This window comes from Malaclemys terrapin, chromosome 1 (assembly GCF_027887155.1).
Source record: "Malaclemys terrapin pileata isolate rMalTer1 chromosome 1, rMalTer1.hap1, whole genome shotgun sequence".
In the NCBI taxonomy this organism is placed as follows: Eukaryota; Metazoa; Chordata; order Testudines; family Emydidae; genus Malaclemys; species Malaclemys terrapin.
This window is the reverse complement of record NC_071505.1, coordinates 183,788,517-184,076,874: the sequence shown is the minus strand read 5'-3', so window position 1 is coordinate 184,076,874 and position 288,358 is coordinate 183,788,517.

The following is a 288,358-nucleotide window of genomic DNA, read 5'->3' as shown; positions in this document are numbered from 1 at the left end:
AGTGTGTGTTTGTGTCTGAGAGAGAGAGAGACTAAAATCTAGCATTCTGTGGGGAAATATGTGGGTAGTAATTTTGAATTAAAAATGTATTTTACCATATGTGTTTCAAGAATAAATCTGACCAGTTATTCAGAAGATCAACTGTCAAATCCCGGTGCTACTGAAGCCTCTGGGAGTTTTGCTGTTGCATATAATGGAAATGTGATTTGGGCCATAGGATCTTGGTGCTGGTAGTTTTCCTAAGTCCATAAACAAGTGTTCAGGAAAGACCTGGGTTTATGGATTAGGGATGTAATTTTTTTAAAGTGTCTAAGTGACATAGGAGCATTAATCCCATTTTTCTCAAAGTGACTTAGGCACTTAGCAGCCAAAGTACCATTACATTTTAATGAGATTTAGGCTCCTATGTTATATGTGACTTTTAAAAGCGGGACTTTAGAGCCTATGATACTTAGGCACTTTTGCAAATGTTGGATATTTGGATATTATCAAGAATTAATGGCAGATTAATTTGTTGTATTTTTTTCCCATGAGACTCATCAATGATTTTTTTTCTTCATCCTCTACAAAGTTTTGTCAAGGCTTAAAAGATAGCCCATGTATAAAGAAATACATAACTTGCACCATTTTCTTATGAAAGACAGAACTGTAATTGGTTCATTGTGCAATTTAAATGTTCTTAGGTTCTAAATTATTACAATTATAATTTGTTCTTCTAACCTCAGGTATGCATTAAAAAAAAAAAAAGCAAATTAATGAAAGAGTTGTGTATAGATCAGAGTCTCAGTGCCAGTTCAATCATATTTTAAAATGGAAGAGTATTTTTGCCTAGCAATCTCCTCATGGAAAATAAGGTAGTTGTGTTAGCATGAGAGTTATCGCTTCAGTGAAAGAGCATCTGCAATCAAAAACTAATGTCCATTATTTTTCTTCTTTCTTATAACTATAGGCTCTTTTCATAACATTTTTGGGCGTTTAATATAAATCCCATTGGAACTAGTAGGAGTCTTTCTAGTGACATCAGTGAATTTTGAACCAGAGTCAAGAGTTGCAAGAAAAGTTCAAACCAGCCATTGAGAGTAGGAGTGATTTGAGTTGGCCAAAGTTGCATAATTAATATTTTAATGAAAGTGCAGGAACATCTAACCATGTTTGATCCGTCTTGTATTATAGCAAAGGCCCTGGCTATACAATGTTCTGAAGAAGGCATTTTCACAGTTTCTAGTAGTCCTGCAATAACCTTAAAACATTCTAACTCAAAATATTGGGCTTCAGCATAGTCCAAAATTATGTGAATAATAGAATGTTCAGGATGTTTATATTTTTGAGGCAAGTTTTACTTCCTTTAACATTTAAACAAACAAACCAGGCTCTTCAGTGTTAACTGCCAGCTTTTGAAGTGCTGTAGTCATTAAATCCAAAACCAAATAACACAAGTAGTGTGGCTGCCACCTAGTATTAGCCATTTGTAGCATACGAATAGGCTTTCCCTCAAAATATTAACTAATGGATGTCCTCTCATGTAGTCCTCTAATTGTTAATCACATTAGATAGTGGACTCCTTGGGACTGGGACTGCATCTTACTCTGTGCTCAGTGCTGTACAGAACATATTGTCAGTGCTCAGCAAAATATAAAGAATAATCAAATATATCTCTGCACGTCCCAAAAGGCCACAGATGCTTACTGTACAGAACACTGATTTGTCCTGGGATTATACTGTTAGAATAGATGCAGGGTTGCAAATAGCTTTTATTCTCAGATTGCTGGTTGCACTGGCAGGGAGGAAATGACTGTAAATAAGTGCTGTGCTTTCCTGACAAGGCATCCAGCAACCTCCTGCCAACTTTTTGTAATCCACTGAAACCTGAGGCAAAATACTAGCAAGTCAATAAAACGGATGATGAATATTTGAGAAGTCAAGATGAAGAGTAAAGATGAGAAGTACCTAGGATTTCATAATGAGTAAAGATTTGCCACAATCTAGTACAAGAGAAATCCACACAGTTAATATTTTGAGGGAAAGCCTATTGATATGCTACAAATGTCTAATGGTAGGTGACAGCCAAATGTCTGGTTTTTGGTGGGGTTTTTTGCTTCAGAAATGATGAAAATAATTACATATTTTCAAGACAGATATTTCTTGAATACATGTAAGCAGAAAGTTTCATATTTACTGTACATATACAAAAATCAGAAAAGAAAGTTTGCTAGTGTATTGAAAGCTATGGTACACTAAATTAAGAAACATCTACTGATGTCATAATTTTGCTAAATTTATAAACCAGGATATCTTGTTGAAATGACTTCAATGTGTACAGGGAAGGCATAGATGAGGCAGCACCACCTTGTGTTTATTCTGGAAGAAAGAGAGGCTACCAGCATTACCACCAAAATGTAGACTAATAACAAAAGCCAAGGGTGAGCCCCAGTTTTATCTGTTATACCTAATTGTGTGGTGGAATGTCTGTTACCTGGAATTACTGGAGACTGTATCATTGCTTTGATTGAGTGACAGAAATGTTCACATTGGATGCCTACTGACAATAGTGACACAAGGTGGATGAGGTAGGTGTTTTACTGGACTGATTTCTGTGGGTGGAAGAGACAAGCTTTTGAGCTGCAGTTTCCAGACCTGAAGAAGAGCTCTGTGCAGCTCAAAAGCTCCTCTCTTCCCCCCACAGAAGTTGGTCCAGTAAAATGTATTCCCTCACCCACCTTGTGACTCTCATATCCTGGGACTAACACTGTAACAGCAGCACTATATACTGCATACTAGTGTGTCTCACAGCATATAAGCCCTTTCAATATGACATGAGTAACCATACTATTGAGGATGAGAGCAAACCAATGAATGCTGCCATAGTACCCATTGTTAGTTCCTTGTAAAAAACAAAACAAAACAAAAAAACTGATATATGGTCAGTAGGCAAGAAGCTAGTCTTAAGTTGCCCATCTTCTAGCCTGTCTGTCTTCTAGCCAAGATCCCAGGATTTTATGCAGATTGTCCAATGTTCCCAGTGTTTCCCCTTTGCTGAGGAGAGCACAATACAGGACGGATGCGCAGGTTCTGTCAGTGACCCATAGGAAAAGGGCACCGAGGCAGAAAATAAACAGGACTGTCTAGGCAACTACTCCAGTTACATGTTAAAGGCAGATATTTTAGATATGAATGTATGCCTTTCCACCTATCAGTGGTACAGTGAATAACAATTTAACAAATGCAAAATTTGTTCTTATTTGGATACTCTGATAATTTCTATGCAGACAGCATAGTTCTGGAAAATGCTGACCTCTATGAGCTATCATATTTCTGATTCACAGAATCTAATCAGCCCACATATATGCAGAGTCTTCATGACTGATAAAGGCTGCAGATCCAGCACTCTTATCTCCCCAATTAGCTGTATAAACTGTTTTTCCTGTGGGGTGAGAGTAATTGTGCTTGTTCATGGCATGAAAACACTGAAAGATATTGGGCATTAATACAGTTTCTGTTGCTACAGATTATTTTAGTTTGCTTTTTTTTTTTAAAATGGCAATGGTGCTTCTGATGAAGAGAACTGGGATTTTGGGTGTTGGGGCTAATGGAATGGCAAAAGTGGTGTTGGTACTAACTCTTAAAGCTGGATGCAGAGGGGCTCACACTAGTATTAATAGGAGAGTAGGATTCCATAAGGGGGGGGAGGAGGGAAAAAGAATGACAGGTGTCATGCTCTAGTATCACTTCCCTCGTCAAGTTAGAGTAACTCAGAATATGTATTATCAGAAATAGGCAGTAGTAACTGGTGACTTATTAGGGTTAAGATTTTCCTTCTGTTACTTTAGGACAAGCTAATCATCTGACAGATTTGGAGTATTTGTTACAGAGAGGTAATTCCACAAAGATACAGTCAGCAGCTTTGATTGGTTTCTTGTCCCAATAATAGCATTCTCTATGCACATGCAGCTTGCGTGGCAACATTATGAAACACAAAATGAGGTCACAGCCAACAAAAACACCGTTGCTTACTGGCAGGTGTATTTGGTCTGTTTTATGATTGTTATTTCTGCATCTATTTTTGCAGCTGCTACTTTCACTTTTTGCCCTTAGGCCTGTTCTTTTTGGTGGAATCACTGCCAAGATCAGGACAAAGAAATTCTAAGGTGGATTACCTTGTTTATATCAAAAGGGAAGGAACAGGCCTTTTTTGAAAGCGGGAAGAGAGAAGTTCCTCCCCTTTCTACTCTATACCACCTTTTGTTCTTTGGTGCCTCCTACTGTTCTTTCTTTGTATACTGTTAGTGCAACCACCTCCTCCTCTTCCTACACAGGACTGTCAGAAATGTCATTGCTGTGCTTTTCATTTTCTTCCTCTGATCAGTTTGTCATATGCTGCAGTCTAATCTCTTCACAGAAGAACAAGCCTTGCCAATACTTAGTGCAGAATGACAGTTTTGCTCCGTTTCCCTTTCTCTTCCACATCAATAACAATGGTGTTATTTTACTTTAATTCACAGAGCATCTTTGAATTTGTCTGGCACTTTACAGTCTCTTAACTCTGCCAAGCAAAGAACAGAACCCACTGCTTGAGGAGCTTACAAACAAAAGGCACAAATGGGTATGCTACCAGAGTGTCATGAAACGGAAGGTAGAGAAGTGTGTGTTCATTAAGCTGTACAATTTCCCATGATAGTTTCCCTTTTCCTCCTTCCTTTCTATCCTGTGCCTGGTATATTGATTACATTGGCACCAAAGATACAAGTAGAACAGATGAGCACAGATGCTTGGAAATTTTTGATGGAAACAAAATAATTGTCATGTAAATTTCACATAGAGAAGTCCAGGATTTTTAGCTGAAAATTCAAAAACGGAAATATTTTCGTTCAGAAATGCACCTATTATGCTTCATAGCAGCTGTAGTTTGGGTGCCTTATGCTCCCATTCGTCTCTATAGGCTGGGCTCCCTGGATGGACTGCATCTCTCATGATGAGCCATGATCTCACCTTTTATAGATGGGGAGGGGGATTGCATCATAGGAACCCTTTGCTCTGGTGAACAATGGAGGATGGAGAGTCCTGCCCATAGAAGACAGGACATGAGGCAACTGAACTGTACTGTGGTAACATATCCAGATAGAAATATATTTTGTTTTCAGTTGAAATAGTTTGGTTTTGGGGTGGGAGAGTTTTTTCAATAAAAAAAATTGAAATTTTCTGTGAAAAGCAGACACTTTTCATGAAAAAAATTGTTTAGTCAAAACCCAATTTTCTATCAAATAGTTTTGATGGAAAATTTTGGACCAATGTTTCAGAAAAGGCAGCTGTCTCAGGCGTTTTAGCTGGTCTCTGTTTTGTATACAGCAGTGCTGTCCAGCCTTTTCAGCCTGAGGACCAAACAGCTTTCAAAAAGTCCAAGGAGCATCAGCCAATGTTTTAGGGCAGATTCTCTATCCTTGTTGCACTTCCTTGTGTACTGCTACAGCTGGATGTGTGGGACCCCACCCAAGTTGTCTGGCAAAGTGACCGAAGCTACATTTTCTTTGCCTTCTTTTCACTTGAAAGAAGAGTTGAATGTTAGAGAAGGTTGCAAATTCCCCTCCCCCAGTTAAACTTTTCTATTTGCAGTGTGTTTGTAGTCTCTTTTCTTATGTCTTGATCTTGTGAAATATCAACTTATAAAGGCAAGGTGGAGGGGGGGGGGAGAGGGAGAAGCAATCCAAATCCTTTGCCACTTTGTCAGTATATGAAAGGCCTAAGATATCTTAGAGAAAATAATTAACTTTGCCTCCTGAGCTCAGTTCCCACTGAGCTTCATGGATGCGACACAAAAATATGAAAAGTGCAGTTGATCAAAAGGGAATCCATTGGATGTTTTGCACTCCTTTCCCCTCAACTTCATTTAATGGCCCTTTTAGACTAGCTGGGTTACAGTTAAAAAATTGTCTCAGGTCATGAGGGTCTTGATATCATTCAGAAAATATCACTTATCTCATTGTAAACCTTCAGATATTTCCAGTTGCTTCATACAATTATTGTAGACGGCTGCTTTTAAACCAAATAAATGCATACAGTGGGTGAAATGTATATCTGTGAAGAGGGCCAGAACAAGGTCTAAGCAAGCAGTTGAAGGTGACTTACTGGTTTTCCTTGAGGGCCAGGGGTTCATGCAATAACTGCACCATCACCAGTTTCACCCACTTAAGTCTTCTACAGAGGGTGATTCCTAAATGGTTTTTAGGATTTGATCCAGACCACTGCACAGGGGTGAATTTCATCCAGGTTGAAAATCAAAATGAATCAGAAACAAGATAATTAGGCAAGTACATTACTAAAGGCTAAAGTCAAAAGGGGATAGTCTTCTTCTAATAGGTTATACATTCGTGCCAAATAGCTTATTGTTTTCTATTGGTTATGTCTAAGTAGTCTGCATTCAGTGGATTAGGACTGCAAATGATCAGGGTGACCAGATTAGTGGTGAGCTGGAGCCGGTTCACACCAGTTCGCAAGAACCAGTTGTTAAATTTGGAAGCCAGTGTAGAACTGGTTATTAAAGGGGCCGGCGCGTGGGCAAACTCCACATCCGGCCCGCGGGACCGTCCTGTCCGGCCTGCCTGAGCTCCCAGCTGGGGAGACTCCCCTGTCCCTCCCCTGCATCCACCCCCACCTCGCAGAGCCCAAGCGCGCCGTGCCACCAGCGCTCTGGGCAGCTCTGCAGCTCCTGCAGCTTTGAACAGCATGGTAAGGAGGCCGGGGCTGGAGGAGGGGTTGGATAAGGGGCAGGGAGTGGTTGGAGGGGGCGGAGGTTCTGGGGGGCAGTCAGGGGATGGGGAACTGGGGGAGTTGGGTAGGGTCCTGGGGAGCAGTTAGGGTGGGAGGGTCTTGGAGGGGGTGGTCAGGGGACAAGGAGGGGAGGGTTGATGGGTTGCGGGTTCTGAAGGGGGCAGTCGGGGGAGGATGTGGGTTGGGGTCAGATGGGGGGAGACAGGCACGTGGGGCTTGTACTCACCACGCGGTTCCCTACTGGGTCTTCGGCGGCACTTTGGCGGCGGCGGGGCGGGGTCTTCACTCGCCGCTGAAATGCTGCCGAAAACCTGGAGCAAGAGAAGCCCCCCTGTGCCACTGAGGACCTGGTAGGGAACCGGTTATTAGGATTTGGGAGCTCATCACTGGACCAGACGTCCCATTTTTAAAGTGATAGTCCCATATTTAAACCCTCCTACAAGAGTCCGACTTTTTCTTAAAAACAGGCACATTGTCCTGTATTTTCTGTCTTCCCCCCATTCAGTACTGGTGGATCTCTGCTTGCCAACTGCCAGCCCACCAGTGGTGAGTGTGTCTATGTGTGTGTGTGGGAAGGTGTCCAATGGTCGATGATGGGGGTGGGTGTGCAAGGCTGGTGGCAGTGCAAAGCTGCAGCGCGCGGGGCTGGCCGCTACCCCTGCTGGTCCGTCAGCGCAGCCACCGCTGTGTGCTGGCTCTTGGCTAGCAGTGCTCTGCCACCTGTCCCGTTTCTGGCCGGCACTGGCCAATTGCGGTGACTTGTGAGTGTGGGCAGGCACCAGACAGCGGCCGGTTACGTGTCGCCTCTGCTGCTCATTGGCCCTTTACATGCTCCCCCTTTCGCTGTCCTCTCCCTGCTTTTCCCCTTCACCTCCCAACCTCAGCCCCGCTGCTCCTTCGTATCCTCCTGGCGGGGTGCGTCCCTCTCCCAGCGCTGTGTGGAGAATCAGCCCTAGTCAGAGTGCTCAGCTCACCAGCAGCCTGGCTAGCAGGCTCCTTCCTTCCTCCACTGCCTCTGGCTGGGCTGGCACCCCATTAAGCCCAAGACCCTGCAGCTCGCCAGGAGGGGCGCTGGCCAGGAGGAGCCAAGCCCTCCATGTGCCAAAGTCCTGCACAGCACTGGCACAGGGAAGGCTTTCCGCCCCTCAGCTAAGCTCTGGAGTGTGGGAGGAAGCAATTTCCAGCCTGTTCACACCCCGACCCTGCAGGCTCCACAGCAGCCCCTGGGGCAAGGGCTTGGCACCCTCTTTACACAACCCCGATCCTGGCTCCTGTCCCCAGGGAGAGTGGGGCTGCTCCATTCTCTAGACACCCTCCCCTGCTGAGTCACCTCTTTGGCCGGGTTCCCTGAAGCCCCTGAAGTCAGATTCCCTGGGCCCTTGTGCACAATGTATCTTTAGGGCTTAATCCCTTCCTTCCCACACTGCAGCCGGGGGACAGGAGGCGGTTGGGTAATGTTGGTGGCCAGCAGCCTTTCAACACTGTGCGGGTGTAACACTGACAGACCTTGGTCGTCGGCGGGCAGGATTGAAACTGGGAACCTCTAGAGCTTAGTGCATGAGCCTCTACCGCATGAGCTAAAAGCCATATGGCTGTTAGCTAAGGCTGTAGAGCAGACACAATCTTTCTCTCTAAGTGGTCTCGGTGCCACTAGATGGGACAGAACACGGGCAGGAAGGGAGCGGGGCTTCCAGCCACATGGGAACGGGGGGTGGGGGGGCGGAGGGGAAAGGGATGATCTCCCATCCCTTGCCACCCACACAGTGCCGAAAGGCTGCTACTGGCTACATTTTGGTGTAAACCAAGCATAAATCTAGGGAGGGAGGGTATGTGATCCTCTGTGTCCCGCCCCGCATGTTGCCTCGGGAAGACGTGGCACCAGATACCAGGAGAGACGGGTCCTTCCTGGGGGCCCAGCCAGGCATGGAGGGTGCCAGGCAGGGAGGGGAGGGTCAGTCTGTCACACACACCCCTTCCCCGTGTGAAAGAGGTGTATGTATGTGTGTGTCATCTCTCCCTGTGTATATGTGGGGGGTATGTATGTGTGTGTCATCTCTCCCCATATGTATGTGTGTGTCATCTTTCCCCGTGTGAACCCTAAAGCCTTAAAGATAAGAAGGTAAATAAAAAGAATCCAACTACGCAGTATTTCTTTTTAACAGGGGATCAGTCACCTTGATGTTATTGAACGTTTGTATGATTAATTGATTGCTGTTTGAACTCGCTTGAATACGAGTAATTTTATCAGGTGTCCCATATTCAGCATAGGGAAATATGGTCACCCTACAAATGATGAGGTGTCACTCATGAGGTGTCACTCAGGGCAGATGACGATGTAAATTACTGATAATGCACTGTAAAAAGTCTGGTGGTAAAAAGTCTAACCAAAGATAAAAAATCTGGAGACACCCAGTGGCTTTAAGAGCTTTAGGGCTTGTTTACAGTTACAGTGCTGCAGCAGCACAGCTGCACCAGTGGAGGTGCACTACCGTAGTGCTTAGTGAAGACACTACCTATGCCAATGCGAGAGCTTCTCTCCTTGGTGTGGGTTCTCCAACTCCTCGAGAGGTGGTAGCTATGTCAATGGGAGAAGCGCTGTCTACATCGGGGGTTAGGTCGCTATCACTATGTCGCTCACGGGTGTGGGAAAGCGAATTAGTTATAACGACATAGTTTGTAGTGTAGGGGCTTAGAATCTGGCCAGATCAGACAGTACCTGTTCACAAACTGTAAACTACGATTTACATGAAAAAGGAGAGTTTTTAGCCCACAATAGCTGTGCACATATGATAATTAATAAACAACCCTCCCACATCTGTGCTTTTTTGTAGGGAGTTTAATCAGTTGCCTAGATCTTCAGAATGAACCCCAGTGAAAATGTATCCCATTAAAATCACTTTTGTTTTTAAATGTCTAAATAAAAAACACATATTGTAGCAATGGTGTTATCAATTCCAAAAGCCTGGTTTTTGCTCTGGGGGTAGAAAGTGTGTGGAGTCAGTGCATTATACAATGCAACATGCCAAGATTTCATTATCTGTATTTAATTATTAATGTTTATAAAGGGCCTTTCTCCATAGTATATGGGAGCCACATGACACCAGTTATAAAGAATTATCAGCCTTCGTGAATGAAGAGAATATACATAGTGCATAATTTTCAGGATGTAACTTCATTTCCTTAAGCAGACCTGAGATGGTAGATAGCATCTAGAATATTAATTATCAGGAGACTACAGTGGCTCCTGTTAATAATGGTATGGGTGGAAAATATATCACATCTTGCTCTGAATGTGGTCATGTTTCTAACACAGAGGTGGACAAACTATGGCCCTCGGGCCACATCCAGCCTGCGGGACCATTATTCCAGGCCCCCAAGCTCCTGGCCCGGGAGGCTCGCCCCTGACCCCTCCTCTGCTGTTCCCCCTCCCCCGCAGCCCCAGCTCACCCCCTCACTGGCGCAATGCTCTGGGTGGCAGAGCTGTGAGCTCCTGGGCCAGCGCAGCTGCAGAGCCCGGCTTGACTCAGTCTCTGTGCTGCGCGGTGGTGGCAGCGGCGTGGCCCAGCTTCAGCCGGGCATGCGTCTGTAGCACCGCCAGCCACCGGTGCTCCCGGCAGAGTGGTAAGGGGACAGGGAGTGGGGGGGAGAAGGGGGTTGGATAGAGGGCAGGGGAGTTTTGGGGGTGTTTAGGGGGTGGGGATGTGGATAGGTGTCGGGGCAGTTGGGGGGTTGAATGGGAGCGGGGATCCCCAGGGGGAAGTCAGGAAGGAGGGGGGGTTGGATGGGGCAGCAGGGGGCAGTCAGGGGCAGGGGTTCCGGGGACAGTCAGGGGACAGAGAGAAGGGGTGGTTGGATGGGGCAGGGTTCCCGGGGGGGCCGTCAGAGAATGGGGGGGGGGGTTGGATGGGGCAGGAGTCCTGGGGGGGGCAGATAGGAGGTGGGGGACGGGCCACGACCCCCTCCCCTAACTGGCCCTCCATACAATTTACAAAACCCAATGCGGCCCTCAGGCCAAAAAGTTTGCCCGCTCCTGTTCTAACAGGATTGAATTTCACAGGCAGGGCTCTGCCATCAAAAATTCCCTACTCTGTATGCATCTGAGCAGCTCCTTAGCAATATCTTGACAAAGTGTTTCCACCAGCTGATGTTTCCTTAGTTGTGATCCAAACCATTTAAGGCTTTGTAGGCCATCCCCAGCACTTCTTATTTCACACACAGGTGAATTGGCAATCAATGCCCTTAAGGTTATCCACAGGAATAATGCATTTCAATCGCCCAGTACAGATGTGACGAAATCATGAATTGCTGTGGCATGACTGGTAAGAAATGGTTACAGTATTCTGACAAACAAAGGAGACTGAAAACATTCTTGGCCACTGCTGCTCTGTGGACATCCAGGAATGAGAAGTCCCATAAAACCCTAAAACTGTCTTTGCCAATTCACTTCTAGCTGGACTGTCTCAGGCAGCTGGCTTTCATGAAAGTCCCTATCTCCTACAGAAATTTTGAGAGCCAAGCAAGAGATTGAAAAGGAAATGTCCCTTATGTGTCAGAGGTCTGCTGACTGGAAATTCACAGATGTTGTTCTTTGCTCCAACACGGCTGTGGTGTAAGACTGCAGAATCTTACTATGGTACAGGTGATTGGATTAATCACTTCTGCCTCTTGCATTCTGTTTTTCTCTTTTCTCACCAGGTTTCCCAGGTAATTTTTGATGCATTGTGATCTGCAGAGAAGATAGAAAGGTAGGTAAAGATAGATAATTGTAGATATACCAGTGATCAGTGCCATGAAAAAAGGCAGTATATGAACAATTAAAGTACATACACCAAATATTTTCTGCTCTAGAACAGGGTGATTTTTCCTCTATAGATAGCTCTGGGCTCTGACTGAATCCATCAGTTTCTGAGATGGAACAATGATTACCGCTCCTATGTCTCTGTGGGGGAATGGAAGAGCCCCAGGTTAATTCTGGAGGAGGTGGTTATTGGAGCATAACAAGTGTATATTTAGTATGTCTCCAAACTTTGCACCAGCTTGGGGTTCCCCATGACATTGGAATCCTCAGTAGACTGCTTGAGCCAGTTTACAGCTCTTTTTATGCTATAACAGTGCAAAAGGGCCACAATGGACCTTGGACCTGGCCCTTAGAACCAGGGCTGGCCTTTGGGAAAATGGCACCCTGGGCGAACTTGTATGTTGGTGCTGTGGCTCCCCACTAGTTCCCCCCCGATCATACCTGCACCTGCTGCCTCATATCCCAGGCTCGCCCTGCTCCTTGACCATGATGGCCGGAAAGAGGCGGCTGCTGGCTAGGCGTGCAGCTCTGAGGGCATCAATGCCAGCAGCACAGAAGTAAGAGTGGCATGGTATGGTATTGGCACCTTTTTTTCTGCGCTGCTTCTGGTGGTGGCACTGCCTTCAGAGCAAGGTGTCCGGAGCTCGGGCCAGGAGCCCAGAGGTGCCGGGGCTCAGCTCTGACAAACCCCAGCCAAATTAAGCACTCATGATGCCCCCTGACCATGATGCCCTGGCCAGTCCTGCTTAGAATTCTAAAATGTGTACACTAGTTTTTAATCCATGAAGCAGTCACATTTGCATCATTACATCAGGGATTATATTTCCCCTATAAACTGCAGCCATCAGTAATTTGTGTAGAAGTACTAGTGAGCAGCCTGATCTCATTCCTTCTCTCTCGCATATCTGATAGTCCATCCAGTAGAACACATACCTCATGAGCAGATAAACAGCCTATTATAACATCTGCACTCCTTAAATTTGGTTCTCATCCCTTGCCATGAATGCATTCTATGTGTCTGTTGGGCAGCAGCATTGCAAACAACACACGTTGTAGCACAAGACTAATTACTCTGTTCCCATTTGACCAAGAATCCTGAGTGAGGTAGTCTCCAGCCTTCTTTCCTCCTTTCATATCTTTAAAGGGTGATGGCTGTTGCTCCTCTCTGGGGTGGCCTGTGTGATATTCCCAAGCAATACTGTAAGATTCTAGTGTGCTAATTAAAGACTAAATGTATTCAAAATAGAGGCAAGAGAGTTAAAACAATAATCTGACTGCAGAACTGATCTAACCTGGAAAATCTTTGTTCATTCCCCTTGGATTTAATTACACGAATAGAAAAAAAACCTACACTTCTAGAAATCACATTATTTTTTCCCTCCCCTCTGGCCCTTTTGGCACTCCATCCTGTCAGGGATGCAGCCTTTCATTTCAGCTCTTGAGTATCATCTTTCCCTTTACCTGTCTCACACTGCGGTTATGCCCTTTGGATTTCTTTGATGTGCCTGTCTTATTATATGTTACCAGATACAGTCCCTATAAAGCAGTGCCCCTGAGTCTCTCTTTCCCCATGCAGCCATTATCTGTGTCCCAAATCCACTCAGGCTTGTATACATTGCTTTGGATAAGCAGTTTTGGTACCTGTATTCCTCCACTCTCCCCCATTTTTTACAATATAAAGGGTCTCTTTGAAGGCATATACACTCAATAGGTTTATTTCCCCCCCCGCCCATATACCTTCTCTTCTTCTCATCCAAATAAGCATCCCACTCTGGAAAGGAAATGTATACTTTTTCTTAGCTTAACTACTGAGCTTTTGCACGTTAACTGGATTGTCTTGGGGTATCCACCAGAAGTCAGCTCAGTCTGCTTTTCAAATGGCTTATATAATGTTATTCACATTCATCTATATATCAAATATGAATTATTAATAAATTGGAATCCATTTGTCACACAGATAATAGTGTTTAACCAAAGGCAGAGAGATAATGAGAGAACCATTGTCTAGATTTAGAAGGGCCCAATTCTACTTCTGTGGAAGTCGAAGGAAATTTTTCCACTGATTTCAAAAGGAGCAGGAACAGCCCCTTAAAGAAGGAAGAATCGTCTTGTGATTAAAGCATGAGTGGGTATCAGTATATCTGGGTTTCCCCCCCCCACACACACTTTGTCATAGATTTTGTGTGACACTGTGGGCATTTCACTTAAACTCTGAGCCTTGGGGACTGTAATACTAACCTCACAAGGTTGTCATGGACAACATCAATGCATATTTGTAAAGTTCTTTGGGCTCCTCTGATGGAAGATGCTATGAAAGTGCAAAGTACTTGTATACTCCTCATCCTTGGGAGATCAGCTGGTTGATTTAACCCGTTTTTTCCATCTGTAACCTCTATATAACTAAATCTGCCATTTAAAAAGTGGCCTGCAGTTTTCCCAGTACTGCAGGAAGACAGAGTTTTCCTGGCAACTGTCCATGACTGTGAGTTCAGTCCCAGAAGGTATCAGAACTACCACAAATCTCTCCACCTTCAGATTGAAATGTAAAACCCACTTCTTTGACCTAGCCTTCCCTCAATAAAACATAACAAACAAACCAAAGCCATAGCAACTGGCGAGATACACAGAGATCCTTTAAAGGATTTACTTTTACAGTTTGTAAGGCACACATGACCATACACAGTTAAAAAAAAAAAAAAAAAAAAAAAAAAGCTGCGATAGATAATAGAATTAACAGCCCTCGATTAACAGTTGATTCATAGCCCTTCTGTTCAGCTATCTAAGGTCCAACATATAGAGAATACAGAATATACATGGTATACATTCATGTTTGTTCTAATGATTAGCCCTAAACTGACCTGTGCTGCTGCCCTTCTATGATTTATATTTTGTGTTTGAAAAAAACAACAGCTACAAAAATGGTAACTCGATTAATCTTTTATGACAGGAAATTCTGTGAAACAAATTATTCAAATCAATAGCCTAGTATTCTAATCTCAGACACATGAGAGCATATTGACTGGAATGTAGCAAAAATAAACAGTCATCTTGTATGCAAGGCACACCTCTGTGTCTGAACAGAATACAGCTCATTGTTGTGTTTTTTAATTAGCCCTCTGTTAGTCATACTTATTCTGTGTTGCAGACACGTACAGCTACTAATTTAGTATACAAAAGGTAATTTGAGGTACAAAATCTGGACTGAGATCCAGTAGCTGGAAAAAAAATCCAAGCTGTGGCTCTGACTTAGTGTATCCATCTACAGAAATTTCACTTGGTATAAGTTAAGCATGATGGTTGTTGCAATTGTTGCAATAATTTGAGATGAACAGATGTGTCTCATCCCTGTGATGGAAGCATGGCATGTGGCCTTCTTGAACTTTCCATTAATTCCACAAAAGGGTCTTATTAAGATTAGTAAATAATAATTTATAACTTTTCAAGGGTTGTCAAGTATCAGGGGGTAGCCGTGTTAGTCTGTATCTACAAAAACAACAAAGAGTCTGGTGGCACCTTAAAGACTAACAGATTTATTTGGGCATAAGCTTTCGTGAGTAAAAACCTCACTTCTTCGGATGCATAGAGTGAAAGCTACAGATGCAGGCATTATATACAGACACATGGAGAGCAGGGAGTTACTTTGTGAAGTAACTCCCTGCTCTCCATGTGTCTGTATATAATGCCTGCATCTGTAGCTTTCACTCTATGCATCCGAAGAAGTGAGGTTTTTACTCACGAAAGCTTATGCCCAAATAAATCTGTTAGTCTTTAAGGTGCCACCAGACTCTTTGTTGTTTTTTCAAGGGTTGATCTTTAAAATAAATAATTATTTAAAGGAGTGGAAAAAAGAGTGTTGTGATCTGTCACAAAGGGTGAGGACCGTCCCTTCATGTGAGTAGTATGAAGGTAGAACAGATCATGGTCCAGCACAGATGCCTTGTCACTGTCCTGGCTTCACAAAGGGATCAGTAAACTAGGGTTACCATACGTCCTTTTTTTCCCGGACGTGTCCGGCTTTTCGGCACTCAAACCCCCGTCCGGGGGGAATTGCCAAAAAGCCAAACATGTCCGGGAAAATGACGGCTCTGCTCCTCCCCTGACTCTTCGGCTCTGTTTAAGAGCCGAGCTGCCCGAGCACTATGGGCTTCAGGCAGCCCCCTTGCCTCCGGACCCCAGCCACCGGGCAGGCACTTCCCCGCCCAGGCTCCGGCGGCGCAGGGTCCGGAGGCATGGGGGCTGCCCGAAGCCGGTAGCGCTCGGGCAGCCCGGCTCTTAAACAGAGCCGAAGAGTCAGCGGAGGAGCAGAGCCTCCGCGGCTCTGCTCCTCCTTTGATTCTTCGGCTCTGTTTAAGAGCCGGGCTGCCCGAGCGCTACCGGCTTCGGGTAGCCTCCATGCCTCCGGACCCTGCGCCGCCGGAGCCCAGGAGGGGAAGTGCCCGGCTGGGGGGCGCAGGGTCCGGAGGCAAAGGGGCTGCCCGAAGCCCAAGCGCTACCGGCTTCATGGTTTGCCGGGCAGCCTCCAGACCTTGCGCCCCCGGCTGGGCGCTTCCCCTCCCGGGCTCCAGCTGCGCTGGGCAAGCGCCGGCCGGGGGCGCAGGGTCTGGGGGCTGCCCGGCAAACTGTGAAGCCGGTAGCGCTTGGGCAGCCCTTTCCCCGTGGCTGGGAGTGGGAGGGGGGAGGGGGTGGAGTTAGGGCGGGGAAGGGGCGGAGTTGGGGCAGGGCTGGGGGTGGGGAAATGGGTGGGGCCAGGGCCCGTGGAGGGTCCTCTTTTTTTATTTAATAGATATGGTAACCCTAAGTAAACTATACCATCTTCCCAGCCAGCCAAGGAATCCCCTGATGTGATGGACATTTCAGCTGGCATAGCCAGCTCCTATGCCACCCCTTATCCTTGCAGCTCTCTAGCAGGAGGTGGTGTGTCAGGAGAAGTGTGGGGGACCAGTCAGGATGTGACTGTGTCCCACCTCTCTGCAACTGGTGGAAAATAGCTCCTTGGAAGCATTACCAACTGGCAAAGCTGAGAACAACTCTCAAGCTACCCTAAACTTTGTCACAGCTGGTCTTGGCAGCAGAAAATGATAACTAGAGCATTAATGCCCTGCTTTGTGCTCAGCAGAGACTGGGAGTCGGAAAGGATCTGGGCCAGACATCTAAAGAAACTGATCTTGTTTAAAAAAAAATCACAATACACACTTAGGAAAAAAGTGTTTTTTTTAAGAGTATCTTTATTTTAAAATTTTGCAAAGAAGATGCAACAGATATTTTACAAGGAGTATGAGAGACAGGATTCTTTCCTCCCTCCCCTCTTTGCAAGTAAAAACATGGAATGAGTGTTCCTAGCCAGAAGCACCTCTATTGTTTAACCACTTAGGGAACTAATGATCCATTTCAAGTCATCTTGCGCACTTCAAGCCAATAGAAATTTTCCAATCTCCTTCAACCACCTGAAAAAGAAATAATTTCGTTTACTGATTCTTTTTCTAAATTTTCAAGAACAGTCTATCAGTGACTACTTGGAGGAAAAGGTAGCAAAAGGATTCATGTTGAAAACCTATAACTTTGTGAAGTGAGAAATAATACAGTCATATAGCTAACACTGATCTGTATCTATTGTGTAGGTTTACTTGCAACAGCTGGTGACATAGCTATCTACCTCTCAGATCTTTGGTAACCCTCCTAATAGGTTAGCTGAATTAGTTACTATGGGCTTGATCCAAAACACATTGAAGTCAGTGAAAAGACCCCAATAACTATGGATCAGGCTTTATCAATTGCTATAAATAGATACATTAATAAGAGGTAGCATTTTCAAAAGTGTCTAAGCGAGTTAGAAGGCCAATTCCCATTGACTTTCACCTTTCAAAATGGAACTTGGAAGGCTAGGGTAATTTAGGCACTTTTGAAAATTTTACATGAGCACTTTAGAAAACTAATATCTATACTGATGATATTTAAAAAATCTTGTTTAGAAAACAGCACAGGTTAGTCTCATATGCAGAGCTGCAAATGCAAGAGAATGTATGCTTCTAAATAAACACTAGCTAGAGTATTTTTGAACCAGGAATCCAGTAAATAATGGATTTATTTAGGCTGAAAGAGACTTTTGAATATTTAGTGTTTTTATGTAAAACAATTTCAGCTCTATATACTTATCTAACAGAAAGTGTGCACCAGTTGCTTTTGTTCTCCTTTTTTTTAAAGGGTAACGTTTTTTGCATTTCTTTTTCAGTTCTATTTTTCCAAGTAAAACAATCCACCTTCAAAAACGCCAAGCTGACACTGACAGGCTGAACACTTTAAATTTACATGAAAAAGATGTTGCCTTTGGCGAAAATATACAGATTTCTCATGTAATTTGGTCAAAACTGAGTAAAAAAAAACTAGGTCATACCATGGTTATTACCTTCTGATAAATGCATAGCAATACTCAGCAGCAGAAATTAGGTTTTAATGAAAAAGATATAATTCCAGAACAAGTTTTAGGTCTTTGCATGTTTGAACTGTATTATGGTGATAAATCTTCCCTTATCTTGACAAATATGCAGAACATTTAAAAAAAATGAAATCTGCAGTTCACAAAAATAATTGATGTTTGAAGTTGTCACTGAAGAGGTTACTGACCTCCTGTAAGTCTTGCCTTGCTTAGCAACGTTCCTTAGCAACGCCAGTCTATTATACAGCACACAATATCAGTACATAGAGAATTGCCAACAGCCAATTACTAATCATTTTGCACTAAGTGGTAGTTGTAGGACACTGTTCTGTCCTTTGAGTTAAGTCACCCTGCTCCCCCACAGTTGTCTGCCTTGACATGCCTAATTCATTTTTTTAAATGTTTCTTCTGATTGCTTTTGTTGAGTTTTCATGTTAAACCACATTGTGCAAAGACATTCCACCTAAATTCTCAAAGGATTTCATGCACCTAACCTGTGTGGTCAGAATTGAATTGATATTCCTCTCCTCTGAATCTCCAGAGATAGGCAATAGGACTACTATACAGCCCCACTCTATATCCTCTGCAGCCATTACTTCAACCTATGGGCTTAAGTAATGGTGGCTATCTTTCTGCATCTCCCTTCTAGGGTTCCCACCCATTGGATCCATTTAAGTACAGATCCAGATGTCCATCGTCCAGTCTGCTTCTGATGCTTCTCTTTGCATTGGCCTATCTGGAGCTAGATAGGAGCTCCGCTCCCCATTGCAAAGAGGGCACTCTAGCAGTAGGAGAATTTCACCCACATTCTTCATTCCTGCTTTATTTTGCATTCATGCTCTCTTCTTCATCCATTTGCCAGTGGCAAAATAGCTTTTAGCACTGCCCTCTTTATGGGGATGATCCTGCAAATACTTATACCTGTGTGTAACTTTATTACCTTGAATGGTCCTGTGATGGATTTGAAGCTGCTATATAATCATGTATGAGTATTTTGTGTTCTATCTGTTTGTCTGACTTCTGTAAAGTGTGGGGGGCGGGGGACAGGGGAGGCAAGGAGTTAATTCCAGCAGGGTTTGGCTTCATGTACACAAGAAAACCAGTCAATGACTCCAGATATAACACTTACTCGCAAACACTCCAAGGGACAAGAGATAATGCCTTAGTTATTCACTTTAATGCTTTGGTTTGTCCCTCTCCCCTCCCTCCCCATGAGAGCTGACCCCATGAGAGCTGATTTAACCTGGTTTTGGGTGGCCCATCCAAGTGTGTGGGATAAGAGAAAAAAAGTCTTTTAGTTGGATAAAAAAAACAGGCACTCACTGACAGGGGCAGAGAGACAGCTGGGGAGCAGACTGACACCAGCGTCCAGGAGCCTGGGGTATGATAGGCCTGCCTAAGCCTTTAGGTAAGAAAGACATGCATACAGATGGTTTATTGTTTTAAAAACCTCTTCTGCTCTGTTCCTACTGTTGAGATTAAACAATACTTTGTTTTCAGAAGGCTATTTTGAGTCTCTCTATTCACCATTGCCATGACTCCCAAAGGAACGATGTGCAGGTATGAATAGTTGTTCCACAGGCTACTGTAGCCCAGGACTCAATCTAAGAGTTGGGGAGTGGAAAAGTCTCCTCATTTTGGAGGGAACATGCATTCAGAGTCTGGAGAAGAGGTCAAAGGTGCAGTTAGCCCTGTAATTGTGAGAAGTCCCTGTGAACTCAATGAACTATCCACATATGTAAGTAGATTGGTGCAGGATCAGGCATTATGCTTTGCCCTCTTTATTGTACAGTCTAATAGGATTTCTTCTATGGTCTATAGCAGGGGTCGGCAACGTTTGGCACACGGCTCGCCAGGGTAAGCACCCTGGCGGGCCGGGCCAGTTTTATTTACCTGCTGACGCGGCAGGTTCGGCCGATCGCGGCCCCCACTGGCTGCAGTTCGCCGTCCCGGGCCAATGGGGGCGGCGAGAAGCCGCGGCCAGCACATCGCTCGCCTGTGCCGCTTTCCGCCACCCCCATTGGCCCGGGACGGCGAACCGCGGCCAGTGGGGGCTGCGATCGGCCGAACCTGCCGTGTCAGCAGGTAAATAAAACTGGCCCGGCCCGCCAGGGTGCTTACCCTGGCGAGCAGCGTGCCAAACGTTGCCGACCCCTAGTCTATAGGGTGACCAGATGTACCATTTTTATAGGGACAGTCCCGATATTTGGGGCATTTTCTTATATAGGCTCCTATTACTCCCCCCGCCCATCCTGATTTTTCACACTTGCTGTCTGGTCACCCTAATGGTCTAGCTCTTCTTTCCTGAAGATTACTGACCCATTTTCTCTAACCATTTTGAAAACCCAGATACATATATTACCCTGGCTTTTCTGGGTACTGTAATTTCTCTATTTCCATTATAATATGCTTTTTCAGAACTGAATACAATGACCTTAATTATTTAAAAGGATCAAGATTGGTTTATCTTGTGTTTGCTATGAAAAACAAAAAACATGTTACTCTTTTATCTATTTTCAAATTGTAAATGCTAACTCTAATGCTGTTTTCCTTTCCCTCCCTGTAGTTAGCTAAAATGGATACCTTGATCATACGTAATTAGTCTACAGTGCATCTGTTACTTATCATTTTAACAAACCTATTTAAATTTTGAAAAAAAACCCCATGAATTTGACTGAGTAATCTAATATGGCTTCAGAAAATGCTCATTAATTTCCATCACTACATTTGGTAGTCAGGAGGAACATATTGCACCATATCTTTCTTTAAATGCAATCTAGTTTTGTTACACTAGGAGCCAGGAAAGATGTACGGTACAATAAAGGTGACATTATGATGAGATCAATTCATTGTTGCCTTATGGCTCAGGTATTAAACAATAGTACAAATAACAGCTATTACCTGAGAAACAAATGGAAATCCTATTCTGTCAAATAAAGAAATTCTCATCCCATCTGTGTTTGAGGTCCTGTTGCAGTGAAGTGCTTAATTTGAAGCCCATTGAAGGGTCTCCAGGCAAGAAGATATAAAATGCATGGAAATATTAACCATAGTTGGCCAAACACATAAAGGGAAGAGAAAAACCTAAGCAGCAGCATTCATCCTCTAATGAAAACCAAACAGTCTCTCTGCATGAATAACTACTCAGAATTCGAAGGACATGTGGTTAGACGGAGAATAAGTCTGAGCTTGGGAGGCCTTTCTATTCATAGAACTTACTGCACATTTTGTGGTGGACGTTACTATTTACCTATTTACATTAATTTCCATGATATCTGCTCTGAGCCCTCTACCCTGCTTGGACAAGGCCTAAGCATAGGGAGGGATGGATATAAGAGCATAGGCCTTAAGGAATCTGGATCAGACAGAGTATGAACTTTGCAGTTCAGGGCCATCTCTAGTGAACTTAAGAGTCATCACACCATAGATGGCTCTGTGGATCTTAATATGGTAGAGGTCTGGTCCCCTACAACTCAGGATCTGGATCCACAGATACATGAATATGAGTTTGATTTGCCATTGGTTGAAGACATACATCATGCAGTCTCATGGGAGTTTCCCTTTATCGCTGTAGGCCAATCAGAGTCAACATGTGGAGAGGGAAATCAGCAGGCCACTTTGATTCCCGTTTTATTCCCACTAGCTATATGTGGGAGCTATTACCCTTTCAGAGTCACCTACAATGGAGGCACCAGGGAGAATGAGACCAGAAGGCAAATAAGTCCAATTGTAATGTGTGTACACTGCCCCCACAACTGCAGATTATCTCAGGCTTAGTATTCAGGGATCTGGGCATTTATATCCCACAAACTGAAGTGCAGGGTGTCACAGCAATAGAAATGATTCTCCAGGGAGAAAAAAATAGCTCACCACCTGGAGCTAGGATAGGAGGCACCCATTTTCTCTTACCCTATAGAGCTATCAAGGAAGGATCGGCAAGTTTTGAGTTCCATTTAATTAATTGATACATATAAATGTTGGTTAATAAACATGTACTTATTGATGAGGATAAACATAATTATTGAATAGCTGCCTTACTCCTTGAGCACCATCCATTTGGTGCACTGAGAATGATGGGAGACAGCTTGTGGAAAAAGTAACATGTGATCATGTAATTAGACTCTATCATAATGAGGGGGCAGAATAGAACCTTAATTATGGCATTTCCTAACTTCTTAGAGCTTGATTCTGCAACCTTAATATTATTTTGATAAGGGGAAGAAGTTGTATGTAATGTTATGCCAGGGGTTTACCTGCCATGTCAGCAGGTTCAGCCGATCGCGGCTCCCACTGGCCGCGGTTCACTGTCCCAGGCCAATGGGGGCTGCGGGAAGTGGCGCGAGCCGAGGGATGTGCTGGCTGCGGCTTCCTGCTGCCCCCATGGGTCTGGGACGGCAAACCGCGGCCAGTGGGAGCCGCGATCGGCCAAACCCACCAATGCGGCAGGTCAACAAACTGGTCCGGCCTGCCAGGGTGCTTACCCTGGCGAGCCGCGTGCCAGAGATTGCCGACCCCTGTGTTAGACAAAAGAAAAAGAGGCAAAACCATGTTCTATTATGTGCTTGTGTACCATTAGTATCTAATATGACTGTTCCTATGTTCATACAGTTCCTTTTGCAGGGAAAAGGAATTTTAGAGCTTGGTGTGGGCCAGGGACTATGAATGTTAACTAGGCATATAGGTGCCTTGCTTTTATAATATATGTTTCAGCTAGAACCCACATGGACTGATGGCTGGTTACAGAGATTATACTGTACATTATTTTTACACTTAGCAAATTTTGGACTTTTGGTTTTCTCCATCAGAGTTGTAAATATCTTTATTAAGCTTCAGCTTGTGGCATCAACAAAGAATATTATACTTATCTTAATATTCTAAATCTCTCCACTCAATCCAAACAGCAGAAACAAACTTTATTTTTTTATGGAATGCGATTATGTATTGACATTAAAAATTCTAATGTGGTGTCTCAGTCATTTGCTGAGATAAATAAAATCTGAAAATTGCATTTTGTGGGGGCTCAACTGCTGTCACTTTATAATTAACAACTTGCTATTTCATTAGCAGTTTACAATGCATTTTACTAGTGAATTACTAATGAATAAACATATGAATCTTTTATATTATTTTGTAGATAATGAACACTAGGAAAGACTGCTGATATATTAAAAAGTCCCTAGGGGATTGGTATTGGGATTCTATTCCTATCCATTCCAGACCACAATTGATTGTTACCTTTTAACATATGTTACACAGTGCACAGTGACTTGATTAATCAATTAGGGCCCTGGCAAGTTGAGAACTATGCCTGGAAGCAGTGGGATAGTGAGGATGTTGAAGTGAGAAGAATGAAGATCAAAGCACCTTGCTAAAGACCAAGGGTCTGCCCTAGGAGAACCATCAAGCATAGGGGACAGAGACTCATTACTTTATCTTTGTTTCTTGCAATCTTTACTGTGTAGTATTCAGTTTAGTCAGAAGTGTGTCATTTTAGTCACATTATTCAAGATTTTGTCGTCTTCTTTGCAACAAGACATCTATAGTAACTTAGAGAATTTTAAGGATTTACCATCTTTAATTATGACAACATGTGGATTATCAGGTCAATCAAACAGGTTGATGCTTGTGTATTTGTCAAAATGGGCCAGATTTTTGGATGTCTAGTTGTGTATAATACCAGCGGTGTGGCAGCGGGGAGACAGGTGAGTTGTGGCAGAATTCAAGCTCATGTAATATTGTACCAATTGAATATAGATATATTTAGTTCTGTATGATTTCTTTTGGCTTTGTAAACTTGCAAAATATTTTGAGCCAGAGTCACTGGTACATGCCATTGTACTGCTCAGCTCCAAAACGGGCAAAATGGAGTAAATCCGGATTACTGGCTAGTTCAGACAGACTTACACTTGCTTTGCTTCACCAGAGTGGCACAAAATAGTTAGAGTATACTGCTGAATCTGCCCTGTGGCTACTGGCGTTAAACATTTATCATAGAGGCAGGAGGCTCTTTTTCTATCTAGATACCGCTATAACTATGTTATATGAGCACCTTACAAAAATAAATTTTACAACACTCCTGTAAGGCAGCACTTGAGTGGTGCTGGAACACTCTGCAAAACCATTCTGGTGCTCTTTTTAGGAGCTGGAACATTGTTTTGGCACTTCTGCTGGTCCTGGGCCAGGTGGTTCCTTTCCCTTCATGGCTGGAGCGCATCCTTCAAGCTGGGCCTGGGTGGGGGGCACATAGTAAGGGTCTGCACAGAGGGAGCCAGGGACACTGCAGATGGGACTGGGCAGTGGAGCACGGGGTCCAGAGCAGCTGAGAACCAGGGGGCAGAGCCAGGCAATGTGAGGAGCTAGGTAATGAAGCTGCCTGGATAGTGGAGCCTTATGCAGGGAGCAGGATCCGGGTACAGTGGTGGGGAGGCAGGGACAGGACAGCCTTTGCAGGGAGTCATCTCCTGCTCCCCTGAGCCTCTCCCATCTCCCCCACTGCCCTTATCTTCCTCACAGCTCCTTCCCACTAGCCCACAGCTCTCTCCAGGGCCTCTCACTGCCCTATGTTCTGGCACTTTCTTTTTTCTAAGACTCCAGCACTGCTGTGAAGGAGGGAGATATTGTTATGAAGATCTATACCAGGGATCGGCAACCTTTGGCATGCGGCCCATCAGGGAAATCCAAGAGATGTGCGGGCCGAGAGATGTGCTGGTCGTCGCTTCCCGCAGCCCCATTGGCCCGGAACGGCGAACTGCGGCCAGTGGGAGCTGTGACCTGCCGAACCTGCGGCCACTGCAGGTAAACGAACCGTCCCGGCCCGCCAGTGGATTTTCCTGATGGGCTGCGTGCCAAAGGTTGCTGATCCCTGATCTATAGAAAGAGGTGATCAAAAATCAGAATTTCCATCCCATGAGACATTCCAATATTTCAACATTTGTTTTCATCCCAAATAAGGATGTGAAAAGTCAAAATATCTCAACTTTTTGTGAAATAGAAAGTTTAGAAAAAAATCATTTTGGAAAGGTTTCTCCAACATGTTTTGACATTCCTGAATCAAAATGGTTTGTTTCAATTTGTTAACCTGAAATGAAACATCTCATTTGGACTTGGCATTAATCTGCATCTGAACAATGTGGTGCCTCATTGAAGCTGTAGTTTCAAGCATCTCATGCCCCCAATCTCTGCTCCCCTTTGGACTATATCTCCAGGATGCAGTATGGTCTGTCCCTGTGACTGAGCCACCATGATGGGTCAGCTTGAAACAAAACATTTTATTTTGATTTTCCCAATGGAAAATTCTGCCAAAATGGTTCTTTTCCATTTGAAAACTTGGATTTTGATGAAACATCATTTTCCAAAGGGAAAATATTTTGTTTGATTTTGTTTTTACTAGACCTAGATACATAATATTAGGAACAGGGTCTTATTATGCTAGGCACTATAAAACTCCTATGAAGACATGGGCCATGGTCCAAAGAGCATACAGTCTAAAGGTTATCTTGGCTAGAAAAAAAGTGGTTGATTTTTAGATTGGGTTTAGCTAAGATGTGCTAGCTAAACCTGACTTAAACTCTACCTTTTTCCTTGAGTAGATGTTGAGCAACACTTTTTTTAGCTCAATTTTAACGTGTTACACTGCCAAAAAAAAAAAAAAAAAAAAAAAACAGGTTTAGTTCAGGTTTAGCTAGCTCATGTTAGCTAACCCCAACCTAAACTCAACTGCTTTTCCTGGTCATGACAAACTGTAAGGACTCAGTCTTTAAGGTACTGAATACTGTTGTCCATCCAGCAATGTGTTTAACTTTAAACATATGGTTAACCCCTTTGGCTTCAGTAGGATCCAGTTATGTTAAAAAAAGAGACCCTTGGACAGAACTAAGCATGCCCATGCTGGGGTTTTCACCATTAACTACATTGGTTTAAAAAACAATTTTAAATTCAACTGTCACAACTTTCTGAAGTAAGCAAGTCTTGAGAATAGTAAACTGGTGAAAGGGATCCTGTTTTAATGTATGGAGGGTAAACTTTGTTTACTGATTGTGATACTAATCTTGCACTGCTGTTTGGATTTTTTTTTTTTTTTTGAGAAAGAGAGAATTGGACCTATCATAGGTTCAGGGCAACTGTACCTGTCTTCCCCTTCTGTGGTCCCTTTCAGGGCATTCACTTTAGGCTTCTAGCTCCCAGCCATCACCTCTGTTGCACAGAGACCTATGTCTCACTCTCTTCTGACCAGGGATTTTAAGGCTGCACAGCTCCCTGCCTTACATTGTGATATACCCAGCAAGCCAGATGGCCTGCACTTTGCTTTTACTCTGAGAGCTACAAGGTGTATTGCCCTCAGTTATAAGATACCACACAGCTCCTTCTAAGCAAGCACAGGTAATCTTAAGGTAAAATTGTTACAGAGAAAATATATGAAAACAATAAAAGAATCTATATGCATGCTAAAAAACGGTTTCCAGAGGTCACCCCCAACCCCAACATAGGTCTCTGGGTCATTTAGTCCTTCACAACTCACAAAGAAATTTTCCTTCTGGTTACAAGTTCATCTTTTTTAGTTCCAAAACCAGAACAGCTGGGCAGATCAGCCATTTTGTATACAGCTCGGAACTTTGATCTTGGCCTTCTGTAACAGGTAATCAACAGACAATGACCCTCTTCTCAGGACATAGCTTTAAAAGGCTTTTTTTTTTTGCATACATTTGTATTTTTAAAAATATCTATGGAACTTTTTGTATATAATCCTGTCTTCTGATTTCCAGAGGGAGATGCTATGGGGATACTCTATACTAATCAGAAGACGGTTTCTGTATAAAGACTAGTGTCTGAGAAATCAACACTTTTTTCTTCACATAAGAAGCCATGTACCCCGGTCTCCAAACACATGAGTTGAACTCATATGGCCTTCTCAAGTGTGTACGCAGAATTCCCATGGACTTCATATCTAGATTCTTGTGTTGAGATGGAAGGGACTGTAAGCAACATCTTGCTCCATTTAGCAGTCCATCACTGTAACCTTGTTTTCTGTCAGACTTGTCAAATCTTCATTATTTTTTTTAAATAAGCTGTATTTTTAAAATAGTGTGGTTTCAGATTTTCTGTAGGAACATCAATTTCATAATTCATTCACTGATCCAGAACACTCCATTCCAAGGAAAGGTATTGAGTAATTATCAGACTCCTGCACCTTCATCTGCCAAAATAAGCTGTTTTCTGTCTTTTTGGATCACCTGTCATTGTATAATGTGCTTTTTTTAATCAGTGGGTTTAATGTAAATAAATCCTTTGGTTTTGCAGGCTGGAAGGTTAGATAATGATCTCCCACTTGGAAAATAATAGTCTTGGTTTTCAATGGTTCTTTTCTGTAAATTCCACAGCTTTGCCCAGCATTTATATTCCAGCAGGAGACCATTATCATGTCACAATGTTCTATTCCTTTGATATTATCTCTTTACAGCAGCAAGTACCTGTACAACTGGTTGTGCAGAATGTTTTGTATGTATGCATGCTATTGCTGAGAACTATGCTGAAACCACCAAGCTGATATTTCTCACTGTTGTATTTCCTGAATTTGAATAGCAATTCCAGGGGTGAATGACTGTTTTAGTTGTGTATCCCACTGCTTTAGCAAAAATGTTTGGACTAAAACAAGAGTTTCAAGGACATTCTGCACTTGTCAAAACATGTGCAAAGGACTGAAATAGCAGCAAGTGTATTTTAATCATCCATATAAATATAGTCTTTACCACAACATAATGAAAAGAGGCAGAGAATGGGAGGCAGGACTATTAAAATAACAGTGAAAGCTTTTTCAGCATATTCCTTTAACTCTAAGAACATCAGTAGAACATACAATTTCTCTTGTCAATCACACCTTTGTCTCAATTTGACTAAAACTTTCCAGCTATATTAGAAATCCATTAGCCAAGCTGCTCATATGACTGCTACTCAGGATGAGTGAATGTCCCCCACTTTTCAAATCATTCTTCAAACTCCATTTCCTTTACTACTTTATATGGCAGAACGAGACAACGAAGCTGCCCATGCACAATGATTTAAGGCCAGCTAGTTAAACAAAACCAAAGAAGACAAATTGCTATTTTTTTATGAATAATTTAACATATTTCTTCAACCTGATATGAGAGAAAACAGTGAGTTCCAGCCACACATGGCAGAAAAGATTTTTAGGCCCAGGGGCTGAGGGAACATTCAGGATTGTAAGGAACAAAAGAAAATAAAATGTGAACTTGTGGCAGTTTGATAGAGAGGTTACAATAGTTTGGGTTTTGGAATTCAATGAAGAATGCCATTATATTAGAGACTATACATTACAATAGTGCTTTAACTGATATTTGAACAACGATCAAAATTGACTAGTGATTTTGGGTGCCCATCTGGAGAAACTTTTAAGGTTCTGATTTATAGAGACTGGATTATTGTCACTTTCTGAAAAACAAGCCCTTAAAGGTGTCCCAAGTTTGGTGCCCTGAAACCAAGCCACATGAAAGCAGCACTCACTTCTGAAAATTTTAGACGTGTTGTTTTCCTTTCTAAATAGAGAGGATGGGTACATTTTCAGAAGTATGTAAGTGACTTAGAAGCATAAAATCCCACTTTCAAAAGAGAGAGACCGAGGCCTGGTCTGTGCTACATGGTTAGGTCAACGTAAGCTGTGGAAGGGTCTTCACTTAAACTTGGCTCCCACCAATGTAAGTGCCTCTCTATGCCGATTTAGTAACACCACTTTTCCGAGCGGTGTAGAGTCACGGTCACTGTAATTAGGTCGACGCAGTATCAATGTAGATGCTGTGTTGCTTACGTCAACTGTTACTGGCTTTCAGGAGCCATCCCGCAATCCCCCACACTTACAATACAATCGATACAAGCTTTTCTGGTGAGGACACACACCACTGACACAAGGTGCCAAATGTGTGCACACACAAGAGATTTAATAACCTCAGTGGCTGTATGCCAATAGGTCCATGTAATTTTGTAGTGCAGACATGGCCTTAAGCGACTGTCTCAGAAGTGTCAATGGAATGCCTAAGTCACGTTAGAAAATGGAGTTAGGGCTAAATCTAAAGATTCAGACTGGTGCATAATAGCTGCGGAGTGTTTTTAAAATTCCCAACTCACATTGAAATCCATGGGATTTAGCAACCTCAGGTCTTTTGATAATCCATTAGGCATCCATCTACAACGTTAGGTCCCTAAATACCTTTGAACATTTGGCGTGTAAGCAGTTTGGAAAAGTTTATCTGACATATCAAAACAGAGTGAAATACAAAACTGGGGCAGGGTGAATACCTCAAACAACTGTCCAAAAATATTCTTTCAGATAAAAAAAAAATGCCCTTTTCTCCAGTTGTTTTAGTGGCTGTTGTGTTTTCTTATTGCACATATTTCAGCCAACAGATTTGCTGGCAGGAATGTTTGCAGAAACAGATAGTTTTAAGTGAATTCTAAAGAATATGCAAGAAAAGCAAATTTTACATCTGCAAATGTGAATATTCACATCAGAAACCTGATTATAAGAGCAGGGAGCAGAAACAATATTGTGTATCTAATCAGAAATTAGCAACATCACTCTAATTTGGAATATCAGACACTCCTAACAGACTGCTCATAAAGACTGAATGATTTCAAATAATGAATAATTTCTAGAAAATGGTGAAGCTGCAACTGGATAATTCACAACAGGAAAAGAAAGTAAGTTTGTTTAGTAAGTGACTTTTCATGAAAATTTGCTGAGCTGTAATAAATATGCTGAACATCTTAGAATTATAGAATACCATGGTTGGAAGGGACCTCAGCCCTGCTCAAAGCAGGACCAATCCCCAACTAAATCAGCCCAGCCAGGGCTTTGTCAAGCCTGACCTTAAAAACCTTTAACGAAGGAGATTCCACCACCTCCCTAGGTAACCCATTCCAGTGCTTCACCACTAGTGAATTCCCATGTGAATTTTCAAAAGGGCCTAAGGAAGTTAGGAGCCCAATTTCAATTGGATTTAGGTGCCTAACTCCCTTTGAAAAACCCAACCCAATCCTTTAATATAGGTAACTACATAATTTCCTAAAAAGTATTGTCACTGATATTCATAATCAAAACACAGAAGTAAGAAATAATAAACAAACTAGAGAGAAATGAAGCCCTATGTGAGCTAAAACTGTTACAGAAGTCTTAATTTAGCAGAGATGGAAAGACTTTGGAATATATCTTGTAAACTCTTTTTTCTTTTGCTCCACTCAAAAAAAAAAAAAATCAAACCAACAATTCTGTGTCCTAAATTGACAAAACATGGAAGCTCAGGTGCCTTTCTCAATATCAGAACTTCAGTGCTAATTGAAAGGAGAACGGGGTAGACCTAATTCATATCAGTGCCCTGAGTGGACAGATAACTTTCAGCTTATTACTTATATAATAACAATTAGAATTCTGGTCCTTCCCCTAAAGATTACATACAGTACTATACTGCACCTCTTTACATTCAATTGTTTCAACTATATGGCAAGATCCTGCCACACAGGAAAGCAGTGGGAGGGAGGAGAGAGTTAAAGGAGCTTTCTCCCACTGATTTTGCACAAAGCCAAGCCATAATGTCAATCCTTACACTTGGGCTATGGCTAGTGGATTATTAAACTGACAACGATAATTGAAATCCCTCAGGTAATGGAGTGAATAAAAGGAAGGGGCTATTGTCCTTCCATTGTGCTGACCACAGAGTTGGACTGGCACAAAGGCTGCACTTACAGAAGGTGTAGCTGATGTCTTGTTGTGTGATTTTTAACTAAACTAAACAATCAAGGAAAAATCTGTCTGACAAGAGGGCTCTCTTTAATTTCTCCATTTCCCTCCCTGTGCTTTGAAAACTAACAAAACATACTTTTAAATGATCTTTTGTGGTCCCTATCTTCCCACACATTTCCTTCTAGTTCTGTGGGACATTGCATCTGCTTTGTAAAGGCTTTCCTTTTTGTTCCTTTTTTCTGCTGTGGATACTTTAAAGGGATAAAGTGTGGGTGGGAGGAGTTTCTTGAAAGAATTATGTTGAAGCAGAGTCAGTTCCCTCTTTCAATTTCTCAGATGCTTTGTGTAGGTGTTGGGGAGATGAGGATAAAACTGCTGTTTACTGGCTTGGCATTTAAGTTCAAGCTCAAGTTTTTTTCTTTTCATTCTCTGGACATGTTCACTAGTCCCACCCTGGCATCATCTTTTTTTTTTTTTCCTTTTGTGTAACAAAAACATTTAAATTCAATAAGAAAGGTCTCTCATCTTGTTCTGAATGTAGCCTTTCATTTTAGCAATCCTGCTAACTTCCACATTTGCAAAAATGTAAACTCGTTCCCATCTCAGTGTCCTCAGTGTTGTTTGCTCAGGTCCTGATTCTTGTCACCAATTTATAGACTGGTGTTATTCCACTGATTTCGGTGGAGTTTCTCCTGATTTACATGACAGTGAGAAGAGAGTTCAGGTCCTTATCATAGTCCTGAAGATTGAAGGTCAGTAAAAAACAGTGATTTTCCCATAGGAGTAAGCTCAAATGCAATTCAGCTGGGGCTCAGTCCTGCACAGTGCTGAATACTTTGGCCCCAATCCAACAATTTGCTCAAGCACAGGCTTAGCTTTAAGGTTGTGAGTAGTCCCATTACAGTTAAGCATGTGCTTAAATACTTTGCTGGATTGAGGCCAGAGTGCTCAGCACCTTTCAGGATTGAGCCCTGGGTTCCAATTTTCTTCACAGTGTTAAACATGAACATTTTAGTGGGGAACAATATTTCTTTACCTGAAAACCCACTCTTTAACAAATCCAAACCAAATCCCCAAACCCTGCATCTAGCAGTAGAGCTCTTCCCTGCCAATGTCCCCAGGAGTGCAATTGCAAGAGGATCACTTTTGTTGTTGCTTGGTGGCGTTTTTCCTTTCCTCTGCAGTAATGAGCACAACTCATCATTGGGATAAGGTAGCACTTCCTGGGATTGAATGATATGGTGTGATGGGGGACACAAACCCTACACTTCCAAAGAAGGAGTTAAGGAGCTACTACAGGCCCAGGTGGCCCTACCCCCACCTACAAATCCTACACAGGCTGGAAGAAGAACTTAAGAAGGGAAGCTGAGTAGCAACAATGACCTGACCCTTTCCAAGCTTGGAAAGAAGTGGCTGGAGACTCTTGGAAGATCAGAAACTTTATTTTTATGGTCAGTTCTTTACTTTACCCTGTGGGATGAGAGGGGACTGGCAGGATGTGATCCAGTGAGGCAGCTGCATAGCACCCCAAGGAGCAGGGCTTAAATGTTTGTATTAGAGCTTAGTAGAGCGGGATGGCCTGGGTATAACACTGACTGACAGACCTCAGTTGGTGATGGTGGGCTTGAACTTGGGACTCCTGAAGCTTCGTGCATGGGCCTCTGCTGCATGAACTAAAAGCCACCTGGGTTTTAGCTGAAGGCTGTAGCAGGCTCATTAATCTCTGGGTGGTTTAGATGCCGCTAAAGGGGGTCAGAGCACCACATCCAGAAGGCATGAGTTACATGGGCTCTCCTTCCCAACCCCTTAAGAAAGAGAACTATGAAAGCCTATCCCTTGGTGGAGATTGTAATTGATAAAAGACCCTGAAGATACACGTGTCTAGACTATGAAGCCCTGACCCGCGAGGGAAGAACTGGACCCTCCACTTGATCCTGAATATGGCCTCATTATTGGGCTCTTTATATATACCGTGAAAGGGGTTAATTTGCAAATGTGACCTGGCTGGAGGGCTGAGTCACTGAGAGGACAGACTACAGCAGGGTGGAACAGTACTGAGAATGGAGAATACCTGGGAGGAAGGCAACCTGCCCTACCCACACCCAACCACTAGGCAGCAGTGGCAGTGAGTGTTCCCCTTCACATATGGGTGTATTGGGTTGGTAGACTTCAGCCCTTTCAGTTGCCTTCTTGTATATTTGTGTCACTTTTCAAATGTGACCTTGTGTTTTGTTTTTGCCTTTCTAATCCTTATCATTAGAAGGGCCTTTGAATATACTTATAGCTGTTATTCCTGATCAAAATGAACACTTTCTACACAGTTTATTAGCATCCTAACTTTATAAGCACCCCTCATTTGCATTAACTATTAGTTGTTGACATTGCTCAGTACCTTGCAGGACTGGGTCCTATCTAAGAAATCCTAATACATTTTTAGAAGCCTATTCATTCTCTCTCTCTCTCTCTCTCTCTCTCTCTCATATATATGAATAGGCTCCTAAAAGTTGTGTGTTTGTGTGTGTTTGTCTATACACCCACAAATGCATCTATTTTTCTCCCTGTAGATCAATCACTATGTGAATGCATATGGAAAATACCCAGAGTGCTCTAGTACGGTAATTTATCACAGTTATTCTTGTCATATATCTCTTTACTTTGGAACAAAAGTAATTGGATGTTGTGTATCCCTCCTTTGAAAGATATATTCAAGGGAAAGTAATACAATGTTCAGCTAAGTTGTATTTGATCCCTCTACTACATAATTCTACTCCATAATAATGTTAATTCTAAAATATTGGGTGTCTTTGGTTGCACACTGCCTTGGTGTCTTTTTGACCCAACAATAATAATATTTTTATATTACACTTAGATGTTCCATTCAGTGATCAGGACCTGTTGTGCTAAGTATTCTATACCTTTGGAAAGACAGTCTCTGCCCTAAAGATTCTATAATCTGGATTATTGACAAGGCACAAGGTTTGGGTGAAACCAACGAATGGGTAACAAACAATACTCTCTGAGTTTTGTAACTGTTCTTACAGCCGGAAGGACTGAGCATCCAAATCTTGCATGATGAAAATTGCCCCTTTCCTTAAAAAATCAATATTGCTGTGAGAGAGAGCAACAAATAAGTTACTCTGGGACCCCTTCATAATGAGTTTGCCTTGCTTTCTGAATATCAACTTTCTCTGCTCACAGTGAGAGTGGACTCTTACATCTCAGTCTTTCCACTGCATGGAGATATTGCTTTCAGACTGAGGCTCTGTTGTTCAGCTTTTACATGTACATTGATTCAGCAATAATTTGATGTACCTAGTTCGACTGGAACTTGTTTTTGAGGACACTAATGTGAATAAAAAACACATTAAGAGCCAAATGGCCCTATATCTGGAAGAACTTTCCTGTGTCTGGGGAATGTTGAGAGACCTGTTACTGAACATCTGGAGTTTGATATTTTCATCCATTGAAGACTATCAGGAAATCATGTACTTTGCTAAACTTTTATACATTCAAATTAATATTTTAAAGTAAAATTCCTATTAATTTCTAATGTAGTATGTATTTCATAGATACCTCTGTTTATGGAATGATCAGTAGTAGCTATTTGGCCAGATATTTTTGTAATGATTGAGTTTTATCTTCAACATGAAAGAAGTATTTTATAAATATGGTGTGCATGTTGTCTGACTGTGAGAAGTGAAGGTGTATGGTGTCATACTGGATAAGTACATACATAGCGAATGCTGTGGCTTGAAAAAGTAGGAATAGAAGTAGCAGATGGCTTCAGGGGCTCAAAGGAATTGCCTACTAAAGCTCACATAGTGCCTTGCTCATGAGGGATGGAAATCAAAGGGACTGCTTGCAGATTAAGATGCTATGCACTATGTGTAAATGTGGCAATGTGAGGAGCACTTCTGAGGTATGGTTACAGAGGTCAAAAAGGACACCCTCCATATTGAGAGGCAGGGTTCTTGGCTACAGGGGCAAAACAGGAAACTGTAGGCTTCAGTTAACATTGGACTGGTTTCTGTGGCATAAGAATTGTATTTAGCAATTGCATTCAAATATTATATAAGTTCCCCTTGCTTTAAAGTGACAAATACCACAACTATATGGTGAACACTATATAAAGGTAAAAGCAGGATGTGAAGCTCCTTCCTTAAAAATAAACTGTCTGAAAAAATCAATGACTGTATGACTGTCATAGAACAAAGAGCATTTTCTATCCAGTGCAGCTGACAATAGCAGAGAAACAACCTCTATAACGGAGTTTTATCTCTATTGCCTGTATTGGACAAATCCTTAAAATGGCCTGGCTTGGCAAGGCAATCTAGCAGTTGTAAATTTAATTCTTTTAAGGTAAAAAGCTTGGGATTTTTGCTTTATCCTTTGCTCTGCAAGCATGTAGGAGCTAGGAACTCTCTCAAGGCATCAGACTTTCATTTCATCTAAAAGTTTAGAAGGAAATGAAATTTATTCATGAATAAATTTCATTTCCTTAAAAAAAAACGTCAATAGTTTCCAATCAGGTATATGGCATTTTCCCAATAATCTATCTTTTGGCTCAGAATAAACATCAGTATTTTCATCCCAAAGAGTAATTTTTTCCCCCCTCCACATAAAAATAGTAACTCAACTCAGGAGATGTGGCAATATATGACCATAAGTATCTGTATTTATTTTGTATTGTGATCTGTATCCAGAATGTGATTTATGTGATGGATTGCTAAGCTAACGGGAATGATTGAGTGGACCCCACCTATTCAGACCATTTCAACCCCCTAACCAACAGATGGGAAACAGCCATCAGGCCGGTGATGACAATTGATTAATACTGAACAAGTCCAACCATCCAAACAATGAAGCACCCAGCATGGGGGGCATTTCTTTGAAAAGCCCCACTGAATGTTTTGGCTAACTGGGGAAAAAACAGTCTGAGATACCAGCAGCCAGATTTTCAAAAGGTATACCTAGCAATACAGATAAGTGCTGAAATACCTTTTGAAAATCTGGCTCCAGGACTCATACCTGAACCATAAAACAAGAAACTATTGAGCAATAAGATAATGAATTTCCTCCATAGTGTCAGGGTTTCTCTTCTACTTGAGAGGTTCAGCTACAAGACAGCACAAAGTAGGCATTCTGGAAGAGCACCAGGGCATGCTGTCAGCTGGGACTTGGATGGGTCACTAGGGGTACGCCTATACTCTGATGATAAATCGGTGTCACAGCTGGCCCAAGTCAGCTGACTCAGGCTCAGAGGGTTCAGACTTTAGGGCTATAAAATTGCACTGGAGACATTTGTGCTTGGGCTGTAGCCCAGGATTTGGGATCCTCCCTCCTCGCAGGGTCCCAGAGCTCAGGCTCTGGCACAAGCCCAAATGTCTCCACTGCAGTTTTATAGCCCAGCAGCCCAAACCCCATGAGCCTAAGTCAGCAGACCTGGGCTAGCCGTGGGTCTTTTATTGCAGTGTAGGCATGCCCTATTGGATCCAAGTTTGTTAAATTGTAAGTTCTGGTCCAGTAACTTAAGCATGTAGTAGGGCTGTCATGTGATTAAAAAAAAAATATTGTGATTAATTGCACTGTTAAAGAATAATAGAATACCATTTATTTAAATGTGTTTGGATGTTTTCTACATTTTCAAATATATTGATTTCAAAAATAAGAATACAAAGTGTACAGCGCTGACTTCATATTTATTTTTGATTACAAGTATTTGCACGATAAAAATAAAAGAAATAGTATTTTTCAATTCACCTAATATAAATAATGTAGTGCAATCTCTTTATCATAAAAGTTGAACTTAAAATGTAGAACTCTGTACAAAAATATAACTGCACTCAAAAATAAAACATCATAAAACTTTAGAGCCTACAAGTCCACTCAGTCCTACTTCTTGTTCAGCCAATCGCTCAGACAAACAAGTTTGTTTACATTTGCAGGAGCTAATGCTGCCCGCTTCTTGTTTATAATGGCACCTGAAAGTGACAACAGGTATTCACATGGCACTGTTGTAGCCGGCGTCGCAAGATATTTACGTATCAGATTCATATGTCCCTTCATGATTCAACCACTCTACCAGAGGACATGCGTCCATGTCGATGATGGGTTTTGCTCGATAGCGATCCAAAGCAGTGAGGCCCAATGCATATTCATTTTCATCATATGAATCAGATGCCACTAGTAGAAAGTTGATTTTCTTTTTTGGTCATTCATTTCTGGAGTTTCCGCATCAGAATGTTGCTCTTTTAAGACTTCTGAAAGCATGCTCCACACCTCATCCCTCTCAGATTTTGGAAGGCACTTCAGATTCTTAAACCTTGGGTTGAGTGCTCTATCTATCTTTAGAAATATCACATTAGAAACTTCTTTGAGTTTGATCAAATCTGTTTTTAAAATGAACAACATATGTTGGGTCATCATCTGAGATTGCTATAACATGAAATATATGGCAGAATGTGGGTAAAACAGAGCAGGAGACATACAATTCTCCCCCAAGGAGTTCAGTCACAAATTTAATGAATGCATTTTTTTTTAACGAGAGTCAGAAGCATAGAAGAATGTCCTCTGGAATGGTGGCCGAAGCATGAAGGGGCATATGAATGTTTAGCATAACTGTCATGTAAATACCTTGCAATGCTGGCTACAAAAGTGCCATGTGAACAGCTGTTCTCACTTTCAGGTGACATTGTAAATAAAATGTGGGCAGCATTATGTCCCTTAAATGTAAACAAACTTATTTGTCTTAGCAATTTGCTGAACAAGAAGTAGGACTGAGTGGACTTGTAGGCTCTGAAGTTTTACATTGCACTCAAAAAACAAAACAGTTATGTAACAAAAAAAAATTACATTTATAAGTTGCACTTTCATGACAAAGAGATTGCACTACAGTACTTATGAGGTGAATTGAAAAATACTATTTCTTTTTTGATTGCCATTATTACAGTGCAAATATTTGTAATAAAATAATAATAATATAAAGTGAGCACTGTACACTTTGTTGTAATTGAAATCAACATATTTGAAAATGTAGAAAAACATCCAAAAATATAATAAAGTTCAATTGGTATTCCATTGTTTAAAAGTTAATTTTTGTAATCACGATTAATTTTTTTGAGTTAATCACATGAGTTAACTGCAATTAATCGACAGCCCTAGCATGTAGTGAAGTATGTAGGTAGGCTGAAGTTAGATGTGGCTAAATATGAATGTCTATGGGTTTTTTTTTAAATCCTTTTTTCCCCTCAATGCTTTGTTTATACTGCTAAACAAAAATTCTTAGTTTCAGAAGGCTGTTGGTCAGTTGTAAGTTGCGCTGGCCACAAGCTTCAAAATGAGACAGGCCTGAAAAGTAGCAAGTGGTTGGTCCACACAGGATAGTGTATCTGGCTTTTGGCCTAAAAGTAGAAGGACGGAGATTCTGCCCAAAGGTAGGTAAAGACAAGAGCTCAAACACCTGAGGTGGGTGCTGTCAGACACCAGAAATGGGACAGAGATGCAGCTAGCCCAGTAACTGTGGGTGAATTTTCATCAAAATGCCATCTTGACAATAAAGACAGTGCAAAGTTGAGGGCCAGACCATACCTCTTGTGCCTGGTACAGCACAGTGATGGGGGTGGTGTAGAGTACAGATAGTCTTAAGTAATCTTTGCTGCTCCTCTCTGATTTTTGGGCTGCCTGCTCTTGGTTCAGTCCTGAAGTGCAATTCAGAGCAGCACTGAAGCTGCTATAAGTTGCACAATCTGGCAACAGCCTCAAGGGAGCTAGGGTTTGGCAGAATGTAGTGGCTCCCTGGCTACAGCCACTCTTTCCTTTTGTAGGAGCTGGGAGGGGGTGGAGTTTAGGACTCACTCCCCTGCCCCATATGCCACCTAGAGATTCTCCTACATCAGAAAGCGTGTCACGTGGCTGATTAAGCCGGCTTTGCAGCTGCTTTGTACAAAGCAGCCACAACAAGGATCAGGAACTGGCCAGTTGTATTAACAGCAACCATTGCACCTCCTCTTGCAACTTCATTTCAGCCTTCTCCTCCTCAGTGACTGAGTGATCCAATACATTCTCTTTGTTAATTGCTTTAGGTTTGTTTATTACCTCATGAATTCATATAGAAAATAGCAAAGTCTTTAATGGCTTTTGCTTTCAAGCAGCAGCAAACAAGGAGAGAAGACAGCTGCTTTTACCACTCTGCCGCTGAACACAGAAATATAGGTGTAGCAAGCTGTAAAACTGTTACTCCAGATAGGCTCTTGTAAGCCCCTAAGCACTTAGAAACCTACCATCTGACACTTACGAAAGATTCAGTGACTTATGATTGATTTAAGACTTCTGTTTTAAAAAAGAAGTTGCTGACAGCAATGAGAAATATTATACCCTAAAATAAGCCTCTCCCCAATATCCTTGAGCTCAGTGTCATATAATGAACTATTTTGCAGGCTGTATCTTAGATGTTTATTAGGATTAGAACTATTCCCTGGGTTATAATGTCATTCAAAGGGTGACAATTCCCATGTGGCAAGATAGTAATTAGCTACAGTGCTTTAGTGACAGTTCGGATACTTGTACCTCTTTTGTACAATGAGGTGAAAGGCTACTGTTTAAAACCAGTAGAGATTTGTAATAAAGACAGTCCCCTGTATCCACTTTGTTAAGTAGGTTATGGACAGGGAAATCAGATGAAGGAAGCCAAGGAAGAAACAGAATACGATTTCATTACTGCCCTTCTGTATTTCTAGTACTCTTCTAAGATAATAGGCACAGTGATTTCCTCCCCTCCCTGCCTACTCTTTATAGTGCTGGGGTTACAGCTGAGCAGTGTTGTGAACAAGGCTGTGAGTAGAGTTGGTTGGATGTTTTTAATTGAAATTATGTACTATTTTTTCAAAAATTATATAAGACAATATGGAAATATTTCTACCACTTTCAACAGCTGTAGTTGTGATGTCATCAAATAGTCAAGTTTTGGAAACAACCTTTTGCCAAGACAGCCGAATATCCCTCTCTCTTCCAGTCTCTCCTCATTTCTTTCCAAGAAACCCCTTCCTTAGCTCTTTTAAGATTAGCTTTTTAAAGTTAAAACTAAATGCAGATCCATAAACCAGTGGCCATACTGGACTTTAAAGGAAATTTAAAATGAAAACCAGCTCTGGGGATGGAGTGCAGGGGAAAATAGTGGCTTCCTTGCAGAGTATCACCATAAATACTGCACCAGGCAAAAGTAAAAACTGTCATCTCAGCAACCTGCCTCACAGTTCACCCAAAACATAACCAATAGCTTGCTGATGTAAACCTTTTCATGCGATATTCTAAAGCTGGAGTATGGTGGAAAGAGTTGTGCACATAGACTATAAATGGTTGGATAATGAGGGTGGTACTTCTGAGGAAAATATTGTCTGAGATAGTTCAGTTCAATAATGCCACCATGTTGTCTCATGGGAGTTGACGTTCAGATGCCTCAGGCTCCTGTTTTCTTCTTTAAGTTGGGCTCCCTTGATGGACTATATCTCTCATGATGCACGGTGGCTTCCCTTCTTGTTTAGGGAAAACATTGTATCATGGCGATCCCTGACCATGGGGCATCCTGGGAGATACCTATGAAGTATCATGATGGCATATTTGAAGCAAAATATTTTGGTTCTTGGACAAAATGTTTTAACTCTTTACCAGAAACACAAAATGTCTTGGTTATCATTATGTTGTTTGGGGGACGGCTAATAAATTGAATTTTTCTGCAAAAAGTAAACCGTTTTTTTTTCCATCGGGGGGCTGGGGGAGGGAGACATAACTTTCAACATGCTCTAATATACATGTTCTAGAGAGCAAGTTTTCTCGTGCGTGTGTGTTTATTCAGCACCAAATTTCATGTTGCTAAGGCTGCTAAGCTATTAAAAGGTCAATTGACACTATTTTAAGCTTTTAAAAAACATGTTAAGGATGTGTGTGTGAGACGGTGTGGCAGATTATGTTTTCCTTGTGGTTCCCAGTTTTTGTTTGCACTTGAGCTACAATGGAAATAAACCCATAAACTAGATTGGTAATGCTTCATTGAACCTGTCACTTCTAGGTCTCTGTTGACAATCTGTTCCAGTCAGGTAGAAACTAGAGCATGGCAAATTATTCAGAGCAAGCAGTTTATTAAATTGATTTCACACTTCTTTTCTGTTCATAAATTTTGATTTTATTAATTTGTTCATAAATGCTCAAAGAAAAGTTGGTGAATATATATTTACCTTGTGTTGTTTATAAACAACTTGTACCAGCTGCATCTTTGGGTTGGTCTACACAAAGTGTTCATACTGATTTAACTATCTGGTGTAGAAACAGATACAGTTAAATTGGTACAAAAACTTTGTGTAAAAAAGGGTTTTGACTATTCCCTATTCATGACTCATAGTTTGTGGTTAAGCTCCTATGCAAGTCACTTGGTATTGTCTTCTCCTTGACATGTTGACTGAAATATTATAAACAGGGCTGAGCATTTCCAACACAAAATGTGAAAACCTCTCTCTACACACAACATACATAGTGGGAACACACTTCTTTGCATGTGAATGCAGGTGTAAGAAACACCCATTCTTGTCAGAATCAAAGCTAATTGGGTGAAGCTGATTGAGGCTTTTCAGTTGACTAGCCAATATCCACCTATGTCCTCAAAGGTTCTGGACCCGTGTTGCTTATTGAAGAAAATATGACTCCGCATCTCTTCTATACATATAATTAAACTACAATAAGAAGAAAACATATCACCAATTAATTAATTAATACTGCTAAATTAACTATGAATATAGCAATACAACTATCAAATCAAGAGCAAACCTACAAGTTAATTCCAGTCCATTACTGAACCTAATTTATCAAATGAGTTAAATCACCAAATTAATACTAAAAATAATCAATCCCTGTAAATCCTAAAAAAGATTCTAAAACGGTGGCTGTTGGTTTATAAATCCCAACTGAAGAATTTTACCAGTCTATCAAATCTAAACCATAGAGCTGATTAAATGTCCTAACTGAAACCAAATTATCTAATGTCTGAACCGCCTACCTCAGAGTCCATTATAAAGCTTTCCTAGAATTCTGTTCTTGTGTGGCGGCAAACCCTTTCCTCTCTCTCTCCAACAGATTATAATCCAGACAATAACAGAACATTCTTGATATGCAGAAGTTTGGCAACTCTTGTTTACCGGAAATTACAGATGACCGTTTCAAGTTTCTCAGGACTTTTAAACATAGAATGCAGAGCACACTCTTCGAGACAATGTTTAAGCCTGGGGTACTTTTCTTTCTGGAGCCTTCCACATATGGACATTATAGGTGCTCATGCACACATGTTCAAAATCACACTTTCACACCCTAATATTAAAAAATAAAAACACTCTTGAGCTATGAACCCCTCAATGCCAATTGGTAAGGTGGTTACAAGATCATTTTGGTTCTGGTTCACCAAATAATGTTATGTGAGTTCTTAAATAAAAGGCAGGGTCATGCAGGTCACTAATAGCATCTGTACATCCATTTCATAGTGATAGGGAAGAAGTTACATGTGTATGCTGGAAATATGTTCTAAAGTCTGTATCAAGGCAGAGTTGACAACAGATTTTCTGTCAGACAAAAGATGTTTATTCACCTGTCTCTCAATTGAAATGTAAATTAAGCATTGTAAGACAACACAATAGAAGCCTCATTGATATATGAAGTCAACAGGGATGTGAAATAAACAGGGAGGCAGCACACTAGAGAATAAGCTATGCGGGGAGGGTATCTTGACTTTGGGTACTGAGAATGAACTTTGGGGGTCATCAGGAAAAGGCAAGGAAGACACCCCTTTATCCTACACCTAGGAAGTAATTGGGCAGTGCATTTATATTAATGGCAGTAGGATTTCAACCTGCCTAGGTTGAAATGCTGCAAAGGACCCTTGGGTGAGAGAAATTTCTTTAGACAGAAGGCGGCTAGCCTGTTAATGTAAATTTAATCTCTAGAAATCATGTTTTTGTTTGTTTTAAATGTAACCCCTTTGTTTCCATTATTCTTACTCATTAGCTCTTGAATCTTTGGTAATATATTGTTTTCATTATAATTATCTCAGTGCTGTGGTATTATACAAGGAATTGATCCTGAGTTAAATGATTCAAGCTGGTGTGTGCACTGTTCCACTGGGGACAGCAGAGCCCGCATTTCTGGGACTGTTCAGTGGGTAAGGGGCTGGCTACCACACAGGAATAATTCAAAAGAGCTCGGGAATTTCGGGTGCACCTACTGTTACCCGCAAGGCAAAGTAAGGGCTGGCAGAAGCCAGAGTAGAGTGTTTCGGTGGCTAACATGCTGGTGGTGTCCCAGTTAAGCACAAGCAAGATACCCTCTTGCTGGAGTCAGAGGGTTAGCAAGATAATTCACAGTCCTGGTACCCCAAGAACTGGGTCAGGTGTCTCCCAGCTAATAAAAGCAACAGATAAAAACAAAGGAAAAATTAGCTGCTTAAGGTACCAGGGAGTTTGCAAACTCCCTATTATCTCATCATTTGAACTCTTGTAAAATGGGAGCTGGCACTATAGAAAAGGAGACAGATGATGTTCTGCTGGCACAGCACTTTTTGCTAGCAGACTTTCTTTGGGTGCAGGAACATTGGTCAAAGGCTGACATGGGCGAAGATTAGATTAAAACAAAACTTAATAAAAATAATGACTGTTCAGAATTGGATTTAAAAAATCACTAATAAGTGGGAATTAGGCATAGGGCCAAATTATACATATACATAGTATCTTTTTTCTCACTTGCACTTCGGCCCTTATCTTTCAAACTGCTCCATGTGAGGGACCCCCTTTGTCTTCAGCAGGACTCCAAGAGGGCCTGGGTTTCTGTTTGCCCAGTCACTTGCAAGACTAGGGCATTAGTCTGTAAATTGTGCAACTAGATGGTTAACTCTGCAAAACAGGGATATGTCATGCTATGTAAACCTAACATCCAAAATCATTTTCTGTATGAAATCTACATACAATTGCTCTTGTCCCAGTAAATTCAGATTAGCGACCATCCTTATTCAGCAAAGCACCTAAGCATATGCTGAAATGATGAACTTAAGCAGTACTTTAAAAAAAATTGGGAGCATAATCAGTAGTCATAGGATATCGCTGTTACCTAGACACACATCCAGAGTTAGATATGTAAATTCTGCTGCTACCAGTCATATTTCTATAATACATTATTTTAATAGCACTTAAACATATTAGGCTTCAGTGCTGTTCTTAAAATAATTACTAGCCTCAACAAATCAACAAATTCAAATAGAGTCTTCTGTTGTTCTGTCAAATTGTCTAATAGCGACCAATACACTGCAGCAAAAATAAAATCTCAGAGGGAAACTAAATCTTCATCCTTGCTTGGGAGGATGCCATTGATGTATTTTCATACAAACAAAGCAGTAAGAGCATACTAAAGCTTCAGATGCTCAACTGCAGAGAGAAGGGGGGTGAACAAGAGAGAAACTGTGGTCCAGAGTCCCAGCTGGTGTACATTAGTATAGCTCCATTGAAGTCAATGGAGTTATTCTGACTTACACTAAATAAGAATCTGGCTCTATATTGTGAGATGGCAGAGGGTTAAAATTGTTGCTTTCAAGTCGAGTGACAGGTAGTATATTCCAATTTCTTTTTTTAGCATGAGTTGATATAGGAGACATGCATCTTTCAATAATAGAATCTGATAGATGATTGTCTGTGTCTATTTTCCATACAAAGGGCATTAAAAACATTAAACTTCAGGTTATCATCATGCAATCTTAGATCATTTCACCACCCTCAGTTTCATCTTGCTGGCAACTTCCTACAACATGATGCCTACTAATATTGCTGTCATGATGAAATTTCTGGGCTCATTGTTTCTCTTTGTGAGTTCATTTCCATATGTATATCTGGCTTCCAAATCATCATGTACACTATACTAAAGGAGACATGAGCCTATTCTTTGTAAGATACTTTACAGGGAGAATAAATGACACTCCCACTGAGTGTCCTGGGTAAAGGAGACTTAGGGCTGGTCTACACTGGGGGTGGTGGGGTGGGTCGATGGAAGATATGCAACTTCAGCTACGGGAATAGTGTAGCTGAAGTTGACGTATCTTATTTCGACTTATCTCCCGTCCTCATAGTGTGGGATCGATGGCCGCGGCTTCCCCATCGACTCTGCTACCGCCGCTCGCCCTGATGGAGTTCCGGAGTCGACGGGAGTGCGTTCGGGGATCGATATATCGATTACTACCCGCCAATTCGGCGGGTAGTCTGAACGTACCCATATTTTCACTCATTTTGAAAAATCCTCTTTTCATCTATTTATAATAAGCATGGTTCTCAACTGTTTTCACTAATTGCTTTTTTTTTTGTCAATTTTAATGTTAGCCAATAAGCAAAGAGATTAGGAGCAAGGGAGACGAAGCAAACCATAGTTCCTCTAGTTAGCTGGGAAGGTGAGCTAATAACAAATGACATCAACAAAACTGAGGTGTTTAATGCCTATTTTGCTTCAGTCTTCACTGAAAAGGTAAATTCAAATCACAATTAATACTAACAACAATGGGGAAGGAACACAATCCAGAATAGTGAAAGAACATGTTACAGAATATTTAGGTAACTTAGATGTTGGCAGGGCCTGTTGAAATGTAAGGTACTTAGTTTCAGCTATTTCTTTATCTTGGAACCATTGGTAATTATCTCTGAGAACTCAGGGAGGATGGGTGATGTCCCAGTGGACTGGAGAAGGGCATAATATCTGTCTCTAAAGGAGTGAAGTAAGAAGAGGACCTGGAGAATTATAGACAAGTCATCTTAACTTTGCTACCTGGAGAGATACTGGAATAGAGGGGTTTTTTTTGTTTTGTTTTTTAAAATTGACTGCTTAATACATTGAGGGTGTCAGAGTGATAAGTATCAGTCAACCTAGATTTATTGAGAACAAATCCTGTCAAACCAGCCTAACTTCCTTCTTTGACGAGGTTACTGGCCTAGTAGATAGGGGGATGGGGGGAAGCTGTAGCCATGACATATCTTGATTTTTAGTAAGGCTTCTGACACAGTTCCACATGACAGTTTCATAAGCAAACTAAGGAAACATGGTTGAGTTAAAACTACTTTAAGGTGGATGGTTGAAAGACTGTACACAGAATAATTATCTATGGCTTATTCTAAAATTGGGGGGTTGTGACAGGCTGTACTCATGTTCACTTTTTTTTTTTTTTTTACACAAAACTATGAAATTTTGTACAAAGTACGTCTTGTGAGGTATCATTTTAAAACTGATAATTTGATGAACATTATTGCCATGGTAAAATGTGTATCAATATGTGAGCATGTAAAGTTATAAGATTCTACTATATAACTTTGATTAAATGGCGGACTTTATATGAACTTGCATTGTCCAGTAGAGAGCTAGGCAGTACAAGCCTCATATTTATGGGGGAAGGTCTGGGATTGGAAGTTTGCTGTGTTGCCTTGTATGTAATTCATGAGTGGCTGACCAGAGCATTCATGTAATTAATCTAGGAGTGATTTTGCATGCTAGAGGCTGTGTGTGAACTGACCAGGAGTGGTTGTTCGCAAAACAAAGCAATGTAAAAGGCACCCCAGATTGAAGATTTGAGGAGACACAGTTGTCTGTCTGTCCCGATTCTACCCTGAGGATATATCTAGTGGGGTCACAGGGATGTATCCAGTGGGGTCCTGCAGGAGTCTGTCCTGTGTACACTACTAGTCAGTTTAATAAATGACTTATATAATGATGTGGAGAGAACACTTATAATATTTGCTGATGACATGCAGCTGATTGGATGTGCAAATACTTTGGAGGATAGGATTATAATTCCACATCACCTTGACATATTGGAGAATTGGTCTGAAATCAACAAGATGAAATTCAATAAAGACAAGTGCAAAGTATTTCACTTAGGAAGGAGAAATCAAATGCACAACTATAAAATGGGAATAACTTGGCCAGGTAGTGATATTGCTGAAAAGGACCTAGGGGGTCATAGTGGATCTCAGATTGAATGTGAGTTAACAATGTGATGCAGTTGTGAAAAAAGGCTAATATTCTGGGGCATGTTAACTGGAGTGTCCTATGTAAGATACAGGAAGTAATTATCCTGCTCTACTCAGGAGTGGTGAGGTCTCAGCTGGACTGTTGTGTCTATTTCTGGGTACCACATGCAAGGAAAGATGTGGACAAATTGAAGATACTCCAGATGGGGGGATGGAAGGGAGGAGACTGGACCAGATAAGCTTTCAAATATGTTAAGGGGTATTTATAAAGAGGATAGTAATCAATTGTTCTCCATGTACAAGTAGGGCAAGAAGTAATGGTCTTAATGTTCAGCAAGGGAGATTTAGGTTAGATATTAAGGAAAACGTTTTAACTGTATAAGGATAGCTGAGCACTGGGATAGGCTTTTCCAAGGGAGGTTGTGGAATCCCATCACTGAAGGTTTTGAAGAACAGGTTAGACATACACCTGCCAGGGATGATTTAGACATACTTGGTCTTGCCTTAGTGCGAGAGGATAGACTAGATGACCTCTTGAGGTCCTTCCTAATCCTATATTTCTATGATGCTATGATTTAGCAAAGCCTATAAGTATGTGTTTAACTTTACATGTGTTTATCTTTAACTTTTCTTTATCATGAAAGTGCAACTTAAAAGGTAGATTTTTTTATTACATAACGGCATTCAAAAATAAAACAATGTAAAACTTTAGAGCCTACAAGTCCACTCAGTCCTACTCCTTGTTCAGCCAATCACTAAGACAAACAAGATATTTACATGCCAGTTATGCTAAACATACATATGCCCTTTCATGCTTCGGCCCCCATTCCAGAGGACATGCTTCCATGCTGATGATGCTCGTTAAAAAAATAATACATTAATTAAATTTGTGACTGAACTCATTAGGGGAGAATTGTATGTCTCCTAGTCTGTTTTACCCACATTCTGCCATATATTTTATGTTATAGCAGTCTTGGATGATGACTCAGCACATGTTGTTTATTTTAAGAACACTTTCACTGCAGATGTGACAAAACAGAAAGAAGGTACCAATGTGATATTTCTAAAGATAGGTACATCACTCGACCTAAGGTTTAGGAATCTGAAGTGCCTTCCAAAACCTGAGAAGGATGAGGTGTAAAGCATGCTTTCAGAAGTCTTAAAAGAGCAACACTCTGATGTGGAAACTACAGAACTGAACCACCAAAAAAGAAAATCAACATTCTGCTGGTGGCATCTGACTCAGATGTTGAAAATGAATATGCATTGGTCTGCACTGCTTTGAATCATTATCGAGCAGAACCCATTATCAGCATGGACATATGACCTCTGGAATGGTGGTTGAAGCATGAAGGGACATATGAATCTTTAGTGCATCTGGCACATAAATATCTTGCAATGCCGGCTACAACAGTGCCATGCGAATGCCTGTTCTCACAAGAAGCAGGCAGCATTATCTCCTGCAAATGTAAACAAACTTGTTTGTTTTAGCAATTGGCTGAACAAAAATTAGGACTGAGTGGACTTGTAGGCTCTAAAGTTTTACATTGTTTTATTTTTGAATGCAAGGTTTTTTGTACATAATTCTACATTTGTAAGTTCAACTTTCATGAAAAAGAGATTGCACTACAGTACTTGTATTAGGTGAATTTAATACTATTTTTTCTGTTTTTTACAGTGAAAATATTTGTAATAAATAATAAATATAAAGTGAGCACTGTATACTTTGTATTCTGTGTTGTAATTGAAATCAATATATTTAAAAATGTAGAAAATATCCAAAAACTATTTAAATAAATGGAATTCTATTTATTGTTTAACAGTGCGATTAATCGTGATTAATTTTTTAATCGCTTCACAGCCCTAGTAAAAACCTAATGTTATGAGCAGATGAAAGTCAAATAATGCAAAACTGTGTGTACAGAGTAGGGGGAGGGCTATTTTATAACTGTGGGGTGAAAAATATGAAACAGATTGTCATAGAAATTTGTGTCCATTCCAGCTGAGGAATGAGGAGAGACGGACACAACTGCATCAAGCAAGGAGCCCCGGGAGGGGCGATCCATTTATTTCAATTGCAATTGGGTTCGAGCTCATAAGTCAGCAAAAACCCCGAAAACACTTACACCAAAGCATTATATGCAGTTGACTATGATAATCTGTCACTCCATATTTGGCCAAAATTTGCTATCATTACCATACATAGTTAGCAAGCTACATATATCCGCCCCTCTTGTGACCCCTTATTGTTCATCTACTTGCCCCCCCCTCCCCGTTGCGTTATTTGCAAACCAAGCAGTTATCTACAGGACGCAGGCACAGAAAGTTCCACTGTCTGCAGGTTTGGAGTTTGGCAACATTTCCTCCCAAAGGAACTTCCTGAGTTAAGATTACCCATAGCTGACACTGCATGTTGCCCTTCTTCTTTCTCCCATCTGTATGTGACAAATTTGCCCCCTGGCAGTTAAGTAGAATCATTTTATTTTAAGATGAAGTGTCATTTTGGAGGAATTAGATGACTTTATAAAAGTTTTTTATTTGGACATTATTTAAGGCTTATTTTTTATTTATTTCCTTAATCTATCATCTGATAGAAAGTTAACTGCAGTTTTATCGCTATTGTTCCTGCCTGAACTACACTTTCATTAACAATGGGTTTTAATTACATTTATTACTGCAACGTACAAACAGAATCTATTAATAGATCTCCATCTTCTGCTGATAAAATACCAGTCTCTGGGGGAAAATTTCTTTAGAATAAGTGTATACTAGAGATCTATTGAAAGTTTAAAACTTTCATTTTCTGCAAGGTTTCATTTATCTCTCAATTGAAAGCAGTTATAAATAACTTATGGTAGAGACATTTGTATTTAGTTGACATTAAAAAGAGAAATGTTGGGCCAAATCCTGTTCTCACTACAGCTAATAGAAAGTTTGCCACTAACTTTCATGAGCATGCTTCTACTCCTGTGGAAGGGATGATGGTTCTAAATTTCTGCAGGACTTAATCTCACAATGATAATTATGGCAACACAACACCTTAGCTCCTTTGCATGTTTGTACTGACAGTCTTCTTAACTCTTCACTCCTTATTCAAGTGACAGTTTGTTTGACTACAATGAGTTTTTTCCCCCTTGAGTAAGAACTAAAACATTGAGCTAGTATTATCAAACTTTTAGTAACTTCAGTGCATCTCTTGATGATCAGGACTAGTCACTATTACAACTGCAGAAGACTCAAATTTTCCATGATGACTTGATGATGTACTTCCATTTTCTTGTACCTGTGCTGGTTAAGGAAAGAATATGATCTCTGACACAAAAAAGAACCAATTATTTTGTTGGCTGTTGGGCTTTCTTCCCTCATTCAAATGTTAACATTTTGAAACACAAATTATCAAGGTTAACACAAATCCCCAAATGCAAACTTTCACACATAGGGTGTTGGACAGGTTAATTAATGCAAATCAACAAGGGTTGATTGGAAAATAAGATCCTGTCTGTCACAGTTTTAGGGCAACTGCACCTGGTATTCCTCCTTGCTGATCCACCAAGTACAACCAATTTAGGCTTCCAGCTCCCAGCCATCACCTCTCTTGAAAGGAGAGCTGTGCCTCACTCCCTCCTGACCAGGGGATCGCACAGACCATCTAAACTATGATATATGCATCCAGCCAAACTGCCTATGAGGCTGGTGTTTGCGCTTTGCTTTCTCTCCATCGCCTATGTCCCCAGTTATAAGTCACTGCACAGCTCTTTCTAAACAAGCACATTTTATTCTTAAGGTGAAAGTACTACAAAAAGAATATATTTAAAAACAATAAACATGCATGCTAAAAATATTACCTGTGTTTGCCTCCTGACCCCAGCCACACAGACTGGTAGGTATTAGTCCTTCACAACCCACAACCATAGTTACAAGTTCATAACTGTCTCACATTCAGAACCAGAACCCCAGCTGGGCAGTTCAGCTGGTTCTTTACACAACTCCAGTCTTTGATCTCCAGTCTCCAGGGTCAGACAATCAGCAGTTCTTAAGGTGTAACTTCAAAGGCTAGAGTTGGGGAAATTTGCATTAACCTCTCCCTAGGCACTGACCAGGAAATCCACTTGACATTTATTGTTTCAAAAGTCCATGCTTGTCTGACACAATTTTAATATAGTTCTTTGAATGCCCAGGCCTCACATAACCTCTCTACAGGGAGAGGATATATAAAATCCCAGCCCACAATAATACATAAGCATTTTATTTAATACACTAGAACCCAAAGATAACTAAACTTGATTCAATAAGGTCTCCCAACAATATTTCAGGAAAATGTCATATCTAACTTGATATCTTATTTTGATGAAATTACAAGCTTGGTTGATAAAGGAAATGTTGCTGAGATAACACGTTTAGCTTTCTGTAGGGCATTTGACCTGCTACTGCATGGTGATTTGAATTTTTTTTTTTTTAAGAAACCCTAGAACAATTTGATAAGCCTCAAAAAGTAATTGTGAATGGGAAATCATCAAGTGGGTGTATTTCCAGTGGGATCCTGCAGGGGTTTGTTCTTTCCACTATGCAATTTAACACTCATTGGCAACCTAGAAGACAACATAAAATCATCACTGATAAAGTTTGCAGATGACTCAAAAATTGTGGGAGTGGTAAATAACGAAGAGGACGGATCACTAAACATAGTGATGTGGATCACATGCTGAACTGGGTGCAAGCAAACTACTGTATACAGTTTTTAATACAGTTAAATGTATACATCTAGGAACAAAGAGACTCTATGCTGGGAAGCAATGACTTTGGGGAAAAAAATGGTGGGGATCATAATGGATAATCAGGTGAACATAAGCTACCAGTCTGATGCTGTGGCCAAAATTGCTAATGCAATCTGGGGATGCATAAACAGGGGAATCTCCAGGAGGCGTAGATATATTTGGAACTGGTATGACCATGGCTGGAATACTGTCTCCTGTTCTAGTTCCAACAATTCAAGAGAGATGTTGATTATATTGGAGAGGGTTCAATGAAAAGCCAAGAGAATGATTCAAGGATTAGAAAACATGCTTTAAGGCCAAGAAACTCAATCTACTTAGCTTAAGAAAGAGAAGGTGAAGGGGCAACTTTATTTAGTCTATAGGTATTGTGACAAAGTTCCTCCTCTGCCTTGATGGGTCCTGCGCTTACTGGCAGATTTGCTCACCACAGAGATTCACAGCAGCCCTCAGTTTGGCCACTTTTGCTAGTGGCTCAAACCTGATGTTCATTCAGCTAACCTCATCACTGGCCAGCATGGGGAAAAGGAAAGAGAACAATCCCCACAGTCTCTGCTGGTCCACATAGTGGGTAGGGGGACAGGTTAAGAACCTTCCCCTCTGGTGGCACCCACAGTCCAGGTCAACTCCTCCTGTATCCAATAGGGAGTTTGTGGGATGTGGGGAACCCGGGCCTGCCCTCTACTCTGGGTTCCAGCCCAGGGCCCTGTGGATCACAGCTGTCTACAGTGTTTCATGTAACACCTGTGTGACAGCTACAACTCCCTGGGATACTTCCCCATGGCCTCCTCCCAACACCTTCTGTATCTTCACCACAGGACCTTCCTCCTGATGCCAGATAGCGTTTGTCCTCCAGCAGCACACCCTCTCACTCTCTGCTCCTTGCGTGCCCCTCACTGACTGAAGTGAGGTCTCTTTTAAACCAGGTGCCCTGATTAGCCTGCCTGTCTTAATTGATTCTAGCAAGTTCCTGATTGTTCTGGAACTGCCCCTGTTATCTTACCCAGGGAAAAGGGACCTGCTTAACCTGAGGCTAATATATCTGCTTTCTATCACTCTCCTGTAGCCATCTGGCCCGACCCTGTCACATTAGCTACATGGGAACAAATATTTAATAATAGATTCTTCAGTGTAGCAGAGAAAGTTATAACCTAATCCAATGGCTGGAAGCTGAAGACAGACCAATTCAGATTAGAAATAAGGCATAAACTTTCGACAGTGAGGGCAATTACCCATTGGAACAATTTACCTGGGGTCATGATGGATTGTCAATCACTGACAATTTTCAAATCAAGATATGCTCAAGGGATTATTTTAGGGCAGTTCTGTGGCTCTTTATACAAGAGGTCTGACTAGATCAGGGATCGGCAACCTTTGGCATGCGGCCCGCCAGGGTAAGCCCCCTGGCGGGCCAGGCTGGTTTGTTTACCTGCTGCGTCCACAGGTTTGGCCGATCACGGCTCCCACTGGCCACGGTTCGCCGCTCCAGGCCAATGTGGGCTGCGGGAAGTGATGGACAGCACATCCCTTAGCCCATGCTGCTTCCTGCAGCCCCCATTGGCCTGGAGCGGTGAACTGCGGACAGTGGGAGCCGCGATCAGCCGAACCTGCGGATGCGGCAGGTAAACAAACCGGCCCGGCCCACCAGGGGGTTTACCCTGGTGGTCGACATGTCAAACGTTGCCGATGCCTGGACTAGATGATCACAGTTGTCCCTTCTAGCCATGGAATCTTTAGATCTACATTTCATAGCCTGTGCAATGATTTCTGTAGGCACAAGAGCCTCCATATTTAAAAGTGGAATGCAAATTCTAAACTTTATTAGCAAACACCCTGTAATATTCACACAAATGAACAGTTTCCCCTGGCTATATTATTGTATTTCCCCCCCATCTCTCTGCAAGCAGTACCAGATATCTGGGAGTTTGCTGGTTGGCTTGCTGGTAAAGTAGGAATCGGTGATGAACTGTTGGTATATTATAAGTGTAACTTGTTTTACTGACACACACCATTCCTGGAACACAGGTTGTCAGAAATAGTTTGCAGGGCAATAATTTCTTCCAGGAATCTGATCCCAACATCAATGGCCAGTTCCCAGCAACAATTCTTTCCTAAAACTCTACTCTAAGCCCAGGTCTACGCTAGCACAGGGGTCGACCTAACATACGCAACTTCAGCTGTCGGAGTATCTTAGGATGACTTACCTGACGGTGAGGATGGCGGTGAGTTGACCGCTGCCGCTCCCCTGTTGACTCCACTTCTGCTTTAGCCTCTCGCGAGCTGGAGTTCCGGAGTCGACGGGGAGCGCGATCGGGGATCAATTTTATCGTGTCTACACCAGACGCGATAAATCAACCCCCGATAGATCAATCTTAAGTAAATACCAATGCAAAGTGCCAACTCTCTTGCTGCTCATTCAGTTCCTTTAGCTTCCTCCCACCCAGATCCTTGAATAATCCAAAATTTAGAGCAAACAACATGTCTTCCCAAAACTGAACATATCCTCAGATGCAGGGTTGGTGCAAGGATATTTTGTGCTCTAGGCGAAACTTCCACCTTGCGCTCCGCCCCTCCCCTCCCCCACGAGCATTGCTTATTATAAACTTTCAAAAATTAATACTGCATAACGTGGCATTGTTCATTAGAATTAATACATGTTCAGCTTGAAAATGTATTAATTTCATTATTTAGTCTACATATTTAATGAAATTAAATGGCCTTGGGTCTCCTGCACGTGGCTGGAGTCCCTCCTGCCCCCCATTTTGGGGATCAGAGCACAGAGCTGGGAGTTGGGATCTGGCTTCTATTCTCCACCCTGGCACCAACTCACTGGATGACTTCAGGCAAGTTACTTCCCCGTTCTGGGCTTCAGCTCCCCCCAGCGCTAAGGTGTGAAATGGTTCCTTGCTCCTGGGCTGGAAAGTGCAATGCAGGCGAGAGAGGGTATCCGAAGGCCTGTCTTCCCCACACAGGTGTGAGGCGAGGACAGAGTTCCTGCCTCTGTCATGACCGTCCTGTTTGCTTTACTCTGCCCCACGCCAATCACACTGAAGCCCCTTACTCAGAGAGCTCTGGCCTAGGGCAGAGGTGTCACTGTCATTCTGGGCCTGATTTTCAGAGATACTGAGCACCTGTTGTTCCCCCGATGTCAGTGGGGACTCCAGGGTTCTCAGTACTTCTGAAACTCAGGGCAATTTATTTCAAATGCTAGGCCAGGACTGAGCCTGCAAAGGCAGGTGCATATACACCCCTCAATCCACAACAGATCTCCCAGCAATAACAAGACAAGCAATCAAGAGAATGATGAGGAGCAGTTGGCCCAATCCTGGGAGTGGGGAGGATATGGCCCTAATGTGGTCACTAAACTTCCATCTAGTAAAGTTACTGGTGCATCTGCTGTCATTCAGTGGGAGAACAAAAATCTCTTGGGTGCTGCAGCCTGCCGAGGGTTCAGCTGCACTTAACCTGAGTTGCTCGCACACTTGCAGTGGTTGTGCACCATGCAACTGCTCATCCATGTTACATGAAACTCTGACTCTGATGGTGTCATAATTAGACTTAACAGTTACTGCCACATTTCCTAGAGCTGTTGTCCCAGGCTGGCTGCAGACTCAGGCAGACCTTTGGAAGATTTTCCTTGTAGCCATAAGGGCTCGAGACAGCCGTGTTTCTTCACTGCAAACTTGAAGTGTGCTGCCCCTGAATTCCAGATAAATACCTTGTGTAGGCATGTGCAGCGCTCAGGGTTGAAGGCCTCTGGTCTAATGGTCTGAGTCAGCGCAGAACTAGGAGCCTCGATCTCCTGTGTTCAAAGCAGGACTCTGACAATGACTCCCTGGATGACCTTGGACAAGTCACATCCCTGTTTTCTGCCTCAGTTTCCCCCAAAATGGGGCTCTATTTACCTGCTCCACAGGGCTGCAGGGATGGATGGGGATGAAGCCTTGGAAGGTGGCACATGCTGAGGACAGTTACACTTTTTCAGCTCTTTAACCCTGCATCCTCTTGCAGGGTCATGATCCACCCCCACAGGTGGACCGGTGGCCACGGTCTCCTCTTCCTTTCCTGCCCCACCCCCGCCCCCTCTCCCGCTGCTGTGTTGCTGTCAATAGGGCCAGTTGCAGGTGGGCTGATGTCACTCGCTCCAATTTGCAGCCCGCAGCCCTTGGTCAGCAGCTGCTGCTGTGGCAGGGGATCTGGGACTGCCAGAGCCGGAGGGAGTGGGCTAGGGAGCGATGTGGCAACCCGGGGGCTCAGGGAGGAGTTGGCTCCGGGCTGGCAGGAGGGGTGCAGGTGGGCAGTGTGGGGCACGGCGGAGAGAAGCAGCGGGGCCCGCGGTTGCAGAGGACGCCGGCAGAGGTAGGTGCAAACATGGCTACGAGCGGTCCATCCCCCCGCCGGGAGCAATAGTGTAAAAAAAAATTGGAGGGCACCACTTTTTGGTGCCCCCAAATCTTGACGCCGTGGTTACACTGGCCCTGCTCAGATGATACTAAAAGAAATTGACACCTAAAAAGAAGAAACTGCTGCATTCACTTTCTTTTCTGCATTTCCCAGGATTCTGTTTTGTTTGCTGGATGACTAGATTGAGAGCATGATCCTGCATGGCGATGAGGATTTAGAACTCCCATTGACTTCAATAGGAAGGACACATGCACAGCATCTTGCAATTTGGGACAGTAGTTATCGTACATGGTAGATCAAGTACTCATAACATCAGTGTTCACTTGTGATTATCTGCAGTATCTCAGACATTTATGAAGTAATAGTTCCATGTACTTAGAATAGGACATACTTCAGGATCTCAGACTATGTTTTGTAGTACCTGCTAGCAAGTGCTGAGATTAGTGGTAACAGTCTGAGAGTGTCTGGCTCCCCCTTTTCTTCTCCTCCCAGCCCCCCGCTCCCCACCTCCAACCCCCGCGCCGCACGTGTTGGTGAGATCCATGTGATTATTTATCATGATGTTTTGACTGTCTCAATGGTATTCTATCCAGTAATTAATTTTCATTGTAATTTATAGGATAAGTTAATTTATCATGCACCTTTGAGTACTCTACCTGCCCTCTGCCCACTAATCTGGGACTGATTCTGACATTCTAAAGCCCTGAGCAGACTCTCACCACTGCTATAAAATAAAAATTCACTTCCTTGACAAATGTTTATTCTTTCGCATTCAAAATCTGGAAATATTACACTGGCTTGAGGTCCAAGATAGGCAAAAGTCAGTCCTGGGACAGAGACCACTTTTGCATAGATGAATGTTGTGTTAATATCTGATAGCTTGTGACTTTCCAGGACTAAAAACAAGATCTTTCTATGATTGGGAAAGGGAGATTCACAGTGAGAGACACAGCAGTAGATTCCAATGCTAGTAGGTATGACATCAGACTTTGAAAACATTGAGATTTTTATGTACAAGAACAACGAGGAGTCCGGTGGCACTTTAAAGACTAACAGATTTATTTGGGCATAAGCTTTCTTGCATAAAAAACACACTTCTTCAGATGCTTATGCCCAAATAAATCTGTTAGTCTTTAAAGTGCCACCGGACTCCTCATTGTTTTTGTGGATACAGACTAACACAGCCACCCCTCTGATACTTCTGTACAAGAGTTTGCTACAAATATTACTTTTAATTTTTCTTTCACTCTGAGTCCTCTTCAGCTAAACTCCATGGTAACCAAATAGAGCTGGGTGGGAAATGTTTTTTCCATCCTATGAATATTGAGTTCAAATTCTTTTCCTGGTCTAATAACTATAAACTGAGAAACTGATTTATTTTTCATTTCAGGACAACCTAAACTTTTCATTTTGATTGCAAAATATTTTGTCGATTTTTACTTAATTTAAATTCTCCAGCAATTTTATTTTTTTAAAATGTTGAAAAGTTTATTTTTAATAACTTGAAAACTTTTTGTTCAACTTTTTTTTTTCCACATGGGGAATTTTGTTGAACCTGACCTTGTTTTGCAGTTTTGGTTTGGCTAGAACGCCATCTTCTCACTATATATATATATATATATATATATATATATATAATTTCCAGTCAGCGCTATAGTTAAGGTATCTGGTTTTATGAATAGAGGGACACAATATATAGTATCTGTCACCTGTCGTGTGTGTGAAATCAGTGGGACTCCTTGGATGATTAAAGTGAGGCATGTGCATATTTGCAAGACTGGGACTTAAGAAAGAATCCTCTTAAAATCTCAAATGAGAAGTAAAAAATGTATGAATGAAAAATGTAAGAATGAAATACTGGAATATCTCTACATGTCTTCAAATTTTATGGGCACTCTTTGAAATGAAATGTGTTGCTAGTGTCTGAACTTTATGGATTAGTATTGTTATGAACAACCACATCAATCAAGAAGCTGACAATGTAAATAAAGTAGGCAGTGGTGGGGAAATGATACGGACTGACGTTTGAGGAACATTAAGAAAAAAGATAGTTCTCAACTGTCAGCAAACTATGAAAATGTGTGCTTGAGGTGGAACAGGCATATGCTGATATGACAAATTGAGAATGCAATGCAATTTCAATGCATTGAAAATGTAACACTATGATAGGATAAGTGCATGTATGTGAGATAGGTGTGGGGCTGGGAGCGAAACACATTAAATATCAATGAGTTAGCAAATTTCTTTTACTTGAATTGCTTTCTAAAATCCCAACAACTAGGTAATTGCATGGAATGTGCATTTAATGATCTGGTTAACTTTCACATTTTCCAGTTCTCTGATGTAAAGAGAGATACCTAAAGTCTTGATGAATCAAAATGAGTGACTATGTTGAGTGAATTATAATGGAATGCTTCATATGCACATTGTTCACTGAATTGTCCAAAGTTTCCTAGGTCAGAGAGGAAAATCTTTTTAACATGTCTCCACTGAGTGGTAGTGCATGATAGGAAAAGCATTAGCGGATATGCTTGAACTAAATACTTGTGTTTTTATATCTATATGTATCCTTGAATGCAAACATGCTGATTCGTTAGAACTCTAATTCTACTCCTCTCCCCCTCCCCCACATGAATTGAATACCAATATTTTTGGACTTCAACATTTTGAAGTGACCTTCTTGTTAATAAACTAAACATTATTAGGATGACTTTGGGTGGGGTGTCCATCAACTGACAGTAACTATGACTTCAGAAAGTACCCGTCACCAAGGAGCCCTCAGTTTCGCTCTGGTAACTGCTCATTATAAGAGATGGAAGTGTTTGTGTGTGAGTGTGGGGAAGGGGATAAAGCCATTTTTCCTTAATAGTTGTTTTAAACTTGCTCTGCATTTTGAAATCTACTGACTTAATGCGTGGGTTTGGGGTTTTTTTTGAATAGTGTAATAAAGAATACTGTTTTACTGATAATAGCTGAAGTTATTGTGCTTCTTGAGATGCCCTAAATGGTTGCTGCCTAAGTGTAAATGGCTACCTCCTGGATAGTGGCTACCACATGGCTGTCTTTCTTCTCTCCTTCTGCTTTCTCATACCTACCCCATCATCAGACTTTGGATCCAGACCTCCAATACGTAGCCTGTCAATTCCCATCAATAACAACCGGTTGATGCGTGGATATAAATGAATAAATAAATGGCCTTTAACAAATTTAAATATATCTTTATGCCAAACATAGGCCATTGCAGACACTAGTCTCCTAATTTGTTGGAGTTCTCATCATACTTTGTTATTTAATGTCACTGCAGTCATCCCACTGAATGTGTTTTCCAGAGTTCCCATCTCCTCATATTCTCAAGTTACATGTTAATAGACCTTAGTGTAACTCTGTGGTTATATTTTCTCTAGTATGAGTTTTTGTGAGTGCAAGATGCCAAAATGTGAAGGATGTGGGGAAATTCAATAAATGAGATTCTGAACCAATCACATAGGAGCTGATGGTCCACAAAGATCACCACCAACTATCTCACGTGCTCTTGCTTTCTCTACAATTCGGTGCACAACCGATGGTCACAATCCTATTTTAGAATCAGCTGGCACAAACCTCTGAGTCTGCCCAATGTCAGATTGGTTTTAGTGGATGCTGAATGGGCCCAGGAGTTCACATTTTCCCCTGACACAGGATCAGGACCTATATTTTTATATTGGAAAGGAATGATACCTAAACACATAGGCATATATCTATAGCTACGTAGACTTCAAAATAGTAAAGCTAAAGAATTGTACTGTTTCATTAGAAATTAGAGCAGAGTTGGCAAAACAGCACTCATCCCATCTATGTTGGGAACAGGGCCGGCTCCAGGCACCAGCATTCCAAGCAGGTGCTTGGGGCAGCAATCTGCAAGGGGTGGCAGTCCGTATGTTCTTGCCACCCCAAGCAGTGTGCTGAATTGCCACTGTGGATGGCGAGGGTAGTCCATGTGCCGTTAGGACGGCATGCACGTTTCCGCGGCGGCGGCAATTCGGCGGCAGCTTCTATGTTCGGCTGCCCACGGCGGCAATTTGGCAGCTTCTGTCTTCCGGCTGAAGACAGAAGCTGCTGCCGAATTGTCGCCGCCACGGAAACGCGCGTGCTGCCCTAATGGCATACGGACTGCCCCCGCCGTCCGCGGCGGCAATTCGGAGCACTGCTTGGGGCGACAAAAACAGTAGAGCTGGCCCTGGTTGGGAAGCAGCCTACTAAAAAATTAATAAAAATAAAGGGGGTTCTTCCTGTAGTTTTAAGAGAACAAGATCCTAAGATGACATCCTCCAGGGTTCAGAATATCAATGCAGAAAAGAAAAACGCTAGATAAGTCAAATTGATCCTACACCAACATTTGAAATGTCAACAAAATTCTCAAAATATTGGTGTGTTCTTTCAGTTTAATATTTCTCAGAACCCTGTTCAATACCTCTGGTCAGAACTTTCAAATCAACTGGAAAAACCCATGCATATTTTTAGAGTTAGTTACTCTTCTTTCTGTCTTGACACTCCCATCTGGAGGAAACTCATTCTCCTTAATTTTGTGTGGTAAGCCTCACTCATTGAATCACAACTCATTGTTTCTAATACATTTTCCACTTAAGAGAGTCAAGGTCTCAGTTGCTGTTGAGTGATTCAAGCTAATCATAATTCTGGACTCTACTGATGCGTCCAGAAAGGCAAAGTTCTAAAGATGATTTGAGCTATTGAGTTCCCTGGTTTGCTTGTAGGAGAACTGGCTCGCTGCATTTTCATTACATTTGGGCATAAGTAATATTTTATTTTTAAGTTTTATGTAAAGAATGTATATAGCATGTGGATGGGTGCCTTTTTTTTTCTTTCAAAGCATGCATATAAGTATAATGACATTAAAGAAAGACATCATACTCCAATGAAGGTAATAGCAGGAATAAGTCTCAAAAGATTCACATCCCCAAAGAAAGAACACTTTCTTTACAAATCACTCAACCAATACATCCAAATCAGCTTAGTACTTTGAATTCCATAGCACTGTAGTACTCACTGTGAATTGTTATTATTCTGAACAGAAAAACAAAATATCTTAGAGATATCGAGTGAAAAGTGGTAAGACAAAAGGACACAGACGTTTGATACAGAATACAATCAGTGTCATGTACAGTGCACATCATTTCTGACTAGCTCACTTGCCTAGCCAGTTCCAGTCACTACATTATATCACTTAAATCCTATGTTTCAGTGATTTAAAGGCACCTGCCAACTTCTTAACCTTGGCAATTAATTTTTCTGTAGACTTTACATCCCAGAAAATAAATAACTAATCCTGTAACTGGGTCTGTAATTTTTCTGGATTAAAAAATCAAGGCCTCTGTCCCCGTGAAGGCTTCTCTCAATGGTAGCAACAGAGTCATGATGCTTAGTTTGGACCATATGGCTGATATCTGGAAAACAGAGCTACAGTAGTACTATAGCTAGACGAGAAGATAGAAAGTGAATAGTCATAATAGGGATGGTGTATTTATGCTATTCCTGCACAAATGGTGATATGCAAATAGCCAATCTCTCTCCTGTCCATTATTTCTTTTTGGAGTGGGGTATGAGGTGGATTGTCATATTGTCTCTTTGAATCTCTAAAATAACTTGCATCTCTTACGTAAATCATCCCTCACACTAATGCTGAATATCGTTAGGATGACTGAAAAGCAGGACACCAATGATCACAATGAACTATATTAATGGCTGATGTTATAATTTTGTTCTAAACTGATCTGTTTAGAAATTTGAACTGACCCCATCATTAAATTCTCTGATGCTCATGAGCTTGGAGATAATGATAGGTTGTTGGAATTAATTTTTTTAGATGAACCTAGGTCAAGTCTGTTATAATACAAAGCCCAAGTTAGTTCTCCTCAGTCCCTACTTCTACTCCCAAAACAATGGCATAATGTTGAAAAGTGTGGAGCAGCAACTGCTCCCATTGACTTTAGTGGGGATTTGAAGGTCAGGCCACTTATTTAGGAGCCTAAATTTTGGGCGCCTAATTTTTAGGCACCCATTCTTGAAAACATTCGCTTTACCTATAATGATTTTCTACCCATGCCAATATGCTACACACAGTAAAGAGAGTACTGATGTGGTCCAGAAGTGCCTTAAGAATGAAAGCTATTGAAGTCAAACTTGCAGAAATTAAAGCACAGCTAAACCACTTAATATCTATATTGGATAATATTGATTTTAACTCCAGGACATAGCTGAGGTAACAATATATATGGGGTGGTTCTTCTTTTATTCAAAATCCAAGAGCCATATTCTGTTCCTATTATACCTCTGCATCCTTTTGACTTCAGTGGGGTGCCATGTGTGGGATGGCATAATTTGGCCCAAAAGATATGGGGTGACACCAGTGTACCTAAGAACAAAAGCTCATTGTTTTTATTGGAAAACAAAGAGCCTATTCCAAGAGAGCTAGAAGCATAAAAATCCCAAAGTACTAGAAAGCCAATTACATCCCCCCTTACTTTGCCAGACCCCTCCCCTTTCCCACATTACCATTTGAATCTTAACAAGTTTCAGTATGATCCAGTCATCAGTCACTCAACTTTAAATGTCTGGGAAGCATGGGGACAATATGAAGAAAGCTTCAGTATATTCCTGAAACAGTAATACAAATGGCCTAGAAGTGAGAACTGTAGTTACACATTCCAGTAAGAAACCAAAAGATAAAATTGTGCAAGCGATGTAAAAGGCAGTACTGGGAAACCCATCTGTAGTCCTTCCTGTGAAAAGCAATTATATCATTATGCATCATTATAATGGCCTGACAGCACCTTTTAACCAAACCAGCAATAATGAAACATGCTAATTTATCATTGTCTCTAACAATTTTCCACAGCTGAGGCAAGGTAATGAACAACTATCATCCCAAGAGAAGGAAGTAACAGTAGCTACTTGAACTTCCCATTTCACCTAGACACAGGACATGTCTACACTACAGCCCTAAGCTGACCTACATTAGGTTGGCTTACAGCCAACACAATAATTACTGCGGTGGCTGATGTCCACATTATCCTTCTCCTGTTGGTGGTGTGTGTCCTCACGAGGAGCACTTCCAGCAACTGAAGAGGAGTGTGTGTGTGGGGAGCAGGGCCGGCTCCAGCATTTCTGCCGCCCCAAGCAAAAAAAAAAAATTGCGACCAGCGGCGGCAATTGGGGGGGGGAAAAAAAGCCGCGATCAGCAGCAGCAGTTCGGCGGTAGGTCCTTCGCGCTTAGAGGGAGTGAGGGACCTGCCACCCCCAAATTGCTGCACATGCCGCCCCTCTCCCTTGGCCACCCCAAGCACCTGCTTGTTAAGCTGGTGCCCGGAACTGGCCCTGGTGGGGAGAGGACGGCGGGGCTGAGTGCTACGACTCTCAGCTCCGCACAGCTCCCAGCTGGGAGTCTAGTTCCCCTTCCTCCCCCCCCCCCCCCGGGCTTTTCTCACCTCCCTGCGCCTGGCTGAGAGTCGGGGGGGTGGGGGGCAGCCAGCTGGGCTTCTCGCCTTCCTGAGCAGGGAGTCGGGGGAATCGGGGCGGCTGGACTCTAGCTGCCCGTCTATCTTGTCAATTTTACAGCTCCAGCATGGAGCCATGGAATTGGCAAGACAGCCAACAACCTATGTAAGTAACACAGTGTCTGCACAGGCACTGCTTCACCCTACGCTACACCAACATAAGCCCTATGCCTCTCGTGGAAGTGGAGTTATTATGATGCTGTAGTCAGGCATTTACATCGGTGGGTCAAGGCTGTAGTATGTACACTGCCATTATTAAGTCATGTAAGCTTCCTTTTGACCTGACTGTGCAGTGTAGCCACAGTCAGCTGTTTCTAAGCCAGGTTGATCTGAATGTAACACGTAGGGCTTGTGTACATGGCAAGTGACTGTACAGTAAGCCAGGCTATGAATCTACAGCACACCAGCTTGCCATGTAGCAAGCTCAGGTGTAGACACGGCTACTGCGTACTGAAAGGTCTGAAGTGTAGCTTAACATACTGCTTTTCCAAGTAGTACACCAGGCTGTACTCTTGGACTTTCAGCGTACTGTAATAGTGTCCACATGAGACATTGCTACGTGCCAAGATGGTGAGCTGTAGATTCACACTGTGACTGGTCATGTAGATAAGCCCTAGGTGTTCACAATACGACTCCTTTCCATGTAACCACAGTGGTACAGATCTTCAGCTAGTGCAAACTGACATAGCTCTACTGAAGTCAAGAGCTCTCCTGATTTTAAAGCAGCTCTGGGCCAGGGAATTCTAAAGGTGCCCCTGACTAATGAACATTTTATATATATATATATATATTTGGTAAATTCTTAAACTAATCAGACTGCAGTAATTGAACGTATGGTGTGAATTCCTGAAAGGGCATCTGTGGGACAACTTTTCAGTCACAAGCGTTGAGGCCAGTTCTTGACTTTGGAGAACAGGGCTAGCAGAGAAGAGACACAACTTCTGTTAAATTTGCACTTAAAAGAGTTAGGCAAGAAGACAGGCAAACAGACATTGCATGAGGAGGTACATTTCTTTAAGGTCGGGGTAACACAAGGATTTCACTTTCCCTGGTAGGTGGAAATTAGGAATGTTATCGAAGATGATGTTAGCTTATAGGGAGGTGAAAGAGCAATTCACTGCCCTTTCCAACATTCTCTAGCAATCATAGATCTAATACATCATTTGTTGTAAAAACCTCTGTTCTTTCAAGTAGTTGTTAGGACACTAATCATTTAAATTTAATTGTAACTTGTTTGAATTTGAGTAGTGTGTGAGTCTTCAATTGGAAACAGCACAGAGAATAATGCATAAATGCTGAGCACTTTAAAAAATCATTTTAATTATATTAGCATATTTTACATCAAGGCCACTTGTTAAGATTGAGGCAATCAGCATATACAGCTTTTAAAGCGGACGATATAAGGACAGGCTGATCAGACATAAGAATTCAAATCAACAAGTTGAAATGTTTTGAATAAAACTGTCCAAACAAATCAGCAACAGCAAAAGCTACAGAATGGCTGCAGAGCTTGACGTCATGCAAATCAGCGGTACTTTTTGGCACTTGAGGCACGACTACACTAAAGAGTTTACAGCGGTGCAGCTGCACCAGTGCAGCTGCACCGCTGTAAGCTCTCTAATGTAGTCGCTCTAACCCGACGCGCTAGAGCTCTCCCGTCGGCTTACTTACTCCAGCCCCAACAAGCAGCAGTAGCTATGGCAGCAGGAGAAGCTCTCCCACCTACATAAAGCTGTCCACTCATCAGAACATAAGAACGGCCGTACTGGGTCAGACCAAAGGTCCATCCATCCCAGCATCCTGTCTACCAACAGTGGCCAATGCCAGGTGCCCCAGAGGGAGTGAACCTAACAGGTAATGATCAGGTGATCTCTCTCCTGCCGTCAGGACCAGCTCCAGGCACCAGAGCAGGAAGCAGGTGCCTGGGGCGGCCAATGGGAAGGGGCGGCACGTCTGGGTCTTTGGCGGCAATTCGGCGGCGGGTCCCTCAGTCCCTGTCGGAGGGAAGGACCCGCTGCCGAATTGCCGCTGAGGAATGAAGTGGTGCGGTTGAGCTGCCGCCTAAGTGCCACCGATCGCGGCTTTTTTTTTTTCCCCTTCGCCGCCTGGGCGGCAAAAAAGCATGAGCCAGCCCTGCCTGCCATCCATCTCCCCCTTCTGACAAACAGAGGCTAGGGACACTCCAGCACTTATGTTGATGTAACATATTGCTCGTGGGTGGTGGTTTATTCACACCCCTGAACATCATAAAATATGCCGATATAAGCAGCAGTGTAGACATAGCCTGTAAGGAAAGCTTCAATGCTGTTTGACAAATCTGTATTAATTTCAGCACTGTACAATCCAGGAAAACAGGGTTTGCTATACTGGACCAGATCAGTACTCCGACTAATCTCTCATTGTTCTCTGATGGTGTCCGATACCAAATGCAACAGAGAAAGGTGTTGAAGGTTGGGGAGATACCTATGCACTTTAAATAAAGTTAAATTGGATTTTTTCTTAATCTCACAACATCAAAATCACTTGTATCTTTTACCTAGGTTTCATTTTTTGTGACTCCCCTCCCTACCTCCTCTGCAGCATGGGGCGCAGATTACTTGCTAGGATCCTCTGGATATTTCTCATTTAATTATGCTCCTGCCATTGCAGCAGCTTTGGATATTGGTGCACCTCAGTCCCTCCTATTCTCTGCCTCTGGTGTTTAAGTTTCCTAAGGGCTGTAATACTTTGGTCTAATTCGGATTGCTGGCTTGGTGTGGGGGCAGTAGGGTGGTTTTTAGTGGCCTGTGAAACATATGTGGTCGGACTTGATGATCTGGCAGTTCCTTATGGCCCTGAACAATGACTCTGATATTATGACTTATACTGGTTTAAAAAAAACACCTTCGCATGCTTCATCTTTTGAGACATCACATCAACTTGGGAACCATAGTTCAACATAGAGTTGCCAAGCAGGAGTCAGATGGTAATTTTTTTATTACATGGTTTTGCATAATTTAAATATTTTACACATGCACTACGTTAACATTTTAAACTTTGCCGTGAACAAAATAAAATTGCTGTTGCCTATATGGAACCACTATGTTGCAGCAAAACTCCCTGTTTGATTTGATGTCACCAGTATAGAATATATTGAGCTGAATGATCTAACATGAGAGCTGGTCTCTGCTGTCTCAGAAACCTGAGATAACCAATCCAAATGTACTCCAACCTTCTTGAATGTATGGTATCCTTAGCTAATCAATGAACCTGAATAAATACCATGTAACTTCAGTCAAATGCATAACTCCACCTACCCAGTTCAAAACTGCACTATGAAAAGCTCCAATAAAAATTTTCACTAGCAGTGAGAGAATGAATGCAAACTTAAATCCTAATTCAGTAAGGTTAGCTCATGAGAGTCCCTTTTGAAATCAGTGAAAATACTCTCACTCTCATGCTTAAAGATACAAACATGCTTTTGGTTCCCGCTAAATCAGGGTCTGAGGGCTTAACTTAAATGGAATTTTCACTGATGAAAATACTTCATGTGCTCTCACTATTTCACTGTGGGTAAAAATTTCAATGGTGTGCCTTAGTGCATTTTTGAGCTTCTGCTTTTTCGCAGATGCTCCTTAAACTTGAAAAAGATCAGCTTTCAAACAGTCTGCAAGCAATGCCTCTCAATCACATCATCTTATAACATTTGAAAATGTAACATGATTCCTAGTAAAGTAAGTGTGACGGGTTGGATCACAGAAACCCCCTGGGAGCTGCCACCTGATGTGCCAAGACTACCTCTGCTCCTGTTTTCCCTGCCAGCTCAGGACTCCAGCACCCTGGATACAAGAGTGGTACATTTATACAAATAGGATAGATTATAAGCTTTGTAACGATACCTTACAAGAGACCTTTTGCACGAAGCATATTCCAGTTACATTGTATTCACTCATTACCATATTTTTATAAAACCATATAGACTGGACAACATCACAATAAGGTACAATGCTGGTGAGGGCTAATTTAAAGACGCTTAGGGTGACCATATTTCCCAAAGGGAAAACTGGACGCCGCGTGGGGCTAGCCCAAGACTGCTCCTTCCCCCACAAAGCTAGACTGAGCTGCTCGCACGAGCCCTCCTCCTGCCACGCGGGGCTGGCCTGAGTTGCTCACCCAAGTCCTCCTCATCACCACATGGGGCTGGCATCACTGCTCGCTCAAGCCCTTCCTGCCCCCTCCTGAGCCCTGCCTCCCCAACAGAGTGGGGCTGGCATTGCTGCTTGTCCCACTGCAAGTTCCTCCCCAATCCACCTTTTTGACACAAGTGAGCATTTGTCCAGTTTGCTATTGCCAACCGATCAAGTTAGCAAGAGTAAATGGGATAAATGACCATTTTTACGAAAAATGTAGGGATGGTCAGGACAGGGCTTACAAAAGGGACTGTCCCAGGCAAAATAGGAACCCTAAAGATGCTACAGATGTAATTATTCCAATAAAAAAAACCTTCTTCTCTCTCTTAAAACAACACTGTGTGTATTTTCCCCTTCCATCTTGAAAGTTAGAATCTATTAAGACAACCAGAAAGAAAATACAAATGGAGCTAGAGATTGCATTCAACTGAATACAGAATATTGTACTGCTCATTTCCTATTTGTATTGGAAGTTGCAGAACACAGGTGTTGAAATGGGAAAAAATATCTTTCACAACTTTAGCATCTGGCTTCTTGGAAGACTCTAGAGGTAGCTATGCTGACAATTTTGGACGAGAGTTATCTCTGGACTTGTCAAGTGACTACAAATTTGTCTGTTCTGTTTTGCAAAAGTCCATTTTCCTTTCTCAAGGAATGTAAGCATATCCTGAAAAGAATGTTCTGCAAAGTCCCTCAGGATAGCTACTGCATATGGCAGGCCAGCTGTCTTAAAAAAAGACTAATTTTTCCAAATCCACTCCTATTACTGTTTTCTGTGGATATCTCTGCCTTTGCCTTAGAACCTACCATGTATTCTTCCATGTCCCTTTTGAGCTCTTTTGAGAATAATGTAAAACAAGGATCCCAATGAAGCTGAATATAATGGCAATCTTATGATGAGTCTCGGACTATAGTGGGAAACATTTAATGAATTCTCTCATTTCACCCATGATGCATCATCCATGTTCACACCTCATTAAAATTCTCATTCTTTTCCCTCCAAGCTACTTATTTAAGTATTTGTATGTCCCCAATGGCCAGAGTATCTGAGTGATGATTTGGGGGGGAGAGAAGTGAAGAATCATTAGTGTTTTGTTCATATGAATGTCAGCAGAAAATTAAATTGAGGCCTGAACTCCAATTTGTGTAACCATGAATTAAAATTCCTTTCAGGTGGAATTACCTTATAAAGGTTTTGTTATTTAATCAGGAAACAGAAACAATAACATGTGACTCAAAGCAATTGTTCAGCTTGAATAGTGGACAATATATAATGATCTAAGGAAAAACTGTAGCAAGCAAACAGTTCCATCAGGCAATATCTTTCCCTCTCTCACCCTGTGGAAATCTCCCACAACACACCTGAGCCGCTTGATCAATGGAGTAACTTGTAGCAGTAGTAAACTGTTATCCTCTGTGGGCCATTCACTAATGAGAGCGGGGGGGGCGGAGGAGGGGGGAGAAACCCTCATTTTGCCAGTGGGTTTCACAGCAATTTGCTGACAAGAGAGGAGTGTAGAGACTGAGGACTCTAGGGTTCAATTCCAGGATCTGTAGGGCAGTATCCTCTAGTTGTTATAGAGACCATACTGTCCCATGGCCATAACTTCCTCCATCTCCTCCTATTCATCTTGCATCATGGCTCCCACACTCCTTTACTCTTGCCATGCCCCACCACTGGATTCTGTCTCCTTGCCCTTCTGTTGTTGCTCCCACTTCCTGCCCATCCTCCTTCACAACTTATGGCCCTGAAACCCTATCTCTCCTCTGCATTCCTGTATATCTTCTTCTTCCATTCCCCCTATATTCCCTAGTTACCAGCAGCAGAAGCATTGAGACTGCAGGAGAGAGAGTCACCCTGATCTCCGTTCCTGTGCCTGGCACCATAGTGGCCACTGGCAGCTGGGAGGAACAGTTGGAAGGAAAGTCCTGCTCATCCCCTGGAGTCCTGGGCTGCAGCAAACTCAGTTGCTCTGTGTGGACAGCTCTGCACAGTCTGGTTGCCACTAGGAGCTGTGATAAGATGGAGCATGTGCAATGAGGACAGAATCTTTGCAGATTTTAGGTGCCAAACTTGTCATTACTGAGCATCTGAAAACTGATATTGTTCAGAGGCAGAGAGTGGCCACAATTGAGTAAATTTTCATGGGGCTGGCAAAAAGTACATCTGACACCAGGGCAGACATCCTGCCAAATTTAAATCCCTGCTCCAAAGCATGGAGGCATTAGAGTTTCTTAGTGAAAAAGTACTATTTGTTTTTTTCACATTCTCAAAACAACATATTTTTCTCTAACCTCATTCTTGGAAATAACTAATCACTTTAACTGAAATACCTCCCAAAAAATTCAGTCTAAGGCAAAGAGCTGGCATGGAAGATTTCAGCCCAAATGGCTTCCATTTGGAAAAGCTATAAGCAATTGAAATTATAATAGCAAGTGCCAGGCAACCTAAGCTTTAGGCAGTGCTACTAGCTTCACCTGTAATATGTATAAGGGTACAATACAAGTTAAATCACTGAAATATTTAAATGGTTACATGGAATTTCCAAAATGACTAGATATGTTCATAGGCAGGGAACATAACTCTTCCAAAATGCTCACATAACAAAGGAGAAGGACACTTGTTTGTTCAGGGTGATGAAAGGAGCCAAGAAGAAAAAAAGTAACACCCTACAATCAGAAAAATATACTGCCATCTGTTGTCAAATGGGTCTTTGGCTGATATCAGTGAAGTTCAGTGAGCAGAGTGAGAGTGAGATGTAACTCTTAGGGCTTGTCTACGTATAGCACTGGAGCTGCACTGGTGCAGCTGTGCCACTGTAGTGCTTGGTGAAGACCCTACCTAGGCCACTAGGAGATCTTCCCCCATTGGCACAGTTACTCCACCTCCCCGAGACATGGTAACTATGTCAACAGGAGAAGTCCTCCTGTCGACATAGCGCTCTCTACATCGGGAGTTCGGTCAGTATAATTGCATCTCTCGGGGGTGGGGTGGGGGGGCGTGGAAAATCCAGAACAACAAAGTTATGCCAACATAAGTTTGTAGTGTAGACCAGGGCTTAGTAAGATGAGTAGAGAAACCCCTGTGTACGTACATGTGCCACAAGACTGCCCCTGGAGAGTAAAGCAGGGTCAGGGTACCTGTGCCTGACTAGTTTAACCTTCCACCTAATTAAGCTCTGGAAGAGATGGAATTTGCTTTGAGTACCGTCCCAATAAGGGAGCTTGATGGGGATGAGTAATTCCAGGAGTGGGAAGGAAAGGTAAAAGGAACAGAGAGTCAGAGTTCAGTCAGACACAGAGAGAGAGATCAGGAAGGGTGCTCCTGTAGAGAGGCCTACAAGGAGTGAGAATCTCCTCTGGGAGAGGCCTTGGGGAGAGGTCTCAGGGAGAGACTGGCACAGGCTATGTAGGGGACTGGGGAAAGGCTCACTGGAAAAGAAAAGGAAGCTGAAGGTAGATAGAGATTCACAAAGTGCAGGGGAAGCTCCTATGGGGGGAGACCTGAAGAGAGGGCCTGGGGAAGCTGAAAGTCTTGCCTTGCTAGAAGGAGGAGACAGACGCTGCCAAGTTTTAACTGATCTGGATCTTTGGAACAAGAGACTCAAACTGTGTGGTTGAAAGTTTAGGGGCCAACCTCGCCAGAGTTTGGGTTTCTTAGCTCAGTGCTCAGAGAGGTGCTATATAGAGACTTCAGAGAAGGGAAGTCAGACTGGTCCAGGTGGGGTGAAGCTGAGAAAGAAATGGGTTTTCCTGGTATTGGGGAAAAGTAATTGTAGTGTTCTGATTTGTTTTTGATTTAATAAACTAATTGTGGCAAGGGGAAACTTTCCTAGCATAATTCTGTCCTGAAGAGTATATGATGAAACACTTCTGGAAGAGTGGGCATCTCCAGGGACACACTCCTCCAAGAGGAGGCACTTCTGCATGGGTGTTCATCATAGACGTGATTAGGAGGAAAGAAGCGGAACTGGATGGACCAGTGAATGAGATCATCTCTTTAAATCCTAAATTCCCCGAACTCCACTCAAAGGATCACTGAATTGTTTTCCTGCCTTAAAAAACAGTGTCTTGTCTTCTCTACATGGGTCACAATGGGTTAACAAAAATAATTTTGCACAGGTTTTGCATCAAGACTTAGTTTTCCCAGATTTTTTTTTTTTCACACTTGAGAGTCAGGGCATCTGGCAACTCATTTAGGTAAAGGACAATTATTAATCACCTTCCATTATTTCAGTTATGATGTATGAAGTCTTTCACACTTGTGAGATTTCAAAAGTATTTAAAGCTGATACCTCCCGGTAATAATTTAAAGTCTATTACAAATAACTCTCAGAGGAAACAGCCACCTGTGTTCATTTAGCAGCTCATGGTCACTCCAAAATACATTACTGTACTGCTGAATTTGTTTGCTTTCCTCCAGGAAAAGCCACTACTTGATGCTGTTCAATTACAATGCCCTTCAACACAATAGGTTTCATTTGTTATGACTCTCTCCCTTTAGAAGTTAATCGTGTGCTTAATGGCAGATTAGTATTCATTTCTCACTGTTTTGCAACTGAGAGAGGTCAAGAAGGAAATGATAAAATCAGACCTTAAAGTGCTCCACTAACAGGACTATAAACACTGAGAGAATACAGTACCTTAACTACCCAGCTGGTGAGTCCGAAAACTCCCCCAAAATGTATAGCTTGCTATCTAATCTATCTGTAGTGAAATCCTAGCCCCACTGAAATCAGTACGAGTTTTGCCTCTGACTTCAGTGGGGCCAGGATTTCACCCTTAATATTTCGATTTCTGTACATTTTGGAGCAATATGGGAATCCTAGGCATCCAGACTTCAAGGCAAAAATTTGGTAAATCCTCTGAAGAATTATCTTAGCAGGTGCTGTGGAAAGTGGGTGGAGGGAATGATGATCCAATGGGCTCTTCTATGGGAGGGAGATCCATGGCACAGTATATAGAGTAGCAGCAGTACATCTAGTTCATCACTGCTACTTCCGAATCCATTTTACAGTCATTCTTATGACCATTTAAAGATACATTTGATTCTATAGCCACATGGAAAGCAGCCCAAATACACATTGCTACCAACACACTGCACTGGAGAAGAGAAGCAGGAAATAAAGTCAAGGAATTAGAAAAGAGGTCTAGTAAATAAGTCCCCCACCTCCAGCGTCAGTCACAAAGGATGCTCCCAATTACATGTGGTGTAGCACTCAAAGTCAGAAGACCTGTTTTTTTCCCCTAGCTTTACCACAATCTGTAGCACCTTGGTCATGTCTGTGCCTCCATTTCCTCATCTATACAATGGTAATACCTACCTATCTACTAACATGTTTTAAGACTGTTTTTTGTAAAAATCATTGAGAACTTTGGTTTGATAAGTGAAAAATACAATCATTTTACATTGGCTTAAAAACCGTTTATTTCTGCTCTCTTCTAGTTATACAAGCCTTAATCTTTATTAAGGGAAAGCTTCCATTGGTTTAATTGAGAATCAGATTTACCTAAGTAAGATCTGCAAGAATGGACTTTAAGACATTTCCCTCAAAGAATTTCTTTTCATGGTAATAATTCAAAGATACTGTTTACAGTTTAATGCCTTAACATATCTTTATTTTTGCTGTATGTGAAGTATCTTATCTTCAGAAACAGGTTTCTGACTCACGAACCTTCATGGCATACTTGAGCTGGCCTTAGACAATTAGGAAATATATTCACCATCTTGTTAACAAATATATATTTTCCTTTTGACAACACTGTCTCAATAAAATAAAGGAGGGGAAAAAAATCAAAGTTTGCTATTGTAACTTCCCAAGTGTTTTTCCACAGGTAATCAGACTTCTTTCTTTTACAGAAGCATTGGAAAATCTAATGTGAACATTCAAAAACTCATTTCCTAGAAGTTGAAATTCCATCTCTAACCTTTAGTCAAGACAGCAACCATTGCACTGTTCTTTTAGGGATTACTTAGATACTGTGATTGTGCTGCCATTGTTTTTTGTGGGGGTCTTTTGGTATTGTCCCCTATAGTGTCAACTGATAGGTGACTATCTTGAGCCATCTCCTCCTTCCTATTTGACATACCTTAACCAGTCCCTTAGCAAGAGGCCCTTAAACCAAAATATTTGTACCGGAAGCACTATGCCAAAGCCTGATCAACAGACAAGATTAATAAATCATTACAGGGAACTTCATGTTTGTCCCACCCTCGCAAAAGCTAGGGGAGACTGCCAATGGTTAAGAGAGGCCTTTCCATCTCAAACAGAAGGAAAGCGTTCCCAAGCCAAGCACCAAGTCACCACTTGAGGGGACATATATCACTGGCAGACATGGATAAGTTTTGAGGGAGCCTTTCTTAAGATTTTGGCAGCACTCCATTGCTTCCATGTTTCCAACCTGGGAGTGGACCACAGTTTCTTCCTTTCTGCTTGAAGATGCTGCTGACAAGTGACTAATATGCTTCCTGGTCATAGCTAGCAGTTTCATCTCCTTGATTTGTTTCTTTTTCTGCTGTTTAGAGCTGTTTTCTTTGCTATTTGTACTAATGCTGCACGTTTAGTTACTCCAGTCAACACTTTTAAATACTGGTCAGATCTCCAGTATGCAGTTAAATCAAAGTTCCTGGTGTGTAGTACTCTTTTCAACCCAATTGTCGAAGGTATTAGAAAAAAATCCATCTTTATTAATATTTAATAACATGGTTCACTAACCATAATAAAATTCAGATCAAATGTTCCATACCTTCTTCTGTGGCTGGTATTAAATAATTTCAGGTTCAGCTGTACGTAATACTGAAACATTAAGCACATATCTACTTAGCTCCATTTTAAATAAGAATTACTATCTCAGCTGCTCAACCTACTAAAATTTATATGGATTGTCCCCTGAATTTCTACTGAGAAAACACACAGGCTGGGAAGAATATGGAATGAGCCTGAAAGTGAAATGAGTTACTGTAGGAAGTAAGATTGTATCCAAACCTAGCTGTCTTGAGAGAACATTGCAAATCTCACCTGTTTGCCACAGCTTTCATGCCAGAACTGAAGACAAGGAACCACTAACACCCACACTAACAAAACCCACAAAGCCATGTAGGGCCCGATCCCACGTCAATGAAAAGCTACTCAGACTTTGGATTAGACTTCTGCTCTTTTAAGAGGTTGACTGGGGAGAGAAAAGCAGACTGTGATCACATGGATGCTAACAAGATGGGTGGTGTGCTACTACTAAGGCCTAGTCTTCACTTACCGGCTGGTCCGGAGGCACGCCATCGATGTTCTGGGATCGATTTATCGCGTCTGGTTAAGAGGCGATAAATCGATCCCGGATCGATCCCGGAAGTGCTCACAATCGACGCCGGTACTCCAGCTCGCCGAGAGGAGTACGCGGCATCGACGGGGGGAGACTTCCTGCCGCGTCTGGACCGCGGTAAGTCCGGAGTAAGGTACTTCAAATTCAGCTACGTTATTAACGTAGCTGAATTTGCGTACCTTAGTCCGAAGTCCGGACTAAGTGTAGACCAGCCCTAAGGCTAGGTCTATACTACCCGCCTGAATCGGCGGGTAGAAATCGACCTCTCGGGGATCGATTTATCGCGTCCCATCGGTACGCGACAATCAATCCCCGAATCGACGCTCTAACTCCACCAGCGGAGATGGTAGTAAGCGCCGCCGACAAAAAGCCGCAGAAATCGATTTTGCCGCCGTCCTCACAACGGGGTAAGTCGGCTGCAATACGTCGAATTCAGCTACGCTATTCACGTAGCTGAATTTGCGTATCTTAAATCGACTCCCCACTGTAGTGTAGATGTACCCTAAGTTAGTTTGGGGTTTTTTTTCTATTTTTTTTAATGCCCTTAATTGGGCCCTGATCCTGCATAACTTAAGTACATGATTTACTTCTAAATATGTAAGTAGCCCAATTGCCTTCAATGGGATTATTTACATGCTTGAATTTAAGCATGTGCATAAGTGTGTCCAGGACTGGGACCTCTGTTGCAGAAGACATAAATAAAAATGCTCCTGTCCAAAGGTGTTTATGATTTAGAAATATCCACATGAACAACTCCATAATAACATAATGATGTGTCAATGAGGAAAGAAACATCAGCAATAACATACTAATACACCTAGCTCTTATATAGCACTTTCATCAGTAGATGTCAAAGGACTTTACAAAAGGGGTCAGTATCATTATCCTTATTTTACAGCTGTAGAAACTGAGGCACAGGGATGGGATGTGACTTGACCAAGGTCACTCAACAGGCCAGTGGCAGAGTGGGAATAAAACCTAGGTTTCCTGAATCCTGGTCAAGAAAAACAGTGTCAGTGGCTCTGCCTGGATCACAGAAACCCCCTTGGGAGCTGCCACCAGATGTGCAAAGACTACCCCTGCTTCTGTTTTCTCTGCCAGCTCAGGACTCCAGCACCCTGTCTTGCTGAGCCAGACACTCCCGTCTGGCTCCAGACACAGATCCAGGGTCTGAATCTCCTGTCCCAAAGCTGCAAGTTAACCTGAAAACAGCTCACAGTAGTGTGCTTGTCTTTGGCACTCAGATGCCCAACTCCCAATGGGGTCTAAACCCAGATAAATCCGTTTTACCCTGCATAAAGTTTATGCAGGGCAAACTCATAAATTGTTCGCCCTCTATAACACTGATAGAGAGATATGCACAGTTGTTTGCTCCCCCAGGTATTAATACATACTCTGAGTGAATTACTAAATAAAAAGTGATTTTATTAAATACAGACAGTAGGATTTAAGTGGTTCAAAGTAGTAACAGACAGAACAAAGTAAGTCACCAAGCAAAATAAAATAAAATGCGCAAATCTATGCCTAATCAAACTGAATACAGATAATCTCACCCTCAGAGATGCTTCAGTAAGTTTTTCTCAGACTGGACACCTTCCAGGCCTGGGCACAATTCTTTCTCCTGGTACAGCTCTTGTTGCAGCTCAGGTGGTAGCTAGGGGATTCTTCATGATGGCTCCTCTCCCTCTCTGTTCTCTTCCCCCCTTTATATATCTTTTGCATAAGGCGGGAACTCTTTGTCCTATGGGTTTCCACCCCCCCTCACTGGAAAAGCACCAGGTTAAAGATGGATTCCAGTTCAGGTGACATGATCACATGTCACTGCAAGACTTCATCACTCACTTGCCAGCACACACATATACAGGAAGACTCACAGGTAAATACAGCCATCTGCAGACAATGGGAGTCATCAAGATTCCAAACCATCATTAATGGTCCACACTTTACACAATTACAATAGGCCCTCAGAGTTACATTTTATATTTCTAGTTTTAGATACAAGAGTGGTACATTTATACAAATCAGATGATCATACTCAGTAGATTATAAGCTTTGTAATGATACCTTACAAGAGACCTTTTGCATGAGGCATATCCCAGTTACGTTACATTCACTTATTACCGTATTTTCTCTAAAACTATCTCAGTTACATTATATTGACTTATTATCAAGTTTTTATAAAACCATATAGACTGCACAACGTCACAGGGTCAGTATCATTATCCTTATTTTACAGCTGTAGAAACTGAGGCACAGGGATGGGATGTGACTTGACCAAGGTCACTCAACAGGCCAGTGGCAGAGTGGGAATAAAACCTAGGTTTCCTGAATCCTGGTCAAGAAAAACAGTGTCAGTGGCTCTGCCTACACTTTGAGGTAGGAATCACTCTCCCAGCTCAGAGAAAATTACTTATGTCAGTTACCATTGAAATAGCAATATTATAATTCCAACATGCACTAAAAATAGAATGTGGCTACAGCACCATGAGCTGTGGGACAGCCTAGCCGCCCTGAGCACCTGCCCATCTGACACCTTAGGCCCATACTCAGCATGCCAAGCCATCCCACTGCTTGTGCAGAAGAGGCAACACTGTTTTTAACACACATACTCACAGCAGATGTCACAGAACATACACATGCAGCTTTTTGATCTACTCAAATTCCTAGAATTTCTGTAACAGAGAGTCCTGTGACACCTTTAAGACTAACAGATGTATTGGAGCATAAGCTTTCATGGGTGTCTGACAAAGTGGGTATTCACCCACGAAAGCGTATGCTCCAATACATCTGTTAGTCTTAAAGGTGCCACAGGACTCTCTGTTGCTTTTTACAGATCCAGATTAACATGGCTACACCTCTGATACTAGAATTTCTGTGTTACTCTGTGTGATTTCTGTCCTGATTGAACTCCTACCCTCCAGAGAAGTAGAACTTCCAATTGTGGGGCGGGGAAGGGAACGTGGAGAATGTTTCAAATTCTAAAACAGAATAGACAACATGCATCTGATGCTTATGCAAAATGTGCATCATTTTTAAGCATCTGAAACATTACACCTAACTTACCTGGGCTCCTACGTAAGCAGTTTAAGCCAAGTACCACTTGTTGTTTTATAAAGTAGGTATTGAGACTTTAACATTTTTAATACTCTTCTGAAAAAAAGATTTTTTTTGTCCTGCTTCTAACTTTCTTTTACCAATATCGATGGAACAATTGTTCTGTCCTCTTCCTCCCTTGACTGACTCTTGACATTAGCATCAAGTACAAAGCAGATGTGTTAACATTAATATTCCATTTAGACTTAGCACCTGCTGTGATATTTCCAGGACTACCCTGATTTCTTAAGATAATGTCCCTTGTCCCAGAAGCCTGATCAGTGGTCCTAACTTACTGTTTGGTCCATTAACCTTTATGACTTTTAAACATCTCACTAGACTCTTAAAGGCTAATTTTTGTGGTTTGTTCACCACCAACAGCTTAACCAGTCACATTGCAATGGTGGAGAGGATTTGAGCTTCTCCTCCTCCTCCAAGGCAATGTCAATAAATCTATTGGATGCTGACATCTGAATGGAATGCAACCTTACATGCAGCTGGAAAATCAGTTGAAGTGGGAAACTAGTTGCAAAATTCTGAGAAGCTAATGGTGTTCAGCTGTCAAGACAATTAAATACACCAGAGATGTAATTTTATTTTGCAGTGTAATTCCCTGGGGGGCATAGATATTATTTTATAACTACCACTAAATTGCTGTGTTCACTTCTGAGTTATTCAAGAGGTGTAAGTGTGTAATGTACATACATGTCTGCAAACAGCATCATCATTGCCAAAGCAGAGGATGTAAACCAATGAGCCTTTATTTTTCAGGAAAGGAAAATGCCCCTTCTGAATTATTATTGAGGGTAGTGCCCACTAGATGTTTCCAAACAGCCCATGCTTTGTGGATCTCACAAAGCATATGTGTGTATGTGAGAGAGAGAAAAATGTTATTTCATAAAACATCTGTCATGATGGCTGTGAAGAATTTCATTTTAATAGAACACGTTAACTTTAGCTGTATGGTAGCAGTTTTGATATTTAACTAGCTAGAATTAGAATGTTGTAGTTAGGAGTATTTCTAAGACTGGTTGTTCATCATGCCAAAATAAGGGGAAAAGTCAGCAATAAAAAATGCAGAAGTAAAAAAAAATAGCTAAGAACAATTAAGTATTGTGCACAATAGTTCATCTTAAATAAATTGTCATGAGAAACTGAGGGTAGCCAAGAATAAAAGACATCAGGTATATTTAGGATACATAGGTGAAATACAAGCAATGTTGTATCAGAGGGTCTACAGGTCTGTAAGATGTTTCACTTAGCAATTTAGGTTTTAGGATTTAAGCATAAGTAAATTGATAATATACCTGCTGAGCCTATGTCTGTGATATGCTGATGTTTTGAAAATGACTGCTAATTTTGGATAATGTCTATGCTTAGACCAGGGGTCGCGTTTGGTATGCGTTTGGTACGCGGCTGGCCAGGGTAAGTACCCTGGCGGACCGGGCCAGTTTATTTATCTGCTGACACGGCAGGTTCGGCCGATCGCAGCCCCCACTCGCTGCAATTCGCTGTCCTGGGCCAATGGGGGTGGCAGGAAGTGGCGCGAGCTGAGGGATATGCTGGCCGTGGCTTCTCGCCGCCCCCATTGGCCCGGGCTGGCGAACCGCGGCCAGTGGGGGCCGTGATCGGCTGAACCTGCTGTGTCAGCAAGTAAATAAAACTGGCCCGGCCCGCCAGGGTGCTTACCCTGGCAAGCCGCATGCCAAACGTTGCCGACCCCTGGCTTAGACAGATGACCCTTAGTAGCCAACGTGAAATGTTAGAGACTTCCTTAAGGTAACCGCCTGTTACCATGGTGATAAGGTGATGTAAATGTTAATCAGCATAAGTGGAATTAATGAGTTAGTCTCTGAAAAGTAGTGGGGTGTGGAAGTTCAAATAAGGAAAAGAGTTAAAACCTTCATAAATATGTATGGACCCCAGTGAGTGCCAGCGTAACACATTTTAAAAGCCGTATCCCATTCTGTGTACCTTGGTGGGGGGGAGATACCAGCAGGATGTTCACTGGTTGGGGGTGAGGATGAAGATGAAAACGAACCTTTCGGGTTTTCCTGCAAGGCATGGTGTGAGTAATACGCATATTATTATGCATTCTGGATTGGTGCGCCTCTCTGTCACCTGATCACAGTGTGTGTATTGTTTGTTTGGTTAATCAAAGTAATGATTATAGCAAGAGCACTATGAAGTCCCTGTTGTGCACCATGAAGTCCCCTTTCTATTGATAACCTCTCTACTGTAGTCTATCCTGGGGGCCATCCCTCTCAGATTAAAGTACGTGTATACCCTCACCTTCAGGTGGGTAATTGTCTAAAGTAACCCATAACTATAGAAAAGGCTACAGTGAGAAACATCAGATATCCCTTATTTTACAAAACAATGAATTATATTTAATCAACAAAACAATGAATTATATTTAATGAATAGATTAACAACATTTAAAGCCCTCCAAAAAGAACCAAAAGGTTTGTCATTTTTTAAATGAACAAGGAGTCAGCTTTCTAGTGAGCTGTTCAGAGTGACAAAGACTTTGGGCCACTGACACTAAAGTCTCTGACACCACACTGTGGCAATGAAAAGGGTCTTAAAATGGGGTAAGTTAAACAATAAGGTCATTAACTACATTGTTGTGTCAGTGTAATTAGTGTAAATGGGAATTCAGGCCTATTTTTTTTATAGGAGGGGAACCCCTCCCCCACCAAAAGTCATCCTTTTTGTCATAGAAGTCATGGCTGTGACAAACATTCACTCTTAATTATGTCCATTAGCTTTACTAAAAATGGGGCTTTTATTGATGACTCCAGTCTTATTAATTCGATTTCCCGGCTCAGCCACTGCTGGGACTTTACGGCTAGAGATCCACTAAGTGAGCATTCCAGTCATTTCCATCAGATGATAAAATAGTAACATCATATACTCAGATGTCCCTAAATGACAGGCTATACACTAAATTTCTATAACAGATAGCTTTCAGCAATATGCACCCTAATTTTCCAACTTTCCACTGTAACATCTCCCATTATTATTGCTTTCCCTTTCAAAGGGCTACTGATCTGTCAGAGGGATGAAAGTTTGACCTTCAAACATCGGTATAACACCAGTATGTGTAAGTGGCTTAAAACTGAATGTGTCCATTATGTGTGCTTCAGAGAATATTTAACATTCCAATTTGTATTTTTTAAAAAATAGGTCACTTAGAACTAATGCACAAATTCTTGGGCTTGATTCTGCAGCCTTATACAGGAAAACTCTGGCTTCCTGTGTTGCCTCCTATTAATCCTTTAAAAAAAAAATCTGGAATTATAGGACAGGCATTCCCACCCCTCCCCCCAAGGTCCTGGGATCCTAGCTCCTTTTGCTATCTTTGAAGAGGGAAGCAGGTGTCCCATATTTCCCCTTTCTTCTCTAGTGGCTGCCGGCTGGCCCCGTCCTTTGTTAGAAGTGGCTGGCTGCCTAGCCTTTCTCTCATGACACTGTAAAAATCTTTAAGGGAGACAACTGCTCATTTACTCCCCTATTCAGCAGTAGCAGGATTGTCAACCCTGCTGGTGGTCCTGCTTATTCTGGGACATAACTTCTACCCAGAATGCCTCGTAGCACTAGGGAATCTTAGTGGTGGCAAGGCACTTCTCTCCAGAAGACAGCAAGAGATATCAGTTGATCCAATCCTTTACCCAGCTTCTCCTGAGTCATCACCCAGAGATACTGACAGGTTTATGGATAAACTATTCACTGTTGCCTAATATGACCTGAATGTGTGTATTTGTTTTTGTTGTTGTTGTTTTTTTTGGTTTCCTCCCACAGAATGCTTTCTGTTTTTCATAGATGTACAATTTAAAGGAAAATCCTACTGGGAAAAGCTTATAGTCTTTGAGAGAGTGGTAGCCCTTCTACAGAATCTTTAAACAAACCTACTGACTAGAATAGCAGGGACAAAATTCTTTATTAAATTCCATAAGTTGGTATAAACATTCTATAGGAAGAACATGGCTCTCTGAAAATCTATAAGCTTTTAAACTGATTTCCATAGAAATCTATTTTATTTTTATACAGTCCTTTTGTCTTCATCTATCTTAAAAGTATAGGACTTTTCTACAAAAGACACCATAGCTCTTCTAATAAAGAAAACATCAGTAGATGTATGATCACACTTTAAGTCCCAAAGGAACTCTACAAAGCACTTAGGTCTCAAAAGGATCCTATGAAGCAGTCCATTATCTTGAAATGGTGTTCTGGCTCTTCACTCTCCCTTATATAACGACTGTAATGTACAGTTCCTCCACATAAAACATACACTAATGTAGTTAGTCTACAGCCCCAGGGGGATTCAATTCAGTGAAGCTTCTAAAAGCATTCTGTAGCTTTCCCTTGGCTCCTCCACTTGTTTTAATCCTCTTTCATCTTCTACTATGATCTGAGTCATCTTTGAATTCCATCACAGTTATCTGATCCTCTTCCAACTCCTCTGATATAGCTCCAATATATTCTCCGATTGCAATAAATATCCCAACAGCTTGGACAGCTGAGCTCTTTCAGCTCTCTAACGCCCTATCTCATTAGGAGTTTGATTAATATAAGATCATCTGACTATAGAGCATTAGGGTTTTGTTTGTTTGTTTGATTGTTTGCACGTAGATACAAATGGAAAAGAAACTGTCTGAGATATTTAGAAGTTAGCACAACAGTTGATCCTGAATCAAACTTCTGGATAGGAGCATCAGCTTTTAAATGATAAAAGAAAAAGAAAAAACATATCACCTGTGGGTGAACACTTTTTACAAAATGATCACTCCATATCTGACCTCTCAGTCCTCATCCTCAAAGGAAACCTGTACTACACTTTCAAGAGAAGAGGCTGGGTGTTTAAATTCATAGCTTTGCTAGATACTAAAAATCATGGACTTAATAAAAACTCTGGATTTATGGTTTATTACAGTAATCTGTAACCCACTAACCCCCTTTTCAGTCCTATGACTGCAAAGGTGTTTACTGGCAACTTGAATGGTCTCTTAGAATATGTGTGATAACTACTTATACTAAACAATCTGTTCCACTTTGTATTTAGTTGACAGTCTCAGTACCTTTCCCAGACCTGAAGAAGAGTTCTGTCTAAATTAAAAAGCTTGTCTCTTCACCAACAAAAGTTGGTCCAATAAAAGATATTACCTCACCCACCTTATTCTCATCAGATCCTAACTCATTTATGGATTTGTTGCTTAACTCCCACAGTTCCCCCGCTGTAATGGATCAAACCACATACATTTTGACCACTGGAAAAATATGGATTTGGATACAGAATCAGACTTTTACTTTTGAGTGTGTTTGGAAACAGAGCTTTGGTTCAAGCCAATCACAAATAAACATCAAAATAACATAATACTTCAGCCCTATCTTAATGAATTTGGTGGCACAAATGCCATAGATTGTATTGGTGAAGGATTGAGCCTGTAATGCTTAATATCTGTCACAGACAAACTTACATTTCATTTTGTAAAATAGCCCTTTGAAAAAAATAATCTCCGGTACAAATAGTAACCAACTGTTAAAAATAGTGGTGCTGGTGAATGTGACTTTAGTACCTCATGCTTACAAATGCATCAGCCTTGTATTTAACAGAGGGCTGTGAAAGCAGAAACTCAGGTTTCAGCCTATTATGAAGTTCATCATTCATCCTAGTTATCCAGTTTTTTTCTGAGATTCTTTCAGCAAAATCACGGAATTCAAGACTTAACATTCCTGCTATTTCCAACGTAAATAACAGGCAGAATTTCCCTCCCATGTCTCCTCCACCCCCGCCCCCCCACACACAGTGGAGGTCATGAACAGTAAAAATGTACAAAAAGGGGAAGTTTTTTTTTCCTTTATAGTTCACCTAAAAGATAAAAAAATTGTTCAAAAATAAATAGAATACTCTTTAAAATGATTCTGAATGAGAATCCTATCAGAAATGTTGTGGGTTTTTTATAATTTATGGTATTTTAGTCAGGGCTGGCTGGAAACATTTATCTTTATCAAAAAAGGTTGAGATTCTGAGAGAGAGAGAGAGAGAGAGACTGATCCACCCAGAATAGCCAATAGGTTTCTCAAGTCCAAGATGGAATTTCTGGTCAAAACCAGAGAGACCCATTCCAGACTAGCCAATAACCCTGTGGACAGCACACTTTATTGGCTAGTCTGCGTGTGTGTGTGTGGGGGTCCTCTGGTTTTGACTAGAAATTCCATCTTGGACTTGAGAAACCTTCCTAATGAAAGGTTTGTCAGTTTTGAAGAATCAGCATTTCCCCACAAAGATTTCATTGAAATATTGTCAACCAAGATCTAATTTTAATTGAATATCTTAAATCAGCTCATGACTTATGATTCTTGAAGTCTACCAATCAGCTGACTAGCGACAGCAAAGTTGATAAAGTCAGAAATTCCTTTGCAAGCAAAGCATTATTTAAAAAAAAAAAGGTAACAAAATGACTGCAAATCTAATCATGTCAATAAATAGCTATCTCCATTATTAGATATATATTGTGATATTGCTAAGAGATTCCAGCCAGGATTTAGGCCTATTGTGCCAGCCACTGTCGAAATATAGAGGTATCCACAGTCCCTGCCCTGATGATTTTACAGTCTAAGGCCTCTGTACCACATAGATTTAAGCACGTGCTTAATCTGACACACTGAGAGTAGAATCATAGAATCATAGAATCACAGAATATCAGAGTTGGAAGGGACCTCAAGAGGTCATCTAGTCCAACCCCCTGCTCAAAGCAGGACCAATTCCCAGCTAAATCATCCCAGCCAGGGCTTTGTCAAGCCGGGCCTTAAAAACCTCCAAGGAAGGAGACTCCACCACCTCCCTAGGTAACGCATTCCAGTGTTTCACCACCCTCCTAGTGAAATAGTTTTTCCTGATATCCAACCTGGACCTCCCCCACTGCAGCTTGAGACCATTGCTCCTTGTTCTGTCATCTGCCACCACTGAGAACAGCCGAGCTCCATCCTCTTTGGAACCCCCCTTCAGGTAGTTGAAGGCTGCTATCAAATCCCCCCTCATTCTTCTCTTCTGGAGACTAAACAATCCCAGTTCTCTCAGCCTCTCCTCATAAGTCATGTGCTCCAGACCCCTAATCATTTTTGTTGCCCTCCGCTGGACTCTTTCCAATTTTTCCACATCCTTCTTGTAGTGTGGGGACCAAAACTGGACACAGTATTCCAGATGAGGCCTCACCAATGTCGAATAAAGGGGAACGATCACGTTCCTCGATCTGCTGGCAATGCCCCTACTTATACAGCCCAAAATGCCGTTAGCCTTCTTGGCAACAAGAGCACACTGTTGACTCATATCCAGCTTCTCGTCCACTGTGACCCCTAGGTCCTTTTCAGCAGAACTGCTACCTAGCCATTCGGTCCCTAGTCTGTAGCAGTGCATGGGATTCTTCCGTCCTAAGTGCAGGACTCTGCACTTGTCCTTGTTGAACCTCATCAGGTTTTTTTCTGCCCAATCCTCTAATTTGGCTAGGTCCCTCTGTATCCGATCCCTACCCTCTAGTGTATCTACCACGCCTCCTAGTTTAGTGTCATCTGCAAACTTGCTGAGAGTGCAGTCCACACCATCCTCCAGATCATTAATAAAGATATTAAACAAAACCGGCCCCAGGACCGACCCTTGGGGCACTCCACTTGAAACCGGCTGCCAACTAGACATGGAGCCATTGATCACTACCCGTTGAGCCCGACGATCTAGCCAGCTTTCTATCCACCTTACAGTCCATTCATCCAGCCCATACTTCTTTAACTTGGTGGCAAGAATACTGTGGGAGACAGTATCAAAAGCTTTGCTAAAGTCAAGAAATAACACATCCACTGCTTTCCCCTCATCCACAGAGCCAGTTATCTCATCATAGAAGGCAATTAGGTTAGTCAGGCACGACTTCCCCTTCGTGAATCCATGCTGACTGTTCCTGATCACTTTCCTCTCCTCTAAATGTTTCATAATTGATTCCTTGAGGACCTGCTCCATGATTTTTCCAGGGACTGAGGTGAGGCTGACTGGCCTGTAGTTCCCCGGATCCTCCTTCTTCCCTTTTTTAAAGATGGGCACTACATTAGCCTTTTTCCAGTCATCTGGGACCTCCCCCGATCGCCATGAGTTTTCAAAAATAATGGCTAATGGCTCTGCAATCTCACCCGCCAACTCCTTTAGCACCCTCGGATGCAGCGCATCCGGCCCCATGGACTTGTGCACGTCCAGTTTTTCTAAATAGTCCCGAACCACTTCTTTCTCCACAGAGGGTTGGCCACCTTCTCCCCATGCTGTACTGCCCAGTGCAGCAATCTGGGAGCTGACCTTGTGCGTGAAGACAGAGGCAAAAAAATCATTGAGTACATTAGCTTTTTCCACATCCTCGGTCACTAGGTTGCCTCCCTCATTCAGTAAGGGGCCCACACTTTCCTTGATTTTCTTCTTGTTGCTAACATACCTGAAGAAACCCTTCTTGTTACTCTTAACATCTCTTGCTAACTGCAACTCCAAGAGTGATTTGGCCTTCCTGATTTCACTCCTGCACGCCTGAGCAATATTTTTATACTCCTCCCTGGTCATTTGTCTAATCTTCCACTCCTTATAAGCCTCTTTTTTGCGTTTAAGATCAGCAAGGATTACACTGTTTAGCCAAGCTGGTCGCCTGCCATATTTACTATTCTTTCTACACATCGGGATGGTTTGTTCCTGCAACCTCAATAAGGATTCTTTAAAATACAGCCAGCTCTCCTGGACCCCTTTGCCCTTCATGTTATTCTCCCAGGGGATCCTGCCCATCTGTTCCCTGAGGGAGTCAAAGTCTGCTTTTCTGAAGTCCAGGGTCCGTATTCTGCTGCTCTCCTTTCTTCCTTGTGTCAGGATCCTGAACTCGACCATCTCATGGTCACTGCCTCCCAGGTTCCCATCCACTTTTGCTTCCCCTACTAGTTCTTCCCTGTTTGTGAGCAGCAGGTCAAGAAAAGCTTTGCCCCTAGTTGGTTCCTCCAGCACTTGCACCAGGAAATTGTCCCCTACACTTTCCAAAAATTTCCTGGATTGCCTGTGCACCGCTGTATTGCTCTCCCAGCAGATATCAGGGTGATTAAAGTCTCCCATTAGAACCAGGGCCTGTGATCTAGCAACTTCTGCTAGTTGCCAGAAGAAAGCCTCGTCCACCTCGTCCCCCTGGTCTGGTGGTCTATAGCAGACTCCAACCACGACATCACCCTTGTTGCTCACACTTCTCAACTTTATCCAGAGACTCTCAGGTTTTTCTGCAGTATCATACCGGAGCTCTGAGCAGTCATACTCCTCTCTTACATACAACGCAACTCCCCCACCTTTTCTGCCCTGCCTGTCCTTCCTGAACAGTTTATATCCATCCATGACAGTACTCCAGTCATGTGAGTTATCCCACCAAGTCTCTGTTATTCCAATCACATCATAGTTCCCTGACTGTGCCAGGACTTCCAGTTCTCCCTGCTTGTTTCCCAGGCTTCTTGCATTTGTGTATAGGCACTTAAGATAACTCAACGATCGTCCCTCTTTCTCAGCATGAGACAGGAGTCCTCCCCTGTTGCACTCTCCTGCTTGTGCTTCCTCCCAGGATCCCATTTCCCCACTTACCTCAGGGCTTTGGTCTCCTTCCCCCGGTGAACCTAGTTTAAAGCCCTCCTCACTAGGTTAGCCAGCCTGCTGGCGAAGATGCTCTTCCCTCTCTTCGTTAGGTGGAGCCCGTCTCTGCCTAGCACTCCTTCTTCTTGGAAGACCATCCCATGGTCGAAGAATCCAAAGCCTTCTCTCCGACACCACCTGCGTAGCCATTCGTTGACTTCCACGATTCGACGGTCTCTACCCCGGCCTTTTCCTTGCACAGGGAGGATGGACGAGAACACCACTTGCGCCTCAAACTCCTTTATCCTTCTTCCCAGAGCCACGTAGTCTGCAGTGATCCGCTCAAGGTCATTCTTGGCAGTATCATTGGTGCCCACGTGGAGAAGCAGGAAGGGGTAGCGATCCGAGGGCTTGATGAGTCTCGGCAGTCTCTCCGTCACATCGTGTATCCTAGCTCCTGGCAAGCAGCAGACTTCTCGGTTTTCCCGGTCAGGGCGGCAGATAGATGACTCAGTCCCCCTGAGGAGGGAGTCCCCGACCACCACCACCCTCCTCCTCCTCTTGGGAGTGGTGGTCGTGGAACCCCCATCCCTAGGACAGTGCATCTTTTGCCTTCCAATCGGTGGAGTCTCCTTCTGCTCCCTTCCCTCAGATGGGCCATCTAGTCCACTAGTTCAGTAGTACAACTGAAGTCCAGTAGGACTATTCACAATGAATAAAGTTAAGCAGGCACATACGTTTCTGCAAATTCATTGCCTAAGGCCCAAAACCTGCAATTGGAACACTTCTGCAGAGTCTCATGGAAGTCAGCTACAATCAACATATATCCTGCCACATGTGTTAGATTGAAGGATGAGGGCCTAAGAATGTAGAATTTTGTAATGTAATGTAGAAACTTTTGAGAAACAAGCAATTTTTATCAAGGCAATGTGTCTCCTGGAAGGATTATATCTAGCTTATTTCTTACAAAATATAGCAGATAGTAATAGTCCATTTTAGATGCTCAGTTATAATATACCGTCACAACAGTCTCCTCAGATAAATGCCCCCAAGATGTTTAATTTCTTCTGAGAAGCAGTTGTAAGGAAGAAGTGTGATACAACAGAGCATTATGCTTTCGAGGTGGCTCATTCTCAGATATCTCATGCTGATTTTATTTTAGAAGGAAAATATTGCTTTTTGGGTGAAGAGAGGGAACGCATGTGGGAGCAGATAGAGATTTTGATTGTGCCCTTCGTTCATAGAATCAATCCACTTATTGGTCAAAGTGACATGAATGAATGCAAAATTCTCATCTCTGAACCACTGAACATGCATAACAATTTACTTGAACTCTAGTCCCAACTGGGTTGAAAATAATTACTTCTCAGGTTTTCTATTACATAAATTGTGTTACTTTTCCTGACTGGTCTATCGCTTTCCCAGATTGATATACTAAAGGGGTTTTCATTACTGAGTCTCAGAATATCTCTTTACCAAAAAAGGACATTACTGACCTTCAGGTATTTATGAGCTTTATGCAGAAACTTACATAAGGTTCTGACTGGCAAAAACACTTTGTAAAGTACTCCAATCCCAATATCTAGCACCTGGTGTTAATTTATGATGTCTTGTACATTATTTCCAATGATTGTGTACACTTGATTTCCTTAGATCAAAATCAGGAAGATTGGTCCATTCTGTATATATATGTATGCATAGCATCACACATTATAAATATCTGTTCTTGATCATTATGCCACTTCTACACAAAACACCTCTGGCACACTGGTAAATCATTGAAAGAGAGTCAAGGAAATCCCAGCAATAATTGTACCAGTGGGAAATTATGTAATACAAATGTTATTATTTAATCAATAGTGATTGCCCCATTCAAAAGACTATATTAAATTCAAGTCAGATCCTCAGAAGGGTGCAGCTTGGCACAGTTCCATTGAAGGCAACACACGTACATGGAAATATACCAGTTGAGGATCTGGCCCAATAAGTCCAGCTGTTCAGAAAGATGCCAAATTCTTACCTTCAGAATTTATCTTAAATATAGCTGTCTGGTAATAATGGTATACTTCATCATCTGCTTCCACTTCATATGCATTTGGTGCAATTGTCTTGGACAGACACATGTAATATTATTGACAGTGTATTTGATTAGTCCTATTTAAGGTCCAATCCTGAATGCCTTAATCAGGCAAGATGCCCATGAGTGACAAATAGAGTTTGAGCTAATTCTTTAGGATCAAAGACTTGGGCCACAATCCTGCAAACATTTTATTACACGGTGTAGTGCTTAGTATCATGCCTAGTCCCATTGCAGTCAAGCTCTAGCATTGTAAATACTTTTGACATGTAACATCACCCCCACTACCACTTCCTAATCCATGGGCTTGATTTTGAAAAATCTTTTTCAATTGAAGGGCATGTATACACTGCAATCAGAGGTGTGACTGCAGCAGCTGTAGACATACCCAAGGTACCTTTGATCTATCTAATTTAAGTAACAACAGCAGTGAAGCTGGCACCACATGGGCTAGATCAGTGGTGGGAAACCTGCGGCCCGTCAGCTTCCCGCAGCTCCCATTGGCCGGGAACAGCAAACTGTGGCCACTGGGAGCTGCTGGCAGCTGTGCCTGAGGATGGTCAATGTAAACAAACTGTCTCACGGCCCGTCAGAGGATTACCCTGATGGGCGTGTGCGGCCTGCGGGCTGCAGGTTGCCCACCACTGGGCTAGATCCTTAAGTATGTACCCAGGGTCCCAGGAAGAGTTGTACAGCCAATGATTCTGAGGCTTCCTTGCTATTGTTTGAGCTAGTTAGATTAAAACTAGCTTGACTTTGTCTAAATATGATGCTGTCACGCCTCTGATTGCTGTGAAGACATACGCAAAAGATCTCTTAAGTATTTCCAGTGACTTCAGTGGGACCAATGGTGTAAATAGGGATTATCACCTTGAGTAAGTTTTGCACAACTGGGCCCATTGTAAACAAGAAGAACTGTAGGATCAGCATTGGTTCACCTGTTGTAAATAATACTATCTGCTGGATAATAAATATAGTATTACTAAAGATTCTAAACAGTAAATAGCAAAGAGGATTTTAAATTATGTGGACGACATCTGTATAATCCAGAACGTAGAGACTCCAACCAAACGATAAATTAACCTACATCTTTTTTCTTACTGATGGGAAGGAGTTAACAGATAAGGCTCCCTAGAAAACAAGAACTCCGTTTTGCAAACTATTCTGGGTTTGGGCAGAAAATCACCATGAACCTGGCTCTCCCACATCCTAAATGAGTTCCTTAGCCACTGGACTGTTGGCTGTTCTGGGGCCTTTGCTCTCATTTAGACAATTCTGAATAAAACTATTTTGGAACTTTTTTTCCTGCAAGAATTTTCACTGTTTCAACTTTTTGTCTCCTTTGGGGATGAAACTAAATGTTGAAATATCAGCATTTCCTGTGGAGTGGACATTCCATTTTCTGAGGAGCTCTGGTAACAGATTTAGGGTCTGATCTTGCAATTTTATTTACATGATATGAACCCTAGGATAATAAAGGGGAATTACTTAATGACTTTACTATACCATTGACCTCTAGTTTTGACAAATAGGTCAGAGCTGGAAGAGCAGTAGAAAATAGGAAAAAAAACAAGTAACAGCTTTCAAAAAATGGACATTAGAGTATAGTGATCCTGGATATTTATCTTATGATGAACTTCTACCACTAATAAAATAATGGAAGAAATAATAAGAAAAAAATCTACAAATAGCTAGAGTAATAGACCCAAGAGCAATCAGAGTCATGGGTGTGTGAAGATAAGTCTCACAAGACAAACTTGATTGCTTTTGCTGAAAGGATTGCAAAATAAGGAAATAAAGGGTGAATATTTGGAAGAAGATTCCTAAAAGTCCATGAGGCAAAGAAGAATACCAAGAGAAAAGCCAGAAAACCCAGCTTGCAGGTCACTTAAAATGGATGGGACAAAACACTAGAGGATGTGCTATAGGACACAATTTTATATCTGCAGAAAGATAGATGACATGGAAAATATCTCTACCTTCTACAATTCTGATCCTATGCTGTGTGGTCATGCAGTTAGTATAGCATATATTATTACACAGTGTTAAATCCTGGCACACTGAATTAGTTCATAATGGCACAACAAATGAGGAGATGGTGAGAGTCCCTCTTATTATTTTTTTAATGGATTCTTAAAAACAAGCTGCATATCTCTTTGAAATGATTATTAAGTCTTCAGTGCCAAAAAGCATCAAGGTGGTGAGCTGTATCCAGAAAGCTTTGGCACTTTATCCCTCTGTTTAAACTGAATTTTGTTTGGCAGCTTTCAGGTGTTGCATTGTTCTTTAGAAAGCTTGTTCCCTTGAAACTGGCCTCTGTCATGTTTTTCTTGTTTTAAAGTAGTCAATTTGGACTAACTACTGCCATTGTTGATTTGCTTCATTTTGCGGAATTGGCGGTTGCTTTACTTTTGCTTTGTACATATAGACTTTGTCTAAATATTAAATTAATCTGATTTAGAATGAACCTGCTTGTTAACTCAAGCCTCCTTGTGTCAGATTGGTGTTTAGATAGTTATATTTAAAAGCCATGTACCCTGTAATTATGACTTCAGTTATTTGACATAGGAAAATAGAGTTGCCACACACTGACTGTCGGTCCATCCATGGTGACTCTGACTCTCCCAGTGGTGATACAAGAGCATGCATACTAACCTCAGGCAGACTGTTTAAAAAAGAAAAAAAAAAAAAAAAAAAAGCAGGGCACAAACCTCAAACTGATTGTGAGTTCTAAACTTTGATTTCAGCAACCACCTGCATCAAGTGCAAACCCTTCAGGCATGTTAACAGCCTTCAGTGGAGCCACAGACAGTCCCTTTGGATACTCTGGTCTTTCTTGCCACCCAGGGGAGCGTATCACTGTGATAGTTACGACAAAGAACTGCAGCAATATTCAAGTTACTCCTAGTCCCTAATCTCTCTGTGCCTCAGTCCCCCCATTTTTTAAACTGGGAGAAAAGGGGTAATCTGTTACTGACCCTTGGTATGACAGCTGAGAACACTGCATGCAAAGCCACTTTGACGCGTGTGGAATAGTGTAAGAGTTGTTAATGTTGCAGTCATTGTTGCAGCCTACATCAAAGGTAGTTGGCTGACTCCCAGCCCAGGGACGAAGAAATTGTCTTTGAATCCAATGAAAACACACTTAGAACCAAGGAGGTAATTTTTAAATTAAATTAATAAGGTTAATCTGAACACTGCAACCTGATCTGAGAAAGGAGGAAATCTGAGGATCATGGACCTGAGCCAATTCCCATTGTAGTCAATCTGAGTCTTTCCACTTACTGCAACAGGATTTGATTTGAGCCATTAAAGAAGGAAAGCAATGTGCCTATTCTCTCTCTCAGGGTCCAGTGCCTGGACATCTACCAGTATGGTGCCTGGTTCATCACACTTCTAAAAGTGAGCCTAATGCTTCACAGAAATGAGTCATGGTCCTTGCCCTAAAGAACTTGCAATATACATTTCAATGTGACACAGTGACTGAGAATGATACAGAGTAGGGCAAGAAAGAGGTGATAAAGGAATGAGGCGTACAGAAAATACGATTGTGCTTCTCCTTTTAGGCACATGTCATTAGAATTGTAGCAGGCGTGAGCAGGGTGGAAAGTGGGGTAGGTTGAGCTCCTAAGAATAAGCAATGTCTCTCCTCCTTTCCCCTCCTCTCCCATACATCTCTAAGCCATGTGGGTCAGGAGCCCCACCCATACCTCTCCTAGAGTCGGAGCCTGAGCTCTCAAAACATAAGAATATAAGAACGGCTATACTGGATCAGACCAAAGGTCCATCTATCCCAGTATCCGGTGTTCCGACAGTGGCCAATGCCAGGTGCCCCAAAAGGAATGAACAAAACAGGTAATCATCAAGTGTTCCATCCCCCTGTCACCCATTTCCAGCTTCTGGCAAACAGAGGTTAGGGACACCATCCCTGTCCCTCTTGGCTAATAGCTATTGACTGATCCTCCATGAAGTTATCCAGTTCTGTTTTGAACCCTGTTATAGTTTTGACCTTTGCAACATCCTCTGGCAAAGAGTTCCACAGCTTCACTGTGCGTTGTGTGAAGAAATACTTCCTTTTGTTTGTTTTAAACCTGCTGCCTATTAATTTCATTTGGTGAACACCTAGTTCTTGTGTTATGAGGAGTAAATAACACTTCCTTATTTACTTTTTCCACACCAGACATGATTTTATAGACCTCTATCATATCCTCCCTTAGTCGTCTCTTTTCCAAGCTGAAAAGTCCAAATCTCTCCTCATATGGAAGCTGTTCCATACTCCTAATCATTTTGATTGCCCATTTCTGAACCCTTTCCAATTCCAGTATATCTTTTTTGAGATGGGGTGACTACATCTGCATGCAGTATTCAAGATGTGGGCATGCCATGGATTTATATAGCGGCAATATGTTATTTTCTGTCTTATTATTTATCCCTTTTTTAATGATTCCCAACATTCTGTTAGTTTTTTGACTGCTGCTGCACATTGAGTGGATGTTTTCAGAGAACTATCCATAATGACGCCAAGATCTTTCTCTTGAGTGATAACAGCTAATTTGGACCCCATCATTTTATATGCATAGTTGGGATTATGTTTTCCAATGCGCATTACTTTGCATTTATCAACATTGAATTTCATCTGCCATTTTGTTGCCCATTCACCCAGTTTTGTGAGAGCCCTTTGTAGATCTTCGCAGTCTGCTTTGGACATAAGTATCTGGAATAGTTTTGTATCATCTGCAAATTTTGCCACCTCACTGTTTATCATATCATTTATTAATATGTTGACTAGGACTAGTCCAAGTACAGACCCCAGGGGGACGCCACTATTTACGTCTCTCCATTCTGAAAACTATTTATTGCTACCCTTTGTTTCGCATCTTTTAACCAGTTACTGATCTATGAGAGGACCTTCCCTCTTATCCCATGACAGCTTACTTTTCTTAAGAGACTTTGGTGAGGGACCTTGTCAAAGGCTTTCTTAAAATCTGAGTACACTATTTCCAGTGTATCTCTCTTTTCCACATGCTTGTTGACCCCCCTCAGAGAATTCTAGTATATTGGTGAGGCATGAGTTCCCTTTACAAAAAACATGTTGACTCTTCCTCAACAAATTGTTTTAATCTAAAACACATAGCTAAATTCGGTTGTGCAGTTAAAATGCCAGACCAAAAAGGCTTTGTAAATCACATTTATAATGGGTGTGATATACACTAGAGCCAGCTGGATATACACACCACAAACAGCACTAGAAAATGTTTATGGTAAGATCTAGAGCAGAATATGGGTATTTGAGCATGCAGTATTGGGGTTTGGAGTATTGGAGCATCCTTTGTAAAACACTTTGAATTCTATGGCTGAAAAGTGCTATATAAGAGGTAGGTATTCTTATGTTTAACTTGTGTTAAAGTAAAAAGCCATTTGATTAATGCATATTGTATCTGCCAGGCTTTTCTGGGGCTTCTCAAGGTTTCTAACCAGGCTCTTGGTGTACAGATGGCTTTTCTGCCACCACTTTTGAGGTATTCTGTGTGATGTATGCTCTGCAGGGGAACTAAAATCTGTGTGATCACACAGAGAACATGTGTCTTGGCAAGTGTATGATAACCCAACTTACAGTGATGATAAAGTTAATATAGCATTAGAGCAGAGGAGGGTTAGATGATGTAGAGGAAAGAAAAACTGGGAGGAATGAACCAAATATTTTTACCAGACTGCTTCTGAATGTTGCATAGCAAACATCAAGCTAGAGCCTCTGGGAATGCTGACATTACAAAGTAAGAGTGAGAGAATGTGGACTTTGAGGAAAATCAGAGGCTAACAGACAACAGTGCATGCAGATGACATGATGTATGCTTCTCCTCATAGCTTGGTCAAAACCTCGCTGTTTTGATGTGTTACACATGAGCCCTGGATCCTCTTGAGCAGTGACTTTTAATTATGCTAAACGGCATGATGGGGTGGTACGGTGGCCACACTTCTGCTGAGAACTATAGAGTTCACTGAGCCAAACCCACCATTTTTTTCTGGCTGCTTTATACTATTTTAAAGTGGTGCGTCCGAAGGCATTCAAGGATCTGTCTCAGGGTTACAATGAAGAGGAAATTTTCTAAAGCTACAACGTACAAAACTTGTGTGAGAGACTTGTGTAAGAGATCAACAAACACCACCAAAGGGTGCTTTATCATCAGTCTACATTAAAAATTGAGCAGTGCCCCCACTTCCCGTCCCGTCCCTCCCCAGGTGGATTTGTACTTAGAGTTGTACTTGGAGATTGGATGAATTGTTCCAGTCTGTGCCAAATAGTCATATTTTTATGGGTTTAGATAGAGGTAAGACCCTATTTTGTTGGTTCTCCAAGGCTAAGAGAAAAAAAACAAAAAACCACAGACGGTACGTCACTACTGTAAGAAGATATGGCTGAACAGACACAGAAACCTGATCTGCCATGTAAGAAGGTGCCAGCTAACATAGTCATGTATCAGAGTAGGACTTCACTTTAATAATGAGACTTGCAACTGTAAAAGTTTTCCAAAGCCCATGTAACCAGGTAAAAGTTATTTTCCACTCATGCAGAGGAGAATTCCAAAAAATAGTGATACGATGCAATATGCAAAAATTCTGACAATTCTTTTTTCAGCATGATACTAAAGGATGAACAAAGATCATCAAGCCAACCTTTACTTTTTTAAACTATATTTGTTAGCTGGCTAATTAAATTGTTACATACTGAAACATTCCATTTAAGAATAAATGTGGTAGTCCAAGATGCCTGTCTTTTAATGGGGTAATATCCTGGAGGCTCTCTAGAAACTGGCATTTTAAAAACTTGTAAAGATTTGTTTGGCTGAAAATTGTTCCATCTAAGTAATATATATATATATATTCTATACGTAAAATAAATAAATGAAAAACATTATCTGTTCCATGAACGTCAGAGGAAGTCAATTATCATTTGGACCAAGGGAGTTTTGAATTGAAGTAATTATATTTGGGGCTGTGTGACATTACTTTCATTTCAATGAGATCCTCCGACACTTTGCTGTCATTGATTTATTCTGAGAGAAGTTAGACAAGTGTTTCCTATTAATGTGCTACATTATTTTCCATCTGAGCAATTCTCAGATGGTTTTATGGTGTTTGCTTTGACCCCAACCTGTGTAACCTCCCAATACCTCCCTAGAGGTAAGGATATCTAAAAATATCTAGTGACTTTCACTTTACAACACATATGATAGGCTACTATTGCAAGATGTTTTCCCCTAATATGTTCACTAACTGCAGCATCAGTTCAGGAAAACATGTAAAAAGACTAGAGAACTGTAAATCTTCATTAAATCCAGAGAAATATGAACAAAATCCTGGAGTTCTTTACTATTTTTTTGCTCAGTCCTTATGCCATCAGAATTTTGTTGAAACCAATAGAGTATGCCTGAACTGACCAAATATGTTCTACATTTACTAAGTATTTAAAAAGAAAAAAAATCTGCTTAGTTCCAATAAACAATTAAAATGAACAAATCAAAACTCTAATGAGTAGGTCATGTTTTTATTGTTACTTACTTTTAATTGTAATTACTAATTGGTTAATAAGCCAAATTTATCGCAGACCACACACCACACTATTCAAGTCATTGGCGTTACACCACAGATGAACTGGGTCCATTGTGTCTGACATATAACAAACCCACAGTTTGTGCTACCAAAATTTAGGGCTAATAAACAATTCATGTAGTACAGGGATCAGCAACCTTTGGCACGCGGCTCGCCAGGGTAAGCCCCCTGGCAGGCCGGGCTGGTTTGTTTACCTGCCACGCCCACAGATTCAGCCAATCGCGGCTCCCACTGGCCGCGGTTCACTGCTTCAGGTCAATGGGGGTGGTGGGAAGCGGTGCAGGCCGCGGCACAATCGGCTGAACCTGCCGATGCAGCAGGTAAACAAACTGGCTTGGCCTGCCAGGGTACTTACCCTGGTGAGCCACGTGCCAAAGGTTGCCGATCCCTGATGTAGTGTTATAATACCTAGTTCTTATATAGCGCTTTGAGATCTACTGGTGAAAAGCACTCTACAAAAGAAGTCAATATCATTATTCCCATTTTATCGATGGGGAAAACAGAGGAACAGATAGGTGAAGTGACTTGCCCAAGGTCACTTAGTAGAGCAGTAGCAGATATGGAAATAGAACCCAGCTCTCCTGACTCATTATGCTTTTAGTTTAATGCATCACGGTGGTCAACATCAGTGAGGGAGAAGAGCTATTTAAGCTCAAGGTCCATGTTAGCACAAAAGCAAATGGTTATAAGCTGATCATGAGTAAATTTAGGATGGAAAAAGAGGATTGACCATCAGAGGAGTGAGGTTCTGAAACAACCTCGCAATAGGAGTAGTGGGAGCAAGAAACCTAACTGGTTTCAAGATGGAGATTGATAAATTTATGACTGGGATTATTATGTATCTGCCTATGAAAGCAGAGGACTGGATTTGATAACCCAAAAGGTCCCTTCCAGGCCTATGTTCTGAATGTAATAAATTTGGGGAGATTTGCATAATTTCTGCTGACTAGAAAAGTGTAGTAGCTGTATTCTTTGGTTCCTCCTCTGATGGTGGCATATAAGTGTTTGATCTTGTATTTGAGAGATAAGATGGGTAAGATGATATTTTTTATTGGACCAACTTCTGTTTGTGAGACAGACAAGCTTTCAAGCTACACAGAGCTGCAGATAGTCATCTTCACCCAGCGTGGGGCCCCTGTCACAGATCCTAACAAGCATCCCTTCCTGATCACCCACTAGGACTGCTGTGAGGAGAATCCAGCCTCTTTGATCTGGGTCCACAAGATGTTTCAAGTTTCTGAAGCCTGAATGAAGTCCAACAACTGCCCCAATCTCCAGATGCCTCAGCACACTCTCAGGGTTCAGACCTTCTATCTGGCACCCCTTGAAGAGTTGGAACATGCTGTCCATCCACCTAGCCCTTCTGGGCACAGCACTGACCCTTCAGACTCCCCAGTGCATAAATGCACCCCTTTCCCAGAACTCCATCCAAATGCATGAAGCTTCTGGTTTACAGTCCCACTATCTCTCTGGGCAGGTAGCAGTTATGAAGCAGTCAGACTGTGCAAAGTTTGTCTTTTGACATCTTTATGTGCTTTTATTTCATCATGTAAAGCACAGAGACTGCAGATCATACAAAACAATAAAACATTCTAAGTGCCATGTCCCTCACTAGCTCACCTTTCCCTTAGGAGACCTTGGGGGATCATCTGTATTCAATCAACAAGGCAGCCTTCTCTACCCCTTTGGCTTAACCTGCCCCTACAGTAGCCTCCCTCATCTTAATATGGTGCAAAATGGCTCTCTCCACAGTTCCCTCCTGTGAGTTCCTTTGTAAACTCCTGCTGGAATCACCTGCCATTTTGTTCTCCTCCTGGTAACTTTCCATTACGTTCAAACCCCCTCCCTTAGGACAAGAGGAACAAGTGATTTCTCCCAGATAGAGCAAATCCATTTTCTCAAAGTATTTTACTTTGAATACATGAACATTGAGTGCTACTCACTAACCACTGTCTCTGGCCCGGCAGAGACATGATACAACCCTGTTAATTCATGGTGAATTCACATACATACAGGCTTTCCTTGACATAGTAACTTCATGATACAATTTCATAAAATCATCCACAATTCAGAAGGGGTACCGGCTGAACCCCCAATTCCTCACAATCCCACAAGGTTATCACATTGAAGTGTGTCCATTAAAGCAGAAGCCATTACATACGGTTCACTCTCCTCCTTTTACTTATATTAGAGAAACTAGTGCGTTATCTAAGACATTTTCCAAATTAATTTTGAAAAAACAGGACACCTCTATATAACATTTCCCATGTCTCTCTTCATATGCTTTTTATACAGCTATGCTTCCTACTTTTGTGCTTTGAAATATTTTGCCTGCCATAAATATAAATAGATACAAATAGTTGTGGAATTATATGATGAAGCTCCATGTACTTTGCATTGGCTGTACTGAGCATAGTTCTTTGATCTGACACAGTGACATCAGCTGAAATGAAGATGTGTGTTCACTATTCAGTGAGCACACATCTTCAACTCAGGATAAGAACAACAATTCTTTTCCGCCCCAAGAGAGTTCCAACACAGCTTGCTTCTTAGTTCTTAGTATATTAGAGATTCTTCCCTGGAGACCTTTTTTTATTGAAATATTGTTCTGCTGACATAGGGCTTTTCTACTTCGGGCGTATACATGAAAAAAGACTCAGGTTATCCTGCTGTGGGTACTTATTGATTTTTGCTATTGGGAATTAGATTAGAGAATATTATATTTTAGATGTATATGATCTGTACAACTGCATCTATTAGAGACAAGACGGGAATTTCATAGTCCAAAACATTCGAATAGGTTGAAACCATCAGGTGGTTGTATGTTCTCACTTTTGCTATAAAAGGGCCACATCCTGCAACACTTACTCATGTGATGTAGTACTTTACTCACTGAGTAGCCCCAATGAAATCAATGGGGCTACTCGAAGTGAAAGGAACTATGCAATGTGACTAAGGATAGCAGGATCTGGCACAAATATGGATCAGACAACTCTTCTATTGCAAATTAATTTTAAATTTAATAGAAATGACTAAAATTACAAAGCCAAGAGGCTGCTACATTTCTCAGAGCATTGCTTCTGAATTTTAGATTAAATCTGTACATGGATTAATTGGTTTGGATTAGAGATGTCCAGATTTGAACTTCCCTAAAATTCAAAGAGGTTCAGTGCCAGAGTTTCAATCCAGGAAGGACTGTGCTGTGACAGCTGACCCCTCTCCCACACATACTTCACAGATGCATATAGTGGGAGATCTGCACATAGAAGTGAAGATGCTGGGGAGTCTCTCCAAGGCATAACTGGAACCTAATCTTACAACAAGAAATTTATTTGTTAAAACTCTGTAGGGAAAATGATTAATAATATTTCTCAAAAAATGATTCATTTGACTTATTTTTTTAAAGACCATCTATATGCTGGACATTACATTTGAATGCCTAGGTAAATCAAAATCTTTATGGTACAGCCCTGGTAATATCAATAGTCTTTGCAAACCAGTAGCATTACATTCAATATGGTTATTGCTCAAAGAATTTATTTTTATAAGCAACAGGGGGAAGGTAATACATCAGAAACTGTCTTACATTCTGGAAGACACCTTAACAAGTAAGTTAGTTAATCATAAAACCATCTCTTTATTTCATGCTTTTTCTTTCTCATATCCTCTTAATATCTGCATAAGCAGTTAACTGAAACACAAAATTCAATAAATTTTTATTGTAGGAACTAACTACTATTAAATTCTGAGAGATTCTGAGTGCCACCTGCAACTCCCTTTTGAAGGCAATAGCAGATGCAGGTGCTCTGCATTTCTCAGGTTTTGATGCCTTGATATAATATAAAGTGAGACCAAACTGTTCAACGGCTATTAATATAGGTCAACAGTGAGAAACATTTTGCTTTTATCTACTTCCTAAAGCCTTTGCTGCCAAGGGTACTTCCAATACCCTGTGCTGTAAGAGAGGTATGATTTTTTTTATTATTATAAAGATATTTCAAAGCACAGTAACTGTATTTTGCTTCTGGGATACTTCTCTAGGCAAACTGCATATTGATTTTTCTTAGCACATCTCATATTGTTTGTTATCAGTCCCAGGGGCTGCAAAGCTCAGTCTGTGCAATGGAAGCAACAGAATCCTGTACAAAAGCAACCTAAGGAGTAGACCGCAGGTCAAACCTGCTAACCTACAATAATTCTTCTATGTTTTGTGTTTAAGTTAGTATAACCAGCAGTATCTCGTGCTGTTGCATTTTTTTCCCATGTAGAAGTAACTAGAGAGCTGCAGCCCTTTGGTGGGAGCTCCCAGTGGCATTGTACCTGGCGTAATCACGTCTCCTAGATTTGAAGGAGCACATAGGGAGCGTGAATCAGGGCCGGTTCTAGGTTTTTTGCTGCCCCAAGCAAAAAAAAAAAATCCTCTGAGAGCGCAACTGCCGCCCCTGAAATTGTGCCACCCCAAACACACGTGCTTGGTTTGCTTGTGCCTAGAGCCAGCCTTGGCGTGAATATACTTGAAGAACTATACCACCTAATCACCTCTGTAGTTAGCCAGTTCTGATGGCTCATAGAGATGGTATGCGATCATTAGCCTGTTCTTTTGGTGACACTAGCATCAACAACAGAATAGCTGTGTGGAATCTTTGCTCCTTGAGGCCTTTCCCTCTTTTTTTGGACCTGTTCTGGGGTGGGTCATAATCTGGCTTGTGAATGCCTAATTACAAAAAACAAACAAACAAACAAAAACAACCCCACCATATATAGGTCGGTGGTTGGCCAAATTCTGCTCTGGCTGGAGTAGCCAGAGGGAGCAGAGGAGCTATCCAGTATGTTTTCAGCTACCGGAATCTTGTTTGCTTCGGCAGAATTTCTCATTGCTGGCCTAGGCACCATTCTGTGTGGTGTACTTTATTGCTTCTCTGAAAAGATGCAAATTGTTCTTAAGATTAATGCTTGTTTTTTGCTGCCAGAATTTAATATATAAGCTGGCTCTACATGACCCCTTACTTATATTCTAGACAGACCCTCTAAACTACAGATGCACAAGTTTCAGGGATATGAGTATGCAGGGCCATCCATTAGACTCACTTTCTTGTGTAGTCCTGGGCACTATTCTGGGAGCAAGCCCTGATGCCTGCATTAGAGGAAGAGGTTCAGTAAAGGCCAGGATTTGGCTCTTTGTGCTCTAATTTTGTAAATGTTCATGCTTATTTCCAGGGTTGAATATGGTACATCAGACCATAACATTTTAATACACATTAGCCATAAATCTGACAGTATGCATTTTACAGACATTTCCCTAAATGTCTATAGTTTGATCAAATTGGCATATCTTCATGTAAATTCTGAGCAGTCCAAGGGCTGTAATATCCCATTCTGTCTGCACTCCACAAACTGTAGTTTGAGTCCTGTACCAGAAGTCCCAATGCTCCTATTTTTGGCCTAGCTCCGATGTTGAGTTGAGTTGTATTATTCCCAATGTATTCCGTCAAGCATTTTGTGGCACAGCCAATGCAGAGAATTCCTGTCACACACTCCTCGAGACTCCTGGCTGGCCCACCAGACTGTAGCCTGGTTTAGGGTGTACTAATAATATTCATTTGGATAATATGGGAATTTAATTTATTAATTTAAATGTATTTGATTTAATTTAAGTAACAATATTAATAACTAATTATTAATATTAATAGTATGGGTTTTAGGCTCGTCAGTCTGTTGGATTAGAAGATAAAAGTTCTTGTCCTGAATCAGGCTCCACAGAATTTATAAAGGACCCTCGGGGGTATGACAGGAAGTTCACTCTGAGACAGATATAGCCTTAAAGACTTTTTATTAAAATCAATAATAGTAAGTAAATGGTAAAATAACCAGTTACAAAGTTACAATTGCATTACTGCAATTCAAAAGATACATATGATGATATAGTATTATATGCAACAAAGCTTTGGTTAATATATTTACACCCTTCCTTGATAACTTGGTGGTAAGAGACACAGGACAGTCTTGCAGTTCAGGTTTTTCAATTTTTGAGTGAGGGATGCAGTGCTTAGAAGAAATGTAATGCTAAGAGCTATCAAAACTAAATTAGGGTTTACTTGACTAACTTAAACTTAAAAGTAAAACCTAATAAAACTAAGAATAAAACTTAGGGAAACCAAGCTTAGCCTAGTTCTCTTGAAACTTAAAGTTTAAGAAGAACAAGTATAGCCTACTAATATCAGCAGTTATTGTAGATAGATAGAATAGATAGAGAATAAGTAAGAATAGAAATGGAGTAAGTAAGAATGGAATAAAGTGAGAATGGAGTCAAGTGAGAAATGGAGTACTCTGCTGAGGTGGGTCACCTTTTTTATAGGGCAAATGCAGAAATTCTTCCTTTTATGCCCAAATTTCATTTCTCACCCACAGAAATGTTAGGGTACAATTACCCCATAGGCTAATATGTACGTGTGCATTGATGACAGGTATGTACACGCATCAGTCTCTTGTGGTGTACTTGTCAAGTTTGTAGGTACAACATTGAAACCCCTCCCCCCCATGCCATTTTTCATTGTTTATTGGTCTAAATAAAAGGTCATAGACATAGGCATGGGTACTCATTTATGTAGGTAACAAGATATAGGTAAATTTTGCTTTATAAGTAAAAGGTCTTAATATAGATATGCTAACTTTGCCTTAGCTTAACATACAGGATATGGCCTGTAGGTCTCTTGCATTATAACCAAACTTACTTTAATATAAATCTATAAACCTATTACAATAAACCAAATACTTAAACTATAAGAAAAGATATATATATGCAAGCAAGCAGGTTAGTTCTATAGCCTACACCATCCTGAAGTGAGAAAAAAAGTCAGAATCTCAAAATTTCACATACTGAAAATCTGGAAAACATTGATTTGGATCAACTGAAACATTTAATTTTGATGCTTCATTTAGATTTTGACCATTTTAACTTTTAAATTTTTTTTTTTACTATATTAGCTTTGAATGACTTTTTGTTTTAAAACTTAAACTGGAAAACCAAAATATATTTATTCAAAAATGTAAATGAAATGGTCTGATAGTTTAGATTTTTTTTTCAAAATTGTTTTGAAACTGACCCTATTCTGCAAAAAAAGCTTTAGTTTAAACTAATCAAAATATTCCAACTTAAAGTTTAGATGAAAAATTCCCAACTATCACAGCTAAAGACTTCTGAGTCAGAAATTCTGAAGGCTCAGTTTCATTCAGACTAAAGTTTAAACCAAACCTCTTTAGTTTGAAAATCTTGATAACAGGCTCTGTCATAACGTTTCCAGTAGTTAGCTTCAAGTAGACTGGGGCTATTGAACAAATATCCTTTCTAGTGTTTTAATAGTTCCAGTTGTGATCAGTTTCAGGGGGACATGAGAAGCTTTTTAGAAGCTTGAAAAAGGTTTGGGTTGCTTGGGCCATTGCTTATTTTATCTAATTAACAATAAACACAGCCATACTGGGTCATACCAAAGATCCATCTAGCCCAGTATCCTGTCTTCCGACAATGGACAATGCCAAGTGCCCCAGAGGGAATGAACAGAACAGGTAATCATCAAGTGATCCATCCCCCATCACCCATTCCCAGCTTCTGGAACAAAGAGACTAGGAACACCATCCCTGCCCATCCTGACTAATAGCCATTGATGGACCTGTCTTCCACGAACTTATCTAGTTCTTTTTTAACCCTTTTATAGTTTTGACCTTCACAACATCCTCTGGCAAAGAGTTCCACAGGCTGACTGTGCGTTGTGTGAAGAAATACTTCCTTTTGTTTGTTTTAAACCTGCTGCCTATTAATTTCATTTGGTGACACCTAGTTCTTGTTTTATGAGAAGGGGTAGATAACACTTGCTTATTTACTTTCTCCACACCAGTCATGATTTTATAGACCTCTACCATATTCCCCATCATCTCTTTTCTAAGCTGAAAAGTCCCATTCTTATTAATCTCTCCTCATATGGAAGCAGTTCCATACCCCTAATCATTTTTTTTGCTCTTTTCTGAATCTTTTCCAATTCCAATATATCTTTTTTGAGATGGGGTGACCAGATCTGTGTGCAGTATTCAAGATGTGGGTGTGCCATGGATTTATATAGAGGCAATATAATATTTGCTGTCATTTTATCTATCCCTTTGCCAGTGATTCCCAACATTCTATTAGCTCTGTAGTCAGAATGGGAATCACCCACCCACCGTTATATAGTTTATTTGCCTCATGCTATGAAAACTATGCTGTTCCTCAGTAGAGGTCCTGTGATCTGTCTTGGAGGTTAACCAATACACTGGCAGCCCATATTGTGGGTGAAGATCCTGATTATTCAAGTAGCTCTGTGATGCTGGAGCCCAGGCACAGTCCCACTGAAGTCAATTGGGATTCAAGTGGGAGCAGTGGCCTCCCCATACCAAGCTCCTTACAGGATTGGGGCATTAGTGGAGCATACTGAAAATGTTGTTGGCAGGGTGCTTGTTGACACCTGCAATGCTTGGTGTTAAAGTGGGTTTTGGAAATAGAAACAACAAAATGTTGAATTGTAATATATAATCTTTTGATGATAAAATGGCAAGTACAGTCAGTTCACTAGTATTGGAACCACTCTTAAAATTTTTTTAAAACCTCTTTAAAAAAAAAAGCAACCCTGCCTTTGCTCCCTATGCATGCTTAAGCATGCATGTTAAAGAACTTTAAATAGAAAGTGATTACACTGATCTAGGAAAAATGGTAGACAATAAATTACCATTTGATCTCTGGGGTCTTGTAAAGGTGGATGCAAGATGTGCTGCTGGTACAACTTTCTTGCCTCTTCCAGCCTCTCAAAAGATATGTTAGCATCTTATATGATTTGGGCAGATTTGTGCATGCAGAGCTTAGCTGGTTTTAGCAATTTGTATCCAGAGACAAAGTAGCAATTTATGGAATGAATTTTCAATGATGTGCACACAAGCACTTAGACTTGCAATTCTCATTAACAGTTATGGAAGATGTGCATCTCATTCCCCACACACCCTGCTGAATGCTTTCTCTATATATCTCTAGACCAAATAATCACCTTAGAACTGCTTAGCGACTAAGTGACTACACTGTAATTTTTACCTAGCTACACATTACATAAAATTAACTGATTGCACATGCAGCCATCATAGGAGAAGAAATATTGTTTACTCCTGAAACAGCACAGAAGTGGTCATGTAGGCCTAGGTATGTGTTAGGATGAAGTCACATAAAAAAATAAGTGCCTGGAGTGATTTTATGAGGACAGTTTAACCTGGCCCTAGTATTTGTGTCATAGATGCTGGAAACAGACCCAGCTTACTTCATTTGAAATCTTTTATGAATACAGTTCATAATTCCAGTTAATGATATATCCAGCCTATATAAGTATGGGTCAAATTCCTCTCTGGTGTAACTCCATTGTAATAAAATCCATTGATTCCAATAGAGTTATACCAGGAATGAATGTGGTTCTGTCCATATAATTTAGATACAAATCTTTGTGCAGACTGGAGGTCTCCCAGAAGAAACCTCTGTTCACTCAGGTTTCCAAAGCAGAACATAGCAGGAAGGAGTCTCAGCTGGCATAAATCACTATAGCACCATAGAAGTCAATGGAATTATGCCATTTTACATCTGCTGAAGATCTGATCCAGTCTGTGCATACTCATACTGTCATCATCATCTTCTTCCTTGTGTTAATCCCATCAAACAAAGTTCACCCTATGTGTCCTACACCTCCAAAATGCTCAGTCCAATGCCATATTCCCCATCACACCATATGCTAGCATGTCTTCCTTTGACATCCCACCACTTCTTCTTGTGTCAGCCTCTGACTCTCTCCTCAAGCAACCCAGAACCATAAGTCACTATGTTATCCCTCTGCCTCAGCAAGAGTAAATTTTGTGAGAGATTAGAATGTGTGTCAGTTCACTCCCCACACCAGTCTGCTTGCTTCACTAGCAAATTCCTCAAGACTCTTCCAGTCTTTACTTTACCTTGCAAATAACAGTGAACCCCATTTCCAGAGTTCCCAAGAGTTGTTTCTCTGTAGTGTCCAATGAAAAGGACTGGACACCTCACAGAAATTGTTTGATGCCTCTAAAAAGACTGTACACAAACAGATATCATCACAAACAAAACAAAACACATTTTCTAGTGCCTAAAACTTATTTTTAGCAAGTTACACTCTTTGCCTGAGCTATTTTCTCACTTACATCAAGTTACCAGCAATCCTAGCCCTCCAGGAATAGGGGATCTAACTTTCACAGAATCAGAAGGTCCCATTCCCTAAATGCAAGATAACTAGAATGTATTTTTGCTATGAGGGTACATCTACACTACAGGGGGGAGTCGATTTAAGATACGCAAATTCAGCTACGTGAATAGCGTAGCTGAATTCGACGTATCTCAGCCGACTTACCCCGCTGTGAGGACGGCGGCAAAATTGACTTCTGCGGCTTTCTGTCGATGGCGCTTACTCCCACCTCCGCTGGTGGAGTAAGAGCGTCGATTCGGGGATCAATCCCCGAGAGGTCGATTTCTACCCGTTACAGACTAGTGTGTCCTCTGTCAGTGGGCTCTTAGGGTCACATGGCCTCTGCCTTTTTTCTTCAGTCTTGTTTTGTTGGATTCTTATCCACATCGTTGTCAGGACTACGCTTTAGATGACCAGACCATCCCAGCCTCCACTCACTCATTTCTTGATTCATTTGAAGACTCATAGTGTTGATTGTTTTATGGCAAATTTTTATGGCTGGCTGCAAGCTTGATGCCAATCCTACTTTTTTCAACTGGGCTTGGGATAGGCAATGGAGGAGTTACCCATATTGACATATTTTGTCAAAATTCAATAAGGTTCAAAGAAAACTTAACTGATTTCAGTAAAATACTCATTGTACTTATGGGGATCTCCACAAACAATCATTGTTCCATCCAGAAGTAACCTGTAAATCTTTTTGTCGGTGCTGCTCATTGGTTAAATGTTAATTGGCTGATGCAAATTTTGTGGCTGTTGTTCACAGATTAATGTATGCTGAGTGTATTGATTGGCAGTTTTGAACTGGTGGACCTTCAAAGCTCTCTAAACAGAAATTGAATGCATATAATTATTTTAAAGTGGGACACCTGTCACAGCAATATTGACCCCCTTTAAGAGGGAATAGGCCCAATCCACTTGTGATTGTTTAAGTGTTTTCCAAGGGGGCTGGACAGAGAACACCTGGACCCTACAAAGAGCAAGGTTGGCTTTTAGAGGAAGCGGGGAGGGGTTCCCTGGGGAAGGGTATAAAAGGGGGAGTGTGAGTTGATCTTTCCTTCTCTTTCTCAGGACTAGAAAGAAAAGAACCCTGAGGATTAACAGTTTATGGGGCGCTGGCATCCAGGAGAGAGCCCTGGAAGGCACCATTCTGTAAGAAGAGTGGGAAAAAGCACTGTGCAGAGCTAGAGTAGTGAAGTGTCTGCAGAGGGCTAAGTTAGATTTTGGAGACTGAATTAAAAGAAGAGTCAGGTGGGGCAGAAGAGTTTGTTTTTGTTGCTCTTAATTTTGTTGGCTAGTTGATTTGAACTTTTAGGATTAAATCTGTGCCAATAAAACAAACCCGGGCAAGGCATTATTGTCATGAGTTGTGGCATCCCTCTTGAGGAGCTTTGAAGGGGAAACTGAAGTGGGACCAGCTGGTAGTGTTGCAGACGGCTGCATGGTGACACTCGGGATATGTCTACACTACCCGCCAGATCGGCGGGCAGCGATCGATCCAGCAGGGATCGATTTATCGTGTCTAGTCTAGATGCGATAAATCGATCCCTGAGTGCTCTCATGTTGACTCCCGTGCTCCACTGCTGCGAGAGGCGCCAGTAGAGTCAACGGGGGAGTGGCATCAGTCAACTCACCACGGTGAAGCCCTGGTCTACACTGGGGGAGGGGGATCGATTTAAGTTATGCAACTTCAGCTACGTGAATAACATAGCTGAAGTTGACGTACTTAGATCGATTTACTGTGGTGTCTTCACCGTGGTGAGTCAACTGCTGCTGCTCCCCCATCGACTCTGCTTGCGCCTCTTGTGGCGGTGGAGTATGGGAGTCGACAGGAGAGCACTTGGGGATCGATTTATTGCGTCTAGACTAGATGCAATAAATCGATCCCCGCTGGATCGATCACTGCCTTACACCATGGTAAGTAGATCTATGTACGTCAGCTTCAGCTACATTATTCACATAGCTGAAGTTGCGTAACTTAGATCGATCCCCCCGCCCAGTGTAGACCAGGGGTCTGTGTGCATTGCAGGTTAGATAAGCATATCAGGGCGTTAGCTGATGTACTGACTAGGTAAATAAAACAGAGATGTGATCAGGTTTAGAACAGATGTACATTTTTTTATGCTAAGATGGGAAACTCTCTCATTCTTGGGTTTAACCCAGTTGTATGACCCTTGCTGAGGAATCCTGTCTTTGCTCATTCTTTCCCAAGCAGGCAACGTATAGCACCTATGCAAGTGAATAGGTATGTTGAGCTACAGTTACCTTTGGAGCAAGTGTATCTACATCTAGTCAGAGGTTTTCAAAATTCAAACAATTATAGTAATCCATGCATTGACTTTATTTTTAAGCGCACTTCATTTGTAGGTGTGCTGCATACAGGGGTACAAGAAGTGATCTGTCCAACTGGTGATAATTCAGATGTGTGAATTTAATCTGCTGCCTGAGTCCAGTACTTAATTTTCTATTGTGTGCAGTAACTGTTGGAGTCATTTTAAGGATAGATATTTGAGTTCAGTACAGCGAAACATTTGATTCACTGTCTGAGTAAAATGCCAATAAATGTCTGCATAAAACTATGTTCATTTAGCTACTTAACACTAATAAGTTACATATTTGGAAATTTGTTCTTCCACTGATGGGCTTATGTATCTCATATTTAGTCACTTGATATAAATATTACCTCATGTATTCTCTCTCTCTCTCTGTTATGATAGCTGTTAGGGCACCCCATTGCCAGCTCTGGCCTCTATGCTTCTCTCCCCTTCTGCTGCTGAAAGGGTGCTAATTCTAGAAGAACCGGCCAAGTTGGCCCAGAAGAGCAGATCTACTCTGCAGCATGTTCTCTCTTTCCTGGGGCATCTCAGAAGGCCATTAGCATAGGGCTTATGTGTGTTTATAGACATTTGGGCATCAAGAAAGAATGTGTGGAGCCAGAAAGTATCTGTGCTTCGTGGTGTATTTCTGTCTAGACCCTATAGATATTAAAGTAGGAGGTAATGTATTCAAACTAATAGAAATGATTAGAGCTACGTGGAGAAAAATAGTTCCATTTTGCACAGGATTTCAATGTTTTAAAATCTGGTGTCATTACAAGTTCAGAACAAAACACCAAACTCCAGAATTCTCCATGATAGGGGAAGCCTCAGGCTTCCTGACTCATACCATCTGCAGGGTTGGCTGCCCCAGAACTGTGAACCTTTGGAATCCTGGGGTCCTGGGACAGTCAACCTGGTTGGCTTCCCTGGGGCTGCAGACCCCAGAAGCGTGGGGGTCCCAAACAGCTGCCAGGTGGGATGCTGAGGAGCCCAGTGGGCAAGCTGACAAACCTGACTGATTTTGAAAGCTGCTTGGCAGGCAGGGTTCTGACTGTTCACCCATCTGGGAAACACCATTCAATACTGTCAAGATCTATATTGATAAGAAAGAGGGACAGCTAGGATGGCTGCATCAAGGGACTTGGTAATAGCATGGAAGATGGAGTTTCTTTGTGAGAGTACGGTTTATTAGTCTATTAATACCTGAGACTTTTCTAATATTCTCCGTATATTGTAATTATGATTACTAAATGCACAAAGTAACTATTCAGTTTTGCATAATCTAGTCCTCTTTTCCTGTCTTCTTATATTCAGCCAAAGTAAAGTAAATCAGTCAGTGTACCTAGACTTCATGTATCTGACATTCTCCTTAAACTAGCATTTATGGTCTTCCATTTCAAATTAAGGAGGTTGATGGTGGCAGGGACAGGAAGGGGTTAACAAGACAAGCACCATGCCCTGTAAAAGCTGCCAGTCCTACAGAAAAGGCCCTCCAGCTGAGACTATGTAGAAGCAGAAATCAGAGGAGAAGATACTGCTTCCTTAAAAAGGGAGGGTTAGAACTCCTTTCAACCTTAGATAGAAAAGAGTTTGGGTTGACGTCTAAACAGTAGGTGAAGTCACTTGGTGCTAGCTCAATAACGGAGAAAGTTCCAAATGTTACTAATTAGCTCTTGGTTGCTTTATTCCTAGATTAAGAGAATATATTCTGGTGTGTGGGCATTTTTTTTTTTTCAGTTTTGTCGCTATTTGTCTCCTTTTTTTCTGACAGCAAGGGACCATATTGCACTTCTATGTTTGATGTTTACTTCATAACCAGAATCTACTCAATGGGCTTCTTTGAAGAAAGAGGAAACCCTACTGGGCTAAAGAGGCTGTTCCTGGTATGTTTATGGATTTTAGGATCTGTTGAACTGGGCAGTGTCTGCAGGGCATGTGATCTGTTTGTGTTGTATAGTATTGCTGGAAGAGTTTGAATGAGAAAACAGTTTATTTTGTGTGGTGCTTACTTGTTTAAGGCTGTCTGCTATGCCTGAATCACAGGTCTGCCCCTGCATTCTTTGCTCACCAAAATTCCTGTAGAATTTAATGGGAGGTTTTGGGTGCTCAGTGAATGCAAGGTTAAGTTTTAATTAATTAATTTAATTTATGGAGATATCCTATTTCCTAGAACTGGAAGGGACCTTGAAAGGTCATTGAGTCCAGCCCCCTGCCTTCACTAGCAGGACCAAGTACCAATTTTGCCCCAGATACCTAAGTGTCCCCATCAAGGATTGAATTCACAACCCTGGATTTAGCAGGCCAATGCTCAAACCACTGCGATATCTCTCCCACCTGAGAGGAGCTGCAGGCCATTCACTTTTTTTTTAATGTTTCCCACAAATCTCTAGTAACTTTTAACCTAACTCATTATCTAGACGTATGGAATAATAAAAAAAAAAATCACTAGCTGGAAATAAATAAGTTAAGAGGTAGCTCACTACAAATAAAAGCATGTGATTTTTAGCAAAGCATTTAAATCAGTTGTAGTGCAGTTTTATGATTGCTAAAGTTAGTATAGTAACATCATTTTTTGTCTTTCACTAACATGCATCAAGTAGAGTAAACTAATTTTATTCCAAGCATTTCCATAATGTTTAATTTAAGGACAATATTGCCAGCAATCGAAGTAGAATACTTTCTCAACTGTAAAAGGAAAAGATAGCTAAATTTCTAAAATTAATTTCTCATACTATTAAAGTAATGGAATTTGAGCTATTGCAAAAAGCAGAACGACATTTGTGCTAATGCATTATTTCTATAAGGAAGTGAATTTCTGAGGCAAGAAATTGGAGCTGGGAAAGTGCAGTCAGATCTCAATCTATATTCTAAACAGTGAGCTAAATTTACTTCTTGATAAATTCATTGTATTCTATGATCTCTGACAGTTCTTCTGTCATTCAAAAAGGTAAATTTTCAGAATACAGTACATTATAAAAATAGGTTAAATATTAAACTCCCACTACACATTTTAATATGGAAATTACATCTAATCTGTATACAGATTAAAAGCAAAATGGTCAATTAATGATATGAAATGACCAATTTTACTTTTTGTCCACTATTTTGATACTTACTAGTCCCCAGGTGCTTAAAGTACGCAAAAATGTCAACACACTCATTTTTGTTTACAAACTTTAATTTTTGAAGAATATGTACCAACATATGAATTGTATGTAACTCTTGGCAGCAAAAAGACAGGACAGAAATACGTTAAATGTCTGAATGCCACAATTTATAGGGGTTTGCAAGTCTTTAATTTGGACAGCATCTTAAAATGGTAAGAACTTGATTTAGCCATCTGTTGTAGGAACAGAGATGCATAATGAATACACTCAACCTGGTATTCCCAACTTCTTTCAATTTCCCTTCCTAGTCCTCTCTAAGAGCTGGATATCTGGGAGTTTTATACTCTGACTTTAACAACTCGAACACATGTGAGTAATCCCATTTGATTTTTGTGAGATTACTTACAGGAGTAAAGTTACTCACATGATGAAATATGTCTACATCTGGTCCCATAGTTCTCAGCAGGCCAGAGATTGTAGCCTTGAAAGTCTTTTGAAAACAGTAACAGAGGGGTAGCCGTGTTAGTCTGAATCTGTAAAAAGCAACAGAGGGTCCTGTGGCACATTTAAGACTAACAGAAGTATTGGAGCATAAGCTTTTGTGGGTGAATGCCCACTTCATCAGTCTTGCATCTGACGAAGTGGGCATTCACCTACGAAAGCTTATGCTCCAATACTTCTGTTAGTCTTAAAGGTGCCACAGGACCCTCTGTTGCTTTTGAAAACAGATTTCTCATTACTTTTCTGGAACTTCTGGTTTTGGCACTTCTGGGTTCCAAACCTGGGAAGAATCTGGATATGAAATACACTTAATGATGTCAGGAAGGAGTTAAAATTCAGCCAGCAGAAAAGACAGAAACTGCTGAGAAGGAAGGATACTGACAACTGAAAACAACCGATAAGCTTATACGGTAAATGCCCCCCAGTAACTCAGTTCGTAGAACAATGCTAACCCTCCCTTCACAACCCACTGAATGTTTGTAAGCACTCATCCCTAACCCCACCCCCACTCAGCCTCCTTCCCCCGCAAGGTAGTCATAATTTTGTAATGCAATTAGAATAACCTCTATATGTACATACTGCTCTTATTTTTATCTTTGTTCAGGGTTCTCTCTTGACTTGTAACAATGTCTGTCTCTGTATATACAAATAAATGCAAATTAATTAATAAAAAATGTATATAACTGGCCACTATGGCACCATATTTTTGAAGCTGCTTGTCAGTCTTCCTGGTACCATAAATAAACCCCTTCAATATTGTCTGTGCTTGCCTGATTCATGGGGGGAAAAATCTTTTTGCCTAACAATGAACTATCAATCTAGAGGAAAGGGCTGAATCCAAAAATCAGACCAAGTGAGGGAGAGAGAAGTGGCTTTCTTATCTAATTTGGTTCTCCCCTTAAATAATAGCTTTGTTAGAGAATTTAAGATGTAGTATTTTGATTTTATCAAGTAATTATTTTTAACATTTTCTGTAAATAGTAATTGTAGCAAATTTTACTATTGTAAATTGCATTTTTTTTTTCAGAATAGTCATAATCTATGTCAGTTCAAGTGGTAGTTCTGTCACTTAAGTAACAAACCAGTATAGTTAGTGTGGGGAAAATATGATATTTCAATACTTGTTTCTCTCCTGAATCAGTATAAGAAGTCAAAATATCTATTTATTTATTGAATGAAAAGTTCAACATTGAACTTCATTCACATGAGCTGTCATAGTCCCTCATGGGCGCTGCAGTTTAGTTGCCTCATGCCCCCATTCTCCTCTATTGGCTGGGATCACCAGCCACATTGGGGTCATGAGACTCCCATGAGGGGAAACTGCAGTGCATCATGGGAAATGTAATCCAGTCAAGGAATCAGGCCCTTAGGAGACAAGGGAGAGTATGAGGTACCTGACTACAATGCAGTCAACAGTGCAAAAACAGGGATGGGAATTAAGTCAGAGTTAAAATTAGGGATCAAAAGAGACACATTGAGCAGAGAACCCCAGACAACGTCGACTGCTCTGGGAAGCAGACCAATTCACAACTGCTCGTATGGATACAACTGAATGTCAGACTGACCCAAACTGAAACGTGATTCAGTATTATCTGAAATGGAATATTTCATCTCAATTTCCTGACACAAAATTGAAGAACTACAGCAAAATCAAAAAATGTTCCCTGGAAAACTTCAATTTTGTGAAAAACATTTTTTGTTGTCTCATGTAAGCCCTCCAAATATTTGCTCCTCTCTCTTTTTTGTCAGCCTTCTTAAAGTATAACAGAGGAGCTTAAGGCTGAACTTAGACCTGGGTAGTTCAGTGAATAAACTGTAGATTAAAAAATATCCTTTAAAATGTTTTTAGGTGACTTCTCTATAGTTCAATTCATTTTTTAAAAAGTTCTAATATCTCTCTTACATATACCATAACTAACTTTGAAAGAAACAAACAAAAAAAAAGGAAACTTTTTTAATGGGTGATGTGTTGCTATAAATAAGTCATAGAATACATTTTCACTTACTCATAAATTGATGAGACAATTTTTAATACCATTATTTTCTTTCTGTTGAATCGTGATACAACAGCAGTACTTATATTATGTTGCTAGTGCAGTTAGGAGTTAGTCTTCTCTTGAGTCTTCCTTATTAGTTTGATATTTTAAAATTCAGGATAAAGATACTCCAAATGGTGTACGCTACTGTAAGAGTAATGCAATGTGTATCGTTGAAATGAATTAAAATAATGAACGTATCAGAGAAAGTAAACAACATTGAGGGTCTGATCCAAAGTCCATCAAAGTCAATGGCTCCCATTGACCTCAATGAGTTTTGGATCAGGACCTTACATCTGTTACTCAGTAACAACTTTTTCTCTGACTATGTACTGACTCCTATTAAGTATTTTTCGACTGAGAGGACATTGCTAACTGCCTTCCCTCTGCTGCTTTAATTTCTCTACCTATTGAACAAGCACTTTCACTTCTCTTGCAGTGCTTCTTCTCACTTGCAAATCAAATTGTATGTGATAAAATAAGATCAAGAAGCTTGGCATGCATCTCAACTAGTTAGATGCGGCTGTGGCTCACCATCATAAAGATGCCATTGAGATTTGTCCTGTGACATTTTTTATTCCATGTCACACAATGCAATAAAAAAATCGTTCACACTTTTCAAACTCTCACATTCCACCACAAACGTACTCTCCCACTTTTTAAAAGCGTAGATATTTAAGTCATTGTTTGAATAGTAGAGATCCTTATGGAGACAATTGGCGTTTGCCAATGTTTGGGGGGCAGAGGGAGGGCAGCCAGCTTCAGCAGTGTTATTGAGCATGCTCAGTACAAGCTAAGCAATAAATCTGGATCCGTATATCCTTCCCAATGCACAAACAAACATGTTTTTGATATGTAAGAGGAAGCAGCATGCCCTAGTAGATAAGGCTCTGGACTGGGAATCAGGAGACTTGTGTTCTAGTCTCAGCTCTGCCTCTGGCCTGCGGTGTGACCTTGGCCAAATCTCTTCACCTGTATGACTCCTTTTTATGTCCCACTCTGTCTTGTCTACATAGCTTGCAAGCTGTTTGTGGCATGGTCTGTTTAATGTTAGTACCTAGTACAATGGAACTCTGATCTATCCGCTATTCTATTAGTACAAATAAGCATTACTTATGAGATTCCTGCACATTTTTGAAGCATAATCTGGTAGTATTTGGAAAAAAAATAGCCACACGCTGCACAGAAACCAGTTTTAGTATCTGCATAGATGATTATCTCATCCAGATAAACACTGCTACATGCATCCTGTAATTGATCAACAGTATTAAAGGTCTAGTAATGTCACAGCAGCTTTACAGGAGGTATTATATTATGGATCTGCATCAACAAAGTCAGCAGGATTGATCAAAAGGACAAGTTTATATGTTTATTCACAATGTTAACATACAGTTACTAAAATATTTTGAATATATACCCTATATTTTTTTTCCCAGTGACTACAGGATAGATATGAATGTTTTTACACATTTTCATCAGTGATTTTGTTCTGACTATATAACAAGACAGTTTGATGTAAGAGCATTTAGGTTAGCTGCAGATGGCTGAAAGACAAGGAAAGCTTTGACTGACCCACTGAGGTCAATGGCAAAACTCCCATTGACATCAGTGGCGGGGGGGGAGGGCAGGATTTCACATTTTGCTTTTAAAGCAGAATTCCTGGGGATAGGAAACCTCCAGTAAATGGGACAGAATAATTGGTCAATGGCTGAACATAGTTGAATATTGTTCTGTTTGATCCAGGGATGGTATAGGGTCAACTTTTTTTGTCCATCTCCCCACATCAACAAAGCAGATCACTCCTCCTGCCAACAATTTCTCTCCCACTTGTCCTGGCTCCTCCTATCCTCATAAGATGGGCAATTGATCATCTGCCAAACCAACCTCCTCCTGCAGCCTGCATTTTATGGATAGTCTTAGAGCACCGGGCTCTTCTGGTCTGATGGTTTCTTCTTGCAATGGAACTCCTTTCCAGGTTGTCACAGTTAGCAGCTCATTCAGCCATCCACCAAGGGCTGTAGTTACCATCTTCCAAATTTCAAAGGATTCCAAGGATTCCAAATTAGAATTCCAAATTTGCCTCTAAATTGATTATGCAATGAACAGTTTGTAGAAGGAATATTTGTTGTTGTTGTTGTTGTTGTTTTAAAACTTAATACAATTTGAAAGAATAGTTAATGTACGACAACACTATCATGAATGATCATGGTAAAGTGTGTGTGGGGGGGGAGGACAGGCCATCCTAAAGAAAATATTTGACTGTTTCAATAATTTAGCTAGAGGAAGAGGCGCACACACCCTATTATTTATTTGTATTATTGTAGTGTCTAGAGACTCCAACTGAAATCTGGTGCCCATTAAAGGTGCTGGACATATATTTAGAGAAACAGTCCCTGTCCCCATTCTATTAATGACTCTCAAATCAGTGCCTACTTCAGGTGAAATGATGAACAGAATTATTACTGAGTATGTACCTCATTCCCTACTAGTATCATCAGCTCTAACAGTGGAGATAGTGATATCAGCAATCTTAAGTATCATGCAAAAACTTCTAGGAACAAATCCTGTCCACTTTTTAGAAACACTCAGTTAACTCTCCTGCTCCCGACCTTGACAAATGAATGTGATTCTTTGCAATCTGAACAGTTTTAACAGTTTGCCTCCTACTGACTTACAAGCCTGATCCTTTTTATATTGGAGCAGGATGAGAGGGGGCAGCAAAACTTTACTCAGGTGAAAACAAGGCAATATGTACTGAAATTGCTGTCTATATTTTCTGTCTGGAGTCCAAGTAATTGAGAAGACATAACCAAAAAGAACAGCGTATTGGGAAACAATTGAGAATCTGAAAAGCAAAAAATCAGTATAAACAATTGCTGTAAGTATCAAACAATGTAATTGAGATAAATCTAGAAAAAGAAAAAAAATGTTTCAGAGAATGTCAATTACTTATGATGACATAAATGGATTAAAATGATTTCTTGAGCAAGCAGCTCAGTTCAGAATTAATGATATTTCTTTGATTAAAATATATTGATTACATGTTGTATCAAACTGGGCTATGACTTATGAGCAGTAATAACAAGCTATACTCTTGGAAAATAAAGTATGCATAGTTGAGTTGGATATTATGATACATAGGACCACATTCTGACTTCAGTGAAGCTGAAACAGTTTATACCAGCAAAGAATTTTGCACATAGAATTTAAGCTTCTGTGTTATAAAGACCATACTCACAGGGGATGTGTCCATAGTATATATGTCCATTTCATATTATAAAGTGCTTTATAAGAACTTAGAATTTCTTTCAAAAGTAGGAAGAGGAAATCGAAGGAAAACCATAATTAGAGGTATAAGCAAATATAAACTTAAAATACTAGGGTCAAAGCTTTTGACTTAGGTTGATTATGCAGCCAAACAGAAACTACAGCACAGCTGAAAGTAGTTTAACTTTTCCACTTAGATATGGGACTGTTAAATTCAGAAATCCATCTGTTACAGGCCCATCATGATAACAGTGATTGCCTTGCCTAATGATGCCAAACAACATTTGAAAAATCAAAGACAAATTGATATTCTACTAGTCACAAAGCTCAAAACAATGCTTGGCTATTTGAAAAATGTTTCATAAGTAAATGTATGCTTAATACAACTCATCCTAAATGGTAAACAAATACACGCCAGAGTTCAATATAATTTCTAGATCCTCATGTTGGATAAATAATGCAAATTAAAAAAATGCAGAGATTTATAATCAATCCACAGAGCTTACAAAATATATAGATGTTTCTAAATTTGAATAACAAATAAATTCAATGAGACTGATCTCTTCCTGCAGGTTATATGAGCAGAAACAATTAATCAGTTGTCCGCTCTTGGCCTCATCCTTCTAGATCTTATGGTGTGAAAGTCTTCTAAAATAACAATCTATTTTGTGATGCTATAAACATTTTCTATTCTTTGCTATTTCATTTCTGTATGTTTGTTTAATATAAGGCTAAGATCCACATAACTCTCTCTGTGCCTCACATTGCTTCTCATCCTTCTCAAAATCAGAAGTTATATTGCCTAAACCAGCCAAAGAAGTTTGGGATAAAGACTAAACTAAGGCATTCAACCTTCTAGTAATATGCAAAAAAAACAAAGAAACCCCCCCCCTACAAATAGCAGTGGTCTCAAATTAAAACTGCTATAGCAAGGGTCGGCAACCTCTGACACGCGGCTCGCCAGGGTAAGCATCCTGGTGGGACAGGCCAGTTTATTTACCTGCTGACACGGCAGGTTTGGCCGATCGCGGCCCCCACTGGCCGCGGTTCACCGTCCCGGGCCAATAGGGGTGGCAGGAAGCTGCAGCCAGCACATCCCTCACCCGCGCCGCTTGCTGCCGCCCCTATTAGCCTGGGACGGCGAACCGCGGCCAGTGGGGGCAGTAATCGGCTGAACCTGCCGCGTCAGCAGATAAATAAACTGGCCCGGCCAGCCAGGGTGCTTGCCCTGGCGAGCTGCATGCCAGAGATTGCCGACCCCTGTGCTATAGACTAATACTTTAAATACTGTTTATTATACCAAAGCCCACTGTAGCCACTGGGAGTCTATTCATTGGGCTCATCAGGCCCTAAACATACATAAGTATTGATTATAAGTTGGCTGCAATGTTAAACACATATATTACATCTACAGATGACATGGTGAAGCAGGGAGTTCATGGTAATAGGGCACAGATCAGAGAAAAAATAGCTCTGCCCCTGCATCTGCCAGTCTCCTGCCCAACAGTTAATCCTGTCCCCCCAGCTTCCTCATCAGTTCAGCCCAGGGGCTGCTAAGGACCATTTAATGTGTGTGTGGAGGGGCAGATTTCCCCCCGCTAACACACACACCTGATCCCCCTGGTACCATGAACCCCTATCTCCACCTGCTCCAAATTTCAGTGAGTACATTGAGACCTATTGCAATGCCACTCATTCAAATTTGGCCTGGACTCTCCTCTGTCATGATGTGCCTGGCATCAAATTTGAGTCATGGAGTGGCAGTTGTTGACCTGAATTTGATGGGTTAGTTTTTATGGTTCGCCACTGATTGCATCCGACCACCAGATTTATAGGTTCTTGTCAGACTAGAGAGTTCAAGAACTCAGAGAGTTCTATATTGGGAGAGGTCTCTCAGGGTGCTTGGCAAGAACGCATACACTGAGGACAATGCCAAATAGATAAAAACTTTTATTGCCATTAATATAAAAATAAGGAATGCAGTGAGGAATCCAAGGCTTTGACCATCCTTCACTGCTATTTACCTACTGTCCACCCATGCAGATGGGAGCAGCAATAGTGACTCCACAGAAGCTTCTCTACCGCTACTCATCCTCATGTTATGCTTTCTTACTCCTCTATATAGGTACAGAGGACAAAAGGCAATCTTGTCCTTTAATAGAAAATAACACTTGTAGAGAATTGTTAAAACAGTCTGGAGGATTCTATAGCAGCCTTGGATTCCTCAATGCATCAGCCTGCATAACTGAACAAGCAAGGAGGGAGAAGCAATCTGCTCCCAAAGCAAAGGGGAAGCAAAGAAACATTAGTAGGAGTATTGTGACTCTTGTCATAATTTGTTCCGGGTATGCTTCTGGGCAGCGCAGCCCTCTAGGGCACATTCTGAACTCTATATCATCCTTGTATAAATGTTTCTTCTGTGTTAATGTTAATTCTGTGTCAAAAGTATGTCAATCTATTAAACTCAATAGATATTTCTATTCAACCCTATTGGTTTGATCCATATTAATATCTATAGAGCTTTTCAGTAGAGGAAATAGACTATAAAGCATAGTTGACATTATCCCTTTAACTACCAAAAGCTGATTTTTTACGTTTTAACACTATATTTGTCATTAATTATCGTTTTACAATAAAAGAGGCACAAGATAATAGGATATCAATAAATCCAAAGGCTTTTATGTGTATACATTAGACTCACACTGTTACGTTCTTAATGTATGATACCCAACTTTTTTTCCCTTCAAGGAAGACTGTATTTCTTTGCACATACTAAGTAATTTCTTCATTGCCTAGGAATGAGACACCAGGCATTAATCTAGCCCTTGTCTCTGTAATCGTTCATATAAAACTTTAAAAATCCCTTTGGAGCAAAGTCAGTACAAAAAGAATGTTCACAGATGTTTGGCTCATGTTTATTGGAAAATTACTTCCATCTGACAAGTCAACAGAAAAGACTGCCTCTGTTTGATAATATTGCAGTATTCTTTTATCATCATAACAAAACCATCTTTCCCCCCTCCCCTGATACCAAAGATTTTCATGCATTTAAATAATTTCATAAGTCTTGGGCTAGTTTTTCTTTCTGCTACTAATTGCACAGCTTGCTGAAACCTACTTTCTTTATTGGTGAATCAAGAAAAAGAACCATTCAGTCTAACGGGAGTGTGGCATCATCTGATATCCCTGTATCCCTGAATGATATTAGAGAACATTTTTCTCTATCAGGGGGAATGTGATATCTCTATCACAAAGGATAGTCAGGGGGCAAAAATGCAGGCTACAAATAGAACTGTTTACTGTCTATCCATAATTTTGGTGGATTCCCTAAAAGGAAATAACTTGAGGGAACCCAGAGTAAGCAAACATTTTTACACGAGTTAGTGGCCTTAATCAGGGAACATTTTCAGCAACAACTTGTAAAAGGTAAACACATACTGTGTACCTAAACAAAAAATGTTGTTCTTTTGTTCCTGAAGTAGAAATCTGGTCTGTGCCTTTGGGTTCTTAATCTCATTAGCACTACCATAAGGAGGTAAAGGGCAAATAAGTGCCTCCCCCAACGTAATACTAATCATTTTGGGAGGGTGATAAGTTTAACTCTCAAGGAGGCAAACCTGTTGACTCCCTTGATCTTTATATAACAATACTTCTTGAATATTAAAAGGAGGGGCAGTTCACTAATTGACAAAGGGGGACAGCATGGTATAATGCAGGGATCGGCATCCTTTGGCATGCAACTCGCCAGGGTAAGCACCCTGGTGGGCTGGGCCGGTTTGTTTACCTGCCGAGTCCACAGGTTTGGCTGATCACTGCTCCCACTGGCCGCAGTGCACAGCTCCAGGCCAATGGGGGTGGCGGGAAGCAGCGGCCAGCACATCCCTCGGCCCGCGCTTCTTCCTGCAGCTCTCATTGGCCTGGAGCGGCGAACCATGGCCAGTGGGGGCCGTGATCGGCCGAACCTGCGAACACGGCAGGTAAACAAACCGGCCCGGCCCGCCACAGGGCTTACCCTGGTGAGCCGCGTGCCAAAGGTGGCTGATCCCTGGTGTAGTGGATAGGATTCTGTCCTATTTGCACCATGCAATAACAATACAATTCTAGTCAGTGCACAATAGTGTTTGTAGTCCCAGATGAGATAAAACTGCCTTTTAAAGATGTGTTAGCATTTCTTTTTTCTGCTTTTCCCCTCATGGTATAACTGCAGGGCAGAGTTAAGGTCAGTTGTGTACCCTATATGTGCATTTCCATACCTTTACATGTTTAGATTTCTTTGAGTGTAACTTTATCTCTGAATTTCCTGGATTTGTAATTTTTGGGTTTGGGATACTTGCAACTTCCTTTTAATGTTTAACACATCTATATGGGGTCCTGGACCTGGGTGGGGACTGTAAGCACTCCCCTTGGGAGCCAAGGCATCGAGGAAGATCGTGTGTTTCTGCACTAAATAAACTTCCAGCAGTTAGGTTTTAACTTTTAGATTCCAATCAATTGTTATTAGGGCTGTCAAATGATTAAAAAAATAATTGCAGTTACTCATGAGATTAAAAAAAATAGTAGTGATTAATCAATTTTAATTACACTGTTAAACAATAAGAGAATACCAATTTAAATATATTATACACATTTGGGGATTTTTTTCTACATTTTCAAATAGATTGATTTCAATTACAATGCACAACATAAAGTGTACAATGCTCACTTTATATTATTATTTTCGGTTACAAATATTAGCATTGTAAAAAAGAGAAAAGAAATAGTATTTTTCAATTCACTTCATACAAGTACTATAGTGCAATCTCTTTATCATGAAAGTGCAACTTACAAATGTAGATTTTATTTTTTTACATAACTGCATTCAAAAACAAAAAAAATGTAAAATTTTAGAGCCTACAAGAAGCATGAAGGGACATACAAAATCTGGCACATAAATACCTTGCAGCACCAGCTACAACTGTGCCATTCAAATGCCTGTTCTGATTTTCAGGTGACATAAATAAGAAGCGGGCAGAATTATCTCCCATAAATGTAAATTTGTTTGTTTTAGAGAGTTGGCTGAACAAAAAGTAGGACTTAGTGGACGTGTATGAGGTGAATTGAAAAATACTATTTCTTTTGTTTATCTTTTTTACGGTGCAATTTTCAGTTCACGTAGATATATCTCTGCTTACTGATGAGGCTAGCACACTAAAAATAGAACTGAACCTCTGATAGCATGAGTGGAGAGACAGGCTAGTTATCAGAGTATGATTCCTTCTGAAACCTGGGGACACAGTTTGGACTGCTAGCTCATTCCAGCTGCAGCATAGTTGTACACTTAAGTTTCCACTAAAACCTCACAACCTTTGTTCCTACTGCTGAGACTGCTGAGACATTGTTCCATGCCTTGGTTGACTTTTGCCATAAATTTTGTCCTCTGTTTCCCTATAATCCATCTCCTGGTCCTTCCATAACATTGCAGTTAAGATGATCCTCCATTATTATATCCACCACAATGATTCCATGTCTATTTCTGCATCAAGTTAGGGTTGTGAACTTCTCTGAGAATTTCTATGCACTTTTGAGTTGAGATTGCTATTTAGTGTATCATACATTTGATTTAGGACCCAATCAGGCCCACGAAAATATGGTATAAGACGTGGACGTTTACCTTTTCACCATTAGCTCTCTCCTCTTTTGATACAAGTTTGACAATGTGATTGAGGAAAGCAATTAACTGCAAAGAGAGTTTCATTTAGCTGGTAAATTGTTGTTTTGTTTGTCTTTTTTTTTCTTTCATATTTTAGAAAGATTAACAGCAATTAGAAAGTCAGATGCTTTTCTGTATCATCTAATGTCCCTTGGTTTTTAAACATTCTTTTATTTTGTGGAGGAATGGCTGGTCTTTTAGGCAATTTACACAAGGGCCTTTTCCAATTACTTTGATCTGCTTCAGAAAAGCAGATATTTCTGAGTCTCAGCAATTTAGACCCTAGTCTTCAAGCTGTTCTTCTTTTCCTCTTAATTTAAACCTGTGGACAACGATCTCACAGATTCCTCTGTCACCTCCTGAGTCTAATTATGGGGCTGAACCTATTCCTTCTCATCTATCAGGGTAGACAGCTATTTTCTTAAATCTTCTCTAGGTGTCAGCGATAACCCTTTCCTTTGCTTGAGAGACAAATAAAAGATTATGATGCAACTAGCTAGTCTGGCCTTCTATTATCTAAGCTATCCACTTACTGCTGTATATTCAAAGCATTTTGTGTTGCAGAATGTGATGTGCAAAGTGTTAATGCAGAGGTCTTGATCTTGTTACCTAAAGTAAGCCATAAAATGTATCTTGTTCTTTGACTGATATTCCCCATGGAGGCACCACATATCATTGAAAAGAGTACTGCAATTGATTTTATTTGCAAAGTACTGTAATTTATTTTATTTGCAAAGTATATACCCACTCCTCTCATTTGGACTCCTTAAACCCAGTATCTAGTTGGTGGGATGCCACGTAATATAGGATTTTTGTAGTTTACGGACCCCCTGGCATACAATTACATAGTTAGTAGGGAACAGTGACCCATTTTAGAAACAAAATACAAACTGACTAAAATCTTTACTTAATTTAAAACCAAAGCTGGACCAAACTTTTGACTGAGGTACAAAAAGTTTCATTAGCAAATTTTCATTGTTGCCTATATTTATACCAGGGGTTGGCAACGTTTGGCACGTGGCTCGCCAGGGTAAGCACCCTGGCGGGCCGAGCCAGTTTATTTACCTGCTGATGCGGCAGGTTCAGCCGATTGCGGCCCCCACTGGCCGCGGTTCGCCATCCCGGGCCAATGGGGGCAGCGGGAAGCCGCGACCAGCACATCCCTCAGCCCGCGCCTCTTCCTGCCGCCCCCATTGGCCTGGGACGGCGAACCGCGGCGAGTGGGGGCCGCGATCAGCCAAACCTGCTGCGTCAGCAGGTAAATAAACTGGCCTGGCCTGCCAGGGTGCTTACCCTGGCAAGCCACGTGCTGAACGTTGCCGACCCCTGATTTATACAGTACTTCTTGATGACTGTCAAAAGACCAGAAGTGGAAATACTGAAATACCCCCAAGGAATGCTCTGGAAATCTTTCAGACAATAGTCACATATGACTTTCAGCACAACCCTGCTAATCAAGGTAGCAGTTAAACCTTCGAGTGCTTATTCAAACTGAGTGGGAGATTGTCATGAACTCCGTGTGAAGATTTTTAGGTTTACACATCACATTTGCTTCTCTTATCTTCCTGGGCTTTGCACCATATAAAACAGGCTTATGTAAAGGGACCAAAGAGAGAGAATCTTACTGCACCCTGATTTAGTGGTTTAGCCTTAGTTCCTCACAGGCAGACCTTTACATCCGTCAGTGAAACCCAGGTGCAAGGGTGCATGCACGCCTGATGATTGCAGAATTGGGGCCAGTGTTTGGGAAGGGGTACACAGCCAAACCTCTGCTTCTACTCCAGCCCATAGCTGTGAGTTCAGGACTTCGGATCCGTATATATAGTGATGGAGCTGCTTCCCATTTCTCCTTCATGTTTCTATGAATGGTGGCAATAATGAGCATCGCTCTGTGGCTCAACTGGCATGCAGAGTACCTCTGTATAGCATGTTCCCAAGCTATACAGAACTGCTTAATATGGTCAGAACACAGATCATGTCTGTCACTGCACCAGTATATAGCTGTAGATAATTAGAAAGTTACTCAAATTCCAATTCTTGACACTTAAAAATTTCCAGTTTGTAGATCAGTGACCTGAAAGATTGCAGTACAGTAACTCTGAACGAACTGCTCTGTGTGCTAAATCTAGCTGAAAAATTCATGACATGTTCAATTACATAACTAAGTGCACTCTCCCACTAACTGATTTGTAACAAGACTGATTCATTCAGATTTTTCAAAATAGAAAAACAATTATTCCAAATTAGAGTGATTACTGGAAGAATTACAATAAGAAGGATTTCATGTTATATTGGCACAGAAAATGCTTTGTTTCTTAGAATAAGCTAGATTTTTTCCCCATATCTTCTAAAAAGGGATTTATTTTCAGCTTAGTCCTTTCACCCAAATTTATTCAACAGAAAATATTTTAAAAGAATTAATTTGCACTTGTATACCACCTTTCAGCTGAGGACGTCAAAGGACTTTACGAATATTAATTCAGCCTCACGTTACTCCCTGTGAGCTCAAGAAGCATTACTGAACCTATTTTTTCAGATGAATAAACTGAAAGAGTTTCTTTTCCCACATAAAATCTCAACTTCTCAGAAAAAAATCCATCCATAAACTTTCATCTGAAAGCCAAACATGTCAATTTGTAAATGGTGCCTTATAGTTTGGATGCTGCATTCTGTACTGTGGGCTGGGTTCCCCAGTTGGACTATGTCATTCATGATGAACTATGATTTTCTTGTTGCTAAGCCACTGCTCTGCATCATGGGAGAGGTAATCCAGCTGGGCCATCCAGCCTATAGAACACAATAGGGATCTCAGAAGCCCAAAATACAACTCCCATGAGGCACTGAGGCAGCATTTTCAAATTGAAAATTTTCAAATGTTTGGCTTTTAGTGGAAAAAAAATGAAATTTTCTTCAGTCAGACACTTCGTGTGGGTTTGTGTTGATGGAAAATTTTCAGTCAGTTCCAACAAATGCAATGATGTTAGCAACTTGTCTGTATACACACATCAGGTCATTGATAGATCACGTGTAAGAACTCAAAAGTTCTCTCTCTGAGCCACCTCATCTAAATACATAATATTCCTCGATGGAAAAATAATTAAAAGAAAAAAAGTTTTAATTGTCTGAGGCTAAATTTCCATCACCAACACATTCCAGGCTTGGGCTTTGAGATGGTACTGCTTTCCACTCCTGGTTGTAGCAGACACCCACAGGCACAGATCAGGAAGAAGAGAGTGCATATTTCAAATACATGAGTGTATAATAATTAATAAAACAGCACTGCAAAAAGGCATATCACAAGCACTGGTCCCCTGCCAGCTGTCCATTATTGCCATCCTGATTGATAACCATTTTAAAAAATTCCCCTGTTGTTCCCCTGTTAGGCCATGCAAACTAGTGATATACACAGTGAAGAAGCAGGATTTCTCAGGTTAGCACTTCTATAGCATTTGCTTTAATTACATAAACTGCACCTGATTACCTCTACTTTCAATAGTGCATTTCCTGTGGGGTAAAAAAAGTTTTTTTCATTAAGTGTACATAGTCACCATTTTGGATTGGTAAAAGGACAACTGGTGCTCCATCTTGGCACCCCTTTTTCTTCAACTTTTTGGCGCTCTTTTAGAGTTTGGCGCCAAAGCAAGGAAAAGGCAGAAAGGTAGTATAGTTGCCAACTTTCACTCAGTAAATAAGCACACCGACTTTCACAATAAGCCAAAAATCAAGCTAATCCTATTTTAAAACAAGGCCAAAACAAGCCAATTCCTAAGAACCCCAACACTCTATTTAACTAGATCCCCCGGCATGCAGTCAGGGACTGTGGTGGGCCTGCTGTGCACCCCTGACTCTCTTCTCCCCCTTGCCCCTGCTTGTCTCTCTCCCCCCACCCCTCTTTGCCGGGAGCCGATCAAAAAAAAAGAAACAGGCTACAAGCTAAACGAGCTACAAGCCAAAAACTAGCCCACAAACAACTCACAAGCCAATTAAGCCAAAAACAAGCCCAATTTCTGCATTTTGTTCATGGGTTGTCTGAAAGGTAGTGTCTCGCAGCATTAGGATCTGCCTAGCAACAGGTAACATATGTAAGGGAGTGTCTACCCTCTAAGGGTCACTCTGTGTCTCTGGATGCTGTGAAAGCAGGTCATTCCAGTGAGGCATAGGAGCCCTCCCACAGTGTATCAGCCTTGTTATTAACTATAGCCCTGAGGGAATAGGATTTGAGGAGAACCAGTAACATGTGCCAAGGTTCCCTTAACTTACCTCCACTCACCTGTTCCATCATCACGTGAGATAGCGTTTGCATTCAGCACACTGGACAATGAGATCAAGAGTAGAAGACAGAAGACACCATACTGAAGATCTACTTACCTGTCACCAAAGTTCCTGAGGTCCAATTCCTATTGTGTTCCTGCTCCTGCACCTGTCCCTGAGATCCTGGTTCCCGTCTGTGTTCCTGTTCCTGTTCTCCTGTCCAGTGTCTGCAAGACATAGTATAGTCCTTCTCTGTTATTTCTGTAATATCCCTCTGTGTGAGGATTTGGGCTCATCCCCATTTCCATCATCTGTGTTAACAACTGAGCAGTTATTCTTTATGTTATCTTAGTTGCAGGGAGTCCTAGTCTGTTGTTGTGTATCTCAATAAACGCCGGTTTGTTGTTTGCATCCTTAACCTGCCTGTGTCTTAACTACACTAAAACACCGTTGATAGGGGAGGTAAGATACTGTAGATAGCCCATCTTCTGTGAAGTAAAACATAATCTTAACTATCTCGGGATAACATTCCCTTCATGCAACAATAGACAAAACTAGCTGTGTGGGGGAGCCTCAAGTACCCCATGCAATTTGCCTTCTAATTGCCCCACTCCTGTGGCAGCTGTGCTTAGATGAACATGGCTATGGGCTAACATGTAGCTGGTTGGACAACTAGCATTCCCTGCACTTACACAGTCATGTTGGCGGGATGTTGATATTACCACTAAAAAATTCTTTCTGCATTCCCTGGAGAAGAAAGCTGTACTTGCGTCAACTCCTTCCACGCTTTAAGCAAAGAGGAGCAGATGTTGACAAACAGCACTACTGTTTGGGATTGTAATCGCTACCCAACACACTGCAATGGTTTCACAGAAGCAGAAAATATCAACAAAGAGCACTAATGAACACAGAGTTCATAGGTTTCTTCTGTCTCTTCACTTATGATACCAACCACTCCATGAGCGGAGATGCTGAATGGAATGGATCGTTACTTTACAGATAGTGTGGTTCTTTAAGATGTTTTGTCCATATGGATTTCACTTGTGATTTGTATGCACCATGCGCACAAGTTTTGAATCTTTTAACCAGCACTGTCCAGCTGGGCTGTGCCTTTGTTCTCTTGACCTCCCTCCCAAGAGAATAAATGGCAGAGTGGCCCTCAGTAATTCAGTATCTCAGCAGAGATGGACTCCAAAGGAGCCTGGGGATAGAGGGCAGGTCACAGCATCCACATGGATATAACGTTTTAAAGAGCCATAGTTAATGTAAGTGACCATTCTATTTTCTTTGCATCTTTGTATTTGTGAATCCTACTTCTGGGAACTTCTAGTTAGTCCCTGTTCTACTGGATCTGAGTAATCCCAGCTATAGATCACTAAATAAGGATTGCACAATTGCTCTCCTGAATTTGGCATTTGATGTCAACAAATCCAAGGTATAACGGTTGGTAAAGGGAATGGGCTGAGCAACAAGCGCATGCTCTGGATACACCTAAAGCATGAAATTTGATTACTCACTAGTGTGTGAATTGGAAAAGAAAACAGAAAGCTTGATGGTCTTGGTTTCAGTGAAAATCTGACCTCACCTTGATGAGGAATTTAGGGTGGGGAGTCTGTGTCACCTTAGCTACCCTAATAATTAGAAAGTTTCCTGGGGAAAACAGTATAAAGGTGTGTGTGTATCTGTTACTTTGTCTGCTTGCTTGACGTTTATAATGTGGCCTGTTTTGATGGCTGTGTGCTGAACCAAGTAGCCTCCTAAGCCAGGCTGAGAGCTTACTAACACTTTGAAAGACATAATTGGAATTCAAAATGACCTTGACAAATTGGAGAATTAGTCCAAAATCAACAAAATGAAATTCAATAAAGACAAGTGCACAGTACTGCACTTAGAAAGGAAAAATCAAATAACTACAAAATGATGAATAACTGGCTAGGCACTAATGCTATTGAAAAGCATCTGGTGGCTATAGTGGATCACATACTGAATATGAATCAACAATGTGATGCAGCTGCAAGAAAGGAGTGATATCATTCTGTGGTGTATTAACAGGAGTGTCTCCTGTAAGACAGGGGAGAGGATTGTCCCATTCTACGCAGCACTGGTGGGGCCTCGGCTGGAGTTCTGTGTCTGGTTCTGGGAGTCACACTGTAAGAAAGAAGTTGGCAAATGGGAGATTCCAGAGGAAAGCAATGAAAAACGATAAAAGGTTTAGAAAACCTGACCTATTAGGCTAGGTTAAAAATACTGGCCATGTTTAGTCTTGTGAAAAGAAGACTCAGTGGGGACCTGATAAATCTTCAGGTATGTTAAGAGCTGCTATAAAAAGGACTGTGATTAATTGTTCTCCATGTCTACTGAAGACTTAATCTGCAGCAAGGGAGATTTAGGTTACATATTAAGGGAAACTTTCTAATTATTAGGGTAGCTAAATTCTGGAATTGGCTTCTATGATGCTGAGTCAGCAAGGATTAAGCAACCAGCAGGGTGGTTGAACTGAAAGCAACCTTTAAAGATATATTAGAAGAGTATTGAAATGGTAAATAGGGCCATTCCTTATAGACTGCTAGCAAAGCCATGTTAAATAGATTAGATTTATTGAAATGTAGGCCTATATTGTTAGAGAATCAGAAGTAGGTATTTATTGTATTTGTCTGTGTTTACCTACATCTTGTTAGAAGTTTAACAATGTGATCTAATTAGCTTGTAGATGCTAAGCTTCTGTCTAGAATATTTCATTACTATATTTGTTCATTCAGAGATCAAAAAGGGATATTAACATTTAGATGGAACTTGTGGTGTAATAATATCATTGTCTTTTTTCTCTTTGAAGTTTGTAGTAAACTACTTATGAACTGTTTGAAGGGTTAATTGCCTTATGCTAATGAATGCAACTTGTTATTGGTGGATGCCTAGGAAATAGAGATTTACTTCAAAGCAACAATGTACATTCACTATTCTTCATCCAAGGAATGCTTGCTGTGATCATTTGCTGCCAAGAGGCTTATCAGCTGAACTGTAGCTATAAAGAATTTTCAGGCCTGATCCTGACTATCTCAGAACTGCTTAAACTTTGTCAGGGGAAGTTTAAATCACAAGACTAAGGTCTCCACATCTATTCTGGATTAGCCCTGCAATTTTTATGGAAGAATTTGAACAAACTCTGCACATGGACTGCCCATTGGACTATAACTTTAATTAATTCCAGAAGGATTTCTACAAATCAGCAGCATCACTTTATTCATGCCTGTATGTATAATGATATTTTAAACCTCAGTAACTTTCTTCTCTTTTCAAATAAATCTTAGATTTGGTTAATAACGATTGTCTGTAAGTATGTATTTGGGTAAGATCTGAAATATTCACTGACCTGGTGGGTAATATGTCCAATGTCTTGGGATTGGTAGAACTTTTTATATATGGTAAGTAAGGTTTAAGTGACCCTTACCATATTAGATATGGCTGTCTGGGTGGGAGCCAATGGCTGGATTGTTTAAAGGGAACTGTATTTTGGCTTCTGGGTAAGCAGTAAGGTTTTATAAATGCTGTTTGGTTACTGGCTTGGTGAAATCGAATTATAGAATAAACCACTGTTTTTGCAGACCATCTGCCATATTCTTTGCAGTTTCCTTGACTGAGCATTCTCAAGTTAGCCCCTCCGGTGACCATGGTCACAGCTTCCAAGGGAGATTGTGGAATCCCCATGATTGGAAGATTTTAAAAATAAGCTGGACAAATAACTATCAGGTGTAGTCTAGGTTTCTTTGGTCCTGCTACAATGCAGGGGGCTGGGCTTGATGACTTCTTGAGGTCCCTTCCAGTCCTACATGTCTATGATTCTATAATTACAATAATCTATAATTTGCTAACTCTCCTTTTTTCTATAAACGTGAAAGTGTTATTTGCCCAGTTTAAATGGTTTCCTGTAAGATGTGTTAACTCCTTATGCTTTAACAATAAGTCCAACTTTGTGTTTAGCTGTGATGCTCTGCTTACCTTTTCCAGACCTGAAGGAGAGCTCTGTGAAGCTTGAAAACTGCACCAACAGAAGTTGGCCCAATAAAAGATATTGCCTCACCCACCTTGTCTCTCTCATATCCTGGGCCCAACATTGCTTGAACACTGCAAATTAACTGTGACTACTCAATTAGGGACTAATCAAAGCCCATTAAAACCAATGGGAAGACTTCTATTGATTCCATTGGGATGTGGAGCAGACCCTTTGGGTATTATACCTTTCTGTGAGGTGTCTTTTTAAAACTTTATCAGTGAACTTGCTCTAATAGATACACTTAACAGGAAAAGGAGCAGTTAGCTCCTGAAATTTTCAGTCTGAATTAGTAATAGAGAGTTTTTGCTTGGGATCCTGGAATGTTGAATTCCATACCACAAGACATCAGAAAAAGAACTAGCCTGACCTTTTCCAGAACACTATGAAAAATCCACCATAAAAATTCCCTTGCTAATTAGCCCAGAAGGAGAACACAATATCTTCACTAATGGCCAGATGAAGTTTTAAGAAAATAATAAGTAAGCAATGGTGGTTGACTTGAGGACACAACTGGAGAGGAGAGTTGGTAACAGAATTCAATGTGTCATTTAATTTTCATATTTGTTGCTGAGATACCATAGTGCCAGGTACATTATTAGTGCCTAGATAAATAGATGTTCTGGGGCAAATTCTTGAGCAGCTTTTGGATGCTTGTTGCTGTAGGAATGTGCTTATAATTACAGTATAATTAAGCAGTATAATATGACAGCAGTATAACACAGAACAACTGTAATACCAATGTCAACACAGATTAGTTGCAGATTATCACCAGGACTACAAGAAAAGTTTTGTGTGTTTTTTGTTTTGCTTTTGGACCCTTTTTTGGGGGGAGGGGATACGTTTTTTTAAATTTCTGTAATGTAAAATAGAATGGAAAAGCAGATTTTGTCAGCAAAACACTCATCACTTTCAACAAACATCACATTGTGATATATAACAACACTGAAGCAGCACCTTCCCTGCTGACTTTCTGATCCCTACTAACTTTTCCAAGTATGTGGATGCCTTCTTATAGGACTTTCCCCCCTAGCCCTTTAAATTTGGCAGAGCCAAGCAGCTGTAATCTTGAAGTGGACATTTTGAGAATGACTGTTGCTTGCTGCACTTTCCTCTCTTCTAACTGATTAATGCCCTTAACTAATGTTATGTTCCCTCCATTTTTACTCTTTTATTGGTGAGATTATATCATATACACTATAGTTTAAAAATACTCTTATTTGAAAACATAAAAATACAGACCAAAACCATTCTACATTTCAGCACCATAGTCACAATAATTTTATAGACATACACTAGTGCTACACACCACAAAATCTACTCTTCAGAAGACCTATATAAAAAAAAAAAAGCCAGAATAGGTTCAGAGGAATCAGATTCAGCTACCCTTACTGCTTTTGCATACCACTATACTCTACAGGTATCTCCATTGATTTAAATGGGGCAACTCAGATGCTAAAGTACTACTCAAGGTGAGTAAGGTGGCAGTTCATCTGGACACAAATATATATTTTCAATTACAATGGCTGATGGTTTTTTAAAGCATAGCAAGTTTGTTTTCTATGATGTTAGGAAACTGCTCAATATCAGTTAGGAAATAACTTTTTATTTATGCAGAGTTGTTGTAAGCGTATTGGTCTCAGTTTCTTGGAGAGACAAGGTGGGTGAGGTACTATCTTTTATTGGACCAACTTCTGTTGAGAGAATCAAACTTTTAGGCTTACCCAGAGCTCTTCGTCAGATGACCTTCTGCTATTCAGCAGCTTGTTAACATCACAGAAAACTTCAGCCAATGTAATTAAATATTATATATTTATGTCCAGATGCACTGCCATCTTACTCATCTTGAGTAGTATTTTATGTGACCTGAAGAGAGCTTTGTGTAAGCTCGATAGCTTGTCTCTCTCATCTACAGAAGTTAATCCAATAAAAGATATTACCTCATTCACCTTGTTTTTTATCTATAGTTTAAGTTCAATCATAATTACATTATACCCTATGCTGATATAAAATTTCAGTCCAAAAGTGCTTATTTCATAGCTTGTTATTAGAGAATGTAGTGAAATAAACATCTCTTTGTTCACCCTCACTTGTTTTCTAGACCAGTGGTTCCCAAACTTGTTCCGCTGCTTGTGCAGGGAAAGCCCCTGGTGGGCCAGGCCGGTTTATGTACCTGCCGCGTCTGCAGGTTCAGCCAATCGAGGCTCCCAGTGGCCGCGGTTTGCTGCTCCAGTCCAATGGGAGCTGCCAGGAGCAGCGAACCATGGCCACTGGGAGCCGCAATCGGCCAAACCTGCGGAGGCGGCAGGTACACAAACCAGCCCGGCCCGCCAGGAGCTTTCCCTGCACAAGCGGCGGAACAAGTTTGGGCACCACTGTCCTAGTATATTTATAAGCATTGAATACCACTTGTCAGGTGCTGCAAAAACTCCATTATACTTCATTCGAAGTGTAATCAAAGGTAATAATATCATTTTCTTACTTGAAAAGAATTCTTTGGGAAATCAGAGTTGTACTAGATTTCAGATAATGAGACCTTGCTTACTTTGTCGCTGTCCGAATACCTCTTCAAATGTATCTATACAAAAGAATTGTATAGGCCGCACCCTTCGCTCTTAACCATGATCTGAGAGGCTGGGGCTCTCCTGATTTTTTTTTTCTTCACCTCATGTACAATATCTCAAGTCCTACTTCTCTCCATGTTAACCAGGAGTTTCACCTTACTTACTTATCTTGTATGATTGCACTAGCTATTCTTTTACAGGGCTCGATCCAAAACCCGCTGAAATTAATGGGATTCCTTTCATTATTTTCAGCGCACTTTGGATTAGGCCTGAAGTGCAGAGGTACTCTGAAGTGACACGTCAAAAATGATATTGTGCAGATTTATAGTTATTGTCGCTGAATGATGTTCCATATCAAATATACTCAGTATACAAATAATTTTTTTACAGTTGCTAGTCCAGCAAACTTTATCCAGAGTCTGAAAATCAAGCTGGATTACTGCTTTCATAATCATCATGACCAGTAACAAAATGTGTGCAGGTTAAGATAGATCTTTAATTACAAACATGCAAACCTATTATTTTTCTTGGGTGTGTACAGATGTGGTTGACTGGAACTGAGTAAACAATTATATCAATGACCACAATAAGCAACAGAATTCAGTTCATTCGCTCTTAAGTATGTTGTTTCTACACTACCAACAGGAGTATAAAGTGGTAGCAATTCACATGACATGCTACAGCTAGCAGATATTCTGAATATACCCATGGAAAAAGAAGGTGCCATACAATCAAAGGCCTTTTTCAGGTCAGAACTATACTTAGAACACATTGCTTACTTCAAAGCACTAAATAAAACACCCATAAATGCAAAGACTTGCATTGACTTCAATGGTATGTGAGAACATTAGAGTACATACAAGTAGTTACATATCACACAATGGTTAAGTGATTTCAGTTAACCAGTTTCTCACACAGGTTTCTCATAAGTTCACTGAGACATCAGACTTCAAAAATGTATTAGTTTTTTTTTACTTGACATCAAATTGAACATTACATAAGAAATGAAAGAAAATAAAATAAAGATGGTTGTATGATAATGCTTGCAAAACTTAGATGAATAAGTGTAACAAAGGGTATAAAACTCATGAAGTAACAAACCAAAGTGATAGCTCAAATTTGTCCATCACACAGTGATATTCAACTCTTATTTTGGGGAGGTGATATACCTACTAGCATTGAACTATAGAGCCCTAAAACAAGGCCTTATCATTTTGCCAATCAAGATTTATATCAATCAACATTTATGGGCCTCTCTGTGACAGTTCAATCACAAGTATTTATAAAGTTAGAAATGTAAACAATTAATAAATTATTGAAATAGCAAATCAATTGAAAATTCCAGACTATGATAATTCACAGCCAAGTCCGTTCTCTTCACATACAAACTCCAGATTAACTCCTGGCCCCCATTGAAGTTAATAGCAAATCTCCCACTGAGTTCAGTGGGGCTCGGATTTCAACTGCCACCTCTAAATCCTATGTGAATTGCAAATGGGGATGCGGTGGGATACATTGTTTTGCCTATATTTGCCATATTTATTTTGTTCGCTCTTTCCATTACTTGGGTCCCATGGGGCATTTTTACTCTCCCATCTTTTTAACTGATTTACTCCCACTTTCCCTTCCTTCTGCTCTTTTCAGCAGAGGCAATTGGAGTTTAGACTAGTGGTCTCCCATCTCTGGCATACAGATTATTTCTTAGTTGTTGACAGTGAGTTGGCTGCTCACATGTGGTCTGATCTAAAGCCCACTGAAGTCAATGGAAAAATTCCTATGATTTCAATAGGCTTTGGATGAGAGCCATTATGCTCCTTGTTTCCAGATGCTTCTGGAGGTGCCCTGGCTCTTAACTGAGAAGTAAGCTATAGATACCCTTAAAAGCAGCAGGAGAGGAAGAGAAGAAGCCTCTAACTTAACAGTGTCTAGGAGATGCTGCTGCTACATAAGAGGAAGAAGTTCTTCTAAGGATGGATTCGATCAGTGAGGCTGGACCTGCCAGCCACTAAAAGTAAGAGGAATGCATAGTGGAAAAAAGGAATGGGACAGCTGGGTAGTATACCCAGAGGAACAGATTGAGAAGAGATTTGTGAGTCTGGATAGCGTATGCAGGGAGAGTGGAAGACCAGGGAACCAATTAATTGGCAGAGTAGGATGTGCAGATGAAAGGAAGAGAAATAACAGAGGAGAGGGGAAGTATGAAGAGAAAAAGTGGTTGAACTTCTGGCCCCTCTGAAGCCAGTGGGAGTTTTGCCATTAACTTCAGTGGGGCCTGAAGTTCAACCAGAGTAATTTAACTGTAATAAAAACAGACAAGCAAACAAAAAATAACATCATCCTGAAGACAGTTAAAACACAGAAATGCCACCCTATTACTTTTCCTTTTCTGAACTAGTAACTGTTGTAGCAGTTAAAGTGGTGTTATGTAATTGCGAGTGGGTGGGGAGGTGACACACGAGGCAATCTGTTAATTAACATGATCCACTTATGAAAAAGTTTGAGAACCTTTGCTCTAGGAGGAAGAGAAACTGTTTAGAGTGGACTGAAAAAAATGATATTTCTCCATGCCTGTGAATTGTCTTGTGTTGCATTAAGGGACTGAGTTGTTCTAATGATGGTGTATAATTTGTTTTGGTCTCTGTGCCAGTGCATTGAACTATTATATACTGTGCCAGTGCATTGAACTATTAAACCTGTGTCTAAATTTTAACCAAACTTTTTTTTCTATTAGAAGCCTGTTGAAGCTAAAGAACAAATGCTTCAGGCATCAATTATTTATGTTTCCAGCTTGACAAGCTATGATATCTATTATAGCTCTGTAAGAAAATCTGTATTGGAATATGCTACAGTTTACTAACATTTTGAACAAACTGTGTTTTGTAGATTACTTTATGGGGTGGAGAAGCTTAATAGATTTCTAGCTTTAAAGGTCTGAAGAGATTTACACTTTAAAAAAAATGTTTTACACAACAACAAAAAAAGCTAAACTTTTTCAACATGGTGAAATGTGATAGAATCTATCCGTTCACTTTGATATTTAGGATTTGTCTAAGCCTTAAACTCAGACATATCCCAAGGGATATAAACTCAAGTGGCTCAACTCCCTCCCCCAAAACTAACATGAGAGCAAGTAATTCATAATTGTGTCATAATGCACAACATTCTTTTAACATAGGGTTTTAATGTAATTTCCTACACTTAAAAAAATAAAACTGAAAAATAAGAAAAAAAATATAATTTTCATATTGTGAAAGGACAGTCAAAAGGACCAAATGTAGGGAACATCCTGCTCAATTCCTGTGGTCCTGGAATAGTGCACTTTGTGGGGATGGTCCATCAGTGCATGCACAGTCTGGTCACAAGTGGGAAGTGTGAGGGTCTAGGTAAAGCTCAGAGCAGATGGAATCTTCAGGGAATTTAGCACCAAACGCTACCAAATCTCTACTGCGCATGTGTAAACTGCGCTTTTCATTGAGCCTTATTACTTGGTCAAATTTGATGGATTTTCTCAGACTTGGAAAATGGCACAGCCCTGACATAAAGCTGCCACTGCTGCCAAATGTCAATTCCTGCTCCAAAGCACAGAGATGCTAGGTGCTAGAGCTTCTCAATGAGCTTTTAACATGGGCAAAACAATGTGTTATTCCCTAATCTCATCCTGAAAATGGCTGAATCGTTTTTGCTAAAACTTTCTCCGGACATCCTCTTTCCCCTTTCTCCCTCCCTCCCCAAACCCAGAATAAATGAGCCTGAGACAGTCACCTGGCATGGAAAATTTCAACCTAAACACTTTGTTAGGCAAAACAGTCTTATAAGGGAAACTGCTAAGCAACCTTACCGATAGGTGTTACTACAATGTACCTATCATAGAATATCATTCAATAATACAACTTTAATATAATAACTACCGTAGGTAAAAGACTGTGCTGTCTTATGGGTGTAATTTGTAAAGTGTAAAAAAGCCGAAAATGGCTGGGAACTTAAAAATTGGACAGTATTAGACGCAAATCCCAGTGATCATTGAACCTGGTGGTATTCTCAACAAAAAGCACCTCCAATTATGCTTGTAGCCATTTCCATTGGTTCCAACTGACTCAACAGACACTGTAGACTTCAGACTGACACACTGACAATCCTGGAATTGTATTATGTAGATAATGATTAATAAATGTTGAAAACACCACACTATAATACCAATCTTCAGATTTACAGGGAGTCAACTGTAAGTTCATCCTGGCCTAATGTGTGTAACACATTTTGTCATAAAGGCTGAAATTTAAGATAATTGATACATTCATGTGCAGAACAGATAGGGCAGGGCCTGCTTTGCAAGGATAGTGCTGATTTCCCCAAGGCACCTGGCACTAATCTAATCCCATTAGAGCCTTATGCTCTGATTCGGTGAACACGGAGATAAATAGCTTCCCTCACACAGATAGCCACACTGACTGCAGTGCATCAAATGACTCACCTGCCTCAGTGTGTGCAAGTCTCGGGCAAAATAACCAGTGCATACATCTGAAAGTTTAGAAAAATAATCCACAGTCAAAATGTTAGATCTTTCTTATTCTGACAGGCATTGGATGCTTCCCTGGACTGAGATCTCTTTGGTGTAATTTAGAAATTCCTTTCTAAGATTCCACATGGGTTCTGTGGAGCAAAGACTGACTTTTATTATGTGTTTGTATTACAGTGATGGCAATTCCGGTCTCAGCTGAGGTCTTTAGTTGCTGTTGCTGTAATAAAAATACACGATAATTTGAGTCCATCTGGCAACATTTGAAGTAAACTAGTAAAATATATTGTGTTGGGGCATTTTTAGATATTTTAAAAATAAAGGGCCAGGTCCTCAATGGGTGGTGTAAATGGGCAGAATTCCATAGTTTCAATGGAGCTATGCCCATTTACTACAGTGAGGATCTGGTCCATGTGCTGTGGTGAATGCTGTATTCTAAGGCCTATTATTTTTGTGCCATTTTGATTATTTCAAAGCTAAGTATATGCTTGGAGATACTCATACACTGTTCCACTCCACATCAAGCTGTATATTAGGGCTGTATTGTAGCTCGTAAGGCACAATTCAGTTTGGGACATTGGTATACATACCACACTGCAGAAGAAGTTGCCAGGAGCATCCAGACAGACTCTGCTACAATTCTTCAAAGGGTTCTAGGAGCGTTCATGCCCCAGTTAGAACTCCACCACTTCTGCAGAGCACAGCATGGCTTTTCTCCCACTCATCCAGTCCACTAGTTGTACTGCATCCTATGATCCTGTCTAGTGCCAACAGTGGTGCTAAACTCTCTGTCATTGATTGCTTTACTGAGATAGAGACTGACCTCTAGACAGTGTTATCAGTGATGGTGTAAATTAGCACCTTCTCCCCAACCTTGCACATCCCTTAGGACACAGTACTGCTCACTTATAAGCAATTACTCCCCATAAGCAAAAAATGCCATTGCTATTTTGCATTGTAGTTAGGTCGTATTTTAGCTTTCAGTTTCAGAAGTGTGCATATTAAATCTAATCTATGAATATGTGGGGAAAATGCAAGTCTGTTATGGTTTCTCTCATGCCTAATTAATGATGGACTGAAACAAATATCAACTTCCTCCTTTTAGCTACTGCATTTATACAGTGCATAAATAGACCTTCATTTGCAGGAATTATACTGGTATATCCGAATGTTACCTAAAAAGGATGAACAAAGACCGGTGATACAGAGAATATGCTCTGCTCTATCTCTACAAATTATTAATCTGTTAGGTATTTCTAATTGCTTCATTCTTCTTATGAACAGGCCCTACAACTGACAAAAAATGGTATGTAAACAACTTTAGTACTAAGGTATTATTGGCCGAATGTTGTGTAATAGCTCAGAATAACATAAAAAGGGAAGTGCACATTTGTAGCATTAGAGGCAATAGATGGCAGTCTTAATCCATTGTACTGAATACGCTACAGAAATATCAGCATCTCTTGCCCCTCACCCAATAAACCACCCACTATCTCTGTAGTTTTTAGGTCGCTGTACGAACATATTTGAAAAGATCATTTTGAAGATATTTTCCTTCTACAGGCCAGGCTTGATTTACACGCTCCCCGCCTTTCTCCAAAGCTGCTTTTCAAGGTGAGGATTGACAGTTCCAAGGAATGAACAGCTTCACCTCTCTTGCATCTAGTTCCAGAGAGCGCTCTTAAGATGAGTAACATTGTGGGATTATTACCGCAACAAGCAATGGGAATATTGGCAACGTGTAGATCCAGGCTGGTGAGCGAGTGCCAGGCCCCATCAGGCCCTCCCTTTGAAAGCACAGAGGAATGCCGCTTTGTGTACAGTACAGGTGAGATCCACAATGGGAAGGGCACACCATTCACCCCAATGGTTCTGTCCCTATGGCCCTTGACTCTGTGAAGACCCATGGCTGGGGTCATATGAGGGTGCCCTGTCCCCACACCAATGTGCTAAGGTAAAGCTGTCCAAAACTAATTCTGCCTTCAGATACATTAGAGCACAAGGAGCACAGAAAACCTATCTGTGTTGAAAAACTCCCACTAAATAATGGTCCCAGGAGTAACCACACCCAACACCAACAGAGATGCACAATTCGGAAGCAGTAGGAGAGGAAAGGCACCTAGTAGTGTTACAGAAGCACGGTACCACCACATGGGAAATCTGCAAGTTCTCTGGGGTAAGAACTGCTGCTTGTTCTGCAGGCAGGGAAAGGCTATAGTCTGCTGTCTCCCCATGGAATGATCCCAAGAAAACTATTCCCCCTCCAGGACCCCTCCCATGGATTGTTACATGGGATAAAGTGAGTGGGATCCCCTCACAGGATTGCTGAGAGGCTTAACTAGTTAATTAACTAAATTTAATTGTTGCTGATATGGTAAGTACAAATTGTCTCCCTGCTAGCTTGTTCTGCTGTAACTGACGGTGATTTCACCTGAGGGAGTAGAGACAGCCCTTTCTTTGTGTTTGCTACACGGGGAGGTAAACGTTAATCCCTGAGGAGCCATGCCAGTGTAAGGTAAGCAAGGATGCATTGAATCACAGCATCCCTCAGTCATCCTCATAAATTCCCCTCCTCAGCCCCAGACGTGTTTTTGGGAACATTTTTTACCCTCTCTCATCCCCCTACAGTGCCTTTACAAGTTCAGGGACCTTGCGCTAGATTCTGTGCTGACAGGAGCTGGTGCAAAACCTAGATACATTTGCCCAAGATCACTTAGAAGATGTAAACCACCATATAAATAGTAAGCATAGCTGTTATTGCTACTAAAAGTCCCATGAAGGTCTGGATCTTCTGCCCGCAGTGTTGCCACATAATGATACATGATCTATCATGCCTGTAGCAAATCAGCAAGCGCCAGAGGATTTTGCAGAAGGAAACAGAGATTTTTATAAAGGTAGATGTTGGTGCAGAGTGCCAGCAGGGGAATGAGGTGTGTCAAAGAAGGGGAGAAGCAGTGAGTCGGTGTGTTTCAATGTTTGAATTAATTTTCATTTTATCATGGCAGCCCACTTTCAATAACGCCCTGTTGTTCCTTCCTCAGTAATGTGTGTGTGGCTATTTGCTGGTATTTTTATGTTTAGATAACATTACACCTTGAATCACAAGAGTCAGCTTTTCAAAGAGAGCATTGTCTTTTCTGAAAATTCAAACCTTTTGCTTCTTGCAAAGTGCCCAGCTACAGACTAGCCTCCTCTTGCAGCAGCACCCCACACTCCAAACACTCTGGATCATTGGTTCCCAAACTTTTACTAAGGTGACCTACTAACTGCATTTTATTTTGTTGTTGTTTTTGGGTTGTCATGGTGGTGATGGGGAAGGGAGCCCAAAATCATAGGCCAACATTCTCCTCCTTCTTCTCTGCCACTGCCGCTTCCTCGCTCTGCCAAGGGGGCACTGATTACTCACCACAGCAGTCTCTGCCCTGGCACCACAATCCTAATCCCAGCCCGGTGTGGAGGAGAGGCCCCAGGTGGGTTTGTGGAAGAGTAAGCCTTCCTGACATTCATCCTGCAGCGGTGGATCCTGTACCATGGGGCTCGGTCTGGAACCCCACTCTGGGCTTTGCGACCTGGCAAACAGCAACACTCACGTTTGGCCTGGCTGCCCCTCCATCATGATGGAGGGCTGGTTGGGCCAAATTTGGGTGAGTGGTGCCACAACCTGGCATGCAGGGGTACAGCATCACTCTGGTCCAACTTGATGCTAGTGGAATGTTCCCCTGCTGAAGGAGTTTCTCTGCCTGACACCTCTGGTCAGAGTGTGTCCACTTTGAACAACTTGAACTTTTCAAAGTGGCTGTTGTGAATTGCAGTTTGGCTCACTAGATATCTATCTATATATGTATATATCAACCCAGCAATATAATATAATTTATAGAGAAAAGAGCACAGTGCTTGTCAAAGTTCATTAATATAAGATGGCTAGAAGCTAAGGAAAGATTACTCAAAAAGTCTGAACTTCTCAGAGTAGTACAGAAGAGGAGGAGCATCGGATTAATTTTCGGTACTATCCACTTAAGAGGGGCTCAAAATGAAATCCAAATGGTGTAACTGTGGCAGAACTCATTTCTTGAATTAAATGCTATGTACTTGATACAGATAAGGTAAGATTCAAGGAAATGCTTTATGTGTCATGACCATGACTAGGGCAGTCAGACCTAGTGGTCAAAGCAGGGATTGGTGTCAGGAGACAGGAACTCAAGACGAGTGACAACCAGAGCCATGAGTCGAGCCAAGAGTCAGAGCTGGAATTGGAATCATGGACCTGGGGCAGGGATCAGGAATGAGGCAGGAAGGCTGGAAAGCAGGAACCAGGAGCAAGGCAGGGAAGCTGGAATTAGGGATAAGTCAGGAAAAGAGGGCTCAGGAGTCAGGCCAGAAACCAGGGTCCAATGTAGCAGCCAACCAGGAGTCCACATAATTCATGAACAACGCCCTGTGCCACCTCCTGGCTTAAATAGTGCACCTGGGCCAGTTGGTGGGGTTGCGTGCCCCAACAATCAGGACTCCCATGGGCGGGGCCTTTGGTGGGACTAGGGTTCCTTTAGCCACTCCGCCCATCACTTACTAACAAGCCACCACATGGTGGCTGGGATGCAGCAGTTGCTTTGGAGACCCACAGATGGGTTCAAGACCTGTGGATCTTCACACCATGCGATGGGCTAAAACCTGATATCAGGAGCACTGTTGTTAATTCACAGCGACTTCACTGAGATCAGAACATGGCCTCCTGCCTTAAAAATAATGAATGCATCCAATGAGAAAATCTGTTTGACTAGTTTTTGCCAGAAATCTTGTAGGACAGTCAGGTTCGAATCAATGCTGTAACATAGACGGAAGATTATTTTACTAGATGTGCCTGAGTGTAGATCCTGTTATCAGAATACAGCTCTGAGGTTGTGAACAAATGCCTTTCCAAGTCAATGAAAAGACTCCCATCAACATTGGTGGGCACTGGATCAAGCCCATAGCGAGGCCCTTAATATGTTGGTTCTATGAAACATTCAAGTCTATTCCACCCTTACTACTATTTGATTGCTCTCAGTTTCTGTGAAGTATCATTTTAATATTTCTCTGTCCAAATACAAATTGATATACCTTACAAATGCCTTGGTTCACGAAAACCAGCTGCTTTTTTGTTTGCCTCTCATGACTATAATGTGAATCATGCTACACAAAAAGGTTAATCTTTTAACGTGGATACAGTGGAATGTCATCATTCTAAATTGTATATCCTGGTGAGACAATGGAAGTCTGGTTTCAAGCTCAATGTTTTATTTGTAAATAGAAATTCATGGAGTTTTGTTGCAGAGGAAAAATAATGCATAGCACATAGATAGCATATTACATTTTCAAAACATTCATATACGTTAGCTCTCCTGAAGTAGGTATTGTTTCCATTTTACAGAAGAGAGTTTGAGATTTGTCCAAGGCCACATCTGGAGTACTGAGATTAAAAATGAGGAGTGTCTGGCTTTCAGCCTCAAACACAAGCTGCTAATCAACACTTGCCCCTCTACAGTACTTTTGGTCTTAGCTGTGTTAGAAATGGATTTTTACAAACTGCAGCTTTTCAGTTGGTAGGTTCAAGAAAAATGTCCTGACCTGCTCTCTTCTGTAGTTCAACAATAGAGATACAGATGCTGTGAAATGAGCTGGAAAGAACTTGTTTTCTTTGGAATATGTCATGCAGGGCATATACAAGCACTGGTCAACATCATTTAATTCAGCTTTTAACTACTACAGTACATTGGCTAGGGTAACACCTGGGCCGATAAAGGGAAAATATTCATGAAAATTTGTTTGAAGAAAACAATGCATTTAGGGCGTCGTGCAAATTGCACATAATCTGTAATAAGGGGAGGTGTGTAATTGCACCACCTCACAGGGAACACATTGGGGAGGCAAAATGCCTCCCTGAGCATCCCAGTACACAGATAGAATACTCCTCCTCCAACACTATGTCACTGTGTAGCTAGCCAGGAAGAATTATGGCTTTGCCTCTATCCTGCCCTTCTGCACTTCTTTGGGGATTCCATACAAACATCCTCCAACTCCCCCAGAGAGGTGGGGAAAGTGAATTACTTGTGTAACACTTCAATTCTTGCTGGCACTTGCATGGACCATGCAAGAGCTGTGGATGCTTCATTCTTCCTCCCCCCTCGCTGGTGTAAGTACCAAGCAGAATCTGATCTTTAGATGGCTTCTGTGATCTTTTTTTCTTGTTTTACACAAACATTCATTTGAGGAAACTTTTGTTCTTCAAATTGTTGCAGATGCTCATGTGAATGAGTATTTGCTTCAAAATGTTTGAGCAGTCAGCTTCAAATCTCTGTGTGGGGCTGGGTATCCCCCAGTCAGAGAATAGAAAAATACCATATTACTTATAAATTGATATGTGGGAATAACAAATTACAGATGTGTAAAGCAATAATTGCTGCAAATAGCTTGAAAACAATCCATATTCTGAAGTGTGTTGCAGTAGTAACCTAATCACTGAATAAAGTTATGCAAAATTATAAAAAATGAGATAAGATCAAGCAGTATTGTCACAAGAGAGACCGCCCTTTCAAACAGTGCACTGATTCTGGAGTCTAAGTTTGGTTCACTTGTGAACTGAAAGCATGGAATCTGTCTGTCCGATGCTACAGATCATGAACCCAGGTCTGCGGAGCTACTGAGTGAGAGCATTACCCTCTCCACCACCACACCACAAGATCAAATAAGGGAACTGTCAGAGGCTACACTCACTGATTCAACTGAGTCAAGAGAGTAGCAACAGACTGCTGATTGGACACCACAGGGAATAAGGATCCTTACACAGAGGGCTAAACTAGTCTCCTTAGACTTGCTGCTGGTGTAAGGCCAGTCTGAATTAATCAATGTTGATGTAAATTACCCTACTAATATCCTGATTATCCTTTCAACAGGGAAAAAAATGGACTAGTAAACTGTTCTTAAAAAAAAAACTTCCCCTTTTCCAAAATTAGTTTCTAGCTGATGTATTTGATTTGTTTGTGTTCAGAATCCATTCTCCAGTGGTTGCATTTTATCTGCACTCATTAGTCTACAGTGACCTGTAGACCTTCAGCTGATTTCATGCAGGCTTCATAGACGTTAAACACGACAAAAATTATTTGACTGGCCACAGTTTAAAAAAGGCTTTGTTTATTTAAAAGGAAATTGGGTTAAAGAAGGAGGACTGAATGGGTCTTTGTTTGGTTTTATGTAAATTGAGAGATATTCTAATTCTTGTATCAATGTGATTTTATTAATAGCTTTATTTTTTTTAAAGAAATATCATATATTAGTCTCTATTCCGTCTCCTCCATTGTCATATCTAACACCTGTTGTAGTGGAGAAAGTATGTGACCAATTTTTAATATTTTAGTTTCACTTCTTTTCTACCTGCTTGTCTTATTTTCCTGGCAATTGTGTTGGCGTTTTGGGTTTTGAAAGTAGATATTCCATTTTAAAGTGGTTTATTGAACAATTTATCTGCATGTTTTTTTTAATTATTGCTTGAGGGTTAGCATAGCCAGGCAAAAATATCAGCTACACAATGGCTCATTGACCTATTGGGTGGTTACTTTTTTCAGTTCTTTTTCATGTTTAGCTAAAGAGCTTCACTAATGCAGTTTGCTGCAGGTTGCTAAAGATCTGATCTAGTATATTAGATACCATTCTTTTTAAAGAATATCTGAAACTCTTCAGATGGAAGTTGCCTGATTGGATTTTGGGAATCTTACATGCAACAAACACATTTCTTAAATTTCCATGGTTTTGCTACGGTGGTAATCTTTGTAGCTATTGCCTCTGACCACCTTGAGTATGTATTGACTAGTATGAGGAACATTTGTTTGTCATTCTCTGTAAAGTCAATAGGAATTCTCTGCCATGGGCTCTGAGCCCATTACCAAGGATGGCAGAAAGGCCTATTGGCATTCATTACAAACTCTATACCTGATCCAACTTGGCCACCAATGCTAGTTTTTGCTAACAGCTTTCATTCTAGCTACTCCTGTGTGACTTCCTTGCAATTCTGCCAGCAAACTTGCTTTGAACTTGGTATAACCATGCCTATTGGCATTCATTACAAACTCTATACCCGATCCAACTTGGCCACCAATGCTAGTTTCTGCTAACAGCTTTCATTCTAGCTACTCCTGTGTGACTTCCTTGCAATTCTGCCAGCAAACTTGCTTTGAACTTGGTATAACCATGCATAAACCCCTTAAGATACAGTCAATCTGCTGTGAACTAAATTTTTGAACAACATATAGAATCATGGACATGTAGGACTGGAAGGGACCTCAGTAGGTCATCTAGTCCAGTCCTATGCACTCAAGGCAGGACTAAATAATAGCTAGACCATTCCTGACAGGTGCCTATCTAACATGCTTATAAAAACTCCATAGAGATTCCACAACCCCCATAGGCAATTTGTTCCAATGCTTAACTACCCTGACAGTTAGGAGGTTTTTCCTAATGTCCAACCTAAACCTCCCTTATGGCAATTTAATCCTATTGTTTCTTGTTCTATCCTCAGAGGTTAAGGAGAACAATTTTTCACCTTCCTCCTTGTAACAATCTTTTATGTTCTTGAAAACGGTTATCATGTTCCCCCTCAGTCTTCTTTTCTCCAGACTAAACAAGCCCTATTTTTTCAACCTTTCCTCACAGATCATGTTTTCTAGATCTTTAATCATTATATATCCACCACCCCTAGCGCAAATGACCCCAAATCCTCACTGATGCTATCCTCATATCATACTGCACCCTCCTGAAGCATACTAAATTTCAAAGGAATCCAACTAAACAAGTCAATTTTACAGGACTGAGAAAGGTCAACCTTTGAGTAGAAGTCATGACTCAATTTTGACTATAGTGGCTTGCTGCGCCACTATAATACAGGCAACATCCCTGCCCTAGGGAACTTATGCTTCCTTTCAAAAACACGTCCTAAAATAACAAAAGGCCAGAGTGTATGGAATCTAGGAAAGGGAGAGGGAAACAACAAAGGGAGGATAATATATTTATTGGAAGAGGGTATATTTTTTCCAAGGAGTGCATACGTTTTCATGTCACCTATGACTTGATTGATAACTTCATTTTGCGAGTGAGTGGGGATAGTTGTTTCATCAGATAAACTATAAGCTCTTTGGAGGAAAGGACCATTATTTTGTTTTGTGTTTGTACAGCACGTAGGACGTTGAGGTCCTGGTCTGTGACTGGGGAGCCTAGGCACTACTGTAGTAATAAATAATAATAATAATAATAATTAATAAATAATTAATAATATTGAATACAAAACAATTAATATCAATCATTAAAGTTACTTTAATTTTAAGGGCTAGGTTTTATAATAACTACTGACAATTCCCATGTTTGAACCTTGGAGACTGAGGGCAACGTATTCTTTCTTCCTACAAGCCATACTGAAAGGTCTTCCTATTTCCTAGGCTTCTCTTGAGAAACCTGCCTGAGTACTCTAGGATTTGCACCTAGTAGCATCATTTACTTCTGTATAAAGTGTATGTAGAATGGTACCATTTTATGCTTGACTGCACAGATTAGAAGACTGTGGGGAACTGAGTCTTTTGGTGGAGTTCATTTGTGAAATTACTTCAGTCAATTTTCTTTTTATTACAAAATTGACTTTAGGCTATTCCGAATAAGTTGAAAAATTGAGACGGGGACATAGTGGGTTTGGGGGATTTTGTTTTTGTTTTTAATTAACCAATAATGACTTCCTACTTATTGCAAATTCTCCTCCCCCACCCCCACCCCCCCAGAAATCTGGCCCATCTCCACAAGCAAGGCTAGTATTCACCTTTTTCTCTAAATAAAACTTGCAGGTAGTGGGCCTCTAACTCAGGGTTTTGCATGCCATAAACTAACCTGTCACAATATGTTTCATCTAGGAATTTTCCTTCCGGTTTCTTTAAATTGTCAAAGTACTCTGAAAGCATTTCCTTTTCTAACTTACTTTGCTTCTCCTGTGTACTTCAATGATATTTGCTCTAGGTATGTATTTCCTTAAAATTCAATTAGTTCTTAAACCTGTTCTCATTAGGCTTCTGGGGAGACACTAAATTGTTGGTTGCACTCACCTTTGTACTGATGTGTGGGTCAGGATGAGGAAAGGCCAATTATGTTTGTTTGGGGTTTTTTTAATGTCATTTTTAGTTATTGGTAGCAGGGTGAGGGTTGGGGGAGAATATACCTGGTCAACCTTGTCCTTATTTTCCTGATTGCAGAAAAGAGCCCTCTGATCTTGCGGAGTTTTTCCCCTGTTGCATTCCATCTGCAACACTTTGGATTTTTGTGTGAGGGGATGTGATGGCATGTACAAACCCCACACTGCAAAGAACGGGTTAAAGAGCTTCTCTGGGCCCAGCTGGCTTCAGCCTGACATACCTGCAAAATATACATGGGCTGGAGGGGAGCAGGAAAGGTGAGTAGGAGGCAGACAGTGGAAGTGAAGGGACCTACACTCTGAGCTCTGGGAAGGAGCACTGCATGAATGCCTGTGGCCTAGCTATAGCAACTGGTCAAGCCCACGAAGGAGGGACTTAAGACTCTCTGAAGGTTTGAGACTTTATCTTCGAGTTCAGTTACTTAATCACTTTACTTTCTTGGTTGTAAAGAGACGGGACTGGTAGGAAGTGATTCAGGGACGCAGCAGCACAGCACCTTGGGGTGAAGGACTTAGCTGTTTACCACTGGGCCCTGGATGGGCACCCAGCAGAGACGGAGTGACAGGGTAGAGTTCCCTTACCAGTCTCTAGGGAGTGTCCAAGTCAGACCTCTATGTCCAATGCAGGGTATCTAGTTAACTGAAGACAGAAGGGTTTGGACAACGAGACTCTGATCCAAGGAGAAGCCAGGAGTCCCTTATCTATCCCAGAGGGTTACCCGATTGCTGGACTCTTTATGTGCCCCAAAAGGGGCAGACAAAAACAAGTAACCTAGCTGGAGGGCCAAGTAACAGAAGGAACAGACCATTGTAGGAAAGGAACAGCTGTCAACAGGAGGCACTGAGAAAAGGAAGGGGTCTGCCACCCCCTGTCTGACCACTATGCAGTGCCAGCAGTGAAGGAACTCCTTCACGGTGAGTAAAAAATAGCTCTCCTTCCCTGCTACCCTCGTTCTGCCTGTTTATTCTCATTCACCAGCAGGGTAGGAGGCACAGGTGCCTATTCCTTGCCCATCCTATATCCTTGAATACTGCGTGCAGTTCGGATTACCCCCTCTCAAAAAAAGGATATTAGAATTGGAAAAGGTACATAGAAGGGCAACAAAAATTATTAGGGGTATGGAACAGCTTCCATATGAGGAGTGATTAAAAAAATGGGTATTTTCAGCTTGGAAAATGAGAACACTAAGGGTGTGTGTGGATATAATGGAGGTCTATAAAATCAGTAATGCTGTGGAGAAAGTGAATAAGAAAGTGCTACTACTTCACAGAACATGAAAACCAGGGGGTCACCCAATGAAATTAATAGGTATCAGGTTTAAAAGAAAACAAAAGGAAGTACTTCTTCACACAACGCACAGTCAAACTGTGGAACTAGGTGCCAGGAGATACTGTGAAGTTCAAAAGTACAGCTAGTTTAAAAAAAAAGAATTAGATAAGTTCATGGAGGATAGGTCCATCAATGGCTATTAGTTAAGATGGACAGGGATTCAATCCCATGGTCTGGGTGTCCATACACCTCTTACTGACAGAAGTTGGGAGTGGAAGAAAGGGGATGGATCACTTGATTGCCTGTTCTGTTCATTTCCTTTGAAGCACCTGGCATTGGCCACTGTCAGAAGACAGGATACTGGGCTAGATGGACTATTGGTCTGACCCAGTATGACCATTCTTATGTTCTCACACATGGCCTTCCATCCCTGGTAATTATGTCCCCCTGGTGTGCTGCCTGGCAGAGATTTTTCCAAAAAGAGAGTTGAAATGAGTAGAGTATCAGAGGGGTAGCCATGTTAGTCTGAATCTGTAAAAAGCAACAGAGGGTCCTGTGGCACCTTTGAGACTAACAGAAGTATTGGGAGCATAAGCTTTCGTGGGTAAGAACCTCACTTCTTCAGATGCAAGAAATGAGTAGAGATGCCCCTTAAAACTCCTGCTGTCCCTCCCCTCCCTGGGCAGAGTGTATTCTGCCAGCTATTTCCTCACTGCTTCTTCCTCCCATTGGCTGCTGCAGATTCTCCCCATCTCTGGAAGGCTTTCTCTTAGGGCTACAGGCTTTTGAAGCAGCAGCAGTCCTCTACTTCTCCTCAAACAGTTGTTGCTATCCCATTTGTTCTCTGCTTCATTCCAGGTACACACCACAGAAGTAGAATTGAGGCAGTGGATGGGCACTGAATGTTGGGTTCGGTTCTTTGCTCTGCCACAGACTTCCTGTGCGAACTTGGGGAAGTCGATTAATTTTCCTGTGGTTCAGTTCCTCATCTGTAAATTGGGCTAATAATGCTATCCTTCCTTAGAAGGGCATTGTGTGGATAAATACTTGTGAGATGCTCAGATACTGTGGTGATGAGGACCACATAAATACATAGATATATATGGATCACCCGTGATGCTGATATATCCTGAAATTCAACAGATTTTAAATGAAATCGCTATTTAAAATAGCAGTTCAGGAATATGTGGGGCAAAGTAGGGGGTGCAATAATGACAGAACTAGTATATGTGTGTATACATTCAATCTTACCTGGAACAAAACATGCTTTCCAATCTAAGAGTTTAGGTCTGTGAGATGTAACATATGTAGAAGGCATTAGTTTCAAGTACACATTTCCAGGACAGTCATTCAGATCAGGTAACTTTATTTTTGTCTAAAATTAAGGGGAAATTGTTCATTTTTATCCCAAATGAAAGATAGCTCTTAAATGTTAAGTGCCTGTAGCATTAAAGGTTTAATAGGATTTGATTTGATGCATCACACAGAGGTTGAACGAGCTCACCCATCTCCTTAAATGCCTATTGTTATTAAAAAGAACAGAGAATTTATGTCAGGGTATTTTTTAGATTTACCAGTTACCAGAGCAGAACAAACCATATTCTGTGGACTGCAAATGAAAACTATTTATCTTCTCTCTTGTATCTAAACCATATTTCACAGCTCATGAGACACAAATGGGAGAGGCTTTCGATAAAATGTTCCTAGGATTTTCTCAGTACTTTAAAAAAAAGAGGTTGTAAAATAATTCATCATGTAAGCAGAGTGATAAGATTAACTGCTTTGAGTTTTACAACTGACAGAAATTATGTAGAGTGAGGGCTAACTGGCAGAATACCACTATGTTATGCTGGCTGTAATAAAAATGAATTCTAGGTGCAAAGAAGTGGCTATTTCTTTTAAGTGCAGATCTGTCCCTCTCCTATATATTTATTAATGTTAAAATATTTCATTTTAAAGTAAATCTGTGATAGTTTTGGAGCAAAGAGTAAATATGAAATAGAAAGGAGGGGAAAAAAAGACCTGGAAGAAAGCATTAGGACCTGCAAATTGAGAGTATTTATAGCAGTCTCATAGGCTAGGTCTATACTACCCACCTGAATCGGCGGGTAGAAATCGATCTCTCGGGGGTCGAATTATCGCGTCTCGTCGGGACGCGACAATCGATCCCCGAATCGATGCTCTTACTCCATCAGCGGAGGTGGGAGTAAGCGCCGTCGATGGGGAGCTGCGGAGGTCGATTTTGCTGCCGTCCTCACAGCAGGGTAAGTCGGTTCCGATAGGTCAAATTCACCTGCGCTATTCGCGTAGCTGAATTTGGATATCTTAAATCGATGCCCCTCCCATAGTGAAGACCTGCCCTTAGTCTTGCAGAAGAAAGGAGGGAGAATAACTAAAGTGTACTGGCTCTCAGGGCTTCACAAACTAGGGGGATGTAATCCAGAAATTGGAAAAGTCTAGGACAGATCCTGGTTCCTGCTCCAGCTACTGTGTGCCTTTTTTGGCAAGATAAGAAACCATAAAACTGCAGTAGCCATACAGCTGGGAATCCCCAGGTGTGGTAAACCAGTGTAGCCAGCTCTACCTCACCTCCTTTGATTCCCCTCTCCCCACCCCACACCCCGCCACGCATTAGAAGATATGCTAAGCTTGTGGCTAAGGAATAATCGGCTATTGCTGTGCTCCAATGATCCCTGGCCAATGGCTTGTGGCCCTTACCACTGATGTAGGTTAGAGATACCTGAAGTTGTTCTAAAGATCACTGGGAGCTGAACCCAGTAGCCTTGAGGATTGTATGTGTTGGGGGGAGGGGGAGGGAGGAAGGGAAAGTATGTGGGTGGCATACAGCCAGTTTTGTTCCCAGTTCCTCAGAGTCTGCACAAAGCACAACTTAACCAGACCCAAAGATCTGAACCTTTGTGTAAAAAGGTGGTCTCAAATCAAGCACAATTATTTCATAGAAATGGAAATAAACATATTTATTGCTCTACCACAGAAGGTTTATACCACATATCCTGCTTTTGTGCCTGTATCACCTCATAGTGGCTGGCCTAGAAAGGGAATAGAAGCAATAACTCTACTGAGAGAGGTAGTAGTGCATGTTAGCCTTTAGCTCCAATGTCAGAGGCTTCTGTCTTTGGAGCAACTGTTAGAGGTAGTTTCCTTGCTACATGAGTGTGGATTAGCTGACAGTTGTGGTTTTTGTATGCAGATATGATTACTTACAAGTTGTTTGAGACAAAAAGTTTAGAATAACCCATTAACAATTAATAATAGAGCTTTTCATCCATAAATCTCCAAGTGCTTAACAAGACACTCCTAGAGAGAGAGCACGGTTGTTAAATGCAGGATCAAGAGTCAAGAGAAGTTGGCTTCTGTTCCTAGCTCTCACTCACGTGCCTTGTGACTTCTCTGTGCTCTGATTTTCCTTTTATATAATAATCGTGTAATTTCCAGGGTCATGCAATTATTTGTAAAGTGCTTTGAGCTCTGTGGATTGAAGATGATATAGAAATGTGAATGAGTACTATCATTAACAGCTAAGTCTTGGTTCCAGTGTAGGCAGTCTGAGGAGCAACCAGACACTTTAAAGCCATGTAAATATGGAATGCACTGTTTTACCTCTCTGTAGGCCACAGGGAATTACTGCAATATAACTATCCAGCCAAGACACATTTTAAGACTAAGAACAGCCTTACATTTAGGCTGGCCAAAATTTTATTTGTTTATAATTCTGATGGATAATATCAATGTTTATATTTAAGCATTCTTTTATTTTTAGCCATTTAAATTTTCAGTTGTGGGAAATTATGGATGTATGCAGACAACAGGGAATGTCAGACAATAATTATTTAATGATAGTAGACTTTGAGCTTCAAAAATCAAAGCTTTATGACAAATTGTCAACATCACATGTCAAAATATCCTTAACTCAAATTCTAATAAAGTCTCAAGCAGCATTTTTCTTGCTTTGCCTATCTGTACATTTCTATAATCAGTGGACATTGTTTTCATCTGCTGTGTGTAAGGTAAATTGACATTTACCAACATTTACCAATAAAAATCTAATCCTTCCATGTTATGTTAAATCTATAGATAATCTTGAATCAGATGGAATTTGTTTGTTACAGTTTAACACAACAATTTACTATCATTTGCTTATTAGGAAGCGTGACAGTATAATAGCAATCACAATTATTTAGATGCTGTTATGAACAAATACCATCAAACAACTGCAGTAATACTTCAGGTACTTAAAGCTTCATTGCTCTACAACTATAGCAGAATGAAAAGAGTTCATGTGTGCAGCTAGTTATAACAGACAAAAAGCAGATTTCCCCAAACTGCATGCATACATTCAGTACAGTTTTCATTAGTGAAAACAAACAGAAGCTAGAGTTTGATCTGACAGTCTTTCAGTACTCATGGGCTTTGCCAGTGCTCAGAAGAAGGGGGAAGGAAGCCTGTGCTGTGAACGTGAAAGAGAAAAAGCAATAAAACAATTGCCTGGAAGCTGCATAAACCTAGTTGCTTGATTATCTAAACAGGATAAAAGACGAGAAGTCCATATTTTTCAGTAGCTTCATTGTAATTGTCTATACTTTAAAGTCTGATTAAAAAGAGAACAAACAGATTTTGTGGGTTGTTTTTTGGATTAAATCTATTGCCTGGGGCCCTATGTTAGTAAGCTTGCTGATCTGATTTTAGTTCCTAATGGACCTTAGTCCATATTACAAAAATATTACATATTTACACAGCACAGCTGGCAGTTTCAGTTCAGGGGAGACTCAGAAGAACCTCACGCTACAATTACCTCAACTACTCCTGAGCATGTGTTGTGTGCTCCCTTCTGGATTTAGTTTCAGGCCATTTGTAAGATTTATGACCTTATTATTCAGCAGTGCAGAACACCATCCACTCCAGTGGACTTCAGTTGGAATTGTGGGGGCTCAACATTTCTGAAAAAAACAGGCCTTTATTATACAACATGAGTGCAGCATATGTAAAGAAAGAAATATATTAGGAATTTGCCAGATACTCAGCAAGTATAAACTGGATTAGCTCCATTGAAATCAATGGGGTGATGCAGATTTACACTACTGCGACTCTGGTCATTAGTTCCAAGCCCGTCAACCTTTTAACCAGATATTTCTTTTGGGCCATTTATCAGTAGATCAATGAATTACACTCACAATTGCCTTCTTGAGAAATCTAGAAACTCTTTCAAACCCTCAAATAAATACCAGATAGGCATCGTTTTAGAAAAAAGATCTTAAGCAGGTACAAAATACATTGGGTACAAAATCCATCAAATTCCTAAAGCTGTGTCCTCTCTGGATAAAAGAGGCTGTAGTTTCAGTGTTACTTCTCCAATTTACTGTGAGGCCTGCTCCTCTGTTAAGCACAATAGTGTGAAAAGCATTTTACTTTGTCTAAGCATAAAATTATTTCAGGTTTTTCCTGTGGTTTTATGAGAAAGGAAATCAGAAGATTTGACAGCAGAATATATATATATATATATTATATATATGGTGTATGTGCGTGTGTGCATGGTATATTGCTGTAGCATCAAGGTTTTAAGGGCCTTGTCTCTCCATTAGTAATTATTTCAAAGTTAGTAGGATGACAAAGACCTTGTTTAGTCCTTAAAGTCCTAATGATTCCAGACTGAGTTAGCTATAAATCTTTTTCCATTTGAATGCAATGTTTTTGGCTTAATTTGATGGGGATCTGATTGCTATCAATTTTGACAGGTGTCAAAGAGCACACTGCTTTCAGTATATACGTTATTTAGGGAATCTCAAAACTTTGAAAACAGAAGGTGATGTCTGAGAACAATGTAGAGGGGTAACCTCCACAAAGAGATCCTAACCAAATGCTCCAGTAACACACTGGACTCTGAATTTGACCATAGAATTATATCAATTTTCTTGTAAAGTTATTTTTAAATTAATCTTCAGTACGAAGAATATCTGGACAAAAGACATTATTTCAGATTAAATAAAACCAAACAACTAAACTGAACAAACAAAAAGTAAACGAGGAAAACCATATGGTTCAGATAAAGTCAGAGCATACAAATTCTATGTTAAATCACTAGCATTGTTCTCTATATTTTTACTAGTTATTTTCAGAGGTTGATGTGTATCAAAATGTAGAAGGTCTGTACAAGAATCCTAGGCACCTATGTTCCTGATACTTAAATCCTGAATGCATGTAGGAAGTATGCCTCTATTAAGGCCCTATGAATATATGTATAATGTTAGAGGAAGAGGGTATATGAAGGAGATATTTCCACTCCCCGCCCAAAGCAAACAAACAAATAACTTTCAGCTTCACAGGCTGTGTGGAAAGGGTGTTTGCCTAGCTGGAGGAGGAGGGAGGGAGGTGGCACAGAGATACAGGAGAATCTATTGCCTCCATCCTGTGTGGCATGTGGCCTTTAGGTAATTATACAGCAGAAAGCTAACTTTTTTTTAAAGCTGCAAAATCATACTGGAAACTCCTATTGAATTTTCTGTCTCTCTCTCCTAGCTGTTCATTGACATTACTGTTTTTCAAATATATTACTTGTATTGGATATCAATCCCTCCTCCCCTTCGTCCACAGTATATTAGGCACCTAACCTGAACATTCATATACTCAAGCGGAATCCTGTGCTTGCCCGGAGTCATACAGAAGATAGGACCCTATATTTACATTTTCCTAAGTTGATTCTCCTTTTGTTATTGCTTGCTCATTTTTCTTACCCCTGGGGATCATTTTTTAGATTGTTTTTAACCTCCTATTTGTTCACAACACCTCAAATGATGACTAGCTACAACTTTTCCTAATTAATTCCTTACTCCCATATCCAGATTACAAAGATATTATGCTGCTGATACTTGTTACATTCCTATTAGACATCTTGTCACAGGTTAATATTATCATTTACTATGGCCATTGTTTGCTGTCTTTCAGCCAGATCACGATTTTTGACAGTACTTGTATCCACAGCAATTTCTACTCCACTTGCAAGAAGCTCCTGATGTTCTACAGAAAATCCATTATTAATATTCAACATACATTAGACCTAGTGCATTCCCTTCATTCACTATTTTTGTATTTCCATCAAGAAAAGTTTCAGGTCTTGCAATAAAATAATATAGATCAGCACCAAATTGGTTTTCTAAAGAAAAACCAATTTGAGCTGCGACCAACAATGTCACAATATACATCAACAATATGCTACTCCTGGGAAAATTCTGTGCCTCTGCGCAGCACAGAATTCAGTGCCCCACAGATTTTTTTTCTCTACAGAAAAGACATTCTGCTGGAAAGGTGCTGCAGTTATGCCTTTCACCCACTAGGAGCTGCTGTGGTGCCAAAACAGAGGGAGCCGGATCACCGGCCATAACAGCAGCCAATAGGGAGAGAGAAGAGGTTGCATTCCTCACAGTGCTCTACCTGCAGGGCCCTACCTTCAGTGATGTGGAATGGGATTTGTGGGGGTGACTGACAGAGCAGGGCACATGGTGCTGCTGGGGGATCATAAAGACTGGGGGGGGGGCAGACTTGAGTGTGGGCTGAGTGGGATTGGGTTTGCAGGGACACATGGAGATGGGGGAGGTGGGTGTAGGGCCTCATGGGCCAGGGGTGTGGCTGGGTGGGGGTACAGGGACATGGGGGGCAGAGGGCTGCAAGGTCACATGGGAACAAAGGGGAGGTAGATGCAGGGACACATGGGGATGGGGGACATGGGGGACCAGGGACACATGGGGATAGGGGGAGGGCTGGCTGAGTGGAGGAGCAGGGACACATGGGGGCAGGGAGAAGGTGGCTGAGTAGGGGTGCAGGGACACATGGGGACACAAGCAGATGTGCCTGACTGAATGGGAGAAGCTAGGGATCAGCCAGGATCTGCCTGGGGGAGGCTCCACAACTCCCTAACAATTCCTCACAATCCCCCGCAAAAAAACTGTTCCATATTTCTCCCATCCACACCCAACAATCCTCCAGGTTCACTCCCAGGCTCCTTCCCAGCAATTTCTTCCTTCTCCCTCAGCTCCTCTTACCCCTGACTTCCTGAAGCCTTTGCACTAGTAAGGAATCTATTTATCAAAAAACATATCCTGAATTTTTTGTTGTTGTCTGTATTGTTAAAGTCATACTTGTTGACAGGTATTTTGAAATAAATAACCAAAATAATTGAAACTGGCATGATTATATTTTGTTGTTTTGACAAAATGCAGAATTTTCCAGAATTTTTAATTTTTTTGCTGCAGAGTTCCTCCCAGGAGTAAAATGAACTACCTAAAGACCTGTGCTTTGATCACTGTTCCCTGAAATATTCTCTCTGAATGATACTGCAGCTTTGTATGTATTAATTGTCTGATACTATTCCAGTCTCAGAAATAGTTAGGCATTCTCATACTGGCTCCCTCATAAACATAATAAATATAAAGTATTCAGATTTCAGGGTTATGTGGGTAACTGAAGTGAGACCAACGTAAATAAAATAGATTAAAAATAATTTGAAGCTTGATTCTTTGATCCTTACTTATGCTGAGTAGTGCTATACCCTGCAAGTTTGGTACTGAAATTAGTACAGCTGCTTGCAGTGTAAAGTATTACTCCTCATGAGTAATGGCAGCAGAATCTGGCCAATATCATTGATTTCTAATAATATTTTATGTTATCCTGAGAAGTGAAAATGTATTGAATTGAGTTAATATGTGATATGTCAGTGTTATCTTGTGACATATAAAAAGGCAATTCAGAGAATGTACTAACATGATTTAAGTTCACTGGGCCAGATTCTGTTACTCTAGCTCATGCCAAGCAGAGTAATATACTATTTATAGTGAGTAAAGTGTATTGGAATCTCATCCGGAGTATCTAAAATACTATAATAGAAGTCCATTGTGATATTCTTTCTTACTTTGTATAGTACTTGTATAGTACTTTACATCCATTGAAATATAACATTATAACTCATAATGATATAGCAATAACTTTTATTTTCATGTAATACATTACATTATATTTATACCACAATAACTTTTGTCATTTAACTCTAGAATGAAGAGACTGAATTAAGAAACAAAACAACCAGAAATACTAATTACCTCAACAGATTATTCTCTTTTAAAACTGCTTACTGATTAGCTTCAATGCAAGCAGGATCACTTCTTCAATGTTCAGAGCTCAATGTAAGGATCATGCCCAAAAAGACTTACGGGTAATGAAAATAATAGTGAAAGATGCAAATTAACAAAGAACTGCACCAAATACTAAAAATAACAAATGTAGTTCTTAATCACTGGAAGATGATGGAAACTCTAACTGTTAACTTCTTATATAGTGGCCAGGAGATTCAGAAGTGGCTTGGGGTGACCAGCTTGTGACACCATAAAGGGGACTAGTTTTTCAGATGCTGGGAGCTCAGCACTTTATGAAAACCCGGCCCCTTTAAGATGTCTTATTTTGATCACCTAAAACCATTATCTATTTTGGAAAATGTTGGCCAGTATGGTTAACCTAGAGTTAATTGTCACTCAGAACTAATGTTAGGGAGCACAGGTAATGACACCTAGAGTCCGATTGCCCAATACTTCCTATTATAAACCTCTGTTTTCAGTTGTCCATAACTTACTTACCCGTTCAGGCTAAAATTCCCAATGTTGAGACAGCTGTCTGAGACTGAACGTTTTTGACAGTTTCAGCAAAAATGGTTTGGCCGTTTTCAAGAAGGAGATTAGGCAAAAAATGTTTTCCCCGTCTTACAAATGTATAACCACTGGGCAACTGTAGTGGCTCCATGCTTTGGAGCAGGATCTTGAAATGTGGTGGGGTGGCCCTTGTGTTGGGCATGTTTCGTTTGCCCATAGGGGAAAAATGCCCAAATTTGGTTAAATTTTGAGCCTTTGAAAAATCTCGGTTTACATATGCTCAGTAGAGACTTCTTAGAGTTTGGCAGCTAAGTTCCCTGAAGACTCCATTTGCACTGAGCATATTCCAGCCCACGGAAGCTGAGGCTGAACAGGACAATACACAACAGCCACCTTTACTATACAATCCTTAATCACCCCACAGACAGTACTTTGTGCTGTGCACTGAATGAGTCAGGACCTGTGGGAAAATAGTATGTGATCATGTAATTAAAGCCAGTAGCATAATACTAAATCACAGTCAGGCCGTATTAAGATTACACATGCAATTCTGCCATAAAATAACATATGAATGCTTGATTTTGAATTGTTAATGTTCTTTTAACATAGTTTTTGTTTGTAACATATATCAGATACACCATTTCATTGTCATTAAGCTTTTACAGTTATCTTTCACATTTTTGTACAAGAGAACTGATTGCTGTAATTGAATGTTACAAGAAACGTTCATTGGAGGAGGCAATTTTTCTCTGGCTTAATTAAAAATAGAGTTCCATGCAATTATCATTGGTAGTCATTTTTTATCAGATAGAAGTTGTTTACGGTAAGCTCAAGTACTAAATACAAATCAATATGTGTAATCAGTTATATTGGTCTCTATTGAAAAGCTATTAATGATGTTGCATGTAAATACTGAGTGGCTGGAAATAAAGGACAGCTATTAGCTTATTGGGAAAATAACAGACAGACCAAAGAAAGTATAAAAAGGAAAAGTAAAGTTGCTTCAAGGATTTTTATAAAGTACTTTTATCTTGAAGATCTCATGGAAGTTGAGAGGGAATTTGATGCCTTTACTCACTGCACAACTTCTTGAAGTGCTCTATGAGCCACACATTTCTAATTTCCCCCGCAGCACTGGTGTGCACGCTCTCAATTCACTTTGCCAAAGAATTCACCATTTGTTCCCTTAATTCAGAGGAGCCTTTGCTGACTCCTTTTCAGAACAGCCTGAAAAGTCAAATAATATTTTTAACTCTGACTGCAAAGTCTGTGGTTGTGCTGGGGTGGGGCAAGGAACATGTTTGCTTTACACAGACCACTATCTGTAAAACTCAACTCACTTCGAAAATTTGCCACATTTTCTTGAACCACATATGTAATTATAAAATCCAAATCAGGGCCAATTATCTTGCAAAATTTCAAAACTTTAGGAGAACAAATTGTTAGCTGAATGAATTGTTGCATTGGTTTCAATGGAAGCAATCCTCCTGTCCTCCACATATGGATCCTGGACATTGGTAATCCCTTTTTATATTCTTGGTGTGGACTACCCCAGCAGGGGAAAACCTTGGACTGAGCTGGCCCAGAGGGGGGAAGATAGGAAGTGGCCTAGGGAGGGAGCCTCAAGCAGCCTGAGTTGCCAAATCACTGGTAGCCCCAAAGGGCTTTGGGTTGGAGCCCAGTGGAGTGGGAGGACACGGGCTTCTGCCAGTTATGGCTTGTAGCCCTGACCAATAGGCCATACTTTCCAACTAACCCTCCAAGTGAGGATGCTTACACTTCTCTATAAAGTTATTGATGTTAAGCAGACTTTCTGAATTGTCTCCTGGGGTTTTCATAAGTTCTGTTCATAAACTCAGTCTGTTGCTGTAGCACTCATCCTTTTTTTCTCTCCTCTCCCACTACCTGTGGAACAAAATGTCATTATTATTGCAACCCTGTTAAATTGTTCCTTGGTGTATAGACTTTATCTCTGCCTCTCCCTCCCAAGCCTAACAGTGATGGAGGCATAACAGCTAGTAATGGAAAGATGGTGCCATCCCCAGTTTTTCTGTTGCATTTTCACTAAGATATCTTCCCAATACACTGTTTAGGTCTATTTATCTACTCAGTTTCTCACCAAATTGCATCCGTGTCCTTCCCTTCACACCTAGAGGCTTCTGATTTCATAAGTTGTTGTGTTTTTTTTTTTTTTTAACCAAACACGGGGCCAGCCAGAAAAGACCATATGGGTCTTTTAGTATTTCCAAAATAGTTTTTAAAAATCTTTGGCCAAGGAATTTGGAACTCTTAAAAAGGATATGACCCTAAGAGCATCCCTGTGCCAGAAGGCAAGGGACTACCTGATATCTAACAGTGAGTTTCAGTTAGCCTGATCAGCTTAGTGTACCCTAGTTCACTATTATAATTTGTATCTAAATGGTGTTATATAATATGTCATTGAAAAACTAATAACTCACTGATCATTAATATTTTTTTAGGATGTATGTATGATCAACCTATAAAGGATTATACAGAGGTGCTGAAATTATGTGTTTAAACTGGGCATGTTGGGGCAGTTGATAAACAGGTTTTCTCTAGACAAAGAAAAGAATCCAACACCTCAAACCAGGTGTGGCCAAATTCAATGTGTTATTCATTTGTATTGGAGGCTGCAGGAAGAGATCATTTGCATTGTAAAAAATCATTGGGGAAAAGAGACGGAGCCAGCATGGAGTGTACACCAGAAACCATGGAAAAAAAGAACATTTCAGACAAATAGATTTCAAAGGTTTACTGGACTATAAAGAGAGAGGAAGTGAACTCCTCAGTTATCCTTCACTTGAGGAGACAAGGAAAACCAGTACTTTGGATTCTGTGCGGATCCTGACTAAGATAGTAAGGCATTGCTAGAAAAGGAAGATTGGTGAGGAAACTACCTTGAACAAAGACTGTTGCTTGTTAAATTATATCGTTCGGTCTTAGCCATTAGAAACCATATTTTTACTTTTGTTTGTAACCCTTTCCAACTTTATGCTTCGTACTTAAACTCACTTCAAATCTCTTTTTAATAAAATAAACTTGTTTTACTTTTCATGTAAACCAAACCAGTGCTTTGATTAATCTGAAGTGATTGTTAACTGCCTCCTTGGAGTGTCCAGCCCTCTCCTGAAACACTCATAGAAGCTTTGTTTGATGCTCTTTAAAGAGACAGAAACAGCAGCTTGTTCACATCCAGTCAGGTGAACAAGCTACTGTTTCTGTCTCTTTAAAGAGCAGCGAATGTAACTTCTGTGAATGTTCCATGAGAGGGCTGAACACTCCAAGAAGGTAGTTTTAGGGAAATTCAGAACTGGAGTTATGTGTTGGTGTCAATTTGCAAAGAGTAACGGAGCGATGGAAACTACAGTGTGAACTAGAAGATTATAGTGGCACAGAAGAATCCTATGCACTGCTACAGGTTGGGGACCGACTGGCTAAGTGGCAGTTCTGCAGGAAAGGACCTGGGGATTACAGTGGATGAGAAGCTGGATATGAGTCAACAGTGTGCCCTTGTTGCCAAGAAGGCTAACAGATTATTGGCCTGCATTAGTAGAAGCATTGCCAGCAGATCGAGGGAAGTGATTATTCCCCTCTATTTGGCACTGGTAAGGCAACATCTGGAGTATTGCGTCCAGTTTTGGGCCCCCCAATACAGAAATCCGAAGAAGTGGGCTGTAGTCCACGAAAGCTTATGCTCTAATAAATTTGTTAGTCTCTAAGGTGCCACAAGTACTCCTGTTCTTTTTGCCAATACAGAAAGGATGTGGACAAATTGGAGAGAGTACAGCAGAGGGCAACAAAAATGATTAGGGGGCTGGAACACATGACTTACAAGGAAAGGCTGAGGGAACTGGGCTTCTTTAGTCTGCAGAAGAGAAGAGTGAGGGGGGATTTGATAGCAGCCTTCAACTACCAAAAGGGGGGTGGGGTTCCAAAGGGGATGGAGCTAGGTTGTTCTCAGTGGTGGTAGATGACAGAACAAGGAGTAACGGTCTCAAGTTGCAGTGGGGGAGGTCTTGGGTGGATATTAGGAAAAACTATTTCACTAGGACGGTGGTGAAGCACTGGAATGGGTTACCTAGGGAAGTGGTGGAAGCTCCATCCATAGAGGTTTTTAAGGCCTGGCTTGACAAAGCCCTGGCTGGGATGATTTAGTTGGGGTTGGTCCTGCTTTGAGCAGAGGGTTGGCTAGATGACCTCCTGAGGTCTCTTCTAACCATAATCTTCTATGATTCTATGATTATTAGCATTTAAGGGACCGAGGGTTGCAGGACAGGTGGTGACATAACCCCTTGCTGGTCTGAGTTGAACCACAAACACATGATGTGGTTCATGTAAGTGGATAATGATCAATGACACAAAAATATGCAAGAGGCAGGCAAGGAGAGACAGTTAAAAAGACTTCATGAAAATGAGTTGAAAATATAAATAACTCTACTGAAGGGAGAAGAAATGTCAGATATAGAGTTGTGGGGAATAGATCATTTTGTCTGAAGCCTGCCTATCAATAATGGGCCACATTTTATTGGTGAGATAGGAAACTGTTTCTGCCATTATAGTATGCATTGGGGGTCAGCTTTTTAGAATGTTTCTGAGAAGCTTAGCATCTCTCTGAGGACTTGTCTACATGGTGTGGCAATGCACATCAGAGGGACACAAACTGATGCTCTAATGTATTGTGCAAGTGCCCAATGTAGATCCGTTGACATGTTCTAAAAGGTACCTCATGCACACTGATGTAGTTCTGTTTGAAACTGTACTGTGTTAACCTTTTAAAGTGATGCCTATATGGGGCAGATAGGCATTTAGAGCACAACAGTTTACATCTCTCTGGTGAGTATTACCTCACCTTCTAGACGAGCCCTGAGTCTCGGTGAGAGCAAAGCTTGAGGACTTTCCCTGGTTAAATCTTGCATGTAATATTTAGCACATTCTGTCTTTTGTTGCCTGATTTCCAAGTCATGGAAAGAAAACAAACCTTACACTTTTTGCATCACATGCTTCTAGCCTTTGGAGAAAAAACAATCCTCTGCTTTGATCCCACAATGTTAATATTTGTAGGAAAGATAATGAAGAACATAAAATTCCATGCTACAGAGGTCAGGAATAGTGTTTACCCCTTGCTCATAAATGGCCAGATACATTATTAGGGCATGGAGCTGGGCTTCAGTTTGAGCCAGGAGAGCAGATAAGATTGACAAATGCTCTCATACCGTACATCCTGTTTTCCTAGGTGTTTAACTATGTGGTTCTTGCGTACGTGCTCAAGGCTAAACAGACAGCCACATCTGAGGTTGGGAAGGAATCTTCTTCCGGGTCTAGTTGACTGAAAATGTATGGGGGTGAGGGTTTGTTGTTAACTGCAGCATGGACCATGGTTCATCTGCTAGGAGTATTTGGGCCTATGTCATATACCTAGGTTTCCTACCACTGCAGGGGCCTCTGGCATTGGAATTTCCTGTTTATTTGTCTGAGATTAACAACAGTTTGATCTCCTGAAGACTCAATATTTTCCAAGGCAAGGTACTCAAACTTATCCAAGGAAGTCCACTATCCTCAGGCATGCATCAAAACATGATTCTCTAGGTCTGCCACCTTATTTTGTAAAGCTTTGAATTATTTTTCTCCAGCTATGTTCCCAAGAGCCAGGATGCCACAAGTCTTCTGGGGAGGTGAGTCAGTTTTCTGCAGCTGTCATGTGCTGTTAACCTTTACAAGGTAGCTTACATACATCCTGTAGTGGCTTTGATCTCTTTTCAACAGGGTAAGAACTTGAATATGTTCCAGTACAACAGTAGACAGATGCTAGTTGAGCTCCATCTCATGTATGTTCAGAAGGTTCCAAGGAAGCTTCAGCTTTTTATTACTTCTCTGATACTCTGAAGCAGTCACAATCCAAGAGTGAAATCCTGGCCCCACTGGAGTCAGTGACAAAACTGTCATTGACTCCAGTGACCCAGAATTTTGCCTCAGGTCTTAATCTTCACAGGTATTCAAAATAAGTTTACTCTCATAATAACACAAGAGAAAAGGTTGATTCACCCAAATCTAGAAGTAGGGGTTGAAGGAAAGGGGCATTAATTGTAGTTCACACCTGAGCTGCCATAATTACATCCCCGGAGATTTTTTAATTAAAAGGATAAAGTTGTGAAAAGGTCTCTCTCTGCTGGCTGCTGCTTCCTGTCCCAGAGAGAAAGAAAATGGATGGAGTTGGAGAGTGTTCTCACTGCTTTTCTGTCAGATGTTCAGAATTTTCTATTTTAACAAGATAGCTGTAGGATTGACCCCTGGCTTCTGTTAGCATCCATGTGTTTGTGTAGGCAGTTGCTTTCGATTTGAATAATAGTTGTGTCTCAAGCACTCTGATCTTTTTGCGATTTAACACCTTCTAGAGAAAGTTAATAAACAGACCCAGCAATGCACCTCTGCCATGTACATTGGCCAAACCGGACAGTCTCTACGCAAAAGAATTAATGGACACAAATCTGACAGCAGGAATCATAATACTCAAAAAACAGTGGGAGAACACTTTAACCTGTCTGGTCATTCAATGACAGACCTGCAGGTGGCTATTTTACAACAGAAAAGCTTCAAAAACAGACTCCAATGAGAGACTGCTGAGCTGGAATTGATATGCAAACTAGATACAATCAACTTAGGCTTGAATAAGGACTGGGAATGGCTGAGCCCTTACAAACATTGAATCTATCTCCCCTTGTAAGTATTCTCACACTTCTTATCAAACTGGCTAGCTTGATTATCACTTCAAAAGTTTTTTTCTCTTACTTAATTGGCCTCTCAAGAGTTGGTAAGACAACTCCCACCTGTTCATGCTCTCTGTATGTGTGTGTACATATATCTCCTCAATATATGTTTCATTCTATGCATCCAAAGAAGTGGGCTGTAGCCCACGAAAGCTTATGCTCTAATAAATGTGTTAGTCTCTAAGGTGTCACAAGTACTCCTGTTTTCTTTACACAGCTTACATTTTTCTCCAGTACCCTTTGACATGTATTGTTGTTCCTGGTAATACAAACTTGCTTTGAGAAGCTTAAAGATTCTGCATGATATAACAAGGCTATCTTACATTTTAAATATTTGTAGACAGTTGAAATACAGTGTAAGTACTGTACTATTGGGGGTTGGAACCCTATGTGTTAAAGGAGAGGGACAGATTATACTCAGCCCTGAGTTGTGCATACTATTTTTACTTACAGTACATTATTAAGACAATAGATGGCTCTGAGCACTGTGCAGAGTTCCAGATTGGGTGTGATTTATAGTAGATAGGGGAGACAAAGCTGGAACTCTATTTGTGTGGAAGCTTGTCTGTAGTCATAGTTTTCTTTAACAAATGCCTCCTGTTTAAGATGGACTGTGATTTCTTGTATCATCTCCAAGAGAGGCAAATGAGACAAGTGAAGTGGAAGGTTTCCAAGAGTCTTTCTTCGCTCCCCCATCCAACCTTGTGACCTCATCCAGGAGAATCATAATCCTTGCATTCAAGAAGCACAAGGACTCTGAATGTGGTCATAGCAACCAAAACAAATGGAGTAAGGACAGGTCCATGGCCTGAATTCTCCTTTCTGCCATGAGGAAGGGTTGTGGGGTTGTCTGAGGGGAAAGAATTATGAACATACCATAGAAGATAGCTGAGAGAGCTTTGTCTAAAACCCACTTACTTAATCCTCTGATCAATTCAGACCTATTCATTTGTGTGGTTTATAGCAATACTTAGAGCTTGTCTTCACTATGGGGGAGATCGACGCTGCTGCAATCGACGCAACAGGGGTTGACTCAGCAGGTCTAGTGAGCGCTCACAGGTTGACCCCTGTACCTCAGCTCTCCAAGAAGAGTAAGGTAAGTCGACAGGAGAGTGTCTACTGTCAAAGCAGTGCAGTGAAGACAGAGGGGTAAGTTGACCTAAGCTACGTCGATTCCAGCTACATTATTCACATAGCTGGAATAGTGTAACTTAGGTTGACTTAGCCTGGTAGTGAAGACAAGCCCTTATTCTTTATATAGCACTTTACATTTCAAAGTGCTGTACAAACATTAACTAATTAAACCTTACCACAGGCATGAAAATGGCATAAGGCCATGCAGCAAATCCTTGGTAAAGTTGCAGCTAGAGTTCCCAGCTTCCAGTCCCAAGGCCACTTCACTACACGTTGTCTCAACAGCATCCTTGAAAATATGTACTGGTTAAAAGGAAGATGTATGTGAAGATAGTAAGAGGCATAAGTCAAAATGTTTTAAAATATATGTTAATTAAAAATAAACAGTTTTTGTTTAACCTGCTAGCTTTACTACAGTCAATATTAGTTGGTCCAGTTTATTAACTAAAGATAGCATCCAAGAATAAAAATATTACATAGTCAGTCCTAAGCCTGATTGAAAACAGAGGAGGATTTGTGTCAGCCTGACCATTGCCAAAGAAATCCTTCAAATGAGTCCTTTAAAGAGCTGACCTCATATAGAAGATACCAAGAATAAAATTAACAACTTGAAATTACAAGTGTCAGTTTGGGGTTAACTATCTTTTATTTCCCTATGACGTATAGAGTGGCAGAAGGTGAAAGCATTGTCATTAGTAGAATAAAATTAAGGTCAAATAGATTTGAAATAAGATTTCTGGAGTAGAAAGCACAGCTATGTTGTGTTGTGATTCCATGTTATTCAAGGGAAGCATGACAAAAAAATAGATACTAGAGTAGAACAAATAATTAATGTACACATTAGATTAATTTAGCTTTTTCTGCTTGTGGAAGATCTGTGAGCTGATAGTGTTTTTCCCAATAAATGAATATATATATATATAATATAACTTTAGTGAATTGATCACAAAATAGTTTGTTGTAAGTATTCATAACTATATTAAAAATTTTAACTGCGACTGGTCAGATTGAATCATGTGATCTTACTTCTATTCTGTGATTGGTTAAATCAACAAATTCTGATAAAGATTCCAGAATGTGAACTATATAGTTTGGTTTCCATAACTATTCATATGTGCAATTATGTAATGTATTTTCTTCAAACATTTGTTAGTAAAACTCAATCATTTGAATGTTAATGAAAATTAATACAACAAGGAAGTGCCTAAATAACCTATGATGGCTCTATTGATATGACCAAAATTATTTTTTCAGCACTCACAAGTGTCCTGGACACCTTGGCACAATGGGAAAGTGTGATCCCTACTTGACAGAACTTGTGGAATTAACAAACAGCAGGGAGGAGACAAAATGGAAGGAATAGGGATACATCATTAACATTGCATGGTATAAATGTATAGCATGTGTATTCATTAGAAATTCACAATCATTTAAATAAATATCCAGCAGATGTCCAATTAACTGCAAATAATAATTAATAAAATCAATAGTAATAAACAGTAATGAACAATGGCAATACAATAATGCAGTGGCAATACAACAATGAACATGATACAATAATAATACAGTAATACAATGGCAATAAATTAATAAAAAATGACAAGAAAACAGGAGTTTTAGTTGCAAAAATAGTTGTGAATCAGTGTCTTGTTTTTATTATTTGAACAGCTTGATTAATAATGAAAATAATTTGAAAATATCAATTAATTTAAAAGAAATAATAATAATCTGTGCATTGCAATGTATATGTCAGCTTCTCTTTTTGGCTACTCGCAGACTTCATTTTCTGTTCTGAAATTGTTGCCAATGGACATTTCTGCACCCTAGGATAAGATGAGGCACAACCTCATACCTATAGCTGACTAGAATTCTTCAGGCTGGAGATCTATATACACAATCCAAATAATATTTGATACAGGAGCCACAGAGAGCATGTCTGTAGTAGCTGTATTGTTGGAATTGAACAGGAACTGCTGAGGAAATACATGTATATGTCATTAACAAAGAAAAAAGATGATAGCCTTTTCCTTTAGTATTTTGAAGACTGTTTGCCTTAAATTTTGCTAGATTCTTCCATGCACAGTAGGATTTCAGAGTGTAGCCGTGGATCTGGAATGGAGTCTCCTTGATTATGGTTAGTCATAGTGATAAGGGTGGAACTAGTCCTCATTGCAGGAATCTGTCTAAAACACTGCACTGTATATTGATTGATTGAGAGCTTGCATTATGCATGATAGTATGGATGTTGTGGTTAGTGGAGTTGCTACTTCTTATGTGAATCTATTCCTTTTAATGAAGCTGTGGCACCATCTCACTTAATCTCTGCCATAATCTTTTAAATTTGTCATGAAGCAATGTGTGCATGTGGTTGTTTTTTAACTATATCCGCTACTGATAAAATCATATAAAAGTGAATGGTAACTAAGACAAAATCTCACCAGTCTGAAAGATCTGCTTTTTGTCTATGTGTGTCTCTTTAAGGGCTTCTAAGGCTCAGGAAAGCAGGTTATGGAAGAAAATAGAAATTCTGAATCATACTGAAACTTTCATAAGCCACTGCTTATAATGATAGACAGTGGCACTACATGACCATTTACCCTCAAGTGGAAAAATGTCACTGATTGGATTAGACCTAGAAAGACTAATGCAGTTGTGTCCTTAAGGGTTAGAAGAAAAATGGATCTTTCAGCTCTGCAAGTGAGCACAACAAGCAATCCAAAAGCATTATTAGTGAGAGGTAGTTTGTAGAATCTGTTCCATTTATCATTAATACTAGTTGTAGAGTACTCAGCAAAAGGTGAGCTACGTTTCTGCTCCAGGATCCATGTCCCAAAGTCCAGTTCTGTGCTTAAACTTTAAAAATAGCCAAGAGGCAACCAAAAGAAAGGAAAATCATAACATATTTCCCCTGTCTGCAGGAATACCTTCGCTAAGAACCTTTTACAACACATTTTACTGAAAGAAAAGATGTGGCTTCAGTCATACAAGACCTATATAGAATTATCTGTACAGAGATCTCCCAAGACTAAAGGGGAGATTTTCGAAAAAAGCATCTGAATGAAATGTACTGGGGCACTTAACTCTCTTTCGCCTTGTCCACACAGGCAAATTGACTGCAATAGTTAGTCCTCACTAGCTCCCCTGGAATAACTCTCCACATGAGTGCTCTTATTTTGGAATAAGAGTGTCCATATTTGGAACTATTGCAGAGGAGCTATTGCACTTTAAATTCACACCCTCCCTTATTCCAGAATAACTTCCCTTTGTACACAAGGCCTTAGGCTCTTTTGAAAATTCCATCTAAAGTAGTTTTTAAAATGACAAAAAATGAAAAAAAAAACAATCTCTTGAAGTATTATGAAATTATTAGTTAATAGAGCTGATTAAATTATTCATTGCAAATATATGATGAAAGTAGCTTCTCTTAATAAATCATTTGCAAACAAAACCTAATTCCTGTGAATGCATTTTTCAGTTTAAAGAACTTCTTGAATGGGTTATGTATCAGAAGGGTAGTCGTGTTAGTCTTTAAGATGCCACCAGACTCCTCGTTGTTTTTGTGGATACAGACTAACAGATTTATTCGGGCATAAGCTTTCGTGGGTAAAAAACCACTTCTTCGAATACATGGAGTGAAAATTACAGATACAAGCATAAATATACTGGCACATGAAGAGAAGGGAGTTACCTTACAAGTGGAGAACCAGTGATGACAAGGCCAATTCAGTCAGGATGGATGTGGTCCACTCCCAATAACTGATGAGGAGGTGTCAATACCAAGACAGGAAAAATTGCTTTTGTAGTGAGCCAGCCATACCATCATACCACACCAGCAACACCATCACAGGACCCAAGCACATCAGCCACACCATCAGGGGCTCATTTACCTGCACCTCTACTAATGTGATATATGCCATCATGTGCCAGCAATGCCCCTCTGCCATGTACATTGGCCAAACCGGACAGTCCCTCCGCAAAAGAATAAATGGACACAAATCAGACACCAGGAATGGTAACATACAAAAGACAGTAGGAGAACACTTCAATCTCCCTGGACATTCAATGACAGATATAAAAGTAGCCATCCTTCAACAACAAAACTTCAAAAACAGATTTCAAAGAGAAACTGCAGAGCTCCAATTCATTTGCAATCTTAACACCATTAATTTGATCTTGAATAGGGACTGGGAGTGGCTGGCTCACTACAAAAGCAATTTTCCCTCTCTTGGTATTGACACCTCCTCATCAGTTATTGGGAGTGGACCACATCCACCCAGACTGAGTTGGCCTTGTCATCACTGGTTCTCCAATTGTAAAGTAACTCCCTTCTCTTCATGTGCCAGTATATTTATGCTTGTATCTGTAATTTTCACTCCATGCATCTAAAGAAGTGTTTTCTTTACCCACGAAAGCTTATGCCCAAATAAATCTGTTAGCCTTTAGTCATGGGATTCCTTGTTGTTTTTGAATGGGTTACACTGGTCTACAATTTTTGGGAAATCGTCTGCTTCAGAGATAAAATGTGCTATTTATTATGTATTTTGATGTGCAGAATTCAAATATGACAATTAAATCAAGTGATTGGCTACTGTTTCTAAGATATTTAAGTTTTTACATTTTATGTCTATGTATATTGTGTAGATAGTATAGTTTTAATCATAAATTGTAAACCTAGGTCTTTTCATGTGTTTATGGTTGCTTTACATGATAATATTTCACCTGTCCTGTTTATGTAACACTTTAAAAATCAGCAAAAGGGTTATATAAATAAAATTTATTATGAAAAAAAAGGCAAAAAACTATTATGTACATAGTTTATTCCTATTCAGTGTCTACTTGGCTCTTCTTGGCTTGTCTCTTGTATTCATTAAATGGAGCATCTCTTGTCACTGTCCAGCAATAGTCTGCAAGCATTGATGGGCTCCATTTGCCCTGATAGCATTTCTCCATTGTTACAATGTCCTGGTGAAATCGCTTGCCATGCTCGTCGCTCACTGCTCCGCAGTTCGGTGGAAAAAAATCTAGATGAGAGTGCAAAAAATGTATCTTTAGTGACATGTTGCAACCAAGGCTTTTGTATGCCTTGAGGAAGTTTTCCACCAACAACCTGTAGTTGTCTGCCTTGTTGTTTCCAAGAAAATGTATTGCCACTAACTGGAAGGCTTTCCATGCCGTCTTTTCCTTGCCATGCAGTGCATGGTCAAATGCATCATCTCGAAGAAGTTCACGAATCTGAGGACCAAGAAAGACACCTTCCTTTATCTTAGCTTCACTTAACCTTGGAAATTTTCCACGGAGGTACTTGAAAGCTGCTTGTGTTTTGTCAATGGCCTTGACAAAGTTCTTCATCAGACCCAGCTTGATGTGTAAGGGTGGTAACAAAATCTTCCTTGATTCAACAAGTGGTGGATGCTGAACACTTTTCCTCCCAGGCTCCAATGACTGTCGGAGTGACCAATCTTTCTTGTTGTAGTGGGAATCTCTTGCACGACTATCCCATTCGCAGAGAAAACAGCAGTACTTTGTGTATCCCGTATGCAGACCAAGCAAGAGAGCAACAACCTTCAAATTGCCACAAAGCTGCCACTGATGTTGGTCATAGTTTATGCACCTCAAAAGTTGTTTCATGTTGTCATAGGTTTCCTTCATATGGACTGCATGACCAACTGGAATTGGTGGCAAAACATTGCCATTATGAAGGAAAACAGCTTTAAGACTCATCTTCGATGAATCAATGAACAGTCTCCACTCATCTGGATCGTGAACGAGGGCTGCCATCACACCATCAATGTTGTTGCAGGCTACAAGATCACCTTCCATGAAGAAGAATGGGAACAAGATCCTTTTGACGGTCACGGAACATGGAAACCCTAACATCACCTGCCAGGAGATTCCACTGCTGTAGTCTGGAGCCCAACAGCTCTGCCTTACTCTTGGGGAGTTCCAAATCCCTGACAAGGTCAGTCAGTTCACCTTGTGTTACGAGGTGTTGTTCAGAGGAGGAGGATGGGAGAAAATGTGGGTCCTGTGCCATTGATGGTTCAGGACCAGATGTTTCATCCTCTTCCTCTTCCTCGTCTGACTCAAGTGAGAATGATTCTGGTGCATCAGGAACCGGCAGTCCTTCTCCGTGGGGTACTGGGCGTATAGCTGATGGAATGTTTGGATAATGCACAGTCCACTTTTTCGTCTTTGACACACCTTTCCCAACTGGAGGCACCATGCAGAAGTAACAATTGCTGGTATGATCTGTTGGCTCTCTCCAAATCATTGGCACTGCAAAAGGCATAGATTTCCTTTTCCTGTTCAACCACTGGCGAAGATTTGTTGCACAAGTGTTGCAGCATATGTGTGGGGCCCACCTCTTATCCTGATCTCCAATTTTGCAGCCAAAATAAAGGTGATAGGCTTTCTTAACCATAGTGTTATACTGCGCTTTTGTGATGCAAAAGTCACTTCACCACAAACATAGCAGAAGTTATCTGCACTGTTCACACAAGTACGAGGCATCTCTGCTCACTTTGGCTAAACAGAAATGTGTCCCTTTGCAAAATCAAACACTGATGAATAAGAGAGCACGACACTGTATGATTTCTAGAGCTGATATAGGGCAATTTGTTCAGCAGAGTGATGTAAGCTTCATTATGATTGCATCATCCATGACTTCTAGGAATAACATGATGCAATTCATATCATGTATGACGCAATACCAGCTTCAGATTGCATCATTCATTGTTTTGCCTAAAAAGCAAGTACTGTCCAAACCCAGTCATAGATTTATTCATAGATCCAGTCAAAGATGTATTTTAGTACTCGGCCTTTTGGCTAAGATCAAGTGTAATTTCTGGTTTAAATTGAGATCCCTTCCCTTTATAACTCACTTATCCTCCGCCATTCCCAAGTTAAGGGTCGTATATACTGACCCAATAGCATATCTTGAAAACTAGAGCCAATCAACAATTTTAAGCATCATTTTCATTCTCAGTGACCCAGAATTAGTAAAGTTTGACTACATTTATTTCAGAAGCATTTTGGCTGTAGAGCAGTGTTATGTGCATAAATTGAGTCTATACCTCATAGATTGTTTGTAAAATGTTCACTTTAGTTATCACTAGTCATTCTTTAAATTATATGTTGTGTGTGATTAGTCACCTTAATTAACTGGTAGTATTTCTACTCTCTTATTAGATAATTAGTGTAGAGATTTGAGACCCTAGACACTATATTTAGGGTGAATGTAAGACAGTCTTTATTTCATGTATACACAGACACTTATCTCCTTGTTATATGCCCTTAGTGGCCACCTTGAATAGTGGCTCTAAATGTTCACAACTAACACCACATGCTCCTTTGGTGAAAGGTTTTATAACTCTTCCCTTTTCAGAAACTATTCACCAAAGAACAACATATAACTGGAATGAAATAGCAATATAAAACAAAAAATAAACAGCCCTATGAAGATCAGGTTAGACTGCTGAAACTTCAACCTTCTGTTAGGAACTTATTTTGCCCTTTTAAGCCTTTTGGCTTTTGAATTCTCAAGATTTTATGTAATCCTCCAGGAATGCCAGAGGACATCTTTCTCTAGCTGGATATCTCTTCACAAAGAAAGGCTCTGGAGTACAGGTTAGTGATTCTGTATGGTCAGACAGAGTGTTGTTCACAGCTTTTGTGTCTGGGTAGTGATCAGTCTATTGGAGGTCTACCTGGTTATACAATTAGATGATACCAGTTCTGACAGAATTCCATCTGGCATACTAGCAATGTAGGATTGATGAGTTCTGGCCATGCCTGAACTCTTTTTTTTTTTTATAATTATTCACCCAGACATAATCTCCTGTATTTGGTACTCTCAAGGATTTAACATTCTGATGTCTGTCAAAGTCCCTCTTCTGATGGGTTTTATATTAATCTTCCTTCTTCTGTAGTCTCAGAAAGTCAGACCAACAAGGGTCAAGTAGGGAAGGGATGGCTGGGATAGTGGACCTCAATTTCCTTCCCACCAACAGTTCTGGAGGACTGAATCTATTTGGTAGGGTTGTTGACTGAGATGCCAACAAGATGAGGTGAGGTGAGGATTTAGAAATAAGTTGTTTTATTGTCTTTACCATGTATTCTGCTTCACCATTACCTAAGGGAAACAGGGCTGGATGGGACATGAGTCAAACCGCAGGTATCTACAAACCACTTACAGGTCTCAGAGGAAAACTGAAGACCATTGTGAGCGATGACTTGCTTTGGAATTCTGAAATGGGCAAAGATGGATTTTTATCCTTCCTCCATCTGCACTTCTTGTTCAATGTCAATGAATCTTTAGTATTAATCAGTTATCAAAAGATAAGCTGCATTATCCAAACAGAAAAGAGCAGTTCCAACTTTCTGCCATGGCATGTCTGGTAGAGCAGATGGTAGTAACAGTTCTGGTGAATTGGTCCTCATGCAATCACAAATACCACACTTCTTAATTCTCTGTTGTAGTCATTTGTTCAGCCCAGGCCACTAAACAAACTGTTTAGCTCTCTCCCTGCATTTTCTAATGCCTTAGTGCAGGGATCGGCAACGTTCAGCATGTGGCTTGCCAGGGTAAGCACCCTAGCAGGCCGGGCCAGTTTATTTACCTGCTGACATGGCAGGTTCAGCCGATTGCGGCCCCCACTGGCCGCATGCCAAACGTTGCTGACCCCTGCTCTAAGTTATGCAATCTCAGTAACTTTTGTGTATTTTTCTTGAAAGACAGCTGCTGCATCACGTCCTCTTTTTAGACATTTCTTGCTTGTGGTGTCCCTTGCTGGACAAAGCTATTTTTTGTGAGGTAGTTTGCCACAGCATGGGCATTCCTTCATGCTACTTGTTGTATTCCTTTTCTTTTTAGTCTGTTAGCATAGTCCTCTCTGGATTTCTTTGTGCTTGTACTGGTCTGGGAAGATATTGTTTCAGGGCACCCTCCTGAGGTATTTTTCTTCTCATGTCTATGGCTTCTACAATGAGTTCCTCAAAATTATTCCTGAGAAGAATTTGTTGACTTTGGAGGACTATGTTCTTAGTTTCCTCTCATGTGAGGTTAAGGTAATTTTGGAGTCTTCCTGACGGTTGGCTGTCCCTCAGCCCTACAACAAACCAGTCTATGATAAGTCTTTGTTCAGCTCCCTATACCCCAGCATTGGATTAGGTTGTACAGGGGTATTATGAAATAATTCTGACTTGCCCTTCTTTTGCTTGTGTAACTGAAATCATGTCCACTGAAAAATCACATTGTGAGCATGGCAGGAAATGCTAATCCAGTTCTTTTACTGTACTTAACTGTTTCATCTGAGCAGCTGTGAGGCTTCTGGAAAGGCTAATGTCCTCTCCTGCAGGTCCCATTGTCTAGGGCAGGATATTAACTTATTTCTCCTATGATTGATATCTAATACCGAAGCCTGATAGAACCACTGGAATCTGCTTACTCAGAGTGGCAATCCCTCAGGTTGCTGGAAATCAAATTCTGATGGAGGTATTATTTGGAAGAAGGCTGGATCAGATGGAGCCATGCCTGCTGTTTTACGAGATTAGAGATTTATCCCAACCCTTTTCTTTGCTGCCTTTGGCTGATGTGGCCCTCTAAGGAAGAAAACTGTTTTTTGGTGCCTAGCTTTAGCTTCAGTGCCCCTTACTTTCCTATCTTCACTCCTGATTGCAACCTGGACTCACCATAATATTTTTCTCTGGGCCTCTGTGTTTTTTAGGCCTCTTCTCTGACTGTTTTGCTGTTAGCTCTGTGCAACTGTTGGTAGTTCTGGCTTGGTTGGAAGACTAGCTTGTCTGTTTTCTTTTCCGTCTTTCCTCTTTCTACAGGGGAGTTCTGTGATCTATTGCAATTTTATTCAATCTCATTCAACACATTGTGGTCAGGATGAATGCAAACTTTCTTTATTTCCTGTTTACAAAGATTCTTACCTCCTTGCTATATGCCTCCTACTGGTCCTGAGTAGTGACTCTAACTGTTCACAATTAGAACATTTTAAATAAGAGACTAAGGAACATTCACATTTATCTAAAAATTCCTTCTCATTCAAATATGAAAATTCATAAATGGGCAGACCCTCAGCTGGTTTTAAATGATATAGCTTAATCACAGTCAATGCATTATTTAAATCAATAGAGCTATGTCAGTTTACACTAACTGAGGATCTGCCCCAGAGACCTTAATCCTCCAAAGCACTCTTTAGCATGTGAGTAGTCCCATCGATTGACATCAAATATTATGACACTAACAAATACTCTCATTTACCAAGAAATTGCTTTTTTTGCATTCAAACTTTCATATAAGCCCCTATTCCATAAAGTACTTCCAGAATGTGAGTATTTAGTAGAATCTGTTCCATTTATCAACCCATATGAGTTGATAAATGGAACAGATGCAACAAATTGACAAATGGAACAGATTCTACAAACAACCTACACAAATAATGCTTTTGGATTGCTTATCGTGTTCAATTACAGAGCTGAAAGATCCATTTTTCTTCTCTTCCTTCCCAGTTACTCAGATGCTGAAAAGTAAGTGTGAATTTAAGTATGTTGCTTGAACGGGACCACAGAGAAAAGCCATTCACCAGTGTTTGTGTGAACAAGACCTACTTGCATGAACACTTCTGAATAGTGAATAACAAAGGGTACAGATTTGATTGAATCAAAAAGACATTTTGAATGAAAATGAATGTTGCAAACACTGGTTCTTTGAGTGGCTGAAGGTGTTCCATTCAGGTGTATTCATGCCAAGGACACTGAAGCTGGAGACATTTTTTCCCTGGTAGTACGTGTCAGGATGGCGCACACACCCTATACCTCCCTGTGGCCCCTCTTGAAACTGACCTGACCATCTCATTGCCTTTTTACTGCCAGTGGCCTTAGTTGGAGCTCCCTGTCTGGGGTTTTCTCCTCAGGTTTTATTCTCTGTGACACAATTTGTCACTGAGACTTTACTAGTGTGAATAGTTAACAGCAGCTAGTGCCTGTTTAGTGTAGTTAGTTAGTTTTGTGGTGCTCAGCACTAGGTTATGCAGCATTTTCCAGATTTCAAACACTGCCTGTCATGTGGGGTCTCAGTCCCCCACATATGCTGCTTACTGTGTCTAGATGAAGGATATAATAACATGTACCATTTCTCATTCTTTTAAAAAGAGAAGGCAGATTTCTAGGGATCTTCATCTGAAGCAGGACCTGATTGAACAATGCCATACCATTGACTACAGAACTGTCAGTAGAATGACCATCAAGGCCATTACCCATGGATGCAGCTGCAGCTCTGCCATTTTCTATACCAACAATCCTGCAAGTCTTGCTCTTACAGTTGTCCTCCTTGGGACCTGTGGGGTGCCCCTCCCTCACATAGATCTAGATCTCCACCCCAGTCAAACAGATGATCCCCTTATAGTTGTGAATAATTTGAACAAGAGTATTGTCAAGCTTGAAATGAACAGTAGTATTGTCAGTGTTAGGCCTAAAACCTCCGGAAGTTTCACAAAGCGAGCCTTGTAAAATTAACTTTAAAAAGCAAGCTTTGCAAAAGGAAACAGACTTGTGGTCAAAATGCGCTGCAACCAGATAACACATTATGCTGACTCCTGTAAAGCGAGATAAGTTGTACCCCCCGGGCACAGCTTGTCTAACCCACATTAAAAACAATTGACTACAAGAAAATAAGTAAGCATAAATTATACAGTCAAAGCGACAATGCTAACCACATTAAAGATTTGGCCTAACCTGATTGGTTGACCTGCTTGAAAACACGGCCAGCAAATACTGTATAAAAGAAGGTGTAAAGACGCAAGTGTTTGTGTGTGTGTTGACCTGAAAGAGATCACTCTTTGTCAGGCTCATATACATACTCCCGAACCAAAGGGACTTGCGCTTCACCGACTATCTGTGCCTGGCCAGTGCAGAAAGCGGTCGACTGAAGGTAACGTATCTTTGGAAGAATGCAGGGTAAGGTTTCGGAGTGAAGAGGTCTGGTTGTGCTCGAGCTAGTTAACTTAGTTATCTTGGTAAAGTGTTTTAGAGTTGTTTAAGTTGTTTAAAGATAATAGTAGTCAATAGTTAATCAATATATAATAACTGTATATGTTCTTGTGCCTTGCTGGGAATGGGCACAATGCTGGTAAAGCTAGTAGTTTGTAAACAATAATAGCTTTACATGTAGCTGTGCCTGTCTTCTGTATAACTTGCCATTTATATTAATCCTCACTCAGTGTTGGTCTTTAATTCTGTTTTTCTTATTCTGTCTGTGTTGCCCTTATAGGCGTAAGTCATTAAAAACCTTTCTTGAGGAATAATTACTTGTTTAGTTTCTCTTTTGCGGACTCTACTCAACCTCATTACATCTGTGTTGGGTGGTGGGATCACCCAGAGCCCCATTAGAGTCCTGATGTATGCCTCCTCCTTCCATTAATCTCCACAATAGTGAGGCAGACGAGCCCCCAAAACAACCTACAGCTCAGGTACAGGATGATGGCCATCCTTTTGAACAACCTTTGTTGGAGGAGCCTTTGCCGGAGGATCAATACTATCAGATACCATTGGCTCCAGCAATTCTATCCTCATATTCTCTGGATGACTCGGTGCCTCTAGGTTCATCTTCTCCACACTGAGGACTTTAAATTCTACCAGGAGTTACTTAGGAGAATGCCTCCACCTCTAAGTACACAAGCTGAACTGGTACAGGAGAACATCCACAAATTATTAGACATCCTTCAGCCAACAACAATGGGAAGGATTGCCCTTCCAATTAATGATGCACCCTTAAAGGCAGGGAAAGCCTTGTGGCTTTACCCCAGTGTCACTAGCCCTAACAGTTAAATATATGGACAAAGAATACCAAGTACCATTATAGGGATGTGAATGGTTTTTATTCCCATCCAGTGTCATCCCCGTGTTGTCACAGCCACTAAGAGAGATCACAGCAGAAGACATTTAAAATGCCCCAAATAAATTCTATGGCCTCGCTCCATATGAGAATAGTGAACCTGTAAACTCCTCTATTGAGATATGACTTCCTCAACTGGGAGGCAATGTTTAAATTCTCTTTTGTGTTGTCTGGCAACCTTCTTAGCAGAGGGTCAGCTTGTTCCAGTCTGCTCTCAATGTTGCAGATGCTTCTTCCAGGGCTATGGCCTCTGCAGTTGTAATTAAAATGGCATCCTGATTATGTAACCCTAGTATAGTGCCGGATTTTCCTTAGTTTATTGAGGACTTACCCTTTGATGGACAATCTTCATTTTTAGATAAAACTGATAAGGTGCTGCACTCAATTAAATATTCATGTGCTATCCTCCACTCCCTGGGAATGTACAATCCAGGTACCAGAAAGCACCAATGTAACCTTCCACAGCAATATTCTCACCAGTATCAGACAGACCTTTCATCCTCTGAGGCAACAGGATACCTCCAGGACGGCACAGAAAAGGAGGTCATCTTGCTCCTGTTCTAACCATTCCTCTTATGCTCAACCTGCTGTGGGGAAACAACCCTTTTTGACTACTTCTTCTTTGAGGATACTGATACAACCAGCAGCAATCTTCTCATTTCTTCTCCTGCCCTTTCAGGAACCAATTATCTTACTTCATCAGTGCTTGAGAGGCGATAACCTTGGACAAATGGGTCCTAAGTATGGTGGGACTGGGATATTTGATCAAATACTGCTCCATCTTTCCTATTTTGTCCCATTTCAGGGACCCATCTCCATGCCCCTTTGAGAATTTTGGACTGTTTGCCCTGGAGATTATAGAGGAAGTTCCTCTGCAGTTTCAAGGGTGGGGTTTATACTCCCGCTGTTTCCTGGTCTCCAAGTTCAAGGAAGGACTGAGACCTGTGTAGGATCTTCAGGCTCTGAACAAATTCAACTAGGAAGTGAGATTCTATATGGACACTTCTGCATTGATACTCCCTTTCCCAGATCACAATGATTGTTTCACTGCCCTGGATACTCAGACATTTACTTGCATGTGCCAGTGCTACCCAGTCACATTAAATTTCTCAGATTTCGGATAGGGGGCTGCCATTATCAGTATATGGTACTTCCTTTTGGCCTGTCATTGGTTTCTCATGTTTTCATCCAATGCTTGATGGCATTGGTGGCCTTGTTAAGGGAGAAAGGAATTCATGTCTTCTCTATTTTTAAGGGGAAAAAGGTGATCCAGGTAACTACAGGCCTGTTAGTTTGACATCTGTAGTAGCTCAGACATAGGTCAGGGGTTTGTTACAGGAGTGGGTGGGTGAGAGTCTGTGGCCTGCGTTGTGCAGGAGGTCAGACTAGAAGATTATAATGGTCCTTTCTGACCTTAAGTCTATGAGTCTATGAGTCTTATCTCGATGATTGGCTGGGGTGAGAGTCATCCCAAGGCGAGGTTCATTGCCACATCAGGTTAATCATTTGCCACTTTAATTATCTGTGACTCATTCGGAACTCAGAAAAGCCAATACTGCTTCCTACTCAGACTCAACTTCATTGAAGCTCTGTTCGATTCTATGATTTTGACTGTTTTTCTTTTCCAACAGAGATTTCAAGCAATTCACAACTTAAGCATGTCCTTCAGGTCTCACCCATCCACAACATCTTGGACTTGTCCAAGGTTGTGCAGCCACATGGCCTCCTATACTTATGTAACCAAATATGCAAGAATACTTCTCTGAACTTTTTAGGGATGGCTGAAATTGGTCTACTGGCCAAGAAAGCACCACTTGGACAAATTTGTCTGACTCCCACCTGGAAGTGATTATGCTCCCTGCTTTCAGCTGTGAAAGTTGTAACAGATGCCTCTCTAATATGCTGATTCACTCACCTAGAAGGTCATGAGTTCAAGCTCTCTAGTTAGAATAGGGTTAGACTCTCCATACCTATGTCCTTGAACTCCAGGCAATACACGGCGACTTCTTCCTTTGTATCAAGAGTTTGTCAATCCAAATTTTGACCAACACCACAACTACAATGTTCTATCTAAACAGAGAACGAGGGGCTCACTTAAGCCATCTTTGACATAAAAGGAAATGAGCTTTTTGAGAGTTTTGCATCATAACATATCACCTGTAGTTGCACATTTGGAGCCCAGAATCAGTTAGCCAATTCCTCAGCAAGAGATTGTCCCATAACCATGAGTGGTCTCTCAAGTGTATCATACTAAGGTCCATCCTTCAGGCATGGGGCATCCCTTCAGTTGACCTAGTCATTATGAAAGACAACAAGAAGTGTCACCAATTTTGTTCTCTGTTTGGCCAGAATTTGGGCTCAGTCACTGATGCCTTCATGTTGGAGAGGAGATTGGGTTTAATATATGCATTTCCCTCATCCCGCTCACCTCACACATCCCAGTATTTTTCAAGGACAAGGTAACTCTGTGGCCACACCCAAAGCTTGTAACCAAAGTAGTGTCAACTTTTCACTTAAATCAGACAATATATCTCTTGATTTTCTTCCCAGAACTGCATTCTAGCAAAGATAAATGTCTACATATCTTAGATGTTAGGAGGTTGCTGACCTTCTGCCACAACAGGACAAAGCCTTAGATAGTCTCCTCATCTCTTTGTATCCTATTCTGATCACGTGAAGGGTCATATGGGATCAGCAGAGCTGATCTCTCAGCAGATTACTTCCTGCATTACACTGGCATATGCAGTAGCCAATGCTCCTTCTCCATAAAGACTTTTGGCCAATTCTACAAGGGCCAAAGCTACATCAGTTGCCTTCCTGAAAGATATTCCTGTACTAGACATTTGTTGGGATGCTACTTGGTCTTCAGTGCATGCGCTTACTTGGCACTGTGTGGTCAGCCACATCTGGATCTGATGTGAACTTTGGCAAAGTAGAATGCAATCATTGTTTAGCTAGAGTATGAGCCCATTTCCAAATGGTACTGCTTGTGCATCACCAGAGTGGAATACATGTCTGCAACCATTTGAATAAGAAAAGACTGTTACTTAACTGTTCAGTAATTGTTGTTCATCAACAGGTGGTGCAGGCACGTATTTCACAGCCCACCCTTGAGCCCTTCTGCATTGGTGTCTTAAGCCAATTTCTCTAATGAGAAAGAACTGAGGGGGATTGGGATCAGTCAAGGTGGTGATGCTCTTATATATTCTCAGGAAGGGGCACGAGGACATATGGGGCACATGGACACATAGGGCCTCTGTTTGCCAGAAGCTGGGAATAAGCAACTGGGAATGGATCACTTGATGATTACCTGTTCTGTTCATTCCCTCTGGGGCACCTGGCATTGACCACTGTCGGAAGACAGGATCCTGGGCTAGATGGACCTTTGGTCTGACCCAGTATGGCCGTTTTTATGTTCTCCATCCTGATGAGTAATGCTGTGTGGCGGAAAAAAGATTCTGGCTCCAGTGCATTTGGCACAAACACTCCTGAATGGTATACACATCTGCACCCACATCTTGAACAATAACAGTTACTGAAGAGTAACAGTGTATTTTTTTTTTTGCACTATTTGACTGGCTCTACTAGATAATCCCAGTTCTGATCTTTTACAATTCCCAGTTTCACTCTCTCTTGTAACAGTTTGGACAAAATTCAGCCCTAGAATTACCCCTGACCTTTGTATCAAAATCACCTTTGGATGAATTTCTCATGGATGTAAATAGACATTATGCCCCTCCCATCTTCCTTCAGAATAATTTGTCCTTTTTTCCTCTATTTGTGAGTCAAGTCTTTAGCCCTACTGTGCCACCCATTCAAGATTATAGGTGTCTGATATTGTCAAGGAGAGTGTCATATGGGACCATTTCAAAGACTTAGATAATAGCTAATAACAACAACAACAACAACAAATCTACCGCTTTCCCATGCCTACCATCTTAGTTATTGCTAAGCAGCTTTTTCTGTTATTTGGAAACCCGTTATTATTGCTCATTTATTTTCATCTATGGTAGATGCTTATTGTTTCCTAATTATTTGATAAATGATTTTATATTACAGAAGTACAACTCTGATATGATATGGTCTCCTTTTCTCTCTCTTTGGAAATTACTATATGTTTTCTGTTTCTATTTAGTATTTTTCTGTCTTGCCATTTCTCCTGCTATTTCTTCAAGAATCCTACAGTTAATTTTATTTAATCTTGATTTCTACATACCTCAGGGCTATCTTTTCTCAGCAAAATTAAAGTTAATGGGAGCTTTGCTATTATACAGATGGCATGGTTGATCTAAATAGTGACTATCCTATTATAAATATGCCCTCTGACTTGTGTCATTATTAAACTTTCATTCACCATTATTTGTATCTCTTTCTCATTAAAGAGCAATAAAAGACAGTTATTAAATATCTCAGACATTTCAGTGTTTGATTTCCATTACCTAATATTAGTTTTTTTTCCACTTAGTGTAGAATTGCTTGTTTAGTTTGATTCCTTTAGTTATCAATGTATAGTCTTGCATTTTTACCTAACTGATTTTCCTGCAGCAGCTGCATAACTGCCTTCATATAGTTTAACTTAACTTTTTTTAAAACTATGCCAAAATGCACTAATTCACATTATGGACCAGCAGCTTGCAAAATCATAGATCAAACACAGTTGTTGTTTGTTATGGAAGTATTAAAAAAAAAAAAAAAAAAAAAAAACCTCTGAAACTCAACCCTAGAAAATATCTACTTTTATTTGTAATATATGTTATTTAAATTTATCTATTTCCTTTTCCAATGTTCTTCAAGTAAATTAAAATAATTATTCCCTGGAAATGTTAAAAGCCCAATTTCTGTGCAGAGTAAAATGTTGTGGACAAACTGTATATTCCTTAAGATGATGGATTGTAAGGATGATGCCAATTTATACAATATGCTGTTTATACATTTATAAATGTGTTCAATAGCAGTACTATAGGGTCTCTGTGCTACAGTCTCATAGACTCATAGACTTTAAGGTCAGAAGGGACCATTATGATCATCTGGTCTGACCCCCTGCATGCTGCAGGCCATAAAACCGTCCCTACCCCTTCCCTGGACTCTTCTGTTGAAGTCCCCAATCCTGTTTTAGGTGACTTCAATTGGCAGAGACCCTCCTGCTAGAGATCCCTGCCCCATGCTGCGGAGGAAGGCGAAAAACCTCCAGAGGCTCAGCCAATCTGCCCTGGAGGAAAATTCCTTCCCGACCCCAAATATGGCGATCAGTAAGACCCCGAGCATATAGGCAAGAGTCTCCAGCCTGACCCCTGTCAGCCATTATACTATTTACCTACCATTGCTTGGTTTTCCTTGACTACTATGTTTTACCATTAAACCATTCCCTCCATAAATTTATCTAACTTAATCTTAAAACCAGACAGGTCCGTCGCCCCCACCGTTTCCCTCGGAAGGCCGTTCCAATATTTCACCCCTCTGACGGTCAGAAACCTTCGTCTAATTTCAAGCCTGAACTTCCCCACGGCCAGTTTATATCCATTCGTTCTCGTATCCACATTAGTACTAAGCTGGAATAATTCTTCTCCCTCCTTTGTATTAATCCCTCTAATATATTTAAAGATAGCAATCATATCCCCCCTCAGCCTTCGCTTTGTCAGACTAAACAACCCAAGCTCCTCTAGTCTCTTTTCATACGACAGGTTTTCCATTCCTCTGATCATCCTAGTGGCCCTTCTCTGCACCCGTTCCAGTTTGAGTTCATCTTTTTTAAACATGGGAGACCAGAACTGCACACAGTACTCCAAATGAGGTCTCACCAGCGCCTTGTACAACGGAAGCAGGACCTCCTTATCCCTACTAGATATACCTCACCTAATGCATCCCAAGACAGCATTGGCTTTTTTCACCGCCACGTCGCATTGTCGACTCATAGTCATCCTGCGGTCTACGAGGACCCCTAGGTCCTTCTCCTCTTCCGTTACTTCTAACCAATGCGTCCCCATCTTGTAACTAAAATTGTTATTAGTCATCCCCAAATGCATCACCCTACACTTTTTACTATTAAATTTCATCCTATTTCTGATACTCCAATTCACAAGCTCATTCAAGTCTCCCTGCAGGATATCCCTATCCTCCTCCGAATTTACAACGCCTCCCACCTTCGTATCATCCGCAAACTTTATCAGCCCACTCCTGCAATCGGTTCCGAGGTCAGTTATAAATAGATTAAATAAAATGGGTCCCAAAACTAAGCCTTGAGGCACTCCACTAGTAACCTCCCTCCAACCTGACAGTTCACCCTTTAATACGACCCGCTGCATTCTCCCCATTAACCAATTCCTTATCCACCTCTGGATTTTCATATCGATCCCCATGTTTTTCAGTTTAACCAATAATTCCTCGTGGGGTACAGTATCAAACGCTTTACTGAAATCCAGGTATATTAGGTCCACCGCATTTCCCTTATCTAATAAATCCGTTACTTTCTCAAAGAAGGAGATCAGATTCGTTTGGCACGATCTTCCCTTCGTAAAACCATGTTGTAATTTATCACAATTGCCACTAACCTCCAGGTCCTCAACTAGTTTCTCTTTCAGAATTTTCTCTAACACCTTGCACACTACAGATGTTAAACTAACAGGCCTGTAGTTACCCGGATCACTTTTTTTCCCTTTCTTGAAAATAGGAACCACATTAGCTATTCTCCAGTCTAACGGGACCACCCCCGAGTTTACAGATTCATTAAATATTATCGCTAATGGGCCTGCTATTTCCCGTGCCAATTCCTTCAATATTCTCGGATGAAGATCGTCCGGTCCTCCCGACTTAGCCCCATTAAGGCATTCAAGTTTTGTTTCTACCTCGGATACGGTAATCCCCCATCCTGAATGCCCCTCTGTAGTGGTGCTAGTATCCCTAATACCTTCATTGGCCTCATTAAACACCGATGCAAAATATTCATTGAGATATTGCGCCATGCCTAGATTGTCTTTAATCTCCTCTCCGGCAATAGTCTTCAGCGGTCCCACTTCCTCTTTCTTTGCTTTCTTCCTATTTATGTGGCTGTAAAACCTCTTACTATTGCTTTTAATTCCCCTCGCTAGGTCCAACTCTACACGGCCTTTGGCCTTTCTCACTCTCTCTCTGACTTCACTAAGGTAAGTTTCTTTACTAATCCCTCCCCTCTTCCACTCTTTGTACGCTTTCTGTTTTTTCCTAATCGCCCCTTTGAGTCGGTTGCTCATCCAGCTTGGTCTAAATCTCTTGCTTAGTAATCTTTTTCCCTTTTTGGGGATACAGGCCTCTGACAGCTCATGCATCTTCAACTTGAAGTAATCCCAGGCTTCTTCAGCCTTTAGATTCATTAATACGTTTGCCCAGTCCACTTCCCTTACCAGTCCCCTTAATTTGTTAAAATTGGCCTTTTTAAAATTATAAACCCTAGTCTTTGACTTAATTCTGTTACTCCTCCCATGTATTTTAAACCGAATTAGCTCATGATCACTGGAGCCCAAATTGTCCCCCACTACCACTTCCTCAACGAGGTCCTCACTACTTACCAGAATCAAATCTAAAATGGCCTCCCCCCTCGTCGGTTCAGCTACCACTTGATGAAGGAATTGATCAGCAAGCACATCTAGGAACATCTGAGCCCTATTATTGCTACTAGCGTTTGTTCCCCAATCTATATCTGGGAAGTTAAAGTCCCCCATAATTACACAGTTTCTATTAGTAATTACTTCTCTAAACACATTAAATAGTTCCTTATCCATATCCTGGGTCGATCCCGACGGTCTATAGCACACTCCAAGCACTATCCCCGGAGAGGTTCTGGTAGTCCTATTACCCAGTGTGAGTATTGCCCAGACGGACTCTGTGTTATCTAATCCATCAACTATTATTTCTTTACAGCTTATTTCACTATTGACATACAATGCCACCCCCCCACCTTTACCTTTGTCCCGGTCTTTCCTAAACAGCGCATACCCCTCCATACCTGTGTTCCAGTCGTGACTGCCATTCCACCACGTTTCTGTTATTCCTACGATATCTGGTTTCATCTCTTGGACCAAGAGCTCCAATTCCTCCATTTTATTACCTAGGCTTCTGGCATTGGTGTATAAACACCCTAATGTATGTCGTTTAGCCTGTCTCCCATTAGTAGCACTATATGTTGCGGGCCTCCTTGTGTCCGTCCCCCCTGTCCTTCCTATGTCCAATCTCATCTCCCTGGCTATGTCTCCTCTCATTTTACTCACCTTTTCCATACTGGAATCTGGCGTGGAGATTAACTGTGCATCTCCCAACCTTCTCCCCAAACTTCCTAGTTTAAAGCTCTTTTGATAAGATGAGCCAGCCTCCCTCCCAAAAGTCTATTTCCTTCCCTACTCAGGTGAAGCCCATCCCGTGAGAACAGGTGTCTGTCCCCGAAAGCCTCCCAGTGGCCATACATCCCAAAGCCCTCCTTATAGCACCACTCTCTTAGCCAACTATTTATTCTCACAATCCTATCAGCCCTTTGCTGCCCTTCCCTTGGAACGGGCAGAATCCCACTAAAGATAATCTGAGCCTCTATCTCCTTGAGTGTCTTTCCCAGCCTGGCATAATCTCCCTTGATTCTCTCTAACGAGAATCTAGCCTAGTCTCCTCAATAGAAAAGAGCAGAAGTTTAATGTGAGAAGTTAAGTGTTGGAGGACTCCAATATAAAGCAGGACTGATTAAACTTAGTGATACCCAGAGTGGTCCTACAGAATGTCTGGAGCCTAAGAATAGCTTCTAATTTGTTTAATTTTTTATGGCCTGACTTTCAAAGATGTCAGAACCTGCTACTATGATTAACTTAATGGGATTGGTGGGTGCTCAGTGCTTCTGAAACCCAGCCATTAATATTTTTTAAAGTAATTTCAGATTTCCATGAAACAGAAGTTACTATAGAAAGGAAAAATATTGTACAGATATACATCAATCTAAAATCAGTGCACACCACCATGATATTTACTTGTTCCAATACTTCCATTATCCTTCATAGACTAAGCAAAATTTATTTGTTGTCTGAGTTCCCCACGATGTAAAACCTGCATTAGGGCTCCAATTTAGCAAAGCACTTAAGCACAGGCTCAACTGTAAGCCTGTGAATAGCCAATGGGACTATATAAATATTTAAGCACATGCTCTGCTAAACTTGAGCCTTAATCACTTGTGTTCTCAAACTGCAGTTATATACAGAAAGTTGCCATTGACCACATTTTAGGATACGAGCTACATTTGGTCCTCTAAAGGAACCCTAACTATGATCATCTTGAGTTCATCTGATATATATATAGAAAACTATACTCTTCATTCCTCTCCCTGCAGGATCCTAGCTCTTTCATGACTATATAGAGGTTTATTTGCATACATAAAGCCTTTATATTTCCTTGGATAAAGAAAAATACGTCTATCACTAAGGCTATGTCTATCCTACAGAGTTAAGTCAACTTTAGTTTCATTTATCAGAGGGGTAGCCGTGTTAGTCTGAATCTGTAAAAAGCAACAGAGGGTCCTGTGGCACCTTTAAGACTAACAGAAGTATTGGGAGCATAAGCTTTCGTGAGTAAGAACCTCACTTCTTCAGATGCAAGGGGGAGCATAAGCTTTCGTGGGTAAGAACCTCACTTTTTACCTACGAAAGCTTATGCTCCCAATACTTCTGTTAGTCTTAAAGGTGCCACAGGACCCTCTGTTACTTTTTAGTTTCATTGACGATCATAAGCTGCTTTAAGTACATTGGTTGTGCACATTCACACATCGCTCCTTGTGGCGGTAGAGCACATCCACAGAAAAAGCATTACATCGTGGGTAGCTATCCCACTGTGCAACTTGCCATCCTCTGCCGCTGGGAGCTCTGGGAATGGATTGGAGTGCATCATGGCAGCATGCTCACTGTCTCATGATGCAGTTCTTTCCATCCCATCATTCCATGGGCTTCTGACTTTGTTTTGTGCCATTTTTGAACAGCCCTTCTAAACTGTGTGGCTGCCATCTCTGCCTGAAAGCATGGATACTGAACTGCTGACCAGCCTGGTGATGAGCGTTATAAACACAACACAGCTGGTCCTGCAGTATTTCATGAGATGTGAAATAGAAAGTGAGTTGCTGGTGCCTGCCCTGCTGTGTGCCATGGAAAGAAATAATTTAAGATTGCTGCTGGCATTCATGGAGCAGCTGCACATGGTGGACCATTGGTACTGGGCTCAGGAAACAAGTGCTGAGTGATGGGATCATATCATGATGCATGTATGGATGATGTGCAGTGGCTGCAGAACTTTTGGATACCACCTTGAATGACCCCAGTAGTACTTGCTTCCTGAGTGTTAATTGTGCTGAGCAAATATTCTTGTCTATAGCCATTCTGTTTGAATGTTAGCACCAACGAACATGTGTATGACACAAATAAAGACTCATTTTATTTCAAAGCGTAAAATTTAATAACAGGACAAAACACAATATTTTTGTCAAACAGGGGATATGGCATTGAGGAACTATCTCTCGGTTACGGCTCTCACAGTTGCCAGCTTTCACTGTGAAACCAGTTCCTAGGAGTGAAGTGCAAGGGGTACTGAAAGGTACGGGGAACATGTGCGGAATGTGGGGGCGGAATTTGCAGAGGGCATGGAACCGAATTCTGTATTGGCTGCTGGGGGAGTATGCTCAGACTGCAGCGTAATGAGGGACCTGAGCATTTCTGTCTGGCTCTCCAGTAGCTTTATCAACTGCTTCAGCCCCTGCCTCCTTTCCAGGCTATCCAGCCTGAGTTTTTCATTAATTGTCTCCCTCCACACACTTGCTTCGCTATCTGCTATATCTGTTGACTGCAGCACTTTGCAAAACATCCTCCTTACTCCTCCTGGTTCTCCTTCTTATCTGATGGAGGCGCTCCGACAGTGTGGAGGAGTGTGTCCTCCAGGGCACATCTGGAGAAGCCAAAGAAATAATCCAGAGAAAGTACTGTGAGTGCACTCACAGCTGTGAAGCACTAAAATGACACATCCCTCTTTTTCACTGTCCCTTGGCTAGCACACAGCTCTGTGCGAGTCCCAAATATGGGTTTGTTGGGAATGACAGCATGGGAAGGGGAATGGGCAAGAAGGAACAAAAGGTCTGGGTGGTTTGCGAAGGAGATTGCTACAAGTGCCTAGGAAGACTATTCTGAATATTGGTGCCCTTTTCCACAGGCTAGAGAAATTGAACCCGATATCTCACTCCTAAATATAAACCAGGGTGCAAGGGTGTATCTCCTGCATGGGTGGGGCTTCAGACCAGTTCCATATGATGCTTGCTTGTATACTGCTCTGGTCCTTGCAGAAATAATTTCCGGATGGCACGGCAAATTTTCGTACACTGCGGGGAGAAACAAGGCAGCTCTGCCAAAGAACCTTCGGCCGAGGATTGCATAATACCTATAGGAAAGTTTCCTAGAGATCTCTATGGAGGATTCCTGGGACATTTTTGTGTACATTAACAAACTTTTCTACTGGACCATGACAGCATAGCTGCATAGGCTCATTTGTTAATTTCTGTCTCTTATCCTTCGTCTACTGTATAACAAAGTACACAATCTCCTCTCACTGTGCAGTGTCAAAGCAAAATGGATGCTTAACAGAACTTGCAACTCCTGCTTCATGCACGCTGCAGTCCCAGGGCTGTCTAGACCCCCGCCGGAGTCAAAAAGAGGCCCTGACTCCCTGCGCCACTGGACGACCCTGTTGTGTGTTCCACTTCCTCATCTACCACTTTGTCTTCTTGATTGACTCTGCTGGGCGCTGCCTCCAGTCCCTACGAAATATCCCTGGAGCTCTTGGCAGTGGAGGTGGGGTCACTAATGAGGATGGCATGCAGGTCCTTGTAGAAGCAGTGGCTTTGGCTGCACCAGAGCGATGGCTGGCCTCCCTTGCCTTCTGGTACATCTGCCTCAGTTCCTTGATCTTAGCATGGCACTTCTGTGTGTCCCTTTCATGCCCCTTCTTCTGCATGCCACTAGCAATTAAGCCATAGATATCAGAGCAAAAGCTGCAACTGCATAGCCTGCTCTCCCCATAGTTCCAACAGCTCCAGTATACTCCTCGTGGAAGCATGTCTGCTGCAGAAAGCCAGCATGGTCAGCTGGGAAGATGCTGTGTGAACTGTCCTCACTGAGCAAACAGGAAGAGGAATTTCAAAAATTCCTGGACATTTTAACAGGGGAGGGGCACATACCTGTGTACCTTCAGGGCAGCAGAGTTCAAACTGATGACCAGAGCAGTCATGATGGGCATTGTGGGACACTTCCTGGAGGACAATTAGGGTGACATAAGCAAGCACAGTGTCTACGGTGACACTATGTTGCTCTAACTGCATTGCAAAAAGACCTATTCCTCTTGTCACGGTGGTTTTATTATATCAGAGTCGCAGGAGAGTTACATTGGTGGGAGGAGCATTTCAGTGTGTACGCCTCCCGTGTTTTGTGGATGAAAGCTGTCTTTTGTCTACAAAACTGTATAGTTGAGACAAGGCCTAAGTTGCTTTCAAAAATGTAAGTAGCATGCATAATAAGAATCATATGTGCATATGTGTAAGAGACAGGTAAGTCTATTTTTACTACTAATAAAGAGCTGGAGGTTTTGAAAGCAAATCCTATTGAGCTTAAGAATTAGATCCTTGAGCAAGATGTCCACACCCTGTGAGAAGACTCTTTGAAAAGTTCTCCATGAAGTGTTTCTTTCACATCCTTGCATCCAAGAAAAAGGATTTTGCAATTTTGTGAAGCAGGGAAATGGAAACACCTGCCAACCCTTTAGATTCTAAGGATTAATGGGGTAAATGTATGTAGATGTTGGAACCCACTATATGAATTATAGGATCCCTCTCCCTCATAGTAGCATGGCTCCCTTAGGCGCTTGGGTGTTGCTGGAGGTATCCCACATGGTGGCACATTGCCCCCTCAGGGCAGTAGTAGAGGAATCATTGAGGAGTTAAGGCTTCTAGAAGCAGCACTGCTTCCTGTGTAAATTCCCCAGGGAAGCAAACCCAAGTTGATGACCAGACCCTAACAATTTTGGTATCCAGATCCCAAAGGCAGGGATGGCGTCTGCTGCAAAGGCACCCTCCTCAATTCAGCATTCCTGTCCACACTATATGTGCTTCTGCTCCAGTCTGCTAATAGAAATAGAGGAGTCTCTCTCATGGGATCACAGTAAGTAGTGGTATCATGCCTACTGAATCAAAGAGTCCATTCTCCCTACAAGAACAGACTACAGGGCTCCATGTGAGGCCTTGTCAATTTTTTTTTCTGTCAACTGTCTTTTGTAGGAGAAGTGGTGTTACAGAAAAAGTTGCTTTCTGCCAAAAATAACATTTTGTTGTTGTTGTAGAAAATCCAAATGCCTGAAAAAAAAAAATCTTTTTCTTTAGGTATTCCACCACAGAGCCTCATGGGAGTTATCTCATTTGCTAGATCCTTTTTGGCAAATGAGTAAGCAGAAGATGAGAAGACCTTTGGAACGCCTCTCTTTCTCTATTTGTAGCTTAATGTACTTTCCCAGTCTGCCTAGATTTGTTTAAAATGTTGTTTATTGTTGGAGTAAAACAACAGCCCCCCCACCCACCCACACACTACAACTGAAATCTCTTCTTTCTTTAAAATATATTGGGTACCATTTATAGCCCAAGTGATTTGGACTGATATTTGTGTTACTTCTATAAATCATCTATGCCGCTCTTTTAGAAAACCAATAAAAGTACCTCCCTTGTGTTGTTGCTATGCCTCAGAAATGATTGTGCAGCTGCCACAGAGGAATAAATAAGAACATATATAATTAATGTTGGCTGCCTGTGGTGTATATTCAGTATGTAATGGATCTCTTGCCTAATAGTTGTAAAATGTGCTAATCATACTTCTGCACCGTAGATATACTAGTGACAGCTGTTGATGAATAGTAGGGAAAAAAGGGCTGCCACTTACTCTGGTATATTTTTTGCCTTCTGTGCACATCATCCCACTCACCATATTTGTCCCATATAGGATCTGGCCTCATATCAAAATGATGTTAGGCTTGATGATTTGAAGGCTAAAAAGGCTTTATTCTATAATACCAGAATGATAGATCATGTCTGTTCACATAGCCAATACTGGCCTAGATCCTCTGAATGCAACACAGTGGGAGATGCTGTAAGGGAAGCTTGTGGCTCACTTATGCTGGGGTTGCTTGTACGTCTGCCTCCTTCCTACCTACTTACTATATCAGAGCAATCTGTAGGAGTTACTCTAGTGCACGTCTGGCTATGTCTCCCACAAAGGACAGTTTGCCAGTCTAGAACGGCCAGAGCAGTGTTCTTTGGACATGCCCAGATTGCCTAAGAATGTGTCCCTTACACCTGTTGGGGAACTGGAGGCATAGAGCCTTCCTACATCAGATTTATGCCACTTTGGGATTCCTCCTATATTGGAGGAGTAGAAAAAGGAACAAAGTCAGGTCTAGAATCTGGTGTAATGAGTATTCCAAAATCCTTCTTAAAAAAAGCCCCGCTGTAACTTATGCTCAGGTATTTGTTAAGCTACATACAATGTGATGTGCAGGCCATTGAACAGTTCTTTCTCAATTGCCCAAATCCTCATTTAATGAGTTTTGTCACTGTTATGATAATGTGTGACAAGGATTAAATTATATATTTTTACTGTAAGGGATTAATTTCCAACACAATTCATTGTTTTTAATCATGTGTGTGTTTGGACAACACGTTGGCAGATTAATTTTAATGTAGGTACATGTAAAGTAATGAATATTGGGGAGAAACCATTGCGTCTTTGTATTCATGCTAGTGCACTTGGAATGGGACAACTGCAAACTACCTCACTAATCAAATTTATCCTGGATCTGAAGAGACTTGGCCTCTGTGCCAAACTGCTCACCGAACAGCAGTTTTGATGGTGCTGTTTTCTTGTTTTTAAATGTGGAAACTCATCCCCTCGACTACTGCCTGATTCCCCATAAGGCAGTTGAACAATCATTAAGCAGCACCAAATTTTAGTCACTGACTTGCTGTCATACTGCCTTGGGCCACATTCAAACAAATGACCCTGAGGCAAGAGGCTCCATTTCCGGAACCACCCCGTCTTTTGTTTTTCAACCATGACACATATTCCCTTTAAAATGGAGTTACTGAACTTAAATATCCGTGATATCTTATTACCTGTAATAGAACCTCTCATCTTTGTGAAAACAAATTCTTGTGTTTCTCCCTGCCTGGATACAGACAATGAGTTCTGCATTATTTTAAGCCAATATATGTGGATAACTCTTCATCCAAAAAGTTCTCCCTAGAGAATGTGATGAGTTAGATGCAACTTACAGCCATCTTTTCCTGCAGATGGCTAGCCTGAAGCTACCCCAATTTATTTATTGAATCTCATCCCACTGAATGCTTTATGTAGAGAATTCAGCACAGAACAGAATAATATAGTGTTCTTAAAAAATAATTTACACTAAATCCATTCAAGAATCAGTGTCTAACTACTAATGTAATCTCCTCTCTACCAGGGGACAGCCCAGAGACAGTTAATGAAGCCTGAAAAGTGGGTGGCACTGTCTAGAATGGGACATTACTAGGGATGTGTAGGTTCAGCCACTGGCTGGGCTCCTACGGAGCTCCCAGTTAAACTGAAGTTGCCTTCCCTCAGTTGAACTGAGTAGAAACACTGCCTACCAATACAAAGGGATGACTACTTAATAGGGCACAATGGTCCTCACTGGTGCAGAGGTGAAAGTTGCACCTCTGTCCCATTAATAGCGGATCTGGCCCTTCATGTTGATCCCTGGGTACAATCCATTCCAATGGTTTTCATATAAATCATATAGAACCTTGCTAGTGATTTCTTAAAATGGCTAAGAAATCATGCAATAGTTGAGCAAAACTGGCTGGCAAAATTCCCATAGATGTCATTTGGATTTTTGTTGAAGCAAGGACTGAACAGATAGGATATCTGTTTTTTGTCTTGCTTGGGTTTTTTTTGTATCTTCCAAAAACTTCCAACAAACAATTCCTGATCCTGAAATGTATTAGACTATTAGAGTCTCCCCAGGGAAGTGTAAAAGGGCCCATTACTTGGCACAATTAAAACAAGGCCGGGAAAGCACTAGAAAAATGTAGTGTAGAAAATAGAGGATGAACTTTAGGTATTTACTATCTCTAAATTTTGTGATTTCTGTGCTTACAAGGAACAAGCAAATAAAGAAGATCTGCAGTGTGGAAGATGTTTGTTATCTGGAGTTGTGCACTAGTTAGAATCAAAACAGAGGCGCTGCAAGATCGAGGAATACAGCTCAGTTGTCCCACATTACAGCCCTATCAACAGCCCAAACAAAATAAGGTGTTCTCTTTTTTGTGTGTCTAAAGGATGGATCTGGTTTTGGCTTCAGTAGGGCCCCTCTCTAAGTTTTGAGCTGAAGCTGGATGAATACTGAAGAAAAAGTACTTGCTGCATTCACTTGAATAAAAAAACATAAAGCTGTGGTGACAGTCAGGAAGCAGGGGGTAATCAAGCCAGCTGCTGTATATGGTCATGCTGCAATAACACCCAGAGTAGTAAGTAGTTGTCTACTTTATTAGCAGAAATTATGTAATAGCTCTTTATATATTACTTCATGGTGTTTTTGCCTGAAGTTCCATGCCAGACACTCTCCCTGATCTGGCACAGACAGCCTGACAATATGCTGAGTTCCTGCTGTGAGAGCACCTTAGGGGCTGCTAGCACAACCTGTTTGTTACCAGCTCCATCTCCACTAACACCTTTCTCCCCAAAACAAAGTGCACTGCAGATATGGCAGAGGAGGAAAGAGATTATTGTCACACAAAACATATAACATATGAACTGAGTAAACTCTCACTTTGATGCTCGGTGCTGAGTACCACCAGCCCTGCCTCAATCTATCACAAGAGAAGTAAGAAGTTTGGAGAGGAAAGAAGAGCTGAAAATGAGTGAACCTTACTAGAAGCCTCTTTTCTTCTGTCAAGTCATGAGCCTCCTGTTTAGCCATGGATTTCTGCACTAGCAACAGGGAGAGCTGCTAGCAAAGAACTCCCATGCAGAGGAATGATTTTAACCAGAAATATAGAATGATGAAGCAGAAGTTATAGAAGTCTGATTTTTGCTAAACTAATAAAACCTACCATAATTTAATTACTTTGTACTAATAGGTCTCTTGGATCTCTCCTTTTGGATATCAGAAAGGCATTTGGCAGGTTGACAGGTGAATCTTTCGTTCAGAAGGAGTGTATTTTTGTTCATTTACACGTGCTGCTTGAAAATGTACTTCCTCCTGCTTTAATCAACATGCGAACAGATGTTCTTGTAGCAGCATGATGACCAGCCTATTGTCTTTTTCAAGTGATAGCAAGCAAGTTCACGAACTTGGAGGACTGTAGTATCAAATTTACCTTTGCAGTGCAATTAGTCTGTCTTCAGCTATTTGAGTACAAGAATTTGAGTGATTCCATTTTGCACAGGACATAGTAAAATGAACCAGCATGGGCCACTCAACAAGACGGGGAGGAGGCTCCCAATGACAGTACTGTGCTTTTAGTCAAATCAATTAATCTGTTTTTATTGAGGACTCAGTTTCACCCTTATTATTTTGCCACCTGGGTTTTCTAAATGTTCATATCTCCCTCTACCCCCCTCCTCCTCCAATTCTGAATCCTGATGCCACTTGCTTTAATGACAATTTCTGCCTAGAACAACAGTGACAAGAATCAGATTGCAACCTTTACAATGGAGTAGTTCCATTATCGGAAGCCCAAGTTGTTGAGTGGTCGTGCCAACTTTTATTATTACTTTTTTATATGAAATGGAAGCACTCAATTTCTTCTAAAGCAAGAGTAGAAAATAGCATACTTGTGTTTAATGGGCAGGACCAATTCAAAAACCATTTAACAAACAGCCCATTCTCTTCCTTTCCATTTTGAAAATATACTTATTTACTGTGCACCAAAGGAATAAAAAAGACAATTTATCAGAGGGGCTTTACATATGGTGACAAAGTGCAGACAAAGTACAATAGTGGCAAGTCTTCTATGCACTACACTAGCTAACATCCTATCCATTATGGGATAATGAAGATGTGAGATGTGAAAAAAGCTCTCTCAAAAGATCTATGAGCTAATTCAGCTTCCATCTAAAATGACCATCAAAGCTGTATCTCAACTTCAGTCTCTCCTTTCTAGTTTGATCTTCTCTGCGATGTGACACTGTATAAACACACACAATACTCTGATACAGTGTCCATTGCTAAGTAATATGGAAATAATTTGACATTTATTTGGATTTCTAGAGCCTTTAAATTAGAATGAAAACAATTCAGCCTCACCTTTCACAGCTATGACTATAGAAAGACATCTTTAATTGTTCCTCTTCTTTCAGTATATGTAGTATAAGTCATCTTGAGTGCATATCAGGAGAACGCAGAGCAAGGTAATTAGATTAAGTCAATTGCACAATTATTTTTAATAAGATGGCTGCTATAGATGACAATTTATGGACACCCTTCTAATACCAAGCTAGAACAATTGCTTCTAGTTACTTTCATATCATAGTCCTAACACTTTAAATAACATCATGAAATTTAACTAATGAATTGCTGAGAAACAAGTACGTTAACTCCTTTCCTTCTGGGAAAGATGAAAGTGCAGTCATTACATAAAGTAGAAATTCACTGAGTTATTTTGCCTGGACTGTGAATTGTGTGTGTATGGGGAGGAGTGTGTGTGTGTGTGGGGGGGGGGTGACAGGCTTCTCAAATACTAGTGCTCTATTTTCCATTTGCCTGGTAAGTTCTTCAGTGTGAGGCTTGGGGGGCGGGGGGAGGAGGACCTGGACTGAAAATCACACCACCAATTTGGGAATTCATACATCCAATGCTTATTGGCACTAAAGCCTGGTTTAAAGCCCATCAAAATGAATGGATTCAGTGGTGCTTTGGATTAGGCCCTGACTTTGCAAGGCAATAATGTTCTCACTCAATGATTTGATTCCCGCCCCCCCTTTCACATGAGGGGTGAGCCCAGGGGCAGCTAAGGGAGGGAGGATGAAAATGGAGTGCAGAATGATATTCAGAACTGAACTTTTAACATGTAGAAAACTTGGATCTCCAAAAATATGCATTTTGGATCATTGCTACTGCATATGTGTGTATGTGGTGTGCTGAGGAGCAAAGAAATGTAACATATTAGACAGATATCAATAAATTAATATTTTTGGAACATTAACATTTAGCCATTAGACACCAGTGCAAACCAAACAAGTTGTGTGAATTTTTACAAAATTGTGTGAGAATGCTCAGCCGTTCTCTGATATCTGAAGTCATTCCCACAACTTTCTTCAGTTTCATAGAAGAACACCAAGACTATGATGTTCTTTTTATTTTCAATTTAAAAAAAAGAACAAGTAACAAAAGGGATTCTGAGGGTTCATTTTTATGAACCTATCAAAAGCCAAAATTTTCCAGTTTCCCTTGACATGTAAAACCTTTTGGAACATATTTATGATCAAATCATTACTCTCCCTCCAAAGCTTCAGAGACAGAGATAAAAAGAGATGATGGACAGATTTAGCAACAAAACAGGCAAAAAGAAAAGAGGAGAAACACGTCTAACACAGGAAGGTGTTGAGCATCTTCTATCTAAGCACTTGAAATTTAAGAAACTCAGAACCGTGTCAGATTATGCCCATATGTAGCACCTTTTAAAATGGTTGACTATTGCTATTTATAAGTTGCTAGAGAGCTAAACGTTCTCCATTTACTAAAACACTGTTCATATTTATGGGGACAACAATGCAGCACCAAACTTCAGTCCTGTGTGACTGCATCAGCAAGATCAGAATGGTGGTCAATAGCCTATATTCATCTTTATGTTTTCACAGCATACAAAGAGATAAGCGAGATAAAACATAAAATACTCTTGCTGGAAGGCAACATAACACTACTTTATTTCTGAGAATTCAGAACAACACCACACAAGAACCTAACAGTAGAGAGAGAGAAAGCAGGCTGCTCCTAAAATAGAGAGGCACACTTGTTCTAGGCTGTCTGTCTGGTGATTGACTCTGATTGCACACTTCCCTACAGAGCCCCTTAGCATGGAAGCAGAGCCAGGACAACCTACTCTTGGAACTGCAGAGAAGTTGACAATACAGCACAATCTCAGTTTTTAATCTCTTTCCCTGTAAGTAAAATTTGGCTCTAGTTACCAGTTCACATGCTTATGAGATACAGATATGCCCATTGTTCTACAGTGTATGTCTGCAGTACTGTGTGTGAGTCACTGATGAGGCTTCTGTAGATCATGCTAATCTTTTAAACTAGGATTCAATTATGACCTTTGGAAGAAAAGTACTTGATTATGTCTTGCAAAATCTATTGCTTGCTTTAATGTTTGCACTTGTAAATGATCATGCACTCAGAATTTTGCATGGATGTAGGATAGCAGCCATTTTGAAAATTTTGGCTTGGGGGAAGAAGGTAGCCAGAGTGAGAGCAACACAGACAATCACCTATTCATAATCGATTATATATAATTATACATCACATCAATGAGGGAGGGAAGTAACCAAAAACATATACAGTTTGATTCCAAATTCTTAATAATAAGCATCTATATAATGCTTTTCATTCATAGATCTCAAAGTGTTTTTACAAAGGAGTGTCCACATTTTACAGCAGGGGATGTAAACTGAAGCCCAAAGAGATTATTCATAAGTGATTTGCCCAAGGTCACACACCAAACTAGAGCCAGAGCTAGGAATAGAACTAAGGTTTTTCCACCTGTCATCCTCTGGACTCTCCTGCCTTTCTAGCTTTGGGATCTGTATGAGTTTTCAATTCAAGATTCTCCTATTCCATCATCGCTTCAGAACAGGGAGCCATGCAGGGTTTCACATGCGTTAGTAGGTATACGGAAGCAACAAATGACAAATCTTTCCAATGAGAGAATAGCAAGTGACAGCCCAGATAAGAGTGGACTCCATCACTTTAAACTTGCTTTCATGCTGCTTGCTATCATGATTGGCCACCAGAGTCCCAGGAACATGCCCTGGATGACTGGGGACCCTCTGAAAAAAAAATAGGCCCATCCCATTATTAAAGGCCTGGTAATGGAAGAAATATCAATGAGACAGGAGGCAATTCTCATTTGCTGCATCACCAGTGATGAACCCCTCCTCTGCCCTAGTACTGGATCTGTAATGATGAGCTTTTTCCCCCTCCTTTTCCCTCGGGGAAGAGTCCAAAGGGAGGATCAAATAAGGATTTAAGTGGAATTTTTGGAAGATGGAATGAAGCAAGGTAGAGGCTAAAGACTTAATAGTTACTGCTAGTTATTTATGTCAGTATAAGGCAGCAGATAAGGCAGCCTGTTTCCCACCAGGATCTCTCAATAACCAGAGTATTGTATGGTCATCATGGCCATGCTATTTTTGACAAAATGTGACTCTTGAGTTTCTTTTTCTCCTGCATAACAAACCATTATCTTGGTAAGTGCAGCCAGACAAGACTCCCACATCAATCTTTACACATTTTGTTCTATGTATGTCCTGTATAGTTAAGTAGAGAAGCAAGAATTTTGGGGGCGGGGTTGTCTTTAATTTTTTTTTAATGGTAAAAATAAGTCTTCAGTCATCCTAAGAACAAAAAGTTTTTCTCATGAAATGTTGTTGTAAACATCATCTGTTTTTTAAAGTACAAATAGTGTTATTGTTCCCAAAACCAAGCACAGTTTTACAATAAAAGTAGGGGTTTTCAACTTGGGATCATGCCTCCCCCTGGCAGCATCACAAACAGGTCTCGGGGGGGAGGGGGGGGTTGTGATCCCCATCCTTCCCACATAGAAAATTGAGACGAGTCATGGCTAGATCCCAGCTAGTTAGGAGGAAGGTTCTAGCTGAATGAGAAGGGTTCCTGGTGTGGAAACAGTTAAGAACCACTGCACTAAAGCATTTCACTGTGAATCTTTTGTCCAGCCCTCAATTTATAGTAAAGCATGTCCAAAGTATTATAACTATCATACTCAATTTCTAAACTCTCTGACTGGCCTTTTTCAGGATATTAGGTGAGATGAAGTACATATTTCAATCCCAGCTAGAGATGCTTTGAGACCCCAGCTAGAGACCCCAGCCTTACATGTATGTTGACTGGATTTTAGTTCTGTATTTACCTCCATATGATTGGGGGCAATGGCTATCATAGACAGTGAATATTTTCACTGGCACTACTTTGTCTGAGCTACAGCATGAATAATGTTCATGAAATAACTCTAAACAAGCACTATGGTACTTAAAATAGGATATTGAAATTTCTTGTCTAGTTAAATTTTGATTTCTTTCATCCATACACCCATTAAAAAAGCATTTAACCCTTACAATAGTTCCTGAATATGGATGTCTTACATATATGGCAGATAGCTATATTGACTAGAAGTTATTGAATAAAATTAAAAGTCGAAAGTAGAGAATTCTGTCTACTTAAAGTTAAAATAGAAATGGATAGCAATAATAATAAACTTAATGATCCAAAAATAAAACAAATCAATGGTCTCATCTAAACTACACTGCAATAAATGTCCCTGCTTAGTGCTTATTCCCTTTCTAATAAAGAAAACCTATTAAACAAACAGATTACAACTGGAAAAAAAAAACAATAAAAGCTCAATTGGCTCTTTTAGTTTCTCTCGGAAGGGTAAAACTGCAGTTTAGATTAAGCACAAGAGATGAAAACTAGGGTCTCTGAACTACTAGAAATGTATATTTGATAAGGACAAACACAGATTCAGTCTTAACTCTTACGAGGGACTCAGCTGTTTTATTGGTTAATACCAGAGAACATTCTCTCTCTATCACTCTTTCTCACTAACTAGCTCAGCTGATTGAATAGCCTTTTTTTTAACTCTTTTGTGAATATTTTTGTGACTAAAAGTACAGAGTTTGAGTCACTAGGAATTCATGGAGCCATATTGTTTATGTGCAAATATTCTTTTGGCCACTGGCTATTTTTGAAAATGCTCATGCATCCCCAAAGTGATTTATTGAAGTGTGAGTGATTATTTGTCTGAAAGTGTGTTCATTATTTGTCATTATTCTTTTATTTAGAAACTCCAGTCAGGAAAGTGAAACCATGTTATATGGCATAGGCAACATAACCCAAAACATGAATAATAGATACAAACTTTTCAAAGCAAACAACCAAAGAGAATAAACATAACCCATCTAACCTATTTGGTAAATAAATTTGGAAAAACCAGGCACCATTATTTTTAGTGGATTAGATACTAAACCACTGTTGAAAATAAAAGGGCTAAATCCATTGGACCAGATACTGTAATATCCTGGTCCATGTTAAGTGGTGCCTTACTTAACAGACATTCCCCTGGGACATGTTTCAAGACTTGGTTCCAGATCACATTGATTTGGTTTAGTTTGTTTTGAAGGAGTCTAATGGAAGACACTGGGAATGACTGTAAGAACAGCTTTTCTGTTAATTGAAAAAATATGAATTGCAAAGAGACTTTGAAACATGGGTTATTGCTTACTTTTTTGCTGCTTGTTTTGTTTGCTTTGTGTCTGTCCTTCCTCTTTGCTTTCCTTAATTTTTCACTGGAAGTTGCGGACCTAATGGGTATGAAGCCAAATAAACCTCTGGTCATGTTGTTTCTCTAGCCTAACTACATATTCCAATTGATTTAATTTAAAATTATATGGTAAAAATGAGAAAGTCAGCAATTTTTCAGTAATAGCGTGCTCTGACACTTTTATATTTTTATGTCTGGTTTTGTAAGCAAGTAGTTTTTAAGTGAGTGGAACTTGGGAGTACACAAGAGAAATCAGACTCCTGAAAGGGGTACAGTCATCTGGAAAGGTTGAGAGCCACTGAGATAAAGTATAGCAAATAAATTGACTACACCTGTGATTCAATACTAAAATATTCAAGAGACCAAATAGCCAACCCTAGTCACTTTGTTAGTCACAGACAAAGTAGTACACCATAAAAAGGAGACATAATTACCACCCTTCTTGGGATGCAATCTCATGGTGGTCACTTTACATAGAAGGACTGCTTTGAAAATATGCACTCAGCATACTGTAGTTGTTTACAGGTTAAAAGCACTCAATACATCACCTGAGATTTTACCCACCAGTCTGTAACGGTTTCTTATCTTGTTTTTCTGTATTGTCCTGTGCCTTCCTTATCTTTGTATTGGACGCCAGATTCCAGCTGTCAGTGGGCTGTGGCGGCACCTTCTTACTGTACCGTGACATAACATTCATACATCTTGTTTCTGATGGCTTTTTTATCTGCCTGAGTTCAACGGTTTCAAAGTATTATGGGGTGTACCTTAATGTGCATGACATTATTTTGGAAAAAGCACACTACAACTCACAATATTGTATAGTTTAGCATAATATATGATATGTGTACAATATTAATACCATTCATGTGATATATAATAATATGGTATGCCATATGTATAACAAATATATATTGGCTAACAACTAAGTATTCTTTTTTTCTCTTATCTTATTCATTTCATTTTTTTTCTTTATCTGTGTGAAATTTAGTTTGGAGAAATGGTTTTGACAAAACTAACTGTTTGTCTAGTTTAATCTAGACCTCAGCACTGTAGTAGCTGAGTGGCTTTTTCACTAAGCTGAGGATTTTTTCACTATAACACAGTTCATATTTTCCATCATATAATAAAACTAGTAACGCTGCTTCTGTAACTTGCAGTTTTTGGCTATGTGTTTAGGTAAACAGAGATAGAAAGTGTATCATGGTATGGTTATTAAGGGTTTATGTATAGGCCACAAGAAAGAACCATAAAAGAACTATGAAATGTAATGCTGGCCCTTGGGTGCATTAAATAACATCTAGTTAATCCATAAATCATGACCCTAGTCAACAGCATCAGCTAACTCTGCTCAATTGTCCCTTGTAGAGAAGGCAAGAATAAACTCAAAAACAATGCTCCAAATGGGAACATTGATTTACTTGGTGTTGTACAAGTGAATTGCACTCAAGTCAGCCTGTGTGTAGGCTAATGTGGGAGGATGAATAACTATATATAAGAATAAGGGTGTATGTCAGAGACAGAGAGGGGGAAAAAAACCTGATGCTACAAAAACAGGAGCAAAAAGGTCAAATCAGTAAACATCCTTTAAAAAAAATGCATCAGGGCAGAAAATGCTTAGTAAGAGGTACCTGGTAACTCACAGGAATGAGTGTTGTAAGAGCACAGTGAGTACCAGTGGCAGGAAAAAACTCCATAGAACCAACCCAGGAGAATGAAGATAAAGTCAGACAACAGTCAGTCAATTAGTCACTCAAAGACCACAGTGATTGGCGGTGGTATAAGAACTTGAATAAAACAGAATGGGGTGGGGGTTAATCAAGGTTTAATTGTTTAGAAACTTAATTGTATAATTCACATATGCTTAACACAAAAAGACTCCATGCCACTTGCATCCCCCACATATCATATCACAAAGTATCACCGGCAAAGATCAAGCCAACAGGTCCCATTATTCAAACAGCAGAATAGGCAGAGATGTTCTTAGGCTATCCAATATTTTGTTGATAATATTAGCAAAACAGGGTCATTGGGGCACTTTTTCTTAAGGATAGGTGCTCTCATTATAGTGTTTAAAGGTTCCTTTGGCAGCTTTAATTTATCTTAGTTGACCTTTTTGAAATACTTGTTCTCCTTGTGCATTGTGGGAGAATCATACAACATAGTGCCATAGCTGTAGTCAGCAGAGGCACTCAAGCTGGATCCCCCTCAATATAATAGAGAGTGGCTGGCTGACAGGGTGACTTGTGTAAGGGCTCTCGGACTCTGGAACTTGATTCTCACTCTGACCTAAAATAGCTTGAATTTTGTGACCTTCTGGAAATGCTGCAAAAGACATTTATTTTATTGAATTTTTGCAGAGGGCCGAGGGTATGCATCCGACAATGATGAAAGGGTGGAAAGGAATCTCTAGAGGAGCTGGTCTGGCTGTCGAAATGTTGAAATGATTCATATGCTGGGATTTTATCTGTATTATTAACAGTGTGTTTGGGCACCTAGAGCCTTGGATAGACAACTTTTTTTATTTAAATTATATACATAAAATTAATATCATAGTGACTGAGTCCTCATTCCTGTTTCTATGACTACACATCATTTCTCTGATGAGCCACTGTACAGCGCTCACATTAGTGAATTTAAGGGAAGAATTCCATTTTGGGGGTATACATGTTTGCCACCTTTCCATCCCCATCTGTGCCAAACAGATGATAGGACTATAAGGCCTGTGGTATCTTTAGATAATTAAGACTTCCAATACACTGACAAATACAATTCTTCTTTTGCTGAATATGGGAAAGTCCACAAAAACATGATTTCTATTTATTAATCCTATTTATGGACACATAGCTGAAATGCATTTATTCTTTTTGAGAAAACCCTTTTATTTTTGCCAATTGTATATTCTTTGCATTTCAGCTGAAAATTATTTTAATTTTATTACTGTACAGTCTCAGACTTTGTATCCTATTTATTAATAATGGAACAAAGAAAATATTCATTTTGCATGGAATGCTTTCACAACTTGCTCCCTGCATCCTTCAAGGTAATTGCACAGCTTTCAAGAGAAACTTTGCATCTAGCTTTCTAGCAGACTTTTGCTTTTAGATTAAACCAATATTGGTATAACCCTTTGAAGACTGTATATATATATATTATTAAGGCATTGGATTGGGACTCCAGAAATATATATCCTTTGTTCTATCATAGACTATGATGTTGGACGATACTTTCATAATACATATACGAGTGGCTGATCTGAGACTGCTCGCAAACCTTAGTTCTTGCAGTTCCTACTGTTTTAGAGGGGTGCAGGATAGATGAATGGGAAGGGTATGGTTGAAGTGAACAAACAATGGACTAAAGTTGAGAGAGATGCCACTAGAAGCAAGCAGGAAAAGGAGGATATGCAGAGGAAGGAGGTGAGCACGTGAGTGGGGAAGTAGGGAAAGTGGATGGAGCAGAGGCTAAGTGCAATGAACCTAATGATTGAAAGGGGAGAATCACTGGAACAAGTAGGTACTGAATTAGTCAATTAGTTATGCAGCGAATTGATTCAATAATGTGTTAACCAATTGATTGAGCAATGAATTAACTAAATAATAAGGTAAGCAGAAACTCAGGTAAGCAGTTAAACAGGCAATCAGGGAATTAGTTAATTAATTAATCAAGCAATGAATTAATTAGATGAAGAATCAATAGATTCATCTATTAATTAAACAGTAAATTATGTGGTGATCTACACAATTAAGCAAGCAGGCAAGTGTTGAATCCAATGAGCAATATTTGAGTCAGTCACACAGTTAGGTGTGGCCAGCAAGTCAGTGGGGTTGAACAGTTTAAAATGGCAGCCTGAGAGTATTGCAGAGAATAGCCAAAAAGCAGTTATGAGGTGGAGGTCAATGTGGCAGGCATGGTTCAGCAGCTGAGGGGGATAATACCAGATGCAGGGAGCCTGTGGATATATGCTTGTTTCCCCAATTAATATTTAGAAAGGAGCAACTGAGAAAAGTCCTTGGTCTCTGGTTTAATGTTCACTCAATGTAAACTTTTGCTTTTGTGATGGCACAACAGCTATCTCCGACAGCAAGTGTTGGCTTCTACCAGAGACAGGATAAGATGAGAGATAAATGATCTGATGTTATCCAGCAAACCCAAATTTATTACAAATTGGGTTGTTCTTATTTTTTTGGCAAGTTACATTTCTCTATGTTTTATTTTCCATATGATTTTGGAAAGATTTCCCCCCCTTCCATTACTATGTATTTCTGTAAAATCTTTTTTTTAATATTCTTAATCTGTATTCCTTATTTGCATTATAACAAACCAACAAAATATTGGAATGCCAATAGAATGAACCTTTCCTTTACCACAGGGTGGGCAAACATCTTGGCCCGAGGGCCACATCTGAGTATGGAAATTGTATGGCAGGCCATGAATGCTCACAAAATTGGGGGTTAAAGTGCAGGAGGGGGTGAGGGCTCTGGCTGGGGGTGAAGGCTCTGGGGTGGGGCTGAGGGTTGGGGGTGCAGGAGAGTGCTCCAGGCTGGGACCGAGGGGTTTGGAGGGCAGGAAGGGGATCAGGGCTGGGGAAGGGGGTTGGGATGCGGGAGGGGGTCAGGAGTAGGATCTGCATATTGCTTATCTCAAGCAGCTCCCGGAAGCAGCGGCATGTCCCCTATCCGGCTCCTACGTGGAGGCATGGCCAGGCAGTTCTGCATGCTGCCCTGTCCGCAGGCACCATCCCTGCAGCTCCCCATTGTCCGGAAACCCATTGACAGGGGTGGCACTTGGGCAGCATGTGGAGCCCCCTGGCTGCCAGTACACATAGGAGCTGGAGGGGGGACATGCTGCTGCTGCTTCTGGGAGCCACGGCACACACGGAGCGGAGCAAGCTCGCAACCCTGCTCCCTGGTGGGAGCTCGAGGGCCAGATTAAAAAGTCTGAACGGCCAGATGTGGCACCCGGGCATAGTTTTCCCACTCCTGCTCTACATGCATGAACCAGTGCTTTCTCATAATGGGTGTCATGTCTCTGCGTGCATGTTGAGACATCATATTCATCACAAGCTGGTGACTGATGCAGAAGCTAAAAATAAACTAAATTAAACAGTGACCTTTGTATATGTTTTCACCTCCAGAAAACAGAAGTTTACATTTACTTGTTTTTATGACATTCAATATAGTACTGACTAATAAAAAGTTCAAGGCTCAATGAACAATCTGATTCTCTCCAAACTCAATCAATTTGTAGTGTGTGTAACAGTTTCAAAAAGACAAAAGTTAAAATGCTACTTGTCCGTCTGGCAAATTTATTGGACTGAGAGAATTTGTGAATTGCTCACTTCAAGTAAAAATTTGCCTGAAAAAGAATAAGGAGCCTGATGCCTGCTTTAGAACAGCAGCAGATAGTGCTTTATCAGCCAAAGATTTCCAGCTTTTGTCAACTTGTGGACATGAGGGTGCTGTAGGGCTTCAAAGCATAAGATGTCAGCTGCAAGCATCAATGAGGAAGAGAACAAGTTTTGGGGGGTTGTTTTTTTTTTTTAACTTTATCTAAAGTGTGAACTTTGTACACTCTAAACTGAACCAGTGTTGTTCTGAAAAAGGGAAACAGAGTGAACTTCTTGGCAGTATATAGCTACTCATCCTGTGCACATTCCATATTTCCATCATAGATGTTTGGTTGTATCTTAGTCCACACTAGACAGTTGTAAATTCCACAAGGGTGGCACATACTAATGGGCGTGTGTGAACCCAGCTGGCATGCATTAAAAGTTTTCTACTGTACATTAACACAATGCTGTTTGAAATGGGACTATTGGCTTGTCTACAAGGGGAAGTTAGTGAGCAGCAAGCTAGGGTATTAATTCAAAATGCACTAGTACTCTGAACTAACTGCCTGTGTGGGAGGAGATATGACTGCTTTCTATAAATACATCGAAAGGATAAGCACCAGGGAGGGAGATGAGTTAAGGGCCAATGTTTGTACAGGAACAAATGGATATAAACTAGCTATCAATAAATTTTGGCCTGAAATTAGACAACGGTTTGAAACCATCAGAGGAGTGAAGTTCTGGAACAACCTTTTAACTTGTTTTAAGACTGAATTTGACAACTTTATGGAGGGGATAGTATGATGAGATTTACTACAATGGCATATGGCCCATCTGCAACTGCTCCCAGCAAATATCCCCAATGGTAAAAGGTGGGACACTAGATGGGGAGGAGTCTGAGTTACTATAGTTTCCCACGTGTCCGGCTAGTGAGTCATACCCACGTGCTCAGGGTCTATCTAACTGATCCCCATATTTGAGGTTGGGAAGGAATTTTCTCTCAAGTCAGATTGGCAGAGACCCTAGGGGGTTTTCGCCTTCCTCTGCAGCGTGGGGTATGGTTTGCTTATTGGTTTGAACTAGAATAAATGATGGATTCTATGTAACTTTAAGTGCTTAAATCAAGATTTGAGGATTTCAGTAACTCAGCCAGAGGTTATGAGGCTAATATAGGAACGAGTGGGTAAGGTTTCTGTGGCCTGCAATGTGCAGGAGGTCAGACTACATGATCATGACTGTCCCTTCTGGCCTTAAAGTCTGTAAGTCTAAGTTCATCAAAGCAAACAGTTTCTATGAAACCTCGTTTTTGACAAGCTGGTATTCTTCCACTGAAAAACTGTCATCAGAAAATTCCTGACCAGCTCTAGTTAGGAAATTTTGTTCTTCCCAGCTTCCCACTCATTTTGTGACATCTTCCAAGTCACTATCCTCTTCTCTGTAAATCAAGGATATTCATGCGTATCCACCTTTTATAAAACAGTTCAAGATCTATAGATGAAAGAGACTATAATGTGATATCACATAAAGCAAAGGTTACATTAAGAAACCTTGCAGTTTTAAATTTAAAATTTTGCCTGTTTATGGATATTAAAAAGAGTACTTTTATTATGTCTTTACCGTTTAAAAGGTTAAGATAATAATCTATGCAGTTTGAGGAAAAAAATGATGTATTGTGTCTTGGTATTCCAGGAAGATTGCTGTAGGATAGCTAGGTGTTTCAACTTGAAAGTATGCTATATTTGTGCAGAGCATATAAATACATGTTTTATTTATGCACTTGTGACTGCATTTTGACAATGGGTAATTTTAGCTGCCGCTGCTTTGTGTATTACGGATACATATGTGATTAGTATTCATCGTTATATATTCAGTCATTTTCCATGTTCAACATATATTTTGTAGCTACGAGAAACTTAACATGTTCTCTTGAATTTTTAAGTCTACAAATCTTCTACTTTGTACTATTCTTGTTGTAATAGTCATATTCAAATATACACTCATGATGGTATACAGCTAGAAAGTTTTCAACCTGGGTTCCCAGTATGTGTAAGAAACCTATTTTATTGGTCTTCCCTCAGAGATTAATGGCCCTATTGTTCTAACAGAGAATGCATGACAGCTAATGGAGAAGTGTGTTGATAGTTTTGTAAGGCATTATAACCATCTTGTGACCTCCGCTATCAATAAGGTAGCTCCTTCATGCCCTTATCTCTGTGGCAACTTCACAAGTCACCTTAGAATATAGATCACCTGCAACAAATGAAGCATAAGAAGATGAAACTAGAGCACTAGTAGGTGAAATTGCACTGTGAATTTGTCCAACTATAGTATAAACATTTGTGAAGATTTCTACTAGGAGTGTGCTAGAGATACATAACATAGGAGGGAAAATATTTCACCACAGCAGCCATGAAATCTCAACCAATGAATCTGTCTGGAGTGGCATACAGTCTGGCTCATCATCTCTTTGGGAGGTCAAGATCTCAGAATCACTTAAACAAGCAATTATTAGGTCCAGCTCAATAAATTGTCATGTCATCATGGTAACAAATTCACCTACTATTGCCTCGTCTCTAATATCCTTTTTCCAGGGAATGTTATTGAGATGGTTGCAGGTGTGATGTCTCCCTATTTCTATTGTCCCTTTTAGTTGGGTTTTAGATCTAGATGCAGAATGGTCTGATTGATCAATGATCCTTTAGTGTTGGACCAAGTCCCAGATGATCATACAGATCCTGTTAGGTCTGTCAATAGCTTTTCTGAATTTATTAACCATCCGATTTTGGTTGAGACAGCTGTTGCCTTTGAAGGAGGTAAACTGATTTCTGCTTCAATGTTACTTCTCTTTCTTCTTTGAGAGATTCCAGCAGGCAATACAGTGCAATTGCTTTTTCACTCTCAGAGAAAACCCAGGTTCTGCAGATTCTGTCCTGTTTGTAAGGGGTTCAAAAGTGGCTTAAAGCCATGTATGCCCCTCTTCCCATCCCCCACACCTTCAGGCTGCAGCTGTGTGTGGTGCACACAGCATGTAATCTCATTCAATATACTGCTCCTTCTTAATTATGAAATACTAAGACTAATACTGCAGCCTGAGGTTTCTCTCCCATATTGGGGAAGGAGCAAATTTACAGTATTATTATCCTTTAGTCTCCCTGTATGTCACTTGAGCTTCAGATACAAAAAAGTTAGTAAGTGCCCTATTTATGGAGAAACAGACATTTCAGAGTTGAAACATAAGAAAATACTTCTTATCTCTTTCTGAAGGAGGGTGCTATATGGAGTGAGTTATGGACAGACAGAGGTCCTACCCATTGCTACATGAGTATATGAGATAGAAGTTTGAGGGAAGCCAGAGGCTTTTCCCTTGCATGATAGCAGGATGATTCTAACCCAGGACTCCAGGGGGTGCTGTAGTTTGGGAGGACCTGTGTCCTCTTGCACCCTGATCATTCACCACAGACCCAAGCAAGTGTATAGATTTGGGACCCATGTGCCAGCCCCCATTTCATATGCTGGCAGTTGCTGACGTCAGCAGCATGTGGCCCCAGCATGGGACTCCCCCACCTCTCTCTAGCCAAGCCTGAAGAGACGGCTTTTGGGTCTGATGGTGCCTGAAAGATGTTTGTGGCTGTAAGCAAAGGAACTATTTGTGTTTGCTTATGTTTAGAGAAACAGGACTTTGTACATTCTTTGTGAATACAGTAAGTTGCATCAAAGGTACCTGACTCCATCATCAAATTCTATTCCTAATTGGAACAGCCTGCCAGACCCTACAAATTTGGCTAGCCATTCAGGCTGAAAAGGTATAACCATCTATTTCTTCCTGTCCCCATACCTCTGTTACAGTTCCTATAATCCTTTGTTTCTTCCTGGTCCACCCCTTCCCCAAGTCTGCCCATACACTGCCTCTTGGCTGCATCAGCACAAATGATGAACTGTGTGGAGAGGTTAGAGCATGGGTGGGAGACACATGATGCCAAACAGGTTTCTGAGTATCCTATTTCATACAAAAGGGAGAAATTCATTCAGAGACAATCCTTTTCATGCACGGATCTATGGATGCACAACTAAATATAATGAACCCTATTTACACTATCTGAACCCTGACCCAAATCCTTAAGTGTCCTCTTAATATTTTTAAGAGCTACTTGTAACCATAGGCTACTTGGTAGCACCAGTGCCTAATTAAATACATACTTAATGCTATGGAAATACATCCATATATTTTATTTAGTTGCCCTTAATTTTAATCCCAGAGTCAGTGAATGATATTGGATGCCTTGAGATGCATTTTATAGAACACAAATCTAGAGTGACATTTTCAAACCTGTGAGTCTTTGTGAAGTGTAGAAAATCACAACCTGCCAAATCAAGTGAGTCATTCTCAGTTGTATTAACAAGAGCTGGCAGGTACAGTATGTAAATTAGTTTATGAAAATGTATTATTGTGATGCTATATGGTCTCTTGGGAGCAATATCAGTTGCTGGGTTTTTGTTTTTTGTTTTTGTTTTTGCATTAATAGCATTATGCTCTGAAGATGCAATGGATATGGAACCAATATATTTTGTCAACTCCACTACAACAGCTAGTGGGGCAACTTGGAGACTACAGATGCACTCTCCCACACCCTGCCCTGCAGAAAATAAACTCCCTGCTCCCCCACTGTCTTACCACACATATAGGAAATTGTCTGTAGGAAGCTCCATGCACAGGTTCCTCTGTGACTCTCACAGTGGGAATGGAAAACAAAGGGCCTGATTCCCTTCTCTCACACCAGTGTAAATCAGGTTCACACTTTATAGGTATAGTTGCAGCTTTCATAAAGAAAAGCAAATGTGACTCTTCTACAAGGCTGCGGAAAACCATTGTTCCAAAATGGTGTTTACCACCAAGCCTTGATTCAAATAACTCTGCGTACTGCAGTCCAAATCCTATTATAATGTTGATTCTTAGACAAATACAAAGTGACTGAATATGCAAATAACACTTTGTTGGTAGGTCCTCTACCTCCTGCAAATGAATTGCTGAGGTTGGTGACATCAGCAATAGTGATGTCACAAAAGGGGGTGGAGCTTCTGGGTTTTTTGGTCCTGGTGACAATTGCAGAGTGCAGAGTGGATCTCAAGGGTGGGAGATCTGGGAATGGTGATGGGGCTGCCACAAGCACCTTCTGTCTGGACCACCTTGCTTGGAGAGGGGGCTAACTGAAGAAGGATAGGAGAGCTCTGAGGAGGGAACTTGAAGATGCTGAAGAGAGCTCAGAGAAAGTGAGGGACTCACAAATCCATCCTATTAACCCAGCAGCAAGGGTTGGTAGTGGGAAGTGACACTGGGCACAGACAGATCAAGGCACAATATGTATGTACATTTGTAGATAAATAAGAAGCTCTAGGTAGACTCACATAGGCTGGGTAAGATGAGAAGTTTTGGGGTATTAAACTATTTCATTAATGCTTCCAGTTCCATGTGAGTTTATATTTGTTCTTAGTGTAATAAATGTGATGTTTTATTTTAACTAGCTCTAAGACTAAGCCAGATATGTAATACTAAGTTATTTAGACACTTGACTGCCTCTTCTTGAAGTGACGCTATATAATAATTACCACATGCTACGGTGTATATCTGGGTTTCCAGTTCTTGGGAAGAAAAGACTTAGGTCTAAACGAGACAAGGAGTAAATACTGGATGGAGGCAGCAATGATACTAGATAAAGCATCATTAGGTTCACTTGTGTATATGTCAGCTGTTCATCAGAGGAGTGGATCCTCAGGACCACATTGTAGCAAGACCGAGATGGACAAACATGGTTCGTATTAAACATTCTACCTTGAGAAATTTAGCTTTGGATTATCCCTCTCCCCTGCAAATAACACCCCCTTCCCCGTTTCAGTTGAAAGGTCTATTCTTAGTTTGAAATTTCTTTTGAAAATCTGCTGATAAATCCTGGATTACCATAGAGGGGAATTAGACATTGAATCACATGGCACTATATTAAATGATGGAAGCCTAGGGTCAGATTGTGCCCTCTCTGAAGGAAGGAAGGTCTCCATGAGATTCACTTTACAGAGTTGCCTCCAAATTCTTCTGTTAGGGCACTAAGGTCCTGGTCACCAGACTGAGGAAGTCCTCAAGTTCCATGGGCATCAAGATGTGCTGGATACACAGGACTGTCTATACAGAATTCCTGTGCCTTTTCTGGGGTCAGATGCTTTCCCTTCCCCCCCGCTTCCCCAAAAACTTCCTGGAAGCAAAGCTCTTGCAAATGGTTGGCCTATTTTCCTTCATGAAGATGAATGGTTGTTAGTACAGTGATGGGAAAGAATGATATGAGAAAGATAAAAATAAATAGATATACAGTATAACAACCCCTCTGTGTTTTCTATAAGCACTTGTAGTTAGAGTCTGTTTTATTTTGAACTGTTTCAAATGCTTCACAGAATATGTATTCCTTCAGCAGACAAAAGTCTTCTCATAACCTGTTCAAGATTGTTTATTATTTCATTTGCATTTCAGACCACTGTCTTTCTTCCCCACCCCCTAAGTTTGAATATTGAAAAATTAATAGTTTGCAATGAAATAATTTAGGTATCACACCTAATTTTAATATAAATATATTTTGCTACATAAAGGTGGAAGGTGTATTAAAAATTACCTACAACCTGTTATATATTAATGTCGGGATCACCTTTTTCTATAGAATTGAAACTTTTCAAAGTGTAATTTTTTTATGACATTTTACTTTCATGGACAAAGTTAATCTTAGACAAGCTAATTGTAGTGAAATTTGCAGATGCTTTTGATCTGAAATGTAATATATTATTAATAACAATCCCTTTTCCCCTCATTAAGAGGCTATAACGAGCATATTACAAAGAAATGTATTTAACACTCATTTTCAGGAGCAATATTGTATTTTTTCCTCTTTGATTGGAGCTTGTTCGCTTTGTTTTTAATGTGCTGACAAAAAAATAGAAGTGAAGCTAAAAAGATAATTTTCTTTACATTAAAATACACGACACTAATGATCTCAACTAAGTGTTCTCAGTAGGGGCCTTCTTAACCAGAACTTTCATTATTGGAGAAACACTTTAAGTATGCAGGCTGCTATGGTAGATGAATAAGCCCGCATTGTAAAGATTGTTTACATTACAGTGAGTGTTTACGGAAAGTAATATGCTTCTCAACAATTTTTTTTAAACTGTAAAATCCACAGATGTCCAGGAAATATTTTTTCATCCTTCCCCTCCCCCACCCCCTTGTAATTTGGAACACAAAGGAAATTTGCTTACCAAGAAATGCATTTAAATTAGAACTGGTAGAAAATTAGGTGTTTAACTTGTTTTTCAATGGAAAAATAGATGTAGACAAGATATTTTTTTTATTGTGTCTTTTTTCCATGGAGAACTTAGACTTGTCAAAAACAAAAACAAACAAAAACCAGAAACCAAAACATTCTTGTCCTAAAAGTGGAACATGTTGATGCAAAACCAAAAAAACAGACTCAGAAATGCTGCTGTAGTGACTCATGGAAGTTGTAGTTCAGGTGGGGCATGGCCCCATTCTTATCTATGGGCCAAGGCCCCCAGTTTGATACTTCTCCCATAATTCTCTACTGTTGAGAACTCCCATAGTACATTATGGTGGCTTAGCAAAAGGAAAGACCATGGTACATCATAGGCGAAGAAGACAAGCTATGGAGCCCAGCCCATAGATGAAAATGGGGACATGAGGCATCCAAATTACAACAACCATGGTGATATTTCTAAAATTATTTTTTTTTCCATTTTTGGCAGAAAACTTCCATTTTTCAGTCAGTCTACATTTTCTTTAGGGAGTGGGGGGAATCTGTCCAAAAATAAATAAAATAATGGTGAATTGCCAGCTCCACCCAGATGTACTAAAGAAATGCAGACTTAAAGCTAGAACTTAATCTTTCCATTGAAAGTATCAGATATGTTGGGTACAACTCATTTCCAGTGCTGCCATCTGTGGGTAGGATAGCCTTACTGAAGTGGCAATGTTCTGGTGGAAAGTTGGTACTTAACATTATTTTGTAGCCAAAGGAATTGCCATACCAGTTTAGAGCGATGATCCATCTAGCCTAGTATTGTGTGTCTGTGATTAGCTGATTCATAGGAAAGTATGAAACTTATACATTGGATAAATTTTCAATAGCATGCCTAATGCCTAAGTCATTGACTGTTGGCTTATGCCTTGAAATATGAGTTTATAATCCCTATACATTTTTGTCCAAGGTGATATAACTGTGGATCATATTAGTATTATTCATTAAGGATGACAAAATAATATATTGTGGCAGTGAGATCCATATATTAGTTATGCATGGTTTTATACACAAAGTCCTTCTATAACTTCTAAATGTGCTGCCTTCTAATTTCATTGATAGTCCCCTTGTTTTTGTATTAGTAAAAAGTTTGAACAGTAGAGCCCATCTAACATTTTCCTCTACCTTTCCTTATTTTATCTATTGCCATTTTATGTCATCTTTTATTCTTCTCATCTCTGCTCTTCAGTGAGACCTATTTCCATGCCAGATTTCAGTTTTCAAAACTCAGCTCTTTTCAGCTGTACAGCTGTTCCAGAAAAAGGTCTCAAATGTTTTATAATGGGGAAAAAAACCCCACCTTTGTCACCCCCACATGTTTTACTCAAAAATGGCCTAAGCTGTTGGTTTTTTAAATCAAATTTAGTCATACACTAGCCTGAAACATTTAAGCCTAAACATGTTAGAAAGTTATAAGTGTCTGGTAGTGGGGTGAAAGTAGAAACTGTTATGCAGCCTTAATGATAGCACTCACTGTTACTTCTACTATTATTACAGAAGCACTTTTCTCAATTCCACAGTTAAGGCTGTGTTGAGTTTTGCACTCAAGCAGAAATTCAACTACTTTATTACGTATGAAGAAATAGTAGTGCTCTTCAAAAGTACAGCAGTGACTCAGAATACAGAATGTATTTTCTAAGAATTTGTAAATAAATTGGGAATTAGTTTATGAATTAAATGAAAGTAGGGGACATTAAGAAATTTCATACCTGTTGTCCAGCTATTTCTTTCTCCCCAGTGCTCTTAACAAAAGGAATAATCTTGTGCACAGGCAGCACTTGAATACTCTTTCTTAGTGTAACTGTGTTGCCTTTGGTGGACCCAACTGAGAGTGCCAATTCAGGACAAATTGCTTAAAGCAGGGCAGTTACGGCCCAAGGCTGGGGTTCCTGTTCACACCAAGACAAACCAAACCAGCCAAACAGAGAAGACTTTGGTTTTACCCCACTGCCTAACAATAAGTCTCACAAGCAATTTCCTTAGACACTCCAGTTTCCCAATATCACCAACAGTGCCACTCGTTATGGGGAGGAATGGTTATGAAAACCAATACCCCAGTAAAAGAGAAAAGGTTCTCTCGATCACAAAGGACCAAGCCCAGACCCAGGTCAATATACAAGTTAGATCTTACCCACAAATCATGGTGTTGCCAATCCTTTAGAATCTAAAGGTTTATTTATAAAAGGAAAAAGATATAGGTGTGAGCTAGAATTGGTTAAATGGAATCAATTACATTAAGTAATGGCAAAGTTATTGGTTCAGGCTTGTAGCACTGATGGAATAAACTGAAGGTTCAAATCAAGTCTCTGGAGTACACCTCTACTCTGATATAACGCTATCCTCAGGAACCAAAAAATCTTACCGCATTATAGGTGAAACTGTGTTATATCAAACTTGCTTTGATCTGCTGGATTGTGCAGCCCTGCCCCCGTGGGAGCACTGCTTTACCACATTATATCCGAATTTGTGTTATATCGGGTCATGTTATATCGGGGTAGAGGTGTACATCCACAGCTGGGATGGGTCATTCAGTCCTTTGTTCAGAGCTTCAGTTTGTAGCAAAGTCCCTCCAGAGGTAAGAAGCAGGATTGAAGACAAGATGGCGGAGTTGCAGCAACCTTTTATAGTCTCTTGTCATGTGTCCTTTCTTTCTTTGTTCCAAAGACAAGCATTCCAGCACATGCATGAAAAAAACCCTTGGAGTTCTGTCCATAGGCATGTCCCGGCATGCATGACTGAGTCACAAGCTGTATCTGCCTTCTTTCAATGGATCAACTGTATAGCTGATGGTCCTTAATGGGCCATCAAGCAGGCTAGGCAGTGCTGATGCCAAATTGTCTGGAGTGTCACGCAGAAGCATAGCTCAAGTTTGAAATACAGACAGTATAGAGTCAATACTTATAACTTTTTAAATACAAAAATCATACATGCATACAGATAGCATAATCATAACCAGCAAACCATGACCTTGTCTTAGACACCTTATTTGACCCCCTTTAGTGCCACTACAGGACCTTGGTTGCAACAATGATCTATACTAGTGGTTCTCAAACTAGGGCCGCCGCTTGTACAGGGAAAGCCCCTGGTGGGCCGGGCCAGTTTGTTTACCTGCTGTGTCCACAGGTTCAGCCAATCACAGCTCCCACTGGCCCGCTCCACTTACTGCAGTCCCCATTGGCCTGGAGCAGTGAACCGCAGCCAGTGGGAGCCTCGATCGGCCGAACCTGCGGACACGGCAGGTAAACAAACCAGCCCGGCCTGCCAGGGGATTTCCCTGAACAAGCGACGGCCCTAGTTTGAGAACCACTGATCTATACAGTCCCAGTTTATGTCAATAAAATCACACTTAGCATTAATGATACTTTTCATGTTTATTCTTCATAACTGAAATATTTTTTTTCACTAAGGGTTGATGAATAATGTTGTATTTCAGTTGAACAACTCTTAGAATCATAGAATCATAGAATATCAGGGTTGGAAGGGACCTCAAGAGGTCATCTAGTCCAACCCCCTGCTCAAAGCAGGACCAATTCCCAACTAAATCATCCCAGCCAGGGCTTTGTCAAGCCGGGCCTTAAAAACCTCCAAGGAAGGAGACTCCACCACCTCCCTAGGTAACGCATTCCAGTGCTTCACCACCCTCCTAGTGAAATAGTGTTTCTTAATATCCAACCTGGACCTCCCCCACTGCAACTTGAGACCATTGCTCCTTGTTCTGTCATCTGCCACCACTGAGAACAGCTGAGCTCCATCCTCTTTGGAACCCCCCCTTCAGGTAGTTGAAGGCTGATATCAAATCCCCCCTCATTCTTCTCTTCTGGAGACTAAACAATCCCAGTTCCCAAAGCCTCTCCTCATAAGTCATGTGCTCCAGACCCCTAATCATTTTTGTTGCCCTCCGTTGGACTCTTTCCAATTTTTCCACATCCTTCTTGTAGTGTGGGGCCCAAAACTGGACACATTTTCCAGATGAGGCCTCACCAATGTCGAATAAAGGGGAATGATCACATTCCTTGATCTGCTGGAACTCTTACAAAATGGCTGCCATCACCCATTATTCTCAATAGACTAAGGCAACACATTGTTCGGTCAAAATGGCTCCTGGCTTTGCTATCACAAGTGGTGGTGACCATTTTGAAAGAGAGTGACTATGGTCTCCATCCCTTTGAGAATCATGGGAGGTGGCAGCCATTTTGAAGATCGCAATTCTTTGAGTCTCTCCAGATTTTTAAGAACCAACCTCTGCAGACAGCTCAAGGTTCAGCTATGACAATTAGTGGCAAAATTATTAAATATTAATGTAATATCATAATCTTAAATATTTCCTTTTAAAAGTAATCTGTTGAACCAGATCTACTCAGCTCAGATAGTAGGTGGGGACACTATACATGTGGGAATGTAGGAGTGCAGGAGGAAGGTGGGATTTGTGATACAAAACTGGGTGACTGGGCAACAATATGGCAGATGAAATTCAATGTTGGTAAATATAAAGTAATATACATTGGAGAAGATTAAGGTGTCTAAATTAGCTGTTATCTCTCATGAAAGAGATTTTTGGAGTCATTGTATCTAGTTCTCTAAAAACATCCTCTCGATCTGCAGTAGCAGTCAAAAAAACTAACTATGTTAGTAACCATTAAGGAGGAGAGAGAAAATAAAACAGAAAATATCATAATGCCAATGTTTAAGTTGATGGTATTACCCACACCTTGAATATTGCATGCAGTTCTGGTTGCCCCATATGAGAAAAAGATATATTAGAACTGGAAAAGATACAGAGAAGGGAAACAAAAATGGTGAGTGACAGGGGTGCTGGAACAATTTTTATAGTGGGTGTGCTGAGAGACATTGAACCAAACTAAACCCTGTATATGATGGAAACCACGAGGTACAATAGCACCCCTCATTCCAGCACCTGTGATGAGTGGTATGGAACAGCTTCCCTGTAAGCAGAGATTAAAAATGGCTGGGGCTGTCCAGCTTAGAAAAAATATGACTAAGGGGGGATTTGGTAGAGGTCTATAAAATCATGAATGGCGTAGAGGATGGGTTGGCAACGTTCGGCACGCGGCTCGCCAGGGTAAGCACCCTGGCTGGCCGGGCCAGTTTATTTATCTGCTGACATGGCAGGTTCGGCCGATCGCGGCCCCCACTTGCCGCGGTTCGCCGTACCGGGCCAATGGGGGCGGCGGGAAGCCACGGCCAGCACATCCCTCGGCTCGCGCCACTTTCTGCCGCCCCCATTGGCCCAGAACGGCGAATTGCGGCGAGTGGGGGCTGCGATCGGCCGAACCTGCCATGTCAGCAGATAAATAAACTGGCCCGGCCAGCCAGGGTGCTTACCCTGGCCAGCCGCGTGCCGAACGTTGCCGACCTATGGCGTAGAGAAAGTGAATAGGGAAGTGTTTTTTACCCCTTCACATAACACAAGAACCAGGGATCACCCAATGAAATTAATAGGCAGCAGGTTTAAAACAAACATAAGGAAGTTCTTTTACACAACACATAATCAACCTGTGGAACTTGTAGCCAGGGGATGTTGTGACAGTCAAAAGTATAACTAGGTTAAAAAAGAATTAGATAATTTCATGGAGGATAGGTCCATCAATGGCTATTAGCCAAGATGGTTAGGGATGCAACTCAATGCTCTGGGTGTCCCTAAACATCTGACTGCAAGAAGCTGGGACTAGATCACAGAGAATGAATCACTCAATAAATAGCTCTGTTCTATTCATTCCCTATTTAATGGTTTTTGCCTGTGAAAATTAAACTGGTCTTGTGGTTACGATGCTATATTGTACCTTAGGAGAATTGCAACTCCCATGAATATATTTTACCTTATTTTACTGATATGTATATTCAACCTTAGCCCCATGTTAATATAGCCTTTGTCTGAAAATATATAATGGAGCAAAATTGTGGTATTTAAGCTATAGCTCAGTTTGGGGGCTACCACCCCAAGAGTAAGATCAGAGCTGGTGTCTCAGGCAGACAGTCTCTCCCATGGGATGAACAATCATCTCTATCCAGTCCTGGTGCTCTGCTGGCATGAGTGAAAAGGACATTTGATGTCATCACCATGGCTCCTCTTCACCCTTCCTTGACACTCTCTGTGCTGCTCACTTTTCAGCAAGGAGAAGCAGAAACAAAGCACCTGAAATCTCCAGAATGCAGGAATTGCACAACTAAGCAAGGCAGGACAAGCTTCTAACTCAGTCCTTCCAGGCCTGCATAGATATGGAAGGGCCACTCGCCATCACACCCAGAATGATTGTCATTATTTTTGGAAAGTGTCTCTCCAGATTAGCAGAGTTATATTAAGCAAATTCCCTCGTTTCATTTTTATCCCAGTATAGCACAATAACCATTCCTCATTCAGTCATATTCTCCACAACTTTAATTATTTATGACTCCTCAAGGTTTGTTCTTTGTGGGTAGGATCATCTAAAATTTATCCTGATCAGTGTCCACTTAATTAACTACAATTAAGTACTAGAGTTTATAGGGAAATCAAAGACCCAGGAGAGCAGGATGAAATTTATTTCCCATGAAAATCAGAGTTAACAGTTCCAAGGGACTCTTCTGTGATTTGCCCATAGTAATGAATAATATGGAAAATGTTAATTAATACATTATGAATGACACCTAGCTGCAGCAATAAAGTTAATGATAATGTTCTGTCCTCAGGAAGCTATCTGATTTCCCCATTGAAAGGAATGATCTGATGCAGTAACTACCGCAGGCTAGGAGAATCCCCTTCTTTCTAAATATATAGCTCATAGGTTAGAGACAATGACAGAGAAAAGTTACAGTATGTTCAGTATGCACTGTTAAGTTGCTATAGTGTTGTGGTTATAGGACAAACTACAACTTAGATGCAACAGGCATGGCTCCCTGCACCTCACTGTGGATGGAACACAAACATTCTTAGAGTGGATCTATGGGCAGCAGTCCCCTGTTGCCAACCATGTTAATGTGACTGGCCAACTGTGTTAGTCCTATCTCTCCAGGTATCTGTGATAACAGCTGATTAAAGTTACTCAAAAACACCCTCTTCACAACATTCTTATTACTATTTTATTTTATTAGTTAGCTTTTAATTGCCAAAAGAAACATAGCATTTAGGAAAATGGGTTAAAACAAAAGAGTCCTATAAAAATGTTTCATTACCTAATCTTCACCACTCTATCCATAGCTCAGGTAGTTCAAGCTTATTTCCATCTCTGAGTTGGGAGAGCCAGCCTGGTTGCTGAAATCCCTGTAATTCCTGTCTTCATGTCTGTCAGTTTGGGTGTTAGCTTCAGTCTGTTGATAAGCAGCTTCTCTCCTCCTTTCTGAAGCCAGCAACTTTAAGAGTTAGATTCCTCTTTGATGCTAGGTTTGGTCTGGGAAGAATTAACCATTCTAGCTTGGATGCAACCAGCTAAGTAGCTACTTCTCAGTTGATGGCCCAGCCATTGTTATCATAACTCCTTTGAAGCTATTTACCCAGGTATTTTAGTTTTGCTGTTCTTCCATTTCCTGTTGTTTTCTCCCTCAACAGGCTCCTTTGATTTAACTCCATAACATATACGCCATCATAACAAGCACACAGAAGCATGTACCCATATTCAGAAAAAAATAGATATTTCCTAGTTCAGGGGTCGGTAACGTTCGGCACGCAGCTCGCCAGGGTAAGCACCCTGGCGGGCCGGGCCAGTTTATTTACCTGTTGACACGGCAGGTTCGGCCGATTGCAGCCCCCACTCGCTGCGGTTCGCCGTCCCGGGCCAATGGGGGTGGCGAGAAGCCGCGGCCAGCACATCGCTCGGCCTGAGCCATTTCCCGCCGCCCCCCATTGGCCCAGGATGGCGAACTGCGGCCAGTAGGGGCCGCGATTGGCCGAACCTGCTGCATCAGCAGGTAAATAAACTGGCCCGGCCCGCCAGGGTGCTTACCCTGGCGAGCCGCGTGCCGAACTTTGCCAACCCCTGTCCTAGTTCATCACATGTAGCAACATCAAACCACATTACATTTTTGAAAAACATGGGAATTTGTGAGTGTGAAATGTCACAACCAAAAGCGTATGAATTTGGAGTAGCACCAGTGGGGGGAAATGCTGATTTTTATAGTTTATTCTAAACAGATATTTATGCAAGAGTTTAGTACTTGTTTGACATTGTGAGCATGCTTCAGAACCCACTGAAGACAGTGAAAGAGCTTTACAGTGAGTGTGAAACTTGTATATAAACTCTAAAGATAAATGATGACAAAAACAACTAAAGGAGAGGCAAGTAAGGTTCATAAGACTTTAGTCTAATGGGCCTAAACCTCAAAAATACTGTTGGTAAGAAAATTAAATGTAAAAATGCCAAGGATAATACTGTAGTAAATTATTTGCAAACTATTAATTTTATCAGACATCTGAAATTTTCCACCACATGTGTATTTTGGCTCCACATTTGGCATAAATCAAAGTTGTTCCATTATCTTATATGGAACTAAGCTGATTTACATTGGCTAAGGATCTTGCCCATTAAAAACGTGAGCAATAATTTCCAAAAATATGTTAATGGGAGACAAACAAACAATTTTTCCCCACTGAATATTTTTATTTATAATACATTTTTGGAGAGAGAGGGTGTCAGAAAATGACTAGGAGAGATCAAAATTCTTTTCAGAGGCTATGTCTGTTGTTTCCTTTAAAAAAATCAACACTATAGGTAACGCTAATAGATATTGCTATAATCCAAAGAAGGCCTATTTAGTCTGAAAAGGATTTAGCCAGTAAAGTTACACAAATATTTTTCTACTACTGAGGAACCAAGATTTTTTTTTTTAATAGGAGCCTATAATTAGTTTCCTAAACCCATATTTAGGCACCTGCTTGATTTTCAAAAGTGCAGCGCACCCAGCAGATTCCATTCAGGTCAATTAAAACTACTTTGGGCTTGTCAAATTTGAAAATGATATTACTCATTTAAAAATTCTTACATGTGGATGTTGAAGCCTAACTTTAGGCAACCATTTTGAAAATGTTGTCCAACGTGACTTGGGTACTTGGATATCATTAGGCAGGGTTTAGACACTGACAGAGAGAGATTAGCAGCTTCGCAAGAGAAAGGCAGGTGCTCAGGTAGTGTAAATTGTCCTGGCTTATTGATTAGGTGAAGTCTGCACCAGAGATTCTTGGCAACAGAGGAAGTAAAACCAGGAGTAATTTATGAGTACAAGGTCAGGAATGATAGAGCCACTAGATGGCTGAATCTTAGGTTATGTCTACACTACAGACCTGCGCAACTGTAAGGTCTCCTGTGTAGCTGCTCTATGCTATCCCCCCACTGGCATAATTAAACCCCCCCTCAACGAGCAGTGGTAGCTATGTCAGTGGGAGAGTGTCTCCTACCAACATAGCACTGTTCACACCAGCTCTTCTGTACCCCTGGCCAACAAAAGTTTTGCCATGTAGTGCTAGTATAGACAAAGCCTAACTCTCAGCAAATGTTCTTCAAAGTATTTACAAGGTTTAAGTAGACATGAGGTTGATCAGAAGCTCACTTTTTTCCCCTACCTTAAGTGTCTGAAGAGTGTTTTTTTTTCCCCAAGAGTGTATGAAAAAAGATATACAACGCAGCTCACAATTCTTAAGAGAATGAGAATCAATCTTGAGAGCAATATGACAGATTATGCTGCTGGCTGCTAGAAAGGCCATAGAATTGTATAAATTAAGAACCCTAATTCATCTCTTTTTAATCATGTACCCTTGGTATCTTCTAATCTATTGCAGTAATCTGTTCTAGATAAAATGGCTCCATGTTGAGATGAGGTTTGCTTTAGTGCTTTAATAGTTCTGGTTGCTCATTAAAGAACTCCTGTATTATTTTTAAAAATACATGGTTTTAAATTTATCAACAAGCAGCTATTATTATATTAACAAGAGCTGGTTGAAAAATTTCAACACAAATGAAAATAAAATCACTTTTGTTGAATATTTCCAGAGAAAACTTTTAATGTCTGGTGAAAAATTGAAAGCCAAAATGTGTTGGCCAAAAATGAACTATTTTGATTCAGAAATGCTGCTGTGTGTCTCACGGAAGGTGGTGTTCAGTTGCCTCATGCCCCTATTTTACTCTATAGGCTGGCCTCCCTGTGTTCAGATTATGCCTTCCATGATGCAACATTGTCTCCTCTCATGGTGAGGGAAAGTGATTGCATAATGAGAGTCGCTGGCCATGGTGCATCATGGGAGATGTACCATGGAGCCAAACTCATAGAGGAGAATGGCAACATGAGAACATCAAACTACAACTCCCATGAGGCACCATGATAGGAAAGCAAAATAAAAATATTTTGTTTCTTGGTACATTTTTCAGAAATTTAATTTTTCAATGAAAATAAAATCATAATTTTCTGTGGAAACCAGATATTTTCTGTGAAAAGTTTATTTAATTGAATACCCAGTTTTCCACCCAAACAGTTTTCATGGAAAATTTTCAACCAGCTCTAACACTAACCCTCTGGTTAATAGTCTGTAGTGAAAGTCACAAATCAATATCGTTAAGAATTTTATTCTCCTTTGTAAAAAGAACAGGAGTCCTTGTGGCACCTTAGAGACTAACAAATTTATTTGAGCATAAGCTTTCATGGGCTACAGCCCACTTCATCGGATGCATAGAATGGAACACACAGAAAGAAGATATTTATACATCCAGAGAACATTAAAAGGTGGGAGTAGCCATACCAACTGTAAGAGGCCAATCAATTGAGATGAGCTATCATCAGCAGGAGAGAGAGAAAAATCTTTGAAGTGATAATCGAGATGACCCATAGAAGGTGTGAGGCTATTTTAACATATTTTAACATGAGGAAATAGATTCAATTAGTGTAATGACCCAACCATTCCCAGTCTCTGTTCAAACCTAAGTTAATTGTATCTAATTTGCATATTAATTCAAGTTTAGCAGTCTCTCTTTGGAGTCTGTTTTTGAAGTGTTTTTGTTGCAAAATTGCCACCTTCAGGTCTGTCACTGAATGGTTAGAGAGATTGAAGTGTTCTCCCACTGGTTTTTGAATGTTATGATGCCTGATGTCAAATTTGTGTCCATTTATTCTTAAAACTACAATACCCACCCGCTGAAGTGAAAAAACAGATTGACAGAGCCAGAAGAGTACCCAGAAGTCACCTACTAAAGGACAGGCCCAACAAAGAAAATAACATAACGCCACTTGCCGTTACCTTCAGTCCCCAACTAAAACGCATCATCAAAGATCTACAACCTATCCTGAAAGATGATCCCTCACTCTAACAGATCTTGAGAGACAGACCAGTCCTCACTTACAGACAGCCCCCACAACCTGAAGCAAATACTCACAGCAACCGTGCACCATACAACATAAACACTAACCCAGGAACCTATCCTTGCAACAAAGACCGATGCCAACTCTGTCCACATATCTATTCAAGTGACACCATCATAGGACCTAATCATATCAGCCATGCCATCAGGGGCTCGTTCACCTTCACATCTACCAGCATGATATATGCCATCATATGCCAGCAATGCCCCTCTGCCATATACATTGGTCCAAAATAAATGGACACAAACCGGACAGTCTCCTGATGTCAGATTTGTGTCCATTTATTCTTTTGCATAGAATCATAACATTCAATGTATGTACATCCATAGATACATGAAACTTCTTTCATCTTTACATTAGGAAATATTGCAAATTTAAGAACAGTTATCCTGACAATTTCAGTCTAGAGCAGGGGTGGCAAACCTGTGGCTCTGGAGCCACATGCAGCTCTTCAGAAGTTAATATGCGGCTCTTTGTATAGGCACCGACTCTGGGGCTGGAGCTACAGGCGCCAACTTTCCAATGTGCCGGGGGTGCTCACTGCTCAACCACTGGCTCTGCCCCAGGCCCTGCCCCCACTCCACCCCTTCCTGCCCCCCTCCCCTGAGCCTACCGTGCCCTTGCTCCTGCTCCCCTCCCCTCCCGAGCCTTTTGCATGCCACAAAACAGCTGATTGGGAGGTGAGGGGAGGGAGAGGGAGGCACTGATCAGCAGGGCTGCCAGTGGGTGGCAGGTGCTGGGAGCAGTGGGGCCTGGGAGCTGATTTGGGGGGCGGGGGAAGCTGCTGACATATTACTGTGGAGCTTTGGCAATGTCCATTGGTAAATTCTGTCTCCTTCTCAGGCTCAGGTTGGCCACCCCTGGTCTAGAGATTCAGTTCTAGTTGTTAGATCTCAGTTCTATATGAAAAAAAACTATTTGGATTATTGTTAATGGCTAGGACAAATACAAGAAAGGCTTTCAATTGAATGCCCTTATTTACAGAACAAATATACAGTTCAGCCATAGCAAATTGATGCAAGTAGCCCTTTTAATCTTTTCACCCTGTAAATATTTAAAAAAAAGTATTTTTAGTGTAAAAATGCCAAAATTTACATTATCAGGCTTTTGCTGCAATACCAATAACCCAGTTCAAAATGTTCCCAACTTAAACTTTTAAAATCTTGACTTATAGTTGCTGGAAGTCCCTTAACAATAATGATGCTCCAAAGTTTAACTAATACCTACAAAACAGGATGAGGAACTAGCGAAAGGAGACACAGAGATGGATTCTGAGGTCATTAACACTGGTGCAAATCTTCTGAAGTCACTGGAATTAACTAATATTGGTGTAACAGAGATCAGAATCTCCCCCTCACAGCACTAACATATAGGAATAGAGACGTACTTGCATTTATTGTGTATGTGACATGAATTATGTGATTATGATATGTTGTTGTTCATATGAAAGCAAACAGAACAACCCAGAGGCTTAGAATTTTAATAACGTCCCAGTTGCCATGCTGGTTGATGTACTATACTCTGTGAAAGTTTTATCGAACAAAAGCCACATTATATCGAATGGGCAGCTCCTATAGGTTCCCACTCTAATTTAAATAATCATAATTTTGGTTCGGCAGTCTCAGACGGTACCAAATGTACATGATATGTGGTATTTGAAAGGCCCCAATCCAAAGCCTATTGAAGTTCTTTCCACCAACTTCACTGACCTTTAGATCAGAGTATAAGTAAGTTTGCACTTCAGAAAGTTGGTCCAGGAAATAATTACCAGATCTGAGATGACTAATAAGTAGGCTTTTCTTCATTCTTCACCCCTACATGGGAAAAATCATTTTTGTAACAGATTGGACTATGTGTGTAATAATACTTGATATTGAGAAGTATTATTGAAGACTATGGAGACACTGAAAACATAGTCCCTTTAAAATTATGAGCACGAAAAAATAAGAGAAACTGACAAATGTCTTCAGGTAACATTAAATTTAAAAGCATGCCTTAGTGAGAAAGGCCATATAGACAAATAGAGCAATGATCACCACCCCATCCATAAACTCTCTGAGAAACTAATATACTATGAGAAATCTGCTAGGCAAGATTATGGTTTCAAACCACCAAATGTGTTGGTGAGTGGCATAAGAATGGTGACTCCATGAATGATGAATTGGGGCCTATATTTATATTAGTTGTGTGTGTGCACTCATGCACACACATTCGTAGTATTAAAACCCATTCCATTATCTCTAAATACTTTATGTAACAATATATCAATATATTTGTTTTATTTGGTAAGTTACGTGTATGAAAAAAAATGGATTATCAATAAAATTGTGGAGGGGGAAAAAAACCCAATTCTGAGATTAAGAAGAAAACATCATAAACCTAAATGTCATAGATTTTTTTTAATAGAGACTATTCCCTGAAGCGACTGAAGGGTCTGAATAAATCCCAAATGTATATAGTTTAGTTAAATAAAATATTTCCTTCTTGAAGTAATTTGGCTATAAACAATGCCCCCCACTGTTTCAGCCCTAATATTTATGGCACTTTCATTAATGTGCTTCCAATAAATATAGTAAGGGAGACATAAGCACATTAATAATACATATCATGCTTCATAGCTTTTGCTCTTGGAATGTCTTATCCTGCACCTATTGAAATCAATGGGAATCCTGCCATTAAATTCATTTGAAAGAAAATTGAACCTGCATTAAAAACCAATAAATTCAACATCAAGCAGTTAAACTGTGGAGTGATTTCTCTTTTTAACCTCCATCGTAACTTATTTCCTTATTGTGACAATCCAATTAATTTTGCTGTTGCTTACCTACAACAGTTTTGGAATGTTAATAAATTCCAGAAATAATTTGCATTATTTGATGTGCTCTTCCCTATTTTAAAATTTAAGATTTCATTTTTCAAATAAACTCCTGAAGCTGTATACTAATAAGTGGCGGACAATGTCTATACCACTTGAATTCCAACCACCGTAAAGGAATAGTAGAAGAAGTAATATACTTTAACCATTAACAATTATTGAAACATTATACATCTGGCTCAATCAAATTAATCTTATAAATTCATTATATCACAAGTTCTGAATTAATTAATTGCTTCATTTTCTATGAAAGAGTAAAACTTCTTGTTGAAAACAATGATCATTAACGTGTATAACCTCAGTTTATTAAAAAAAAAAAACATGGTTTAGTCCAATGTGCTAAATCCACTTTCATGAGGGTATTGCATAGCCTCCAGCATTTTTCTATAACATTTCACTTTTTGTAAGAAACATTAAGAACATTTCTTAATAGGAACTTGTACAATTAGACAAGATGGATAAAAAGTTACAGTAGTTGAGAGCTACTTAGAGGTTTAGTAAATGCTGAGGTATTTTACTAAAATTGAATGTAAATTACTGCTATTACCATGTCTTCATTAGGACTGCTAAGGGACATTTTAGTCATCTCTGATTTTCTCTTTATAAAAGTTATTGTGACCTACAGCTATGTCACAAGGAGTTAATCCCCAAAAGAAAATTAGTCAATTTTTAAAAGAAAAAGAGAGATGATAGAGCACTGAAAGAAAAGGCAACTAGAAGCTTTTCCCTGGAGGAACCCAGAGGAGTGAGTAGGATTTTAAGATGTAGTGTAGCTTTTGTCAACTCTAAATCCGATTTTTGTACCACATTTATGTCTATCTTGCCCTCTGGAAACAGACAGAAAGATATGTTTAGGTTTCAGAGATAACAGCCTGAAGAAGGGTAACAGCCAAGATAATCTTCGTTTCATATCACAATGACCATGAACAAAATGAGAGGCTATGTCATTATAATACAAATTTGCTCCAGTAGCTAGCACCTACTAGCTTAAATTTACTGGAGGAGGGTGGAATCATGTAAAAGGATACCCTCTACCATGGTAAAGTAAAAAATGTGTCATGGAAGCCCACCAGACTTTGGTCTCAGAACTTAGTGATAATATGAGGGATAGGTTTTTACACATTTAAAACCCACACAGATAGCATTGGTTTTGTAATCTCCTAATAGAAATGAACAGCTTACACTGAGATTCCATTTAATATTTACTTAACCTTATATATGGTTCCCAGGCCTGATAATTTTTCTGCTCCATAAAGAAGAAGGTCTTTGCTTGTCTTTGCCTTCTGATTCTAAGTATCTAGAAGTAATTGTGTCAGAGTTAAATTCAGCAGCATGTTTTCTATTCCTTAGAATCTGTTTGCACATACTGATGACACTGAAATATCTGATATAAACACTAATTTTCCTGTCAGCTACACTGCTTGTGAAAAATAAATAAAGTGAAAACACTTTAGATGGCCATCTTCATCTTTCAAGGACAGAGGAGTATCGCAAGGGGCTAAAATGAACAAAGAATGACAGTTTAAAAGATTTTGAAAGTGTTTGGTCTATATTTTTAAACATTTGCAACTGTGACTAAATTTATATGTAAGAATCATAACTCAGCATCTCAGTCTCACTTATACTCTAACGTATTGTTTGTTTCAAGGCAACTGTGCATTGTTGTTCTTGATTAGTTATGTGGATTCTATTGGTTTTTAGGAAGATGGGCATAGAGGATTCTAAACATATATTACATGCAGAGGGAGGAAAATGTTCTGCCACCCAGTTAATCTTATTTTTTTTAATTATAATTTTACTTTTATGGGGTTGTTAGGTCATCTTACAGTCTCTTACCAGGTGAACCAAGGCTATAATAGAAAATATATTCAATGATCACTTTTTATATAATCTTACAAGGAGCCAAGTGAGGGTGAATATTAATATGGCAATCATGCTGATGCAGAAATAGACAGGACCCAACATGAATGAAGTCAGGTGTCAGATGTAAATATTAATGCTCTGTCAGAAATAGATTTCTGAATTTAAAATCACCAAAAGAGAAAACAAGCAACAGTTAAATAACAGGTTCTATTGGGCCAAAATAAATCTGATGAGGTTCAACAAGGACAAGTGCAGAGTCCTGCACTTAGGAAGTGCACCACTACAGGCTGGGGACTGACTCTCTAAGCAGCAGTTCTGCAGAAAAGGACCTGAGGATTACAGTGGACGAGAAGTTAGACATGAGTCAGCAGTGTGCCCTTGTTGCCAAGAAGGCCAACAGCATATTGGGCTGTATTAGTAGGAGCATTGCCAGCATATTGAGGGAAGTGCTTATTCCTCTCTATTCGGTACTGGTGAGGCCACATCTGGAGTATCACATCCAGTTTTGGTCCCACCACTATAGAAGGGATGTGGACAAATTGGAGAGAGTCCAGAGGAGGGCAATGAAAATTATTAGGGGGTTGGGCCACATGACTTACGAGGAGAGGCTGAAGAAACTGGGGTTATTTAATCTGCAGAAGAGCAGAGTGAGGGAGGATTTGATAACAGCCTTCAACTTTCTGAAGAGGGGTTCCAAAGAGGATGGAGCTAGGCTGTTCTCAGTGGTGGCAGATGACAGAACAAGAAGCAATGGTCTCAAGTTGCAGTGGGGGAGGTCTAGGTTGGATATTAGGAAACACTATTTCACTAGGAGGGTGGTGAAGCACTGGAATGGGTTACCTAGGGAGGTGGTGGAGTATCCATCCTTAGTGGTTTTTAAGGCCCGGCTTGACAAAGCCCTGGCTGGGATGATTTAGTTGGTGTTGGTCCTGCTTTGAGCAGGGGATTGGACTAGATGACCTCCTGAGGTCCCTTCTAACCCTGATATTCTATGATTCTATTGAGGAGGGCATAAAAAGAAGACTGTGAAAATAAACATTAGAAACATTGTAGAGCTTCCTGGAAAGAAAGAGAGAAAGAAATCTGATGGAGGAAAAGGTAACATGACCCCCACAGAGGAACCTTACAGCAAATGCTCTTGCATACATGAAGATAGACAGCAGACAGTAACTCCACTACATGATAGTCCTGTGGCTAATACACATATAGCACATATCTGCCTCTAATAGGTTCTGCCATTCTACAGTGTTGCTAGGGGCAACATAGTATGGAAATGAGGAAAAATGGGGGCTCCTGAGTGATTTGGAAATAACTGAAAGATGACAAAAGTGTCACATTGGCATTTATAGAGTCCATTTTGGTAGAACATGGTAAAACATGGTAGAACTGTTTTAAGCAGATTAGTAAACAAAATTCATTGTTAGGATATATCGGTAAACTCCATTGATATATACTTTCAACCTGAACTAGCAGCCAGAAAATAGATTATACTTTCTATAGAATAACTCTTCTAACCCCCAAAATGTGCAAATCTGGAAATGAATGGTGTAAGGATGCAGCCATTACACTCATTCCTTCTGCAAATGCTGTCACTACATGCTGAATGGCTTTAATAGCTATGGCTATCATTTTGCAAAAGTGTATTTAACTTAAGGATGAAACGTACTGTGATAAAATTTGAATCAATGTAAAGCAGGAGGCTGTGTGTGTGTGTGTGTATTTTATTTCAGAAAATTAGTGTTTTAATTAAATATATTTTGGCTAAGATGATGTAGCCCCTACTATTGTGAGTAAGTAAAAGCCACTGAAGTCAATGGGACTGTTGAGGTAAGGGCTACAAAGTAAGCAAACTAATTTAAATGTTAGGTTTGACCTGTTTCTCCCTCCCTAATTCTACATCGATATCAGAAAAATGTCAACTTTTAATACCATACTCCCAACTTCTGTGTAAATGCTGCTTACAGAAAACCTCACTACATGTGCAGTATTGCAGCTGTTATGCTGATAATGCTAATGTATGTGTTTGTAATTGTGTTACCTGTTACTAGAGCTGGTTGAAAAATCGGGATATGTATCATGTAAATTAAGGGAAAATAGTCTCTGCTTTTCACTGCATAATCTTAAAATTCTAAATCTTTAAACCAACTGTACCATTACCTATGTATTTGCCCTCAGGATGGAAAAATATTATTTTTCTTTTATTCTTTTAACACAAAGTAGCTGATTTTTGCGATTTAGGTGTAAGACTCAGAAGTTCCGAGTTCAATTCCTGACTCAGCCATAGACTTTGTGTGTGGCACTGGTGAGTCATTTACTCTCTTTGCCTCAACCCAGCAAAACACTTAAACATGTGCTTTAACTCTAACTATGTGAATAACGCCAGTCAAGTTTAAAAAAAAATGCATTGCTGAATTGGGGGCTTTGTTCCTGTGTTCCCTATTTGTTTAAGAATAACAATACTTTCTATTCATCAGAATGTCAGTGAGGATAAATGAATTAATGTTTGAAACACTCATATTCTATAGTAGGGGCCAAGTAAGTACCTCATCTCCTTGCTGCCTATATTGCAACTTGAAAAAAAAAATCACTTGCAAATTGATTAAAGCTATATCTCCCTCAGGAAATTTGTGCAATGAAATCTTCCTTGGTGCCAGTATATTTGCAAAGAGTGCTGATCCTTTGCCTATAATTGCTGACTTCATTTAACCAAATGATAATGAAGTACATGGCATGCTCAATAATTCTGAAGTATTTTCCAGAAAGGAATGTGCCAAGTGTAGTGGCTATCTCAAATTTATTTAAAAGGCAGATACAAATCAGTCCTGTTCAGCCCAGTGATTCTGTACCTTGCCTGTAGTAGAGCTGGATAAACAACAACTCAACAAATAATGTATGCATTGAATTCTCCTTGTGAAATACCCACAAATAAGCTGCCGTTTTTCATTAAGTTGTTTGCTATTCACAAACGTTTAGACTTTGGATTGTTCAGAAAATGGTGGTTGTGTGTATTCACAATTGGCTACTCACACTGCTGCTCATTAAACACATGTTCAGGTGATTTGCTAAATCAGGCTGAATGCCCTGGTTTCCCTGCTGTGATTGTAGTTTATTGCCCACTTCCACATCTTTCTCTCACTGTCACTTGGCATCTAGAGCAGTTCTCTGATCCTTAAGTGGTGACTCATTATGGTACAGTTTAACACACACACCCTACTTCCCCCAAACAGCCCCACTCCTTCCCATTTCAACCCACAAAGAAGAGCTTTCATAAGGGCCAAGGGATCCCATCAGGTGAGAATGCACTCTGTTTCCCATGAAAACTATTGCACACTAAAGCTTGCTCACATGAATGGTCATGAATAAAAGGGGCTGCAAAGATTGGTGGAGTGAATCAATAGGTCTTGTTTTCAAATGTTTTTTTTTTAATCTGTATTCATCCTGTTCTAATCAGAAACTCACATTTATAAAGGTGCTAGAATCATATATGGTGAAAGTGGGACTAAAAAAGAAACTGAAATATAATTTGAACCTGTTCAAATCCCACACCTCACAATCTAGACTCTTCAGATGATAGGTATTTTATATGCTGCTGCCTTCATTTTTCACTGCTGAAGGGCATTCATGTAGAAATCTGCTGTGCTTAAGAGTGCAACTCACTGAAGCAGGGGTTCACAAACTTTTTGCTGGAATGACCTCATTTTAATGAAGGATTTCCTGTCAGGACCCCAGAAGCATGGTTCTACTAAGGACATGGAACTAGTTCAGTCCTAAGCAGACTATGGACCTAGTTTAGAAAAGCACTGAAGTGCATGCTTAACTTGACACATATACTTAAGTCCTATTGACTGCAATGGCTCTCTGTGGGTGAAGGAGTCTGCCTATGACAGGTGTCGGCAACGTTCAGCACGTGGCTCACCAGGGTAAGCACCCTGACGGGCCGGGCCAGTTTATTTACCTGCTGACACGGCAGGTTCGGCAGATCGCGGCCCCCACTTGCCGCGGTTTGCTGTCCCGGGCTAATGGGGGCGGCGGGAAGCGGCGCAGGCCAAGGGATGTGCTGGCCGCGGCTTCCCTTCACCCCCATTGGCCCGGGACGGTGAACCGCAGTGAGTGGGGGCCACGATTGGCCAAACCTTCCATGTCAGCAGGTAAATAAACTAGCCCAGCCCGCCAGGGTGCTTACCCTGGCGAGCTGTGTGCCAAACGCTGCCGACCCCTGGCCTATGAAGTTTTCCTTGGGGGATAATGGCCTTACAAATTAGATATGTAATGAGCAAATAAGTGAAGGTGGGAAGTTGGCTGAAGTGTGGGGGACAGAATGACAGCTTTAACGGTACATTTCCATACTTTAATAGTTGAGTTTCTTCAATGTTTAACCTTAGTTCTGATTTCCCAGTTTAGACTTAATTGTATTTGTCTTCCCATAGAATTATTATATTTTTTTTTTCAAAATCTTTGATATTGTTTTGGTAGCAACAAGGAGTGACCAGGAATTAAATGTTCAAAAACACCTAAGTGATTGAGGAGCCAAAGTGCCCTTCTTTAAAGTGGCTTTGTTGCTTAGGAGTCTTAATTGTGACAGATGTGATGCTTTGGAAACATGGAATAGTCAAATACTATTATATTGAGATGTGACAGGTGCTATGGACAAATGAAATATTAAAATAAAACCTGTTGTATCCACTTTATAAATGGCACATGTATCTTTATAGGCTGACTAGCGATGGTATTCCTGGTTTAATGGGTTAGCTAAGCATGATTCTCACAGGGACTACATTCAGTGGGGTAGGGTGGAGTGGTAATTAAGGCACATTTCCAATGTTGAAAAAATGCAGGTAAAATTGTCTTTTCAAAGCTTCACCATAGTCCCCCACGTGGGGAAACAATGTAGTCTGATTTGGCCTAGTGCAAAGGCCTTTGCAGATAAAGGACCTGAAATTGAATAAAGTGGGAACCCTGATTCTAGGGGAGGATCACTCATACTTGATCCAAGAACTGACATGAGGCTGTGATTAAGATAGACAGGCCCTGTGAGAGGGTCTGAACTATGGAAGTCCTATCAGCATCACCATGTTGAACATGAGTGATCACCTGGTAAGCTAGAAATGAATATATGCTGATTATTGTTTGTAAAATATGCTATCTCTGAAATGCTTTTATCCTGAATAAATAGTACAGTAAAAGCTTTTGTATCTGGCATGGGGAAATGGGTGTGCGTGTGTGCCAATAAGTGCCGGTTAAATAAAAGGGAGGGAGTTTGGGTGAGGGGGCGTGGGCTCTGGGAGGGAGTTCAGGTTTGGGAGGGAACTTGGGGCAGGGAGATGGAGCGCTGGAGGGGTTTCAGGGTGCCGGATCCAGGGTGCACTCACCTTGGGCGACTCCCTGCAAGCAGCAACCTGATCTTGCTGATCCTAGCAGAGGCGCAGCTAGGAGGCTCTGTGCGCTGCCCCTGCCCTGAGTGCTGGCTCCGCAGTTCCCATTGGCCAAGAACCACGGTCAGTGGGATCTGCGGAGGCAGCAGCTGTGGGTGGAGGCAGCGCGCAGAGGTGCCTGGCTGCACCTACACCTAGGAGCACAGAGACATGTTGCCGCTTGTGGGAGCCATGTGGAGCCAGGTAGAGAGTCTGCTGGCCCTTTGCCAACTGGACTACAAACTAGACTTTCTATGAAGATTAGTAATGCTGGTTTATAGAGCTTTCTGGCTGGTACAGGGCCGGATAACACCTTTTTTATTGTACTTTCTTTTTTGAGAGCTGATTGGTCACCAAATAACCCTGTCATTACCACTGAGAAAACAGGACTGTCAGTGCTCAACTAAACAGACCTGCTAAGGTGATCACAGTGAATTGAAAGAGTGTGCAACCCAAGTCCATGGTCTGGAGGGAGTGGATCATGGGATCTTGCTTTGAAAAAGGTCTCAGGCCTATAGCTGTTACCAAAGTGGGGTGCTCTCAAGGAGGCCATGAAAGAGTTAGAGGTGCTATTAACTCTGGAAATGTAACACGAATCTCATTGATTTCAATAAGAGTATTCAGGATAGTAAAGTTAAGCACATGAGTAAGTGTTTGCAGGGTCAGGACTTTAGGAGTCTACATCCTATTGACTTTCAAGGAGACTTAGGATCTGAAGTATTAAAGTCCCTTTTGAATATGGAACTTAGGCTCACACAGGTGCTTTCTTCTTTCTGGGTGGGTGCTCCACCCCCACTCTGCCCCGAGGCCCCGCCTCCACTCCACCCCTTCCCTCAAGGCACCACTCTGCCTCTTCTGACCCTTGCCCCTTCCCCTGAGGCCCTGCCCCCACTCCACCTCTTCCTGCTCCCACTCCATCCCCTTTCCCCAGCGCCTCCCACCCACTGCTGAAAAGCTGATCGGTGGGTGACTGGTGGCTGCTGAGCACCCACTATTTTTTTCCGTGGATGCTCCCGACCCAGAGCACCCACGGAGTTGGCGCCAATGTAAGCTCCTCAATCACTTAGGTGCTTTTGAAAATTTTAACTTTAGATTCCAAAGTATAATACAATTGTAACCTGTCATAAGTTTGAGATGTATTTGCCCTATGTTAGGAGTAAGTTAAGAAGAAGGCTTAATAGGTCCAGTAGGAAAAGAAAGTCCATGACTGGTACTGAACTCATAAAATATATCTCTTTATCAGATAAATATTTAAACTTTTTTTTACTATGTATTTTTGCTTAAAATATCATACATACACACACGTCTTACAAATAAAATTACATCCCAATATAGGCCTGGTCAGATCTAGAATTACTGAGGTGTAAACACAGCAATACATCTTGTAATTCAGGAAAAAATCCAACTATGAAAGTGTCTGTTGTGTATTAAGGCAATAGTTTGTTCAGACATCCTTTTCCTGAGGCCACAGTGCCGTTCACAAATGTGTCTTATGTTTTGATTGATGAATGGAATAATGTGGCATTTTGGCTGAGAAAGGAGCCCTGCAATGTAAATTGAAAACAGAAGTAAATGCAAATTCCATAATGCTGCATATGATTAGCACCTGCTTTGGCAACTGTCATTGAATAAGAATGATCATAAAACAAAGTAGCACTGATTGATTTATAGATGAATCTGCTAATATATGTGTGAATTCAAAAAGAGTTCAGCTCTCCTATTAAAAGGAAATTTGATCTATCTAAGATGATTTATTTTGAAAGATGTAAATTGGAAACAAATTGGAATGCATATACTACTGGATATAATTTCAATATGAAATAGTTATGATTTGAAAAAAAAAGTTATTGGATGGCTTCACTGAGCCCCTCTGTCTCTCCCTCATGCATGTTAGCATGGAGCTAGGGAGCCTTGCTTATCCCAGTGCTTCAGGGAATGTATGATGAGACAGGTGTAGTCCTGTTGTAGTTTACTCCTTCCATGAGCAGTAGGGAGACTAAAGCCTTGTCTACACTATAAAATTAAGTTGACTAAGTTAGGTTGACGTACAGCCACCACAGTAATTACTGTGGGTTTTCATGTCTACACTAGTGCCTTCTGTCGGCAGTGAGCATCCTCACCAGGAGCACTTCCACTGACTGAAGTGGGGCGTTGTGGGGTACTGACATCTGGAGCCCTGCCCATCCCATCCCATGGCTGACAGCCCTGAGCCCTGCTACCACCTCTCGGTGAGAGATTGGGGGGTGGGGGAGAAGGAGAGCCTGAGCTCCTCTCCTTCCCCTCGGGTGGTCAGTTAGCAAGTATGAAAAATTGGAATGGGGATGGGGAACAATAGGCACCTATATAAGACAAAGCCCCGAATATTGGGACTGTCCCTATAAAATTTGGACATCTGCTCACCCTACTTCTCCCACCCCCAATCCCGCACCGGGAGGAGGTGGCGTGGCTCCAGGCTGTGAGCCCCATGCAGGGCTGACAGACAAAAGGTGATGTAAATAATGCAGTGTCTACACAGACACTGTGTTGCCCTAAATACATCAACCTAAACCACTATGCCTCTCACGGAGGTGGAGTTATTTGGTCAGTGTAGTGGGCAAATTAAATCAGCTGGAGCACCACTGTATTGTAGACATTTAGAGAGTTAGGTCAATGTAAGCTGCCCTAGTCCAGGCCTAAGAAGATTCACAATCTCCCTCTTAGTCTGCTTCAGGGATAATACAAAATGTACAGCCTGTTACTGTGGATTAGATCATAAACTGATCATCTTGCCCATAAATAGCCCATTTCCTGCCTGAGTAGGTGTGTATATAAGACAAAGCCCTGAATATTGCATTGACCTGTGTAGGAAAACCTCTCTTGAACTAGTCAGATGTATAAAAGTTTCAGGATCAGGTCCTACATAACAGGTTAGATTCTGCCATGCTGTCTCACATAGAGTATCACCTTACTCCATGAGCAGTTCCACTGATTTCAATGAGTCAATGTGGCAGAATCTGGCCCTTATTAGTGATTCACCACTGTGTATTATTAGAGCTTTGTATTCTAAAATGCAAATTAAATGGGAGAGGCTATCCCCCCATTAAATTCTCAAAAAGCAAAGAATTCATAAGAACTTAATTACATGGTTAAATAAGAATTGCAATGAAACTAAGTTGTACTGTGATTTAAGCATCTGAGTGTTCTGTCTAAGTCAGTGGTTCCCAAACTTGTTCCACCACTTGTGCAGGGAAAGCCCCTGGCGGGCCAGGCCAGTTTGTGTACCTGCCGCGTCCGCAGGTTTGGCCAATCGCGGCTCTCAGTGGCCTCTGTTCGCTGCGGCGGACTAATGGGAGCTGCTGGAAGTGGCGCGGGCCGAGGAATGTACTGGCCACTGCTTCCAGCAGCTCCCATTGGCCCGGAGCAGTGAACCACGGCCACTGGGAGCCGCGATCAACCGAACCTGCGGACATAGCAGGTACACAAACTGGCCCAGCCCGCCAGGGGCTTTCCCTGCACAAGCGGCAGAACAAATTTGGGAACAACTGGTCTAAGTATGTGTGTATATATGAATTTATACATAGATATGTACACATATATTACACTTAACTGTAGTTCTTCAATATAAGAATCATACACCTATTTTTTACTGGCATCACAGATCAATTTTTAACTGAAAAAATGCAGATCAGCAGTTAGAAAACATTTTTTCAGAGTCTGGGCCACATCTTAATGGAAAGATTATCTTGTGGACCAACTGCTCTCCAGTCAGGATCAACATTCCTGTTGCAACTACAGCAGTTACCTATGTCCTGCTGGGCTGGCTCTTGCATCTTAAAGTCACACAATAGCTTTGGGTCATGTCAAGATCCTAGGTCTCTCCAGTCCTTTTCCCTATTCATTATACCACATTTTTCATCTAAAAAGATAGATGAGAAGATAGTCATTTTGCAAATCAGGGAACTTGATTAAAAAAAATTGAGAATTTTATACCTGAGAAATAAGTGGATAACTGTAGGTCAGTAACTCTATAGCATTCATGTACTCTGATTGGCTGAGACAATTCCATTTCATTATAATAATTTGTGATATTTCAAAATATGTTGGGTCCCTTGTATTCTTTTTATTTAGCAAAAGTCTTGACTGCATTCAAAAATGGTACAAAGGCTAAAACCGGGAAGATCTGTGTAATAATTGAAATAATTTTATTGGCTTATGTATTCACATATAAATCGTGTCATTCTATATTTTCTTTAAATGACTATTATCTAAAATATGTCAATTCATTCATAGTAGCAGGAAAAAGGGCTAGATTCTGAAAAGGTGGATATTTCATAGATGCAGCAAATAGTACAAGATATCTGATCTTTCAATATTCATCTTCATTGGTGATGAGATTCTTTTCACATTCATCTTCATTTGTGATGAGACAGAATAATTACCCATAGATGTACCATTCATTAGTTGTTCCACCTCTTCTCTTTTTACCCATTAATTTTTGAAGTTAGATATTCTAAAAGAGACTAACCATAATGTATTTTATGTATGGTGAATATATTGGGCCATTTCCTCAACTAGTGAATAATCAACATAGTTGCGTTGAAGTCAAATGAGCTATGCCAATTTATAATAGCTGAGGATCTATCCTGGTCATTACAGATGAGGTTTGTAATGGAAAAGTCTTGACTCCCATTAAGAAATTACTGCTTTACTTGGTGTGGATGATGTCATCCCATCAAGAACACATGATGTTCTTCTGCACATTGAACTGATTACATCCAGATTTGTTATTGAAGCCCAATAGCACAACACCTCTGTCTTGCAGTAGGCAATGAGCAGTGTACAGCATGAAAACTATATGTGCAGGAAACATGACAGAAATTGCCAATTTTGCAGTTGTATTTTTTTCTCTTTCTTTAAACATTGCCAACTCAGATGCACAGGCTACCAAACCACCTTACATAATATTTTGGTACCATTGTGACCCACTGTATTATGTTGAAAATTCTTCTGTTTTCCTCACGCTGGGCTACTCACCCATATATATTTCCATTTTCATATAATTATAAATATTTCCTTGCCTATGTTCAGTGATTGCATTCTCATATAGCACACTAGCCTACATTTTCAAACATAACTAGTGAATTTGGGTGCCTCCATTGTTTGGGGGGGGGTGTCTCACTTTAAAGGGGCATGATATTCAAAAAATGATGAGCATTTGAAGATCATATCCCCTTATATTTCTCTCAAACTAGACATACAAATTGAGGCACGTGTAAGTTTTGAAAATGCAGGTCCCTATTTATACTTCTTTTCTACCTCCTGAAATAATGTATTAAAAGGAATGAAGTGAAATGTACAGTTGTGCCTGAAAATAGACTGTGAAGTTATTATTGTCTATTAGAATCCAGGTATTCAGCTGGAGACCAACAGTTTCCCCAAAACTAAAATACACTGTCTGTGAGGATAATTCAAAGTCCTCTGTAGTCAATGGAGGTCTTTCCATGAACTTCAATGGACTTTAAGCATAAACAGAGCCATATCCAATTATTATGTTTGATAGACATGTATTTTAAAGGGCCTGATTTTTCATTTACACTAAGGCTCCTATAAACCACTCTGTCAGAGTAAAGGAGTCAAAAACTAGTGTAAATTATGCTCACACTTGCTTTAAGTTTCCTTTACATAAAATCCTCAGGGCTTGTCCACATGGCAAGTTACTGCTCAGCAAGCCAGGGCATGAATCTACAATGTATCAGCTTGCCACACAGTTCCCATATGGACACCGCTACAGTGCACTGAAAGTCTCAGAGTGCAGCTATGCTTTTAAGTTGTAGTACACCAAGCCGCTGATGGGACTTTCAGTACAGGCTGAATGGCATGGCAAGTGATGTGCACTAGATTCACACTATAGACAAGCCCGAAGTGTAAATGGGACACAGGCCATAAAATGTCTAGACATGCTGTGGCTTAAAAAAATAAGACAAATAACACTGAGTTTTGAGAGTAATAGCGTGAAATATATTGAGTTAATGTTGCTTTACATTTTTCTCATTTGAATTACCTTGCTCTTGTGTACTTGATTCGTTATCCTTAACGACTCAGCAAAGTTAGTTTTTGCATTTAACGTCCATGGTTTGCATCGGCAAAAAGCAAAACGGTGGTGGTTTTGGGGAAGAGAAATGTTGCTAAAATATGTTAGAAACAATTCACTACTATTAAAGCAATTTGGAGATGTCTTGATTCTGCTAAATCGTTGTAGCAGTTTGGTCTTAACAACTGTGGGGACTGTAAGCAAGGAAAAGTAACTCAAAGCTAAAGTGTCCAGTATAGGCCTCAAGCATCAGAGGGATGGCCGTGTTAGTTTGGATCTGTAAAAAGCGACAAAGAGTCCTGTGGCACCTTTTAGACCAGGAATCGGCAACATTTGGCACGTGGCTTGCCTGGGTAAGCACCCTGGTGGGCCGGGCCAGTTTATTTACCTGCTGACACGGCAGGTTTGGCCAATTGCGGCCCCCACTCGCCGCGGTTCGCTGTCCTGGGCCAATGGGGGCGACGGGAAGCCTCAGCCAGCACATCCCTTGCCCGCGCCGCTTCTCACCCTCCCCATTGGCCCGGGACGGCGAACCGTGGTGAGTGTGGGCCGGGATTGGCCGAACCTGCCGTGTCAGCAGGTAAATAAACTGGCCCTGCCCGCCAGAGTGCTAACCCTGGTGAGCCGCATGCCAAACGTTGCCGACCCCTGTTATAGACTAACAGACGTATTGGAGCATAAGCTTTCGTGGGTGAATACCCACTTCGTCAGATGCATGACCAGATGTATTCACCCACGAAAGCTTATGCTCTAAAACGTCTATTGTCTATAATGTGCCTGTGGTGGGGCGATTACCCCACACCTAGAGAGACTGGGCTGTGGCAGGCCTAGGCGCCTGTGTAGACGCGCGGCCAATCAGGACAGGGCTTACTGGGAGCCAATAAGAAGGCAGATTGGAGCCAGCCAATCAGGGCCCGGCTTAGCCATATAAAAGGCTGCCCAGAGCAGGAGCAGTCAGTTGGTCCCAGGCCTTCAGAGGGGAAGGTCTGTCTCCAGAGCTGGGAGGCCAGCACCACGGACAGCGCAGTGCAGGCCAGCCTGAGAGAGTGGGAGAAGGCCCTACTCCATAGCCTGCTAGGCGGCAGGCCTGGGAGGAGGAGGCCTAGCGTAGTGAAGGGCTGTTGGGGAAGCGGTCCAGAGGGATAGTCAGAGGAGGAAGGAGAAGGAAGACAGTGAGACTGTCACAGGAGGGCCTCTGGACCGGGACTCAGAGTAGTGGGCGGGCCTGAGTCCCCCCCCCCTTTTTCCCCCTTTGTTTGCTGTGCTACCCCACGCACAGCCACGGGCCGCAGGGAGCGGCCGGTCAGAACCACACCAGATCCTAGACGGTGAGGATCGGACTTGAAGGTGTGGGGCTGTTGCTTACCCCCCCCCCCCCGGAAGGGGGTGTGATTGGACAAAGGGACACTGTCGGAGGGCAGTGCTCCGGAAGAGGACGCCGACGTCGGGAGCAACGCAAGTCCGTGCACCCCACAGAGGCGAGACGACAGGTGGAACGCCACCCAAAGAGGGCGCTCTACTGGCACAAAACTAATTCCCCGAAGCGGCCAGGAGGAGGCGCCACAGCGGTGAGCTACCGACCCTGTCACGGTGCCACAGAACTCTTTGTCGCTTTTTACAGTGTAGGCCTAGCATTCTAAATTACTTTAACCGATCGTGGGACCAAACATTTTTTTTTAAATGTCCTACTTTTAAAAATGCTAAGCTGGCTTTCTTAAATCTTGGATTATTTATTATTTCTTGATAAAAAAATTATATATTTTGCAAGTGTATCATTTCAGCTGGAACACATTAGAGCTGATTGCAATTTTTTGAATTTTGAAACATTGATGAAATTTTGAATTTCAACACAAAAAACAGAGGTGGGGATAGGGAAGTTGATTGACCAGCTTAAAAATACATGAATAAAGTGTTTTTATTTATGGGAACATAAGAATAGCCATTTCAGACCAGTTTCACCTATTATAGTATTCTGTCTCTTTCAGTGCCTGGTATGAAGGTGCAAAACTATCCTGAACTGTCACATAATTTGTGATATTTAAACATTAGATGAATGCCTTCAAAGGTGCAATTAAGAGAGATTGTCCAGATCCTCAACTTGTATAAACTGTTGTAGATCAGTTGAAGTCAATGGATCTGTGACAATTACAACAGCTAATGATCTGGCCCCTTGTATATAACCATATTATAGAGGAACATAGGGAAAATGAGCTTGTTTGTATTAAGCAAAAATAATACATGTACAATACATTTATTTTACATGTGATACCTAATATACAGTGTCACTAACATAAGAACAGTCATACTGGGTCAGACCAAAGATCCATCTAGCCCAGTATCCTGTCTTCCGACAATGGCCAATGCCAGGTGCCCCAGAGGGAATGAACAAAACAGGTAATCATCAAGTGACCCATCCCCTGTGGCCCATTCCCAGCTTCTGGCAAACAGAGGCTAGGGACACCATCCCTGCCCATCCTGGCTAATAGCCATTGATGGACCTATCCTCCATGAATTTATCTAGATCTTTTTTGAACACTGTTATAGTCTTGGCCTTTACAACATCCTCTGGCGAGGAGTTCCACAGGTTTACTGTGCATTGTGTGAAAAAAAAATACTTCCTTTTGTTTGTTTTAAACCTGATGCTCATTAATTTCATGTGGTGGCCCCTAGTTCTTGTGTTATGGGAAGGAGTAAATAACACTTCCTTATTTACTTTCTCCATATCAGTCATGATGTTATAGACCTCTATCATATCCTGCCTTCGTCTCTTTTCCAAACTGGAAAGTCCCAGTCTTATTAATCTCTCCTCATACAGCAGCCATTCCATACCCGTAATCATTTTTTTGCCCTTTTCTGAAACTTTTCCAATTCCAATATTTCTTTTATGAGATGGGGCGACCATATCTGCACACAGTATTCAAGATGTGGGCATATCATGGATTTATATAGAGGCAATATGTTATTTTCTGTCTTATTATCTAGCCCTTTCTTAATGATTCCCAACATTCTGTTCACTTTTTTGACAGCCGCTGCATACTGAGTGGATGTTTTCAGAGAACTAGCCACAATGATTCCAAGATCTCTCTTGAGTGGTAACAGCTAATTTAGACCCGATCATTTTTATATGTATAGTTGGGATTATGTTTTCCAATGTGCATTACTTTGCATTTAAACATTGAATTTCATCTGCCTTTTTTTTGCGCAGTCACCCCTTTTTCCAGATCATTTATGAATATGTTAAATAGGACTGGGCCCAGGACAGACTCCTGGGGAACACTACTATTTACCTCTCTTCATTCTGAAAGCTGACCATTTATTCCTATCCTTTGTTACCTATCTTTTAACCAGTTACCAATCCTTGAGAGAACCTTCCCTCTTATCCCATGACTGCTTACTTTGCTTAAGAGCCTTTGGTGGGGGACCTTGTCAAAGACTTTCTGAAAATCTAAATACACTATACAGTAAGACCTGGGACATGATATAATAATGCTTTTCAGAGCTGGATAAAGGGATTCTCACAGAGGGATAAGGGAAAACATCTACCTTCATAGTTTTTCTTGCCACCCATTTGTCAAATCTGAAATTCATAGATTTTAATCTGGCTTTTCAAACATGAACTGAATCACCATATCTATGCACTCATATCTATGCACTCAGAAAAGGGAGAGTCACATGAGAAAGATTAGTCATTTGGGTCTGCAGATGTTAGAGATGAATATTTGAGACCAATTTATACTTGTAATCCAATGTATATTTGATTGTTAGTACTTCCATTGAGCACACTGTTGAACAGGGCAGAACCTGAGATCTTGAGATGTCAAAAAACTACTGAAATGAAAAGTTTTAATGCTGATCCACCTGGCAAATGCATCCCCTACCATGAGTCAGAACACGTTCCCACCTCATTGAAAAAGGAAGAATTTGAATATCTCAGAGGAAGGAAGAATGGTACAGATCAGTGGTGGGCAACCTGCGGCCAGCGGGCTGCATGTGGCCCATCAGGGTAATCGGATTGCGGGCCGGGAACGGGAAACCATGGCTACTGGGAGCTGCAGGGGGGCAGTGCCTGTGTACAGTCAATGTCAGCACAATGTCTCTCAGCCCGCAATCCGATTACCCTGATGGGCCACAAGTGGCCCGTGGGCTGCAGGTTGCCCACCACTGGTATAGATAAAACTAGCTAATATAAAAACAATAAAATATACTGCAGAGCTATGTTTACTTTATCTTACACACTAAGGGCCAAATCTTGTAGCCACTATACTGACCAAAGTTGCACTAAAGTCGACAAGTTATTATGATTTATTCCATATATTTTAAATGTTCATTTTAAGATACTTTTTAAAATATATTTTAAAATTGTACTTATTCATTGTGTATTTTACATTATTTTTACATGGTTGGACAAAAATCTGAAAAGTACTGTACAGGACAGCATGCTTTTCTCCACATAAGAATAATTCCTATTTTAAAAACACATCCCTGAGTGTTGTTTTAAAGGAGCTGCTGTTATTAAGTGGGGTCAATAATAAGAAATTTAAAAAGCATTTGATATGGATTTACCTAACTGGCAATTTTTAAATTTCAAAATGGTGCTTATATGACATGCCAACTTTCCTATTTTGTGAGCAGTTCTTAAAATTTGTTCCAGCCCAAGAAAAATAAGCTAGTTTTGTAAAACTGTCATTTCTGCTAGATATTACAAAGATGAATGATCTTATCAGATGTCCTTCAATTAGAAGGCATAAACACTGTTTATGAACTCTCTGGATTCACAAATGCTTCAGAGTTTGTGGAATCAGAAGGACTGTAATTGTGTAGGGTGCAAGCACGGGCAGAGGAGCTCCTTCTGCTTCCTTCCTTCCTTCCTCCCCGCCTGGCACACCAGTGAAGAGAAAGACACAGTCATAATCAATTGCAACATCAGAAACTTTGGCCCCGCTCTTGCAATGAGCTCCCCACAGGCAGAGCCTTGACCCTTCAGAATCAATGAGTCTTTATGTAAGGGCAAGGTTCCTCCTGTGTGGAGTTCATAACAAGATTGAGGCCTTTGTTTGCTAACAGCTAGGCCATAACAGATGTGATTAAATAAACAAACAACCATTAAAATGTATAATGGATTTCCATTTTATTAAAATGTATGGAAATCACCATCCTCACTCTACTATTTTGAACAAAAGCTTTTCACACCAATCATTAACACTTACCCTGTGACTGGAAAGTTTTCTTTGCAATACCCAAACAATCTTAACTCTGTTCCTGTAATGACACCTGAGAAACAAACACATATTAAGATAGCTTATCCAAAACCTTGTCCATCTATAACAAACATTTTTATCTCATTAGGGACTACAACTGTTACGTTGCTTTGCTCTTACCCATACAGTGGCTGACCTAATGTTGTCCTCTTTATAGCCATGCACAGTCTACAGAAAAAGACATTTTATACATTTTTTGATTGGACAGCATTTTAGCAAATCGTCATTCTTCATTAATATCACATGTGTTATTTTACGTTTTTTTCCCCCCTAAAGTGCCTACCACTATGTTTTATCAGCACCAGTACAATTGAGATGCCACCAATCATTACACACTGCTACATCTCACATTGCATATCTGGGAAAAAAACATGGAAGGGGTTATTAGAAAGGTTAAAGTACTGTGAAGCAATACATACTTCAATAATCCCCAACAAAGGGCTAGTTTCTGTGGATGCTGTTTCATACAAACCATATATCTGTTTCTGTATTGCTGGCTTTTTAGCCACATGGCAGCAGCAGAGAAATGTCTGTCTTTTATAGCATCTGCTGTCACATCCAATAATATTATAAAGTGACAAGGCATTCAACACTTATATCAGAAAACGGCCCAAGCACTTTATTTGACAGTAGCAGAAGGATTTTATTGATGATTCAATTGACTATACATTTGCATTCATTTTGCTACAGCTGAGCTTTGAGATTTGATTGCTGTCATCCAAATGAAGGAGCTTTATAAAATTGGTCATCAGTGTAGTCAAGAATGGGCAATCCTTAAAAACCTAAAATTCTGAAGGGAGCAGAAAGACAGCTGTTCTTTCTTCCATTTGTGTTTGTTTGTTTATACTGTGTGTGCATGTGTGTGTGTGTGTGTGTGTGTGTATACACACATACAGAAATGGAAGAAGGGGAAATTGACAGTAAGGTGTATAAATCAGAAAGTAAGAATTGTAGATAACTGATAAGGGAAGCCAAGAGACTCAAGGCAAAATCTATGGGCAGCATTGTTAAGGACAATAAGGAGGAGATTTTAAAATCTATTATGAACAAACAGAATACTGACAATGTTATTGGTCCATCAATTGTTGGAAATCATAGAATTATCAATCATAATGCAGAAAATATGGAATATTTCTGTCCTGTATTTGGGGAATGTATTTAATAAGTTAAATTGTTGCAGGGGGGGGGGGGGGAAGGGCATGCACATATATTTAATGGACATAGCAAAAATCCCATTGCTAACTAGCAAATGTAAACAAATATTTCACAACCATTAAGCTATCAGACAGTGTATTTCAAAGGTAAGACACCATAAGGCAGCAGTAATGGTAGCAATAGTATTTTCTGAGCATGGGGGAAGGGCACGAGGCTTCAAAATCCAACCTTCTCTGTAAGACTGAGAAGTATTCCCTGCTGAGATGCCTCTAAAGCTTAGCCCAGGCTCCAGAGAAAGCAGCCTGAGTATGCCCCTATTCACCCAGTACTCTGAGAGGAATTGCACTCAGGAGGGGCAGAAGGTCCCTAAAAGTGGGGGCCACCAGTGCCTGAACCAAACCCCCGCCCTCACACCACCCCTTCCCCCAGTTTGCTCCTCTCTGTCTCCTTCCCCCCCAGCCCAGCCGTCTCTTGCCCTTACGGCAGGTAAAAAGCCATTGCCTCCTGGCCACCCTGTTCCAGCGCCTATGATTGCTTTTTGGAGGTTTGAGGGAGATGACAGTTGAGTGAGTGAGTTTTGTTGTTATGGGGATGGAGGCAAGTGAACATATGGAAAAATTTCTGTGATATGTTTGTGGCGGGGAAGAGGGATTGAAATGTTTTTGTATGTGAAGTTGTATGGACGGGTTGTACAGTTGTGATATTAGACGGGGAACAGTTCCCCATTTTTTTTCTTGGACGTTCGGGGTGGGTGAGGTGAGTTATGTTCTTATCAGGGACTTTCATGTAGGGGATGGAAGTTGTCCCTTAGCTTAAGAATCCCTTTTTGCAACTTCCCCCATTCTCAGTGGAAAGACAGGTGAGTTTTCTGGCAACCTCACACTTCCTCAGTATTTTGAATACCATACAGGCATTGTTGGTATTTGACGTTCAGAATTATGTTCTTCTCTTCTGGACTGTCTTTCAGTCCTGGTGTTAGTCGAAGTATTCAATTGGATGAATTTTTTTCTGGGAATAGAGAAGACAGGATCAAGCTCTTCAGACACAACATGTTTTTCTTTTTTGAGACCAGGCATCCTATCTTCAGTGAGAAAGGGTATGGGTTTATGCAGCTATTCCTGTTTCATCAGGAGTGGGAGCTCTGTGGAGATTGGGAAAGGAAGCAGCATGGTGAGAGGGTGGAAATTCTCCTCCCCACATTTTTGGTACTAATTAGGCTTAAGAGGGCTGTGGAGTGGGTGTCTCCTTCACTGGGTACAATTCATTTTGCAGGTTCCAATGAATGTTCAGCAGTGCCCCTTTAATAGCCACTCCCTACGAAGGTTAAGCAGTTCTGAGATTATTGGGAATATGAAAGGTTGGGTGAGACCATTTACAGAGGCTTCAGCTCTCTGATCCCTGCTCTGACGGGCAGTAAAGGCCATTGGAAACCTCAGTGAAGGAGATACCCTTTCCACTCCCTTGGGCATGGTTACATCACCAACACAGGGAATGAAAGACAGGTCAAAATAGGGACACATAACCGTAGCAATTAAAATGGATTTCCATAATGAGGTTTGTGCTCTTCTCCTTGTGTCGTACATACGTTGCCAGGTACTGAAATGTAAATAGAAATGCCAGGTGATTATATATTATGCACATGCAGATGATCTCAAGATCTTGGGGAGGGGGGAATCCTCTTGTCTGTTATCAAAACTTTCAAGTGATCTCAAGCATCCCTGTTTATTATTATTATTTTTTTTAAATGAACATTTATTTCAGATTATTAACAGTTATATCTTCCCCTAAAATGTAAGCAACATTTACGAAGCCAAAAATTCTACATCTTTGCAACAGACCCTTCAGGCTAAATGGAATAGGTCTCCTGCCTCAAAGCACTGATGGGAGTAGCCAGTACATGTATGCATATAAAAAGAAGAATGGATCCCTTTAACTGCTTCAGGGAAAACAAAAACAAAACTATAATTCCCATAGAACATCGATCTAGTCCAAGTATATTTCTTACTAGGAAGTTTCTGAGTCCATCTAAATAAAGAACTTGATCCAATGCCAATTAAAGTAAATGGGAGACTTCCATTCACTTAATTGGGCAGGCCTCTGAGCACCACATACTGTTAGCTTTGTTCTAAGGTATCACAAAGGGCCAAATTCTATTCACATTAAAGAAAATGGGTATTTTGTCACTTACTTCAATGGGTATAGGACTTGGCTTCAAATGTGATTTTTAGAGACTGGGTGAAATCCTGGCCCCAGTGAAGACAACACCAAAACTCCCATTGGCTTCAAGAGGGAAAAGGTTTTATCCTATAGAATTATAGGCCAGCTTTTAGTAAAGCCATGGCAAAACTATAAACTCATCAGAAAAAGGCTTAGAAAGAATGGAAATAAATAATTCATTCAGGTTTGCTCCTTTTGTTGACCCTTGTGATCTGCTCTGGCTTTTCATTAGTTTCTGAGCACACTTCAAGATGTTAGCTTTGATTGAGAAGTCTGAGATTTTCAGGTTTGCCTAATGGTTTTGAATCCCCAGTTCCTATTAAAATTATGGGAATTAAGCATCCAAGCCCCTAAATCTGCTTTGAAAATCCCACCCTAAAGCCCTTAAATATTGTTTTGGCCCTAGATATCTGAGAGAATGCCATCCTCATCTCACACTGATGGTCTTGAATGGATGAGGTGTTCATGATGATGATAATGGTTGTTTCTGGCTTTAAAATCTATTAATCAAACCAACAGCCCCCTGCTATAAACAGGAAGGAACCAGTGACAGAGTGTTCTCACCACAGGACCCTTTGTGTTAGAATTTACTTTTCCCTTAGCTCTTCAGAGCCTGGATTCAGTGACCGGGAAAGCATGCTGCAAAAACCAGTTGTTCTCCCAGGCTTTTCCTGGGGAGGGAGCTGATTTTGTTTATCTGGGGAAATGGGCTGGTGTGAGAGAGCTTGTCTTGGGGTGGGAGATCCTGTGGGGGGGAAATTGTTTTAATTGGTTTTGCATGTAAAACTGGCAAGTGCAGGAGAGGAAACTAAAGGAGGTTCTGGAGGGAGGAGTTGAGAAGAGTTTCTTTTTAGAGTTGCAAATGAGGCCTTTTGAGGTAGATCTTTTTATTTTTATAGGATTTTTATTTTTTTTTCATTGTTTGTGTTTTGGTGTAATTATCTACAGCACCAGTTACGAACCACAGTGAAAAGCTGAATAAATAAATATTGACATTCTATTAACTGTAAGGCTGTAATTTCCTAGCCTTTTCTTTTCTTCGAAATATCTGAAACCTGACTTGTAGAAGAAATCTACATTTCCATGTTTTAATCATTCAATACACAAGAGTTTGATATTTGGAAAATACAAATGAGAAAAGTTTCAAGCCGAATTAAAGTTTTTAATGATTTTCAATGACACTCTTTTACACATTTACCCTCACTACTATCAGAAATTTGCTAACCTGTGAATTTCAAGTTAGCCTGGTTTTTACATTAGAAACTTATACAAACTCATAAATGAAAGAACAAAGTATTTCCAAGTCAGGAAAAAAAAAAGTTTTTATAATTGTGCAGCCCAGCACACTGACAGTTTCCATCCCATCATTTCTGAGTTGGACTTTTATTCTGGTTGAAAAAAACCACACCGAACATCAATACAAAACACTAGTCAGCAAATATGAGTTGCTGTCCAGAGACAAATTTAGACCTGGTGTAAGCAGATGCATGGTCCACGGAAGTGTCTGGGCCAAGGTCAGCAGTAATGTATGGTAAATTACCTAGCAGCAGCTGAGGTAAATTACATATCAGCAAAAAGATGATTAGAAAATAGGTGTAAATGGCTGTTAGTGTAATTTGAACCAATACTGATATTTATTATGTGTGTTTAACAAGTAGGTTAAGTGACAAGGGATAAAAAAGGTTTGTAACAGAAAGCAACAGGAAGTGTCTAGACCAGGGGTCGGCAACCTCTGGCACATGGCTCTCCAGGGCAAGTACCCTGGTGGGCCGGGCAAGCACCCTGGTGGGCCGGGCCAGTTTGTTTACCTGCCGCATCCATAGGTTCAGCCGATCGCAACTCCCACTAGCTGCGGTTTGCCGTCCCAGACCAATGGGGGCTGCAGGAAATGGCGCGGGCCGAGGGATATGCTGGCCATGGCTTCCTGCTACCCCCTTTGGCCTGGAGCGGGAATCCGCGACCAATGGGAGCCGTGATTGGACGAACCTGTGGACGCGGCAGGTAAACAAACCAGACCAGCCCAGCAGGGTGCTTACCATGGCCGTGTGCCTGAGGTTGCTGACCCCTGGTCTAGACTGCTTCTGATGTCATGCCGTTGTAAATTAGAAGTAGCTCCACTGAAGTCATACACCAGTATGAAATTAGTAAAAATGATGTGACTGTACTGGAAATATCTTGTTTGTTGCGTCCATGCAAGGGAAATTAACTCTCCTAGCAATTCCTTTTGTTCTCTGTTGGTTTATTTGCATTAAAAACTACTTAATTATATCTAGACATACTTTCAGAAAAAGGGGCCAGTTGTTCTCTCTTCCTTCTTCCTATTGAAATATGAATGTTTGGTTTGTTCATTATTCCCTGTTTGCTCACTTTCAGAATGATGTCAAATACTAGAAATATGATATCCTGTCTCTTTAAATGTTTGAGCACTCCTTCCACTCCCAGTTCAAAGCCTCACTTACCTGTGGTTTTCAGTTTTGCAGCCGGAACAATAGTATGAGCACAGCAGATGGTTGTGTTTCTATCAGCACTGTCTGTGTTGTATCTCCTTCTCTGCTGGGTCCAAAGGGAAGACTTGGCAACAAGGACAGGATTTGAACAAGAAGAGGGAAAAGTAAGCAAATAATACCATATCAACAAGGGGGAAAAGTTCACCTAGAGACACAAGGTGACCGTTTGCTGCGGGGACAGTGTGAACCAGCCAGCTAGAGAGGAGAAATTGGCAATTAAAAACAGAACTAAGGTGTAGGCTGCTGCCCAGAGCATCTGCAAACAAAGCGGTGAAGGAAAAGCAAGTAGCCATATTGAATGACCATGTGCAAGCAGGCAGACAGCTTAGCCTGTACTAAGGTCTATAGCTAGCAAAAGGAGCCCAAGAACAACAAAAGGAAGAATTCCGCAGTCTGCAGTGCTGGAACACTGCCAGCAGAGGCAGATCTAGAAACAGATGATGCAGTAACCCCACCTCTCCCCCCCCGCCCAAAAAAAAGTTTCCCTGTGGCACAGAAGATGTCCAAGAGGTATGAAGTCCAAAGGATGTAGTTAATTTATATATAATTATGTAGTTAATGGGGTAATAGATTAGATTTGAGTTGTAGGTTAAAGTGGTTAAAGTATAAATAGGAATACACAACAGAGGTATAGGACTAATAAGTATGTTTCACTGATGAGTGTGTATTAGGTATATAAATAAGATAAGGCTGTAACACAAGGCCTATAGGTTTTAGGTCTGTAAGATATGTTGCTTGACCATAGAAGGACTCAGGCCTGAAAAAGGTTGGCATGACTAGGTGACCAAAAGATAACCTTGTACCAGTAAAGTGTGAAATTATACTAAAAGATGTAAGTGCTGGCATTCTGGAAAGAACACAGCAAAAGACTGGGAAATATGTGTCAGTGTACCAGTTAATACTACAAAATGCCCAAGGGTAACATTTAGGGGGATTCTGTAATAACCTCAAGTTGCTATGGTAACTCATTAACTTAGATATTAATGAGAATCAGGGGAATTAAGGGGGTAGCCTGAGACATGGGGTATCCTAAAATTCATGGGATGTGGAAGTGCAAATAAGGATATAGGGGTTAATACTCTTATGCACATCCATGCTCCTTAGTATGTTCATATATAAAACTTAGTAACTCACGATAAAAGGCATTGGCTGGCCTGTGTGCTGGGGGCAAACACACAGGGGAATGCCAAGATGGCAACCATGGATGATAATAATGACGATGAAGATGATAATGAGGAAAGTAACAACTAACACGCTAGAATCCCCTAGCAGGAGATATTATTTGTGAGATCTAAGTGATGCCAGTCATAGATCTAAACACTTTGCACTGTCTTTCCATCTCAACTTGTATTTTAGTGTTTGTGGAATTGGTTATCTGCTTAATGCATTTGTTAATAAAGGGACTTGTGAAAACTGCAGTTGTTTCTCGTGTGCCTCTAAGGTCTTTCTTTTTAATGGTACTGATAATAATATTCCTGATGCTGTAGCAGGACACCAAATCTTTGACTGTGGTCTAAAAGATTATCAACAATTAATCATCCATACACCTATCTATCAATAAGACTACAAAGAGAGCAGAGAAACGGCAATTTTTGTAGTCAGAGTTGGTGAATTCGACGACAATCACAAATCCAGGTGGTATATATTGAATATTGTGAGCAATTTGTTACTTGCAACACCATTCCAGATGGACAACGAGTTTCAATCTTGCTGACAGTGTTGGGTCCAAAGGCATATAGACAGCTGCATGATCTATTTTCTCCAGCTGTGCCCAGAACTGCCATGTATGCTGCCATCATTGCAGCAATACAAGAAAAAAAATGTCCTACCCCATTGATGATAGCAGAACAATATCAGTTTCATTGGCCGCATCAGGGAAGTGGCGAGCACAGTTTTTTGCTGCTCTAAGGAAGTTGTCAGAGCACTGTCAGCAGAGGCGGATTAGGATTTTGTGGGGACCTGGACAGAGCAAGGGGGGCCCTCCCAACCCTTTCTGCCTGCAGTCCCCCCTACCGCACCCTGGTATTCCTGCTGGGGAAATGGGGTTGGGGTGTGGGGGCTTGCCTCCTCTGCCCACCCGTCGCTCCTGTCAGGGAGCAGGGTGGAGGTACAGGGGCTGCCCCACTCCGCCTGCCTGCCCAGTGCCCAGACCCCGCTCCCTGGCAGGAGCGCTGGGCAGAGTGGGTCATGGTGCGGGGGCGCCTATTTTTCTGCGGTTCCCTATTGGCTGGGGTCCCTGGGCATGGGCCTTTGACTCAGTGTCTAATCTGCAGCTGACTGTCATTTGCACAAACATTAAGTGATGTCCTCTGTGACCAAGTAGTTTCTAGATTACACAATAACCAAGTTTGGAAGAAATTATTGACTGTATCAGTGCTTAAACTCAGGCTGTTGAGGTAGTAGTTGCAACGGCAACTTCAGAGAAGGATTCTCTGGAATTTAATGTGAACTGAGAAGTTCATCTTCTGAATTGGCAAGACAGAGGATTGCAGGAACATAAGGAATTTCTGTCTTGCTGTTCAGCAAGTGTGGTTTGTGCATAAAAGGACTGCTGGAAATGCCAGGTTTCTTGCAGGAAATGACAGAAGAAAGGACGCATAATCTGTAGCACAGTTTAATGACCAGCAACACCAGAAGATACCTGTGAAGACTGAACCTAAGGAAGGACAGAAGTTGGGACTTCAGAATGTGGAAAAAGACAAGAACTCCAGTGATGCTGGCCACGATCTAGCACTATACATCTCCTCAGAATCTAGAGTCAGAGATAGCATCTGGGTTACATCCTTGATCAAAGGAGTTTCTACAAAAATGGAGCTTTATACTGAAGTTGCAGTTTCATTGATTTCTGCTGTTACCTATCACCAGACTTGTCACAAGTTCCTTTAGAAGAAACACCCATATTTATTAAGACTTTTACTGGGCAAAAGTTAGTTCAGTAGTCTAGATGAAAGTTCGGCTAGAGGGACAATCAGTCATTTTACCCTTCTATGTGATAGAAAGAAAGTATCCACCATTATTTGGCAGATCTTGGCTTTAGAGATCAAGGTGAGCACAAAAGGCACCTTGAAATCTTCAAGGAATACTGGACAGAAAAAGCACTTGGACAGATGAGCAATGTGTCAGGAAGCTCATTTTTAACTCTGACGGCCATCTAAAATATTGCAAGCCCAGGGTTGTGCCTTATGCTCTGAAGCCCGTGGGAGAAGCAGTTTTGGACCATTTAGTGAACACTGGAGTCACTGTTTCACATAGTGACTGGACTACACCCATTGTACTAGTGATCAAGAAAGAAGATTAAATCCAAATTTGTGGAGATTTGAAAGTGACACTGAATCCAGTTTTATGTGCAGACCAGTATCCACTACCTCATATTGAAGATTTGTTTGTTTCTCTTAGTTGTGCACAGTGTTTCAGTAAACTGGATTTGCTCAACACATACTTACAAATGAAGATTGATCCAGCATCTTGCAGATATCTTACAATCAACACAAAATAGTCTTATTTTGTTACAACAGCTTGCCTTTAGGTATCACGTTGGCACCTGCCCTGTTCCAGGAAGTCATGGATGAGATCCTGAAGGGGCTGAATGGAGTCCCTTTAGACGACATCCTTGTTACAGGAAGGATCAAGAGGATCCTCTTCAAAATTTGGTCACTGTTTTCACATCATTTGGAAGACCACGGATTGAGAGTATGTTGAGACAAATGTGAGTTTTTCAAGCCTACAGCTGAATAGCTTGGATTTGTAATTAATGCATTGCATGTGTAATTAAAGTCATGGAAATCACCAGAGAAATACAAGGCAATTCAAGTGCCCTTGCCCGAGAATGTTAGGACTGCATAACTACTACTGTAAATTTCTGCCTAATCTAGTGAAAATAGTGACACCTTTACATTAACTGTTACAAGCAAAGAAAAAATGAAAATGGACTAAAGAGTGTGATTGTGCATTTAACGAAGCAAAGAAACTGTTGACATCAGCCAAAGTTTTTATGTGCTTTGATGCTTCATTACCATTGCAATTGGCTAGTGATGCTTCCCTGTATGGAATGGGTTCAATTTTTCCCCACATTTTTCATAATGCCATGGAGAAACCAAGTCACTTTTTTGCATCATGAATGCTCACTACTTCTGAAAAAAAAATGTGCAAATAGAGCAAGAAGTTCTCAACATTATCTTTGGAACTTGGAAGTTCCATATATATCTGTATGGTAGATATTTTACTTTTTTGATGGAGCACCATGCATTAATTTCAATTTTTTGCACTGAAACATGGAATTCCATCATTAGCTGCTGCTCGTTTGTTATGATGGGCATTACTACTTTCAGTTTATTCCTATACCATTCAATTCCATAAAGGAATTCAGCACAGCAATTCCGGTGGGCTTTTGCACCTGCCAGGCCCAAGCTCCCATCAACCAATTTGATGAATAGGTTATCCATTACTAGCACAGACATCAACAAAGAAACTACTATGGATGATGTGCTTTCTCTTGTGCAGGAAATGGCACTACAAGGTATAGAGTTGAATCAAAAGAATCCCCAGTTTACACAATTCGTGTCATTTTATGTGGAATGTGAATGATCATTCTGACCGCTTCAATCTCAGGTTTCAGAAGCTCTTCATTAAGCTCATTTTGGCATTTTATGGGTGAAGGTTACAGCCCAGAGGCAGGTCTGGTGGCTGGGGATAAAAAAAAAAGAAATTGAAAGGAAGGCAAAGTGCTGTACCCTATATCAGCAAATTCAGCATGATCATGGCCGAGCTTGTCCATACCCTTAGATACGCCTTTAGACTCATGGGACACATAGTCACATGGGCTTTGCCAGGCCATTAGAAAGTTATTTGTTTTTGGTTGTAGTCAACACCCATTCAAAATGGCCAGAAGTTTTCAGAATTTCTACTACGGCTACCAGGCCCACTGGACATCTTTGTTCCTTGTTTGCCCAATTTGGTTTACCATTACAGTTAGTGAGTGACAATGGACCTAAATTCTATTCTGAAGAATTTCAGAGGTTCCTAGCTTCAAATGGAATTCAGCACATGTCTGCCTCCATACCATCCTGCTACAAATAGACTAGAGGAGGGCTTTGTACAAACACTTAAAACATGCCTTAAGAGCTAACAAGTCTATTTTGAGTTGTCAGCAGAAATTAGAAAATTTCTTGCTTATCTACAGGAACATACCACATACTACTACATAGGAATCAGCTGCAACTCTTTTTTTGAAGAGATCTTTGCGTACCTATTGGGACCTCTACATCCTGATGTTGCCAAATCGCAAACTATGCAAATTGATCAACAGCGAGAGACTCATTATCATTCTTTTCAAGTAGGAGACTTATTGTGGGCTCACAACTACAGTTGTGGAGTGAAATGAGTACCCGGAGAACTTGTAAAATGCATAGGACCAAATTTTGTTTGTGGTGAAACAATTCAGAGGTATTTTATGGAAACAACATATGAACCAGTTGCAGCTTGACAAGTACTGGAGTCTGGGAATGTTCCAGGCAGACTTTCTATTGCTCGATCGTACCTCATTCTGTTACAACTTGTAATTTTGATAGCTTGTTGAGAGAAACTTTGGTACAAGATGCTGTTGATTACTTATCACCTACAGCTCTTGTTGTTCAGGACACTGCCATGCTACCATCATCATGTTATCACAAGAAAGTATGAAAATCAGTTGTATTCTTGAACTTATAAATTGTTTCGTTAGGGAGTTTCTATTCCAGGACAGAATAATCCCTTGCAATTTGAGTGTTTGCACTCTCATCTTTTATTTTAGATTTGATAGTGTTTCATTTTAGCCATGTAAACAATAAAGTATATATATTTGAAAAGGCTTTTTAAAGTAAGGTGGAGGAATGTGATGATCTGTCCCTTTAAATGTTTGAGCAGTTCCCCTGCCCCAGAGCAAAGCCTCAGTTTCATGTTGTTTTCAGTTTTGCAGCCAGAACAATAAAGTGTGCACAGCCGACACCTGTGTTACTATCAGTGCCATAGGCACCAACTCCATGGGTGCTTCGGGGCTGCAGCACCCACTGGGACAAAATGGTGGGTGATGAGCACCCACTGGCAGCCCCCCATTAGCACCTCCCCCTCTCCCCAGCACGTCCTTTCTGCGCCTCCCTCTCCCTTCCCACACCTTCCGCCCACCGCGATCAGCTGTTTCATGGCATGCAGGAGGCACTGGGGAGGAGCGAGGAAACGGCACGCTCGGGGAAGGGGTCAGAATGGGGAAGGAAGGGGCGGGAGTGGGAAGAGGTGGGGCAGGGTGGGGGAGTGGAGCCTTGGGGGAAGAGATGGAGTGAGGGAGAGGCCTGGGGCAGAGCCAGGGGTCGAGCACCTCCCCCGGCATATTGAAAAGTCGGTGCTTGTGATCAGTGCTCTTTGTGTCTGTGGTTATATCTCCTTTTCTTCTGGGTCCAAATATAACAAGAAGGATAGTCTTTATACTGCCACATACATTCCATGAAGTAACAATTACACCCTGAAGTCATTGCATGCTTTCTTTCATCACATTGTCATACTTCCACAGATCTGTCCATGAAGAAGTGTATTTTTGGTATGTCAGATACACTTGTTGGTATTGTACATTACAAGGTTTTTTACCTTTTCTCTCTGTGAGACTCAAAAAGAGAGGGAATATACAATTAGCTCTACTTCATGACTGTCACCTTCAGGGAAGCAAACCTAGCTTTATATCAGGGGTCGGCAACGTTCGGCACGCAGCTCGCCAGGGTAATCACCCTAGTGGGCCGGGGCAGTTTATTTACCTGCTGACGAGGCAGGTTCGGCCGATAGCGGCCCCCACTGGCCGCGGTTCGCCATCCCGGGCCAATGGGGGCACGGGAAGCCGTGGCCAGCATATTCCTCGGCCCGCGCCGCTTCCCGCCGCCCCCATTGGCCCAGGACGGCGAACCGCGGTGAGTGGTGGCCGCGATCGGCCGAACCTGCCACGTCAGCAGGTAAATAAACTGGCCCGGCCTGCCAAGGTGCTTACCTTGGCAAGCCGCGTGCCGAACGTTGCCGACCCCTGATTTATATGCTGATCTCAGGTTTGCAGACAACATTCCTCAGTGTGTGGATTAAGAGTTACATTAACAATTCAGTTTGTGAGTCCATAAACACCTTATGACCCTGTAAGAGTTACTCTTGGGGCTATGTCTACATGGGAGCAATTAACATAGTTAACACAAATCAACTAAAGGTTGAAGTAAACATACATACATTATAGTTCATTTAAACCCCCATGTGGATGCATTCATTCAGGAGTAAAGTCGTCTTAGTTTTTGTAATTGGGCAAACTAAGGCCATGTCTATACTATGGATGCTGTAGCTATGCCAATGTAGTGCCATGGTGTAGACTCTTCCTATGGTGATGGAAGGGGCTTTTGCATCACTTTTTTACCATCGACCTAGCTGTGTTTACATCAGGAGTTAGATTGGCTTAACTATAGTGCTCAGGGATGTGAATTTTCGTACTCCTGAGCACTGTATCTATGTTGACCTAACTTTAAAGTGTAGACCAGGCCTAAAGCCATGTTAATCCTGAATAAGAGCATCCACGTGGCAGTTAACATGCTTTAATTTATGCACATTAACTTCACACCTTCAGTTGATTCATTTTAACATTCCGGGGATCCTCAAGCAGACAAGCCCGTGATGATTCTTCATACATAGAATTTCAAATATGCCCATTTCTTTTGTGCAAGTTGTACCAGGCCAGGATTAGTGATGGGCTGCATTATAGGATCTCCTATGTGGGGGTGAGACTAGTTCAGCCTCTGTGCCCTTTCAGTCTTTGGTCTCTCTACTGACAAACATGCCAGTGAGAGATAATTGTGTGTGTGTGTTTGTGTGCGCGCGTGTGTGTATTAAAGTAGCTATCTGTTCAATGTGTTCTGCACTATGACCTCTACCTGCCTTCACAGAAGCCTGTGGGAAGCCTTTAGATGGTAACATTTCGTCACTGCTGATACTAAAAGCCTTTTTCATCCTCGTACTGGTCTTCTGCGCCATCCACAAGGTTATCTGTGTTTAGTGTAATTCACCAGTCAGCTACATACTAAATAAATGAAAATCCTCAGAGATGGGGCATACCATAGGGAAGACGGAAGGAGACAATTTATTGGTGACTTACTAAGGTGCTCTTTAAGATTACTAATGTTCTAAGCATTGCTAGAGGTCAGTAGCGGTGGCCAGGCACTGGTTCAGGTCCCCCACAATTTCCAGTAGAGCTGTATCCAGGTAATAGAGTATTCTTCCACATTCATTGCTTACAGTGCTACTGTCTAGGCTGCCAGGGTCTGAAACCTCAATGCCATGCTGAGCATGCTAGAAGTAGGCAGAAATAATAATATTTTATGTAAATTTGGCTTCTTGGGGGCTTCACTACAGATGATAACCAACTTCAAGGTGAATATGATAATGGGTATTTTCCTGTGACTTCTTTGGGCTATATTGTGCACAGTCCAAAGGAGGCAGGGCCACTGCAGAGCAGTGCTGTCCCAGGGTGAGCCTGGGGAGAGGTTGTGCCCCAGGGAAGTATCCATTTATGCAGGGCAGTGTTACCTGCTCTCCTTGGTACATTAGGCTTACTCGATGGGCTGCTGCTAATAAACACTAGAACTAGTGAATGGCAGCTAACTTAACATTCTACTGATGTTCTCTATATGCAATCTTTGTTTAAAGTCCCAGAAACAATCCTCACTTGTACCCCATAATAGTGCACAAAGTCCTACCCAAGCAAGGATCTATCTTTCCTAAAATAAACTAATCACAGTTTAAATACATATCAGATTACATTCTTTTGTCACATGGTCCATCTTCTCCTGTGCAGTTGGCCGTCCACCATGTCTTGTGCCACAACTCAGGAGAGCCCTGTTTTCATGAAGGTATATTTTGAGCTTCTGTTACTATTTCAGACACAGTCTCTCTTTGCTCCAAGCCACTTATTTTGACAGCTAGACCAGCTTCTGTGGTTGCTAAAATGAAGTATTTAATTGTGGATAGTATAAACAATATCTCCTCTGCTATAAAGCAAATGACAACTACAAAATAAAAGGAGGCAGTTGAAAAAATTCAGTAGTCAAGTTAGCCTAAAGTACTTGTAATAATTTGGTTTCAGAGTAGGAGCCATGTTAGTCTTTATCCGCAAAAAGAACAGGAGTACTTGTGGCACCTTAGAGACTAATATATTTATTAGAGCATAAGCTTTCGTGGACTACAGCCCACTTCTTAATTCATGAGGTTGATGGATTTCCACTCCATACGGCTAAATGCAGTGCCTTGCATAATGACAGGTCCACAAAAGCTTATGCTTTAATAAATTTGTTAGTCTCTAAGGTGCCACAAGTACTCCTGTTCTTTTTGCGGATACAGACTAACACGGCTGCTACTTTGAAACCTGTCATTATGCAAAGCACTGCATTTAGCCGTATGGAGTGGAAATCCATCAACCTCATGAATTAAGAAGTGGGCTGTAGTCCACGAAAGCTTATGCTCTAATAAATTTGTTAGTCTCTAAGGTGCCACAAGTACTCCTGTTCTTTTTGTAATAATTTGGTGTCCTCATTTGTCCTTATCTCTGCTCTACGTTTTTTTTAAAAGTCTGGTTTCAGCATCCATTCATATACCACAAAAATGAATGTTATAACTATATAACTAACTATAACTAAAATTATATATATATATATATATATATATATATATATATATATATGCACTTCCATATTTCTGGGCTTCCAAGAGTTTCAAATTGCAAACTAAAACCAGAGACTTTTGAGGTCTAATTGTGTGGCTTGTCTCCACTCCATATTGCCCACAGATTCAGCTACCACTAGCTCTTCAAGTAATAATGTTTACATGCAGAGACAGTACCTGAGGATACTATCGTGTGTGCTCATGCCAACATACTACTCTAGTATCTAGTATCTGTGAAGCAAGAGCTATTTGGTAAAATGCTTGGGTATAGCTTGTGTGGTCTTGGTTGTTGAATGGTTCCCTTACAATCCACTCAAAAGCAATTAAAAGTAAGCATAGTTAGATGGTGAACCTTCATCAGCATGAAAATTTGCGAATAATTCAGTCTTTGGAGAAGGAAGCCTCAGGAGCAGGGGTAGTATTTCTGGGGAGTGCCAAACTGGTGGCCTGGCTAGGCAATGAGGTTCTCTCATTTTCCAAACAACTTCATCAACGTCCTATGAAAAGTGCCTGAGAAAATGGCGCAGGATGAAAAAAAAGTTGGATAATTTGGGAGGTGCTTTCTACCAGAACAATTTTTATCTCATTGGAAACATCTCATATATTTTACCATGATTTTGTCCTTTTCTCTTTTGCCCTTGCTGCATGATTCAGAAAATAATAAATGAAGAGACGAAAAAGGAGAATGAGAGCATGTGATCCCATAGTAAGATGATTCTTGGCAAAGAACCACAAATAGGATTTGACAAAGAGTAAATTACTAGATCCAACTGAATGATAGGTCTGTGCAGGCAAAATGTGTTCAAAAGTTCTCCTTTTTAATTGATTCTTGCTCTTTGATCAGGGAGGCAAATAAGAAAAGGCCTCAGCAGTTCAAGCAGTGGTTGGAAAGGGGCTAGAATGGAAGCAGCTGAAACAGTACATTTGGACAGAAGCTGCAATAATCCATTTTTGGGGGAACTTCCTGATGATCTTAAACTGCAACAGATACAGAGATCACCTGGCTAGAATGCTACCCACTATGAGATAGACATTAGCTGTGGGATGTAGGACTGTGATACTTCTTGCTGGACTTCCAGAGGAATACTAACAAAATTTCACTGGGATCATTCAAACTCTGTGCACATTAGCACAACATGAGCAGTACTTCCTTTTGTCATGGGAGCTGCAGTAACTATTGATTTCTTTTTCTTCACAAAACATTGACCAACAGACTCCCCACCACCACCACACAGACCACACACTAGTTTTTAATGGGTCAGGATTAGGTAATTTCTCTTACTGAGAAAGAGCCCTTTAAAAGTGAAACATGCTGAAATCTCTCTCGATGATATAAAGTTCAGTCTGTCACACAAGAAGATAGATCCGGGAGTGCTGCTAGCTTTTCCGCCGCCCTAGGCAGCGGAAGGTCCCACCCCGAAATGCTGCCCCCCCGCAGAGGCAGCGGAAGATCCCGCTGCAGAAATACCGCCGCGGTCGCTGCCCCCCAAATCGCAGCATCCTAGGCCACCGCCTAGGTCGCCTAATGGGTTGCGCCGGCCCTGGATAGGTCTAGTGGATCTGAACACATTTGTGACTAGGGTGAAAAGTTAATTTGTTGACTAGGGTCTGTTGCTTCATTTGTTGCTTTTATTCCATTTCTTTAGTCAAATAGTAAATTAAAACTGTGTGTTAACTATGTTATATGGGGCCAAAGTTTGCCAAAGTGGTGCAAAAATCTCCTCTTTAAATAAAGAGTCCTGAGGTTTATCTGAGTTTCTGGCTCCAGAGACTAGGCCTGCCTACTCCAATCCTCTATTGAAGTATGTCTACACAGCCTCTCAGCCCAGCTCAACAGACTCAGACTAGCAGAGCTTCACAATTGTTTGAAGTTGCACCTTGGCCTGGAGCTCAGGCTTTGAAGGTCTAGGCATCAAACAAACACACTGAATCCCATGTAAAGTTAGTCTTTGTTATTTCATTCTACAACATTTGCAGCACAAATCAGGAGAGAAAACATATGTGCTCATCAGCTCTGGTGTTCAGAACAATGGTGGAGCTGCAACTAACATCCACATCTCACTGCCTCATGCAATTGCTTAACTGCATGACTCACTTATACATTCATTCACGCTGTTTTGTTGGTAAGGAGGGTGTCTCGGGCCCCAAAAGGGAGAAGATGTTAATGAAACCCTCATTCACTGTTACATCATTAAATAGTGAAGTGTGGTTTGGAGTTTCACATCAAGCTATTGCTGGTAACAATCATCATTAAAATATGTTTAATGTTTTTGTTTTGTTTTTTAAAGAAACAGCAAAAGAAGGAAAAAGAGTTAAAGCATTTGAAATGTAAAGCATTAAGGAAGGCTTTCATTTTAACAATAGCCCTTGCTCCTTTTCCCATTAGCTGAATAGATTTCTTAGAAGGACAATCCCTGTTTGATCGTTTTAGATGGTATTAACTGTCCTTTGGGAGCAAAAGTTAGCTTAGATGGTTTTGTGCTGCTGTTGTTGGAGTCTGATCCTGCTGTCTGTAAGATAAAACAAGACAAACACACACAAAGGAAGAGAGAAAAGAAAAACCAAGCTAGAAAACACCATTTTTGGTTCTGGTGCTGATTTTCACGTATATTCTCATTGCTGCATAACACAGGCTCAGTGCACTTAGACAATTTGTGACCTAGCAAACTTGTACGAGTGCTGGACAGTCTAATATGGTGCTTTTAGCTTGCCTTTCTGGTCACAGATTTACAGGAGTGTCACAAAGGAAGGAGTTGTCAGTGTCTAAGTCAGACTATTACTAGACAGAAAGTAAAAGAAGAGAAAGAGGAAAAATAAGACAAGGAAGAAAAACGACACATGACATTGGGTGAGACAAGAACTCGAGTATCTCTTTCCATGTGTTGTCTGGAATGTAGGCTAAGCTGGTGGAGGCAGTGATTATGTCATCTGGTTCCAAGTCTGTGATCTGCTCAGGATGCCTTTTAGCAGGACAACAAAGGCCTGAAATTATGGTGTCATGGTGGATCCCAGGAGATGATGAGAGTGACAGCCATGAATGGAAAATTGCTCCTTTCAGTCCAATTGTCACACTGCTCCTATTTAGTGATCCATACATTTACATTGTCTAAGAAAGGATGGCAACGTCATGTTCATACCATTACCATTAGCCAGTCAAAACAGATGTAAGTGATTTCAGCTTTAAAATGTTTCTCCCATTTCTAGAATCTTTCAGCTCATTGCCAGGCCAAACTGTGACTTTACCAGGAGCTTTAAAGACCACTTATCACATTTCTTCTAAACAAACGAGTTTGTATGGATTTGTCCCCATTTTTTGACAGTGTTGATTTTTTGCTGATTTTCATAAACAATTGTATGGAACAGCACCCCCAGAACCCTTAGTTCCAGCACCAGTGGCTGCAGTATAAATTCCATAGGTGGACACTGTGGGTGTGAACTAAAAGGTTCCTAGTCCACATAAATGTAATCATCTTCAAACAGGACTACATTAGTGCAAACTAGGACTCTTTTAGTTTGTGCCCTCAGAGTTCACAGGGGAGTTACTGCACAGCACTTCGGTGTGCACAGGTATTCACATCCCCAGTGTCCAAACTCCAGCACAGTGTAGACATAGAACGAGACCCTGCACAACAGTACCTGCTAAATACTGCCCTCTCCCATCCTCCATCATTCTCATCCTTCATCTAGCCAATGACCGAGGACTAGGTGGGATGTAAGCATAGTTCCAGGGGCTGCTGATTATCGGGGCAAGTGAAGCTATGCCCCACCAGGAATCCAGGCCTTCCACAGTGTCCAGCAGATAATCTACAACTTGACCTTTAGTCAAACCATCAACATAAGATTGAAATTCTCTTATCTCACTGTCTGTGTGTGTCATCTTCTCCCTCTGCTTGTGAACTCTTTATTCCTATTGGAGAGCAGTTTGACTTTCATGGGACTACTCATAAGAACATAAGAATGGCCCCACTTGGTCAGACCAAAGGTCCATCTAGCCCAGTATCCTGTCTTCCAACAGTGGCCAGTGCCAGGTGCCCAAGAGGGAATGAACAGAACAGGTAATCATCAAGTGATCCATCCCCTGTCACTCATTCCCAGCTTCTGGCAAAGAGGCTAAGGACACCATTCCTGCCCATCCTGGCTAATAGCATTGATGGACCTATACTCCATGAATTTATCTAGTTCTTTTTTGAACCCTGTTATGGTCTTGGCCTTTATAACATCCTCTGGCAAGGAGTTCCACAGATTGACTGTGCATTGTGTGAAGAAATACTTCTTTTTATTTCTTTTAAACCTGCTGCCTATTAATTTCATTTGGTGACCCCTAGTTTTTGTGTTATGAGAAGTAATAAACAACACTTCCTTATCTATTTTCTCTGCACCAGTCATGATTTTATAGACCTCAATCATATCTCCCCTTAGCTGTCCCTTTTCCAAGTTGAAAAGTCCAAGTCTTATTAATCTCTCCTCATACGGAAGCCGTTTCATACCCCTAATCATTTTGTTGCCCTTTTCTGAATCTTTCCAATTCCAATATATCTTTCTTGAGATGGGGCGACAACATCTGCAAACAGTATTCAAGATGTGAGTGTACAATGGATATATAGAGAGGCAACATAATATTTTCTGTTCTATTATCTATCCCTTGCTTAGTTATTCCCAGCATTCTGTTCACTTTTTTGACTGCTACTGCACATTGATTACATGTTTTCCAAGAACTATCCACAATGACTCCAAGATCTCTTTCTTGAGTGGTAACAGCTAATTTAGACCCCATCATTTTATATGTATAGTTGGGATTATGCTTTCCAATGTGCATTACTTTCATTTATCAACACTAAATTTCATCTGCCATTTTGTTGCCAAGTCACCCAGTTTTGAGAGATCCTTTTGTAGCTCTTCTCAGTCTGCCTGGATCTTAACTATCTTGAGTAATTTTTTATCATCTGCAAATTTTGCCACATGACTGTTTACCCCTTTTTCCAGATCGTTTATGAATATGTTGAATAGAACTGGTCCCAGAACAGACCCATGGGGGACACCACTATTTACCTCTCTCCATTCTGAGAACTAACCATTTATACCTACCCTTTGTTTTCTATCTTTTCACCAGTTACCAATCCATGAGACCACCTTCCATTTTATCTCGTGGCACCTTACTTTGCGTAAGAGCCTTTGGTGAGAGACCTTGTCAAAGGCTTTTTGAAAATCTAAGTCACTATATCCACTGGATCCTCTTGGTCCACATGCTTGTTGACCCCCTCAAAGAATTATAGTAGATTGGTCAGGCACAGTTTACTAAAACCATATTAACTCTTCCTCAACAAATTATGCTCATCTATATGTCTGACAATATTGTTCTTTATTATAGTTTCAACTAGTTTGCCCAATACTGCAGTCAGGCTTACAGGCCTATAATTGCCAGGATCACCTCTGGAGCCCTTTTACTCATGCAAGTAAATGTTCATCACTGGGAGCACAAATGTCCATGGGCCAGATCTTTATCCGCTGTAAATTAGCAATGAATGCAATGGAGTGATACTGAAGTGGTGAGGATCTTGCCCCCATATTTCATGTGAGAAAGTACACTGCCACGTCTAATAACTTTATTTCCTTGTCCTGATTAAAGAAAAAACAAAACCCTCAGTAGTTAATCTTAAATGTTGGCACTTTCATCTGCCAGCTTCTTCTCTGTCCCCCTTTTTCATTCCTTTTTTTTTAAATGGTTAATTAAAATCTCCACTTGTTACTTCACAAAACCACAATTGTTGCTGTATCAACATTTGAGACTGGTAATTGCTATTTCATTTGCTAGCTGTACATCAATAAAAGTTAAGACTTTTCTATAGAGGTTGAACAAATCTTTCATAGTGAAGTCAGCAGTTTTCTCCATATAGAAATAATTACAACAGAAATGTAGGTCAGTGTATTTTATAGTTTGCACACAGAAAAATAACTACAAAACTCATTCTGAATTTCTGACACATAATATTTTTATGTACAAAAAAGTCCCTTCATAAAGAAAAAAGAGCAGCTACACTGTGTATACTAAAAAGACATAAAAATTCCAGTATAAAAGTAATATACACATACCTGATAGTCTCAATGATTCAAATTAAATCCTGAGTTCTATAGTAGTTCCCTTAAAGAACCATTGGACTCTTATGGAAAACTGAAAAAATTGAACTAAACTTCTGTCTCCAGACTTTTTTGTTAGGTCATATTTTTAGGTATTTTCTTCTGATATTTATTTTTTTCCTTTTTTTTTTCTGACAAAAGAGGATCATCGTTGTTTAGACCTCCAGTAGCTCATGCTCCTGAATCGCCTTCTTAAACTCATTTGTAACTAGAGCTACCCAGATGAAAACTATTCTGTTTGATGATAATTTTCAAGGTTTCAAAATTGGTTTTAATTCTGCATTTTTTAAAATGAGACTTAAGCTCGTACATTACTTAGGCCTTACAACATTGAGCAAAGCAATGCCTAAACACTTTTAAAAATCTAGACCTTAGTCCAGGGATAGGCAACCTTTGACACACAGCCCACAAGGGAAAGCACCCTGGCGAGCCGGGGCGGTTTGTTTACCTGACGTGTCCGCAGGTTCGGCCGATCGCGGCTCCCACTGGCCGCGGTTCACTGTTCCAGGCCAATGGGAGTGGCAGGAAGTGGCACGGGCCGAGGGATGTGCTGGACGCCACTTCCCGCAGCCCCCATTGGCCTGGAGCAGCAAATTGCGGCCAGTGGGAGCCGCAATCGGTCGAACCTGCGGACGTGGCAGATAAACAAATTGGCCCGGCCTGCCAGGGGGCTTACCCCGGTGAGCCACATGCCAAAGGCTGCCTATCCCTGCCTTAGTCTCTAAACTGTACTTATCAGCAAAGAGACCAAGTAGTGCCAATTGTGATGTGAACAAATGTCCACTTGTAACTGGACTGACACGAACAGATCACCTCAATTATTTTTATTTATATTCCAATAGTACTTAAAGGCCCCAACTCAGACTAGAACTTCTCTGTATTAGGCCCTGTATGAACATAGCAAGTGACAGTCCTTGTCCCAAAGAGCTTACAATGTGAATAGACAATACAAAGACTGGGAGAAAAGAAATACTGTTATTAATTCTGTTTTACAGATGAGAAGCTGAGGAAGAGAGAGATTAATTTGCTGACGTGACTTGAGGATCTCCCAGGCAGTCCATGGCAGATCTTTGAAGTGAGCGCAGACCTCCTCAGTCCTAGGTCAGTGTGTTATCCACAAAATCATTCTTTCTTGAGAGCACTGCCTAACCATCACATTGGTTTTATATTTTTGGTCAGTCCAAACTTAGACCAGATTCAGATCAGCAGTAAAAATCTTTTAGCCATTACTAGTCTCCTGAGTGATCCTGGGTGAAATCCTGGCTCTCTTAAAGTCAATGAGAGTTTTTCTATTGATTGCCTTGGAGCCAGGATTTCTTATTTCTTAACACATTTTTTTTCAAAGCTTTCTATAAAATACTGCTGTTCTAACTTTGTATTCTAATGTATTTTATTTATATTGAAACAATGTATGACACAAAGAAAAACTTATCCCTTAACTTAATGCTGCTATCATTCTTGCTGCTGCTGAAATTTTCTTGAGCTCTCAGATCACTAGGTGACGGATTCTGTTTTCTCCCATTCCTTCATGAAAAAATGTATATGCTGAGAATGGAAATAAAACCTTAGATTTCTCATAATTGTATAAATATATAGTGTTTGTTTATTGAAGAATACTGTGACTTGAATCCTGCCTTCTTATGTGACTTTGACAGTTTAGAGAAGCTGCGATCAAAAAACATCTACCAGCACTGTTAAAATATTACCCCAACAAACACACAGAAAATGAAAAATATATGTTATTTTCACTGAGATGAAAGTACTTTTTATCCATTTGTCTGTGTTTGGTCTTTGAACAGGTACTGTTTCATCTGCGCTGGTATCAGTAATGGATTTAGCATACAGCATCCTTACACGATTTCAGGAACTAGACCCTGCGCCATTGAAATAATTGACAAAACACTTAGTAGGGGTAGGACTCAGCCCCAGTTCTGTATTAATCCCTGTAAATATCATTTTGGATTTTTCCCTCCATCTCACAGGTGTACCTATTTCTGTCTGAAGGGAGTTCAGTCAGGGCTGAGTCAGGAAGATCAATTGGTATTTGAAGTGGATGGAAATTTAGAGAGATTTTCTTGTGGACATCTAGAGTGAAATTTGTACAGAGCCAGCACAAGGCCAATGCACCATATAAACCCTTAGAATGGGTATCAATGGTATGTAAATGGTGTATGGACCTTGAGCTGGCCCTCTGCACAGGGATGAATTCTACCATTTCGATTCTAATTTGAAATCCATTTCTAGAATAGTATGGAGAAGATTAATTTAAAAAAGTAATAGGAAGGACCTGGCCTCCATCTTAAAGAGAAGATAGGATACCATCCTCCCATTACCATTGGATTACTTTGTATTTTCTCAGCCTATTTGGAAATATAACTCCTTTCTGAACTGGTCTGTGTACAATAAAATAGCCTCACAAAATTCTGTGTTAATTTTCTTTCTGGACGAGTAAAATATTTATTTTATTCTCCATTTGCATTGATATGATAAAGTTGGGTGAACAGGTTTGTAGCAGAGAAGGTAAATTTTGATCATAATTTTGCAAGATTACATTTAAAAATAGCAACAAGGCCCAAATGACTGCAATAGGAACAGAGAGCACTCAGCATCTTTCAGAATTGAGCCAACCAATACTTTTTGTATTGACTCTTCTCTTCCTAAAGTCTTCCCTAGTAACATTCATGTTTATTTTTAAATCTAATTCTGCTTTCATAATTTTTGGGTTTTTCAATTACATAATATGTAGTGAATAATTAACAGGGATTTTGGTTTGTTTTTAAACAACTGGTTAATTTTATGAGCATTGATGACAATCTAGCAATAACAACAGTAATAACATATTATGGACCAAACTGAAAACCACAGGGGGTCAGAAAGATATGTGTTCCCTGTGGATAGCATTGCTCAGTTAGATAAGTGTGTTATGGGGGGTGTTCTCTTTCCTCTAAATTTTCAGGTATTGGTTACAGCCAGAGGCAACAGTCTTGTGATCTGGTATGACAAAAAACTATAGACAACATATTCAAACATGAGTACCTAACATTAGACTCTAAATCCAAATAGGACTTAAGTGATGCATATAACTTGTGCTATCCCTCTGACCAAGGGTGAATTTTATCACTGCCAAAACGTGGGCTGATTTTCAGAGATGCTCTGTACTCTAAGAGGGAGCAGTCAATAGGAGTTTTCAGTGCTCAGTATGTCTAAAAACCAGGCCAAACATTTTAGGGCCTGATCTAAAGCCCATTGAAATCAGTGAAAAGACTCCCATTAATTTTAGTGGGTTGGAAATCAGATCATAGGATCTAGGGGCCTATTGTTATGCACCAAAGTTTGCAAATGTTGGTCTATGTATCTATAATGCACTAAAATCTAAACCTTGGCTAATCAGGCTCTGGCTCATCTCAGAAGCATACTGGTGTTCAGCATTTGATTTTTTTCAAATGTATGTTTTAAATAAATATACAGATTAGCTATGGGTAAATGCATTCAAAATATGTTCCTTCTAGCTAGATGTGTTTGTGTGTTTGTATGTATACAAATAAAATTATTTAGGTGAATATCCATATATCTTGTACATTAAAATAAAATCTACACTACACAGCAAAACAAAAGGAGATAAACTGTGCTTTCAGAATTCCTTCTGCATTACTCATGGATCCTCTTAGCTAGTCATGTTTTCCCTTTCCGTTTGTGGGGAGTGTCACCATACCATAGCCCCCATGGAGCTGATATGCTGTTCATTGGTCAGCTCCCCTTAATGTGTCTTTCCCTCTCAACATTTGCATGCGTTAACTTTGCTGTTTTGCCTTCCTTTTTCCTGCACCACTACTGAACATCCCGGAGTAAGATTCTTAGGGCTTGTCTACATGGAGCAGAAATGTGCACTATAGAAATCACAACCAGCTGTGCGCATTGCTGGTCTGTGTAGGACACCCCTAGAGTTGCTTTTAAATACAAAACTAAAAAAAATGACAGTCATTTTTTTAGATCTAAGGGATCTGGATTTTAATTCTGCAATTTCATTTCCCACCCACCCCCATTTTGAAGCAGAATGAGAAGGAAAGAAAGAAATTTCCCATGGAAAAAAAAAAGTTCCATTCCATAGTTCATTTTGAGTTGATCAAAATGTTTCATTTAGATAAAATCAAAAACATTTTGTTCAATTTAGAGTTTTGAAAACATTTTTATTAGGGCTGTCAATTAATCTCAGTTAATGCATGCTATTAAGGCAAAATAAATTAATTAGATTAAAAAATAGTTGAGCTTTAGTTGAGCTAATAACTTCCATCCTGAACACCCCTTGTGCATCCTGTCAAATAAGTCCTCATAGTCCTGAATGCTGTGCAGATTAATCACCTCCTCCTGCAGTTTTCTTATCAACTGACTGAGGGACTCCACCAACAGACACCTCTCACACCAGGTGGTTTCCCTTGCCTGGCTGTCTGTGGCAGGGATATGCAGGCTGCATTCCTGGCAAATCATGACCAGGACCTGAGCAGAGGCCTCTAGGATCAGGATACCTGTCTGGCCTGGAGCCCCATAGATGCAGGCAAACAAAAATCTAGCTGTGGTGTTGATGACCATATACTTTTCCTCTTATTGTGGGTTCTTGCTTGTGGAGCATCTGTACTGTGAAGAAAGACTACATCCTCTGCTGGCAAACTCAGATGGCCAATTCCCTTAGTCTCCCAGCTTCCTTCATCTTACAAGCCAGTAGGAGCCTCTGATTATTTTTTTTAAAGCTGCCCCACACTCATACTATAGGCCACAGGTAGAAAAGGTGACTCCCCTCCATCCCCTTTCACTCAGCTACCTCCGGCTTATTAAAACAAAACAAAAAAAACTGCACTGCTACTCACCTAACTGAAGGTCAGTCTAGCCTAGATAGTCTGTCAGAAACTAAGGGTATGTCTACACTACGAAATTAGGTCGAATTTAGAGAAGTCGATTTTTAGGAAGCGATTTTATACAGTCGATTGTGTGTGTCCCCACTAAGCGCATTAAGTCGGCGGAGTGCGTCCACAGTACCATGGCTAGCATCGACTTTCAGAGCGTTGCACTGTGTTTAGCTATCCCACAGTTCCCGCAGTCTCCACTGCCCATTGGAATTCTGGGTTGAGCTCCCAATGCCTGATGTGGCAAAAACATTGTCGCGGGTGATTTTGGGTACATGTCGTCAGTCGCCCCTCCCTCTATGAAAGCAAAGGCAGACAATAATTTCGCACCTTTTTTCCATGCAGACGCCATACCACTTTCAGCAAACAGTGCAGTAGGACAGCTAATCGTCATTATCCAACCACCGCTTCCACGGCAACTCTGTTCTCCTGCAGAAGCCATACCACGGCAAGCATGGAGCCCACTCAGCTGACCGCTGCTGTTGTGAGCATTGTAAACACCTCACGCATTATCCTGCAGTATGTGCAGAACCAGAACCTGCAAACGCAGGCGAGGAGGCGACAACAGCGCGATCACAATAGTGGTGAGGACATGGACACAGACTTCTCTCAAAGCGTGAGCCCTGGCAATTTAGACATCATGGTGGTAATGGGGCAGGTTCATGCTGTGGAACGCCGATTCTGGGCCTGGGAAACAAGCACAGACTGGTGGGACTGCATAGTGTTGCAGGTCTGGGATGATTCCCAGTAGCTGCAAAACTTTCGCATGCGTAAGGGCACTTTCAATGAGCTTTGTGACTTGCTTTCCCCTGCCCTGAAGTGCCAGAATACCAAGATGAGAGCAGCCCTCACGGTTGAGAAGCGAGTGTCAATAGCCCTCTGGAAGCTTGCAACGCCAGACAGCTACCGGTCAGTTGGGAATCAATTTGGAGTGGGCAAATCTACTGTGGGGGCTGCTGTGATCCAAGTAGCCAATGCAATCACTGAGCTGCTGCTATTAAGGGTAGCGACTCAGAGAATCCCATTGCAGCAAAACCATCCACTATGACCTGCACATTTCCCAAACTGTGGTGGGGCGATGGACGGAACGCATATCCTTAACTTGGGACTGGACCACCTTGGCAGCCAGTACATAAACCGAAAGGGGTACTTTTCAATGGTGCTGCAAGCACTGGTGGATCACAAGGTACATTTCTTCAGGAACTCTGGTCTGTTTGAACAGCTGCAGGAAGGAACTTACTTCCCAGACCAGAAAATAACTGTTGGGGAAATTGAAATGCCAATAGTTATCCTTGGGAACCCAGCCTACCCCTTAATGCCATGGCTCATGAAGCCATACACAGGCACCATGGACAGTAGTAAGGAACTGTTCAACTATAGGCTGAGCAAGTGCAGAATGGTGGTAGAATGTGCATATGGATGTTTAAAAGCGCGCTGGCGCAGTTTACTGACTTGGTTAGACCTCAGCGAAACCAATAACTGTTATTGCCACTTGCTGAGTGTTCCACAATATCTGTGAGAGTAAGGGGGAGACATTTATGGTGGGGAGGGAGGTTGAGGCAAATCGCCTAGCCACTGATTACACACAGCCAGACACCAGGGTGATTAGAAGAGCACAGCAGGGCGTGCTGTGCATCAGAGAAGCTTTGAAAACCAGTTTCATGACTGGGCAGGCTACGGTGTGACACTTCTGTTTGTTTCTCCTTGATGAAAACCTGCCTTCTTGGTTCACTCTACTTCCCTGTAAGCCAACCGCCCTTCCCCCTTCGATCACCACTTGCAGAGTCAATAAAGTCATTATTGTTTCAAAATCATGCATTCTTTATTAATTCATCACACAAATAGGGGGATAACTGCCAAGATAGCCCGGGAGGGGTGGGAGAGGAGGGAAGCACCGGCGGTGGGAGGGGTGATGAGGGGAGGAGGGAAGGACAAGTCCACATTGCACTTCAAAACTTACTGAATGCCAGCCTTCTGTTGCTTAGGCAGTCCTCTGGGGTGGAGTGCTTGGGTGCCTGGAGCACCCTCCCTCCCCGCGTTCTTGGGCGTCTGGGTGAGGAGGCTATGGAACTTGGGGAGAAGGGTGGGCGGTTACACAGGGGCAGCAGTGGCAATCTGTGCTCCTGCTGCCTTTGCTGCAGCTCCACCAGATGCCAGAGCATATCAATTTGATCCCCCAGTAGCCTCAGCATTGAATCCTGCCTCCGTGCATTGCGCTGCTGACATCTCTCATCTTGCTCCCGCCACCTCTCATCTCGTTCATCCCCTCCTGTCCTCGCATTCATTTTCTGCTTTCCTGGACTCTGACATTGTTTGCCTCCATGCAGTCTGCTGAGCTCTTTCAGTGCAGGAGGACTGCATGAGCTCAGAGAACATTTCATCACAAGTGCATTTTTTTCACCTTCTTATCTGCGCTAGTCTTTGGGATGGAGATGGTAGGGTTAGAGTCGAAATATTTGCAGCAGCGGGAGGAAAAAAAGGGAGAGTAGTATTTAAAAAGACACATTTTAGAGAACAATGGGTAGACTCTTTCACAGTGAACCAAGCTGTTAACATTACATAGCACATGTACTTTCGGGACAAGGTCGCATTTTGCCTCTTATATTGAGGGCCTGCCGGTTTGGTGTGAGAGATCACACACGCCGGGCCGGGCAACAGAATTCGGCTTGCAGGCAACCATGGAAAGCCACAGTCTTTCAGCTTCTTCAACCGTCAAAACATGTGGGAATGGTTTCAAACAGCAGCGCCCTCCTTTCCCATACCAAGCACCAGTTGGATTGGCCATTTAAAAGGAGGGGCTGGACTGGCCGCAAATGCATCCCAAGTCTTCAGGGCAAATTAATCATTAAACACACTTGCTTTTAAACCATGCATTATATTTACAAAGGTACACACACCAGAGGTGCCTTCTCCGGCTTCATGGTCCACAAGCCTGGCTTGGGAGGGTTGGGAAGGTATTAGCTCCAGGGTGATAAACAGTTCCTGGCTGTCAGGGAGAATGGTTTCTCCACTTGCATGCTGTGCACTGTCCTCATCCTCCTCCACCTCATCTTCCTTATCCCCAAAATCCTCATCTCTGTTGCATGAGACTCCCCCTTGCAGGTGTCCACGGACGGGGTGGGGTAACGGTAGGGCCCCCCCCTAGAATTGCATGCAGCTCATCATAGAAGCAGCATGTCTGGGGCTCTGACCAGGAATGGCCTTTTCCTCTTTGGTAGGCTTGCCTGAGGTCCTTAATTTTCATGTGGCACTGCTGCGGATACCTGTTGTAGCCTCTGTCCATCATGCTCTTGGAGATTTTTTCAAATATTTTGGCATTTCGTCTTTTGGAACGGAATTCTGATAGTATGGAATCGTTTCCCCAAACAGCGATCAGATCCAGTACTTCCTGTTTGGTCAATGCTGAAGCCCTTTTGTGATTCTGGGACTGCATGGTCACCTGTGCTGATCAGCTCGCCATGCTGGCCAAACAGGAAATGAAATTCAAAAGTTCCCGGGGCTTTTGCTGTGTACCTGGCTAGTGCACCTGAGTTGAAAATGCTGTCCAGAGCGGTCACAATGGAGCACTCTGGGATAGCTCCTGGAAGCCAATACAGTCGAATTACGTCCATGCTACCCCAAATTCGACCCAGTGATGTTGATTTCAGCGCTAATCCGCTCATCGGGGAGGGGTACAGAAATCGATTTTAAGAGTCCTTTAATTTGACAAAAATGGCTTTGTCGTGTGGACGGGTGCAGGGTTAAATCTGCTAAATTTGACCAAAACTCGTAATGTAGACCAGGGCTAAGCCCACATTTCAAACACTGCAAACAAGCCAAATCCAATGGCAAGTTCAAAGCACAAAAAAGTGCTTTCTTTTTGCCCCTGCAACATGCACAAAAGCAATAAGGCAAAATTAACCCAGAGATCTTCACCCACTGACTTAGTCTCCCAGCTGACTTTGTCTGATCACCCAGGTGTATGTTCTTAAGTGCTTTATTCAACTGAAGTCTAGTGCAGCCCCCATTCTTGGTGTTTTGTCCTGCTTTTCTCTTTCTGTATCTATTTCCTTCCTTTTCTCTCTCTCTTCCCTTTCTTTTAGTCTCCTTTTCTGTCCCCTTGGTGTTTCTCTTTCATGTCTTGTTTTACTTCCAAGTCCCTATCTCTCCCTCTGCCCCTTCATTTTCTTAGATTCTTCTTTGCAGGCTACTGTGATTCTAAAGGAGCGATTTGGAGCAGCATGAAAGAGCTTAAATAAAAAAGAGAAGGGGAAATGGAGGATGCCAGTAAATGCCTCAGAGATGACTTAAAATACTCAAAAGGTACTTTAGAAATATAAGTGCCCTGGAGCCCTGCTAGGCAGGTACTTTAGAAAAATAGGTATCCTTCTCAAAAAGTACCCCAGAGCACTCCAAATCATAGTAACTGCAAACTCAGTGTATGAAATGAAAAATCCACGTCCAATGCACTGGGGAAGCTTTTAGGGATGTGCAATCCCCGTTGCCTTTTTTGTTATGTGCTGCACACTTTCACAGTATAATTGCGGTTAAAAAAGCCAACAGGGTGCAGAGATCACAAAACAAAAAGCACTTCAGCCTTTCCCACCCTTTGGCCCCAACAATAACCTTTCTTCAGTACTGTATTGATTTTCCTCACTCTTAGCACATCATTTCTTGCCTCAAGCAGGAAGCTGTAGAATGGAGACATTTTCCCTCCCCTCAAACACCTTTCAGATGAGTACTTCCATACCAGTGGGCAGATTTAAAAACTTACAGCGCCTCCTTTTAAAATGTGCATATAAAAATGTAGTTGTTTGGGGTTTCTTTGACCCTTCCTGACACCAGGGATACAAGGCCAGCTGTCTCATAACTGGGGATACATGTCAAGTAATTATTGGCAGACCTATGAATTGATCAGGAAAAATTAATATGGTAGGATATTAACCCCCCAAAATTTAAAATTCAAACCCTGATCAAACATTAATCATAGAATTACTGTTGTTCTTTTGACCTGTGTTTTAGATTATCCCAAGAGATATTTTACATCACACAAAATGGTAACGCTAGCCTATTGAGTCTTATTCTCTTGTGTCTGTATTATCCTGTGCTGTGGAGAAGAGAGTCATAGTTCTTCTTTTCGTCAGTACATTTTCCTCAATATAATGAGGCACTATTATTTGGGGAATTAAGAGTCCTGTGCTTTTGTGTTTTTGCTTTACCCCTACGGTTATGTAAACTTTTTGAGGCGATGATATTTAAGATCATGGGAACATTTGGAGGGAAATAAAGATCATTCTTTATTCTTAGGGAAAATAAGATCATTCTTAGGCTGAAGAAATATTCACTGTCACTGAATATCTTTGCCCAGATGGAGTCTGTGGCTCAATTAGCACATTACATGGAAGATGATTTAAGATACACTTTTGTACTGGAAGTAATTATAAATGATTAAAGTAAAAGAGAGCACAACTTATAAGGGTCACACAGTGCTGGCAGAAAGAATTGCCAACTTCCTGTGACATATTTTTTTGTCAGGCAGTCTCATTAAGTCTACTCTATGCGGTCTCCTAGCTCCTCTCTTTCAAAGTTTATAATGAACATGGATGCGTGTATCTAAATATCCACATACTTCAGGCCTATATATGATCAAGATGCACCTGGATTTATAGGCAGTTGAAATGAAAAGTTATAGCTGGGAATTACAAACATGAGTAAGAGTTAGGTGCCCAACTCCTACTGAAATTCATTGCAAGTTCAGAGTGGGTTTTTTCAAAAGCACCTAAGTGACTTAGGAATACAGTGTGACTTGTGAGCCTAAAACACTTAGGCACCTTTGAAAATGCTAGATATAATTTCATTGAGTGCATATGCAGCTCTGATTGGTATTAATGTGCCAGAGACTGAGGGCAGTATGTAATTATTATTCATTATAGTAGATAGCTATAGGAAACAGAGTATTATGTGAGAGGAAAAACAATGGTATTACCTCATAAATAGAGGGGGGCATTGTAAAATACCATAGAATGTGCTTATTAAGGCCTCTGTTCCAGAGCAAAGTGGATGAGCGGCAAGATATAGTGCTGTGCCAAAGATACTGGGGCGGGGGGGAAGGCTGCTGAACATAGTACTTCATTATGCACTGGAGTATAGTTGATCACCTGTCCTTTAATTAGATCATATTTCTACCCCTATCGCCCCTATTTGTCTGCTATTCACCAAGCCTTTGTTCAGTGCAAATGGAGAGGATTGCTCATATGTGAACAATGTACATATTTCCGTCATGGGTGCTGAGCAATCCCCACATGGTGAGCACTCATCCATGCTTCTGGTAGTAACAATTTCCACCCTGCAGGACTGAGTCCTAGTTCAAATGCTTTACAATATGAACCCTAGTCATCAGCTGCCAGGTGAGTTGATGGAGTGCTGCTGTGCTATGGAAACTCCTTCTGGAATCTGCCTTATGTGCGCAACATCACCCAGTGCCTTGGAGCATCTCTTTCCTCCTTTTTCTGAACAGCTATTCTGTTACATTAACCACGGTGCAAAAAATGGAAGAAAATTGGTTTTACCTTGATTTTATTTTTCTGAGTGGGGCAGTGACCCAGATGTCAGAAGGAGAGAGCCACCCCTAAGGAAGGGAAGGGGGGAGTCTGAACATTAATTATCCATGTTGGGCAGCTAATATATAAGCCAGTACCAAAATGGGAGAGAAGTTTATCAGATATTGTTTTGGTGAAGGACCTTCATTTTATGTTGATTTAAACGAAATCCTTTCTGTGATGGTAGGTGAAAAGGAAACTGAAAGGAAAATAAACTCTCTCTACAAATATTTGTTTTAAAAACATATATTTCCAGTAGTCGTTTTTGCTTAAGGATCCAGCCCTAGAAGTCTTAACTTGTGTAAGTCACATCTGGCCCTTGGGGTTTAGAGGTCTTTTCTTCAGACATTGGAGTCTTTGGAAATATCTATTATAGTAGCAGATACAATAGCAACTCGCACAACACAGCAGAAGACCCCGTTAAGGGATATTACCTTTCATTAATTGGCATTGATTCCTGAGTCAACAGGGTCTTCTGCTGGGTTCATGCACAGGAAATAAACCCTTTGAACACATTAATATCCAGGGGCACTGACTTTACTTCCTTTACGCCTCAACATCTCATATCCTTAAATCAAGTGGAAAGTAAATGACTAATAGCCTCATGCTGCCCACTGTGAAAATAACTCCAATTAGGAAAGGGAAATCTTCTCCAATTTCAGTTTGGAAGTTCCCTAGGAATTTTTCCATTAGGAATGAGTTCTCCCCCTTTTTAGAAAAAGCCAAAGACTTTACCCCATTTACTGGTACAACTCAGGGATCTGCAAAAGGTAAGGGATGTATACCCTGATTCCCTTTACCTTAGCACAGGTGCACCTGCACTTGTAGTCAGGGGTGGCTCTAGCTTTTTTGCCGCCCCAAGCACGGCAGGCAGGCCGCCTTTGGCGGCTTGCCTGTGGGAGGTCCCCAGTTCCACGGATTCGGCGGCATGCCTGCGGGAGGTCCGCCGGTCCCGCGGCTTCGGCATACCTGCCCCTTAATTGCCGTAGAATCCGCCGGACGGGCGGACCTCCCACAGGCATGCCGCCGAATGCTGCCTGACTGCTGCCCTTGCGGGGACTGGCAGGGCGCCACCCATGGCTTGCCGCCCCAGGCACGTGCTTTGAGCGCTGGTGCCTGGAGCCACCGCTGCATGTAATGTTTCAAGAGGCTCTTGCTACTGTGGCTAGCCTCCCTCCCCCCATCCATTGAAGAGGATGTCTGTGTCCCACATGGAAGGGAAACCACTGTCAGTTAACGTGGCTTCTATTTATTTACTTTATTAACTTCTTGTTATCTTAAGTGAGAATTCAGGGGGACCAGCAACCCATCTGACTTGTGTCCATTTATCCTTTTACATAGGGACTGTCCAGTTTGGCCGATGTATGTAGTAGAGGGGCATTGCTGGCACATGACGGCATATATAACATTGGTGGACGTGCAGGTGAATGAACCGGTGATGTTGTAGCTGATCTGGTTAGGTCCTGTGATGGTGTCTCTAGTGTAGATATGTGGGCAGAGTTGGCATTGAGGTTTGTTGCGTGGATTGGTTCCTGAGTTAGAGTTGTTATGGTGCATTGTGTGGTTGCTGGTGAGAATATGCTTAAGGTTGGCAGGTTGTCTGTGGGCGAGGACTGCCCTGCCTCCCAAGGTCTGTGAAAGCGAGGGATCATTGTCCAGGATGGGTTGTAGATCACTGATGATGCATTGGAGAGGTTTAAGCTGAGGACTGTAGGTGATGGCCAGTGGAATTCTGTTGGTTTGTTTCTTGGACTTGTCTTGCAGCAGGATGCTTCTGGGTACACGTCTGGCTCTGTTGATTTGTTTCCTTATTTCCTCGTGCGGGTATCGTAGTTTTGAGAATGCTTGGTGAAGATCTTGTAGGTGTTGGTCCCTCTCTGAGGGGTTGGAGCAAATGCGGTTGTTCCTCAGTGCTTGGCTGTAGACGATGAATCATGTGGTGTGTCCGGGATGGAAGCTGGAGGCATGAAGGTAGGCATAGCGGTCGGTGGGTTTTCGGTATAGGGTGGTGTTAACATGATTGTCAGTTATTTGTACTGTGGTGTCTAGGAAGTGGACCTCCCATGTAGATTGGTCCACGCTGAGGTTGATGGTGGGGTGGAAGCTGTTGAAATTGTGGTCTTTAATTACAGTATCACACACTATTTGTTCTACAGGACCCCTGCTTCGTTCAATAAATTGGATGGACAATGAATGAGTCAGAGGATTTCAAAAAGAGATCTGATGTCTTCTTGTGTTCAAAGCACTGGACTGGGACCCAGTAAAGCTGTCTCTCTTCCTGACTTTGCTGCAGACTTCCTACGTGATGTTGGATAAGGTTAGAGTAACGCATATGCACAAGAGATCAAAATTAACAGTGCATGAACAAACTTAATTCTAGAATTTTGAGTGCTAAACTTTGAAACCTTAATGTCCTTTTCACATAGTTTCCCCCCCTGACCATCCCCATGCAGTGGGATATATAAACAATTTCCAATTCATTTTCAAACCTGCCATTCTCAATCATCTAGTTTCTGGTAGGTGTAGCAGCAGAAGTAAGTTGCCATGAGGGATTTGAGAGAGAGGTTTATGCCCTGCAGATGAGCCTAGGAAGAGTATAACAACAGCCTGGCTCCTTTCTCCCTAGCCATTCCTCCACTATCCCCTCATGCATGTACAGGGAGAGACGAGAGCCCTGTCTGTGGCCTAGACTGGAAGCAATATGGCAATGAATCAAGTTAACTACACCTAGAGCTGGGTGAAATTTTTCAGCCCCAAATTCTTTTGGCCAAGCAATGCTGATTTAGGTCGACCAAAACATTTTGTAAATTAGTGTTGGATTCACCAAATTTGTTTTGACTGAACACCCCCCATCACCACCACCACTACCAAAAAAACCCACCCCAAATTGAAATGTTTTTGTTTCAGCATCTTTATATGAAACATTTTTATTTTTCTATTCAAAATTACTTTGTTTCAAAACGTATATAGTTTTTAAGTTTCCAAAGTCTTTAAAAAACAAAACCAAAACATTTTGTTTGTTGTGAAACATACTTTTTGGTTTGCCAAATTTTTTTTTTAAATGTTCCAGGTTGATCCTAAATTATTTTGTAATTTTTTTCAGTGTGGCCAGTGAACCAAACATCAGTTATTCACACAGTTCCAACTGCAAACAATTAATAGATTCCAAAGCCAGAAGGGACCACATAGTTTGACCTCCTATATAGCACAGGCCATAGAACAGGAATCGGCAACCTTTGGCACGCGGCCTGTCAGGGAAATCTGCTAGCAGGCCGGGCCGGTTTGTTTACCTGCAGCGTCCGCAGGTTCGGCCGATCGCAGCTCCCACTGGCTGCAGTTCGCCGCTCCAGGCCAATGGGGGCTACGGGAAGCCGTGCGGGCTGAGGGATGTGCTGGCCACCACTTCCCACAGCCCCCATTGGCCTGGAACAGCGAACCGCGGCCAGTGGGAGTTGCGATCAGCCGAACCTGCGGACGCTGCAGGTAAACAAACCGGCCCGGCCTGCTAGCAGATTTCCCTGACAGGCCGCGTGCCAAAGGTTGCCAATCCCTGCCATAGTACTTCCACAAAATAATTCCTGGAGCATACCTTGTAGAAAAAAATATCCAATATTGATTTAAAATCTTTCCCCTGCAGTTATTTTGCTCCTTAGAACCCTCCCTCACAGTAGAATTTTAATGATATTGTAAAACATGATACAAATATTTTCCATAATTGACTAACATAGCAAAATGTATTTTTTTCCCTAGCAGGACAGACTGTCTGGAGAGATAAAAGAAAAAGTAAAATACAGTTACCATTGTTTATCAGATTCTGAGCAACTTCAAAGAAGGAATCAGAATGTAAAATATCTTATTAAAATAGAAATGTCAAGCCTAGGATGAGCTCTGAAAGACTATAAAAGGTAAAGTTCCCTTTTAAATACCATGGCATTGCTAGTTCATTAACTAGGAACTCGGATTGTTAACTAAGCTGTCAACTAGAATTTAGAATTAATTATATAGAAATAGCACTTTGATTTTCTTAGTCGTTACAAAGATTTAAATGCCGCCTCTTAATACCTGATTTTTCAGTAATGAGAATTAGATATTGAACAAAATGCCAGTCTTCTTAACAGTGATGCATGTGCTGTGTGCGCATTTTGGGGGAGTGGGAAGAGGTGATGCCAT